At 37.9% G+C, this 242,979-nt stretch overlaps 1 protein-coding gene across 2 annotated transcripts; it reads right to left on the minus strand.

The window, feature by feature from the left end:
• Positions 1-1,643: 1,643 nt before the first annotated feature.
• Positions 1,644-182,476, minus strand: LOC116423987 (uncharacterized). Of its 2 annotated transcripts, XR_004234365.2 has the most exons (5): positions 181,708-182,476; positions 85,350-85,480; positions 25,584-25,641; positions 16,189-16,392; positions 1,644-6,805 (listed from the first exon to the last, which is right to left on the minus strand). XR_004234365.2 is itself a non-coding variant. In XM_031969836.2 (4 exons), exons 1-4 carry the CDS (start codon positions 181,766-181,768, stop codon positions 16,256-16,258), a joined length of 387 nt encoding a protein of 128 aa, XP_031825696.1. In that variant the 5' UTR covers positions 181,769-182,476; the 3' UTR covers positions 1,644-16,255. The 2 variants fall into 2 exon arrangements, 1 of the variants encoding a protein (XP_031825696.1); XM_031969836.2 differs by having other exon boundaries at positions 1,644-16,392.
• Positions 182,477-242,979: the final 60,503 nt, after the last annotated feature.

Consider the following 242,979-nt stretch of genomic DNA (forward strand, 5'->3'; position numbering starts at 1 on the left):
TATTAAAATATTCCAGTCACTCCGAATGATTTATTAACAGTATTTTTATGCGTAGATTCAGGGAAACGAAAATCGAACTAAAATTGACACGGAGGACGAGACGAAAGCTGGAAATTAATGTTCCTCTCGGTTCGTAGATTTGATGCTTATAAACTAAGTGATATATGTAAAATCATTTGTCGCATTTCGTGATAGCCACACAAGTTTCCATAACATTCGACTATATTTCTTTTCGATATTTTCCAACTCCGTATCAAGAGTTCGTATTACGGTCTTTATTATTGCGTCTGTGTGTGTCTAATATAAATGTACAACTCGTCATACATATATGATTCTGCTTACGTGACTAAACAATATAATATAGTATAATATAATATATTATAATATAATTTAATATAATATAGTATAGTATGTATGTATATATAATATATATATATATTTTTTGTTTTCGCTCGGTCCTCTCGGTTTAAGTAATCGTCAATTAATCGTTAATCCTAGAATTAATGCGTGTTTCCACTTCTTTTCCTTGTTTGCTTGATTTTGTTTCGTGCGATTCTGGCGTAAGACGATACAATTTATGTATAATATTATTTATATATAACATCTCTCTCTCTCTCTCTCTCCCTTTCACTCCCTTTCTCTCGTTTTTGTTCAAACGTAGTTTCCATTCTCGCTAACACGCAGTCGTACAGATACACTTTTAATCATTCTTTACTATTCGAAGTCGTATTTAACATTCGCACGACTGGCAATTTCGCAGCACATAAACCATAAGTACCTTAAAATAATAAACTTACTAAAAATCCCGAGACATTTAAGTGTCTTCTTTCCGAAATAAAACTCTCTCGTTAGTAGCTCCCAAGTGGGCATGCAGCATAAGACCAAATGTCCTCTCTCGTTTATGTTTCTCATATTCGCAGCATACCAACAGAAGCATCTTCCAATTAAATCAGTAGAATTTCTCTTTCACACATTCTCCCATATATTAACTAAATAACGAATACTAAATTCCAAATATATAACTTCATAATTATTTATTTAAAAAAACCAAACATTCTCTCATTTCCTTATCATTCTGACTTTTAACCGACAAAACGTTACATCTACGATGTAAGAAACAAAATGTACGAAAATAACGAACTTCACTCGTGTAGCATCTAATTAGAACGCGAGAGCTTAAGCTTCGTGGACACTTGAGAGACTATACCGGGAGAGATTGCAAACTTCGCATCCACCTGGGAGTGCAATCATGATTCTTCGCTTAATCCTTGAATTTCACATGCGCCGAAGACTATCGGAAAGGGTGAACACGAAAATTCAAACTGAAACAGAACATCGAACGGACAGACGAAATGAAATATCGTCGATCGTTAAGGGGAAACTCGCAAAAAAGGATCGAAACGTTTGAACCGTCGACGTCTCGCCGCTCCGACGCCGTCGAAATTCCAGTTCGCGCTTTCGTGCGTGCTCCTCATTTTTTTCCCTCCTTCACTCCTCGCCGGCTCTCGTTTGAAATTTTTTCGGTCAACGTCATTCACCCCGCCCATTCATTCGCTGGCATTCAAACCGAAGTGCAATCTTGTCTCTTTCTATCATGACCATTCGCTTTCTTTCTCTCTCATTCTCGCTTTTTCTTCTTTCTCTCTCTCTCTCTCTCTCTCTCTCTCTCTCTCTTTCTCTCTTTCTCTCGCACATCCAGACACTCGTCCACGCACTCTCTGTTTAACGAACGTGAAGGATAACGAGTTTACGAAGAATAGGAGAGCTGACTAGTAAAATATTTCTCGATCAGCGACGAGGCCGAGTACATTATGTTTTTTGCTCCTTCTTTTCCCTTCGTTAGTAATATAATTCTTTTTTTTTTCGTTTACATTTAGACGTCCCGTTCGTCGGGATCTTAGTTTGTAAAGAGGATCGTTATTCCATTAGAAGAGTACAGGGTAAACTTGCTTTCGAACTCGAGTACAGGAGTCGTTTAAAAGTGTTCCTTAAGTGAAAAATATCCCTATGGATCCGTTTTACGATAAATCAACGTTTTATGTTTGTTCCTTGTATTCCCATGCGTTCCCTTCGGCATCGAAGTGTCCGAACAAGGATGTGTTCAATGTCACAACGATTTACCTCGGTAGTTATCGGTTTCAGCTACTGCGAACGGAATGAGCTTTAATCGTCGTCGATGTGTATGTTGACAATATGAAAACGGCCCAGAAAATATTCTTCGCAGTCAGTTGCACTTGGCTTCTTTCGTATAACAGAAAAATTGAATTACAAATAGAACTTCTATTAATCAGATCAATTACAAGAAAATGAAATGTATTCACAATTACATCATTCTATACTTCGTTAAAATATAATTGCTCAAACAAATTGGTATCTATTATTCCATAATAATAACAACAACAATAATACAGCAATATTTAATAATAGCCAACAGTAATAGTTACACAGCATGATTATCTTGTCAAAAATAATACAACATTTCAAAGTTTCGTTTAATCACAATTCGCAGCCAATTACAAAGCGATGAAATGAAATTCACAGCGTTACATTCCGCGACATTTTATTCAAATATCCCCTGGGCCACTAAGGTACACAACAACATTCAATGAACAAACAATCCGCGCAACGATAACAGCGAAATATCCTATGAAGAATCGGCCTCGTCCGATTTGAACGCTCGGTCACTCGCAAGCGAAGCTGCAGGCACGCGCAGGAGGTGAACGGAAGCACTTTTGTCTGTCTCTACTAGAAAGCCCGATCATTCTCCCTTTCTCTCCCCCCTTTCTCTCTCGCAATCGTTCGCTCAATCAACGATCGGTTCACCGATGATCGGTTTTGTTATTTCTTGTTTGCGGGAAGAAAAAGAAAGGCATTATTCATTTCGTTATCTCATGATTTCTCTCCTCCCTTCTCTTCTCTTCTCTCTTTTTTTTCTATCTTTTTTTAGACTTTGAACCTTTTTCTCGAGTACCTATTTTGAAATAGTGCACGAAGCGAATGTAAAATGTTTACGCTGGCTAGTCTCTTCCTAGAATCCCGCGGGGAACGCCGCGTCGTCGTCGTCGCGACGGCATTATTTCTGTTTCTTTTTTTTCCTCGCCACGGGAGCGGAGTCCGCCTCGTGGTTCCGTAACTTTTTTCTTCGTTTAGTGCGCTCGGCGGAGGCTTGATTGGGAGACTCGTGACCCCATTTTTGTTATCAGATCATTCCATAAGTAACGTCGTTTTTCTTTTGTATTTTCGTGGGATACTGAAGCCATTTTGGGAATGGTATTGAAACATTAATTGAAAAATGGGAGAAGCGCGTACACAACGATGGTTAGTATCTTGACGATTAGGAAAAAATGTAAGTAATTTTTTACAGAAGTGTGAAGAAAAGGATGTTACTTATAGGGTGATCTAATGTTTAGTACTGTTGGGGGATGACTCGATGCCTAAGTGGGATGGTACAGGGGCAAGATGGGTCTTTCGTTGAGTGTTTTGTTTATTGTTTGAATTGGTTAGTGTTGTGGAAATGAGCCCTGAAGTTCGAGTCTTGGAAGCTGGGAATCTTAAGGTTCAACTTTGAGCTGTAAAAGCTGAAGTCTTTAATGTTACGTTTAGGTTTTCCTCTGTGTAGGAGACTTTATGCTCGAAGACTTGTATTGTTTGTTGCTGTGCAGTGTTGACACAGCTGTAGATGGCAGGATTCTTCGAAAATAAAGATCTAAGCATTGAAGATTCCTAAGATCAAGCCTTCAAAGCTTCAAGGTTAAGGCCTTCAGAAGCTGCGAAGTCTCAGCTTTTAAAGTTGAGTCTTTGAAACTTTGAAGACTCGAGCTTCGTAAAACTTTGAAGCTTTGAAGTTTCGAGCACTTGAGCTTCATAGAATTCTAAGTTTTGAAGATTTAGCTTTCAAAGTTGAGTCTTTGAAACTTTAAGACTTGAACTTGATAGAACTTTGAAGCTCCAGAGTTTCAAAGACTTGAGCTCTACAGAATTTTAAGCTTTCAAGACTTAGCTTTCAAAGTTGAACCTTAATACTTCGAATACTCAAACTTATAGAACTTTGAAGCTTCAAGGTTTCAAAGACTTGAGCTTGATAGAACTTTGAAGCTCCAAAGTTTCAAAGATTTGAGCTTGATAGAACTTACAGCTTTCAAGACTTAGCTTTCAAAGTTGAACCTTAATACTTCCAATACTCAAACTTATAGAACTTTGAAGCTTCAAGGTTTCAAGGACTTGAGCTTGATAATACTTTAAGCTTTCAAGACTCAAAGTTTAAGTTTCAGATTAAGTCCAGTCTCGAAGCTCGCAGAACTCAAGCAGTTTATAACACTAATTCCCTGTAACCGTATCAACGAATATAAAATAAGCATCAAAAATGAAATCAGAACGGATGAAAACAGACCAATCAAGCCCGCATACCTCAACCTAGCCATCAAGTGATCCCCCAACTTTAAAACCTTACGTGCTAAAGGAGAAATCGCCCAGAACCCGACCATCCTTCGCGCGGGATGTCCGCGGCAAGTCCGAAGCGTACCGTCATAAAGTGGGAAATAAAACGGAGAGAAAAGAAAACGTTCTCGCGCGTGCGCGTCTTGTCGGTAGGTCAACTTCGATGATCCTTTAACAGCTTCTCGACCCGTTTCTCTCTTATCCGTGTTCTTTTCTTGGGTTTTAGAAGAAAGAGCTTTACCTTCTATCTCTCTTGTTTCGCTTTTCACGTGATTTCGACGCGGAACGTTTCGAGGCAGAGTTTCTTCAAGTTCCTACCCCGGGATCTCTTTTTTCATTTAACCCCTTAACGGTAACTAATATCATCCCCTAACAGAAGCTCGCTAACTTATTTAACACGTTGAACGCCGCACGGTTTCATAGAGCAAAATACACAAAATGGAAGAAATATAATATTAAGTCATTTGATTAAGTTGCGCTATTATTATCACACATTCATCTAGCTGAACATCACCGCATTAGGTAGCATTATTTATAATATAGAAATATATCTAAATAATCGTCGTTTGAGTGAATTACAGTGATTCGATTTGGTTGGGGATCACCGGTGGCATGGCATAGAACGTGTCAAATTCAAAGTTACTTTCACTCTCTTTACATAAGTGAGAAGCTTTCGTAACCAAAAATTGAATTAACTATATTTTGCTAATAATAGAAACAAATCTAATATATTTCACTCGAAATTTCTCCATAGCGTATGTACCGCGAAGACGTGTACGTCAAGGGGTTAAGAGTTGTTTAGAAGCTTCCATTTCATTTAAGAGTCTTTAATTTAGCATCCTCCTTCAGTTTTGAGTTTATTTCGCCTGATTTATCCGGATAATCGAGGGCAGAGATAATAATTCCAGCGTTCGAAGCGTCGAGCCGGAACCGTCGACGAACCCCGGCGAATAGGATTGCAGAATTCAAATCGACGCGTCCCTATGTTGCACTTTGCGTTATAAAAATACATGGATAAAATGTAAGCGAAGCTTGTCGATGGTGATTCTCGACGATCATAGCCCGCGTGACGCTTTCGATCGCGATTGTTATTCACGATAGAATTACCGGAATTCACGGTATCCAATTTAATCCATAATCATCCCTTACTTTAACGAAGATTTCAACGATTTATTGCTAGTCGATCTCTGAAATCCACTGATCACGGTTTCAAATGTGTCTTCGCATGATGCAATTTCGACGTCACATTGTGGACTATCAACGTTATACGTCATATGACGTTATTTCAGAAAGACTAACAACGAAATTTCAACAAACATTGTCACAGGAGATTCTAAATTCAATCATATTAAGTATCCAAATTGCTACAACGAATCATTCAAAATGAACAGCGCCATATAAAATTCACACAAAAAATGTCATGACGAAATTCCTAGTGTCAACGTCATCGTACGTCACGTCGCAGGAAATCAAATTTCAACATTAAAAATCACGTGAAATACCGTAACCTTACGTCACATGAAACGTCGCCCACAAATTCGTTCTCCACATTCTTCAACGCATCTTCGACCTAATAATCATTAGCAAATTCCCCGATGCCCTGATCCATTCAATTTTCAGGCAACAACTCCGTGACGCGACGATGACGAACAGCCGCCATCAGACGCGTCCCGGAATATTTTCCCCGCGATCGTCATCAACTTCGTCTTGATCTTCCTCGGTGCTGATACCCGTCCGCCCCGAATCGTTCCTTCGTCACTGAAACGACGACGTTCGATCGGCTGACGCCCGTGACGGGAAACGGATTTTAGGTTGTCTTAACATTTTAACCGCTAGACTCGAGCTAACTTTAGATAAATCATCTCTCTCCCCCTCTCTCGCGCGCTAATACTCGAAGAACAGGTATATAATCGCTAGAATCTCTGTCTGCTACCTTCGTTCAGTGAAACAGGTAGATTTATTCCCTACTTGTGATCGCTGCACGCGCTTATCGGCTAGGATGAATCGTTTTTTCCTCGGTTTTTCTTTGTTATCCGCGTTCTATCTCGTATTCCTCTCTCCCTTCTTCTTCTCCTTCTTTCTCTCGCTTCGGTCTCTTTTACTTTGGATCTTCCCTCGATCTACTGTTTTCTTTTTAATTTCTGTGTGTGTTTCTTTCTCTCGATCTCTCAGTTGTTTAGGAATTCTTTTATCCCCCTGACGGGCGATCGATCGATCGGCCGATCGACCGATCGACCGAACGCTGGTTAGCCTGAGAAGAAAATGGCGCACTCGTTTCGTCCCGAGATATGCTTCGATCGCGTGCGAAAACCGAAAGTAAAACGTGTCGCGGATGAACAATCTGTTGTGGTCGCTGCTTCCTTCCTCGCTGAAAAAGAAGGAAAAATAGGGGACATTCAGATGGTGCACGTGGAATGCGGCGGACAACGGTGCGCGACGGTCGCGGGACGCGCGATCGTCCCGCGATCGGCGCGAGGAAACCGCCTGAGATCGCGATAATTGACTCGTAATTAACGGCTGCGATAATTGACTAACCCTGGTGGCTGCGGTGAAAGGAAACGATTCGTACGCCGATCGAGGGAACGTTTTGAACGTGTTCACCGTTGTCGTGAATTTGTCGTAGCGTAAATTATGGAAGAATAAAATGAAAGTTTTGGTTCGATTCCCATGGTATTCGGGTTATTTTGTTTATTGGATAGATTCTGTGGTGGAAGAAGAAATGTTTTATTCAATTACAGTTTCTTTAATATTCATTCTCGTTTCGGGTTCTCTTTTCGTAAAGGTTCGAGTATCCTTCATCTCCTCGAAATCATGGTAATAGTCACTTCATAATTGTCTATTTACATAAAGATCGTATGCTAGAAACATTGAAAGTTACTGTAAACATTCGATTATCCTCTAAACATCCGAACGCAAGTGAAATCGACTCTAACCCGCGGAAAATCAATGGAAACAGCTAGTCATATTAAGAGGACAGTAAAACAACCATCGACACGATATCGTTAGAAATATCCGAAAACCTTTTCGAAGACTACAATTCATACCAAGCCTTTACACTACACGGTACACCAATTATCAAGAAACTTTCAACGAAATCGTATGCAGTCCTAGCAAACAATCCACGAAAACTAACACTCAAGAGGTCAGCAAGCCCGAAGAGCCTGAATTTCCCAATGGCCAGTTCGAAGTGAAAATCGCCCAACTCCGAACCGAGTAGCCGTAAAATTCTCCGGCGTCGAATCACGCGAAACGAAGTTCAAGATTCAAAATTTTCCCTCCGCGAGCGGGAGTCTAGTAATTCCACGAGGAAAGCCTGCCGGACATTTTGTTCCGAGCCGGAAACAGCGACTTCATGGTTCCTCGACGAACGTTCAAGCTTCGAATTCCACGGATACGAGATCTTCGGATTCATCCTCCGCGTATACCGGGTGGCGCGAACGGTGAACGCGTTCGAGGTGAAAGCAAACTAACTGTAACGTGTCGGTCACGTGGTCTCCTCACGCCAACCAATAGCACGCGGCCCCCCCCACCAAACGCCCGAGACAATTTCTCTTCTCGCTTTAGTTTTACAAGTTATAAGGCTACTTTTCAAGCGGTTACAATAACGACGTAATAATAATTAACCCTTCGCACTCGTCGCTCTCAACGCATCAAAACTCACAGGTGTCTGAATTCAATAAATTCCGTGCACGAACGAAACGCTCCCGTCCCTCAACTCGCGCGAAACATTCCTCCGCGTCGATTATAAAAAATATCGTCGACGTTTCATTGGAAACTAACGAACATTTGTAATGAAAACCATCGCCGAGTGCGAGGGGTTAATCGATCCTCGATTCGTTTACACTCTACTCTGCGTATGTATCGGTCCACCGGGAAGTGCTGTCCGTTTTCCAATGAAAAGCGCGTAATACATTCTTAGTACATCCATTGAAGTTCACCGAACAATAACGTTCCCGTCGCTAATGACCCCTCGCCGGTGATTTGTAGATTCCGTTTCTGCGCCACTCATCTTTAGAAGCTTCAGACGACATTATCGGGCGGAACTTTCCGGTAGACCTATATTCGGTGATCTTCATTTACTCGGTAATGTCGATAATGGTAATAGTACTGGTAATAGTAATTAGTAGCAATATAATAATAACGTTTTATCATTATCAATAACCCGTTCCTTTCGTCCGGTTTCTTTCTCTTGTCTCCTCCTCTTCTCCCCCCTTCGTTTCTATTTTTTTTCGACTGTTATCTGTATGTAGGTTACGTGTGTCCACGCGATTCCTTTGTCCCTTTCCTCCTTCTCTCCCTGTCGGGTTCTCTTCTCGCTCTCTCGCACACATGCACGCGCTCTTTCATTCTTCCCCATTCGATCCCCCTGTCTGCCCCTCTCCCGCGGACTTAATCTATCGTTCCCCGTTCTGTCCCGGCTTTCATACCTTTGTCCTGAACGAATTTTTTTTTTTCTTCTGTACGAATTTCTTACGGTCTAAGGAAAGATGTCGGCACGGCCGACGAACGATCGAGGCATCGGGAACCGGTTACGACGCGTTCGCCCCGCCTGTTATCGCTCGCTCATCGCGATTCTGTGGTCCGATTGTTTTCCACGCTGCCGTTCGCTCGCTCGGTGGACCCCGCGGGTCGACGGTTGTCGCTATGACCTGTATTCACCCCGTTTTCGCCTCGCTCTTTCGACTCGACACGCTCGCGAGCAACGTTTGCGTCCGCGACGAGCTTCGGTACTTGTCTCGTATGGATCACCTTTGGTCTTCAGAAATAGACTATTTATCCTTTGAGAAAGAAAATGTTAAGCTTTGCTTTTGAGAAATTATGTATTGTAGGGAATTAAATATTAACCCTTTGTTGTAGGGAATTAAATATTAACCCTTTGTTCCTGAAAACTAAAATATTAAGGCTTTAAGAAATAAAATAGTGAACCTTTGGTTTTAAGAAATCGACTGTTAATCGTTTAAGAAAGAAAATGTTAAGCTTTGCTTTTGAGAAATTATGTGTTGGTTTGCTTCTGAGACGCGAAATATTGAGCCTTTGTTTTGTAGGGAATTAAATATTAACCCGTTGTTCCTGAAAACTAAAATATTAAGGCTTTAAGAAATAAAATAGTGAACCTTTGGTTTTAAGAAGTTGTTAACCGTTTAAGAAAGAAAATATTAAGCTTTGTTTTTGAGAAATGAAGCATTCGTTTAGTTCTGAAATAAACACTTTGGTTCTAAGAAGCGAAATATTGAGCCTTTGTTTTGTAAGGAATAAAATATTAAGCCTTTGTTCTTGCAAACAAGAATTTTTGTTTTTCAAAAATAAAATATCAACTCGAGAGGCGACTCGCAAGCGCCATTTTATTTGATATAGGAAAATAGACTTTACAATTCAATTTACAATTTTGTATTAGATATCAACATATGAACCATAGAAATAAATAGTCCTCACCCTTAATTTATGTAACATTCTTCTCAATGTTAGTTTCGAACAATATTATCAACACTTCAGCAAAAAATAATGGACATTCACAGTGAAAAATCTTGTCGAGTGAAGTCTTTGGGCATTTTCAGTAAAAACAGTACTAATTAAGTGTTTGTTATTTAACGAGAATTAATAAACTCATAAAAATGTGCAATAACGGTTACGTGGTTCAAGAAATCAATTTTGGTTGTAGAAAAATGTTCTCTTCTATCTTTTCAATTTGTAAGATGTCACAGTTAAATTTTGCTTTATTTTCAATGGAATTATATCTTATTATTGATTTACAGTATGTGTATTTAATTTTGAACAATTCTCGGTGCCATGGAAATTTTATATCCCGCTTATGGAGCGATTTTTCAAACGACAGATTAAGTTACATTCAAGCTTTTGCTGGCATTTAATATTTTCTGATATTATTTCTCTACGTTTTTGTTGTTTCGCGACGTGTACCATTGTTCTGTGACAAATGTCTCGCAAAAAAATGTTTCCTTACAAAAATTGCGCGTGTACCGCAAGTGGCACACGTGGCACGGGACGCGCGGAAATGTGAAATAGGATTATAGGAAGTATTGATAACGGTGATGACATTCGAAAACTCGATTGAAACCGTTATTGATATTCTCTATTTGCTAGGACTCTGTTCCGTTCGATCCGTAAATAAGTGGTGCAATATCCGAACGACCGTTTCGAATAAACTGTACACTTCTCGGTTGTTGAATTTCTATCGAATCACTTTAAAAACGAACTAACAAAAAATCTAGGATCCACGTGTCGCGATCCGCGAGCATGAAAACCGGGATTTGCATAAATTTGCAAATCAGGATTTCGGGCACGCGCGAAAAACAAAATTTCCCAGGCTCTTTTCCAATTCATATTTCGCTTCGGTAGTGATAGTTGAAATATTTAAAATTTAAATGAAATTGAAATTTCCTTCGAACAGTTAGAACGAAGGAATCGCAATCATATTAATACTTTCGTTTCCTCTGGATGCGCCTAGCCCAGATTTGCATATCAAAAAGAATATAATAATTAAGAATAATTTAAACCATATATGACAATTATAATTTAATTCATAGAATGATTTATAATTTACATTTCGATGTATAAATACATTGATAAGTAAATTACATTCTCTTGACGTGCAATTACAAAGTAAACCGATTGGAATGTTAAAAGTTGAAAAGCCGTTGATGAAGGGCAAAAAGTTTTCCCAAAGTTCGAAAGCACGAGGTGGGAAATTAATTCAAAAGAGAAATGAATGAAAAGAAAGAGCGCAAATCCGATTATAAAGATGAAGAAATCAAAAAGAGAAAAGGGGTGTTCCATGGAAGGGGGGGATAACGAAGGAGGAAAGAAAGAAAGGGGAATCTGTTGAGATGAAAAACGAGGAAAAGAAATCTTGTACGAACGCAAAGCAGATGGATGAAAAGGATTATGCTGGGAAGAAGAGGATCGGGGGTTGAAACAAAAAAAAGAAGACATCGCATTAAGAATTCGAGGAGCGCCCTTTAATAAAAACTTCAGTGCCAAGAAACGCAAATGAAAGTTCCGTCGAGACGAATGAAGAGGGAAGGCGAGGATTCTCGCGGAGGAGCTTCATAAAGTGAAAATAAAGCGCGCGTATTTTCGCGGCCGTTCGAAATGAAGTTATACTGCACGTGGGATGAAAGTTTTAACGAAAAATAACGGGGAACGGAAGACGTCTGAGCGTAACAAGAATGAAGCTTAATCATTTTCATGCTGGAAGTGTTATGAATTTTAGACTAGTGGTATTATCATTTTAATACTGGTAGCATTAATAATTTGATACTGCCAGTGTTACGATATTAATACTAAAAGTATTAATTTTATACTAGTAGTATTATTATTTTAATATTAGAAGCATTAATAGATTAATACTAGAAGTGTTGTCATTTTAATACTGGAAGTATTATTATTTTAATACTAGAAGTATTACTAGTTTTATTCTAGTATTATTATTTTCATACTAGAAGTATTACTAGTTTTACTCTAGTATTATTATTTTCATACTAGAAGTATTAGTAGTTTTACTCTAGTATTATTATTTTAATACTAGAAGTATTACTGGTTTTACTCTAGTATTATTATTTTAATACTAGTAGCATTAATAATTGGATACTAGAAGTGTCATTATTATAATGGCAATAGCATTATCATTTTAATACTAGAAATATTATTATTTTAATACTAGTAGCATTAATAATTTAATACTAGAAGTGTTATTATAATACCAATAGCATTATCATTTTAATACTAGAAATATTATTATTTTAATACTAGTAGCATTAATAATTTAATACTAGAAGTGTCATTATTATACTACCAATAGCATTATCATTTTAATACTAGAAGTATTATTACTTTGATACTACCAGCATTAACAATTTATTACTAAAAGTGTTATCATTTCTATTTGTATTACTATTTCATCACTGTAACTCTTCTCATTGCAGACAAGTCCAAGTGACTCATTCGAAAATTTACGTACAATAATTATTAGAATTACGAAGACACTTTTGTATGAAATTATAGAACAAATTCGTATCTGATAAGTATTCAAAGTTCAACTAACACTGCAGCCTATCATCAAAGGTTCAAGGACACGTATACTTCATAAACCTCCACGGGCCGATCATTACGTCATCGCCAATGAAACAGAAATATTTTTAAAAGAAAAAAAGGACTGAGAAGGACGAAGGGAATAGAATCGGGAAAGTTCTCGAGTAAATTGAATTCTAGAATCGAGTGTCAGCGTCGGGCGGAAAGCTGACCGGTGAAAATTCGCCGGTGAGTAGAGCTCGATCGTTTCCAATATGGCCGTTCCCGGCGATGGAGCAGCGGTACCGTGAAAAATTATTCCCCCGATAACCGGCGATATTAAAAACCGTGACGGCTGGAAGATTCTGGTGACGGTCCAGCGATCCCGCCGCTGGAAAGGCGATCGTTTATTTTTTGCAGGACGAAAAAGCCTGAGAAAGTCCTTGGCAAAAATGGATTGTCGGCGAACGTTATCCTCTATGATATTGTAACGTGAATCAGTCGCGTGCGATTCTGCTATGAATTTCAACGCGTTCGTTGCTGCGAGAATTTCAGAATTTTTCTCATAATAATACTTATTCCTCTGTAACAGAGTTTTTTGTGATACTTATTCCCTCGTAACGGAGGCAAATGGTGTTAGAAATAATTGTCAATGATTTGGTACCGTAGTAATCGTATTACAATATCATTCAGTTATTTGTTACGCTAAATATTTTTCACGTCAATTTTCTTTTTGCTATCGTTTTGAATTTGGAAGCTTTACTGATCATTGCGATAGTCAACGATATTCCATATATCGCACTGATAATTAATGGGAATTCATTTTAGCTAAGAATTCAAGTAGAACAAAGACGATACTACATAAATAAAATAATGGTACTGAAAGTGATATTTATAAAATAAGTAACGAGAAAAAGGATGATTTTATATAAAAGAAATAATAATATTATATAAGAATGATACGTATAAAGTAACTGGAAACAGAGTGATTTTATATGAAGAAATAATGCTACTATATAGAAGCATTATCTTAAAAGTGAACGAGAGGAGTAGAATAAAATTGTTTTTCTTCGAAGCTCTGCGACAATCCAACCGAAGAATTTCTAAGAAAATGTAGCTCGAAAAATTCCAAGTTTAAAAATTCTTACGTAAATCCGGCTTGAAAGTTCACCGATAAGTTCACTTTGAATATTTTCAGATGGGACGTTTCCAAAGTAGATTTTACTCTGGGAAACGAGATCTCAGATAAAGGAATGTTATTCTATGTTTCCGAGTGGTTTATATAATACCGGATCACAGTGTTCTCGGTTGGACTGCTGGTTACACGACACGCTGTACATTTTCGCTCGGCACTGAAGTGTGTAAAGTAGCGTGATTAACAGTAAACCTACCGGATGAGTCAAAACGACTCATTCCTGATTTCTTCTTTTCGCAATTATTAACCGTTTGGACGCTAAACAACTTTTGTGGATATTTACCAAAAATACCGATGTGATTGGGAGTGTATGCAAAAGAATTAATCAGAGTAGTTATGAGATCACAAATATTGTGTTATTACAAAAAGTATCAAAAAATAACATTTATTCAAATAAATTTACTTTTTACGCAATTTTGGCACAACACAAGAAGAACGCTATAGCGCTCCTCAGCACTCAAACGGTTAAAAAGATAACGTATATTTCTCTGAGGAATTATTCGAGAAACTGATTTAGCAAACTGAATTGTAAATCGATTTACCAGTTAACTGTGTTTGACGAGTATACACGTCATCGTCAAGCTTGACTTTCTTTCGCTTTGATCTTTCATTAACACGTTGAATGTCGCACGATTTTATAGAGAAAAACACACAAAATGGAAGAAATGTAATATTTAATCATTCGATGGAATTGCATTATTATTATTGCATGTTCGTCTAGCTGAACATCGCCGCAATAGGTATCATTATTCACAATACCATCTTTTCAAATAATCATAGTTTAACACGTTGAATGCCGCACGATTTCATAGAGCAAAATAAACAAAATGAAAGAAATATAGTATTAAATCATTTGTTTGAATTGCATAATTATTATTGGACATTGATATAGCCGAATGGCACCGCGTTAGGTAGCATTATTTATAATATAGAAATGTTTTGAAATAATCATCGTTTAATTGAATGAACTATAGTAATTCGATTTGGTTGGGGGTCACCGGTGACCCCCATGGCATTCGACGTGTTAAAGTATACTCTACGCTCCATTTTTCGATTTTATTGCGCGCAGAACCGGAGGTTTCTCCAACTAAATTCCACAGTTAACTGGTTAAAGTCTCGATCCTTGAAGTTGCTACAGAGGAATTTCAAAAAGACAATTTAATTGCTCGGTAGGTTTAGCGTTAAATTCGGGGACGGGGTTGAAAGTTATTAGTTTCGTATTTTCGTCGCGGTAGTTATCTCCTACTTTTTCATTGGGCACGAAGGAAATCCCATCGCGGGGGTGATTAAAAGGGGATTAAATGAAGAATAAATTAAAAGGCCGGTGACAGGGAAGCGGAGATGGATGGAACGTTCAAATTAACCGCGCCGCGGCCCTCCGATCGGTCGTGCGTTTATCGCGATCCCGAGATTCACGGCAAATACACGCGTTCGACGAATGTTTCAAAAAGTTATACTTTTGCTGGTTGGATTATTTTTATATGAAGAATAATATTGTCTGGTGAGAAATATATTTTTGAATGGGTGTACAATTGAATTCGTTTTAGAAATGGAACATTTATGAAATGGAAAGTATACTTATAGTTTTTAATAATGTAACTACAATGGAATAATATTCGTCTTTGTTGAATGTAATTGTAAAATTTCTTTAATTAGGAGATTGTAGTGCGAGATGAGGATTTAAATGAATTTTTGAAGTATTAAGAGTGGTAATATTAAAAATAAGCATTCAGTGCATCTTCAATGAAAAAAGGTAATGAGATATATTAGTTTTAATTCTTTGAAAAAACTTTCAGCATTTCTTTAATAATAAAGTAACAAAATTCAAATCTGTCATTTTAAGTTAATTCATACTTCTCCAAATTTCCCAAAGAATTGAAAGTACTAAAAATCACGGCTAACTCCAGCAATCAACATCCAATAACCTACATAAATCTAAATTGAGCCAACAATAAAATAATTAATTTTCTATACCCAATCTTAAATTAATTCACACTTCCGAAACGTTTCCCAAAGAATTAAAAGTAGCAAAAATCAAGGGTAACTCCATCAATCAACATCCTCCAATAACTTACGTAAATCTAAATTGAGCCAACAATAAAATAATTAATTTTCTATACCCAATCTTAAATTAATTCACACTTCCCAAACGTTTCCCAAAGAATTAAAAGTAGCAAAAATGAAGGCTAACTCCATCAATCAACATCCTCCAATAATCTAGGCTAGCCCTCCCATTCCAGAGTGCTCAGATCCGCCAAGAAGCCCATCGAAAGTAATTAAAACGGGAAAACCGGCGTGTCCCCGTCAGGGGGTTCGATCGCCGATCGATCAGCGTCGAAAAACCGTCGGCCGGTTCGTTAAAATCGAAGGGTGAGGTGCGAAGTCGAACGAGCGAGGCGTTTGTAGCGCGATTTTCGGTGATTTTCACTGGTCGACGAGCGACGAGCGTCGACTCGTCAGCGTCCAGTCAGCAAGACGGCCAGGGCGATCGGTCGTGAACGTCGTTAACGTACGGTGCAACGTTCTCCGACCTTGTTCTCGCGTTTGATGGATCCCGGTGCTTCCGTTCGCGGGCTGCTCGTCGCTTCTAGCGACATATTAGCCACGAAGCGTCCGCCCGACGAGGAGGGCGACCATCGCTACCATGAGGAATACCATGGTGCTGCTGGACGTCAACGACGGGCCGGAGTTGCAGCCATCTTGCTGGCAGCAGTACGTCCTCGTGCTCCAGGACTCTGAAACAGAACGTTCGACCGTTGACAAATGAACGAATAATTGTCTGGGAAGAGAAACTGTGTTAGACATTGTTCGAAAGTTGCTTTCTATGCGAGAAAGGATGGGAAGGATTAGTAATGGTTTTGTGATGTGTTCGTTAACACGTTGAGTGTCATTAGATTTATATTTAATATAGATTTCATAGGCGAAGAATCGTTGGAATTACTGAGGCAACGCTTTCAGAGGACACATTATCCTCTTGTGCTGGTTTAAATATTTTAGTATCTACTAATAAACTAGCGGGTTTGGTTAGTATTAAAGCACGCGAACTAAAGTACTTGGGTAATAGGTGAAAGCTTCGAGAAACATCGTGTGCCTGATGAATAAATAAGCTGCATTCACACAATTTATTAACATAGTTCCAGGAAAGAAACAGATTGCTTCATTAAAAATTTGTAGACAGCTCTAATGAAACTTTGAGAGTACCATTGTAAATCACTTAGAGCTTTTTATATTCTCTCAATAATTCTTTATTACTAGGAAAAACAATCAAGTTTAATTATGACTAGAATTAAATTCATAAAGTATCTACACTCACAATTTAACATAACTGCTACTATTTTTCCTAACAAACATATCTAAAAATCACAAGCCCGTTCACATTTCACGAAATTGACCAACCAATTCCTGTTTTTAATTCCAATTCCAATTAAATTCACAAAATATTTTCTCTAACAATTAAACATAACTACTTAAATCTACAAACACACCTAAAATTCAAAAGTACATTTGCCTTTCACAAAATTGATCAATCAATTGTTATTTTTAATTTCAATTCCAATTAAATTCACAAAATAATTTCCCCAGCAATAAAACATAACTACTTAAATCTACAAATACATTGACCAACCAATTCCTATTTTTAATTCCAATTCCAATTAAATTCACAAAATATTTTCTCCAAGAACGAAACATAACTACTTAAATCTACAAACATATTTAAAAGTCACAAGTACTTTTGCCCTTCACGAAATTGACCAACCAATCCTTACTTTTAGTTGCAATCAAAGCGTCGGTTTCGTTTCGAGGCTACTCCGATTCGAAGCACATTCGCTATTTCCCAGGCAAACGGTCGAGAAAAAAAGGAAAACGAGGAACCTGATCCGGAGACAATCGATGCCTCGCTGGCTCTCGATTCCGCTCGAACGAGGTCTCGCGAGTTTCTGCCTTAAGGAACGAGGGAAACAAAAAGAGGACCGGACCTGGGCTTCCAATCAATTGTCATGCGACTCCCGATTCCCCTCGTACTCTCCGTGCTGAGAGTCAAGAGGCTGCTAATTCAGAAAAACCTAACAATGAACAGTCTGGACCAAGACTCGCTTTCTATCTTCTTTCCTCCGGCGAAAGAAACGTCGAATTTGGTATTCAAGTGGTTCAGATTCGCCGGACGAACCTGATCGAACGCTGATTGCGTTTCACCCACTTTTCTGCTTTAATTTAGATGAGGTACAGCACGTAAATGAAGAAAACAGAAATGAAACGGGAAACTAAAGAATGTTATATAAATTAGCTAGGTGTGAGTTGTAACAAAATTATAAAAATTATCGAGTTATAGAAAAGAAGGTTAACAAAGGTACGAGTATAATCGAAGAATGATCTGATTATATTAAGTATAACAAAAATATCTGCGAATATGTTTGAAAATAGTATTAGTAATTAAATGCTTTATTTTATATATAAAATAAACCAACAATGAAATTGTATTCTCCTTCAACAATATATTAAATTAAAGAGATATAAAAATTCCCCTTGCTTCGATCATTACAAAATTACTCACAAATCAAAAAAGTAAATGAAGAAACTACGAAAAACAAATAAAAGAGAGTAATGTTTGAAAAGGAAAAAATGGAAGTTTTCCTTAGCATTAGAATCAGAAAATTCCCAGAAAATCAAACAGAAGAATAACTACAGGAAAGAGCGAGCAAAACAATTAGCGAATTAAATAGAAAACCACTCAAACTTCAACGCTTCTGTTTATCTATATCAATTATAATTTTCTTACTATATTTTTCAAGAAATAAATCAAAGTAAATTTATTTGAATAAATGTTGGTTTTTGATATTTCTTTATAATAACACAATATTTGTGATCTCGTTAGATAAGTACTCTTAATTTTTTGCATACACACCCAATCACTTCATTTTTGGTAAATATCCACAAAAGTTGTTCAACATCCTGGACATTTGCACGAAGATCTGCAATCTGCTCATTACTCAATATACTCCGGGGTATAGGCGTTCGCAGGATCGCGTCATTGAAGTTCTAAGCAACCTGAATTTTTCATAAGAGACACTCATGCTACAAGCAGCAGGTGTCGTGAAAGGTACTCGACTTTTATATTTCCGGCAGCGTTAAAAATTTGGGAGGTGAGAATTTCGGCCGAGAAATTGCTCGAAATTGAATTCCCTCGGGTCGGGTCTTGCCACCTTGTTACCCGACGGATCCGAACAATTTTTTCCCGAAAGAAATTCCCTTTGACCCTTGGACCCAGCACTTACTTATACGCATGGAATATTCAGGCGAACTTGCGACAGCCAAAGGCAAAGTCTTTTAGCTATTACAGCAACTAATTTCCCCGGTAAATTGTTGGCTTTACGCGAAGCTTGGGAATCTGAAAGGGTTATACATATCAAATTAGACCCTCCGTGTAACACTTCCTCTAATTCGAATTTTTTTCTCAAAGGATCCGGGCCGGCGGGAACGTCAGTTTTAGTATTTATCTTGCGTAACATGGGGATGACAACCCCTAACTTTGAAAGTGTGTGTTCTTATCAGGCTTCAAAGCCATGTTTCTAATCAGACAGCGAATGGTGGTGTACATTAACGGAGGTTGGTACATATTTTTTGTCAAAATTTCAGGTCAGTTATTAAGGGTAGAGGAAATTCTATTTTCTTTTAACGTTTGACGGAAAATTGTGAATAATAGCTGCGTGAATGAAGAGAAAATTCTCCATGTAGAATTTATTTTGATGTTTATTAATTTGGAGGATAAAAATACTTATATTTAACAAATATTATATATTCTAAATAGTAAGAATAATTTGTTGTAAATGTCATTTGTTTTACTTAAAGTTTAATAGTGTTTGACTTTTTGTTTATTCAAATATATTATACATATAGTACAGTATAATGATAGTTTATAAAATGTCTTTTCATCTTTATATCGATTCTTAAAATACAAAATAGAGCTCTTCAGCTGAAAAATGGTACTTCACACAAAGATCAATATTTCACGAAGGTAAACATAAAGATATACATAAACAAAATCGTTGCTCCTTGTATATATAAATATTTCACACAGCAACCATTTAAAAAGTTCATTGAATTACGACGTATCACGATTAACCCTTTAAATAGAAAATAAAATCCGAAGTTACTTAAAATGGCAATTCATACGAAGTGGATTATTTAGAGAAGGCAAACAGAGAAATTGGTGTAGCCACGGTCCTCGCCTCTCAACCGCGAGGACAGTGTTGCGGGCGAATATTTTTCAAGAGAGCACACAGCGACGCAATAACTCTGTCGAGGGATCCGTCTTCTTCTCGTTAAGAGTGAAAAATCCGCCCTCGTTTGCGGATCCCACGAAACGAGCGTAAGAGAACAGAGGGAGCGTGGCGCGGAAATAAATTCGAGGAACGAGTCGACGTATGGGGATGAAAAACGAAGCGAGGAGCAACAGACAGACGGAAGACGTAACGTCCCGGAAAACTATATACGATCAGAATATTCATAAAAATTTATGTGGTCTTCTGAATCGAAAACGAACAATCTCTTATATAATAACTTATTTCTGTTACAAGTGAGTTATTTTTAAATAATTGTAAGGGATTTGTATGGAATGTTTATTAGCTATCTATGCAATGAAAGAATGAATTAAACAGTCAAATTATTGTAAGGAATTTATATAGAATCTTTATTAGCGATTTATGCAACGAAAGAATGAATTAAACAGTCAAATTATTGTAAGGAATTTATATAGAATTTTTATTAGCGATTTATGCAATTAAAGAATGAATTAAACAGTCAAATAATTGTAAGGTATTTATATAGAATTTTTATTATCAATTTATACAATTAAACGATCAAATAATTGTAAGGAATTTGTATAGAATTTTTATTAGCAATTTATACAATTAAAGAATAAATTAAACGATCAAATAATTATAAGTAATTTATACTATTTCCAACAGCTGTCTGAAATAAGTCTATTAACATATTTTTCTAACAAATAATTCAAACTATCTCACCAGTTATAACTTACTTCCAACAATTGCCTACAACTAAATCACCTAATTCCTCTCACAGCACATTTCCAAGTAATTTATACTTATCCTACAATCTATAACCACACTCTTACCAACATTCCTGCATCAAACACGAAGGCCACCCAATTCACAAAAAAGCGATTCGTTAACAACAAAACAATCCCAGTAATCCCATGAAAACAATCCACAGAACATCGCCAAAATCCAATTAGAACTCACGAATCAATTATCAAGCCAATCGACCCGCAAACAAGCCGGAAAGCAGGGAATAAAAACGATTCCATTCTAAACAATAAAATCCCCGGAAGAGGGAGGAGGATAACGAACGTTAATCCGTGTAAACCGGTGAATCCATGGAAACGGGCTCGAGGGAAGTGGGGAGAAAAAATTTCACACATTGACTGGCAACACGTACGTCGCATTGTACGAGCCGAGAGGATTACAAAAGTTTCCTCGGGATTTTCAGTTCGGAACCGGGACGAGAGATTCTCCTCTCATTCATTCGCCGGGCTCGCGTTCCACTCGATCCTTAATCGTATTACGCACGTCTGTCGTCGCGACGTCGGTCTTCTCCTTTTTTTCCCCACCCTCCCCTTGCTTTTTTTTGCACGGGACGCTTTTCGCTGGTCGTTTGATAAGAAGCGATCGAGTTCATGGGCTCTTCAACTTTTCTTCGGCGCTGCGATCGTCGGCGGAGTTATCGCGGGACGTTGGACGGGACAGCTTTAACGACACTCGATTTTAATGGGGGAAATTGCGGGCCGGAGGACATTCGCTAATGAATTTTCCGGCCGTTCGAGCCCGCCGGGCGACGAGCAATTTCTTTGATTGCCGTTATTACGATTGAAGGGATGATACTCTTAGTTGCCTTAACGATGAGGCGTGGGGGTGGATTGGCGAGGTAAGTGATATGGGGGAGTTATTGAGTTGATAAATAGTATGGGGTAAGATGTAGATGTTTGGGTGGGGGTCGAGTTGATTGGAAGGGAAATTTTGATGGAAGTGTGTTAGTGGAATTGTGTGGAATTATTATTGAAGCAGTGGTATGAAAGTGATGTAGGAGTGATGTTGGTCAGACGTATGGGTCAAGGTTACAGTGTTAGTTGGAAGGAAAATTTTGATGGTATGTGTGTTAGTGAATTATGTGGAATTGTTATTGAATGAACACTGAACGAGACGTGATAGAGAAATTGTAATGTTAGTTAGTGGTATAGGTTCGGGTTAAGTTAGTTGGAAGGAAAGCGTTGATAGTAAGTGTATTGTTGGTGAATTGTGTGTAACTGTTATTGGAGGAGCAGTGACATAGAAGTAGTAATATTGGTTAGTAGTATAAACTAGGATTAAGTTATTGGAAGGAAAATGTTGATTTTAAGTGTATTGTTGATGAATTATGTGGAATTATTATTGAATGAGCAGTGGTAAAAGAAGTGATACAGAAGTTATAGTGTTGGTCAGTGGTATAGCTAAAGGTTGAGGTATTAGTTGGGATCAGTGTTAAATTATTATAAGTGATGTAATAGTTTTTTATAGTTAGTTCCTTGAAGTTAGTGATAGTGATCTTGATAATAGTTGATAGTGATACTTGAAGATGAGTACAAATGTATATTGATGTTAATAAGAGGTCTGGAATAATCATTGAGTCTATAAAGGTAGAAAATAAGAAATATTCAAATTGCAGCCGGCGAATCAGTAGTGTAGGTGTGCCATTGATCAGACTAATGGTATAGAATTACTGCTGGTTTACATTCGTCACGAAGGGAACAAGCAGAACGAAACTGTCACTTGCCTGGCGATTGATACAGATCAATTTCTCTTCACCAGAAAGTGAACAGTGATACGTTATAATTATAATGACATTATCATTCGATATTCACGCTTAAAAGAACCTAGTGATTTATCACTAACATCCATACAGAATAATTATGCGTAATATCGTATTACATAAATCATACAAATCATACATTTTCGCAGTGAAATTCGATGTTACCAGTCAAGTAATATCGATTTACATTACACCAAACAATAAATACACATTTTTGCCAACATAAATAAATACTATTAACTTACATTCACCCTATAACCCCTAATAAAAAGGTCCCACAAATCTAATGATATTAAATCCCAACTATCTGCATCTCACCAAAAATTCTCAAAAATTCAAAAACTCTCAATCATCAAACTTTACCAATCAACATTCAAGAATTTTTACATCCAAAACCACACCATCCAACAGAGAAAGGAAACAAACCGAAATACAATCCCCCACAATCCCGAATCCCCAAGAAACAATCTCTCAGCTCAGCCAACAACGAACTACCATCTTCCTGGTACGCAAAAATTCCCAAAAATTCAAAAACTCTCAATCAATATTAAGAAATCCTTACATCCAACACCTCACCATCCAACATAAAAAGAAAACAAACCCACAATACAATCACCCACAATCCCGAATCCCCAAGAAACAATCTCTCATCCCAGCGAACAACGAATTACCATCTGCCTGGTACGAAACTCACGGTTCACTAGCGGGATAAAAGTCCTTTGGATGATCACATGAAGGAGCCACGGGAATCCCGGCGAGTTCATTGAAGAGATACGGTTTCTGTGGTCGGGTCAAAGGTACGGGGCGAAAAATCACGATTCGTTTCATACTCGGAGGGAGTGCACGGACAAGAAAGAACGGGACGGGGCGGGGTGGAACGAGACGGAACGCGGGAGAGGGCGTGGATAGAGAGGGATGCGGCTGCTCCAATTTCTACGCGATGTGGGCACCGTTCGAAGAGGAGCAATTCCAGCGCGGTTCGTGCGGTAAACCGCGCGTACGCGATTCGACGTAGCCGCGCGTGCAACTCGGATTTCAAAGCGGCGGCGGCTGCCGGATCGACGTCTTTGAGCAGCGGTGGGGGGATCGCGAGAGGGGTAGGGAGGGTCCTCGATCCTTTAGGAATCCCGGCTTTCAAGAAATCGCGTCGGCCTTGCCGGCTGCTCAAAAGAAATTCGAGGAGGATTCAATTCCTTCGGCCTTTTTATCGTCCCGGCGCGCGGAACGCTCGAACGCTCGGATATCGCGCCGGCTACATCGTTTCTTGCGAAGACACGCGGACAATTAGAACGGTCGCTTACGGTTCCGTGGTTCTTAATTGAATCGTTTCAGGCGACTTCCGTTTCTTTTGGACATCTCGTGATGCTTTGGGAACGTGTCGGATTCGTGTGAGACTTCGTTTGTACTTGACAGGGTAATGTTGGTGTGTACCACCGGTGGTACGTGGTCGATTTGAGATATTAAAGGGAATTAAGGTTTTTAATTGAGTAGTTTGAGACGAGTTCTGTTTGTTTTTGATTTCTTGTAATGCTTTGCAACGTGTCGCATTCGTGGGAGTTCTTGTTTGTAATTGACGGGGTTTTGTTGGCGTGTACCACCGATGGTACATGGTTGATCTATGATATTAAAGGAAATTAAGGTTTGTAGATTGTTAATCGTTTGAGACGGCTTCTGTTTGCATGGATTTGCGTGAGAAGTTTTCTTCTTTGATTCACTGGGTTGGTGTGTATCACCGGTGGTACATGGTCGACTTGAGATATTAAAAGGAATTAAGGTTTTTAATTAAGTAGTTTGAGACGAGTTATGTTGGTTTTGGATATCTTATAATGCTCGTGGTAATGCGTTGGCTTTGTGTGAGAAGTTTCTTTCTTTGATTCACAGGGTTATAGTGGCATGTACCACCGGTGGTACACGATTTACGATATTAAAGGAAATTAATATTGAGAATGATTTAATTGGTTACATTGTGTATTAGCTTTTGCCTAGAAAAAATTATTGAAGTTGGGCAACAGAGTGTATAGACAATAGAATATTATTGTTGTATAAACTTTGTTTTCTTACTGGTACCATTTATGATCAGATGTATAGAAACATGAGAATGTGTTAATAAACGATGTTAATATGAATGTTTTATGTCTTATTGATCGAATTGCATATAGTACATCGTGATCTATTATTTTCTACATTTTTTCTAGGAGCCTAATAATGGTAACATTTAAAAATTGTTATCGGAATGAATTGGAATGTTAAAACAGTGTAAATATGTAAGTAAACGTAGTAGCCTAATAATCTGTAAACCGTTTTAATATGATTTTATTAAGATTAATCATGGAGAAGTTATTTATTGTATCTAATTATACGTAGGATTAATCAATAAATGTATGAATATTCTAATGAGATGATACCAAGTGTCCAAATATTTATACACGTTACCAGACTTCGCTGGTTTTAATATATTACATTATGAATGCGGGTTGTTTGTTTGCCGGATGATCGTAGATTGATTTTCTGTACTCGGCAGGATTGAGATAGGATTTTATTCATCGTCCGATTGATGACAGGATTGTGCTACTGGCCTAGATAGATGAGGTTGTATGCTACTTAGCTAACAAATATTGATTCCGTGTTACTTGTCTGAACGGATTATGACTTTATCGGTGGATTGCACGTTGATGGATGGTGTTTGTCGGTGGAGTCATTGATCTGTACTACTTACAGATTACCAATGGTCACTCATTTTTCACCGGTTCGATATAATTTAACACAAGACAGGTTTCCGAACTTGGATAATGTAAAATGAATCTAATATATTTTTATCGCCGAAATAAAACAATTTGCATAAGAAAAGCATATGAAAATAATATATCAGATTTATAAAAAGTTATTGAAAGTAATAGTGACTATCTAAATTGTATCGTATTCACAAAAACTTATTGAAAGCAATGACGAGTAAATAAAAATTGAAACGACCTTCGAAATAAATTTTAAACTGATTGAAATCATAATAAAATGATACAAAACGATACGTAAATTTACTTCACTGACGAATGAAATCAGAACTCACCCTTTTCTTCACATTTGGGCACACAGTCTCGCACTATCGATCCCTCGCTGATGTATTTCTGAAACAAAAACAAACGCATTGTTCATTACATACCTATAAAACTTTCATGTATGAGTAAATATTTTAACAAACAAACCAAAAACATTGTTAATCACGTATCAGTAAATATTCTAACAAACAAACCAAAAACATTGTTAATTGCATACATATAAAACTTTCATATATAAATAAACATCCTAACAAACAAACCAAAAAAATTAATCACACATCTGTACACCTTTCGCAAATCAGTAAACATTCCGAAAAGAAAAGATTAATTGCATATCTACAAAACCATTCCGTATCATTAAACATTCTCTCTCAATTAGCCCATAGTTTCTCTCGCGTCATTTATCGCAGAGCATTGCGTGCATTCGTCGAGCGGTTTATTGGCTGCAGAAAAACAGTGAAACGAAGGCTAACAGGAAATGAAGTCGCGAGATAGAAGTGCATTGCATTAGACGCAACGGGGAACGGAACAGAAATGGGACGAGAGTATTAAGGTTTAACTGAAAAATCAATTCCCGGCGTTCCTATCGAATTGAAACAGCGAAAGTCTCGAAGCCGGCCGCGGCGCGCCTCCGCGGCAACCGAGGAACAATGGAAGCCGTGAAATTTGAATTTATATTGGACCCGCGGCGGCCCGTGATTCTCTCGCCTTTACGTATACATTAAATGCATATTCATGCCGGCAACATTTGTCGGAAAAACGCGACGCCCGGCCGGAGAAATATTAATCCGCGTACAAACGATAACGAACTTGACTGACATTTACATCTGCACGCGCTCCACGCGATACACCTGCGAATTAAAATACAAAAGAGTTTCCGAATGTAGGGATGCTCTCGTGTATCTGTGTCAGTTACTATTTTTATAACTTTTTCTCTTTTTAGATATTTTTGCTTTTTTTTAATGTGACGATTATGTGCTTTGTAACTTGTCTGTCTTTTTTTAGGTATTTTTGTTTTTTCAATGTGACGATTATGTGCTTTGTAACTCGTCTGCCTTTTTTTAGATACTTTTGTCTTTTTAATGTGACGATTATGTTCTTTGTAACTTGTCTGTCTCTTTTTAGATGTTTTTGTTTTTTTAATAAGACGGTTATGTTTTTTGTAACTTATTTTCTTTTTTTGATATTTTTGTTTTCTTAATATGACGATTATATTCTTTGGAGATTTATTCTCTAGTGAACTGTTTTTATGTTGGATAATTGAAAATTTGTAATACATCAGTGTATTAGAGGATGTGAGGATTTTGAATTTTGAGATAATTTTGTTTGTTGAAGTTTGAGGAGTAAGATTGTAGAAAATGTAATGTATTGTTGTGCTTTGGTTTTTCTTGTAGAAAGATTGATTCATTTTTGTTTGCGAATTTAGTCGCTGACCTGTACTAGTTGTTAGACTAGGACTGACTTTAGTCATTTGTCTACTTCCATGCCGATCCATTCTACTTGTTATGCCGGAGACAAATTGGTGCTATCTGTCTAACTGAATACTGACTTCTACTACTCGTGTCGACGAATATGGAATATTAATACTTGTCTCCTTGGACGTTGGTATGTACTACTTGTCAGGTTTGAATTTATGTAACAGCGGGTTGTGGATTTTAGATACAGAAATTTTTGTTAAATTAATATTTTACTATATTAATATCATACTAAATCAACATACCTCTATATTAATATTATACTGAATTAATATTTCACTATATTATTATTATACTATTATATCTAGTATTATATCTATTATATCTCACTATATTAATATTCCACTAAACTCATATTACATTCAGTGTCTCCATTAAACACCTTCCAATTACCATTCAAAAATCACCTAATCACAATACCATAATTCCCCAAAAACCCGAAGAAACATCCCTCAACTCCAAACACCTTACAACGAACAATTCCACCAGAATACACCTTCAACAACCTAAAATTCCCTATGTCATGTCACAAAACCATAACTCTCCATTCCTCGCGTACCATTAGAAACAAAACTGATCCTTAAATCCACATCCTCACGCCATTCCCGAGATAAATCCGCAGATAAATCCCCAAAAAATCGTTCCCGGATCGAGGGACACCGACGAAATCCCGCCGAAACCAGGGTAGAAAAAGATTCACCCCCGGATTGACCCGAGAAACACGGTCAATATCAATCTCCATGTTGCCAGGGAAAATATTGAGACTCCCGCCGAATCCCCGGGCTGCGCACTTTCGCAGGGACCAGGTTTCCGCTTACTCTACTTCCGATCGAATATCAATGAGCCCGGCCGGCGATCCTCAATCGCGGCGATGAACTTCTTAATCGACGTCCGGCTCCGCTGCGAGCCGGACCCCGAACGGGTTGGACGTCGCTAGATGGCCGGCGGGGAACAATGGAGGGGTGGAAGCTCGAATTTACATCGAAATCGACTCCGTAGCTGCATCGCTTAATTTCGGGCCCTTTTGTGCCCGTGATTCCGCGGCGTTCATTTGTCTTCATTACTCTCTCATTATGACCAAACACTAACCTACATTACTCGACTGTCTAGATACTGATCAATACCATTTCTCCGGCTGAATATTAACCCTGCGCTAGCCTTGCTCAACGATGAATGGCTCGCACCGCTTGTCCACGAAATTCTGAACTGTTTCGCCGGGTAATTGAAGAGGGTGAACGCTGGCTGCTCAGCGAAATGCTGATCTACTTGTCGTGATGCCTGGCTTTGGTAATTTGATTTGGCGGGGGTCGCGGCAAGGGGAATTGGGAGTTTGATGTTGGAGTTGTTTGTAGGACGGGTTTTTTATTGATTGTGTATGGAGCCGGGGGTGTGGGATTTTTTGTGCGATGGGATATTGGAAGTTGGTGTGTGGTGTTCTTGTTTTACGAGGTAATTTTTTGTGGAATAATTGAAAGTATGATCGGGAGTAATTGAAAATGTGATGATGGGAAATAATTGAAAATATGATGATGGGGAATAATTGAAGATATGATGATTGGGGGTAATTGAAGATATGATGATGGGAAACAATTGAAAATATGATGATGGGGAATAATTGAAGATATGATGATTGGGGGTAATTGAAGATATGATGATGGGAAATAATTGAAAGCAGGACTATTAGAAGTAATTGAAGATATGATGATTGAAGGTAATTGAAGATATGATGATGGGAAACAATTGAAAATATGATGATGGGAAATAATTGAAGATATGATGATTGGGGGTAATTGAAGATATGATGATGGGAAATAATTGAAAGCAGGACTATTGGAAGTAATTGAAGATATGATGACTGAAGGTAATTGAAGATATGATGATGGGAAGTAATTGAAAGTAAGGACAGGTTTAATATTAATAGTTTGTAGATTTAATTACAATGACAGTGTTTGCCCAAGAAAGCTACTACTATCCCTTTTATAAAATATTAACCATGAACAATTTTTGAATGAATAACAAAAGAAATATTATAGAGAAATGTTTTAATATATGAATATAATAGCATTGTTTCTCTGCAAAATATCAAATAATTTCTACGAACTTTGCACTACGATTTGACAAAGTGTCCATTCTTATGATGAAAACATTCTTCGATAAACTTCCTTCTAATAATTTCATTCTCCATCGTTTAACTCATTACAGAATCAATAATGAATTCCACAAATGTATTCTTACGATGAAAACATTTCGACAAACTTCCATTTAATGATTTAATTACAGAATCAATGTGACAGTGTTTGTTTAACGAGTAAGTAGAACAAAGTTGTAATGTCGGCTAATTCGAATATAATTGGCCTGACCTACACCGTTCACTCGATTAGGTACTGACCTACGCTAATTGCGAGCCGCTGATAATATACTTAATTCCGTGGCGCGCATTTGTCTTCATTATTCTCTCATTTCAGCGAGCCCTTGGCTGCGGCCGCTTGTCAGGCACGCGACCGCCTTACACCGAAGGCGGCCACACGTTCGTCTATGATTTGCACGAGCGAAACGCACTAATCTCTAAGAAACAATCTGCCATCGCGTTCGAGATTTGCTGATCGGTTTCGTGAGACACGGCTCTCGTATATTAAAATAGAATTGTCCTTGCGGGCACAGATGAAATTACGCGGCACTCATGTTCTGCGCTTTCGAAGAACTGTAATCGTGCGATCGATACTTGTAATAATTTATTTAATCACGAACACTCGTAACATTCGTAAAAACTGAAAGTTCGTTTTAAAATGCAATTAAACGTAATTTATTTATCGAGTAGGTTTTCAAGAAATTAGAACATTGAATTCTATTCTTTTAAATTCTCCGAAATTCTTTGAATTTAATTACTCGAATTTTGGCCATGAAAATATAAATTTATAACCTGATTGTATTTCTAGTATAATTCTACTATACTTTTATTATGTTTACAGTATATTTTACTTTACTTCTACTTCAAATTTTAATTAATAAATTCATTCAATTTAGGTTCACCGCATACAATGATTTTTTACACAACAGTCCACTAATGATAACGATTGAGTTGATTTTCTTGTATTTGATGTATACAGTGTACACAGGGTATTACGTAAGAAAGTAAGCAGGGACCTTGACGAATCCAGGAAACTGAGTGCGAAGCGCGGAGAAGGGACGGGAAGAGTTTAATATGTACGGGAAGAGCGGAGGAGTTGGAGGGTTTAATATGTACGACGTCCTCTGGGCGTTATAATCGTTGGGTATCGATCACCGGCCGCCTGTGACGTACTGTGCTTCGAGGGACTTCGGATTCGTCCAATCGGAAGACACAGAATGGTGGAATGATAACTTTATCCTTCTCGATTGGAGTCAATCTTCGACTTAGGTGCACACAGTGTATAATTTGAAATTTTTCTAAGCATATGAATGACATGAAATATAAAATACAAAATGGTGGAATGGTAACGTTATTCTTTTCGGATTGGAGTCAATCATTGACTTATGTGTACGTAATGTATAATTCGAAATTTTTGTAACGATTACAAATGAATGATATGTAAAGTATAGAGTATAAATATAAAATATAGAACAATCTGTAGGATAAATAATGAATATATTAAAAATTACCAAAGAGTAGGGTATAAGAAGGAGTAACGAAAAATACAGTAAGCACATTCAGTGAAATCAGTAGTACAGGTTAAAGTTTGAGCAGGCAAACAACATAAGTCGGTGTCAAGATAAGAAAGTGGTAAAGGTCTGTTCATGGTCGGGCAAGTAGTACAGAACCGTGTTTGCCCAGAAAAATAGAACAGAACCACGTACTGTGAGTTAAGTAGTATGAAAGTGTGTTTGCTCGGGCAAGTAGTACAGAAGTACGATTCGTCAGAAGAGTAGAGAAGATCAGAGTTTAGTCAGGCAAGTACAGATACGAGTTTCCCGGGGCAAGTAGTATAAACACGAGCCATGACAGACAAGCAGTATAGAACTATGTTTCATTTGGCAAGTAGTATAAAATTATGTCTATTGCAAAAACTAGTATAGAAATGAGTCTCAATAAACAAATTTAATACAGGTCATATTGTATGAATACTGTGTTGTATAAATCTAATTAAATACGGAGTCTCATAATGAACATTCGAATTATAGAGATTTTAAACAATAATACGTAAATATAAGTTACTATTAATTTACATAAATTATTCAGAAAATCGACTGAATTTTGTAAACATTGTAAATATTCTACTTTAAATATGTAATTTAAATATCTGCGATATGTTTGATGACGTTTTTGAGTTGATTAAAATTCACATTAAATTTAATTGCGACGAATTATACCGTTGAAAATTGTTTTCCCTCGAACGATCATCGCTACTGCGCAAATATTGTTCGAATCCTTTGAAAAACCATATTCGTCCTCGAATATTGTTTATCGCCGCGGCGAGGGTGCGAGAATCAATCAAGTTTACGCAAACACGTGCGCATATGATTCCCGACGACGACGGGGCGCGCAATAATGCAAAGCAAATACGTCGTTAAGTGTACGATTCGCGTTGTCTCGCCATCCATGACTATTCTCGGAAATCTTGTTCTATTTCGGTTCACTGCTAATGAATAATCAAATTATTTCGACTGCGATTTCGCGAGTAGTAAGCCACTCTGTATTATTAACGACAGATTGCAAATGAAAAATGGAAACCATTGTGACAAATTAATTAAAAGTCGTCCTTACAGCGAAATGACTCTTCCTTTTATAAACAATGTTTTTTTTTATCTGTCATTCCAGTTTTAAATGCAACCTCTTTATGCCAGACAAGAATAATTCTTTATATAAATTATTAATAGTAATTTATTTCATATCGAAATATTTTTCCTTTATATGTAACATTCTTTTAAACTTTTATCATTATTACAGTTTGGAATACATCGTACTATTCTTAGAAAACATTGTACCTAAAACATTCTTTCATGATCAATACGAATAATTCTCACATGAAAATAAGCTAACTTATAAATAATATAATAAACATAGTATAATAAAAATATTGATAATAATATAATATTAATAATATATAATATTATGTATTAAATATCATATTATATTCTATAAGAAATATAATATTCCTTCGAGTCATCATCATCCTAATCTCAAACATATCGACCCATTATTCACAGAAGCAATACACAACGAAATCGTCAATATTCAAAGGCAACCATTCTCACAAACAGTGTTCATTCCAATCGTCATCGTCATCTCCGTTTCGAACACGATCAGCACACGTATTACTTATAGAAATAATTATGCGCGGCAAAAGTCCTTCATGCCCGACGATGAACATCTAAATTACTTCAGCACACGAGAGATCCTCGTTAATATTGAATGTCGTTGTAAAAATACCCTGGCGTGTATCGAGTGGCCATGATAAGTCGCTAATCTGCACGCTCTTTGTAACTCGAACCAAACGGGCGGACGGTTAACCGGCACAGAAAACTCTGTGAACAGCCATTTTTTTCCTATTCGTTGAATACCGACCGTTTTATCGGCCGCGGCAAATAAAATAGTCGCGCGCCGCGCCAAGAGCAAAAGGAAAAAAGAAAGGAAAATTCGTAAATTTCACGCCGGCCCAGAAATGCGGGTTAATTCGGGTTAGTTCGATGCCGGTTTAAATAATGGCCGGCTGCAATTTATCGAAATGGCGAACGCGTGTTGCTCGCCCCTATCTGCGAGCGTGTCTATTTATTTTTTTTTCTCCCTATCGTGTACGGGGGACTCGGTGTTTCACGTTTATCTGCAGCGCGATCGTTTTGCCTCGTGTTCTATTGTCGCGTTTCTGTTTCCATTGCCTGGTCACTGGCAAGTCGTTCGTCTTTCCTTTCTGATAAACAGTCACGTTCGATACTTTATATTGAACGGTACTTTACTGGCAGATTTATGGGGAAATTTGAATTGTTCCGTTTATTATTGATTTATACTACTTATGCTGGAAGATTGGAATTCTTGATAATTTTAACAGTGACTTTGGTACAGAATATTATATACTGTCTTTTAATGTGAAAAGTATTTTAATATTTGCTTGAATAGAATAGTGATTTATGTAGCTTGGCTGAGACTGTATTGACTTATACTACTTATAGTGGAAGGTTTGAGTTGATAATTTTAACAGTGACTTCGGTACAGAATATTATATATTGTCTTTTAATGTGAAAAGTACAGTAATATTTGCTTGAATAGAATAGTGATTTATGTAGTCTGCCTGAGACTGTATTGACTTATACTACTTATGGTGGAAGATTGGAATACTTGATAATTTTAACAGTGACTTTGGTAGAGAATATTATATACTGTCTTTGAATGTGAAAAGTATAGTAATATTCGCTTGAATAGAATAGATTTATGTAGTTTGTCTGAGAGTGCATTGACTTATACTACTTATGGTGGAAGATTGGAATTCTTGATCATTTTAACAGTGACTTTGGTAGAGAATATTATATATTATCTTTTAATGTGAAAAGTATAGTAATATTCCCTTGAATAGAATAGATTTATGTAGCTTGTCTGAGACTGTATTGACTTATACTACTTTCGTGGCGAGAAAATCTCTTCTACATAAGATCAGAAGTTCTATTTTATCATTCTACTGAATTATTCTCTTATTATGAAGATGATTCAAATTTGTTACTACTGTCTATAATAAACTCTAAAAATGTACTTTAACATTACAGATAATTATATTTCACAATTATTTTAAAATTTGAATTCTTCGTTAGATTCTTTCTCATAAATTATCTAATTTTATAACAAACATCTACAATCCAACGATTGTTAACAAATAGTGAAAATGGTAGATAAGATGATCCGTTTAACGAAAATCCAATTTCACTTCTATCAAACGGAAGGACCGTCCAGGATGAATCGAAATTGTTAAACATCAGTGCCAGGCATGATTAAACACTTCCGGCGGTGGTGGTCCTCGATTTTCACGAAAGTTTTTCCATCTTCACCCGTCTTTACGCCTTCTCTTTAATTATTCCGACGCTCGGGCAAGTTTTCTTTCGGCTTCGGGAAACTTCCCTCGAAACTTTCTCTGTCCCCGTCCCGGGATCCTAGAGAGAAACGTTTCAACGTCTCGAAAGTGCTCTTAATCGTAGAAAATACAAATAAGCAGAGGAACGTGTCAGCAATCGCGATCACGAGATCTGTCGGGTCATTTCGACAGAAGCGTTCGTAAAATTTTATTGCTCGGCTTGAGTCTGTTCGACAGTTTCGAAATGGAGAAGAGAATAAGTTTCCTCGCGACGAATTTGAATATTCCGTTTTGTCGAATTGAGTTTTCAGAATTCGGAAGAATATTATATGAGATTTTCGATATTCGAGAGTATTCTTTCATCTATTAATTACAGTTAATTTCTCGTAAGGAGATCAAATCTTCTTATAGATTTAATTACATTCGGAAATGTAATTAAATTGAAAATATGTCACGAAGATCTAAGAATTGTTATTGATAACTGCTGAAGATAAATTTGTTATTTTCACAATTTAACAGAGACAATTTGTTATTTTAAAAATCTGGTGATTTATAGCTGAGAATTTTATATTGTAACAAACTTTGTATATTCTGATATCCTTCTAATATCTGTACAGTGGATTCTATATTTTATTTATATTCTGTTATTTACATTTTCTAGGAAATAAACATAGGAACCATGAAACATCACAAATGCATTTATCGGAAACATAATGTTTACATTGTGGAATGTTACAGTTTATATAGAGAACCTGTTTAGAGCATAAACTTATTCGCGAGAAACGGAAGTTTCCATCTATAGATCGGAAGTTGCCACGAGGATAGCCAGGGTTTAATGAAAATTAGGTTCATAAGACTTTCCAGGAGCCATCTCGGTTTACTCGGTCGGTTAAAGCCGACGATTATGTTTCACGAAACACATAGGTACTCGTCGAAGTTCTTCCGCAAAGACTCCTACATCCGGCTTCGTAAAATTTAAGCTGCTTAACGCGGGAGTTCGTTCGACAGGGCACGAACAGGTTCCGTCTGAACGGAATAACAACAAGGGGAAATAACACCAGCGAAATTGCTTGACTCATTCTGGGCTGTTTAATATTGAAACTTCTATTTATACGCGAGCAAAAATATATCTGGTCCTTTCGCGTTGAGTAGAATAGGACTAATTCTACTTTGACTGTACATGTATCAGGACCTAAATGGAAAGTGGAAAAGTAGGTCAGTCGGTGGTCAAATAGAGAGATGTCTCGTTCCGGAAAAAGTAGAACAGGATGGTTTCTGGTCAGACAAGCAAAATAAGCTGTGTTTTTACATGATTGTGTGGACGGATTTGTGGTGATACGAGAGACTTGGAAAGGAATATGTAAATGTTATAGTAAGAGGGGTTATAATATTGAAAATTATATTATTAAGAATTGTAATATTGAAAACTATAATATTACGAATTATAATACTGAAAATTACAATATCCAAAGTTGTAGTATTGAAAATTACAATATTCAAAGATGTAATATTGAAAATTACAATAACCAAAGTTGTAATATTGAAAATTACAATATCCAAAGATGTAATATTGAAAATTACAATAACCAAAGTTATAATATTGAAAATTACAGTACCAAAAAATATAATATTGAAGATCATAATATTGAAAATTACAATATCCAAAGATGTAATATTGAAAATTACAATAACCAAAGTTATAATATTGAAAATTACAATATCCAAAGTTGCAATATTAAAAATTACAATATCCAAAGTTACAATATCGAAAATTACAATATCCAAAGTTTTAATATTGAAAATTACAATATCCAAAGTTGCAATATTAAAAATTACAATATCCAAAGTTACAATATCGAAAATTACAATATCCAAAGTTACAATATCGAAAATTACCATACCAAAAAATATAATATTGAAGATCATAACATTGGAAATTACAATATCGAAAGGTACGATACTAAAAACAATAACATTAAGAATTATAACATTAAAAATTATACTATTGAAAATGACAATATCAACAGTTATAATATTGAATATCACAACATTCGACACTACAATAAAAAATTCCCAGCACGAAAAATTAAGCATAAAAACGAATCGCCCCATTTCCTCCTTAACTTCTCTAAACATCAAACCGAGCATGTTACTTAGGAAACACGTCCGCACAAATTCATTCGCATCAATTGCCGAACAATGTTGCAGAAACCAATCAATATCGTGTCGGCGCCAGAACCGTGCAAACAATCCGCGTCCGATTCATTTCTCAGCGAAACATTTCTCGACAAGTTCTATCGACGCAGCCTGCTGCGAGGATTAACAATCCGAATCGTAGCGATTTTGCGAGGGTATATGATAAATATCGACGCCATTCGAAGTAGTACGTAATAAATTCCCTGTAGCTTCGTCGAATAACAAAATCGAGCGATCGGCTGCAGCCTTTCTCTTCCACTCAAGGAGATTTTCTTCGATTTCCATCGAAAAGCAAACTCGAAGATCCAAGTGGAACTCGACACGAGTATCGACTGCTGAGAGAAAAAATTGAGAAAACTGTTGCACTGGAGTCTATTCATTTTTGAAATTTCTCTTTAAATGGACAATAAATATTACCGATGCTCGCGAATAAAAATAATTATACGATCATTATAATTTACATCCAATAGATCTAATATTCTAACAAAAGAATAGATTTAAATTTCAGGAACAATTTAAAGAGAAAGTAGCTTCAGATAAATATTAACAAAGGAGGAATATAATTTTCCGAATGTTTTGTGAAGACAATAAATTGTTAATAAATTTGCCAGCTTTCATCTAACGAATATATAAATCTTTGAAATGATTTTTATTGTTATTGGAGTTTTTCTATGATCAATAGAATTTCTGTTATTTTGTAGTACTAAACTCCAGAAAAAGGAAATTTATTCTAGGTATAAGCAATTAGGAGTTAATCAAGCATTTCGGCGATAGAATTTTTGAAAATTCAAAAAGTCGAGTTAACTAATTTGCTTAATGAAAGGATCGTAGTGTCCAAAACGTATTTGAGTTGCTGGAAAATCCAGCCGGCTGGATTCTCCTAAAAACTGAGGAGTATACGTCGCGGCGCCGTGACTACTGGCACACTGGCGAGTCATTTTGTTGCATTATAATGCTGGGTCGTGAGAAGAAAAGAAATGAACGCGTTACTTATCGGGGCGAAGGGATCTATTTTACGTGGTACATTGCGGAGCCGAACACGTTTGAAATAACAATGTCTGCAATTTTGCTTCGTGTAACTTGTAATTTCATTTGAAATTTATCTCGCCTTAAAGTCATTTCTGCTGTTTCATTTCAGGTTCTATTAAGGTCTTGCTTCAAGTGGAATGCTATTTTATTTGGTAATTCGTTTCTACATTTTTAGAGTAAAATTCTGTTACTTTATTGCACAAGAAATTTTCGTAAATAATTATTTTGTATTTAAGATCCTGTCTGAAAACATTGAATAATTATTGATGTTTAGAAACGCAGTTTTATTTTATTTTGAAACGAAGTTCTTGTAATAATTATCTTGAATTTACTGTTATTTTAAGTAACATACGAAAAATAATTATGCAATGATAGAATTTAATAGTGATAGGGCAATTATTCAATGACAAAATATAATAATAATAATAACAGGACAATTATCCAGTAACAAAATATTACAATAACAATAATAATAGGACAATTATTCAATAACAAAATATAATAATAACAATAATAATAGGACAATTCTCTAACAACAAAATATTATAATAACAATAATAATAGGACAATTATCCAATAACAAAATGTTATGATAATAATAATAGTACAACTATCCAATAACAAAATATAATAATAACAATAATAATAGTACAACTATCCAATAACAAAATATAATAATAACAACAATAATAGGACAATTATCCAATAACAAAATATTATAATAACAATAATAATAGTACAACTATCCAATAACAAAATATAATAATAATAACAGAACATCAGTCCAATAACAAAACGTACTAATAGCAACACAATTACCCAACAACAGGTGAAAACAACATTCCCTCAAAAACTCTATTCCACCATGACGCTCTAAACCCCGTATCACCTCTCCCCACCGAATTTCCAATTCACCAGCAAACAATTTCCAACCTGACGCACCTGACACCGCCGCGAACTAAAACAAATTCACCTTAATACCCATCGAAGTATAAACTTTAAGAGCCTCCGATGGTTTCACAACCGAACGGCCGCATTATCTCCACTTTGCTAGAGTGTTCATCGTGCGGGGACCTTAATGTCCGCGAGCCGTTGACGGGGGCGCATTACCGGGATCGTTTTTACGATGTTCATCCTGTTTCTATCCGAAAGCGGTGACTCCCCGCGCATCAGTGTCAACCAGTTTATCAACGTCATTATCGTTATCGTCTTCGGCGCGGCCGTCAGGGGAAATTCATCGCGCGTCAACCCGGCCGAGCCGAATTTAGCCCGTCGCCGCCGGCGGGACGGAAGAAAGACGATTCTTTTATCTTCCGCGCTAACGAACGCGTTAAGGGGTTCCGCCGATAGAAAACGGGTTTATCGGCGGCGTTATCGCGGCGGTCGTAACCCCCCTTGTACCCATAAGGGGCCGAGCTAATGGAAATTCTGTGTACGAGCGAACCCATCGGGAAAAGGCTTTAACGCGGGCGCGTCTTCCAAAGGGAGAAATACAGTCTCGGTTTACAGTGATTACGTTGGGCGCGGCTGGGATCAAATTAGTCGGAGGTAACGTTAACCAGTTAACTGTGTTTGTTAAGTGTACTCGTCGTGGTGGAATGTAGTGACCATTGGCTATTTGAATTGTAATTTCTGTGAAAAGCCAATGGTCACTACTTCTTACCATGACGAGAAGTAAAGAAGTATTTTTCAGACTCTTAAAGTTTGAAAGTATAAACTCTATTATGTATGGATAATACATGTCTGACCACTGGTTGTCCATAATCACTTAATATTGATTCTACATGAAATAACTTATTTAACAGAAACTTTTAAAACGTAGTACGCACTTCAGACGTTACAAAATTAAATATCTAAGACCTAACGTGTCAGGAATGAAGCATGTCTGACCAGTACCACTCCACTTTCACTTAAATCAGTGTGCTATTAGCATGGCACACTACACAAACCACAGAAATCTATATTCCTTCACGATATTCATAAAAAAATCCTTCAACTTAATCTTAAAATTCAAAGTTAACCCTTTGAACTCTACAGGCTCCAATATTGCACCAGCTACACTATTAAATATTTTAATGAATCTTAAAGAAACTACCCCAAAATTATTCGATTCTCCACACATCCAAATTTCGTACGAAGAAGAAAAATAAAATTTCGAAGAAATGTTATAGCATTTCTCATTTTCGCTCGGACTACTATAAAAATTATTTGCAGTTGCCGACAGATTATAAAACAACCCGGAGTAAGAGTTAAACTCAAACAAATTTAATCGCATACAACCCGCTACACCAAAAGCAAAACCAAATCCCCGAATCTCCGAGTTTCATAGAAACGCAATGCTCAGCTTCGAGTTCTTAATACACAGTGTTCCAGTCGTAAACTCCTTAAGTCTAGGTCATTATCACTTCACGGGGTTAAAGTGCACCGCAAAGGGCCGCGGCACGGTCGAAGTATATATTTTAGGCGCAGGTTGCTTCGCCGCCATCGAAAATCCTGTCCGCGGTAGCAGACCTCGCAACAATTAGGAGAATGGCAACACCTGTCGAGGAATTTATTTTCGGGTGAGGGCAATTGCGCGGTTTTCGGTGTGCTCCGCGGTGAAATGCGAGCAGATAAATTCTCCGCGGGTTGGCCCGTTTCTTCGCGCGCCGGGCAGGTTCGTCGTATTGCTCCCGCTGTTCGGGCGCATCGCGACGCACGTGCGCCCGTAAAAATTCTTTACGAAATCCGAGCGTTCCGAAACGTGTTGCCTTTTCCGGCGCTGGCACCGACTAATTCGTTTAATTTATTTCCCCGCGCGACGCGCACCGCCGACCTGTTATTCGTGTCTTTCTGGTCACGTGACGTTATTCGTTTGTGGACGCGTTTCTTCACTTCGGCTGTGCATCTCGGTGTGGGGTGTTGTTTGAAATCGGGAGAATTGAATGGCCAACAAGAATGTTTAATTCATTGAGATTATTTGAAATTGTTTAATATTGTTTGGTACTGTTTGACATTGTTTGAGATTATTTTGTATGTTTATTGTGAGGCAGTTTGAGAAGGAATCTAGTTTTTTAATGGATCTTTGATCTATGAATGATCAACTTGAGTTGTTAATTGTACATTTTAGAGAACTAATTAATTGTGGATTTTATATGTTCATAGAACGATGTAGGTGACGTTGAAATATTATTTATTTGAAAGGGGTAATATAAAGTAACCTCTTGTTTATTCAAATGTCTTATTATTGAAAATAGCTATTTACCTTTCAATCATTCAGCCAAGTAAATTCATACAAACTTCAACACAATCCTCAATAAACAAACAAAACCTTTATTCAATTCCAATATCCACGTAACATAATAAAACAAGAAAATGCAAACAAACAGATACGAAATTAAATCAGGCATTTAATTTCCCAACACGTATTACCTCCAAACTCAATAAATTCGCAGGTCAATTAATTAAAATAATAATCAAAAATAAATCTCAACACTTTCACGTACACGTCAATCATTTACAAACATAATATTCCATTTACAAAATAAGAAAAAGGATTCCCAAAGTTCCAAGTTCCCTTTGTTCACACCTCGAAGCACTCGACCAATCCCATAAACATCTTCATCTCAACTCCATAGGATTCAAAACTCAATTAAAAATCCTAACTAAAATTCCCATGTAAATCATTTACAAACAGAATATTCCATTAACAAAATAATAACCACTTTCCAAACTCTTCCATTGCCCCTCCTATTTACACCTCCCCCATGTCTCTATAAATATCCTCCAAAAAAGGGATTCCCAAAGTTCCAAGTTCCCTTTGTTCACACCTCGAAGCGCTCGACCAATCCCACAAACATCTTCATCTCAGCTCCATAGGATTCAAAACTCAAATAAAAATCCTAACTAAAATTTCCATTTAAATCATTTACAAACAAAATATTCCATTAACAAAATAATAACCAGACTCCAAACTCTTCCATTGCCCCTCTTATTCACACCTCCCCCATGTCTCTATAAATATCCTCCAAAAAACGGATTCCCAAAGTTCCAAGTTCCCTTTGTTCGCACCTCGAAGCACTCGACCAATCTCACAAATCTCTTCGCCCGAGCTCCACGAGATTCGGCGTGCTAGTCGAACGATCCACAGGAAACGGCGCGTCCCCGGTTGTTTTCAATCCGGCACAAAGCGGTGGGCGTGAAGCGGAAACACGATCGCGAAGGACGTCGATCACCGTCTCGCGGATACGCAAACGAGTGTTTCGATCAACGGGGGACAAGGGAACCCGGGGCACGGGGCAGGGGAATAGGACAGTTTTATCCGACGTACAAAGGAGAAGAGTGGATTTTATAGATACGCGGAGTTCGAGGACGGTCCGTGGCGAGGGGATCGGGGAGGGCGGGCGGCGCGCTGTAATACGGGACTTTGAAATTGAAATGCCTACGACATCGAGCGGCGGAATCGAATTCATGCGATCGCCGCCGTGCAGTAAGAGGATTCGTCGAATTTTAAGGACGCCGATCAGGGGGAAAGTTCACCGGCGCATTACCATTTTATTACTCTCCAGGTAACTGCAGTCGAAAATCAGGGGAAATGGTGGTAATGGACGGGGAGATTGTTCTTTCAGCTTCACGGTTTTTTGTTGGAACTCTTTTTGCGGGAGGGTGGTGTCGGTGTTTAACCGTTTAACGGTTCTCGCGAGAACCTGGTCGAAAAATGGCAAGTGTAATCGTGATTCTTTTTTAGTTCAAAAACTGAATTATGATTTTCTATTTTTATGGAAACGAGGTTTAGATAGTGTTAGTTATGTTTTTCTAGTTCTGAGCGGGTAATAATGGAAATAAAAAGGAATAATTAGGAGGAGAAATAAATAAGCTTCATTGAGATTCTTAGGTAGTGTAACGGAGAAGCTTGTTTAGAGGCTTGATTGGATTTCGAGATGCTTCGGTTTGATTCATGATTTGCGACTGACGTTTGTTGTAATTTCTGAGGTTGATGGAAATTGTTTTGAGTTTCTCGTGAGATCATTTTTTTGGGAAAGTCTCTTTATTGGAGTGTTAATACTTTGGATTTGTGATATTTGTGTAGGAACGTTTGAGTTGAAAAATTGTATGGCAAGGGGTTAACATTGTTATTTATTTTTAATAATTTTATTTTGTGTTTGTATGTTTGTAAATTGGTTCTAGATAGTTGTCAAGTTGGGTTTCCGACTGAGGTGGATGTTTTCAGTTGATATGCACGAATTGTGGCATTAAAGATTGAGTTATACTACTTGGCGTGTCACAGACTAACCTATACTACTTGCTTGAGATTGAACGTATATTACTTTTCGTGTTACACGTTGACCTATACTGTTTATCGTTTCAGAGACTGACCCACATTGCTTGTTGCACTACAAAGTGACCTATTCTACCTATCGCTTCACAAAGTGACCTATCCTACTTACTTTAAAGATTGACCTGTACTATTACTTTTAAAAATTATTGACCGATAACACTTGTCCAGTGAGGAATTGACCTCTACTTACTCCTCCTGTTACTAACTAACCTTTCCTACTTTTCAAACGAGTGATTGACCTTTCCTACTTGTCAAACGAGTGATTGACCTTTCCTACTCGTCAAACAAGTGATTGACCTATACTACTTGTAGTAACAAACTGACCTTTACCACACCACTTGTCTGACAAAATATTGACTACCACTGCCTATAAAACTATACAAATATTTTTCCTAAATTACGTATTCAATCTTTCGTTATACATTTTTCTCACAGCAATCAATTCACTTTACAATTACTAATTAAAAAATACGTAAAGTAGTTTCTCATTATAAATAGACAAGACTGTAAACAATATATAATAAAAATAACTGTTATCCTGCCGGTTAAATAATTCATATACAAAGGATCACCTATAATTCGAACCAGTTCTGCCAGATAATTTTCTGCTCCACGCGTCTGTATAATTATCTATACTTGCTTAATCAGATATTGATCTGCACCACTTAATTAGACTCGATAGTGTGCACTACATAGAAAATATATTATAATCTCGTCGACTCGCAGTATGTAATATCAGCTTTAACAGGATTATTCTTTAAACAAATACGTAGCAAGATCTGAAACAATTGTCTGTGACACATTCTGTAATGTTTCTTCTCAGCGGACAATAAACAAGCTTCGTGCCCGCGACTGTGCGCAAGAGAATGGAAACAATCGGCCGTTCAGGTGCATCGATAAAAAGGGAAGAGAATTATTCGCCCGCCTGGCTCGCGTAAATTAATTTGAATCCGACGGCGTGGCGGAGTGCTTTGACGTCAAAAGATTTTCCTCGTGCTTTCGTCGGAACGCCACCGCGGGACCGTTCTTGTTAATTGCAAGCCACGTAAACCAGCGACTTATGACTGCGGAACAACCGGGCGGACGTGGAATAATTTATTGTCGCGGCTTGAAAAGAAGGCCCGAGCAGTTCTCGCGTTTCGAAGTAAGTGACAGATTTAATTGTGCTCGGTCTCGAATCGGAAACGGAGTCTTCGTGACCTTCAATGCAAATGAGAAATATTTTCGAGCGATTTCCAGATTCTCTGCCGTTGCGTGTTCTCTGCGTTCGCGAAGAGTTTACATTAAAATGGAATTTTCGCGGGAGTTTTTGGGACGCGGAGAAGGAACGATAACAATGTAGAAAATTATTTCCAGTGGTTATGATGCGTTATTTATCAGACGGTTTCGTATTCTCGCGTGCTTTTTAAAATTTTTAGTTAGACAGTTTTTTCTGTGCTGAAGTAAGAATTTGTTGATTTAATGAATTCATTAAAGTTGTATAAAATTATTTGCAAATTGGCTGTGAGAAGTTGAAATATATATTATAATTTGTTTTAGTGTGTTTTAGACAGTTCTTTCTGTTCCGAAGTAAGAATTTGTTGATTTAATGAATTCATTAAAGTTGTATAAAATTATTTGCAAATTGGCTGTGAGAAGTTGAAATGTATATTATAATTTGTTTTAGTGTGTTTTAGTAGTAATGGTCTGTTGGTAGTCAGACGTTCTCTTTTCACTTGATTTGTCATTTTCCTTAGAAGTTTTTTAACAGTTTTATACTGTTTATTAGTTGACAGTAAATTGTGAATATTTAACAGTTATTAAATTATCAATTGCCAGGAATTAATTAATGATTGGATTCGTTGATTGTGACGTCGTTTAAGATTCTATTCTTGTTTCCTTGACGTTAGAATCCATGTTGAAGGAACGTTCCAAGTCAAGGAAGCCTTGAACGACTTCGAATTAACTGATCAACGCACTGACAGCTGTACAGTAGTCGCTGATTGCCATAAGCAGACAGCAGGAAGTGGTTGTCGATAGTTGTCACATGGATGTCTTAAACGATTATCGTTTTAAGTGATGTTCTATATTCTGTAGCTCAGTCGAAGCGGAGAAATTAGGTGTGATGATATTATGAATATTATTTACTCTGGTTTAGTAGCAAATCTTATAAAATACTCAATTATTCAGCAACGTTTTATTGAACAAATAAAGGAAATATATATGAACCATAGTACAATATAATTAATATTATCTTCATTAATTTAACTTTATACACATATACCTTGAAATCTCATAAAAAAACTCAATTATTCAAGAACGTTTTACTGAATAAATAAAGGAATTATATATGTCATAGTGCAATACATTAGTGAACACAATATTAATTATAACTCTATACACATGTATCTTGAAATCTCATAAAAAAAACTCAATTATTCAGCAACGTTTTACTGAACGAATAAAGGAATTATATGTGAACCACAGTACAATATACTAATGACCACAATATTAATTATAACTCTATACACATACATCTTGAAATCCAGAAAAAAGAGCTTAATTATTCAGTAATGATTTACTGAAATTATACATGAATCGTAGTGCACCATACTAATGACCACAATATTAATTACAACTCTATACACATACATCCTGAAACCCTATAAAAAAGCTCAATTATTCAGCAATTTTCGAATAAATAAACAACAAAGTTGAAAATCGCAGTACACTACACGACTGCGATATTAACTGAAACGTCAATGATTAAACAAATCCAGGTAACGTATGCAGGAATACGGAAAATAGGTTAACAAGCGCGTTGAAATTCGCGATATTAAAAATACTTGTACATCCTCGGATTTCGGGGATTGAAATCCGAGAGTTCCGTGAAATGGACAGGAATCCCGGATACAAGGTTTCCATCGAAATTAAAATTGCCGAGCTGCGAAATGTCATCCGAGCTTTACGCCCTCTCTTTCCGGCCGTTTTCGAGCCGTCGAGTGTCGTTGAAACGACGGATGCATCGACGTGCGCGAAGTGGCTGCATTGTCGAGCGGCGGGGATTCCTATTTGCTAGTTAAAACGCGTGCAGCCTCCCGAGGAAATCCTCGGCGCGCTGCGACACGCATTCGAACAACGTCTTGCCGAGCTGGTAAGAGACACGGGTAGACAAAGCGTGGGAATGTAAATAGGGGAGCCGAGGATCGAATGATGAGTACCGGCTAGATTTCGCGACACGTACGGTTCGCTTTTCGCGTGATTTCTGAGATGAAATACTGCGCTGAATTTTAATAATTCTGCGATTCATGGAAATTTCGTGCTGTTTTAGATGTTACTGAAGATTTCGCGTAAGCTCTATTCGTTATATAAATTCTAGTTTATATTGCGTAGATTGTAGCTACGTGAAGTATATTTTGTATTACGTGAATTGCATTTTATGTTATAGAAATGGATGATAGAATTGATGTAGGAATTGAGTAGTTACTGAAGGTGCATAGTCAGTCGTAGATAATTTTAGTTAGAAGTTTGCTTTGTCTGGTAGGTGCTCTATTAGTTTTCGTATTCAGAATGGATTTGAGGAATATAGTATCAATTATAACAATATTTAGTATTAAATAATAGAGTATAATAATAGAAACAACAACACAGATTCAATAAAAATTATATTTTCAAAATTCACTACCACCAGTAAATTAGAATAACCAAAAACATAATACCCACATTCCCAAACCCCATATTCCAATATCAATTATAACAATATTTAGTATAAAACAAACGTATCTTAATTCCTTTATATTATTCATAATACCATACAAACACTCTAACACATAACAATAGAAACACTCACAACACAGATTGACCAAAAATTTTATTTTCAAAATTCATTACCAACCAGTAAATTCAAATGTTGTGATCATCGCCCCCATATTTCTCTATTATTACCATAATCCAATCGATCCTTCCCCACTAAACATTCATCAATTACCATTCCCGTCAGCGAGACCACAAAGAAACGTCTCTTTGACGAGTCTGAGGCGTTTGAAAGCGGCTCCTTCCATTTTGATACCGAACTGCGAAGTGCAGATGGAGGAGAACCGTTAACGTGGCCGCAATTGTCGCCATTCGCGCCGAGATCCAACGGACAGAGGAAGGAAGAGCGAAAGAGGGAGAGAGAGGAAACGAAAAAGGGACAAAGGCATTTAAAATTTCAAGTACACCGGCGGAGAGCGGATGAAATTCTGCTCCGGTATGAAAGTAATTTCTCCTTTCTCGCTGGAAAGACAGTCGCGCGCGCGCGGGGGAAAAAGATGATGACAGACGCCAGCCGCACAAAGATGGCTCCGTAACCAAGCGAATCGGGTGACGGATAACCGGGTCTGATTTTTGTGACGGTTCCCACTCGAAACACCGCTGTGACGCGGTTAAAATGAGGATAAATCGGTTGGGAGGAATGAGATCATCGAGCGAGCCTTGGAAATGCATTGCGACGGAGGTGTAGCCGTGAAGATAATATGGAAACGACTTTTCATGACGACGCTTGTTCGTATTTAATGAAGATGGAATTATATTGCATTGAATCGATGACTGATTGCAGGAACTAATTATTTCCAGTGTGATATCGACGAAATTAATATCCTTAATTAGATGAAGAATTTGAGTCTCTTGCTGTTTTAATCTGATTTTGAAAAGTGTAAACCTTGGGAGAAGGGTTTGTGACGTTTTTGTGAACGAAATAGTTTGCTTGGCATGGAACTTTAAAGCTCGAGGGTTAAAATTAAAGGGAGAAATGGATACGAAGGGAAGTTAATTAAATGTTTAAAATTATTTATATGTGAGTTTTTGTAAATATGAATTATCAGTTTTCTGTTTTTATGAATTCTAATTGGGTATTTGCGAACGAGAATTTTGTAGTTGAAAAAGTAATTTTGATAATTATCTTGATTATTATTTAATCATTATCCTGGATTTATTTCTTAAGGAATAAGAGTTTCGAAGGACCAGGTTTTGTAATTGGAAACGACAGCAGCAGAAGAAGAAATAATAGTGAATCTTCTTTCACGAGAGGTTTGTCAAAAACAGTTCCACGAAAACCCTGCTTTTTCCATTTCCTGGAATGTCCGCTGTTCTAATTGCCTCGTTATAGAAACGCCAGGTTACACGACATTTTTTCCCAGTCATTGCTCGCACTCCGCTTTGAGCCTGCATCAGTCTTAGCCGGCCGTTTTCCCGTTACCGTTCGTTTCGGTCTACGCGTTTCATTTTAAACAATTGACAGGAACGACGGAGAAATATTTGTATAAAACAGCGTCGATTTAAATAAACCCATCGTCTCTGCATCCCACTTTCATCGTTCGTGAATATTTTGCTGTGTCTTTTGAAATGCCATTTCAATGGACAAATGAATAAATGAATAATGTCACCCGCCTGAAAGTACTGAAACTGAAAATACATTCATATGTCACAATTATATTGATGACAATCAAATATTGATTTATACCACTTGTTTTATTCTCTAAATTCATCTCGCATTTATTTTAACTCAAATTAATTAAATCAGTTAAATTAATTTACTGTTAATATTTTTAAAAGTTTTTTCTCGTAATATGTTAGGTTGAAAACATAGTATATTTCACATTTTCATATTACTCTCACGATGGCTGTACTTTGACGTATTCTAATTGTCCGGCTGAATACAGGAATATTCTACTTGGTCGACAGAATATTGACATAGACTACTTCCAAATTTCTATATTGACTTATATTACTTGTTTCACCTACAATAGCTGTTTACTACTTGGCTGACCATACATTGACACATACTACTTTCGACAAAACAATAAATCCACTCATACCACTTGCCTATCGAGATAAATTGAAACTTCATCACCATTAAATCCAAAAATAAATAATAATCCCTTACGAACTTCATTTTACAATTCTTATAAATTTAGAATATTGTATGAATAAATTTATCCTCGCTAGTATATTAGCGACGCATTCTGAAATACACAAGTCGTCACATTTTTTCAACGCGACAAACTACAAACACCTGCGCAGTCGTCGTTTATAAGCGAAACATGCCAGAAGATTAGACATTTTTCCTAGAAACCGTCTCCACCCCCTTCTGTTTTTCTTGAAACAGTTTCGAAACTGCGGCTTAAGTTGATGCAGTTCGAAAACAGGTTTCCAAGTTAAACAACAGGCGGCTCCGCGGTGGACGGCGCTCGCGCGACCGGAAATTCCGGAAAAATTGAAATTTCTCGACGCGGAGACACCGGTGGAGGCACTTTTCGGGCGTAAAATGCGAAACTCCCCGAGGAAATCGACTACGAAATGTCCCCGCCGCTTCGGAAAGTGTTCGACGTTTGATCCTGGACACGACCACGAGCCGGAAGTGGCGTCGGGACATTATTGCCCCGGACGGAAGCGCCGTGAAAGTGGTTTTTGGGGAACGTTGACGGAATGAATTGGGCTATCATTTAATCGATAACGACCTATGGTCCTTTTAACACGTTCACCATTACGGTCACCCCTAGAGATCGCCACCAGGATCTCGTAATTTATTTATTGCAATTTATTTATATATATATAGACTTTGCAATTTATTTATATATATAGACTTGAAAGAAATACATTTAACGATTGTATATGTACTGTTAATATAGTATTATCATATAATGTAATTAATTTATCATAGTTCATTTATACCTATGTGTAAACGAGGACTTCAAGAGAAATAAAAATGAATTAGGGTAATATATTTGTTGATTGTATATGTACTGTTAATATAGTACTATCATATAATGTAATTAATTTATCATAGTTCATTTATACCTATGTGTAAACGAGGACTTCAAGAGAAATAAAAATGAATTAGGGTGATATATTTGTTGATTGTATATATACTGTTAATATAGTAGTATTATATGATAGAATAAATTTATCATAATTTATTTATGTGTAAAACAGCACTGTTTGACTCGAAGCTGTTTCTTTTAATCTGAGTGAGATATGTTGTAGAATATGCAGTGAAAATGGTTGGTGAGTGAGCAGACAAGTGCCAAGTAGCTAAAAGGTATTGCTGATATTTATATTATATAGAAACGTATTGCTATATTGAATGATATTTTCTGATAGATAAAGTGGAATAAGAAATTCTCCAGCAAGACGAAAATGGAAATTGTATGGAAGCTTGATTATTATTTATGAAATATCTTCTTTTATAATCCTATATTGATATATATCATTTCTAAGAGGATCGTAGATTGATTTGTTTCATTTCTCTTTTTGAATTTTCATATTTAGCTGACCTTTTATTGATATATACTACTAGCATGACAATTATACTTCACTTATACTACTTATTTATTAATAAAAACATATGTATCTTTATTATATTACAGTATTATATTATTATATTATTTATTATTATAATATTACAAGATTTATAACATTTATAGAAATGTTATTACAAAGAGTATAAATGAATCTGTACTTTTAAAAAATATTATATTATTTCAAAATATAATTCACCAGTCGTGTCCTTGAGAAATGAATGTACTCTATATAACATCGGAAAAATCGTATCAACGACATTTTTCATATATTTCCGAAAGTGTTCCTACAACACATCGTACATCTCGAAAACCTCAATATTCCCCAACAGTTCATTTCCCGTGCACTCCACACATCGGCAGAAAATCCGAAACACCGGATTGTTCTGTACCACACGGTACCTGTGCCATCAACAACCCAGAAATGGCTCTCGTCGCGGATATAAAGAACAGGAAGACAGAGTAACACAGTTTCGCCGAAAATTTCGCCCCAAAAAACATTTCCCAGCTTGGGGAGGAAATAATTGACGTGGACAGTGCAAGGCAGACTAAAACGTATGCTTCGGAAGGCAAAAGGTCAAGATTGAAGGTCAATGAATATAAGCATTAATAAATGTCTTATAAATGATACTTACAAATACAGCAATTTTTGGTAATCGATTAATTATGAGGACAGTGACATTGAATTGCTTATATGAGAATATTAGAAAATTTTCAAGTTTTTAAATATGAGATTGCTATATAATCTACTATAAAATTACTATAATTTTATCCACTTGATTTTAGCTTCAGTCAATCTACAATAGGTTTCAATAAATTTTTGGTATTCGATTAATCAACAATGACGAAAGTGTTAGTGAATTAATCATATGAGAATATTAGAAAATTTTCAAGTTTTTAAATATGAGATTGCTATATAATCTACTATAAAATTACTATAATTTTATCCACATGATTTTAACTTCACTCGATTTACAAGAACGCAAAGATATTATTCTCAACACACTGTTTCATTCGACCAACAACACAAACATCTTACCAAATTGTCCCTTACGTAAAGAATCTTATAAACCTTCCATTATTACTCCAGAATCCACGAACTTCCTCAGTTATCTAACCCACAGAAAACAGACTCACTATCTACTACAAGATAATAATATAATACCTCCATACTAACGACAGAAGTCAACAACCGATTAAAATCATTCTCTAAACTATCACGTATTTAGCTAACACACTTATCTCTTAATGACTGACGCACACCGGACGACAAATTAAATAAAGGACCTCAGTTTAAAACGGCTGTAACATTTACTGTCTCTCCCGACGAACACAACCAGCATGATCAACCAGAAAAAAGGGGAACGTCGAATAAAAAAAAGTTAACAGTCTGCTGGCAGTGCAGTCGAACGGCGTGCACGGAATTAAAGGCGACTTTCGCCGGTTGAGTGCCGAATATAGCCGGAACAGCCATTAACCCGTCGCTGGTCGCGCTAATTCCTGGGCGTATCCATTTCCCCGGCCGTCCCAGATCCACTCGCGGCCCGTTCCGCGCGGAAACAACGAAACACGACGCCGGGAACACGTTCCGCGGCTACTCGGGCCGCGCCGCGCCGGATCGTCGGGAAACTTGAGGAGAAGAAATTCCCTCTTTGTCGGGAACGAGACCACTCAAACACCTCGAACGTCCTGAGCCTTTCAGCGTGGACGTTGAAAGACTGTTTTACGGCTGCCGCTGTCTTTTAGTAATGGAATACGACGGGGAATGCGGGAGGGGGGTGGAAGTTTTCATGATATCGAGGTATCTTTTGTAATGAAAGAAGAGAATGGGGGGAAGGACGATTGTCCTGATGGACGTGGAACGCGTGTGATTGTTATCGGATGGACTTAGGTGGAAAATGAATTGGAAATGGAAGTTGAGGAATTGGGATGAAGTAAGTAACTGGAAGGATGAATAAATGGAAGAAGGAGTAGTGTTTTTATTGTGGGTTTGGTGTTATTGTTTAGTGAGTGGAAATGTTTATTCTGGTACTAGGACGTTTTAACACTAGGTTTACGGGCATTTATTGTACACTTCATTCTATTATTCCGAAAAGAACTGATGATCGTTTATTTAGATTGTGGAAACTGGAGATTTGATAGTAGGTAGTTGGGGTACGTGTCGGTGTGATCGCATCAATCAAAATCGGCGTAAACATCTACAAAATAATATTTCTAAAATCCATTATGCGTCAATTTGAAGCTTTCCGTAAACCTAGTGTTAATAAGGTAACTAACTGAAGAATGGAAGAAGGAATAGTGTTTTTATTGTGGGTTTGGTGTTATTGTTTAGTGAGTAGAAATGTTTATTTTGGTGCTAGGATGTTTTAATAAGGTAATGAGCTGAAGAATGGATAAAGGAATGGTGTTTTTATTGTGGATTTGGTGTTATTGTTTAGTGAGTAGAAATGTTTATTCTGGTACTAGGACGTTTTGGTGGTATGTCTGATGTATGACGGTTTATACTACTTACTGGATAGGATGTAAGTGTTGCTAGGAAATTTTTGTCGTATATATTGTACTTGTTAGAGTGTTGACAATATTATAATAAGGACAATAGTCCTTATTTTGAGAACTATTATTTAAATTGACCAGATTGAGGATATTGTTATTATTGTATGATCACTGGTTATGAATTGAAAATATACTTTACTAAGCTTAATAACTCTACTAATAATATACAGAGATCAACTTCGATAGAAACTCAAGTGCAAAAATTTGAACTTACCTAACATCCCTTACAATTATTATCCAACTAATTTATTTTTAAAACAGACGCGAATATTGTTATTATTTCATGACGACTCTTCTTGAATTAGAAATATACTTTATTCAACTAAGCTTAATAGCTCTAATAATACAAAGACGCAAACTCAGACAGAAACTCGATTGCAAAAATTTGAACTTACCTAACATCCCTTACAATTATTATCCAACTAATTTATTTTTAAAACAGACGCGAATATTGTTATTATTTCATGACGACTCTTCTTGAGTTGGAAATATACTTTATTCAACTAAGCTTAATAGCTCTAATAATACAAAGACGCAAACTCAGACAGAAACTCGATTGCAAAAATTTGAACTTACCTAACATCCCTTCTACATTATCCAACAAACGTATCTAACAATTCTTCCACATATTACCCAACTAATCTACCTAGCAATTCTCCTATCAATCATCTAACTACCCAACAGTTCACCAACACCAAGAACATCTCTTAAATTCAACACAAATCAAAAACAACTGACCCCCATTTTCCTCGACAATACACAACTCCCAAGCACAAAGTCCAGAATGAAATCCCCAGCATCACGGCACAATCAATTTCCTCATCAAGCGTCGAACATTCATTGGGACCAGTAATTGATATTGATAAACGGCGAATATCGAGCGCCTTTGGAACCAGGTCCATAACCCGTGCCTCGTAATAACGTATCAATCGCTCTGGCGGGCCATTAATCACGCGTGCCGTGAAAACGAGCGAACGGAGAAAAAAGAAGAAAAATAAAACGCGTAACCAACGGAAGTCTAGCCGAGAATCCCGCGGAAGGTGGTCGAACGACGGCGGAACGAGGGAAAGGTGCGGCCGGGGAAGTAAAAAATGAAGGAAAAATAAAGAAAGGAACAGGGAATGGTTTGGAGTACGGTCTCAAAGCGGTGCGCGCGATTTCCCGGCCGCGAGTCTTTTCCACGTTCCATTTCCCGTGTTTTAATGCATAAAACATTTCGGCGTGGATGGCGCGATACCCGTCGCCCCGGCGCGGCGATCCGTTTGAGAAACGCGGGAACAGAGGAGTCGACCGTTCGCACGGAAATGTTTTTCCTTTAGCTTGAACCGCCCCTGCCGCGGCTTTTCCGTCCCCCCGGCGCGCCTCTCTTTGTCGCGTCAGAGATTATACGGGCCGGGAAGGTAGCGTTTTTATCTTTGAAGGATTTTAGAAAAAATGGACGGTGGACGTGGAAGTATGGCGTTGGAAACGTTCGCATCGAGTTTGAGACAGTGGTTCCTTTTATTTAGGGTGTGGTGTAATATTTTGGAGACGATTCCGTCGAGACGTTTCTAGCCCAAAATTCTCAATGTCTTTCACAGATTGATAATCTTGTTGCATTACACTTATTATGTTACTTCGAAATGTATCAGTCTATACAGAATGATTAATGTGGTGTCGAATCGGTCACCTCGAATTTGGTGACTTGGATTAGAACGAGATTACGAAGAATGTTTGTAAGACACTTCGGAGAACAACTCGTATAAAAAATGGCTTAGGTAGTCTATGCTTAGCTGGTCGGTGATCGAGAAAGTTCTGCTTTTCCGGGAAGAAAGCTTCCCTTAAATTTCCTCGGTGAAGGAGTAGCGATGGGGTGAAAAGCGCCGATTGGCTCGTTTGGACTTTTTGGAATTGGTGAAGGGAAGGCAGTTTAATCTAACCTCTAATCTAACGGCTGACCTCAGATACTCTTTGAATTTACCAGAACATGTCAAATTGAGGAAATTACCGTAATAAAATAAAAAAGGCGCTATTGCCTCTAGACAGGCTGTAAAAAAAGGCATGTTTTCAATGGTTTCATAAGGTTATTTCTCCTATGGGTCAGCTTCGCTAAAAACGGTTTATCCGAGGGCTAATTTAAATACTGATTTTGCCTATTTACTAGACGCAACAATTAATAAACAAAATAAGTGTACATGTCAGTGTAAAATAGGTAAAAACAAAATTCATCGCAGGAGACTGCCAAATTTCTGAATTCATTTTCAGCGCAAGTGGTTAATCTTATGGATTGATGAGTGTTATTGGTTTTTCCCAAGCTTTGGGTTATTGAGTTGTTTAGGTAGCGTAAGGTTGCATGGTAGTGAGGGACTAATGAGATAAGATAGAAGTTTGGAATGATTGTTAGTGAGGAGTGATTATAGGGTTATGTGGAATTGGATGTTGTGAAGGCTAAGGGATAGAGACGAGAATGATTAGAAATTAGATTAATTACAATAATTAGATTGTTCCAAAGTTATACCCATTTTTGTATTTCAATAATGTTTATTTTTGGAGTAGTTTGAACTTGTGTAACAAAAATGTTAAGAATTTAAAGTTATATGTAGAGTTCATTAATAATTGGGTAACCATTTTGTTTGAAAGGTAGTAATATAAATAGTATATGTGTATATAAGAATGTTTGTCAGTGCTCGTGTGTTCACATTCATAGATTAGGATACACTGCCTACATAGAAACATGTTTGTATAGTCACTCAAGTCTGAAGTTTGTGGCTGCACGAATAGCCGTTGACCTGTACCACTTATCTGGCCGGACGTTTACTTGTACTACTTGCCTGAATAGGAACTGACTTATTCTACTCCGTTGGCTGGGTATTCATGTGGATCGACGTAATACTGATCGCTCCACGTGATTCCGGTGCTTGACTGAGATTTCGTTGGGATATACTACTTGTGTAGAGTGTTTAAGGAAGCAAAAGCCAATCTGGTTGGTGGTACGTTGTAAAGGCGATTGAGAATTGAATGAGGTTCGGGTAGACTTATTTGGTGGAAAGTCGATAACCAGTCTGTGTATGGCTTACTGCTTCTACTGTATTGTAAATATTAATGCATGAGGGTTACACAAACTTTTAAAGGTAGATTTAGTTTCCTCAGGATTTAAAGAACACAGTATAGAATTTTTACATTTTAAGAAATTCATCTATGCTATTGAGTCTGATATTGTTAGTTGATTTATATTATTTATGGTACTTCAGGAACATATCTGTTGCACTCGAAGTCGTCACATATTGATCTGTACTACTTACACAATCGAATATTAATTTCCTGTTGGAATATTATAATGGAAGCTAAATGTTTGGCTGCTATTTGATGTGATAATCATTTTCATTGCCTATTCACTGAACGGGGACAAAGCTTTGAAAATTGATTGACACCGTTTGTCATAATATTATCTACTGATCTACACAGTCCATTTGTTCTAGTACAGATATGTAACATTCGTACGGTGATCATGCAATGATATATGCTATTCGTTTGCTGTCATACAAAAGCCATGATGTGTCTGATTATATAGAGATCTATACTACTTGTTCTATCACGTATCAAAGCCCTGTTACTTGTCTGATATAAAACAGACTTTACTACTTCGAACAGAAATACAGTAATTTATATTAAACATTGATCATTAATTATTTCTTCGTTCCCCATCTATCCAGAATTTTGTCTGTCCACATAGAGACCTCTACCACCTGTTCAATAATGTATCGAATATATTGCCACTTGTCTGACTACAAACAGACCTCACCACTTACCGGAGGAAACACACCAACTCATACCAAATACCGATCACAAACTAATTCCCCCTGTCTCACCCTCATTCCACTTCTTTCCCCACTCACCCTACACCGAAAAAGAGTCCTCAATTCCCTCAAATTCTACCAATCACAAACCCAATCCCATTTCCGTTTATCCTACCCAATCGAAAACGAGATTTTCCCAGCTCATCTAGCTAATGTTCACAGATTCCTGTCTGACGAATACAACTCCTAATCTACTTCTAGCACCTGCGGATTTCTACCGATAGGATAGAAACATTAAATCATCCCACAATGTCGTCTCTTACGAATATTTCACTATAAAATCACAGAACTTTTTAATTAACAGTATCACGTAATAAACAGTTAAAAAATTATTCAGGAAGTGAGAAAATTATTCAGAAAATTTCAACTGATAAAAATAATAAATAAATAATAGTTCATAATATTGGTCTTAGTTGTAATATAAAGGAATAAGGTGAATTATAACAATTTATTAACACATTAATTTGTTTCAAGAAAAAACTTTTCATAAAATGCACTAAGAATTAATCGAATTCATTAAGAATACGACTTTTGCTATTATTATTTAACTTAAACGGTTAACTCTTTCATTAAGGTACTTAATGAGAATAGTAAATACGCAACGGTGATCAATATCAAAACATACATTTAAGTATTAACCCTTTACAGACGAATGTCGACATTTCGACGAAATGAAACGCCTGTATCTGGAAGACCAAGTCCCAAACAAGCCATTCAATTAGTCAAACAGCAAGAGATCAGCACGTAGTTCCCTCTTTTTCTATTAATTAACCAATCGATATACAATTTAGCTCTGCCGAAGGTTTTCTATATTTCAAAGTACCTTAGTTCGTCAACAGTTAATTGTTCGCACCAGCCACCAGTGTAAATAGATTACTGTCAATTAACGCGATACCGGACTTAACAGTTAATCTCTTCAGACAGTCCCCATTTCTGTGTGGCCTATGGAGAGGCGATGCATTCAGGTAGAAATGCAAACACTTTTTGCGGGTACCAGCTCTACGAGAAAGGGCCAGCGAGGAATAGAAGGAGAGACAGGTCAGGCAGAAAGGCAACCGACGTAAAAGGCATGGCTTTCGGGTCTGGCGTTTCAAGCGTGGCTTTGACTCACACTCTCTGCTCGCAGGAGCCGCAAGAAGCTTACCATTCTCTTTCGCCTTCCTTTCCCCGATCTACCGTAAACTGGCCAGTGAAGCTTCTAAGCTCTCTTTTTACGTCCCAATGCCGGGATCTCTTCCGTCCGAGCTCGCGCCCAGACGCTTTTGTTGATCATCTTAAACCGGGATAACGCCGCCGCGCACCGAGTTGAATTAAACAAAAAAATCACGATCGCCGGCCGGTTCGTGAGGATTTGTCTGCAGCTCCTTAGAGGGACGCAATGGAATCCTTTATGTAAAGGAGCGCTTACGTTCATAGAGCTTCCTTACTTCGACTTGACTAGCAGCTGGTAGTTTGAGAATACACTTGAATTCTGGGATACACTTGGGTCTCTTGGATTTTGATGAATTGAAAGTCATTGCATTTTCACTGTTTTTTTTCTGTTTGATTAGTTACTATTTTTTCTTGGGTTTATGAGTAAATAGTAATCAAGTGTTAAGAGCTTGAAGATTTAGTGAAAAGGATTTGCTTCGTGCCTTTGATTATAGATTATTGAAAATGTTGGTTAGATTTTAGTTATATCCGAGTTTAACATTGACAAATTGAAAATATGGAATCGAGCTAAGTCTAGATTAAGTGTATCATGAATTCTGGTGAATTATTGAAAATATAGTTGCTGATTATCTTCGAAATAGATTTCCATCCCTTGAACCCTGGTTAATTAAAAATGTAGAATTTAATTGAATCTAGATTAAGTTCGTATTTTTTTGAGGTTTCATAGTAAATAGTAATCAAATGTGAAGAGCTTGAAGATTTAGTGAAAAGGTTTTGCTTCGTGCCTTAGATTGTAAATTATTAAAAATGTTGGTTAAATTTGAGTTATACCTAAGTTTAACATTGACAAATTGAAAATATGAAATCGAGCTAAGTCTAGATTAAGTATATCATGAATTCTGTTGAATTATTGAAAATACGGTTGCTGATTAACGAATTAGATTTCCACCCCTTGAACCCTGGTTAATTATAAATATAGAATTTAATTAAATCTAGATTAAGATCGTGCTTTTCATATTCTGATAAACTGAAAGTGAAGATCTTCGTTGGTTTAGATATGAAATCCTTAAACATTGATAAATTCGAAATTTAATGTTTTTGTTCTGTTTTTAATGATTTTTTAGAGCTGACGAAAAAGCGTCATATTTTTAAATGGGATATCTAGAAAATATATGAAATATATTTGACCATTTCCTGACAGTGACGTATATGCAAAGTCGATTGAAGAGGAATTCAAAGTCTCAGCTGAGTCTCAGGTTTTACAGTTCGTTCGTTCGTCGAGGAGTGTGCGTCACGAGAAATCGTCCACGTTGCGCTGCGAGTGTGTGCACATTCGAGCGGAATTTCCGCTCCCTAAGCGGCCAGAGCTTTATCGACCGTTTGCCAATGTTTTTATTAAAGCCGGTGTTCAATGCGGAATGCGAATTAAAGCGGCTACGTTTAGGACAAAGCGGCCGAGGTATTTTTTAATAACTATGGTGTTCCACGTTGGCATCGAGGACCAACTATTTTCGTTTATATTTAAACACCGCTGAATAGGACAAGTTTTTAGATTATAAAGCTTTCACACGTTAAGATTAATAATTTTGTGATCGAGAAACATATTTGTTAGTTGAAGTTGACGAATTTATTTTATGAACGTGGAAAGTTTCATTTGGAAATATGTGTCTAGAGATTAGTACATTACTAATGGAGCATTCGATGTTTATGTAAAACGAAATAAATAATGTAAGTTAATATGATTCAATAGCTGAATCAGTCAAATAAGTAGTACAACTCAGTATAACTCGATACTGAAATAAATCATATACATTTTAATTTTAAAAGGAAATAAATATTGACTCAATATCTACATCAGTAAAATAAGTAGTGCAACTCAGTATAACTGGATACCTAAATAAATCATATACATTTTAATTTTAAAAGGAAATAAATATTGGCGTGACTCAATAACTAAATCAGTCTAATAAGTACAACTAAATACAATTCAATAATTATATAAATATTATAACTCAATATAGCTCAGTATCTATAATAAATTTCTCATATCTAGTTCACATTAAAGCAAAGGAAAAATCTGAATATACTATTAGATGAGTAATATAAATCACGATAGTCGCAAAAGTAGCACAGCTCAATGTATAATGAAACACATAGAATATCTCTACGTAATACAAGTCAGTTTATAGCTATGAATTAATATCTGCCAACCATTGCTTGATAAAGTGGTATTACTCCATACATAATCAGACATTCTAATAAAACACTAACATAAAACAATATATTCTAAAAATTAAAATCACTAGTATTTTATGTATCCATACAATAATGATCATTTATCAGTACAATTAATCGATCTGTAACATAAATGTATCACTTCCTTTCAAAATACAAAGAAAGGAGATCTATGTATTGCCGATTCTAGCTTCTTCGTAGAAAATGTCTAGCGCAACGTGATTCGTAGACCGTTCTGTGGCGTTTGAATGAAACATAGGGATGAATTGCGTGCGATCCAACAACGACGTGAAACGTATCGAACGCCGGAAACGATAAACAGGCATTGTGTGTATCGTTGAGAACGTCCATACGACTCGAGTTCACGGGCCGCATTTTATTCCGCGTAGCTGCTATGAAATATCGCGAGCACGAATGGCCGCGTTTCCCTTCACAAAAGCTCGTTCATGTGTGCTTTATTATCATCTCATCTGATACAGTCTGGAATTCCCATTTCCCTGACATCGATGTTTAAATTTCATTCTAAACGCCGCTCCCTCAGAGAAATTCCACCTAAGAATTCGGACAAAATGTTTGCAATAATTTTTTTATGTTCAAGCTGCTCAGTCTGATTTTAATACTTTAGATGTTTCATTTATCTTCGACGACGAGAGGGAAATATTAAATTCTTTTAGTGGAAGAATATATTACTATGAACAAGAAATTTTCTGACAAAATATTTGCAATAATTTTTTATGCTCAAGCTGCTCGGTCTGATTTTAGTACTTTAGGTGTTTCATTTATTTTTGACGATAGGAGAAAATATTAAATTTTCTGGGAAAAATGTATTACTGTGAACAAGAAATTTTTTGACAAAATAATTGCAATAATTTTTTAGTACTAATTCTAATGAATGCAAGTAAAATAATCTAAATGTTAGGAGATGTTTTTAGTGGAAGAATGTATTAACAAGAGTGTTTTTCGAAAATTTTTTATTTTCAGAATTACTGTACTGTTTAATCAAACTATGGTTTTCTCTGGTAAGCTTTTTTGTTGTTAGAAACAATTGAATTTAAGATGATCAGGTTTTCTTTCTCTAAAAATATTATAGAAGTTATAAATGATATTGATTTATAATAAAATGTAGAAGTTCCAATGGAAGTTCTAAAGGTATATTAGGAGAACAAGTATTTCGATAATGTTTCTAATAATTTCTTGGTGCTCTAACAGTGACTTAAAATTGCATGCGCACCTTTCAGTCTGAAAATTGATCAAAGAACATCTCGAATGTTTGATAAGTTAGTTATGGCAGAGACTCGAGCGAATTTTCTAGACATAAGATGAAAGAAAGTTGTAGGAAACGCAACAAAAGCCGAGTTCTTTGGACTCGTTCTTGGATCAGCGAAATCCCCCGAGAGAATCATGAAGCAGAATACGGTCGAGTCGATAGAAAAGACGATTCCAGTGGATGTTAAATATTTTACTCCCCTGTCGAATGTTTTACAGCTCGTTTTAGTAAATATTGAAGGTAGTTCCGTCGCGTGTTAACAGGAAACGGAAACGATGAAACTTTGAGATAGATAACACTCGGAATATAACCAGAAATCTAGATTGAACGATAAAATTGGATTTCCTGACGAGATTCACTAGAGAATATCCAGCTGCGGTTCACGATAAGCCTCTTGGCATTTTAAAATATTTTTATAATACGAAAAACATGTACAAATATATATATATAAAATGCGAATAGAATTTCGATTATTCGAACAACTGATTAATTATTCTTCATTTGTTTTCTCGTGATTAAATTAATTATTGATTGATTATACAAATTGTTTGATTGTCTAAACTATTTTGTTTTTAATTAGTTTTGATAACGGAGGTTCTACCCTTTCGTATTTGTTGTTTCAAATCATTTTGGTCCTAATTAATTTAATTAACTACAGTTGCACTTCGTATTTTTCGATTGTTCCAATTATTTTATTATCTAAGCCACTTTTGTCCAAGTTAGTTTGAATAATTAAAGTTCTATTATTTACTATCTGATTTTCCAAACCATTGCAGTTGTAATTAGTTCAAATAACTAAGCCTCAATAATATACCTTACAATTATCCCAATTCCTTAATTATCCGAACCTTAATCCCAATTACTCCAAATAACTGACGCTCCACTAAGCACAGTTTAATTACCCCGACGATTTAATTATCCAAACCTCAGTCCTTATTGATTCCCATGATCTACATTTTGTCCTCAAGGAAATTCATTAATTCATTTAAAAAAGAATTTAAGTTAACACTAGAAATATTCAGCATTTAGTAGATTGATATGTAATATCTATAAAAATTCTAGCAATAGTTTATCTTCAGTTTCTTCAGACATTCATTATAGTTTCCAACTGAAACTATCTATTTCTAAAATCATCTCAAATATTTAATGCTTTTAAGCTATCAATAATTACAAAACAAAAAGCTAGAAACCCCAATCAGTTTATCTGTTACAATAATTCTAATGTCAAAAATTATATTAAAATTCACAAAATTCTAAATATTAACACTAAAACTACCAATCCTCTAATATGATCAACATCTACTCCTTATACAAAACAATACCAATAGATTATCTTCAGTTTTCCCCCACATTCATTACACTCTCCAACGAAAACTCTTCCCAAAATCACGTCGAATATTCAACGTTTCCAAGATATCAATAATTACAAAAGGAAAAACCTCGAAATCAGTTATTCCAACTGTTACAGTACATTCTCCTGTTAATTGGAGGGATGAAATGCCGTTCAATCCCTTGAAACGTAACAGTCTTCTTCCAGAAGCACCTCCTTCATGAATATTAAACGCGAAGCGGGTAATTCTAAACGGGACATTACCTCGGCAATCCGACTGGCAGTCGCCGGAAGAACGAAGAAGAAGAACAGGGGAAAACATGCTCGCCTTACACGGGACATGCTTCATACTCTGAACTAAACCGCCCCGTATTTTTTCCCCTCTATTTATCCTATTTGTCCGCCGGTATACGACCGAGAAGTTTTCTCGTCGAGCACCGGGCCGCGGCGCTTCCTGCGGAACTTCCGACCGTGTTTTCTTTCCTATTTCCCCAGCCAGACCGTAAGTCATACCAATTTCTGTTGCCGCTCCATCGCCGATGGCCGCCGCCGCCGCCGCCGCTTGCAAATAACAGCGAAACAAACTGGTTCGATTTAGAGATCGATCGACAGGATTGCGGTCGCACCGGCGAAGAAAACAATTGGGCACGTTGATTAAACGGCTGTGTGCAGCGTGTATAAATAGTCGATCAACTAGCCTTTCACCTATTGCCACGTCATTTCTTTCGTTGAATGATGCATGTGAAAGGTAAACGAGGATAGTTGATTTGAAATTTGAATTTGATAATGTCGGTTAATATGATTTAATAGTTGAATCCGTCGAATAAGTAGTACAACTCAGTATAAGTGGAGACTTAAATAAATCATATAATACAATACATTTTAATTTTGAAAGGAAATAAGTATTGATGTGATTCAATAACTAAATCAGTATAATGAGTAGCACAACTCAATATAATTCGATACCTAAATAAATCATATAACACAATAGATTTTAATTTTGAAAGGAAATAAGTATTGATGTGATTCAATAAGTAAATCAGTCTAATAAGTAGTACAACTCAATATAATTCGATACCTAAATAAATCACATAACACAATACATTTTAATTTTGAAAGGAAAAAAATATTGATGTGACTCAATAACTAAATCACTCTAATAAGTAGTACAACTCAATAGAATTCGATACCTAAATAAATCATATAACACAATACATTTTAATTTTGGATGGAAATAAATATTGGTGGGACTCAATAACTAAATCAGTCTAATAAGTAGTACAACTCAATATAATTCGATACCTAAATAAATCATATAACTTTCATATAAAATTTGAAGTTTGATACGTTTGTGCTGGTGTGTATCGTCGGTATGTAAGTGATTTGTAATGTTGAAGGAAATTAACGTTGATTGATAATTGATTAGATTGTTTAGTATCTTGTTGGGATATAAAATTGAAGTTTGAAGAATTTAGAAGTTAACGTTTTGCATTTGAGAGGTGATTTTTAGTCGCCATTTTATTTAGAATTATAAATTGTTAATATTCAATTTTGTAAGGGGTATCAACGTATGAAACATAGACATTAGATAGTTATGTTCAGAAGAAAAGTAGTTCTTATTAACTAATAAGACTATGTTACTTGCAAACAGTATTATACATTTTTCATTAGGAAATAGTGAATGTTTATAGTGAAAAATATTATCGAATGAGTTGACAGAGATAAATATTACACAACTCCTTTGAGTTCCAATGAAATATTCTATTCTTTTCATCCACAATAAAAAGCAGAATGAAAATAAGAAAAACAAAATAAAAATAACAGAAGCATACTGATTACCATATGCCACTGAATACCAACAATGAATCTATACCATTTAAAAGTCCTTTTGTTTAAACTACAGTATCCGGAACGCGTGTAAAATAATTGAAACACTCCTCCACTGTGTTCTTCATCAAGTTCCCCTGAATTTTATAAAAATAATACTTTCGTCCGCTTTCTATTATATATATTTCGTAGCACGCCTCGCGTCGCCCTTTGTTGTTTTTCCACTTTATAACAGGTGTTGTCGAGTTAACGATCGTCGCGCTCGATGGAACTGAATTTCCATAGAAATTCGTTCACGGTTAGTTTCCTGTTCCTTTCCACGAATTCGCGAGTGTACGCTCGCGTTACACGTTATTGTAGCGGCATTCTTCCCTTCTTCCTCGGTTGGCTCGGCGAAAAATGGATGGAAAGTGACTGACGTTTCACGGTTTTCATCGTTACCGTCGCGGACGTCGGTATCGATCCCCGGTTACGCGAAACATCGCGGTATTTTCGTGTTATTCGAGCGGATAAAAGGCAGCAAGTCCCTCGATAGTTTGAATAAGAAATGCGAGAGCTCTGCGGGATCGGGGGAAGTGGATGAAACACTGGATGAAACCTCGCACTGACGACAATTTTGTAAAACCCTTAACGCTGAACACACACCTCTTTACGCTATAAACTGTACCGTAATGGATAGCCACATTTTTATTAAATATATTATATGGGTTGTTTCATTTTTGAAAATACAGAGAGACAAAGTAATTTGCAATTACGATTTAATAGATAAATAGAAGACTTTTATTTATGATTTAATAGATAAATAGAAGACTTTTATTTACGATTTAATAGATAAATAGAAGACTTTTATTTATGATTTAATAGATAACTAGAAGACTTACTTTCAACCCCTATTTATTCTAAGCTTTATATAAATAAGATTATTTATCGTTCTGATACATTTTTTAACAAAATTTTCATTTTTTATAGAATATATTATATAGGTTGTTTCATTTTTTAAAATAAAAACAGACAAAATAATTTGCAATTATTTATGATTTAATAGATAACTAGAAGACTTACTTTCAACCCCTATTTATTCTAAGCTTTATATAAATAAGATTATTTATCGTTCTGATACATTTTTAAAAAAAATTTTCATTTTTTGTAGAACATATTATATTTGTTCCATTTTTGAAAATACAGAGAGAAAATAACAGTTTTCCATTATTTATGATTTGATAGATAAACATCAGACTGAATTTCAACCCCTATTTATTTCAAGCTTCATATAAATAATGTTATTTAATATATAACACTCTGTTTTGCTACTTCTTTAAACAAAAATTTTACCTGCATTTTAAAATTGAAATCTAATGAAAGAACTTAACAGAAAAATGGAAAAATTTATTTTATATTATTCACTCCCTTTTGATTACATATAATTATATTTGTCTTCCACACGAAAATTCTTATTCTTTAATTGCATTTTAATCAGTATTTTTATCCGAATAGGAACACGTTAACATTGAATTTTTAATCTGAAACGTTTTGCAACAGTAAAAGCAACGTAACAATTGTTCTCGGGCAACAGATAACGGCTTAATTGCCGGGGATTCATTGTTAACAAAATATTACAGGACAGAAATTTATGGGACAGGAAGAACAATGCTGCGTCCGCGTGCAGAAGAGAAAACGCGATGGAATAACATTTATTATTACGTTCTGGCAAACGATGGCGTCGTACACGTTGCCCCGTCCACCGCAGCATTTGTACTACCCCATCCCCGTAAATATAAAGCGACCGCACACCCTTAGAAACAGATGGTTCAAGTTATGAGACGCTATGCGTCAGCGTCCTCGCAGAGGCGGTGCATTCTTCAGGAGGAACGAAGGAGGGAAAGGTTAAGCTCAATTATTAAGTAATACTAATGGAAATTGAAAAAGGCGGAGATACGAGAAGATGTTGGAAACGCTACATAATACTGCAGTTCTGCGGTCAGTAAATATGGAAGAATGTATGAGAAAATGGGAATGATAAATTTATTGGTATCGTTAACAGTAGAGTTGTGAGATAAATCGAAATGAAATTAAAATGACATTTTGTATGTTTGCAATGAGCAAGTGTGCAAAGAGAAATGATAAAACATAAATGATTTTATTCGTATTATTGAACAGTAGAATTATGAGGTGGAATGACAATTTTTCATTTTTGTAACGAGCAAGTGTGAAAAGAGAAATGATAAAATATGAATGATTTTATTCGTATTATTGAGCAGTAGAATTATGAGGTGGAATGACAATTTTTCATTTTTGTAACGAGCAAGTGTGAAAAGAGAAATGGTAAAATATTAATGATTTTATTCGTATAATTAAACAGTAGAATTATGAGGTAGTCAGAACGACAATTTTAATGGATCTATTTTTCACTTTATTTTATTGGAAGATCTATTAAATTTTTTTATTGTTAACTGATGCGGGGTATTAAAGATTAATTAATATTTCAGTAATAATATTTTCCTGGTGGGCAAGAATTATTTGCAAATATTTAGAGGTCTATCGATTTGCAAAAGTTAATATGTCTTCAGTATCTTTTCACTTAAGACATCTTTAACGTTCCAGCTGCTAGGGGGGAAGATAACGTTCCTCGGAAGGCGATTGGGAACAAATCGGATTTGTAATCGAATTAGTAAGATAGGAATAGTAATTGAATCAGAAAGTACAGCAGCTAGAACTTCCTCGACTCACTTGACCATGAATTAAAACCACTACCATCTCGTTAAGGGTTTGGTGGTTAGGAGAACGATCAGTTTCCGTCGACTTCATTGGTTGGTAACCTTCGAATCGATATGGTTATGTAATGGGACTTCTATCGATACACAACACGTAGTTAACCACTTCGACATAATTAATGTTATGGAATAAGTAATGATAAAAAACATTGGGATTATGGTAGAAAAATTAAAGCTGAATAGATTTATGTACAGTTAATTTTCTCAAGACAATTAGAGAAAGTTTATATTAAGCTAGACAAAAGGGAGAGATCAGAGCAACTTTTGTATCTCTGTAAGTAGTACGAGTCAATATTTTATAATAGTAAGAGCCATGGCCTACATAGTTAAGTACTTCAATAATTAGTTAGAAAAGGAATGCTTGACACCCAGAAACAGAGCAATTAATTGTCTGACTGTTTCGACGAGTAGAATAACCAGAAACAGATCATACAAGTAGTATGACTAACTAAGTTGTTACACAAATTCATAATTAAATTATATACTAAATAGTGAAGCTCATTAGTTTATCACATACACCATATGATTCATCGATTCACAGGCAAGTGATGTAATCATTCAACAAGTAGTACAACTCCTTTACTGATCAGACAATCAGTACAGTACATTGATTCATCAATCAAATAGAGTAAATCATTCGCGTGGAAGTAGTTCTACTCAGTAACCGATCAGACAACTGTAACTGTTTTGGCCAATAAGTAGTATAGATCAGTTACGAATCAGACAAGTAAATTAGACTACCGATTACAACTTTAAACTATGAAGTGTCGGTATTATAATCTTATATATAAATAAACAAGTTCACCAGTCACAGAGTATAAGCAAAAACCATTGAAAACTTGTGACATTCGAAACAAGTAGTATGAATCAATATATGCCACGCTATCGAGACATATCGCAGTTCTACTATCTGTTTACCGTTCCTACGTAGAACAATCAAATGCCAACAGTCAAACAAGTCATAAAACTTTCAATGGCAGGTTGAATTCAAAACGGTTTCGCGTGACGGTATTGGAAATCGATTCGAACTTGTTTTGATTTGATCAGAGTATCGTTGAATACAACGTACGCTGGAAAGTGTTTCGCGTTCGATAACAATATCGCAACTGTAACTCCATCATACCGACCGTAGGAGTTTCTCAATTTAATTCGAAGATCGTTCGACCATTACCAACAGCTATTCCCAGGAGGATCGTATTCCTAGTCGACAATGGCCCTCAAATCGATCTCAGTTTTCACATTGGATTCTGACAGTGTCCCATAAATATTCCAGATGGTCGGACCCTATTCGATCTGAGAAGACGCGGTTCTTGAATCCCATGGGGTCGAAATGTTTCTGGATACTACTTAGAATGGTATACATTTTCAGAAGATCAAAATCATCCAATGCAATGATTCTCGTAATTAAAACGAAAGACGAAGAAGAATTTATTAATATATATCTCATATTACATTATATTTTATTTTATACTATTATTTCTTGTAATATAGTTCATTTTATATTATTTGTATACTACTCACAATGGTATACTTTTTTCTATCAGAAAATCAAAATTATCCAAAGCAATGATTCTCATAATTAAAACGGAAGACGAAGAAGAATTTACTAATATATATAATTATCATTTCTTGTAGTATATACATTTTATATTATTTATATTATATTTTCTACTTCATATGGGCTTTTACATATTTCAGGAATCAAGTTGAATAATGAAGTGATTATGTTTATATTTTGTTTAATTAGTTGTAGGATGAGTAATAATCATTCCTCGTTTCTAATGATTTCGTTTTCTTTTATTGGAGAACTTACGAAGGGGACGAATTCAAGAGGAAAATTAATTTTTGATTACTCTTATCAGTATACTGGCTGCAATGTGTATCATCAATAATGAATTATGCTTCGTTGGAACCGATCGAGCCAGGTCTGTATTGGTGTCGATTAGGCAGCAGGAAGTCTGGCCCCCAATGTTATCTCGGTATTCGAACGTCTGCGGAACCCTCGGAATCCGTGGAATGAATTATGACCCACCCTGGAAGTTGGAGGTCCCTCGTTCGACTCCTCTTTGGTGTTTCTCGCTGGGGTAACAGACTCCCTACATATTCTATGAGAACCTATGGGGTCGAGGGCAGGAGACTGAGGCATCCTGAGATTTGTATGAATATGTAAGAAGCTTTGCAAAATAAAGGTTGGGTTTTTTTTGTAATTCCACAGATGCAGTACCATCCATGAATATTTTATAATTTTGTTTTACATCAGAAAGTTTGCACCTTCAAACAAGTGATGTTCATAGGCGAATGATAAATAAACTAATAATTATAAGATTGCATATATTTCTTTAATTTCTTTCTCTTAAAATTTGTTTTATTGCTAAGTATTATTATAAACGATTTTATATTTCTTAATAATGATGTGTATAAGTATGTTCGTGTTTATAAATTTAATATTGTCAGAAATGGTGAAAAATTTTTCCAAGAAGAAAAGACAAGATTAGCATTTATATTACTTAAGAAAGTAGTATAAGTCAATGATTAATCATATGAGTGATAATATGTTTATCGATTAGCAGACGAACTAGTAGTTGCGATGAACGTCTGAATAAACAAAGAAAACAAGCCACTAAGCAGCATTAAGGCTAGCAAGACAAGATAGTACTTTATAAACCAAGTAGATTACGTGCACAGTTGGTCAGACATGTGGTTCAACGCAAAGCTTTGCCATACAAGTAACATGTCCTGTATATTCTCGTACCAGTGGTTTAGGATTTTGCTTTGACAAATAGTGTAGGTTAACTCTTTGTTCAACAGACACGATTTATCATTACTACTCTGCAAATATTTTTCACTTATACCATGACACAAATATTTTTACATTTTATTAACATTCGTTTCATTTTTATTCTAAAACAGTAAATTTAATCAGTATTATAATTCATTTTAAAAAGTAGTTTATCCCGATGTGTAATCAGAGAATTAAATAAGTAGTATATCCCAGTGTTTAATTAGAAAATAAGCATTACTCTACTCATACGATTAACACAAAAACTTTTCTTATCACTATAAATCAGTAGAATCTGTATCATTATATTTTCTCATTATGTATCATCGACCGATGACCTTTTCAAGAATGTAACCAAATAAAGAATAGGTTGTCACAACTAAAAAGTAGTATATCCCAGTGTACAATCAGACAATAAGTATTCCTCCACTGATACGATTAACAAAAAAACTTTTCTTATCACTACAAATCAGTAGAATCTGTATCATTATATTTTCTCAATATGTATCATCGACTGATGACCTTTTCAAGAATGTAACCAAATAAAGAATAGGTTGTCACAACTAAAAAGTAGTATATCCCAGTGTACAATCAGACAATAAGTATCCCTCCACTGATACGATTAACAAAAAAACTTTTCTTATCACTATAAATCAGTAGAATCTGTATCATTATATTTTCTCAATATGTATCATCGACCGATGACCTTTTCAAGAATGTAACCAAATAGAGAATATGTTGTCACAGTGGCGATAGGGCTCGTTGAACAAAAGTGGTTACGTGCTCGCGTTCCGAGTGGACCCTCGAGAACTCCTTAGCGGAAGCTACTCGAGATTACGTCTCGGCCGTGGGACCGATGGTAACAAGGGTCGGAATAATAAATCGTCAGGCTATCACAGAACGTGGCGTGCATGTCTGACGCAGGCTTGTTCGTTCGTCGACTTTTTCCCTGACGTAATGGAATCCGTGTTTCCACGGGAATCCTCGAATTCCTGAGTGTCACGCGACTGTAAGCCGCGCAGTCGGCCATTTCCAGAGGAAATTCGAGGGATTTAGGGAACAACGATATTCTTGATGAGTTCTTCGCCTTACATTTCCGTGCTTTGTATTTCTTCAACCTGGTTACGTGCTACAAGTAAATTCCAAGGAATTCGCTGCGAACTATCGCGCTTTACGATTCACTAATCGTAAAACGTGACGTAAAGAAGTGAAGCTAAATGTTGAATGCCTTCTTTACTTTATACAGAATTAATAACTATGATAAAACTGTGTGTAAACAGTCAGTTATTTATTAAATACTACAAAGCACTCAAGAATTACTAACATTAACCATACCACTTTTCCCATCGTAAATGGTCAAGCAACTGGCTACAAAATACAGACAAACAAATTAGATAAATTCTTTTCAGTGCAAGCAAAAGGAACGTTGAAAATTGAAAATCCAATTAATCGGATAATAGATGAATTGATATAAAATCAAATGAACCAAAGAAAACGCAGAATTTTAAATCCTCTCACTCGACCAGTACGATTAGTGTCAACAAATGAAGGAAACTACACAAGAAGATTTAAAAAACTACACTGACAACAGATTACTATAAACATTAACAATATTATACAAATCCTTTTCACACTACACCAAATTCTACGCGAATTTCCAGTGAATCTCCAGAAAAATAGTTAACAAGTTCATAACAATTAAAACTAATATAAAAGTACAGTAACTGCAAAAATGATTTTTATTCCATTCAGTTTTCTCACAACCAAGACAGAAGTCATTGGAAGAGTAACCTACCCGAAGGAAATGATAAATATCAAACGGTCAGAAAAATTCTCGATCCAAGGACTGCTCCGAGAAAGAATGTTAGAAGTAGCTATAATAATGAGCCGCGATTCCGTACAGCAAGAATGATGTTCGTTGTTCGTTAAGGCACAAAGGAAAAAGGGTCGAGGGGCTCGACGTCGAAGGGAAGAATGAGAACGGCGGAATTTTTGTCCGCCGCTGCTCACGGCGGACTGATAAACGGCGAAGCGGTTGGAATTTAGCTCTGATCGACGGTTTCTCGTAAACAAGAGCCATTCGCCGAGAGTCCGCGGGCTCTTCCCCGAACGAAGGCGGTTGAATGACTTCGTCCCGATTCAATGTATTTTAATACGGTTGTTGAAGCCGCTCCGCTCGAACGTTCCGTCGCTCAAGTAATTACCCCTTTCATCGGGGATTTTTTTCGCGGTTCGTTAAACGCGATTCATCGCGCCAAAGTGAACGGTGCTTTTGTGGAAACAGCTTGATGCGACGCGGGTGTGGCGATCATAAAACACGAGCGATGGTTTTCGGCTGAATTCATTTTGATCGCTTCATTGTAATGGGATCTTGCGAGACGTTGGTTCCTGAGGGTACTTTAAGGTATGTGTGTCAGTGACTGAGTAGTTGAAATTCTGTAAATGTAAATATTTTATGTGAAATATTTCATATGAATATTTATGCTTGTAATTTAGTAAAGTTATTGGTATATTTGTGTTATTTTTTGGGTGGAGTATAAAGATTAATTTATGTTGAACGAGGAATTTTAGTTTTATCATGTTATGTATTAACATAGTTTTAACTGTGTTATTAAAGAAATAATTCAGAATGAAGTTAGAGGTATGGAGGTAATTTTATTGGTATTAGTTTGCATATATTGAAGGTAAATTCTATTAGATAGTAATTTGATTTGCTATTGAATGGTATTCATTCGGATTACCAAATTGTAGACGCATTCTATTGACAGAAACGTCCATTGCACGTCAAATCAATGATTGATTTGTATTAGATGTCCGACTGCTAATCAATCATTGAAATCTATAGACAATCTATCTTCGAGTCTGCAGGATGAGCTCAGCATTGGCGTATATTAGTTGCCTGACTAAGCACTGACGTGTACTACTTGGAAGTCCAGTTATTCGTATGCACTGCTTGTGGGCTGAAACATTTATATGCACTACTGGTATGATCAAATATTCACCTGCATTGTTTGTCTGACCAAATATTGATTTGCTCTGTTTACCTCATTAAATATTGATATATTCTACTTGTATAAGAAGATATTGATACGAACTATTGATGTAATTAATCATTGATCGATTCCACTTGTCTGACTACATACTTCTACGTACCACTTGAAAATCTGAACATTGCTATTCACTATTTGTCTAACAAAATATTGATATAAATAGAATAGAATAAAATATATATAAAATAACTAGTTTATCTTTAGTTTACAGATAGTTACTTGATTGGTCACGCCAGGAAAAGTACGGTTATTGTTAAAGCCTTGCTTTAAAGTTTTATTGAAAATATTCAATAATAATAGTTATGTAATACTTATATAATAATACTTCTTACTAATAATATTGAAAATAACTTAACCCTTTGTACTCGAGAGATGACTCTCTATCACCGTTTAATTTGATATAACAAAATTACAAAGTGTTATATATAATATTAAATTTTCTATAATGCATCGATATGTGAAATATTTATATAAAATAGCTTCGTTTCTTAACTCTTAGCGCTCTAGACGATTTTGCAATCTACCAACTCCTATTTTTATAATACCCCTAGCAGACATTGAAAATGTTACACAACATTCCTCACATCTTATTTCCCTTAATACATAATTTGGATGAGTAGGAAATCCAATAATCCAGTTTCTTTAAATCGATTCATTAAAATACTTTATACTATAAATAGTGCAGTGGAGCCTACAGAGTGCAAAGGGTTAATTTACTCATTAGTTCGTTTCAAACAATCATCTATGTCTCATCGAAAAGTTTCTATTAAAAATAGTTTCTATTCCGAATACAAAGAGTTGCGTTTTCAATATTATTAGCAAGAACCATTCACACTGCCCTCTATCTATTTTCTCAAATACACTTCAAACAAACTATTATAATACAGAGTCACCGAGGGAAAACTATACAAGAAATTCAGACTGCAAAGTGTGAACGCCAACCAGAATATAATCTATTTGAAAAACATCTCGACAAAGAAGCTGCGAATGAAGCCGATGTCGAGTCACGCTCGACACAGAAGCGCAAAGGGTTAACCCGCCGACAGCCAGCTGATAAACGACGTGAGATCCGGGGCCAACGTCGAAGACCACGCCGCTTGTCTTAATAAAACGATTCACCCGGACGGTTCGATCTAATCAACATCACGATCCGACCACCGGCACTATTTCCTCTTCGTTTTTGCCAGGGCTAACTGGGTTGCCGGTCCATTCACTGGGCAGGCTTATCCCACCCCCCAAGACCCGGGGTTCCTCGATTCTCCAGCCGTTCCCATTCCATTCGACTCGATCCCGGTGGCGAACGGCGGTGGTAACGGGCGAAAGCTGGCTCGGTAAACCGAAATGGAATAATAGAAAGCTCGCAGGACCGAGAAATGGGCCGGATATCGAAATCAGCCATTTCTCACGGCTGTCGGTGCACTGTTTCAGACGGCGCGCGGGCCACTCTACGGGCACGTTTAACATTCTACGGGCAGGTGTCGATGGTCAACGGACAGGGCCGATCCCATCGAAATTCACCGCGGAATTTCATTCGATGTTTGCCGTCGATCATTGGACGACCGGTTCGCCAACCGCTGCCTTAATAAACAATGATTCGCCGGGCCAGATTTATGGGCGCTGGTTAACGTCCCTGGCTGGGATTGAATTATTTGGGTCATCGGTCCGGTGACGGAATTTTGTTACGTGACGGACGAGATCGTGATGCGGGTTGTGCATTGTGTTATTCTTGAAGGAGTCGAGGAATATTGTAGAAGGAATTTTCATTGGCGGTACTTAATTGAGTAAACTGAGTATCGGATCACTCGAGTTTCAATATTATATTACAGATGATCGGTTTCTGTATTGATTTTGGATATACTTCGTAGAATATCCTGTGTTTCGAAGACTTTCGTGATTGTTTTATTTTATCTGTCGCTATCGTGTTATGTTACTTTTGCATTTTTATTTTATACTTTATCTTGCGTTTTAAAGTGCTGTTACAGTTGCAAGAAATGTCTACGTTTCGTCGAAAGAATTGCGAAGGATTAATCATTTTCGTTTATTTCCAGTGTCATTAACTGTAAACTGGTATTCGTCTGTCGAGAAACGGATTAAAGTGATTTCCAGAGGTAGAATTCAACGTTTTAGATTTAACTTCCTTTCTGTAATCTCTTAAAATATAGTACATTCTCAAACAATTCCCAACGTTCTAATCAAATCTGTGTCGTCTCTAGCGAGACACACGAGTGGCAGCTCCCAGTCGCCATTTGATGCAGAAAAATTGTAAACATAACAATACGTGAAATATTTGAAGAAAATAGTCCCCTAATTTATGTATGAGTTCTCGATAAATTAATTTAAAAAAGTCTTCCAATTAGGAAGTATTGAATATTTCAAGTGAAAAATTTCCGTTTGCAAAGGGTTGAAACCACGATGCTCGATGCATCGCGCCGAAAATCTCGATCCCGTCGATCAACCGGCGATCCCCAGTATCCATCACATTTAACGAACACCATCGACACGTCCCATGGGCGACGATCTCCTCGCAGAATCCCGCGACAGGCCGATATTGCGACGGCAAAATGTTAATTAATACCCGGCTAACGCGTGCACTTGGCACTAATTTGAAGGGCACGGACGGAATACCCGTCGGTGCATTAGTAGGCCGGGGCCGCCGAGCCGAGCCGAGCCGCGCCGCGCGAGCTGTAATAATGCAGTCGCCGCGATGAATACAAGTTCGCCGGAGGCGGCGAGCCGGGAATTGCCTGGGCCGGGACGCGACGCGCGGCCTCAGCCGGATACACCACGGATGACCCTTTAATCGATGCCGATCGTTCCCTCCTTTGAACCTGCAGCTCTACGGATCGCGTGGACCACGCCCGAAACGGATGTAATTGTGTCGCTTGGAAACCGACGCTCTTAACCCCTTGCCCTATGGTTTATTTTCCAACTGTGACCGATGCAACTTTGTCGGTAATAATTTGTTGAAGAATGATAATAATTCGATGTATATTTTACGTATATCTTTGACATAGAATGTGATAACTGATAACAGAAGATTAATATTTAATTTGAATTGAAAGGAATTGAGTAGAATTTACGTTTGTTAAATTTAATGGATTTTCAGTCTATCGTTTAATCGCTACGTTCATGTAACAGTTTAAATATGTGTAACACAAATTCAAAATTTACAAAATCGAATTCCTTATTCTCTTCCGTAAGTTAGAAATTTTGGTTTATTCGACGTTTAAAAATGTATCGATACAATCACCGACGCTCGCGTTTTTAGTGGCTGAAATTTAGCCGGCGTTCAATGTGTTAAGTCGATTTTTCGATGTTTTCGGAGTTCTGTACATTTTTGTGAGATATATAATGTAGGATGAGATTGTTTGGGAAGCGTAATAACGCAAATGTTTAATATGGAAAGACGGTCTGTTAAAATTTAATGATTAATATTGAGTCGGTTAGGAAATAATGCTATTAAGTCGATTTTTCAATGTTTTCGGAGTTTTGTACATTTTTGTGGGGTATAAAATGTAGGATGAGATTGTGTGGGAAACGTAATAACTCGGGTGTTTAAGAAGTATGGAAAGACGGTGTGTTAATATTAGATGATTAATAATGAAAGGAGATATTTCGGTTAATCGATAACAAAAATTCAATTCAATGTTTCAGTAGCTAATGGAGTGTAGTGATATATCACTCGTGTGATAAGAGATGTAGGATCGTACACCATGCATTATTATTTAATATGTATTGTTATGTAATATATATTTCACGTATTTAACTAATGTCCGGGTTGGAGTGGTCAGTTACAATTTACACTGTCACAAACCTCGATTTATATAGTTTAATATTAGATCGATTCTTTATATACTCTAAATTAAAATACACTCAATGAAACAATTGCAAGTTGATTAAAAATCCTAACGTGATGAAATATAAAATATTCAGTAAAAAAAGGAATTTATCGTAGGATGTAACATTATAACAATCTGTCGATAAGAAAATCAATAACGTGTAATAATATCGGTGTCTCTATGAAAGAATATCTTGGTGAATATAGAGTGTCAATGAATAACTGTCACTGAAAACGTACGCCAGCGAGGCAACGTCAACGCGAACATTGTCAAGGAAGTCAGTGTCGCTTTATAATACGAGACCCAGTGAAACCGGAACGCTTGCCACGTGGGTGAAAACGATAAACGGATTCCCCGATTCGATTATGTGTCGATTACACAGCCTGGACCTCTCGACTCCGTGATTCTGCATGGAATTTCCGGTCGATGGAACAGCCATTGTTCTTTAACCCGACCGATGCAATCGATCCACGGAAACGACGCAGGGTACGGCCAGTCGGCCGTTTTCTGGACGGGACTCAATAACTCGAAAAGTATGAGCGATACAAACGAATGCTTCAGACAAAGCTGTAAGATATAGAGCTAAGCATATAGTGGTTACATGTTTTTAGTATTATGGAGATATGAAGTTTTTTCAATGACAATTTATATTTTACGTTTCGATGATAACGTTGTATAAATGGCTATGGAGTTTATTGCCGCAGAATTGTTAGTTTTGCAATGAAAATCATTTTGTAAAGCAGGAACTATATGTAATTATATAGTTATATAAATATAGTATATATAGTTATTATATATAGTTATATATATAGTTATATTAATAGTTATATAGTTATCATATATATACTTATATAAATAGTTATATAATTGTTATATATATAGTTATATAAATAGTTATATAGTTGTTATATATATAGCTATATAAATAGTTATATATTTATCATATATATACTTATATAAATAGTTATATAGTTGTTATATATATATATAGCTATATAAATAGTTATATAGTTGTTATATATATATACTTATATAAATAGTTATATAGTTGTTATATATATATACTTATATAAATAGTTATATAGTTGTTATATATATATAGTTATATAAATAGTTATATAGTTATCATATATATACTTATATAAATAGTTATATAGTTGTTATATATATATATAGTTATATAAATAGTTATATAGTTATCATATATATACTTATATAAATAGTTATATAGTTATTATATATATAGTTATATAAATAGAAAAACAGAATTTATTGCGACAAAATTGTTACCTTTCAAACGAAAATCATTTTGTAAAGCAGTAACTACTGAGCGACACATTGGCAACCTTCAATTTTCGTTACGTAAGTGGTCGCATTCTGGGGTTTTATCCACAGGCGGCGCACTATGGGAAGTGGCCGAGCATGTCACGGCGGTGATCGAGATAGCTACCGATGGCGGCAGATGAGATAGACGGGTAGATACATTATGAGCCCTGGCAAGGTAATTAGCAGGCGACTGGACTGCTGAGAGGTATCGATTCGAGAAATTTGTGAGGTCGATCGCTGGATTGGCGAGCTGGTCAAGACGTGTGACAGGTATTAACGGATAAAATATGATATTACGTGTCCACGAGGATGATGGGGTTTCACGGGTATTTTAGTGAAAATATCTTGCGACGCAGAGAATTAATGGCGGTAATGTAACCAGTACATTTTTGTTTTTATCATAAAATCAGAACTGAATTTATTGTACATACTTTATCATTGACTATCATGAGTTATTTCGTAATTACAAGTGATATACTGTTCTTATTGTTGTAGCTACTGAAACCAATTTGTCGTACCTGACTGGTTATACAGAATAATATCATTTATTCTCGAATGAGAATTTGTGTATTTTGCTTAACATTGTCTGGACTGAAATTAATTTATTGCGCTTAATTAATGGAAGATTGCATTACTTATTCTGTAATTAAGGCTATTGTATTCTTCTCGTTTAACTTCCTCATAAATCACTTGTTAAACATTCTTCATTTCTAGATTGTAAATTATAATCCTATATAATTGTCCTTATTTCACTAACCGCAACGATCGAAAATACATTGCACGAGAAATTCAATGAACTGTTTACTCTGGAAGTGACGTTTGTATCTTCTTTAACTCGACTCAATTCAATTACCCATATAAAAACGACTGAAAACAGACCCATTCTACTTGATCGGACAGCTACAACAATTTTAATACCCAACAGAGCAGAAGTAATCTCGTTTCACCCTGATTCCAGGAAACAATATTCTACTTGGCTGAGCACCATTGTCCCTATTCCTCGTGGCCGTCCACCAACAAGCTTATTCTACTTATCCGAGTAACGAGAACTCGACGCAAACCATCCACACCGTTCGCAACGAGTTTCACTCGCGTCACATTACCGCGAAACGAATAACAGTTAACATAATCGAGCATTCCCCTTCCTCTGAAAATAAAATAAAAATAAATCCAGCGAAGAGCAATTTTCTCATTGATTATTTGTAGTTAGAATCGTCAAAGTAGATTAACCAATAATTTAATCAAGGATTTTACAGGAAATAGACACTTCTAATGTTTTCTTGTCTGCTTGTAATTTATAAACAGCAACAAATTGAATAAAAGATACTAGTTAATATTCTAGCTATACATTTATATATTTTGATTATCTAAAATTACAAAGTGCTACAATTTGTCTAACTTCGTATCTATTACAACATTAATATGGAATATTAGCTTGTGCCAGGTATATAAAGAAACTGCATCATAAAAAATAAATCTCCGTGTTCACATAACGGAAACAAACGTTGTTGACACGTTCATTAAATTTTGAGTACCGAAAACCTCCACCATTTTGCGAATTCAAACAATAAAAAATATATGAACGCACACTTAACACGTCGCTTAATATTCATTACAAAAATCTTTGCTCCCAACAATTACACAGGTGAACACAGCAATATTAAAATCACCCATCATCCCTAACATTTTACACCCTCTTAAATCACAATAATAAAATCCAAAAAATACCACCAAACTGCACATTTCAACCAAATTTCCCAAGTCACCACAGATCACTCACAAATTCAAAACAAACACTAAGAAAAGTCCAGAAACTCAAAATACCATTAACAAAAGTTTCGTCTGTGCTTCTTTGCCAAGATATATTTATAATAGATTATATTATCATCTTATTTTCAGTGTTATTAGTAAAAAGAATCGTTCACACTGCTCTCTACATACTATCTATTTTTTCAAATGCATCTCAAATGAAACGTAATAACACAGAGTTATCAAGAAAAAAAATGCAAAAGAAATTCGGAGCGCAACGGGTTAAAAGGAGTGGTCCTTCTCCGCCGGTTAGAAAAAGACCGCGGGAACAGGCTTCGTAATTATTTAACGCGGAATGAATGGCGAGAAAATCCTGGTTTCCGCGAGGACCGTTATTGCACGATGAATTCCGCGGAGAGCAATAGCTTTTCGTGAAGTTCCCTCGCTTTTTCCCCGGGGAAGATTCCCGCGTCCTCTTTCTCCATCTTTTCACGGCGTAGCGCGAAGTTCACGCGGCGAAATAGAAATTTTTCCGCGGCCACGAAAGTGGAAACGTAATTATTTAAGTTGGGGAGAAATAGCGCGGTTTCGAGTTTCCGCTCGGGCCGAGTGTGCCGGGAAGCTGCGAAGTCGGGCGAGTTTCCGGTACGGTTGCTCCGCGTTCCCGATTGTTGGGATCGACATCGCAATGATTTCGTTGCGTACAATTGCGCCGGGTTTTCTTTCCCTTCGCTCTCGCGTGTCTTCTTTATTTTCCTCCCGCGGGACCTTCTGCTTTCTCTTAGTGTGTTTTTAACGCGCCATTTACTTTCCTGCTAATTTTTCCGGCGAACGACAATTTCCTTCCATTAACGGGCCACCGAAGACGCGACGCGGTTCTTCGAGCGGAGAGGGCTGAAAGGGTGGCGCTGTTATGCAATTAGAAATAATGGAGATGCGGATTTATTTAGGTCTGGCGAAAGTGATGGAGGATTTTGGTTCTTTTTTTGGTGTTCGATGGACGTGTTCGCATTGAAATGTTAGTTGGGGATGTCGGAGTTGAAGGGAATTGTGATTGTATGTGTGACTGTGTAAATGATTGAAAGTAGATTGAATTCTGTGTCGTTGGAATTGATTTTCTGGAATCTGTTGGGATGAATATTTTATTAGTTGTGAATGTTTGTTTAATTGTGTGTAATATATGAAGTATAAACGATAGAACTATTTACGTTTCAGAGTTTGAATCTCGTAATTTTATGAGTGATTAGGAATCTCGTAATAGTTTCAAAATTACCTCAGAATTATTCCAATATTATTAGTATTTACATTTCAAAATTTAAATCTGTTACTTTCATAAATGATTTGAAATTCGAATCTCATAATAGTTTCAAAATTACCTCAGAATTATTCTAAAAATTATTAGTATTTATGTTTCAAAATTTGAATCTCTTAATTTTATAAATGATTTAAAATATGAATTTCGTAATAGTTTCAAAATTACCTCAGAATTATTTCAAAAAGTACTAGTATTTACATTTCAAAATTTGAATCTCTTAATTTTATAAATGATTTGAAATTCGAATCTGATAATAGTTTCAAAATTACCTCAGAATTATTCCAAAAATTATCAGTATCTACGTTTCAAAATTTGAATCTCTTACTTTCATAAATGATTTAAAATTCGAATCTCGTAATAACTTCAAAATTGCCCCATCATTATTGCAAAAATGATTTTCAAACTTTTTCTTCCAATTTATGAAGATCAAACAAATAAGTAAAATATCTCAGAAAAATTTATTGTTAAAGAACTTCGCAGTCAATTTATTCTTGTCGCCGTAAAACAACCCAGACCTTTCCCGGTCGAATGTTAAAATGAATAACCATCGCAGGAGCATGAGAGCCCGGTGTTCTCATTGCCGGCCATCCTATCATCGTATCTTTCCTTCGAATCCGCGGTAATGCCGGCAGTTCCTTCCCGCGGGACCAGGGAGGATCAAAAGATTTAATAACGTGGATTACTCCACGCGAGAAAAGCCGCAGGAAGTCGCGCGCGCAGCTCTGGATCTCGCTTTGGTACGATTTAGGCGCGATTTCCATTTATAGTCGCGCGGAATTTAAGCTTCGAACGATCGTTCATCAGCGACGATGGGAACTGAATTTTGGTGATGTGTAATTTGTAGTAGAATTTTTATAATTTGTGACTTAACTCTAGTTTTTTTATGAAAAAAGTAAACCTTACTGAACTGTGGGTAGATTAGTTAGATAGTTATAGAATAGGATAGGTAAGGAAAAGGAGAGATTTAGAATTTGATGGTGAAATAGAATGGGACACTATATATAGGGTGTTTGTGAAAAGTGGAATTTAATTTTGGGAATATGTTTATCAAAACAAATGGAAAGCATTTAATAAGCAAACTATTACTTTTGGAGTTTCATCGAAATTTAGTAACAGATATTTTGATTAGAAAGATATTCCTTATTTGCCGATAGTAGTTTAGTACTGGCTAATAGAAGTAGATTTACACTGTAGTAGTATAAATCAGCGATTAAATAAATGAAACATAGTTGAGAGCAGCTATAGTAAAGATCATTGATTAGCGGAAATTGATTAATCTTCAATTTTCCAGGTTTCGACAATTAGGCAAGTAATATAGGTCAATGAGTGATCAGCCAATGAGAAATTAAATGTTTCAAACAAGTGATTCAGTAATTCATCAAGATGTTACGAAGTATTCTTCTAATCATTCTTTTAATTGATTCTCATGATCATCTGAGATAGTAAGACCGTTTAAACGAAAAGTTTCATTTAAAGACTGTAGGATTATCGTGATGTTTGACACGTTAATCGCGCTTTAATTGAGCCAACAGTCGTCGAATTTTTCTCTGTCGAAGTGTAAATTCCCAACAGTTTTCTGCTCGATGGATCAAAGGTTCGCACCGGCCCTTTGACCCGCCGGCACGGTCATTCGAGCAGCCTGAGCAGGACAAACAGGAAGTTCTTAACACGAAGCGAGTTCCTCCGACAACTACACCTTTGTTTCAATTACGAGGCCCGGTGCTCTTGCTCTAATTAAGTGTTACTCTACTGCCGAAACTTGCTAGCTACTGAATGCTCATTACGAGAAATAATCTTGACCAGTTCAGAAAACCAGGAGAAATATCAAAGATCATGGAATCTCTTTTGATTCGGTTAAATCGGTTAAATTGCTTTGTAAACAATATTACTTAATTTTTATTTTATCTGTATGAAGGTGTTACGGAGCTACTTCTAATGACAAAATAGAAAATGTTAATTCCACTAAAAAAATTCTTATAGAATAATTCTCTTTAATTATCTATTAAGTACAGAGTCCGATAAAATTTTAGACATTTTCAGTTCTTTTTCTGTAAGTAGAACCAGCATGCCTTTGATCAGACAAACAGTGTGTGACTGTGATCATGTATTGACAGACTCTGATTGTTGAATCAACCATTGACATGTTCTAGTCGTCTGACTAATGGGCTACGGGTATCACTTGTCTGGCCAAGAATCAAACTGTTCTCCTGAAATCAGTTAATATCGACTCGTATCACTTGTTTATCTAAACATTGATGTAAACTATGCGATTATCCAATGATTTATGTCAACCACTTGTCACAGCAATATTTTACGAGTAGATTGATGTCAAATAAAATTTTCGTTCTACAATTTTCACAATCTACTTCGTACTCTTTTTGTAAAAATTATAACCATGTATTTACTTAAATCTTCAGTAACTTATACTTCAATGGATTATAAATAAATCTATCTTACTAATTTTAAAGACAGAAGTATCTATCCCATAGTTTTAAAATATGAAATTTAAAACTACTTATTTTATCAAATCTATGAATTCTACTGTGAGAATTATTATTTGATTTTATTACCCATCTCACAGTTAAATTCTCTATAAACTGAAGGACATCGACAATCCGCTCATTAACAATCGATTACCCGAACACACCATTTGTCCGTCGAAACGCTGACTCACACTCCTATTAGAGGACAGAAACATCTTTTGTTTGCCAGACAAATAGACTGGAAGGTCAGTCATTGGTCAAATATATAGAGCACAGTCGTTATTGATTCCCGAACTGTTACTTAACAATATACCCTCCCAAGGAAATGAAAGTTTCCGATACGTTCCGCCGAGAGAAACGAGAGACAGGATTCTCGGCGCAATAAGATATAACAAGAATCGGTGTGGCAACGGTCGGACGATTTTTTACGACCACGGAGAAGAAAGATGGAAAGAGGGAGAAGAACTGTTGGCGATGGTACGTGCAAGCTTGCAGAAGGCGTCGAAGCCAATCTGCTCGGTGAATCCGGCATGGTCGAAGGGGTAAATAACGTCGTTCGTTACAGACCTGTTTGGAAGGGTGTCAAATGATTGCCGGCGCCGTGATGGCGACCGATACCATTTTTTTCAAGGCCCGAAATCAGGATTCTCGTGTTTCCAGTTCGATGAGCTTTAACACTACTGTATTTAGCGGAAAACCATTCGTGTTTTCGGAAACAGAAGAGAATTTGTAGCCGCACAAAAATTAATTAGAGAAACCGTGTAGTGTGTAGTTGGTGGTCGCACAAAAATGAAGCGAAAGATTGTTTAAGGTGTCGAAGCTAAAAGAAAATTTCTACTTACGCAAAAATTAATTATCGAAAAACTATTCGTGTTGGTGAAAATAGAAGGAAATTTGTAGCAACAAGAAAATTAATTAGCGAGAAATTATTCGTAGTGTGTAATTGGTAATCGCAAGAAGATTAATTAGCGAACAATTATTTGAGTTGTCGAAACTAGAAGAAAATTTCTAGTCGCACAAAAATTAATTAACGAAGAAGTAGTTCCTATTAGTTTGTTAATTCAATGGACGGATAAGTTCAAGTTCTCATCAAACTTCTAAACGTTGAAACTTGAAAAATGTTGAACCTCTGAACTTTTACAATTTAATCCTTCGCGCTCGACCTTTTCCTTGGGCATAGATCTTACTTGAAGATCTATTTCTTAGTCCGGTACAAATAAGCACTTGGGAAAAAAATCTGTGAAGACGTTCTGCTCTTTTTTAATGAAAACCCTAAATATAAAACTGAGATTGAATTATAATCAGAATATTTCTGACAACAAATTTGCCACTAACTGTTTAATGTCAATCTTCATACATGGCGCGATCTACCATTTTATTATCATTAATATTCATCCATTAACTTTCTTCCTCGTTATACATTTATAAATTTTCTATATTTAATTATACCTAAGAATCATTTAGACTAGTTTCCTTTAAATCAATATCAGTATCATTGTCAATAAAATACACAGATACACAACAGAGTTTTAGTACTAAGAAAATAATGAGGCAACACCATAAAAAAAACGAAAGAAAAATTCTATATATTACTACCTGAATCACAATAATTTTTAAAAGGTGCAAAGAATAAATAAGGTAAGAGCTTCATTAATTTTCTTCTTTATTTTACCTTCATAAATTTTCTGTATTTAATTATGCCTAAGAATCATTTAGACTAGTTTCCTTCAAACCAATGTCAGTATCATTGTCAATAAAATATACAGATACACAACAGAGTTTTAATACTAAGAAAATAATAAAACAACACCATAAAAAAACGAAAGAATAATTCTATATATTACTACCTGAATCGCAATAATTTTTACAAGGTGCAAAGAAATAAATAAAGTACTTACGATGCACCATTCGACCGAGGGCGGACAATCCTTCAAATGCATGTGCGCGGTGTAATTGATGCACGGCGTGACGCTGCCGATTCCGTCGTTGTACTCACCGCATTTGTAACATCTGATGCCGTGTGCTACCCCTGAAACACCGTAATGGAGGTGTGAATTTGTAAACTACCTGATAACGATGCTATTGTTCCATCGCTAGGTACATTAAGTAGTTATTGGGCTAATTAAGAACACAATGCAATGAAGAATCGATTCCCCTCGAGAATGTGAAAGAAATATCTCGCCCGAATTCCATTGCATTGCGTTCATTAAGTATTTAAAATTTGAATAGAATATGACGAACCATGAAACGTATCCAAAAATATTCGTATCCTTTTATGTTCAATTTTCTTTCGTAAAATCTCGTGAACTTTTGATTTTCTCGGTAATACAGGACACCTAATATTTATATTACATAACATTACATAATTACTAATTACATGAAAATATAATTAATTAATAACTAACACAAAAGTAAACAATTTTAACTAAGAAACCTGAAGTGACATTTACATTCATCGAATTCACTCGTCCATTATCAATTAGCAACCCTCGTAAAGATGACAATTCTCAAATTCCTTCCACATCCCAATAAATCAACAAAAAAAATTACATCTAACACAGTTGCAAAGGAAATCGTGATAACGAGCATGTCGATTCCATTAATTCCCTTCGCAGTTCTATTCCAGCGGAAAAATTTCCATCGCTAAAAGGCTCGGCGCAAATGGCAGAAGAAGCTCCGCCCTTAACCTTCCTTCGAATTCGAATTAATAGGACGGAAAAAAGTTTCAAACGAGCGAGCTCTCGATAAGTCAAGTGCGTTGCACCTTTCCCCTCCCCTCGCCGGGGGTTGAACTTCGAACAGGTAACAGGCACCACGGGGAAATTGCTTACCAAAGTAGAAATTAGAGACGCGTGTCGCTTTGAAGCTGAAGGGTGGCAAACTTTTCAAGCGGCTCGTCCGTTCGAGCTTCGAGCCTCGGCTTTGCCGGGGCCAAAGACACGCGTTGCTTAGTCGAACTGTCTGATGAAGAGCAGCCTGGTGTGATCAGCTGCCTCAAAAGACGTTAAATATCCCTAGCTTTCTCCGTCCGACCTCTCCCACGGTATTGGATTCCAGAAGAGACGAGAAATTTTTCGCGAAACCCGCCCCCGGAATGTCTCCCATAGACTTTGATGTCGCTGATGGAATTCGGGCGAAGATCTTTTTTCACTCTTTCGGGGGGAATCGATTCTGCATTCACGGTGCCCCGTGCTTTTGTGCCGCAGATTAAGGGGATGAACTAACTGCTGCTTTCAGCGAGATGATGTTCGATTTAAAGGGGCCTTTCTGCTGGAACCGTCGAACGGAACCAAGGAATTCTTGCTTTGATCGGATTCAGAGTAATTTGCCGAACTGTGATTAACGTTTGTCAAGATTCAATGTGTGCTTAGTGTATTATTGTTTGGGGGGTTTAGTGTGTCGGTGGATGTGTTGATGGAGGAGATATGGGATGTTTGAGGAGTAAAGGTTTAGCGAGCTTGAAAATGTATTTTACACGTTGATGTGTTTATATGTAATTTGTATGTGATTTATTGTTGATAAAATTAATAATATATGTGTTTGGGAAGGCTGTATTTTTTATAGTATTGTATATATTACTGTCATATTAAAATATTTATCATTACTGGTACTGATAATACTAACTTATATTACTATATATTTAAATAAGTATAAATAAAATTTTACTAGAATGAATGGTACTAGTAAATTAAATGATAAAGAAATAGTATACTTTATATTATACTGCTATATATTTAAGTATACACATAAAATTTTACTAGAATAAATAGTACTAATAAATTAAATAACAATGAAATAGTAACTTAAAATTAGAAACTCCAAACTCTCAATTCCTTAACACTAGAATTACCAAGCTCTTAAATAATCTTTTTAAAATTCCTTTACAACCGCTATCAGCATGAATTTATTAAGATTTAAATCATTTTATATTTCAGTTCAGGTATTACCAAATTTTCTTTAATCATTTCCTAAAGAAGTATCTGTTCGCAGTAATTCTAAGTGAAGAAATTAGGAATTATTCACTTCGACCAATTTGCTAGTTCTAGTGTTAAAGCAACCAGAACAAAAATGAAATCTCTATTCTCTTTGAAAAAGATAAAACAATCGATACTCCAGAGAGAATGTAGCATAAAGAAAATGAGGTTCCAAAGGACTGCAGAGGCATTTAAAAATGGCCGGACACTTCCCACCGGAAGCGTGTCTTACACTCGAATACGAGGACAATGTAAAACAGCAAAACAATCGCCGCAGCCGTGGAATGGATTTCCAGGGAAGAATCGCGAAACTTTGTATCGTTTCGGCCTCAATGTCCCTGGATATCCCGGGATCTCGTTCAGGATACGGGGGAAGGGGGCGGGGGAGTGAGTTTGGGACGAGCTCAGGAACAGTTTCCAGCCAGAATAGATATTCCAAAGAAAAGTGTCGCGGTTTCTTGAAGAAGTTGGAGGCCCGCACGCGAATTTACGAGGGACGGTTAACTGCTTTAATGGCTCGTATCAATTTTCACGTTCCAACGGCTCCGGAATTAATCGATTCAGAAGTGGCTTCGTGTACTGTTAAGATTTGGCTCGGGAATGATTCGAGAAAGTACCTTGGAACTTTCGCAATTATTCCTCGCCGTTGTTCTTACCGAGATGGAACAGTGGATTTATCATGTTGATCGAGGAGAATGTGGACTGATGTACGAATGACTTTTCAAATATGTGCATGATCATTCGTGGAACGTTTCAAACGATCATTTGGAAATGGAATTTTTCAGAATGCAATTTAAAATTAGATGGAGAAGTAAATGTTTCTTAGAATATAGTTTTCTTAAGGATATCGTTGCTAGTAGTATAAGGCAACGATTAGTCGGACTTTTTGCAATTAATCCTTTGCACTCGAGAGGTGACTGTCAGTGACCACTTGATTTGATTTGCAAAATTATAAAGTCTTATGTATAATATCAAGCTTTGTATCGTACATCAATATATGGAATATTGAAATAAAATAACTTTTCTTCTTAGTTTATCTGTTTCCTCATTAATTAGTTTCAATGGACATCGTCTGTACCTCATCGGAGAATGTTGAATATTTCTAGTGAAAAACTATCGAGCAAAGGGTGAATGTAATAAAATTGTTTGAATACTTTTAGTGGTGAAATGAATTTTTATCGTCTGAATTTCAACATTTCAGTGTTAATAATATTAGCATTTCCCAAAGGTAATTATTAGTATTACTGGTTTACTAGTGGTATGCATCAACGTTTAAGGAAACGTAAGGTATATCTGTACTTATCAAATAGTAAAGATCAGCGACTGGTCTGACACAGACACTCCTCAAGCGTTATCTAAATTTCATGCTAGACTTCGGTGCTCGAGCAAGTAGTTCAGATCGACGAATGGTCAGTACACGGAAACTGAATGCCCATGGCTGAGCTTAAAATCAATAGTAAACATCAGATCGCGTCCCAATCACTTCCATAACTCCGCCGGAGTCTTCGAGCAGTGAGACGCGTAACTGCGAGACAGTAATCAATACTCCATTCGAACTCTCGAGAAAATAGCGGCGAACAATCATTAGTAGACTTCTCCCTTCGAAGAGCGGCGATTACAGCTGCTGATTTCCAAGAGGAACCATCATCCCTTAGCCATTTACCATGCCCAGCTGTCGGGGCAAATACGCGACGTAGAATGAACCTATTAGCGCGTTGTTAAACTGGTTGGCACTTCTAATGGACCCGAAACTTCAAAATTTCCATTATCTGACTAAGAACGAAGAAGTAAGTAAAATGACACATTTCATTCCATTTCAAGTGATATTTAGTCAGCAATATTTCAAGGAATGTTCCAGTGAGATTTTTATTCATTCATTGTGCAGGAAGACGATCTACGCATTGTTGAATTTTTTTATTACGTGATAGAATTTTATATTAATTTCTAATGGCCTTAAAATGATATTAACGTGTAGATGGTAATTAATGGAATTCATTTGACAAATGATTTCATAGACATGAGTGAATATTAATATATATTAATGTAACCTATGTAAAAATATATTAGACACATTTTCAGATGTTATAAACTTTTATTCATATATATGTATAATTATATATTTCGAGTCAAATGTTTAAATAACTTGAATTCCAGAAAAAAACATCACTATCATAAGCTGATTACACTTTTGAATAAAGTCCAAAGCCGGATGAGATTTTTACAGTTTCCATGTTAAAGTCATACACTCATAAAACTGTCGTAACTTTGATGTAACAAAAATGTCTGCTCTAGTTAACCTACATTGAAGTTAAAATATAATACATTCAGTCCCTTGGCTGACCAATAAAAGTATTGTTCTACTTGATTTCTAAGTGATTGTATTTTATGTTTCTCCTCTATCCCATACATCTTTTATTCTATTCAAATATTCAGTTTCACCATGCTTTCTCATAAAACCTTGAATATATCTAGTAAAAAACTTTCTACCGTAAAGTGTTAAACTCCATCGACCAAAAATCTTTCACAAAATATTCCTAGCTCCAAAAAATAAGAACACAAAAACCATCTGAGGCTCGTTAAAAACCACTAACAAAATTTTCCCATGAACAACCATCATGGATTTCCGAAAAATCCGTCAAGGAATTTCTCAAAATTCCGGATAAGTGATTTTTAAGAGCGGAATCACGGGATCGGTGGTTCTACGTCAATTTATCGCTTACGTTCGCTAGTTTAGTCGAAGCTGAGCTAATATCCTGGCCAAGGATTTCGGGCGATATATACATATGTACATATATAAATACATATATTTTTAGTATATATAATACATAGAATTCCTAGGAGCCGCCGACGATTCGCGGGAAATTGGAAAAGTTACCTTTTATCGAGTCCGCTCCGCCGCGGGGAGAGGATACGCGCTCATCCCCCCGGCCAACTTGTCGAGAAAAATATTTTATTGGAAATTGGAAAACATTGCGAGCAAAAACGACGAATTCCGGTTTAGGGATCCGGTGCCTCGGCCGAGCGTACTGCGGCCACGCCGGAAACCGTTCCACAAATTTCCGCAATTTTTCTATATTATAGGGAATAAACTATCGTTAACTGTTATATACGGTTGTGCACTTTGTTTTGATCGTGGGAACAGATTCAGTGGGTGGGAGAAGTTTGATGGCGTTGCTGCGGATGTTTCGTCGATTTCGATAGTTTATTTACGACCGTTGTTTTATTTTTGAGTTTGTTGCGATGCAGGGTTTTTTGTTGGAGAAACGGGGAAATCGAATGAAGTTGAATGGGAATGATTTCGACTTGTTACGTCATTAAACCAAGGTTTTATTTCCATGGATCCTGCGATGCCTGACTAATGACTGACTTGTTCTACTTGTCTGGTTGGATCTTATTCTACTTCATGGACGTAGAAAAATGAAGTATGTTTATAACACTGAGGACTAATTTTGGATTTTATTTTATTTAAGGAATTAGTGATGTCTGACAACGAACAGTCTCACTCTACTGATCGGAAAACCTGTTATTGAGAATTTCCAAGTGAAATCGAATGAAGTTGAATGGGAATGATTTAGACTTGTTACGTCATAAACTAAAGTTTTATTTCAGTTTTATTATTCCATGGATCCTGCAATATCTGACTAATGACTGACTTGTTCTACTTGTCTGGATAGATCTTATTCTACTTCATGGACGTAGAAAAATAAAGAATCATATTTACAACACTGAGGACTGATTTTGGATTTGATTATATTTAATAAAAGGAATTAGTGATGTCTGACAACAAACAGTCTCACTCTACTGATCGGAAAACCTGCTATTGAGAATTTCCAAGTGAAAGTACAAGATAACGTCGCCTCTCGTCAGAATATATCTTGTGTAAGTGTCGCTCCACTTACTGGCTTAAACGTTGATCCTCAGTCTGACGCGTCTGACAAATTACGACATTATATCACTTAAGCAACTGAAGTTTCTCTCCAGGCCCATTATTCCATCTAAAAAGGAGCACTGTATTAAACCGTCCGAACAGTAACGGCGCCGTTGAACGGCTCGCTTCATAAATTTTAATGAACATCAAATTTGACAGTCACGCAGAACTTTCCAGTAGCCGGCTGATTCAATTTTCATCGAGATAGAAGTAAGCCGACGCTCGGATACAATATCTTTGATTTCATTCTAGCCGCGAACTCACGGCCGGCAGAAAATTAACACGTTAATTGCCAGGGGAGTAACTGCGAGATCTTATGAGTTATACGGCCGGGGATCGGTGTGTCGCTTAACGTATTAAGTTTGCGTAACTTCGTCCATTATCTTCTTGAATATTGCGGTGTGTACTTCTCGGCGAGGCAGCCCATTGATTACGCCATTGTGTACGAGAGGAAGTTATTAATATCGGTCTGCGCTGACTACGTGGTGTCCTCTTTATACGAATATTCGTTCTGTTATCAACAAACTTTGGGTATACACGTTCCGCGGGCTTTGCACGTTCAGATAAAAACAATTGATGCATCCTTTGTTTGGCATACCGTAGAGATCAATTTTATCTCTTATGGAAACTGAAGTCTGTTGTGATTAAACTATTGTTTATTACCTATGAATGGGAATAGAGACAATTGAGACAGTTCTAGAATTAATTTAATTTAACTATTCTAAGTACATTTTTTTATTGCAAAGACTTCTTTTATAGTTTTTTTCGAATGTGTATTACGTTGTGATTTTATTGATAAGTAAAGGATTTCTTTGTCTCTTTAGTTTTAGGTAAATTAATAATTCCAGAGATTAAATAACTAAATATTGATAGGACTATATATTCTCTAAGATATGGTTGCATGAAGAATGAAATAAATATTGATAACAAAGAAATGATATTTCACATTGATTACGAAGGAATCCGAAGCAAAAGTTAATTTGTGTTAATGATGGTAAAATCACTTTGGAGTAAACCAGCAGCATAATAAACGTATTAATCACACGGCTGTACTTTCAAGACACTCCATGAACTATAATTACTAAAACAATTACCCGGTTTTATCACATAAGTAGAACAAGTGTTTTTACCTCGACGAGGTATTCGAGAGTTCCTCCTAGGAAGAAAGTAGAGCAAGATTGTTTTCAGTCAGACAAGAAACCTGAAATTATTCTGCAGCTGACAAATGAAACCATAACGGTTCCAAGCAAAACATTCACATTTCATTCACTTTCTACCGAGATAAGAAACATGATCACAACCCTTCTTTCCCATATCCTGTCAAATTCACGACGAACCTTGTACACTAAACTGGATAAGTCTAAATATCAATGAATATTCTTGAATCTAAAAAAAATGTCCTTTTTAAACACACCGTATCAAATCCTTTTCATTCTCTAAACTTACTACGTTAATAATAACAACATTACAACTTATAAACACAAGTTATCCATATTTTACAACCCTAACATACAACCTACAATGTATTCCCATAATCCAATAAATTATTAAATAAATCTATCAATCCTCAAGATCACCAAACAATCCAACAAAACTATAAAATTCTTCCATACAACCATACAACTATATCTCCATACCATTCCTACCAGAACAAAAATCAAAAACCCGTTAGGAAACACTATCCTCAAAATCACCAAACTACTTAAAAAAACTATAAAATTTGTCCACACAACCATACAACCATACAACAATATCTCCATACCATTCCTCCCACAACAAAAATCAAAAACTGGTTGGGAAACCTTTTCCTCAAAATCACCAAACAACCTAAAGAAACTATAAAATTCTTCCAAGCAACCATACAACTATACAACCATACAACTATATCTCCATACCATTCCTCCCACAACAAAAATCAAAAACTGGTTTGGAAACCTTTTCCTCAAAATCACCAAACAACCTAAAGAAACTATAAAATTCTTCCAAGCAACCATACAACTATACAACCATACAACCATATCACCGTACCGTTCCTCCCAGAACAAAAATCAAAAACTGGTTTGGAAACCTTTTCCTCAAAATCACCAAACAACCTAAAGAAACTATAAAATTCTTCCAAGCAACCATACAACTATACAACCATACAACCATATCTCCATACCGTTCCTCCCAGAACAAAAATCAAAAACCCATTAGGAAACACTATCCTCAAAATCACCAAACAACCTAAAAAAAGCTATAAAATTCTTCCATACCATACTTCTCGCAACAAAAATCAAAAGCCCGTTTAGAAACAGTTGTCCGATGGAAAAGCATCCAGGACCACGCAGGTGTTCATATTCGAAACACCTGAACAACGGTCGATCATCTCGCCCATCCATTTCAATGGACGTATGTACATCGACGCCACTTTAATAATTGACAGGCTATCCTTCGACGTCGCGCGTACACGAAAAATATTTCACCGGATCCTCCGGACAGGTGCGCGGGGGTCGCAAAAAAAAGAGAGCGTAACAAGTTCCCCGCAACGCTCACGCCGGCAGAGGAGAAGGCAAACGTCCCCTCCCCGTTCCTGCCGCCGCTGGAAATATTGCTTGTAAATTTCCAGCGGACGGACCAGTATATCTTGTCGTCCCCTTCGGCCGGTTGATTTACTTCGTGTTCATTTTTCTTTCTTTTTCTCCGTTTTCGTTCGTTTTTCGTTCGCCCGCGCACGGGCGACGATAAGTTTCGCCTGCGTCGGGATTTCCGTTCCGCCGTAAATCCTGTCGCGGCCCGTGGCACCGCGCGCGCGCGCGCTTTCGATTATAAACGTGATTATTTATTCGTTCGTCCCCTGATGCCGGGGATATAACATCATTACAAGCGACAACCTGCGACGCGACACGCGTTTGGGATTCATTGGATGACGGGGCTGGCGGGGAAGTTACGGAGAAGTTATTCGAGCGTCGCTAACGCGAGTCGCGACTTCTGGGTTTCGGAATTATGAGTTTGCGTTCGATTGGCGGTGGGGGTAATTAATGCTAGGTTTCTGGACGCTTATTGTGGAGTTTGTTCCATTGGCCTTGGAGAAATTGATGTTCGTTTACTTAGATTTTGGAAATTAGATGTTTAACGATGACATTTGTGTTATTGGATTAGGTGAAATTGTAAATATTTATTAAATAACGTTTAAAAATTCATGGTACGTTAGATTTACGCGTTCTGTAAACTTAGTGTTAATCGAATATCGATCCGTATGTGTATTCGAATTTTTAATATGGACGTTTATTGTGGAGTTTGTTCCATTGGTCTTTGAAAAATTGATGTTCGGTCATACAGATTTTGGAAATTAGAGGTTTAACGATAGATATTTGAGTTACTGGATCAGTTGAAATTGTAAATATTTATTAAAGAATGTTTACTTAGTGTAATCTTAATGTTAATGGAATATCGATCGGTATGTCCTCTCTTTTAACTTTGATTTTGAATTTTAATTTTCAAAGTGATTTACTTTCAAATTCCTTCTACCATCATTGACATAGCTATGAAATTAATGAAAAGTATCGTCAATCAATTTAGCATTTAAAACGAAGTATTGATTTCGAGAAAATCGTCTTCCCAAAAATAAATATTCAACGAAGAATCCTTTATTCCTAAGCGAATCAAAATGTAATTATCCTCATTTATGCAATTCAGTAATTTTCATGGCGTACGAATAGTTTTATTAAGTTACGTCACTATTCTGTGATTACGTGTCAAAAACGAAGATTCCGTCTGTCGGAGGCGGTCGGTTGCCGAATGTTTCATGCATGAAACCCTCTTCGAACATCCTCGGGATCTCTTGAGTCAACAATTTATACGACGACCCGAGGAGATCCATACATTTTTCAAATTCTTGCGTTCTGTTGAAAGAACGGTTCTAGTCGATTGATTATATTGAACCGTGGACGTCCGTGGTGAATGATTGCTGAACGCTTTACAGAAACAACAAATGCTCCTCTTCGTACACAAATGTAACGATAACAAAAATCACTATACCACTACAATAAATAAAAATCTATAATTCAGTCATATGATAATTAAATATTCACTGATACAAAAGATACATGACAAATGATGAAACTGAATTTTTAATTACATTTTGATCCTATTTATTAAAAAAGTACTCATTTTACTTAACCCTTTGTAACCTAGAAATGATTCACTGGAAACGTTTTCTAGCGATAGAAAATATTTTCTATGAAATTCTATAGAACTATTTTATTTCAATGTTTTACATATTGATGTATATTATACAAAGTTTAATATTTACACTCGAGCGGTGACTCTCAGTCACCTCTTGATTCGATTGAATATTTAGTATTTTAAATAAAACTTTATTCTTTTTTTCTATGTAAAATATTTAAATAAAATAGCTTCGTTATTTAATTTATCTGTGAATTATCAATAAATTAATTCCAAACCATGTCGTTTATTACAAAGTTGTTGTATCCAATGAATCAATGACTTAGAGGCGTCTCTAGAGTGCAAATTAAAATATTGCCTTCGTTGTTAAACAAATATGTATAACTGTCTACGAAATTCAGATTTGGAAGGATTAAAGGAAAAAAATTAAAGTTAAAAAATAATTATCCACAAATTTTCTTCTACAGTGTGTTATCTCGTACGGTCCGTTGTCGTTGTTTCGAAAACAATTTAAACTTGTCCGATCTCAGCGAAGATGGGAGCACGACATGAGTAGATCCAAGAGCGAAGCGTCTAGCGACGGAATTTCTCGAGAAATTCTTCGCGGTCCCGCGCGAAACTTCCTGATTCGCTCCCTGTTAGCCATTACACGAGCCTACGCTCGAGAGGAGCGGGTAAACAAACTCACTGCGACGATTTGCGTGATCAACCTTTTTGCTGCCGGAGATTTTATTCGAAAGTGAATGAAGCTACTTTGAAGGGAAGGCTGAAATGGCAACGCTCCGAGGTGAATTGAGCGAATGCGAATAAATAAAAATATTTTGTGGTGGAATATTATGGAAACGTCGGGTAGAGGTATTCGGAGTTTGTGTGTTTAGGGTAATAAGGTAAATAAAAGATAGGATTCTAAATGATTTCCCTGTTTTATTCGAGTTTTTAATGCATAACATTGAAATGGATAAGCGATTATGGGAATATATTAGGTTGGAGCTGGTTTTCTAACAACCAGTGGAATAGAAGGCTTGGGAACAACGGAAGTAATGACTAGTAAAATTTATCGGTTAGTATTATAGATCGTACAAATTGCAGGAGCAATTGTCGAGTATTGCACTGTTCAGTTACAAGCATTTAACGAGATTTCGATTGACTTTGATTGAATAGTACCAAGTACTTTATAATGACGAACAAGTAGAACAATACCGGTTTAGTCAGACAAAGGGTCTAGAGGTAAATGTCCTGGCGTGTGACTGACAGGGAACCTCATTAAACAGAAACCAGTTTCTATATAATAAAGTAGCATGAGGCAGTGCCTGGCCAGACTTGTGTATCCCTTATTTTAGTTCAACAAATGCAATGGATAGTTCAATCTACTTGAGGTGTTTAATAATAAAAAATATTTTCAAGAATTTGGCGAAGGTTCACTGGAACGATTGAAAGTGAATAGATCAATAAAGTAATTTAGAAAATAAATGAAATATAGAAATTCAGACATAAATAGCCAAGCAACAAATTTTTATTACATTATTAATAATAATGTCCATACACAATTTAGAATGAAATTTGAATGTTTCTTAATGTACAGAGTGAATTTTGGCAATAGTTCAGAATGCATGTGGATTGATCTCTGCCAAGAAAATTTGCTAATAATAGATTGTTGTGTAGAAGAAGCAACATAAGGCGCACGTTTCGGTATATAAAGCACGAAGCTCTAATAATGGTGTATAATGATGTATCGTACGTCATACCGAGGTCCACACGACATTGTCTGGAAAGTTTGTTCGTACGACGAACAGTTTCCGAGTAATTTGAGGTTGTCAGGCTAGACGACAAGGAGCCAGCACAAGAGATACACTCGAAAGAAAGTAAACAGGGAAGCGAGCCCTGTGGCGAAGCGTTTCAAGCTGATATTCAATTGTTTGGGGTCCGTGTTTCGCGATAAGTGACAAATTTTTCCTTTGTGCTTCTCCGTGGCTAAATAAAGAAGCCGTAACACCTAAGAAACATAAAATGAAGCGAACAAATATTATAAATTGCACTGAAGCTTGCAACAAAGCTAAATCATCAAATAAGTGAAAATGATTAAATGGACAAACTGTAACACCCAAGAAACATAAAATAAAACGAACAATATTATAAATTACTCAGAAACTTGCAACAAGGCTAAATTTTTAAATAAATGAAAACGATTAAATGGAGAAACCGTAACATCTAAAAAACATAAAATAAAACGAACAAATATTATGAATTACAAAGAAACTTGTAACAATTCTAAATTGTCAAATAACTGAAAATAATAATGAAGTATAAAGAAATTCAGGTTGTATAGAAAATTCAAGAACTGCAGTTAAATAATTATAAACGTAATAACTAATTTTCATTGCGTTATAGAAATTACTAATTATTCAAAAGTAAAACAATATATTTTTATCACTGAATTTTTATAGCAATGTATAATTTGTTGTTTATAGAGGTACTTTGAATTATGTAATGAAGTCAGCATGAAAGGAGACTTGGAACACGAAACAGTGTACCATGCATTTCTGTAGCCAATGCAATGCATAAAAATTGTTTTTCCCCAGGATATGGATTCGTAGGACAGTCAATATTGAACCGAGTGGAATGGGAATCGATTTCCAGCCAGAAATGTAGAATACCGACGTTTCAGCTGAATAAGAGAGGCGAAGAAAATGTAGCGATACAGGCAAGAGAAGGGAGACCATTTAATCATGTTCCGTGAATTTGTAGAAAGTTATTCGTAGCCAGTTAAATGGATTAAACTCGTTCTTCGATCAGCAGCGAGTAGAACGGGACGAGACAGAGCTAGATAGTGAGTCAGCAAACCGTTCTACGAGTGTTTGAAGTATAAATCGTTGACCAGTCGAATAAAATGAACAAATTTCTCGTGATACAATCAGTGGAAGAAGTCCTGCTTTGATCAGAACCAGATATTTAAAGCATTTACTGACAATCAAGGAAGTGGCTTAAGAAAAGATTATTTTCTTGCCAAACAACATTTGTAGAAAGAACAAACATTCGGTAAGCCATTTGCTAAGATAAACTCTGAAATATTAAATAGTAGGACAAGTCAGTATATGGTCAGACATGTAGTTAGTCAAAGAAATAAGAAAAATAGACATTAAAAGTAATTGAACGTTCATTCAATAGAATTCACTCAAAATATGGAATCCTGGAAAACTGTAGGTAGTAGAATAAGTCAGTACCCAGCCAGACAATGAATTAAACAAGCCAGTAAGAGAATTAAAAATTCTAAATACTGGAACAAAGATTTCTCAACGCAATTTGCTCAAGATTACGAAACCTTTGAAACAAGAACTAGTAGAATACTCCAGTTACTGATCAGACTCATCACCCACTCCAGACAAATTTCATTCATTTCCATTCTTTTGTATCCCAATATCATAACTCGACTATTAAGTTACCCCACCATGAAGCAATTCAACAATACAAATGAAATATCCAACGAGACAAGCAGTACAGATCGAATTTCTCATCCACCAGGTGACACAGGTCAATCTTTAATGAAACGACAAACGCAATCATAATTCCCAAACAGCAACTTCGACGACCAAAATAAAATCACACGCTATCAATCTTACAGAGCAAATAGCCCAAAACAAGTGCCCCAGATAGTACAATAGCGGCAACCTCGTTGCCCCAAATGATTCGGGGAACTCGCGCGACCGGTTCAGAATGACAATGACCGAAGACAGCGGGGTCGGGCTGTTTCCCAGACAATTTAGCCCGTTCCGCGTGTTTCTATGGAGTGGTCGCCGATCAAGCCAGGCGAGAGCAGAAGAAATTCCGCGGCGTGGAAATTCGAAGACGCCCTAACCCTTCCAGTATCTCGATCGTCGATTTTCCTCATCGGGACGAGATTCCAGTCAGGCCGCAGGGATTCCTTGGCCGGAATTCGCGGGGCCAGGATTCTTCGTAGCTCCTTCGTCGCGACGCGCCGCGATGCTACTCGTCGAGACGCCGCTCTAATGAAGAACCATCGCCGACCCGGCTTCATTAGAAACAGCCGAAAGCCAAACGCTCGTGGAACACGCTCGCCCTTAGTGTCGTTCGGATATTTGCCGGCTCTCGCGATGTTTACTCGCGTGAAGCGTCATTAACCCGTTGCCCTATGATTTGTGTGTCAACTGTGATCGATGGAACTTTGTTGTTAATAGTTTATTGAAGAAGGAGAAATATTCTGTGTATATTTCATTTTTGATTTGAAATATAATAATTGATGAGGGAGAATTAATATTGCATTTGAGGTTAAATGAATTGAGCAATATTTGTGTTTGTTAGAATTGTAGGGAAAGAATTATTAAATAGTGGTAAAATGAGGATTAAATAATTAAATAATAATGGAATAATCAGTAAGTGATTAGGTAATAATAAAATAATGGTTAAATAATCGAATGATAATAAAATAACGATTAAATGATTGAATAATAATAAAATAATGATTAAATGACGAAATAATAATGAATAGATAAATAATTACTTGTTTGTAATACATAAAGAAGTAATTTTGTTTTCTTTCGAAACAATGTTTAGTGCACAGGGCAAGACGTTCTTAATTTCTCTGACAAATGTTTGAAGTGTGAGTGGAGCTTTCATTTAAACGTGTACATATAATTACCTGAAATTGTTGGTATTATCAAAATGTAAGGTAGATTCGGGAGTTTATGCTTCACAACTCTGATATTGTTATTATAATATAAGGATAATGCAACTGTACATGTTACAATTACGTGATTGCATTTTGTACGTCATCCTGCACGCCACTAATTGAGAAAATGTTAGCTCACCTCTGATATTCTATGTTTATTCATTAAACAGAAAATTACATATTCATCTTTGTACAATAATACCGGAGATAATAATAGTAATAATGACAATGATGGTGATGATGATAATAACAATAACGCTGGTAAAACAGGCACACAAAAGTAGATAATTATGTGCATAAGTATAAATTTCTTTTATTCAAGTAACTATAATTATAAATACAAATGAAATGTTACTGGCAGACATACAATTTAATTTTAACGAAACAGGACACAATAATGCAAATGAGAATTCATCTGGTACGTGAACGCTTAAATTTCATCAAGTTTGTTAATAATCATAATGATATTAGCTGTCCCCAGTAATTCGATGTAACTTGTGAATTTGAAGATACTAAAATTATATTATAGATATGAATCATAAACATAGAATACCTGTCGAATTCTTTTCCTTTCCAATAAATTAACAATAAATAATTCTCATTAAGCAATTTTACGAAACAAACCGTAGAGCAAGTACTTAAAAGAAAAAATAATTATTTAATTAATTAAAACTAAGGAACTAAACCGTAGACGTAAGATAACTACCAAATTCATTTCCTTCCCAATAAATTAACACTAAATAATTTTCATCGAGCAATCTGCCAAAACAAACCACAGAGCAAGCGTTTAAAGAAAAACCTCGAAGCATAATCGCTTCGTAGCGACGTTCCAATGGGAACGGTACTTTACACTGGCATCAGGAGAGAAAGGTTTAATCGAGGAATGTTTAACGATTCAAAGGTAACGAGGAACGTTATTTTGACAAATTGAACGCGAAGTTACGATTGAATTCTGATTCGATAATTCTGTCGCCGTGATCAATGGTGCTCGGCGTTCGTGCAACATGCTTGCCACGCGCGCTGACGTGTGTATCGTGTGTACCCCGAGTTGCCTCGCTGTGTCAATCAATAATTATATTGGTCAGCCGGCTATTCAAGAAACGGCGACGCTCGAAAGCGTTTCTATCACCGATTCTATTGACGCTGGTACTGATCCCATGGAGTCTCGAAGAACGCTCCCTATTTTCAGTGAAAACATCGCCCCCGAGCGCGTTTTATTTGGACACTCGACGTATCGAATCGATATTACTCACTGGAACCAGTTCCATTATTTTGTATCTTTTTATTCTGTGCCCCTGAGCACGATATCCTACCGCTTCTGAATCAATTTTCCCATTGGAACGCAGGCGAACGTATTACTCCGAATGGTAATCGAAACCGAGAAATTGAAACGCGGGAATAGATATTTTGGTCTCACCTGTTTTCTTCGATTTAAGTTTCTCTTGTTTTTTTTTAGGTGGTTCCTTAGACCTTATGTTGTTTTACGATTGAATTTGTTTTATGTAATATTTTATGATTGCATTAGTAGATGGAACGAATGAGTTAATGGGAATAATACTTGAGTAATTGAAATTAATTTTTTAATTGAATCGCTTTGGATTCCGTTTATTAAGACCGTAATGTATCATGAAGTGTATTAATGCTTGAGTAATAATTGTATGTTTTATATATCTAAGCTTACAAATGTCACGATCACATCAATCAAAACTTCTCAAGTTCAATTCTCTCAAATCTCATTCTTCTAATAGAAAATCTAATAGAAAAAACCTCAAATTCAATCTACGAAATTCAAATGTTAATATCAATACAATAAAGCAACTCGAGAAAAATCGAAATTAACGAGCATCTAAATACTCCCAGTTCTCATCAAAGCAGAATTTTCTACTTTCTCGAATTTCGTTATAAAAATGGCCCCCAGTTCACGATTACTTCTATAAAAATACGCTTGGAGAGAAAGCAGCTATAAAAATATAGTGTTTCGATAAAAATTTCAAAGGAACTATGCACGGATCGATAACGGGAACGTCGAAGGTGCAATTTAATTATCTCGGCGAAGTCGGACCATCTCGCGTGAGGTCCCGGGAACGATGTGTATCGGTAATCGGCGTCAGATAATGCGTCAGGCGCCGGTGTTCTTAATGGCCCCCGTCACTCGGTGAGAATTAACGCGATACAGAGGTCGCAGGTCACCTGATTTCCAGCGGGCAACGTCTGGAAATGGCAGACATATCTTCGCGGTGGACAAGCTTCTCCCTATGATGCGTTACCGTGGCCGTTCGGTCACCGATCGGGCTAACTGCCCGTGAAATCGGCCGACAAACCCGCACCCTTTCTCTTCCCATCGTTTCGTTGCCGCGTTCCACCGCAACGGTACCGAATTCGCGGTTACATCATCAACGTTGAGGAATCGTACTACTTAACCCTTTGCACTCGACAATATTTTCCATTATTTTCTGACGGAATATTAACGATATTAACGCGTTGAATGCTACGGGGGTCGCCGGTGACCCCAAATTCAGTTACTGTAATTGTCTTATTTAAACGATGATTATTTGAAAATATTCTTATACTGTCAACGCTATCTAATGCGATGACATTCGACAAGACAAACCTGCGATAACAACGAAATGAATTAAATAATTTAATACTGCATTTTTTACATTTCGCAGGAACGTTTAGAACTTAGATGAAGATCTTGCATAAATTATGAGACAGAATGTTTTATTTCCATATTCCATGTATTCATATCTTATTCGATATGTAATATTGAATTTTTTAATTTTATCATTTTGCTGTGTTGAATCTAATGAAGATTCCGAGTCCCTCGACCGAAAAAGATTAACATTGTCATTTTATAATATTTTAGATTAAACACATGATCGATATATAAAGTCAAAAATCTGGTGTATATATCTAAAGAAAAATTCGTTTCATCTAATAATTACGTAATTAAATATTGACAAACTTCTCATTTTCAGATGCTTCAAGATAATCTACTGCCTCCAAAAATTCAAATTTAACACATTAACAACCACGTAATTGGAATACAATAATACCACCAGTTCACTTCATAAAATATCCTGCTCAAAAACTTACTGCTAATCCTACAATAAAAATCCCCAAAACAATTTTCCACCACATCCTCGTCGCTTGTTGATAATCCAATTCAGTTGTATAAAACAATACGATTGTCGCGGATTAAATCACGCAATGAAACTCATGCTCCCGCAGTTGCCGCGCGTATTAAAGCTATCTAGACGCCGGCAGAAAATTTTTCAACCCCCCGTGCCACCCTATCGTGTATTACATCCTCCCCAGCTGCGAGGAACGTGTCAGCCAGTAGCAATAACGCCAGTCACGGTATTCCCGGTTTTATTGCGACCGAGCCGTGTTCCGGCTGGTGTAATTGACGGCGCTAGGTATTTTACGAGTTTTTACCCCCTTTTTTTGCTTCTTCGTGGCCGTCGATAATAATAAATATTACAACAGCGACGCGAAAGCTCTGGCTGCGAATAGTTTTTACGAGTCACTAGATAGATCTTGACTGTGATATGAACCCCGTATGGTAGGTCAGAGTTGTTGGAAGAAAACTGTTGACGCCTGGGATTTGATGGCGGTCAGACAGTAGACACTGCTGGTGCATGGTCAGACATTCGCTGTTAGATGCAGCTGTAGGGTGGCACTAAGTAGCTGAGTTTCGTGTGAAGATCTTGGATAAGAAGCTTGGTATTTAGGAGGTTCTACTTGATCTTCGATCTACGATTTATTTGTGAACTGTGTTCGATAAAACAAGTGTATCGTTAGTAATTCGGTAGAAGAGGGAAAGAATTTTATATTTATTGTGCCTACGTTTGGTATAAATTTTGAAGATCGATGTCAGGTAATGTTTAATTTGGGTTAGAAATAAGTAAATGACATGTAGACTTGTCGAATTTAATATAAATCTGCACCGCGAGTTTCATATGCTATGTAACCCATTGTACATAAATGTAATTAATACTATTTATCACGTCCAGTGCCACATGTACCACATACGGTACACGCTAATTTCTGTAAGAAAATATTTTTGAGGGACACATGGTCGCGCATGGTGCATTACCAAGCAGTGAGAACATGAAGTAACAATATCAAAATATATGAAAGTAACCAAAAACTAAAATATGACTTAATATTTCATTAAAAAAATCAACATACAACCGAAATTTTGGCACGGAACGTGGCAATTCATTTAATTAATAATATTCAATATATATTCATTTATTCATTTCATAACAGATTATAATTCTATCTCATGATACATACAATCAAATTTTCTCGAAAAAGATCAATATGTGGTATTCTCAATGTTGCCCGGTTGAAACGGCCAAATCGGCCACTGTGCGTTGTCACAAGGCAAGGGGTTGAAACACCGGAAACCGCAAGGTGACGAAACCCGTTACCCTCTCCGGCGAATCAAAAGAAAAAGTCGCAGGTTATTAATAACGCCGACTATTGAAAGACGGGCCAGGACGAGGGGCGCGGGAGGCCACTTAGTGGCCGTCGGGGTGGCAGCAACCCCGAAGGAAGATATTGAAGTGGCAACCGGCCGCATTCACGTAGCCGCCCAGGAGATCCAGATTAGTCACGGACCTGCCGTGGGCAGACTTCTTGTTCTTCCACGTCGTCCCCTGACCGGCAGCCTCCCCGCCCACCCCCTATCCGTCCAACCCGCTCGCCGTCAACCACCAAGTCCTCCTCTCGACCATACCTTTCTCGCTTCTTTACCCTACGAGCCGCATTCTGCTTCGAGGATCCTTTAGGCCCCGGGACGCTCTAGTGCTTAGCCAGCTAATTACCTATCTGGGTTTATTACGCTGCCGTGGAACAGCCGTTGAAAGCATCCCCTAAAGATGGAACAGAGAAGAAGGGTGGGGGACAGTGGAAGAAATCGTAGCCTCGAGCACATCTCATTGGCATATCTGGGAAAACCACGTTCAACTGTCATCATCTTTTCTTCTTCTCCTTCTTCTTCTTGTTCCTCTTCTTTCTCTTCTTTTCCTTTTTCTTCTTTCTCTTCTGCTTCTACCGTTCTCCTTTCGAGAGGGGAAAAAATGGAAGACGCGGAGAGGGTGGATAGGTCGAGATGTGGACGACTCTTGACACCGTTTTCACGCCGTTCGTGGACGAATGGTCGGCGAGAGGCTTGACTTTATGTCACCTGCGTCACGGCCACTCGATCGAGGATGCCCTCCGGTACGATGGTTCCTTCTTTTGAGTTTAGTGAGCTGTTCAAGGTCGATTGGAGTGGATAGGTGTGGGGTGGGTTAGAATTTTGAGTTGGGTTAATGTTTTCTGGGAGTAATGATTTAAGTTGGATCTTTCGGATGATGAGAAAATTGCGTGGAGGATTCGAGTTTTAATAAATGGTACGATGGTTATTTCTTTTAAGTTTAGTGAGCTGGTCGAGGTTGATCGGGGAGATGTGGAGTGGGTTAGAATTTTGAATTGTGTTCATGTTTTTTAGGAATAATGATTTAAGTTGGATTTTTCGGTCGATGAGAAAATTGTGTTGTGAGGATTCGAGATTTTAAGGATGCACTGTTTCAAGTTTGAATCTTGTTGCTGATTTCGGGGATTCACTGTAAATAATGAAAATTGACAACGTAATCCTTATGATTCATTCAATTGATTGAACAGTCGAGGGAGATGTCAGAGTTACGGTACCGACATCAAAGAGTTGGTATTTATGTAGTTAATAATTCCTGGATCACCGTGCTTCTTGGCAGGGATGATTAGTTTAACGGTTGCTCCGCATCTTAAGAGCTTCCACGAACGGCTCGAGGATTCGCTTATTTGGGAGTCTATCAGAACTTCTTCTCATTCTTTATTAACTTTCAGATAGAGGCGGAAAGTTTCGAGCCCGTGTCCCTGAGATATCGCGTCCGCTCGTTTAATCGCAGCGAACTTAAGTGAATACTTTGGACCAGTGACGACAAACAAATCAAAGAAGAAATGCTGTGAATGCAGTCGTAGCTGTGAACAAACTTTCATTTCAGTTTGTATCTCGTGGCCATCAGCAATTGTGTAAAATAAATTACATCGAAATGCTTGGGAGCAGTGAAACTTCCTATGCCGTCTTCATCGTGGAAAGCTGTTTAATACGCATAACAATCATTTAATTAAAATTATGTTTTGTAGAATATGAAATTTCGTCCTCCATTTCTTTATCTCTTTATCTTCCGCAGTACAATATTTAAATTATTCTGTACGTATTCATATTTACAACTAAATTTTTCAGAAATCTTCATTCAAGTAATCACGTATAAAATCGATTACTTCCAAAATTAGTATTCGTCATAGTATACTCGTCATAACACAAAACCTTTTCTTCGCGATACTCGCCAAAAACAACTAACTGATTAAAACTTTTCATTCTAAATGAACGTTTCCCTGTGCAGTTATTAAAGAAACTGATTTATCAATACACAAACTGAATTATACTGAGAAATTTCAGAAAGACAATTTACCTGCTAGTTCTAGTGTTAACACGTTGCCGCACGATTTCACAGAGCAAAATACACGAAATGGAAAAAGTATGATACTAAATTACTCCATTGAACCGGATTATTATTCCACATTCGTCCAGTTGAATATCACTGCATTATCTAGCATAATTTATAACATAGAAACGTTTTCAAACAATCACCGTTTAATTCGGTGAACTATAATTCGATTCGATTGGAGGCCACCGGTGACCCCGTGGCACTCGTGTCAACGAAGAAAAATCCCAAAGTCCAACGACAACTTCCGTGACCACCCGGTACGTCGGCGGGAGCAATGATAAAACAATTAGCGCTGCTCGGGCCGGCGTGATAAGCGGGCGGAAACGTGTGTCGCGGCGAATTCCACCTGAACGGACGACAAGATGCCTGCCGGAACGGTGCATTGCACGCGCACGCGAGTGCATCCTGCCCCTCGGCATTGTGGGGTCACATAGCGCCCCTGCATAGTGGTCATTGCGGTACCACGATGGTATGCGGCCGCATACAAGCGTGCTCGGGGCGCACATGCACGAGCCCGGACACGCGCGAGCGAGCGAGCGAGCGAGCGAACGAACCAGCGAGCGGATACACGCGTTGTACATCGTCGCGAGCAGAACGATGGAATCTAAGAAAGGAATTCTACGGTGAGTCGGCGAAACTTGAGATTCCCGGGATCGCCTGCGGAGCAATTTCCGGCCCAGCTATTTGCGCTTCCAGCGACACTCTATTTGTGGTATTTTCCTCGGGGTGATGAGTTTTATGTGGGAATAATTTGAATGGATTAGTATATGGATTTGGGAATGGCGTGGAGAATAGACTTGAAGTCTTAGGGGATGATTTTAGTTGGATACTTTGTTGTGTATATTTGTTTTCAGTTAACGAACGTGAAGTTACGAAATATATTAACGCTAGATGTACTGCGTTCGGTGAAATGACTGGTACTTAAATAAAAAAGGTATATGTAGTTTTTTGGTCTTGTTGGAGGGAAATATGTTTTCATTTCTATTTATATATATTTTTAGATATATATATAGCGAAAGAAATATAGATGATTATTGATTCAATAATACAGACAACGCACAGAATGACTTTCGAATAATAAGAAGAACATTATGAAAATATATAATGTTATATATATAATATGAAGAACATTATGAAAATATATAATCTTAAATATAAGAATATTATGAAAAAATATATATATATATATATAATATATAAGATTATATATTTTCATAATGATCTTCTTATTATCCGAAAGTCATTCTGTGCGTTGTCTGTATTATTGAATCAATAATCATCTATATTTCTTTCGCAGACATGTGATCGGTAGGTAAAGTGCGTTTAGTGTTAACTCTTTGCACTCCGAGCGATTTTTAATGACCTCCCAGCGACTGTAATTCATTTTTGCTATGAGCTACTATTCCAGTATTCACAATGATGCGAATACGCCTTTGAATGATTGAAGATCCTGCTTCGTCGTTAAAAAGAATCGTATACATTTTGAAATTACGTTTCATTAAAAACGGAGGTATCAATTTATCTCACAATAATGAGACTTCTACTAATTAACAATTGTGTTCTCGTATTGCTAAGCTTCTTTGGTAGTTTCTTACAAAATTGTATTATCTGTTGAATAATTATAAGAACAAGAAATCAGGAATGAGACATTTTGATCTGTCTGTTAGTTCCAGTGTTAACACGTTAACTACCACGATGGTCACCGATGACCGGAGCTTCCAAATGACTTGAAAACAATTATACCTCGTAAGATAACTGGCATCCAAGAAAAATGTTCAACGGCGTAAATAAATAGATAATAATGTTAATAATTAATAATAATAACTTACAAATTTTGATATGAAATAATTGATAATTATTTCTTTTTATTTTCATAATAAAAGAAAAAATGACACACGAAGTGCTGAAATTTTTCATGACAGTCAACGAAGGTCATGGTTAGGTCTACAAATAAGGATGACAGTTTGTCCATTGATTTTCGATCGTCGAGATTGGACTCGCTAGCACAGGCTACAACGAACTAAAAAACTTAATGTCATAATCAAAGTCCACCTGGTCCCCCCACTCCACGGGGAATTCATTTTTCCATTGTCTACCCAGAGCGTATCAGATCTCTTTACGCCTCGATCGTAAAAATCCCATTCCTCTGCGGCGGGAAGGGTCTCGTAAAGCCACCGGGGATATCCGGTCGCGTAAAACGGCCACCGGCAACTTTTACGCCCTTGTACTCGGCCCTTTTTTCGCTAAGCTGGCCGGAACGCGTTCCTTAACCACATTATTATTCGAAACGACCGTGCGGTGAACATCATTGATACGGTTAAACGGTTTTTTTAAGCTAAATATCGTCGAGATAAAAACGATACCTAGAGAATATTTTATCGGTGAAAGAATTTCTGAATTAATGAGATGAAAGCTGATGCATGGTGTTTAGATCGTGTTATTTTGACTCATAGAATTGTTAGCTGAGACCTTTTGCGATTGGTTTATTAATGTTTAGGATAAAGAATGGAATGATTTTATATTGAAATTACTGTTTTTGGTATGTATCGTTAGAGGTGATTTAGATATTAATTAGGTGAAGTATATATCTAAATGTAGTAGCATACCTCTTACTGGTGAAGTAGAGATTGTAAATAAATAGTACATATTTTTCTGGGAATTAAAGGTAAAATTAGGAAGACGAATATAATTAGTGTAACTATTAGATACATTTGTATAATTTCCCAAGTTAATTACCAAATACCCAGTCACATTCCATTTTCGAACTCAAGACATACCTCGCTATCTAACACAATTACATACCTTATTAATTTAATTCCAAAATACCCAATTAATACATTCTACTTTTACTACCAACTCAACACCCAATTCACTACACCAACGTATCATCCCCAAACAAACGACTCCCCAATTTACAACCCCCAATTTTCCTCTGAATCCTCACCCTTTAAAACACAGTCATTCATTTAACGACACACTCATTCATTTAATTCTAAACTAGCCAATCAATACAATCAATCCTCCAATCACCATCAACTCGACCACTCCATCACACCAACTCGTTATCTCTATTACATACCTTATTAATTTAATTCTGAAACATCCAATCAATACATTCGATTCTCCGATCACTACCAACTCAACACCCAATCCACCGCACCAAATCATCATCCCCAAACAGACGACTCCCCAATTTACAACCCCTAACCCTCCGAATCCCCAGCCTTTAAAACACAGTCGATTCTAGACAGAATTCGCGCATTGCCTAGCCAACTCAGAACAACCTCTGTGGATGTACAATCCTAAACTACCAAATACAATTACCCACCTCATTAAATTAATTCTGAAACACCCAATCAATACATTCGATTCTCCAATCACTGCCAACTCAACGCCCAATCCACCGCACCGACTCATCATCCCCAAACAAACGACTCCCCAGTTTACAACCCCTAATCCTCCGAATCCCCAGCCTTTAAAACACAGTCGATTCTAGACAGAATTCGCGCATTCCCCAGCCAACTTAGAACAATCTCCGTGGGTGTATAAACGAGCGTTTTTCGCCCCGGTTCCACCCCCGGGGGAACCCGTGGGAGCGCGTTCAACCGGAACGAGTAACTTTTCGAGTGAACGCCGGGCACGATGCCGTCGAACAAAAACATCGTTAGGGCGACGCGAGTGGCACCGGCGCTGCCCTACCGTCGCTGGGGGACGGTCGCGAGGGGTTGGGAGGGACGGATGGTCGGAGGGTGGAGGCTTCGGTCGTGTCGAAGTGCGGGATTTCGAAGCGGAGGGTCGAGGCCTCAGCTGGGTTGGGCAAACTGACCCAGATAGGTGAATAGTGAATGCACCCTCTGCGCATCGGGGGATGCTTGCAGGCTCCAGCTCGCGGAAAATACCGCTCCCCGCCCTCTCCGCCGACTGCCGACCACCTACAACCCCTTCTGTCCTTTCAGTGTCTCCGAGGACAATGCGATACCGAAATATGAATCACCGAACAGAGACACGCGTGAGCACCACTGCCGATGCTTTGCTACCCCCTGTCAACGGTACTCTGCATAGTTACTTGTAAATGCAGATGTCTGTGCAGTTGTGTTGTTTATGTGCTCGATTAATGTTGAAGTTCGAGTCAGATAAGTAATGAATGTTCGTTTTTAGGTATTTAGTAGATGTTTGGATTGAGTCTACGTATATAGTGATTGGCGAAGTTGGCGTTGGATAAGTAATGTGTGAATATTTAACTTTCGGTATGTAATCAGTGTTAAGTGGACTGATTTTACGTGTAAATATAAGATAACTGTGAATTATATATTTCAAGTTAGAATATAGTTAATTGGAGAATTGTGTACTAATTATTTTGCTGGAGAAGTTATACTAGTGTTTATAATTAAAGAAATATTACTCAATTCGATGAAACATGTGTTACATATGGATAGATGTTTTTGTGAATAACTGTATTAATGTATAAAATATATTGGTACATAAACAAATTCTATTATAGATAAATATTATGGCAAGTCGTTCGTAAAAGACTAGTTTCAACTTCTGACGAAGAATTGTTTATCTACCAGGTTATGAATAATGGTGAATATATTACTAATTAAAACTACTGTAATATTAATTTAATAAAAGACACTAATTCCTGATCTGAAATGAAAGTTATTTATACATCAATTCAGTTGAAGCGAGGGATGACGAAAAACCAGAGCACAGCGAAGAAGAATGGGATTGTCCACTATAGAGGCTGACCAGAAATGGTCCCAGTAAGTTGGACATCACAGAAAAAATGAAAAGGGAGGAAAGTTTTTTTTTCGTCATATTCTTCGCTCGTTAGCTACCTGACTGCTGTATTTTTTTAAACTGGAAACTGCTTCCGATATTTAGAGCTCTGGTTGTTGTTTTTCCAGCGAGGGTGGGATGCTTCGAGAAGGTCCATATTGTAAGAAACGTTTTAGTGGAACGAATTTTTCTGGCACCGAGTTTTCGCTAGATGAATAGACGGTTTTCAGATATATACTTTGAATTCGTTCTTTGGATTTCGGGGTTGGAATATGAGAAACTTTCCCAAAATTGCATCACTATTGCGATATTAAATATAATCTATTAACCATATCAATGTTCCAAGTAAAAAACATATAATAATAGTACGAAACGAATTCTACTGTAAATGATCTATATAAAATCTAATTAATCTCAAATCTCAAACACCGTAGAAAATTATATTCAAATTCTTCCTCGAATAAATGAAAATCGAAATAGAAATGCTATTGAATTTGACAACTTAAATCGGAATTTTCGATTAACAGGTCAACACTAAATCTACTGAGAATTTAAATTAAGTTCTGAAATTCCTCTGTAGAAACTTCAAGAGTGCATCTTGAAATTCATCTCAAACCTCAGCTTGCGTATTGGTAAGTCAATTTCTTTAATAATTTCTCAGAGAACCATCTGTTATCTTTTTAATGATCGCAAAGAGAGTCCGTTATTTTTAGTGTTAAGACACACCCCATTGTTTACTGCACAAACATCACAGTGGGAAAACCAGTCAATCCTCTCGCGAAACGATTCAAGCAGCCATAAACGCGGGAACGGATTTACATTTGAAAAATAATGACGTCGTGAGGCTACAGTGGCAGCGTTACGTAACTCCGTCAAATAATCCTTCGTCCTCGATTCATCACTGGAGAAAACATCGGGGAATCATTGTGTTCGCGATCACAGCACCATCAATTTTCCCGTTCCATCTCGATTCTTTTAAGATGCTTGCAATCATCATTTACTTTCATAAGCGTTTTCATTAGTAGATGGACTATTTTATCAGAAAATAAGAAATGAAAATTTATATCAAAATTTAGGTGATCGCCGTGAAAGGGGAAGTTTAATCTTTAAATCCCTGGAAATCTTTTATACTCCGAGATCTGAAGAAAATTTTTCGATGATCGTAACGCTCTTTGAGTTCCTATAATTTTTAGAGAGAAGAATTTTCTGGAACAACTGAGTGAAGAGTTAAAAATAGTGCATAAAAATAGAGGATAAAAAAATAGATAATACATTACCCTCTCAAATGAATTTTGAATTATTGTTATAGTATCTGTTTCATTGACAATGAACTTCTGTCAATACCTAATATACACTGTCAATCAAAAGTTTACCAATACATCGGTTAAAGTGAAAACTTCCACTTTCTGTAAACAACTTTTATTGCAGAATTTTTGTGTATGACGAAGAAACATAGACATATTATATGTATGAATCAAATATAAGAATACATAATTTGTTGTTTGTTATGTTACTTCATCTCATATATTTATAAGATAAATAATTTTTAATTCGTGACGTTAATCATCAAACTTTTGACTGGCAGTGTAATTCCCGATTTAAAGTGTCGAGTGAGATTCCATAGAGAAATATCTGTAAATTAAATTAGTATAGAGGGAGATTCAACGTAACTGTAATTTACGATTTAAAAATGTCGAGTGCGACTCAACAGAGAAATACCTGTAAATTAAATTAATATAGAGAGAGACTCGACGTAATTGTAATTTGCGATTTAAAAATGTCGAGTGGGACTCAACAGAGAAATATTTGTAAATCAAATTGTTATTGAGTGAGACTCGACGCACGAGTGGAAAGAGTCAAGACGCGATCCACCGGAAGTACGTATTTTGAATTTCATTGTGCGTGTCGTCATCGTTCCCTCTGACATTTCCGCTCGGTGTGAGCCAGGAGCGTCCTCCGCTTCAAGAGAATTTACCCTCCACCGTTTCGGTAGTTCTGCGAGGCAACTGCGGGATTTGATTAGGTGAAACCTCTGAGTTTCGATTCACGTTTCAACCGCTTCAGTAGCAGCCGCTGGATCTTGCGCCGATTGAGATTGGATCGAACGAGGATACAGGACTCCGAGCATTGTGCCTGTCTGATTATGCATCTTCGCAGGAAATTGTTGACATTGATTATGTTTCTTCTGGCAAATTATACGAGAAGAAATGTGAAATTATTTAATTCCATTTGGTGACTTTAATGTTCTTAGAATCAATGATGATTTGAAATATTCCTTATTTTTACCTTTAATCGATCGTAACATTTTACTTACTCTCCATCGATGAGATTCATTTCTAACTAATTTTAAGGTATTCACTTAAAAAATTTCCACTCTCGTCGTCAATTTATATCATTAATTAATTTGTATCATTAAAACATTACATTGATATTACATTGAAATCATTAATTTACACCAACCAAATATCATTTACCAAAAATATCCCCCTAAATATTTGATAAATCAATTTCGAAGCGAAATTCATTAAATTGAACACCAGTTAATAAACTATTCACCGTATTTAATAAACTCCCCCGTGTTTCACCGCGATTAGCATTAGAAACACAAGAAATCCGTTAAGCTGTCTAGATTAATGTCGACGTCGCATCGGCGGAGTGAAATAATCACGTGCCTCGTGCCCGATGGAAACGCGTTAACACCGAAACCGGAAAATTGATTGAAATTAATTAAACGCGACGAGTCAACCGTTGCGGACCTTTTGTCGCCGAAGGTTGCTCCGAATTTCGAAATATCCGGGGCGACGGCAACATCGCCGAAAATATCCGCGCGTGGCAAACAGCCACCGGTGAGCTGCTGAAATTCCGCGGAGTAAGCCGTCCAAAGACGTTCAGCAACGTCTAAGAACGACTCTTTCGACTTCTCCGTCGTTAATTAATTAACTTCCCCAGGGCTCGGGCTCGACGCGCTCCCCCCGCCGACGTTTCCCGCTTCCCTCGCCATCCACTCGTGTGTCCCTATTATATTTGCCTTTCTTAATTTACCGGCTCCCGCGGTGGAACTGCTCTTCCCTCATTGTGTTATCAACATCCTCGTTGATCCTCTCGAGTGACGCGGAAACGGAGGAGCCTTATAAATCCGCGAAAAAGATAAGGATGGAGGAGCTATATTGTTCTATTCTCGTTTGTGCTGCAGCAAAGTGATTTGGAGTAATTTTGTTTTGTATTTTCTGAGAATGATGTATTTTCGTTTCTTGCGTTCTGCTTTGGGAAGAGTGTTTCAAGAATTATTGCTGATAAGGAAATGTGGTCGTTTAATCGCGTAGGTTACTTTGAGAATTTCTTTTTAATGATTATGACGGTTTGGCTTTTGTAGATATTTTTTATATTAAGGGGTGAAATTTTGAGAAGAATGTTAAGGGGTGATTGTGTACTTTTGAATCCTTCGTGAAAGTTTAATGACGGAGAAATGCTCGAGATACCCTGAATTTTCGTTGGAGCTTAGAGAGAGCTCCGCAGTCAATATAATATTTGTAGAATTTTCGAAATTGTGAACGTTATAGAATTTCACCGATATAAAATTGCGATTCCTATATAGAAAATCTGCGAAATAAAGGTACAAACTTAATTTTATTTCAAGAATATTGGCAAACGAACTAAACTACAATTGAATTCATTAACATCGATGCAAATTGCAAAGCGATATAACAAAGACACTCCGATTTATCGAAAGAGAGTCAAATAAAAAAGTGAAAAGAGTTACCATCTACATTGCCGTCTACCTCAACAGAATTCGATCGTTCACATCTAACATTCTCCTTCGTCTCTGAATCACTTTTCTTCTTTCGACCCTAAATCCCAATAAGAAATTTCTTTTCTTTCGAAAGAAAGACAGAAAAACCGGCAGACGGACAGGCAGACGGATAAAAACCGAGCAAAAAGGGAAAGATATAGAAAGTAAATCAATACGAACTGAATCTCCCCGGATCTCTTCTAAAGGGAGTTCAATCAAAACGTCCCGGCCTCGTCCCGTAATCGAAATAATATGTCCCGGATTGATCGCGGGGGGTTTTCTTCACGATATCGATCACGTCGGCCTGACACACTTCTCGAAAAGATTAATCGCGTCTGTCCCGGGCGGTTTCGAACCGCGCGCGCGGAGCTTAACGCGTTGACTGCCACGGGGATCTTAAGCTTCTTACATATATCACTTACTTAACTATAGCGAAGATAAATAACATCCTATTATGCTACTATACCATTGTATACACTACAAATTCAACAATACATCTTTCAATCCTTCAATTGAAATCAGATGGTTTAATTCGATTTACAATTATTTTTATTAATAACTCCATTGAATTTCATAAAGTTATTTTATATGCCAGAATATTTGGGGCTGTAATTAGGTTTGAATGGTTAAACAAATAGTTTGATGATTTTATTCTATTTTTGAAATAGAAAACTGAAAATCATAAAATGACAGAACTTTAAAATTTTTGAACTTTTAGGTCTAATAGTTGGTTATATTATCAAACATATTTACTCGATATTTATTGAAGATTATTTATAGAAAATAATAATTCCTAAACATCAAATTATTCAAGGAAAAGTTACCTAACGTTATATTACAACGTAATCTATCAATATTATCAATATTACCAACGACTGATATCGAAGACCAGCTACAGAAACAAGATTCCATTTAAATTAAGTGCAAGAAGATAATAATAGAAGAAAAGTGTTTTCAATTTCTAGTAGAACTTTCTACACTAAGAATATTTCCTACGAGAACTTTAATTGTTTCATCAGAATTTTCAAATGAATCGTAAGCGTCGGCCACCGGTGACCACCACTCCAGTTAACGCGTTAACGAGAGCGAAGCTTTGAAACCGGTGATTTTCCACGTAACCGACGAGAGACGACGCCGAAAGAAGACGACGCTGGCTTTTCGGGGGGTGGGGAATGCAGAAGGGGTTGGTCGAAAGGTAAAGGGGTTGTAGAGGGCGGTTTTGAGAGGCCTGCGGCTAGCAGAGATTAAATCGTACCAGGGTAAAGAGCTAATCTGTCCGTCTCTCTGCGTGCCGCCCTCTTTCTCTTTTCCACCCTCGCCAAAGAGAATCTGAACCCGTTGTCCTCCGCCCTTTTCCATCCCCTTCGTCGTGTTTCCATGGACCTTCCGTTTCATTCACTGTCTCTCTTTTTATTCCATTTCGGTTTCTCATTCTTGGAACATGTCCGTCGATAGGATTGGTAACGGCGAGGCCTTTCTCTGTTCCCTTCAACCCTTTTATGCACTCAGAGACACGTGTATGTGGAGCACAGAGCGGTGTAATGCGTCTAGACTGAACGAACCAGTTGAAAGTTCATCTGATTCGGTAAGATTCGTGTCTAGAATTGTTCGGACAATTGTTTTTAGTATTATAATTATTATAGTTTGATGATTCTATTCTATTTTTGAAATAGAAAATTGAAAATCGTAAAATGACAGGAGAACTTAAAAATTTTTGAACTTTTAGGTCTAATAGTTGGTTATATTATCAAACATATTCATCATTATGATGATGGATTATTATATTTTAAACATTAAGTATTTAGTGATGTTAATTTAATAATTTAGTATTATTAAGTATTCAATTTTATATGTAAGGCGAGATTTGGATATAGAGGTGTAGATATATACATATATGGAAGTTTGGAAATAGAGATAGTAGAAATGTAAAAATATTATGTTTACTCTGTGACCTTACACAAAATTAATTACGTTTGCTCACTATTTATTTCGGTAATAATATTTCGTAACATATAAAGTATCTATTTTTATTTTTTGAATATGTAACGAATCAGATTTTCTATTATTATCCTAATCAAAGTAAAAGATTAACATTATTATATATGTGTGAGGCTGGAAATGAATAAGATAGAATAATCTGTTGCTTCTACAAGCTCCTATTTCTACAATAATATTGATCTAAGCAATACATGGATGAAAAGTGGCCCAGAGTAAACTGAGTAAAAGCTTAAATTACACGAGCATCCGCTCGTATTCGCCGCGGACGTGCCGTTTACACTAAAGAACCGTCAATTTGTGAAAACAGAGAACGCGCGGGTATTTTTCGTTTGGTTTAAGCGCGCAGTTACACAGCCGCGAATGAGAGGTCCTAAGGGAATGAAAAAGGGAAAAAGAGAAACTGCATCGCGACGGGAATCGCTGGTACGTCCGCGTGTTACAGAATCGACCACTCAATTTCACGGCCGCTCCCATTTTTCCTACGCTCGCGAACTTTGATTCCCGCTTGCGTCCGTTTAAACGCGTATCTTTCGACGCCGCCGATCGAGTGGCTCTCGCTGGCGACCGTTTACAAAGGCACTCACGACTCCTGCAATGACGCGACAGAACCGTTTTCATTGGTAGAGATCCTTTGCGAGTTGCTGTGCTTTATTTGTCTTCCGTTTCCTTTGTATGAGTTCGAACGAACTGATGTTTTCTGTGTAAGTAGGTTTTATGGTGGTGCGTTGAAAGTATTTATTGCGTTGGTTATTGTTAAATAGAGTCGGTGAGAATAAGTGAATTGTATTAGCAGAAGATTTCAAGTTCACAAGTTTCAAAATTTCCACATTTCTAAGTTTCCGAATCTCCAAATTTTCGAATCTTCAAATTTTCATGTTTCCAAGTCTCTAAATTTCCAAATTTTCAAATTTCTAAATTCTCAAGCTTCTAAATTCTCAAGTTTTCAAGTTTCCAAGTCTCTAAATTTTCTAAATTTCCAAATTTTCAAACCTCTAAGTTCTCAAGTTTCCAAATTCCCAAGTTTCTAGGTTCCCAAGTCTCTAAATTTTCTAAATTTCCAAATTTTTAAACTTCTAAGTTCTCAAGTTCCAAATTCCCAAGTTTTCAAGTTCCCAAGTTCCCGAATTTCCAATCTTCAAATTTTCAAGTTTCCGAGTTTCAAAATTTTCAAATTTTCAATCTTCAAGTTCCAAATTCACAAGTTTTTAAGTTTCAAGTTTTCAAGTCCCTAAATTTTCTAATTTCCAAATTTTCAAATCTTCAAACTTCTAAGTTCTCAAGCTTCCAAGTTCCCGAATTTCCAAATATCCAAATTTTAAGTCAACTTCTCTTTTCGAACCGCCAAGTAGAAATCGTTTTCCCCGCTTTACCCGAAAAATTCAACGTCAGCAAATGGTTTTATCTATCTGACGTTATCTTATGCGCGATTCTCATACGAGTAACTACACTTTATTCGTCGAGATCCCACACAGGCAGTCTGAACGCAACAAACGCGCTCATAGGTTTCAATAAACCCTGAAACGTATTCAATGGGAAGCGGAGACGCTCAATATGCATAATTTCGACAGCGACCCGTTGCCGGAAATAGCCTTATGAAAAATTCGGAAGTATTACGTTACATCAGAAATTCGTAGCGTGTTTTCTCCAAGTAAAATATTTTTCCGATGCAATTGTTTTCATGTGAAATATGCACGGTGTCCTACTTAACCTGAATGCTTTAAATATTACACTTGTTTCTCATGGTAGGCAGAATGTCAGTGAAAAATATGATTCGATTTGAACGTAATTTGCACCCAGCATTGTGATGATAATACAAGAATAATATTTATCTTTGTCAAAGTTTAAGCGAAATAGTAAATTTAATACTAAATTAAGTAGTTAATTACACAGTAAATTAAGTAGTAAATTAAGTAGGAAATTTAATATTAAAATAAATAGTAAATCAAGTAGTAAATTGAGTAAAGTGTAATATTAAAATAAACAGTCAATTAAGTAGTAAATTGAGTAAAATCTAATATTAAAATAAATAGTAAATTAAGTAGTAAATTCAGTAGGAAATTTAATATTAAAATAAATAGTAAATCAAGTAGTAAATTGAATAAAATGTAATATTAAAATAAATAGTAAATTAAGTAGTAAATTGAGTAAAATTTAATATTAAAATAAATAGTAAATTAAGTAGCAAATCAAGTAGTGAATCAACTGTCGAATGAAGTAACAAATCAACTAGTAAATTAAATATTAAATTACATAGCACATTTATACAGTACAGATAACAAATTCAAACAAATTCAATAAACAGTACCGTTATCCCCAAAATACAAACATCATTTCCATTTCCATGAAAACCCTATCGCCAACAAAACAATTCTCAATTCACAACTTTCGAACCTGCTCCCACAACAAAATGGTACCTCAAGCCAACCGTTTTACCCCAAAAACCCTAGAAACTCACAGCGGTGGAAATGCACGTCCACGGAGGAAGGTCGACGAATTCCGATTTCAGAAGGGACCGGTGCACTATGGAAATCTGTCGTTGGCAGCGCGTGTGATTTAAAGCGTGTTTGCCGGGAAGTTTTCGCGGACGGTGTCGCGACGAGGTCCGCGACGCGGAAATCTGCACGTCGTCGGCGAGCGAGCAGCTCGCGTTAATGAAAAATGACTGGGGAAGTTGACAGACCGTCTCTGTTTCCTCCTTTCTTTTTCGCCCCCGTCTGATCTCCGTAGATTGCGCCGGGAAAGAGCCAGCTGGCAATCCGTAAAGTGCTGGGGATAAACGGCAACAGGGAGATCGATGGATCCGTAGGAACTGCCGCCCTCTCGCCTTCTATTACAACGTCTGTAATTGATTCGCGCAACGGCTCCCGAAGAATTGTAATGGAGACGAGTTTGTCATCCCACTTTCGTCCTTATCTATTGTTTCTGCGAGGTAATTCGATTCAACTGACGGTAGGTTGACACGTTCCTGAACTTTCCGTTCAGGTCGAATTCTCATTGACAAACGAAGAATTTTTAAAAAATTTATTGTACAGTCAAATACACCTTAACACTTTCGCTACCAGCTTCATATTTTACATAATGAAAATGAAATTGACACATTAAGTTCCATGAACTTTTTTTTTAATTTTTAGATGAATTTTTGTATTACGAGTAACGAGTGTCCATACTATCTTGGAAAAATAGTGAAGAAAATCTGACATATTCATTATACTATATATAGCAGTGGCGTATTTATAGATCACCTAATGTAATTGTTCATAACACAGTTTACATTCAATGTTAGTGCATGTAAATAGAGCTTTCATTATTCTGGAGTCATTTGTTTTGTAATTCCAAGTTGCAAAAGTTTCAACTTTGTTACTTCAAATTTTATAAATAATTTCTCGCCGCAGTGCAATCATAGACCATTTTGTAAATTTTCAAAACTTTAAATGAAGTATAAATTTTATCTGGAAAATTCTTATTCAATTTATACATTCTAAATAGGAACTCGTATTTATCCTAATCATTAGAAACATTATTTATTAACAAATAAATTGTCTATAACAATTTAGAATGAGTAATCTATTAATACATCACTGGGACTCAAGGGGTTAATCGTATAGACATTCTTATTAGATATTATAAACTACGACATTATATTTAGGAACTCAATGACTCGTTTCAGTTTCATTTTTCTAATTTTTTGTTTCGAAGATTTATTGGATTGAAGAAAATATAATTGAGGAGACCGTCACCGAAATAAGGGTTAATATCACGTATACTGCATTTATTAAGTTTTATTTAATTGTAAAAGTGTGAGTCGTATACGCCCCACACGACCTGAAAGGAAAGTCTTAAAAAACGGTGCGAATATTTCAAAAGCTCTCTATCTATCATATTGTCCTCACTGCAATATCTTTCTCATCGATAACCACAGCCAACCGATAATGCTGCCATTCCAGCGAACAGAACTCTTTCGATTTCCGGAACAATATGTCAGTGCCATTTTTGGCTAGTATGCCGGGGCATTATTTCCACATATCTCTGATATAACTTATCAAATGACAAATCGAATATTCATTCTCTCATCAAACTATATTTACTAAATTATTCAAATTTCTATTTTATTTTCTTTCCTATTTGAAAGGATATTACTCTAAGAATATTTTAGAAACCAAGTACCTTAACCCCTTGTTCTACGATTTATTTCTTAGCTATGGTCGACATAATTACTTTATCGATAATACTTTATTAAGAAGAGGCGTAATTTTTATGATTATTCTATGTCTAGGTTTACTTCAAAGGTCAACGATTAATAACAGAATAGTAATATTTAATTTATATTTAGAAAATATAAAAAACATTTAAATTTTGAAAATTCAATTTGAAATTATCATAAGCCTAATACGATATTAGGTGAAGGGGTTAATATTGACAACTAAAAAGTATTATAAAACACATCCAATTCCATTTTCCTGTTTCTTCGTCGCACGCTTCGCTTCCATCTGATTAAAATCAAACGTAAAGCACTCCATCACCTTCACTCCACACCGTAAATCCAGCAATCAATCACTAATTGTCAAACGTGATCGCCGGGCCATCTTGAAATCCCGCCGGCCCGATCGAACAACCAAATAGCAGTCCGTAATTAAAAGAAACAACCCGAATCTTCCCACGTCTATACGTACAACTGAAATCCAATACTCTCGCCGGGAAACGACAATCCGTGGTTCGATTATTTCCTGGAAATTTATCTCCGTTCTACCATTCATCTCCCCTGTTCCAGCGACAGACAATAAAATTGCTGCTCCAACAATTATTCGCGTCCAATGGCGGCCACGGATGACGAATGTCTGTCCGTTCGCGGGAAAAAGCAACAAACTAACCGTGAATGATTTATACCTGTATCGTTGCAAACGATATTGGTACGAGATCCGTGTAATTGACCCTTTGCCTTATGATATCGCGTCAGACTACCGATAAAAATCATAATTAAACTGTGGATTTTTATGCATTTATGGGGCATTCGAAATAACATTGAATGGAGTGCATTACGATATGGAAACACGTAAAATATCTAAAATGTAATACTTTCTACAATATCTTTTCAGACGAATTATTTTCTATAATAATTCTATTTATATTTATTCATCTTTTTAAGCATTTGAATTTGTATGAAGTTAACAAAATTATGAAGTTAACATAATTATCATTACAGTTACTTGAGTTAAAATTAACCCTCCACCGACAATATGGCCCTTTCATGATCAAGTTTGATCTCTCATCGTTACGAATTCCGTAGAAACCTTAAAAAATTCTAAGATACCATAATCCCTAATTTAATATACAAATGACACCTCATCCAAATCTTCACATAATTCTCCAATAAAAATTGAAAATCGTGGAGAAATTGCGAGAAAAATGGACTTTCTAAACTACGAAGAAATTAGATTAACGTAAGATTGACATTCGGTTAATACCATGATGAATTATATGGTTAATCTTCATTGTAAACGTAGCCACGAGAAAAACATGTAACTTCTATTATTCCGAATTAACGATTAACGTTAAAATGATTCTAGCGAAACGCAGCTGCGAAAGGTATCATAAGGCACATGATTAATCGGACAAATCGGATCTGGCTGTTTTCTACAAACTTCTCGCCAAGGTATCGCCCTGTAACAAGGATTTTCCGTTGGTGGGAAGCTTATGGAAGCTAGTCACGTTCTACGAGGAAGAATAATGTCCGCGCGAAACGCGAGTCTCTTGATAGATCGGCTGGGAAAATATGGAAGAAGCTCCGCGGGATCTTCCTGATCGCCCGCCATATTGCTCCCGCCAGGGACGTGCTCCGCGCAATTAACTGACGTCCGGCTGAACGACATCCGGTCAAAGGGCCTTTGCCAAGATGCTGTAATATCGTCAGGATAACTGGACCGTGCGGAGCACGGTTTAGTTTATAGGGGACTATTGATAAAGATTGAAGCCTTGATGGCTGTGCTGGTCGTGTATGCCGTTACACGAAAAGATGACGTCGTTTGCGGAAAGTTTCAGTTTGCATCTCGATCTAGATGTATAAAACGGAAACTAGATTTTTGGATGAAGGAATGCAGTTAATACGGTCGCTGGCAGCGTCACATGTTTGTAACGAGCGCAATTTTTTACGCGAAAAGGGAGATCGAAAGGAAAGAAGATTTACAGATAAGGCAGCATTTCATTTCAAGAAAAATTCACTTTCGAAATAGCTGACTTTTGAAGTTTGGTGTTTTAGTATTTAGACGTTTAGATATTTAAGTATTCAAGTATTCGGTATTACATAGAAATATTAATTTTCCCTCAGAATTTGGAATTACTCGATTTCTATTAACCACGTATTTAACAACGACAATTAATCGAACAAATTTATTCAGAAGATATTGTTGCACCCACTTATCCGCATAATGAATTAAAACAATAATGCATAAATGGACCGTGTGGAGCATGGTTTAGTTTATAGGGGACTATTGATAAAGATTGAAGCAACATTACGTTTTACATGAAGAGAATTAAATTATTCCTATAGATATTGTTACTTAAAGTTATAAGCCGTACGCGAACTGAATTATAAATCGATTAAAGTCTCGATAGATGCACTCTTGAAAATTTTATAAAGAAATTTCAAGAATTCAACACTAGGTTTACCTAGGATCTTCATCCATTTCAAACTTCGCGAGGCAAATCACAGAGATCGTTTGCATTTCCTTTCTAATTGTGCCAACTTTTATCCATACATCTCATAGTTTCATTTATAAGATCATTGTATACAATTATATCGCCTTTTCAGTTATTTAAAGACAACATATGGTCGTATCTACGAGTCAAATTGACCGTGTCGGTAGAAATATATAAAAATGCTAAACCCACTGCTAACAGCTCGGTAGTTTCACCATTAACACGTCAAACACGTCAATCATTAATATATTGAAGCTTCTGAATTGGAAACAATAGTAACATGCAATCTAACTAATGTCAAATGAAAACGTTTAATAACATAACTGACAATGATGTAACACAAGGACAGTAACAAATAATTAATCACCGTACTTTTTCTCGCTACAAAAATAACTGCAATAAAACGGTCAAGCTTTTCACAGCGCTGAACGTGTTAAATGAAATTTTAACCTGTTAACCGTGATCTACTTTGAAAAATCTCTCTCACATAGGGTATATTTTAACGAAAAACCAAAGCAGAACAAAAAATTACACGTTTACTTGGAAAAATAAAGAATTCATCGTCGAAAGAACTAGCATCGTGTCAAGCCTTAAGACGACGTGTATACTCGTCAAACGCAGTTAACTGGTTAAAACCGGTCGTTTGACCGGCCGCGGTGCGTGCAGTGTTAATTGAATCGGGATTCATTTCATGCCGCTGCTACCTGTATCTAGCTCCCCGGACTCAATGCGCAACGGCTGTTTATCCAATCTCGAGCGGCTGTCCGCGAGTTCGCTCGCCGAACGGCCGGGCATTTAAGCATCGTCATTAACCACGGACACGCGTGCGACGACTGTGGGTGTCTGACAGGTATTCAGCATTGTTTCCTGCGCGGCGTCGACAATACGGCGCGAGACGTCGCGACGCGGCGTTGGCCGGCAATGAATATATCCCGCGCGCCTATCCACGGCTGCGCTAAGTAACTTCCAGCGAGGCGCGGCGACACACGGCCACTTGTTTGGCACGGGACAATAAGGCCAAGAATGTCAATGGCTTCTTCCATTGTGCGCCCGGCGATACCTCCGCCCGCCGCGCCGTTTCAACGGAATTCCACCGAGAAGCCCGGCGTTCTGTCAAAACTCGCGGCGTTTTTACTTGCTTCGCGCTACCGGATATTCCTCTCCGCCCACGCGCTCGGATTTTTCTTTCCGGCGGCGGGACGCTTGGCTGGGAACTTGAGGATCCGGGATGGAGGAAATATTTTCGGGAAATGTTTTTGGCACGATGCTCTCGTTTCTGGGTTTGTGAAATCGTGCCCCCGTTTTTTTTATGTTGTTGTATTAGGGATTATGGTGGGTTTGTTGGATATTGCTTCTTGTGTTATCGTGTGGAAATTGTGATTGTGATTGTGGTTTTGGTTATTCTATTGGGTAGATTGTTATGATAGAGATTAGAGTAATGACTTTTTAAGCATTAATTAATGTTCTTTTCGTTTCTTAGTTTCTGTTTCTTTACTTTTAGATTTTGTTGTGTTAATAGAGGAAGTGAGGGTATGGTGTATTTTTTGTAGCGATGCATTCTCAGTTATTTTAGTAGCGTAATTAATAATAAAATGTTTCAGTGATAAATATCTATAGAAGATTTATTGTTAGTAGAATGTTGTTCCAAGATTGTGTAGTCTTTGAATAGATTGCAATTGAAGGTTTTTAATGATAATTTAACGATAATTAACGGTAATATGATTGAAAATAAGTCAACTGATTTTCCAAGGCGTCTATGCATTACAATTTGTTGGAGTAAATCAAAGATTGCAAGGTAAACTCGACTCTCGTTGCTGTTTCTTGGCCAGTGAGCTTTGAGATTAATAAATTCGATGAACGGACCACTGTTTGTACCGTTCCAAGTGTCAAGATCATCCCAAGCCGATTGCCCAGCAACGATGCCGTAGCTGGGAAAGGGAAATCGAGAAATTCCGCTCGGTTGCCCGATTCCTTAACTTCCACCGACGCATTACAATTGTTGTTCTGGTAAGGACAGCTACCCAGGAATATCAAGGAGCTGCATGGCATCGGAAAGATCAACAGAAACCGTCTGACTAACTGTACACAGGATGTTTCTGAAATTGTAGTTATGTAACTCAGAAGGGATTAAATTTCACGTGAAAAATCAGATCGAAGAGAAAGAAAATTTACAAATAAGACACTATTTAATCTCAAGGAAAATTCATTTTCGAAATAATTGACTTTGGAAGTTTAGTATTTTAGTACTTAGACGTTTAGATATTTAATTTTAATATTAATTTTCAAATATTAATTTTCCCTCAAAATTTGTAATTACTGGTTTTCTATTAACCACATATTTAACAACGGAAATTAGTCGAACAAATTCTCTCGAAACATATTATTCCACTCACTTATCCCCATAATGAATTAAAACAATAATGCAAATGATCTTGAACCACTACCCACTGCCAAAATTCCCAAAATGAACAAGATGTACATATAGTAAACAATTATTCAAATGCATACGTGTCTACATAAATTCTCCTACAATTTTATTCAAATAACATTCCGTTTCCATTCTCACCCTTTATCCATTAATCTCATCTTTCCACCCTTATTCTAATCCTTCCTCCTTTACCATCATGCGTCATTATCCTCGTCTTTCATCCGTCATCCGGAATAAAATTTCATCCAACATCGACATTAAGACTCCTACAACGAACGTTCGAACAATAAACGTCTTCCGACGATGAAACCTCTTTTATGCTCCAGAAACATTAACCCTTTGCACTCCAAGAGTTTTCCACCAAAACTACCCAACACAGTTTCTGATGAAATAGTCAATATTCCTTGCAACTAACGAGAAAACGCACACCAACTAAAAAGGCTGCTTTATTCTAATATTTCACATATTAATGTATCATACGAAGCTTAGTTTCAGCTTAATTTTAGTTTTATTTAAACTTAATTTTTAACCCTTTGCGTTCAGCGACATTCAGCATTTGTTTTCGAAATCTGCGCCAATCTGGCGTGTCCTTTTCTTCTGAGTGGAGTGTTTTTTTTTTATCGAGAGGTATTGTATTTATTATACTTTACAAAATTTATATTCTACAAATTAACTTCAACAAATTTTTAATATCAAATAAAATGTGCCGATCGTAAAGGGTTAAATATACTTTAGAATTTTACTGTATCAAATTCAATGACGACTGAGAGGCGCCCACGGAGCGCAAAGGGTTAAGACGCGACCTGGTCCAGCGTAGATTAGGATAATCCAGTCGGCTCTCTTGTTTCGCGAATTTAAAGGGCCCGTTTGTTCCGGGAATGACGCGCAAAGCTGCGCGACACGGAACACGCTCGAGCGTTCAGACGCAACGGCCCGTCTCCTGCTTCCGGTTGTCCGGGGATTATGCAGCGAAATATCCGACGGTGTAAGCCTGCGAGCACATTTACACGTCTCCTTCGGCTTGTTCGGCTGTGAGAACGGTGTAACGGTAAACCATGTCGATCTTGAGGATAAGCAGCGTTTTTAGTGCGGATACTTTTGTCCCGCATTGTATACGGATAGAGTAGAATGTATAAGGTGTTCTATTTATGAATGGAAAGTTGCTGATGAATGGGAAAGTCGATGTTCATGTGATATTTGTGTGGAATTATGAGACAATGATTGGTAGGGCGATGATTTTTTGGAGCTGTATAGTATGAGGTGTGTATTGTGGATATTAGTGTTGCTCGGATCTTTGGAGGTTTTAGTTTGAAGTGTTTAGGTACTGGGATGTCTTGTTTTCGAGTAACCAAGTGATTGGATGTGCTAATATTGAATATCGAATGGTTGGGTATTTTAATATTGAGTATTTAAATGGTTGGATATTCTGATCTGGAGTATTGGAAGTCTCGGATATCCTAAGTTTGAGGATTCAAATGTTTTGAATACGCTAATTTTGAGTATTCAAATGTTTCGAATATCATAATTTTGAGTATCCAAATGTTTCCAATATTCTAATTTTAATTATTCAAATATTTTGAATATGCTAATTTTAAGTATTCAGATGATTGGGCATCCTAATTTTGAGTATTCAAATGTTTCCAATATCCTAATTTTAATTATTCAAATATTTTGAATATGCTAATTTTAAGTATTCAGAAGCCTGGGTATCCTCATTTTGAGTATTCAGATGCTTGGGTATCCTAATTCTGAGTATTTAGATGCTTGGATATCCTAATTTTAATTATTCAAATGTTTCGAATATCCTAATTTTAAGTACCAAATGTTTCGAATATCCTAATTTTAAGTACCAAATGTTTCGAAAGTCCTAATTTCGAGTATCCAAATATTTCCACTATCCTAATTTCAAGTATCCAAATATTCAAACGTCCCAAATAAAATTCCAACTTCTCAAGTACCAACTCAATCACCTAACTCAACCCCGTATGCCCAAAGTCAAATACATCAAATCACAAATATTTCCACCCACCTCTCACCCCCAAACCTCCAGTTAAATAAATCATTCAGAGTCCCAAAGTATACACAGCCAACCAAAATCCCCAAAATTCAATAAAATCCCGTCACAACGGTACGTACACATCCCAAGGGCCTTATTCCACAATCCACCCAAGTCCGACGTGTCCAATCGTCCCAGAAGGAACGATTCAAACGTGAAACGTGAAAAAACAGAAGGGGGCGAGGAAGAAAGTATCTGTCCCCCGGGGAGTCTCGCGGGTCACAGCTTTAAATTCACGGAACGCAGAACCGTCAGGCAGCCAGGGCCAGCGCTAATTTGAATCGGACGTGCTCGCACTCTAATATTTCAGAGGGTGTCAAGAGCAAAACTGGCCCGCTCTCGCAAGACTCTTCAAAAGCCCAATTCCGTCGAGTCGCTCGCTCCGGCCGTCCCACTCTTTCGCCTTTCCGTTTCCCTGTGCTTTTTTCTGGCTCGTCCTTCTTTGACCAGCTAATCCGCCGTTTCACCATGTGCCAACCCCCTGCGGCTCGAGCATCTCTGTCCAACTGTCTCCCCCCGGCGGCGCTAACGTCCCCAAAACAAAGACGACCACCACGGCTCACCTATCAAACGATTCCACGAGACCTCGCGAGCTGCGAGGAAAGCGACACCGTTTTGCGCCCACTCGATAATTACTAGACACCCCCAGAGATACTGGAATTATGCAAATATTACAAAGAGGACGTGGAGCAAAGCTTCTCCTTGGATGTTTTCATTTTTGGATTGTTCTTTAGTGATTTTTGAAATTTTCTTCTGGGGTGACTGGTAGTTTGGTTGTAAGGTGTAGTAAGGTGTTTCGAGTTTGTTTATTATTCGAGAATTTGATGAATCTCTTATGGTGGAGGTTTGTATTCTGGGATTTGTTACTTTATAATAAAGTTTATCAGGCATTATTACTCATTATAGATTAATACTAGAACTATCGTACATATGAAACGATCGGTTTCTAATTTCTAGTTTCTACAGTTATCACGAACATAACGGATGTTTCATTTGATATCTCAATAGATACAGTTGTAGGCTTCTATAGAATAATTTCAGAAAGTCAGTTTATCTGCTCAGTAATCCCAGTCTCGACCTTCATCTACAAGTTTCTCCAGAACAGTTCGTTCCTTAACCTTTTACACTCAGAAGTTTCTCATTAGAAATATTTACCATTTTTTGACGAGACAAAGACGACATCCCTTGAAACTAGCTCGAAGGGAAATCACAAGTACATTGAGGAACAAAGTTATTTTATTCCAATACCTCAAGCATCGAGGCATTATACAAAGTTCAACATAAAATATCAAATTTTATAGTTTTACGCGTGAAATCAAGCAGTAACCGATAGTCACCTGCCAAGTACAAAGTGTTAATTATTCAAATGAAATTACGCAAGCATCAAATAATTTGTCAGGGAAATAGAGAACGACCGGAAGTTCTCCTAAAACGTTCCCATAGACGCGTATGCAAAATTCAGAATGGTGTCAACGTAGTTCGGGATCGGGAGCGTTCTTACGGGCCATTTCGCGAATTTTATCCCCCATAAAACTAACTGCCGGGCGAGCGAGCGATCCAAGAATTCGTGAAATTTTGATGGGGTGCAAAGTACGGTTCGCGGGGCATACGCCGCGCCGGACAAACTTTATCCATCGTTGCGGACGGAGGCCGGAGGCCGTAACTTCGCTAATTTTCCGCGGACAAAGGGGAAACTTCGAATGGATGGGATTACCGTGAAGGCGCGGCGGGATTGTTGATACGAACACTTGGAAATTCGTCTGTCCCTAGCTGATAACTGGTGTCCGACGTTTCCGTGATAATGTAATTTTATCCGTTTTACGGTGTCGCGCGAGATATGGAGGGCGGCGTAGTACAAACAGGGCGAAACGCGATTCAAAACGTTTGAGAGGATCCATTCTCGGCTGAGCAGGATATTCGATTATTTTATTTATTTTTATGGTAGAGTCGGATGAATTGTGTTTTTGAATTTTTGATGAAGCTTTGTGTGTCCTTGGTATTACGCAAATGGTTTTAGAATGATATACGAATGTTGTTGGTAAGTTTACTGTGGAAGTTGAATGTAGGAATGAAATTCGGTTAGGCTCGAAATTGTGAATAATCGATTGTTATTTTATTAGAGACTTGATTGGAGACTAACAGATTAATTGGAATATTATATGCACTATGTTTTTATTGGAACTATATAGTAATTTGTAAAAATGGAAAGTAATTTATATTTCGCATAGAAAATTTATAAAACAAGCATGATCATAGTGATTTATGAATTAGTTTATAATCGTTCGAAACGATAAAATCAGAGAAAGAGAAATAAAATATTGATACGCATAGTAGACATTTAATATTATTTAATGGCATATCTTCAAGTAATGGTTCTTGTTAATAATATTCTGTGTTCAAGTGTTACGTGTACTAGTTTGAAACAGAAGATTTCGACTAAACGAGATAAGAAAGTGAATGAAACAGTGCTGCGAGGAAAGCAGTGGAAAAAGAAGCAGAGTAATTAGTTACTACGATTACACTGTATACATTTGTGGGACGAAGAGGGTTGCTAGCAGCAAAAAATCCCTTTTCCTCTGCACATGAAACGAGCGTGTGTACAGTGCTTCTTAATCACTGCATACTTGCCCAACGAAGTTTCCTCTGTCGACCACCGAAATGATAATGCATCATAAAAACTGTCTTCATTCATTAATCAATACCTGAATCCATTAATTTATATGATACAATTAATCACAATAAGAAAATACTGTGATTATATAAAATAAAGAAAATAAAGCTTCGTAAATATATATTTCTCTTCCCGGATTTTTTGGAAATATTTCCCCTCCAAAAAATTGCAGCTATCGACTCAATGATTTGAACAATGTTTCTCAAATTTCTCATCGGATAAAGCGTTCGCGTGATCCGGAAAATGTTCGAAAAGTCTACTTAACAACACTCGAAAATATTCTATGCGCCCTGATTGCCGAACACGAGGAGGGAATTTCGATCCATTATTAGAGAAAAATCCTTCATCAGTGAAACTGTTTCCATCCGTTAATCAATTTCCCAGTTCATCAATTTTTTTTTGAAGCAATTAAACGCTACGCCGAAGCGAAACTAGATACTGCTCGAGATTAAGCAACCCCATATATTTTCGATGCAAAATATTTCCTCTGTTCGACAGTTTACCAGTTTGTCCAGTAGAAATTTGAGGATTTGTTCTTGTTAGTGTGCTGGTCTCGTGAGAAATTATTGAATAATTATTATTGTTCTTTTTATTATTGGTTTCAGGAAGCGGCAAAGCGGCACGCTGAATTTAAACTAACGATAAGTGGTCCTGTCCCCAGAAATGAAGAGAAATCGCTTTCGGGGGTGGATCTGTTGAATTTAAATTTAGGAACTGGTGCACCGCGATGCAAATTCTCTTGCGGAGGGTGCATGAATAAATTGTGTTTAACGTAAATAAATTCTGGTTTATTCAACAGTTTCTTTTATTTGACAAAGTACATAATTAAATTCAATGAACTCTATCATCCATATTATTAATTATGTCATTTTTGGTATACTCGAGCAATTTGTGAAGAGTCATATGTAAATTCTTAAAATTTAGACGAAATACGATTTAGAAAGAAATTTTCACAAGTTTTCCATGCACGATTAATAATTGGACTTTCAGAAAAATTACAATCAAAATTACTCATACACAAGGAAATACCAAAAAAGAACAACCAAAACAAATTTCCTTCCGTCTCAAAAATGTTCACAAACTTTCTGTGAAGATCGTAACTATTGATCGCATTTCCAAGAAAATTGCAATCAAATTCTACTCACGACCGAATTTATTCACACCTCGATCCAACAACGAAACGAGAACACCTAAAACAAACTTTCCTCGTAACCTCAAAGATATTCACAAGATTTCCCGAAACCCTCCGTTGCTAATCGAATTCCCGAAAGCATCAAAATCAAATTACACTCGTACCCAAATTCTAGTCGCACCCGAATTTATTCACACCTCGATCCGACAACAAAACGAAACCACTTAAAACAAATTTCCTTCAAACGTATTCACGAGGTTCCCTGAAAACCACGATCGGTGGTCGGATTTCCGAAAGGGTTGCAATTCCTCGCCGCTTCTCGGGGCGTTCCGCGGAAAGCGCTGGTAGCGTGCGGGGGTCGCATTGTTAAGCAAACTACCGGCACTCGAGCACCGTGTATTACGTGCTCAAACGCTCGAGAAAAAGGTGTGTAAACCCTTTTGAAAAATGGAGCAACGAGCTGAGACAGAAGTTAGGGGGCGTTAAGATCCGTGTCGCCGCCTCTTACCCTGAACCCAACCCCACCCCTTTCGCTGACCTCCCCCCCTTTTTGCGAAGGGCTCCGTTCTACTTAACCTTCCGCGTAACACGTTGCCCCTATCGCTTTTGGAGGCTTTCAGCTTGCGTCGAGTGTGTTTCCGACTGAGCGTGTCCCGCGAATTCTGCATAAATCATCTGTGACACTTCAAGGAGAAATAATAATAGGGGACGAGGGGATGAACGGTTAGGGGCTGGATATATATAACGGTGACAACGGCTCGGGCTTCGATGAAATTAATCGGTAGCTTGAATTTCATCACGAATGTTTGCCCAGCTAAATTGTATTACTGGGGGAAAAATTCGATTGGAGATTTCTCGATCGACGATGGGGTAGATTCTTTTCTCTCTGCCCTTTTGAGGTTTGCGAGGTTATAGAATATTTTGTGTTGACTGGGAAATACTGGGAAGGTTTAGGTCAAATGTTTTCGAATTGAAGGAATTGCTTAATTATTGGAATTAAGTATCGGTGAAATTAGAAATAAATCTATAACTGTTAATAACCATTGATGAATCCTGATTAACTCGAAAGATTTTCATTAGAAGAATTCAAAATTTTCCACTGAGATATTCTTTAGAATTAATTAGAAAACATAAATCAAGAAACTACAATGAATCGATGCACGAAATATTGAAATAAATATTTCACACGCCTATAAGACTTGATAATTTTGCAGTATCAAATCAAGTGGCGACTGAGAGCCGTGTCTCGAGAGCAAAGAGTTAATAAAGTTCCACTCTAAATTTCCCTTCTAAAGAAGCAACGGATCCGCTACAATCAATTGTAACAATAAACCTTTTTATCCTGCCGGGAACTCATTGACAGATCTCGACCTCTAACACGTTCGCTTTGACGCGGTGCGCCAACAGACAGTTTTGCCATTAATTATCCAGCATCAATAAATCGTCTGATGAAAGGTGAATCGAACCCTCCGTAGTTGAACGCAACGACGATGAACAATCGTGTTGCACTATCGTTTGCCCGGTCAAGAGCGAACTCAATCTACTGCAGCCGAGCCTGACGACGAACGATCGCACAGTCCTATCAGTTTCTCGGTCAAGAGGGAGAGTTCAATCTGCCGGAGCCCGGTCCTGGAGAACGTACGGCTACATTTAACCAGCGGTTGCCCAACCGAGTGTGAACCCGTTCTACTTGAATCGAATCGGAGGATCAGCGAATATATTCTATCCTCGAAGCACGGCGGAGATTTTTTGTCCCTGAGCGGCGCGAGCCTTGTGCAGCGACATCTTGGCTGATATTACTCGGTTCGAGTGTGCCTTCTCAGGTACAACGCGAGAAAAGTCACGGTTTTGGAATGTTTTCAGCTATGATTTTGAATATGTTACATATTGTAAGATGTGATAAATAATGGAATATATGAAATGGTTTTCGAGACTTCTGTTTGGCTGTTGACTGGAGATATTTTTATCTTTCATTGCTCCAATTTTTCTGTATATTTGGTAAACACTTTAGTATATAATCGTATCGCAATGTTATTCTTTGCCAAACTGAAATTTATCAAACTTTAATGTACTCAATTTTAAGGCACCAAATTTTCATTTACCGAATTTCAATTTGAAAAAATTCAATTCGCCAAATTTTAATTCACTAAATTTTCATTTACCGAACTTTTTATTCTCTAAACTCAATTCACCAAATTTCAATTCACCGAATTCTAATTCTCCAAACCTCGATTTACCAAATCTTAATTCACCAAACTCCAATTTACCAAACCTCAACGCATCAAATTTTCATTTACCGAATTTCAATTTGAAAAAATTCAATTCGCCAAATTTTAATTCACTAAATTATCATTTACCGAACTTTTTACTCTCTAAACTCAATCCACCAAATTTCAACTCAGCAAATTCTAATTCTCCAAACCTCGATTTACCGAATCTTAATTCACCAAACTCCACTTTACCAAACCTCAATGCATCAAATTTTCATTTACCGAATTTCAATTTGAAAAAATTCAATTCGCCAAATTTTAATTCACTAAATTTTCATTTACCGAACTTTTTGTTCTCTAAACTCAATCCACCAAATTTCAACTCAGCAAATTCTAATTCTCGAAACCTCGATTTACCGAATCTTAATTCACCAAACTCCAATTTACCAAACTTCAATGCACCAAATTTTACTTAACGAAATCGCCTATCAAGACACCTACGAAAACAACAGAAACAAGTACCTCGCAATACTCAGAATATCAAAAGCATCGGTACAACTACACAGAAACAAGAACAATCCAAATCCCCCACCTCAGACAAATAGGATACCAAGAACATAGCCCATCAACCATCGCGGATACTTCGAATAAATCCACATCCAATTGACTATTTATTCGTGAACGGCGAATGCACAATGCCACTCATTACTCCCATCTCGTCTCCGTTGTTCGCGCAAAAATCCGGCAACGCCGGGCTCAATGCCTGGTCGAGTGTCGCCTCGCGGTGCTCTCGCGGCGGGCTGGCTTGAATTATTTTTCGAGTCTCGAGAACCGTGTAGATGCAAAGGTTTGCAACAATACAGGGATCATGGGAGAGGTAAATTAACGACCTAGGTCTCGACTGAAGAAGCAGTCAGACGGACGGAGAGGGCGTGTGATAGAGAAAGGGTGGAAGGGAGAAAGCGTGACACGACAAAGGGGGTGGCAGACCCCTCGAAAGTTTCAACCTCGACGAAAGGTACCGGAATGAGAAAAATAGACGTCACCGGGGCTTGCAAGGGGACGGACGAGAGGAGAGAGCCGCCGGGCATTTTGGCTGCTGTCACGTTCTAAGGAATGGAATACGTGATAGCCGACCCTCTTTTCTACCAACATGAAACTGTGAAGACTTACGCACTGCGGTTCTTAATGTCTTCCGGGGAAGAGCTGCTGCTGGCTCGTTCTATCGGAGATGGTTACATACTGAATATTAATAATGCGTTAACTCTTTGCATACCGAGCTCCTTTCACATTCAGTTTTCCATTATTCTGTATTGAGCGTTTTACTTGAAACTGATTTCGAAAGAGAATTGGTTAAGACGTCGACTGCCACGAGAATATCTATATCTATGTCAAATGGTATTGAAGATAATTATTAATGATTTAGTATTACAATAATCATATTACACTATCTAGCTTATGTTACTAAATATTTTTATTGAAAATCAAGTTTCTTAATGTAACTGTTCTTCGGCAATTTGGAAGCTCCGGTCATCGGTGACCACTGTGGCAAAGTGTTAATAGTAAGTGGCGTAAATAATTCTGTTTATTGATACTATTGAAAATAATATAACATAATACGATTTAAAAATGTCTCCATAGAGGATACTTTAAATCTACCGTCGAGTTACATTCGATATAGGAGAGCAAAGGGTTAAGCATTGATTTTTTACTAGGTTTGCGGAATCAAAGTCGATTTCATGCATGAATTTTGTATGTTATTTGGTTAATGTTTACGTCGATTTTGATTGATGCAATAAGGTGCAGGTTTATTTTAGGTGTCTATCTTGGAACCTGTAATTCATCAAATTTAAGTGAATGGTCACTGACTTTTTTAAGACCAGCAGGATAAAGTGTATAAGAAGCGCACATGAACCTAGTGTTAATGACACTGGATATGTGGTTTGTAAGGGGAAAGACTGTGGGATCTGTGGATATGGAGTAGAAATGGATTGATCACGTGATATCTTGGAAATAACGAATTCATAGAGTATTGATAAATTCGAAAGTTTGATAAATTTCATAGATTTCGTAAATTTCTTAAATTTCAATCAATTCTGATTATAAAATTACTTCTTTATAATCTAGAAATATTCTAATTCAGCTGCAAATGAATTCAATTGGAAGTATAAAAGAGTTCTAATACTAAGAGCTTAATTACAATGGGATTCATTACACAATACATAGGTCTTCCAATATAAGGAACCATCATTAATAAAATGTATCTCTCCTAACAGACTTCTTCATCAGCCATGCAGAAACAATGAACTCAACGGAACTCGTTTTCACGTCAGTCCGATATAGTCAAATAAGTTTCGAAAAGTAATTTACCTCGTGGCGCACCCTGTCCCGGTTTCAGATTCGGCAGAACCACCCCCGAAAACGACCTCTCGCCGTTTCGTTGAACGTGTCGCGCGAGATTTCCGAATTTTTCCCCGGTTCGCGCGAAGTAATCGTCAGAAAGATTCACGGTGAACTTTCTCGACCGTAGTCCATTAAGTTACGCTCGTTTCACGGCTCGGGAACTTCGAATCCTGCGAGGAGAGAGAGAAAGAGGGAGGACGGCGCGCCCTGTTTTTCGCCCGGCCACCGTGAAAGACGGAATCCCATCCGCGACGAGTGAGTTATATTAGTTATTAAAGTTTCTATTGTTTTCGATTCCGGAAACTGCCGAACCGGGATCGATTAATCAGCCGCCCACACGATCCCATCGCGGACCAGACGCCAATGGAAAGCTACTTTCACGGTTGGTTTCCTTGGAAAAATACAAATAAACTTCCGGGCGAAAGTGGGCAGTAATTCTGCGAATATTCCACTCGGTGACAAAAATATAATGAAAGTGCTAGCGTCGTTTTTAATGAAACTCTAGAGGAATATGGTATTTATATGAATATTTAATACGTGCTGTTTTTTCAGTGAGTATAGCTTGCGTTGGAGGTAAAAGGTTTGAGAAACTTGAGCTGGAAATATGTGCTCATATTTATGAAAGTGGTTGAAGTTAAAATTTAAAGAAAAATTGGTACGTCAGTTATTTCATATCGCATTATTTTAAACTAAATTAGAACGAAAGAAAATATATAAGGTACAGCATTTTCATAATGGGCACACGTATCTTGTTAATAAATTGTGTATTTTTTAAATACGCAAAGCAGTTTTTAGGTTGCTTCGTTTGTTTATAGATAATATTTGAGAGAACGATAGTTTCTTTTATTAATATTTTTTGTGTTATGTTACTGTTATAATTAGAAAAGTTTCAATATGTGAAGAATATATATATATAAGATACTGTTAAATTATAATTTTGATTTTTGTGTTACAGACGGATTATGATTGTTATTCTTCTTTGCTATTTTAAATACGTAATACTAGAAATACTGAATATTTTCTTGTAAAATCTAGGGCAATCTACTTCTACGAAACTCAACAATTTGTACATTCAATACAAGAAAATACTTTCAACCGAAACACACGACGCTCGTATAACCTAAATTTCCAATCCTACATTTAACCCTTCGCCAGAACCAAGTCCAACAATACTAAAACCCAAAACAGATTCCCAACTTCCCTATCCAGTTTCAATCTCACCTAAACGAACCAGCCCTCTTATTCCCCGGCTCTCCACCTCATAATATCCGATACAACTAAAAATGGAAGGGAAGCAAGTTACTTTTACATTGGCCCACGAATCCGAGAAAGTTCGCTCACGTCGAAGACGAGGATCCCGAAATTCTGACGTGGTCCGCGGAAGGAAATTCCAAATTGTTGGCGTTACGATTGAAAAAAGGACACGAGAGGGAGGAAGATTGAGTCTGGGAGAAAAGGAACAAATATAGAAAGAAGGCAAGATACAGAGAAAAAGATACCGGGAGAGAAAGAAGAGAAATAGAGGGGGAAAGAGGAAAGTGAAGGAAAAATTCAGAAAGAGAAGGAAATATGAAGAGAAAAAGAGACAAAGTTATAAAGAGAGAGGGAGAAGGCAAAAATACAGAAAAAGGGTAGAAAAACTAGACAGAGAAACAGAGGAAAAAATATAGAGGGAAAGAGAAACGAGTAAAGAAAAAAAGAGATAGCGAGAGAAACGAAAAATAGACGCAGAAAGTGGAGAAGGAAATAATAAAGAGAAAAAGAGGGTAGAAAACACTGGACAGAGGAACGGAGAAGAAAAAAATATAGAGGGAGAAATAGAGACGAGAAAAGGGTAAAGACAGAAGGGAAGAGATAAAGGAAGATTGAAAGATAGAGGGTAAAGAGGGAAAGAAGAAGGCGAAGGATTAAAGCTCAGCTCGGCCGTTTAATTTCCGGGCCGGCAAAACAGCCGGGATCTGAAGAGGAGGCCGCGGAATCGTTAATGAACCCTTCCACTCGCCGGTCGGTGTAGCTGAAGGTCCGGCTTTTGAATTGCAGATTCCTTTCGCGATTCATTTTCGTGGACACGAACAAATCGTAACTATCGGACAGAAGCATGGGAAGGGGCAACGGTGCAAAAAAAACGTGTCGCAGCAACAGGATCCGAGGAGTAAGGAGGGAGTTAAAGCGATCGCGAGGAACGTTGAGCAGCCGTCGTCAAACGGAGACCCTCGAAGCGTTCGTTATCTATGTATGAGACCTTAAAAAATACGGGATCGATACGGTCGAGATGAAATCGCCTTCAGACGCGCGGCGGAATTTTGTAGGGGGACGCCGGGATTCTGTGAGAAATCTTTGGGTAGGGTTTTCAGTGATAGTAACGAGTGTAAATGTTTAAGTGTAAATGGGGAAACGAATGAGCAAATGACTTGTAATTGGTAGTATGTAAGAAATGATTATGTATAATTAGTAATAATTATTGAGTAGTAGATGGTCAGATTAATATTATGCACGGATAATTACATAAACTTAGTCTAATATTATGTATAGATAATTGGATAGTCATAATATTGTAAATGTTAAAGAAATTGAAATATTGCAAATTAATAAAACAAATTCTGTTAGAATCAAGTCATGGTAAAAAGTGTTTGTAATTTTTTAAAGTATAAATTTTTTACTAAAGTTTCCTTTGATTTTTGTTTAAAATTTCTTAGATGAGAAAGCACTGTAGAAATTAATTTGTAAGTTTATAATTCTAATACTGCGGATACCTAAAATCAAATTAATAAAATAGGAAGGCACTTAGCAAACAAATAGAATGATAATTTCATGCATCAGAGAGGTGGTGACATTTAGCAATATTCCCAAGTGAGAACTGTTGCATTTTTCGGTGTGAATATGTACCATTTTTACCAATGGTCAGTCATGAAAGTTTAATTGCCCCTGCTCTGTCGTACTCCGTCCGAATAACGGTGACCGTGTGCCAACTTGGTAACACGTCCATTAACAATACACCTCATGAAATTTACCATTGCGCCAACAGTTCATCAACAGGAGAATACAAGTACAATTGGTCAGACTCGTGGAAGTAGAACGGCACAACTCTGGTTACGAAATTACGCAGTGGTACTACACTGCGCTTAGTCGGACATCGCTAATGCCAGTGATTCGTATCATGCGCTTTCTGGCGAGCAAACTATACACATAATTAAAATGATTCTACAACGAAGAGAGCCGCTAGGAAAATACCACAGTCCTCTGTTTCTAAAATTTGAATTCTCAGCGGATATTATTGACTTGCGCTACTTTGCGATATTTCTAACTAGAATTGAAGCAACTTTATTATATACAACACTTGCTAAATTACTATCTGAAATAATTTATTTCAGAATAAAAATACTTGTACTCTCAGCATGATGTTTTTCTTCAAATAAATAAATAACCTTTATAAACAAGTAAATGAATATATAATTAAACTAAAGGTAGTAAAAAGTTGATTATAAATAGTACAACTTTTCTCTATACTTCCATAGGAGATTTGTCGAAATTTTCTCCACGATTAAACAATTCTGCATTGTAGTCTGATCACAGACCAACTTATACTACTGAACCCATCAAAACCTGTTTATATCCATCTTTCCCAAAGTAATTCGATCACAAAATTACGATTATACCAACAAACCTCAACTATAATTTTAAAAATCAAATGCCAATCTCTTAAACATAATATCATATCCCCAACTCAATTTTACGCCGAAAATCCCACGCTAATTAACTATCCCGCATAATCCTTCATTTCCCTAAAACACAATCCAAAACTTCGTCCACCCTCGCAACAACCGAACTGAATCCTACGCAATCTTCCCATTTAAAACCATAATCTCGCGTTGTACACATTCGACATTAACACGTTGACTGCCACAGCGCTTCAAAATTGGTTAAATACAATTACAATGAGAAAACTGATATCGAATAAAAATACTTAGTAACATAAACAGCTGGATGATAGTGTAACACGTGTTCCGCGATACCAAGTCATTAATAATTATTTCCAATACAATTTGCCTTTGTTACGAAAGAATATGCATTGTTACACAAAACGTTCGAAATTCATTCGATGATCGATTCAATTGATCGAATTCGAAATTCGAACAATAAGAAAACTGATGTCGAATAAAGATACTTAGTAACACAAACAGTAGATGACAGTGAAACACGTGTTCCGCGATACCAAGTCATTAATAATTATTTCTAATACAATTTGCCTTTGTTACGAAAGAATATGCATTGTTACACAAAACGTTCGAAATTCTCTGTGGCAGTCAGCGTGTTAATCCCACTATCTCTCCATTTAGCCCGGACAATGCGTTCGACTTGAATCACTTAATGGCGGCAAGTTGAAAAAACTCCCGCGAGGAAATATTGTACGTATTCGGAGGCGTGTCTATTTTCGAATAAACTGGCGAGGAGATGAATGGCGAGCGGAGCTCGAGCCGGCCCGTCATAAAGCCACTCCTCGCTTTGTACTTTCGCGTGCGGGAGTCGCGGAGAAAGCATCGGGCCGGGCATAATGCGTCGGCATCGCATTTAATTCTGGCTGATGCGATAAAGAAGAGCCACGGAATAATTCAGACGACCCGCGCGCCGAACAGCTTCGGCGGCGCATTATGCGACGGCGAGGCTGACACTGTCGCCATCGACGGACAGCGTTAGGCTCATTGAAAACTGCGATCAACGATGAGCCGACGGCTCGTTAGAGAACAAACGTTGGGGAAGTTTCGCCTGTTGGAAACTTCGACTGACAATGCAGACTTTTTAAGGAGCTTGAATTATCTGGTGGCTGTGCAACGCGCGGAGATGTCAAGGTTCAAATGGACATTGCGTCGAGAGGAGATGGAAATTTGATGTAGAAGCAATCGAGGAAATGGGATTATGGAATTTCGAAAGCGCGGTGCAGGTTTTTGAGTTTAGAGGCTGGGTTTGTAATATTGAGTTTATGTTGCGTTGGAGAGTTGTAATATGATTGTAATAGTAAATTGTAAATATTGGAGACATTGAGAAATTAAGTTAGTCGCATTAGAATATTAGAAGCTTGTTAGAATGTTCATAGAAATCGATATAGAAGATAGAGTCTAAATTATTTTTAATATATGTTTTTAATTATGTGATATTCATTGAATGTTAAGGAATTCTGGAAATAATGCTTCATTGCTAATTCTTGAAATTTCTTTTTTCTTAACTTCTTCAAATTTTATTTCCTTAGAGTCTAAATTATTTTTAATATAAGGAAATAAAATTTGAAGAAGTTAAGGAAATGGAAATTTCAAAAATTAGCAATAAAGCATTATTTCCAGAATTCCTTAACATTCAACGAATATCACATTGTAATACGATCGAAATCAAAAATCTACTATCAACATTAGAAAAAAGGTCCAGTCAAACATCCCCACAAAATTGTTAATAACATTCAATCCTTATTACCCACAACGCACATTTCCCGCCTGAAAACAACTCCAAGCCCCGATCAGCAAAAGTAACGCGGAATTACTCACAATTCCCCCGTGTCTACTCTACATCATGTCTGACCCACACTGTCCGCTTTCACTTTGGAATTATAGTAATTACCGTGCAATCCATTCTAATACAATTATACCGCCCGACGATTAACGACCTGGTTTCATTGTGTCGCGTCTAAACGCTACACGCCATTGTCCGGCCACGCATACCCTACTTTCACTATGCGGCGAATAAGTCAATATTTATACGAACGCGATACCGACGATTTATTTCGTTGTTTGCCCGATAAATTCGCCGTCGCGTTGTTCACGACCGCGACGCATGTTCGCGACGGTGAGGCAACTAAAGCATTCCGAATAATGCGCGATTATAAACGTCGGACGCGTTCCGATCGCCGATTAGATAATCACCCGTGATACAATATCCGGTCATAAACGATCTCATTCCGTTATCTGATGGACGAACACGCGCGGCACACGCTCACCGCGGAATTTTATGACAACAGCGTATCGATCCGCCGTTATTTATTTATCCACCGCGGATCTCTTTCGCCGCAGACCGGTCTGACGACCTGCGGTGACGAAGTTTGACCCCGTTTTACGTTATTTTCGTGGAAGCAGAGCTATTGATATTCCGCTTCCCGTCTCGGGACTACTTCAATTTAAATGTCCAGTCACAAAGGGCTCATTGTGTAGAAATGTTTGAATTATTGGCGACCACTGGAACCCTTTGATTCTGCGGACTTCGGTGGATTTTGGAGGTCTCAAAGGTTGGAACCTTAAATTATGACACTCTGCTGAACATGTTAACGTTGCGAATATTTTTCAGTTTGTGACAGAAGGATTTCTGTATAAGAAAGTTACGATTGTAGTGATCGTAGTAAAATGCTTTTTAGATAGACGATTTTAGTTTACCTTGTGTTCGAGTGTTAAGGTCAATATCGAGAGTGAGAAATTAAGAAAGCAATTTAAATTTTTGATGAAATACAGAGAGTATAGGAGAATATAATGAAATATATAAGAATATGAAAATGTAATTAAAACGAGATGCGTCCAACAGGTTCATATTCAAATTCATCAAACTTAACCATCGGTTAATTAGAAACTCTCTAAAGAACACAAAAAGCTTTCTCTCCTCGATTTTCCTATGCCCCCGACCAACGTCCGCTAGCAAACGACTACCGAAAGCAATTTCACGGCGACCCATCGGCGCTGTAAAAAAAAATAATTAAAGGAAAATTGGCGTCCGGTTATCGACACGCGGTATCGGTGCACGTTTAGGAAACAATTTCCCCGGTCGAGGCCGCCGCGACAATTATTTTCATCGGAACTTCCCCGCGAAAATGGGGTGAAGTGTACTTCACGAGCGGAATTCGTGTGCCGCAATACGATATCAATGGCGAATATGTGGTAACGGGCGGGGAAAGAGAGACAGGATGATGGGAGAGAGAGCAAAGGAAAAAAAAATGTATTATATCGTCAGCGATGGGATCAATTTCAACATGTACTTACAAATTCGAGTTAAATTTAATATTCAAAGTTGATTTTATAGGGTTCGAATACTGTAAGATATAAAAATTTATTGAGGTATTTATTAAGTATTTGAATTTCATTGGCTAGTTTCAAACTTCAACATGAGTACTCGCAAGTTTGGAAAAGGTAGTTATAATTACTTCGAGATTAGGATGACTGGAGTTTTTCATAAGTAGTAATTGAATGATGAGAATCAAGGAATAGGGAAGTCAGAAAAGCACTGTGTGTGTGGAATGTTAATGTAAACAAGAAGACAATAGTATTTCTAGGGAAGACGAATATAGCTAATTGCTAGGTTAGAATTGAATAGTATGGATATAGTATAAACATTAGTTTAGAATTCTATAGTATAGTATTACATTATAAACTTGATTAAAATTATATAGTATAGAAATAAAAAATATAGATATAGTATAACTATTAGTTTAGAATTAAATAATATAAATATAGTATAAATATTAGTTCAGAATTATATAGTATAGAATTAAAATATAAACTTAAAATCAACTTCGTTCAGTAACAACAAAGTAAACAATAAAAAAACAGACAATATGTGACAAGCTACTCATAATTTCGAACCTATCCGACCAATGTTCGATTTTGATTACGAATACTTTTATTTTCGGAAGTACTCACACATGGTTCAAAATTTTCGCGTTTAACTATACTCAACTTCGACTATACTTTAAACTATCTGTTCCCTTTCTGTTTATACACCGTCCGAATCTAAATCGATTAATGTTCGAATCTATTTGCGATATACTTGAGCCCATCGCTAGCCTCCTTTTTCGAGAGAAGCTGTGCAACGAACTGAAAGCGTCCCCTCGCGAATCCGCACAAAGACTCTAATGACGTGAGCTTGTAAGCTCGCCCACGCAAACCAACTGGAAATCACCCTTCGTTCTGCCGCGGCGATCGTTACTGAAGAACCGGACGTGGTGACCGCTTTCCACCCGAAAACGACGGAAAAAAAGTCACCGCGGAAAAGTAGCGTCACGAGTCGCTGGCGAGAAACAGACTCGGTAAACAAGGTTGTTGCGCGTCGAAGCGGAACGGGCTGCGTCTACATAAAAATTAATATGCGAGTGTAGGATACCGTCGGGATTCACGAATGAGAAATTTTGCCGAGGGAGCTTGTGTTCAAGTATTAATCCTTTGAAGCTCTGCGTAGGCTGGGTGAATAATTGATTTTATTGCAGTTGATACGCGTTTAAGCTTTGTTATAATTCTCTGGAACTTTGTCATTATCAGTAGAATTTGTGTATAGAATATCAGAATGATCATAGAATAGAAGAGAGAATAAGTAGAATTCTAAATAGGATTTTAGTGTCGAATTAGGAAAGTAATTAGTAAACGTACATTAGAAGTAAATTAAAGAAGAATTCGAGTACGCATTAAGTACTTTACTTAGCTTCTTGCTGGAATACTTTGATGTTTGCATTATATCATAATTAGGATTTTGGAGAACGTTTTCAAATTAGTGAAGTGCCATTTCGAACGAGACATTTTTCCCTTATTCCTAATATTGTAAGTGTATTAGAAGTACAACGTTCTCAATTGAATTAGTAAAATGATATTTCAAGCGACAATGGAACTCTATAAAATTCTACCGAAGTTTCGGCAATTTTCACTGTAATTAATCGCGATATTATAATCATATCACGCATAAAAACATCTTTAGTTCTTGCCAAACGTTTTCGAACCAGAGAACTGGCACATTAAGCTACATCTGAATGAATTAACTTCGACGCGAGCTTGAAAGTGAAAAACGGGAAACGCGTCAGACCGCAAAGGGTGAATGCATTTTCGCTGACATCTCGCGCCCTCGAGGCTACTAATTAATTATCGTCGCGATCGCGTTAGGGGGAGCAGGTTCTTTTTTCGGCCGTCGGTTCGCAGTCAATCACGCGAACCCCGATAAAAACGAGACGCTAATATAATATACATCGATGGCAGACAGCACTGACGTCAAACGACCGCCGACCTACATTCCACGCCCAGTTCCCTAAGAATATTTCGGGGAAAATGGAAATATATGCGAATGGAAGTTTACACTGCGTCTTAATCATCCGCCGCGGCGAAGTTTCGCGTGAGTCCCCGGAACGTCTGATAAATCGGCGTTCTTCGGGACGTGTTTTCTGCGTGGAACGAAGCGAGGAAAGTGTCTCACGCTGTCACGCTGCGAGACGCAAAATGGAAGTAATTTATTTAATGGAATGGAAACTGGGAATTCGCAATTTATCGCGGCGATTGGCCTGTTAAGTTCGTCGCGACTCGTCGATCATAAGAATGTTTTCGGTTTGGTGTAGATAGTTGTAAAAATGAATATTGAAGTTGGGATGAAGAATTGATATAGTAGTCGTTAATATTTTATTTGAAATGTTAGTGGATAGGGTGTAGAAATGAATATTTGAATAGTAAGACATAAGGTCTTTGATTGTTGGAGTGAAATGGTTTGGAAGTAATTGGAAAAATATTGTAAACGTATTTCTTTGCAAGTAGAATATGATCGTGTGGAATCAGACATTAAGGTGATTTCAACAAATTACAGTAAGTTCAAGAATGATTCGATAGAGTCGAATAAATTAAGTAATGTGTATGAATATTACAAACTTCGTGAAATATTGAATGGTTAATGGAAATTGGACTTGGAACATTCAATGTATATGTGTCTGATTCAGAACAGTCATGTTCTACTTATGACGTTCCTAATATTCGTACACGTTGTTAAATTTTTTCGATTTACTATAATTTACTGGTATCACCTCCGTGTCTGATTCAACGCGATCATATTCTACTTGTGAAGAAATATTTCAATTATTTCCCAGTTATTTTACTTCGACAATCAAATACATTAATATTCCTCTTTATCTAACACTTTGATAACCCCTTGCTCTATAATATCAAGTATAATAATACCATTCCCATATAATCCTTTCATTCCCAAAAATTGAGATAAACAGAACGTCTTTAAATCTAATTATGCCGAATACCCAGATAATCCACACATAAGGAAGAATATATTTTAAATAAATAGATATTTTACTTATCGCGACTTCTTTTAGCTTTAGAAGTTGCGATAAGTAAAACATCTTTTGGTTCTTTTAATTTTAGTATACAAAAACCCCGTTAATATTCAGAATCACCCAATACAATTCTCTTATCAACGTATAATCTCTCGAAATACACAGAATCGTACCACAAACATAGAATCCTTCTCTTTCAAAACAATTGCTCATCTTAACATGAATTTAAAAAGTGCATTCACGAAATAAATCACAGATCGAGGGGTTAATATTCTTACAAATTTCATACCTCCGCCCACTTAGTTCCCCGCGTTTACGATTCCACGCGAGTGCACTTTATTTGTCGCCGTCGAACCGACACGTGACGCTATCGCGCGTCTCGACGCCGTTACGGAGGCGGAGGAGCTAAAAGATTCATCGGCGTCGAACGTCTCGACAGGCCCCATAAAACATTTTGACAAGTGTTCAGCCGAGCCGCGATAAATCCATCGGCATTTTTAATTCATAGATGCCGGTCCGCGTTACGCGGCGGTGAGGAACGCCGTAGAAAAGGAGGAAGGAACACCGAGAAAATTGAGTTTCCTCGGCGATAGCGGATAGCTTCCGGCGAAGATCGGTCTCTCGAGCCGCGGCAACCGGAGTCGATTATTGCCCTGGCCTGTCGTGGTTTCACTGACTTGAAGTGTTCATTATTTCAGTCGTGAACGGGAAAAAGTGAAATGCCATCGAGCAGACACTCGATCTTGAAACAGGATTTACGGGAGACCCCGTTGAAACACAAGTTCCCGTTGTTCCCTTTTGTCAGGCTCTCCTTTCGACGCTTCGAGAGAGAAACAAATATTCTGTAAACTCTCCACTTGACGGCTGTTATTTAACACGTTCACGTCGGCGTTCGCGTGTTTTCCCATCTGTGGATTATTACAATTTTTGGAACCATTTAACGCTTTTTCTTCTAAATCTTTAACTTAAAATTATTTACCAGGTTCAGTCATTATATCCTAAACTTACTTTCCGATTTTTCCAATAACGATTATAAGACTAATTATAGGGAATATTCAAAATTCGATTAAGGAAGAATGGTTAAACCGAGAATATAATTTTAAGTTAAAATTTCATAAGGTGTCTCGACACCTTCGGTAGAAATAGTGTTAACTTATCGATAAACCAGTTTAAGAAGTATTTTTTTAAGAATTCAAATTTTACGAAATAATTTTATGAAATTGATTGTATTTACTAATTTAGTACTTTTGTAATTAATAGTAGAATAGAATTGACTGAATTATAGTTCCATAAAGGAATGACACGTTCAGTAAGATTTCGATAAATTTCTAGAAAATTTGGTAAAGTAATTCGTTTAATAGTTTCTTAGAAAATTATTTGTAGTAAATAGAAAATGGGAAGACAGTGAGAGATGAAGTTATTATTTATATCCAGCTACTGACACACGAACAACGTGTTAACTGGTCTTCTCGGATTAACGGGTGAAATTTATTTATAATATCGAACGCTGCACAAACTTATTTCTCTGGTGACATTGCATACACGTAGCTACAAGCAATACGGAGCACCCTGATTATGCATTGACCTATTCTACTTGCGGCGCAACTAAGTACACGTAATCCTATTCTACCGTTAAGTGGTCAACTATGACGATTATCGGAACACGAATGGCTTCCGCCCGGTGTTTATCAAGCAGCAATTCTACTGAGCAACTCCCAGGCACTGGGCAAACAATTCTATTAACTGTCTCATTAAAGCTAAACACATTTCACTGCGCGCGTCGGATTATACGTATACCTTCACCGCCGTAAAACAACGAAACAGATGAGTCGCATTATTTCCGTGAATAGAAACCGGCTACCGCGCGCTACCAATTCAATGAACCTCGTTATTTTGTGATACGATTTATACGAGCACATAATTTCTAAGCATTCTGTCGCAATTTCATTATCCTCCGCGTCGTTATTGGGATTAACCGAGCGTTCAGCTTTTCCCGCGGAATTATACCGATGATAGAAAATGCAATTTTAAAATATAGAACATTCAAGGAGTTTTAATTTTTATGTTATAATTCAGACTGTTTCTCGATTTTAATGCAAGTTAAACTTCGTTTCGTTAAATTGTATAATAATATATAGAAAATCCAATTTTTGATGAAAACTTTTGAAGCTGTTCATAGTGGACAGAATAAAATGTTTCAGGTACAGTTTTACTTTAAACAAAAGATTATTTGCTTCTCTCTGGGGTACAATTCATTTTTAACAGAAAAGTAATTAACTGCCTTAAGGAGTATGATTTCTTATGTATTTTATGGGAAACATAATGTTTCAAGGATACCAACGACAAACATTCACAATCCAGAGATACCATTTCTAAAGAAGAACTTCAAACTTTCAAAGCAACGAAATTTCTAGCAACTTGTCAGCTTCAACGACAAACATGTTCTCCAGAATTCCTACAAGGGCTTCGAAAGTTCCAAGAAATCTCGTAGATCTTCGGTTAGACGTTCGCGTGACCACGAGCCAGCAAACAGATCAACAACAGCACGACGAACTCTGCGCATGAAGCAAATATTAGGTTGCAAACTAAGTTTTTAGGTTCCAGATACTCCTTACAGCGCTCGTTTCCACAGTTTTGCAAAGTTTTCAGTTTTGGAACGTGCTTATTATTTATACATCTGGCTAGTAATTTTTAACTAATTCATTTAACTGCCATTTGTACGTCTGACTAGTAATTTTTAAGCCGTAGTACTATAATTTGCTTTCGTTACCAACGTTAAACCATTGCACACTCGATTATTTATGTATCAAAAATAAAAAGGTCAACTTTCCTTGGATTATAGACTCCAATAATCTTGTTTATAAACTTCTTCATAAAAAGTACAGAAAGAAACAAGTACCGAACAAAATATTCAAACAAATCTCCAGAATTTACATTTTCATTTAGTAAAAGTCTTTTGTCTGACAACTCGAGAACTCCATAACTCGGCAGTTTTTCTTACCCATAAGACTCGAATCATTAAGATTCAACTACATAAAAAATAGAAAATTTATTTATATATTAACCGATTACCTATTGCCACCTTTAGTACATGTTCACATCTACAAATAATTTTTCAAAAATGTTCATTTAACACCTATAAAACTAGTTCCCTCCTCAAATGAATATTCCCTCATCAAGTTACCAATTAGACGAGTACACTCGTCACAAAACCTATAACCTAACTGATCAAAAACCCATAACACCCTTATCGTTTCACGCTCGCAAGAGAATCACAGAAATAATCCTCCGAAACCCAAGACACCAGTCCCCAAGTCGCAACAATCGCGTCCGCCTCCGGTAACACCATTATTCCGCGTTTTAACCCCATCATCGCGCAGGAAACTGCGAGTTTCGTCGCCGCCGACGACGAAGCTGGATGTCTCGCGCCCAGAAACGGAACGGGTCCTGACAAGGAAAAGATTACGCCGCGAGGACCCGCGGGGACGAGCGAGTATCCGGAAATTCCGGAAGTTTTATCAAGTTTTCGACGTGAGCGACGTGGGGGGGTGCAGCGGGGCGAGGTTCTCGTGACGAGAACGAGTTCGTGGAACGACGGGAACGCGGCTCGGGGTAGAAATCGAGATTTTTTTGTCGAACAGAACCCCCCCCCCGCCTCTTCAGACGCTCGTTTTCCATCGGTTTGCAGTCTTGGTTACGTGCTCCTCCGGCGCGATCAATTATCGCCGGGCGGTTCGTTGTAGCCTCGAAAACTTTTATCGGCGCGACCTCACGTAACGAGGATATTTTCGGAATAAATTCACCCTGCGCTTTCTGGGTTAATAACGTTATTCCGACGTGTGGATCGCTCTTGATACCGGTAACGATGTTTCGTGAGATCCTTTCGTTTCGCGGAATTGCTGCCACTCGAGGCGATTTCTTCTCTTTTTTCCCCCCTCTCTCTTTTCTGTCGTTTCTGCCTGGTTTTTTTTTATACGATTATCGGCGAACGGAGATTGTTTGCAGGAAAATCATTTTCTCGGGGCGTGTGTAGGATTCGTTGGGTTTCTTTTGATGCTTTAATGAAATTTGAAGAGTAGATACTGTCGTTCGGGGAGGATTCTTTGAGCTATTGTTTCGGAGTTTTTGATTGGAGAATTGGTCCTCTTTGTTGCGGTTTCTGATGTGTGTTTGGGTATTCTGGAAGCTTTGTGTGAGATTTTGTGTAATGTTTGTTTTAGAATTTTTGTATGTAATTTTATATAACGTTTAGTTTGAAAATGTTTCGGAATATTAAATTATTCAGCGTTATTTTGTGGAACATTTGGTAATTTCCAGTTTTTGGTTGATTTATTTATTTACTTATGCATGTGTAAGTAATAGTTGGAAAAGATGAAAATACTTTTGACTGAATAATTTTATATTACTGGTTACGATGTCAAATTCCTTTGAATCCCATCAACGTGCGCAGCATCCGATATTTTTTATTTGTTGTCGAGACTAAGCCTGCGCAGAGTCCACCAACACAGCTCTCCGATCTTCATCGTACTTTGTACCCGCTTCGCCAAATTAATAGCGGCATTTAAATATCAAAGTTGGCGCTTCAAAATACCTAGCATATCAAGAGAATATTTCAATTACACCGAAGTTCTAATCAGAAACGATATAACAGTTTATTTTCTATTAGTTACCGAGGCTGAGCTCATGCAAAATTCATCAACCCAGCTTTTCTATTTTCCGAGCTAATAGTGACATTTAAATATCAAGGTCAGCGCTTCGAGACCTCGATAGCGCCAGAGGAATATTCCCAGTTTAAATCAGAATTATAATTAGAAATATAACAATCTTCGAGCACTCGATTCAACGAGGATCATTGATGATGAAGAAAAGACGCGATGCAATTACTGTTGATTACAATTAATTCACAAGGATTATGGATCGTTGCATAGGATTGATAGATAACACCTATGAAAATTATAATATTTGACATTTTTAAATTTCTACAAATATTCATTGTAGTACAAGTGAAACTGTTAGTTAATAAAATAATTTCAGACCTCTGTCACTTGATATTTGTCTGAATGATACCGATAATTTCCAAAGAAAAGTAAAACCAATCATTTCTGCTAGCACGACTTAATGCTAAGACACTGATTTAATTCGAACATTAAGACGCAAGAATATTCCACTTAATTCGCTCGCCTGTAAGAGATCATTTAGAAGTATATTTGCGTCACTTGTGACTAACGACCCACATGTGCACTCTACTTCATTGTGCTCCACCAAGCACGGTCACAGTCTCCTTATTCGTGTCTCATTAACGCGTGGCTATTGTATCACTGCCTTATGAAGTGTGAGAGCGTTCTCCTTTTTTTTTACCCTGCGCCGGGTAAACGGCTTTCTCATCGGGAATAGAATTTCAATGATCTTAAAAGCCGGGGCGCGCAAATTATGCGAGCAGCGCGGGAAATTTGCGAAGCGATACGCGCAATTTAAAATTGCAATTTAATTTCCTTTTTTCTGATAACTTCTCTGTAAAAGATAAACGCTAATAAGATTACTTACGATGGTGACACGTGAGAAAGTTACTTCAAATATTTATCCTAAAAATGATTGATAATTGACGTTTGAAGACAGAGTCTCCCAATTAATCCTTGAATACAATTGTATGAATTATTTCCTTCTCGGATCTATTCACTATAATATCCACGTGAAACTATTTATTTATAAAATCATTTCGTATATTTAACACTAGAACTACTGACAATTTAATACAATTAACACGTAATCCCTATAAAAATTGTAACGATACATTATTTCCAGCTCCTTCAGACATTTATTATAGTATCTAAGTGAAACTATTTATTTCCAAGATCATTTCGAATATTCAATGCTTTAAGATATTAATAATAACGAACGAAAGAATCGAAACCAGTTATTTTGACCGTTACAGCAATTCTAGTATTAACATTAGCCATACCGAACCAGTCAAATAACCGGATTTAAAATTCTGTCTTCTTTCTTCCATTTAATCTTCCATTTAATTCCACTAATCCCTATGTTGTCCGATTAATTAGTCTTTCAACTCTTATATTTCCCGCTGTTCCTGTTTCCGCTAAAAAAAGGGTATCATCTAACTTAGTTACCTGTATCTTGTAGCCACTTATTTGGCTACAAGATAAAGTTAATGTTAACACGTTGACTGCCACGAAAACCTTCAGAGATTTATGTATCGCTTGTAGCAAAGACAAAGAGAAACAGTTACTTACTATTTGATATCGCAATGCTAACGTTACGCTGTGATCTAGTAATGTACGCTATGAAATATTTCCGTTCGACATTAGTTATCTGACAAATTATAATTATTGCCAAATAATTTGGAATCTCCGGTCATCGTTGACCGACGTAGTCAACGTGTTAATACCTTCAAGATACCAATAATTGTGACACAAGAAAACTGAAATCCATCATTTCGATGGGTACAGTAACTCTAGTGTTAAATAAAATCCCTACACGCCTCGAGTCACTCGAAATTCCGGCGTAAATCCATCGAGCCCAGCTCGAGCCAGTCAACGCGCCATTACTACGCACCGTTCCGCGACCAACCAGCGGCCATCATTGAATTACAGCGTGAACGATACAGCGCGCCAAACAATACGCGGGAAAATACGCGGACCGCGGAATTAACGGACGATCCAGGTCCCGTTGTTCATTCGGCCTCGCCCGGTTAATCGCGCGTCACATTTACGACAGATCAGGCGAAAATATGGCTCGTTAGCTGGACATTATTAGCCCCGGTAACGGAGGCTCGTTAAACGGCCGAAAGAGAAAGAGGCCGTCGGGCGAGGATGAGCTTTCATCGGGGCATTCGCACGTGACCGGCCAAAATTAAACGGAAATTACTTTAAGCTAATAGGTCAGCATCGACCTGCATCAGCGACGAGCAGTGGTTCTTAACCCGCTCGCTGTTAGGGTCTCCGAGGGAGATCTATCACTGTGGATCAGAGGTTTTATCGTTCTAATGCGACATCGATTGAAATCATGAATTCTGGAATATAAGTTCGCTTTTTAACGATAGATCTACTGTACCAGTTCAACTGGATGGTTTTGGTGTTCTTGTTTCGAAATTATTGATACCTTAATACTGAAACTGACTAAAATAACAGATCAAAATAATCCATTCTTGATATCCTCTTTTTGCAATTATTAAAAAGATAACAGATGTTCTTCCTGAGAAATTATTCACGGAATTGATTTAGCAATGGAAGCTGAATTATGAATTAATTAAATTCTCAATAGATGCACCATTGGAGTTTCTATAGAGCAATTTCGGAAAGCCAGTTTAATTACTCGGTTTTCAGTGTTAATAATAGTTTCGATAGCTTATGATATAAAGTTGATTGATATTTTAATGATCGATGGAGATACTAAACTCATATTGATATTCCTAATTTTCTATCAATTTGGATTCGAAATTCATAGAGTCTTATGCACATGCTACGTTCAACTAGTTAACGCACGAACTACCTATGTTCTTCGTAAGTTTATTAAATTGCAAGAGTTGGACGATGTTCCTCGGGACTCTGGTTGTAGAGACTTGTTTTATATGGGAGTTTCTTTGAACGTGATTTTCTTGGCTTTTGGATTAGGAATTCTGAGAACGTTCGTGGTTAGAGTAGAGATACGTTTGTAGAGAATTACTTTGTCACAGTATTTTTGGTTTAGTTAATTTTATAGTGAGGCGGTGTGCTTTGAATAGAGAATTCGTGGTGTTTCATTTAAAGCTAATGGCATATTTCCATTTTAACCTTTCGAATCGATGTTATGATTAAAGTAAGGTAGTTTTAAAAATAATTAATCGTAAGTCTGGCAAAGATACTGTACGTGAATTCATATTTCTATTCCTTATTCCAATATAAAAATGGAAGGTAAAGGTAATTAGCAATTTTGATTTATTGTGAATTTTCTTTATAATAAAAAATGTTTTGTAATTCCGAAAAGGCTAATATAAAAATGTAAGTATAGTAACAACTATGGCTGAGTCAAAATCACGCGAGATCCATGGAGCGAGAGTTAAGAACCACTGGCCCGTGTCCTCGATTCTCTTTTCATTATTTTCCTCTCTACTTTCCCATGTTAATGGATTTACTTCAACGTCAACGTATTAAACATTGACGGAGAAGGTAAACGTCTGTTCAGCTTCAATCATTGTCAGAGACACTTTCATTTCACATAAAAATCCATAATCCATCTATATACTCACCAAAGCTATTCAAACTAGTGACGGAAGTTTCGTAAAAATGTCCGAACTGTCAAATTTCAAATTATTTCTGATTAATTTGGTTGTTGCGTCATGTTTGAAGTTAGTTATTATATAATATTATATTTTATCAATTGTATATATTCTTTAGTAATTTGAAATTTGACAGTTCGGACATTTCCCTGAACGTCTATCAGCAATCTCTTTGGACTTTGAACATGCGTAATTAATATCTAAAATGTAATAATTAACTTAAAATATGATATAACAACCAAATTAATCAAAAATAATTTCCCCGAACGTCTATCGACAATCTCTTCTGACTTTGCACGTACGTAATTAATATCTAAAATTTAATAATTAACTTGAAACATGATACAACAGATAAATTAATAAAAAATAATTTCGCTGAACGTCTATAAAAATCTCTTCTGACTTAGAACATACGTAATTAATATCTAAAATGTAATAACCAGGTCAAAACATGACACAACAAGCAAATTAATCGGAAATAATTTCCTGGGACGCTTATCAAAGATCTCGCCTCACTTTTTCGCGCTAAACGCTTCTTTCTCCGGCACACTTTCTCTTTAGCCGCCAAAGTTCTCTTTTCGTTCCCAGTTAAACGTCGTAGTCCCACTGGCTCGTCCGATCGAGGAAACGTTGAGTCTCCCGACTTCTAATTGTTAAACGAATTTCCGACGGGGAAGTTGGTAACTCGATTAATCGATTTATTCGGGAAGCGGGGGAAGACACCGGCGATAACAGAATCTCGCCTTCGATCCGTGCCGGGGAGATTGATGCCGCCTCGTTCGGAATAAATACTTTTCCGATTCGGGTGATAATTGATTCAATTTGATAAAATCGTGGCGCTCGCCTCGGGGAACGGTCCAAGATTCCTTGGGACGGAAAAGCGACAAATAATTTCGGAGCCACCGGGCGGAAACTGATTTACCGCGTCACCGTGCCGGTGATGGAGTACGCACTTCCATTATGAATGACGTTATTGAATGAGGCTAATGACAATAACGCGGAATGCTGAATGCATCGTTGCGTCTTATTGATCGAATTTTCCACTGAATTTATTTTAGAGCTTCTACACTGGGTATTAAACACAGTTGGAACGTGATCTAGTGATGTTTATGATGCTGATTAAAATACTTTTGATTCGATTGTGAGTTACATTCTGTAATTATTAATTAGATATCGTTGGATATACTTGAATTTCGATTGTATGTTCGTCAGAATTAATTATTACTAATTTTAGAATCAGGGAAGCAGCTATGGCATTTCTAATAAAATATTATATTTAATTGTTATTAATAATATTTAATCGAAACACTTCACTTTATTTTGGTTTTAATTTATGTTTTTCTCTCTGCTTGTTCAGACAATTTGTCAAATGTTTTGGTTATGTTTAATTGATCACTATGTTACTTTTACGTGTTCGAATTTTGATATTTATTGGTTAATTAGAATATTCAAGCTTCACGAATAAAGACTAAGTAAAAGATGATTTATATTTCTCGTCTTTCATAAGCATATTAGGAATTCTGCGAATTACTTCGTTTCTTTTCTTTATTTCAGAGGGAGGTACCGTTTTATTGCTTCGCTCGTTTGAATCATAAAACCCAAGCGGTTTTGCGGATTATGGGATTTTCCTCGGCGAAATTATATCACTCTGAATGAGCCACAATACTTCGTTTCCATCAGTAGACAATTGAAATTTCTGTCGGGGAATACTCGTCAAGGAATAAGGAAGTTATTTCTTCCAAGGGAACAGAAAATAACCTGACACGATTGTATCAAATAAAAGAAGATTGATCATTCTAATCTTATCATTTACGTGCGGGTGTCGTAATTTAAAACACATAAGAATTCAAATACTCATTCTTACTTATCCATGAAAGAATTACTTTTCTTCTTGTCAGATAAATAAGTCAGATAAATACAGTATATCAACCCTTAACACTCAACACTTTTCAACTATAAGTATTCAACGTTTCCTGACGACATACACAAAATATTCTTTAAACCTAATTTATCGAGAATTATGCTATTAAATATTTTAACGATAGAACTTGAAAAAACTGTCCTAAGATTATTGAATTCCCTAAAAGAAAAGAAAAATCTATGCCATTTACATTAATCTTACAATTTCGTTGTATCAGATCCTCTAACGAACGAAAATCCTCACTCGAGTGCAAAGAGTTAAACCTTCCTAAGGTTTAACTATAAAATCCGATATTTAACGTTGAACTTTGCATAATACTGGAATAAAATAACTTTGTTCCTCAATGTACTTGTGATTCCCGTTCGAGTTAGTTTCAAAGAATATCGTCGTTGCCTCGTCAAAAAAAAGAGGGTTAACCCTTTGAGGACGAATGTCGACATTTTGCCGAGACTAAACTTCCACGTTTGGAATGCCAAGTTGCAAAGAAATTATTTAACTATACAAACAGTAAGAAATTAGTACATAGGTTCCTTATTCTCTATGATTTAAGCATTCAGCGTCTAATCTAGCAATATCTGCAAAAGGTTTTGCACAGTTCAAACATTCTTCGTCCATAAAGGGTGAAATTTCACTGATAGCACAGTTCGAGTTGCGCCTTGTACGCTTGACGTATCGCAGTCAAAGTAAAACGTATTGCCGACCTCCGCGTCGAGGTATCGGCCGTCGAAGAAACGCACGGGACGAATTCCGTCGGAACTGGGTCGCGTGCTGACAAGATCGAACTTCTCGTTTCGGGAAAGCGGCTGTCGCGCGTAGCGCACCGCGAACTTTTTAAGACCGGCCCGGACTGTCGATACGGTTCTTCGGGTAAAGTCCCGCTGACGTGATCCCGTGTCCATTTATGCCGAAACTATGCCTCTAAGAAAAATTCCTCGCGGTCAGAAAATTAATTCGCCGACACTTTGACTGACGGAGAAGTTTCCGCGAAGATTTTACGGAGTTCGGCTTGTACGTCTCGCGAAACGCAGAGTGGAAAGTTTAATTACTTGAAGCTGCGACGACGCTTTCGACTTCTCTGCATTTCGGGAATTCCGAATTTGGTCGTTGGTTGTTGCTGGTAGGATATGTCGAAGGAGATTTTTGAGTTTGGCGTAGAGTTTTTAGTATTGGTCTTCTTGCGTTTAATGGGCGAGGGTGCTGAGAGTTTTTGAAACTGTAGTTTCGAAGAGGTTTCGTGCAGTGTAATGGTTTGAAAGTGAGAGAAGGATTTAGATGAATTTGAAAAATTGGTGGATGTGTAGAGTTTCGAGTGGGAAAGTTTAGAGCTGCAGAAGTTAGGGAAAATTTTATTTTTGAGTCTTTGGAAAAGACTATTGGGTACTCAGTAAAACTGCTATTGAAGTGTACGAAATTGAAATAAAATTAAGAAATTAAATGGTACCCTCAATGGTGCAATTTTTCTATCTCGACGCCTCAACAACCCTTGCCTCCAAAACCTCCACTAAGAAATACTAACAAAAAAACACATAAATTAATAACAAACACTTTCTGAAGAAACTAACATAGAATTGAGTAAAACTGCAATGACAAGAATCTACAAAATGAAATGAAACTCCCAAGGGTGCAATTTTTCTATCTCGACGCCTCAACAACCCTTATCTCCAAAACCTCCACTAAGAAATACTAACAAAAAAACACATAAATTAATAACAAACACTTTCCAAAGAAACCAACATAGAATTGAGTAAAACTGCAATAACAAGAATCTACAAAATGAAATGAAGCTCCCAAGGGTGCAATTTTTTTATCTCAACACCTCAACAACCCTTGTCTCTAAAACCACCACTAAGAAATACTAACAAAACACATAAATTAATAACAAACACTTTCTGAGGAAACTAACATAGAATTGAGTAAAACTGCAATGACAAGAATCTACAAAATGAAATGAAGCTCCCAAGGGTGCAATTTTTCTATCTCGACGCCTCAGCTTTCAGTTAGCCTTGCCACCACTGATTTTTCCAGACGGAAGCAAGGCCGAAAGGCTAAGGTACTCAATGGGCCGCCGTCGTAGTCCTAAATGACACTAAATGTCGATACGCTTCTAACGTCAGCCGGTTGTCGCATCGTCGGCGACGCTGAAAGACGTTCTCCTAAGCGCGGCGAGCTGGACGAAAAAGAACAGGCAAACATTTTCGCGGAACACTTTAACGAACGGGACGCGGGCCGCCTCTGTGTGAGAGAGGGAATAATGGGGGTGGGTCTCTAGCGACGACGCCGCGAGAAAGCGACGCCGTGTGACGCAGCTGAATGGTTCACTTATCAAACACGGGTAAATGTTACGTTTATGACGCGCCGTTTACCCCGTTTCACGTGACAAACGGGACGAAAATAGGGTTGAACCCCGGGACTACGAAGAAACGTTTCGCCGGGTATACAGAGAAGAGGTTTCTAAATCCCAGCGATGATTACCCTTCAGTGGGTCGTATGCGCCAGTGAAGTGCCAGATCTGTTAGGCGAAACGTGAAATATACACGATACAGGGACATTTTAAATGAGTGGTGATATAATCGTTTTTGCGGGTATATACATTTTTCTTGAATGAGAGTAAGGAAGAGTAGTATTTTTTTGGTTCAATGTTTTAATGTTTGGACGTATAATGGGAGTCTGGTTAAATATTTATTATTGAATCTAGCAGTGTTGATAAGTAGAATGATAAAGATATGTTATGTCTGATACTAGCTAATATTAAATTTAATATTTGATATTCAATATTCAATATTCAGTATTCAATATTTACTATTCAATATTCAACATTAAATATTCAATATTCAATAATCAATATTCAATATTCAATATTTAATATTTAATATTTAATATTTAATGATTAATATTTAATATTTAATATTTAATATTTAATATTTAATATCCAACATTCAATATTCAATATTCAATATTCAAAATTCAATGTTCAGTACTCACTATTCAATATCACTACCTACCCATAACTTACAATCCACAATAATCCCCCCAAAGCTCGAATCAATTAAAAAATCCATTTCCCTCGCTGAAAACTTCCTCGCGTATAATCCAAACCCCATCATCTCCGAGCCACTAACCAACGAAATTCCGTATACCAATATCCGGTCCCCAATCCTCAACCCAAATTACATCGCAACTACGCTAGAATCAGCATTCATCCCAACGGCAGACACGCGTCCTAATCATCCCCGATCATTCTCGAGTAGCTTCGCATTCGAAATACTCCGCGGCCCATAATCCCGTCGGACCTAAAAGACCTAGGGTTTCTTTTTTTAAAGCGACGAGATCTGAGAATTTCCGGAGTCTAGCCAATCTCGACCAGCTCGCGGAAGAGCCCTGTTCAGAGGATATGTTGATGCACGGCGCCGTCCAATTACCGAAAATTTACCCCATTTCCTCGAGGACGGTGAATAAGACCCGGGATCTTCGGCAACCAGAGTTTTCCGCCTGCCCATACATTCTTGTATCTCCGCGGATCTTCGTGGGAACGGGATCGTTCCGTTGTTCGACTCGTCTACGGCTGATCTCCGCCGCGAACTGGCAATATTCTCGATCAGTCTTCGAAAGGGGACGTCTAGGTGGAACGCGGCTCGATCCCGGCGCAGCTTCAAGTCACCGTCAGCGTCAGACGACAGGGTGTATTTGTAACCGGCTCAATTTCAAGCGACTTCCGCTTCCCTTCCGGAGGAAGAGAGGTGATTCCCTCTGTTTCGAGGGAGCGATTTTGCATAGGAATCTTCTTTGAGCATGAGGATACGGGAAGAGAAAAATTATTGTTATTTTTGTAATGTTTAACCTTTTGGACGGAGAGGACTTTTGAATTTTTGTTCATTGCTTCCTGTGATTTCGTGTGGTTTACTTGAAATGAAGTTTAAAATTTAGTTGGTTCGATTCTTTTGAAAGAATTTTTTTGTTCACTATATTGATAGTGGCATTGGAAGATTGATGTATTTGTGGGATTTTTAAATATTTCTCTGCTGGAGTTTGAGGAAAAGTAATATCTTGAGGAACTTCCTTAGGAACTTTTAGGGGAATTTTAATATATTATGATTATTATAAATAATTATATAATAATTACATAAATATTCTATATAATTTGTATTACATACTTATGATATTATAGAGTATTAACCAATCTCAGTTGCTTTAAATTTGCTTACAGATTTGTAAGTGTCACGATTGACAAATTCACCGAAAATTACAAATTCATTATACTCGAAATACCAATTCTCTTGTCTCAACACATTTTCATCGACGGGGAAAGTATTCGTATCCATTTCTCTTTCAGCAGTCCAATCATCAAGAACCTCCGCAAGATTAATGCCAGCACTGAATCATTCAAATCCCTATTACAAACTAATACGAGGGCCGATTAAATTCCCCGTTGGCCAGCAAGGAATCCATTCGCGTTACACAATCGCGTGCGCATAACAGGATCCAATCCAGGTCCAATATGCCGGCGTCATAAACTATACGATTTCCCGTGGCTCTAATCTTTAAATTGAGAACAGCGCAGAGGCAATTCAAACTTAGAGGAGCCCACAGAGCATCGTAAAAGGCAAATCGTCTGCGATGACAAGGCCCGAAGGGGTATTAGAATCGAACTTCCCCGTTGACCTCCGGATTCTTGGATACCGTGTGTAAAGAGGTATCTTCACTCGTGGAACATGAACAATTCGCTCGTTTGCGGTTTGAGATATGTTTATGGTTGAGGTGTCATAGGCGATAATGGTATCTAGGTATGATGAGACTGGTTCGTGCTGTATAAATGTATTAATATGTCGGTTAAACACTACGGAAGACTTAAAGCTTGTTTTGAGGTAGTATTGTAAATGAGTGTTGAGCATTGAGTTTTGAAAGCTGTAGTTATGACTCAAGACTTGAGGATTTGAGCTGTTAGTCTTTATTGTTGGAGACTTGAGCCTTCTATTGTTGTATTGACAATTTATGGTGTTCTAATTTGAGTTTGAAGGTGTGAATGTTTGTGGGTTTGGAGGTTTGGAGGTTTGGAGGTTTGGAGGTTTGGAGGTTTGAAGGTTTGAAGGTTTGAATGTTTGAATGTTTGAGTGTTTGAATGTTTGCAAGTTTGCAAGTTTGCAAGTTTGCAAGTTTGCAAGTTTGCAAGTTTGCAAGTTTGCAAGTTTGCAAGTTTGCAAATTTTCAAGTTTGAAAGTTTGAAAGTTTGAAAGTTTGCAAGTTAGCAAGTTTGCAAGTTTACAAGTTTGAAAATTTGCAAGTTTGCAAGTTAGCAAGTTTGCAAGTTTGAAAATTTGCAAGTTTGCAAGTTCGAAAATATGAAAACTGGAAAACTGAGAATACGAAAACTTCAGAATTTTGAAGATGACTTAACCAGTAATAACCCAAGTGAATATGTAAAACTGTCGCTGCACCATAAACGCTCTCGTTAAAAATAAAAGCGTATTTCCTCGCTTCGCTGTAATCGCAGCTGCGTTCGATTGCCGCAGCTCCGCTATAAACACACCTTCACTAAGGAATCACAGCATTGTGCTCGGATTGAAGCCCTCTGGGCCGCGATAACGCGAAACGCCGCGGCAAAACGCGAAATTTCGGAGTTAACGTCGAAAAGACAAAAGCCAGGACACTTGATCTTTACGATTGCCCCGGCGCGATCCTGTGAAATATGGATCTTCCAGTTTATCTTCTCATGGGACAGATCTTCGGGAAGTTTTTAGCGGCGAAGAATTTCTATGGATTTCATGGGACAGGGAAACGGCGGCGGACAACAATACAAACGCGTAAAACTTCCGGGCAGTTTGTTGCGTGCAGGAAGCTAGATAACCGCAGAACTATCTGACCCGGCCAGCTTGAATTCCGGCCTTTTGAGGGAGGAACGCGAAAGTTTCTGCGTGATGCGGCGCGACGCGATGACCTCTGATGATTTGTCTATCGTTTCTGTGTGTTCTTTGGCGGGTTGTCTATTTAGAATGTGTTTGGATGAAGGAGATAGAGAAAATAGTAGCCCCTTGCGTGAAAATGGCGAGCCTCGTTCGCATGTGTTCTCTATTTTTGACTTGATTTTGTAAATTATTTTGTAAATCTGTATCGTTAAAAAATTTTATTTTCATAAATAAATTTAATTGAATCTGTAATACTCGAGTGTTTCTTATAACGGTTGTGCCTATAGAGCTGCGAGGAAATTAAATGGCGTAAGTAGGAACGTTCGATGTGAAATAGATCGTAAGAAGGGTTAATGATGTAGTTGATGATATGAGTGGTAAAGGATTTGATTTTTTGGAACGTTTTAAGTGTTGGTTTTGTAATATGCAGATGGAGATATCGTCTACTTTCGAACAGATTGAATAAGAATTTGAAGAAAGTGTTTTTGATATTAATTTAGAGTAATCGTTAATTTGTTAAAAAGAGATATGTTTATGACTCGAGTGCTTATTGAATTATTATCAAATACCGAGCCACGACTATAATATACATTAACATCAGAAGATAATTAGTAGAATATGAACGTACTATATCATACAATACGAAGAACAATGCGCAAACTAGGTCAAACGACTTCAGAGGATATCCTTAGCTTAGAGTTTCCACTAGAGCGTTATTATTCCCAACCTGATCGAGGCAATGGAACATACACTTTGGTCAGACAGCGATGCTAACCTGAAACCGTATCGCATTAGGTTAACGCGGTGGACCGTCCCTGTATTACTTGCCCTAACAGATAACACAAAATTAAACTGCAAATTATTGATTAATATAAAATTATGATTATAATTACAATTATAAAACTACAAACTATAAAACTAGTTATTTCAACGAAGATGATAGCTCTACTGTCAAATGTCATCGATTCTCCTGTCTCGAAGCATCCGGAATACACAAAGAATCCGAATTTATCTAACGAAAAACAGATAATTCCCGCTGATAACCGCGTATCAAAGCAACAAACGACGATAACAACACAATCATCGGTTCACCTAAGTTTGTCTCTCATCCCAGCGAACGCAATCTGGCTGTTAAGGGGCAAAGAGCAATCAGAATTCAGTATTGCGCTCTCTATTTCGAGGAGACCGGCTCTTTTATACCAATGGCGCGCCGATAACGACTGGAATTCGAACGAAATAATGGGTACATTCGGAAGATTATCGAGGCACGGGGGCCAGGCTGCTATCATCACGTGCAACTAGAACCGAACAATGCGACAGGGGTGGGGGCTGGAAACCACGAAACGCACGAAACACGCCGGCCCGAATGCGCAGACAGTATCCGAATGCATGCATACGCGGCCAATTCGACGTCCGGTTAGATTATGCAGCTGCTTGCCCCTGTCCTATCGACGCGGATGATACACGCGGCCCTGATAGATACGGACCGCCGTAAATTATAATTTCATGAGTCCGATGATTACCGGCCGCATCGTGATATCTGGCGCTATGACCGTACCGAAAGACCCTTGTTCTGGGGAAATATAGATCAGTCGGGGAACGAAAGAAAATTAGATTTGTTCGATTGTGATAATTTGAGAGATTGCTTTGGAAACTTAAGATGTGTTTTTTAAGTTGCATTTGGTTCTTCCTGTTCGTTGAAATGCCTTGATATCGATAGAATATATATTTTGTTGTTCTATATAGTTAATTCGAAGTAGGTAGAGAAAGACCCTTGTTCTGGGGAAATATAGATCAGTCGGGGAACGAAAGAAAATTAGATTTATTCGATTGTGATACTTTGAGAGATTGCTTTGGAAACTTAAGATGTGTTTTTTAAGTTGCATTTGGTTCTTCCTGTTCGTTAAAATGCCTTGATATCGATTGAATATATATTTTTTTATTCTCAATAGTTAATTAAAAGTAGGTGGAGCAAGACCTTTGTTCTGGTGAAATATATATCAACCGTGGAACGAAGGGAACTTACGTTTGAATATTCATTTCGTTAATCTCCACTGACAATTAAAATTAGATGTATGTGTTTCTCATTTTCTGTTTGATATAATTATTTATTATTTTTTTGTTCTTTAAAATACCTTGATATAGGTTGAATATTCATTTTGTTATTCTCTACAGTTAATTAAAAGTAGGTACCGGAAGACCCTTTTTCTGGTGAAATACATATCATCCGTGAACGGCGGAAAATGAAATTAAATTTGGCTGGAAATTCGTGACAATTGTTTCGGGAAAGTGAGGTATATTTCTTAAATTACGTATATTTGATACCATCATTTCATTTCTGCTTCTGAAATTGTCTTTACATTTAACATTCACCTCGTTATTCTTTAATCTACATAATTCCATTCGGAGATAAAGAAAATTGGGTTAAAATTAATTGTACTCAGAGAACCTTGTCTGGGTGAAATATAGATCAACCGTGAACGAAGGAGAATCAACTTTATTTAATTTTCATCTTGCGATAGATTATTTCAAAATGATCAAATATATCTTGCTATTTATAATCAGTATCTTGTGCTGTTTAAACTGTTTAATTTCGGCTTGTTTATTTTCCTGTCACATTGTCCCGAGCATAATTTCGTTCGGTAATAAATCAAGTCAGGTTAGAATTAATTGTATCCAATAGTTCTCCTACCAGTAAAAAGTGGATCAGTGAAACGAAGGGAAATTAAATTGATTCGACTGCTCGATTGAAATAGATTATTTCGCAAAAACAAAGTATTATATTTTTTAATTAATACTTCATTTCTTCTCTTATCTCTGCCCCTTAAATTATTCTGGTATTTTCTATTTAATATTTGAACGAATTGTTCTCTCGTGGCACAAAATTTCATTTGGAAATACATGAAGTTAAATTAGAGGATTAACAAAAGCTATTAATTGAATGGAGATAATCAAAGTACAGTTCTCGTTGAAACTGGAACAACGATGGAACAGTAAGACACTCTACCGAACTTCTTCGGGTTATGTCTAACTCCACACTGGCTTATTCTACTGAATATGTACTATGTGTTAAGATTACGTTCCCCGGTGGATAACTGATAAGAACTCACGAAACAACACGTTGTTACCTCGGGAATCTTTTAGCGAGAATAACCCCATTTCAGGAATGTCTGAACAAATACATATGTATTCTACTTGCTGCTAGAAGCACAGGGAATCGAATGTATTCAACCTGATAATACGTGATCAATAGTAATTTTAGTCATCCAGTAACATCAGACTTGGCCTTAATATATTCTACCACACATGCCTGACTATATAGTGACACATTCTACTGGAAATCCAATATGTAATTTCAATGCGATTTTAATAAACCATGTATTATTCAGCGTGGAACATTGAGATTCAGTTTCTTATTTCTATATTTATTTATTTTCAACATTTTCCCCTGAGAAATAGTTTCGTCCATAAACAATAACATGTAACATCAATTATTTAAACATTCTGCTACCCTCTTTCCCAGGCTTAACATATGTAACAATACATTAATATAAACAAACTCAAGCAGTAAAAATCAGAGTCCTCAGAAAATAAAAATATTCTTACATCAAGAATAATAAACAACTTAATCGAGATCCCCTTATCAAATATGTCCTCCAACAAACACATCTAAATAAAATCCTCACTAACATATAATACGACACTTACCATATCCCACAAAAAAACATCATTTCAAAAATACCACCATAAAATTAGTAACTCACACAAAAGTATCCAATACATCGTCAATAAAGAAAAATACCACAAACATACATTCTACCAGAAACTACCCTTAATGTTGCTAACTTTATCAACAATGGACTATTTATTTTTTGAGACAAACATGTAATTCTTCATCGTTTCGCTTTCGTTTTTCGTTAGGATATATTTTAACTACATTCGGCCTGCATTTAACGAGTATACACTTCATTATTTGATTTCATTGCAGAATGAGAGATTTTTCAAACTTAACTGGCTAAAAACTCGACATTACTCCCTAGATGACCCAATACGAAAAGAATCGGTATAGCTTCTAAGGATAGGGTCGAAGGTAACTGGGTCAGCCGCCAAAAAACCGATGACTCATTATAGTTATCCAGCCAGTCCGCTAGGAGGAATTCTCGTAAATTTTTCCCTTGGTCCTTCCTGGCACCCAGGGCCGGCCTTTCATCGAAATTAACCCCACAGTCGGCGCACTGGGAACAGGGAAAGGGGTATCGAACGAAGCCGCCGGACCGTGTCCGTAGTTTTTCCGCCCCCTTGGCATATCGACGTCTCGCGACACGAGGCCTTAAAAATATTAAATCCCTTCGACCGGCTCTCTGTTCGCGACCCCTTTGAAGCTGGATCGCGAAATAGGAGCCGCGCGTGGGAGACCCGTGAATCGGCGGATTTCGTTGCGGCGCGCACCGAGGAAACGGATCTTGTGAATGGCGCGCAAGTCCGACTGCTTTCAAGAGCGACGTAATATAATTGGAAAACATACGGGACACGACTGAACGAGTTTTTTTTTTCTTTTCGGGGAGAGACGAATGCACGGTTCTCTGAGCTTTGATTTTTTTTAACAGGCACAGTGACTCGTGAATTCGGTTACCGGGTATCTTCCCTTTGTGTTTGTCGAAGAGCAAGTAAAGGATTTTTTAGTGGAATTGAGATGTAGGTGGGAGGGAGTGCAGGAGTGTAGGGGATTGTTGCGGATTTTAGTTTTTGTGGCGGGTATTAGGTTGATCAGAGGTGAATTGATTTTGTAAATAGCAGTGGATGTTTATATTATTGGATTGCTGTCTTCAGTCTGGAATTCCAGTTTTCTTCAAGTTTGAAATGTAATGGTATTGATGATTGATTTCAAATTTAGTTTCTAGGGAAGTTGTGGCTTTTAGTGGGCTACAATTGTTGTAGATTGTAATTTTTACTAAATTACAATTATGATTTTAATTACAATTTTTACTAAGTTATAATTTTCGTACATTCTACTGCTTACTAATTTATAACTTTCGTAAATTCCACTGTTTCCTAAATTACAATTTTCCTAAATTCCACCGCTCAGGAAATCACAATTCTCGTAAATTCTAATATTCACTAAATCGATTCTCCTGAACCCAAAGTCTTCCTAAATCACAATTCCAGTAAACTCAACTTCTCACTAAACATTCAAGAATCCAAATCTCCAATAACAAAAATCTCAAACCGAACGCCAATATCCATATTGTATCTCCAACCGATCCTATTACCATCCATCACACGCCGAGCGTCCACAACAACCACACGTTCCCATTTCCCAAAAACACACCCCCTTGCTTCCAATCGCGAAGCCGACCTAACCTCAAAACCAGAGAATCACCCTGTCGAGAACCGTCCCCGTTCCCCTGCTAATACTGAAACTTACAGAGCACGGTCCACCATAAACCACGGGACGACCGTAAAACCCCGAAGACCCCGCGCCGAGAGCCGAGATAGCATAGGTTAAAAAAGTATCCCGTGGAAATGGAGAGGGTGCAGATAGGGCTGCAACGGTGGGGCACATCCGAGAGTCGTTTGCCCGAAGGAAGCTTTATCCTGACGCTTCTCGAGCGATTCTGAAGGAGGAGCGCGTCATACGGGCGAAAGTGGTCCCTTCCTTCGGCCGGAGATCTTTGTCGGCCTGACCCCTGCACAATGCGACGCTTTAACGCCACGGCGTTTCCCTTTCCGCGCGCAGCCGGGCAATCAGGTAATGGAGGCACGATGAAAGGTATCCCATCTCTCTTTTTCCCTCGGCCCCCCTTCCCCCTCCCGCGGCACTCTTCGACGTCGTTTTTCTCGTTCCCCCCTTGCCCTCGTACTCCGCCTGGTACATCTAATAACAGCATGAATATGGATCAGTCATCGCTGCCAGCACGCACCCCCTAGGTGGATACTCTGGCCTAGCCTAATACCGGAGACTAATGAAGAGGCACGATGTCGTACATGTGTAGGGTGCCCCGTGGTTATGAAGAAATTTTTGTCGATAGGGGTTGAAGGCTGATTTTCTCTGGAGTGAAATTGGATTGCTCATTGGGGTGGGAATTTTGGCGTGTGCGATAGGTATTGTTAATCTTATGATTTCTTTCTCCACTGAGATCGATCTGACTGTTATTAATGATTTATCGAGAAGAAAAGAAAATTCCAGTCTTCCATGTCAGCGTGTGCTTGAAGGTGTAATAATCGATGAGAAAGGAATAATATGTAATTTGCACTGAAACGAATTGAGTAATATGTATGTTTGTTGAATTCTATTTGAAATCTTTGCCACGAGTCTGACACGATATTGCAGGGGTTAAAGGGCTTTGCGTAGTTTGAATTGTGAATGTTAGAGGGATTGGATGAGTGATGTTTATTAGATTCAGGTGTTGAGTTATTTGGAAAATATTTGAAAAGAAAGGATCTCTCGAGGTGTTAGATGAACGATGTTGAAAATATATAATGGTTGCTTCTGATGAAATATAAATAGGGAATGTTGTTTATTAATATATTTTATAAGAATTCTTTGTTATTTTCAGAAGTTTATATTGAAAGGTCGAAAGTAAAGAAAATTCATTTTCTTCGGTGTATGTATCGCTAGATAGAGGATTGTGATTCTTTTTCTTGTAATTAGCTTGAATCTATACTATAGCTCTAATTTAGTTGAATTGTACATATGACAGTCTTAATACTTAGTCACTACTTATCCCTTAGCAACGAATTGCCATTTATTTTGTTATTTAGTAAGTCTTCAACTAGAGATACTTGCAATTCAGTAAGTAGCTTCCTTGATTTTGTACAATAGGATTTTCAACCAAATCTGTTGAATGAGTTCAATCGAGGTCAATGAAGGAGGTTATGGTTGTAGTTCTTTTTAGGCGGTTGCCCAAGTATTAAGAGAATCGATACCTCGTAAAATAGATAACTCGCATCGTTTGACCTACTGTGAATGTAATATATTCTATTAGCGAGGCGGTGCTGACATATATTCCGCTAGAAAAATCTGGGTGTTGACGAACCCGATCCACTGCCAACGCCTAGTCCACTGTTGATGTATTCAATTACCGTTCTCGCGACAGACATTGGCTCACACCGCTGGCAACACGTATACGCTGGAATAGATTAAATTCCCACAAGCAAACATGACAAGAATTGATACGGTCTAACTGGTAATATCTCAGTCAGCAAATTTACATTTTATTAACAACGTTCGGCGATGTACGAACGCGTTCAACTCGCGATATTTGCTGAAAGAATAATAGATGTGTTCACTGAAAATGGTGACCAATAGCAATTCAATTTTTAACGACTGCCTCTCGTCAAACGTTTTAACTGTGTACAGAAATGTAAGAGTTGAATTTGTAATATTTAATCAATAAATAGTTTTGTCGTTATGAAGATATTTGTATCTTTATTTTTAAGATTTTATCATTATAACGTAGTACAAATTTTAAATTATTGTTCATTGATTTTACAATTAATTTATATTATTTATTAAACCTGAAAATAACAGTTTATTTTAATAATCATTTAATCAGTAACAGTATGCTACACTCTATTAATGTAGAACTCTGTACTTGAATATACTAGTAATGTCTGACGTAATTCTGACCTTTTCTACTAGCTCCCCCATACTCCTAAATTACTTGAAAACAATTCAAATGTATAATATCCAATAAGAATGTGAATACCACAAAAAACTGCACAATAAAATAGCACAAGACCAGCATGCCAAATAATTACTAATTATTCCTTTTCTATCTTAACCAGAAAAGAATAACTGAAACCTAAAACACTGAAACTTTATCAGTCGACGTGTCAGCATTTTACATATTTTATATTCTCGCATTACCATATTCCAAAAGTGTCTCATGCACTCTTGTAAAGTAACGTAAAATAAGGGACAACCCAAAAGCCACGAGCCCTAGGAACGAAGAGCACATTTTCCACACGAAAGAGCGCTCGAACTCAAAATATTCTCCGGTAAAAAGCGAAATATTCCGAAAACACCTTCGAATGCATTTCAATATACCAAGTGGTTCTCATCGTGCCATCGGAAAATTCGAACGGAGGAATGATACGATCGTCGAACGTGTGGAGTCCCTCTATAGATCGAACTTCTTGTGTCGAACATCGTAAACTCGACGGTCGGCCAGTTGCGAAAGCACGAAACGAACCGAGTGGCTGGGCTGGTTCTGGCGAGGAGAGGTTGCAGGTGTGTTTAACAGCGAACGGGTTCGCGAATTACAGCTGCGCTGTAGCATGAATGACTTCGAGAAATGCGCGAGAAGGGTGGTTCACTCTTGTGACCTACGACCGGCTCGTGGAAGCCTGCGAGGGAACGCTTCGAAACGTCGGATGAAGTGTCGGAAACAAGCTCCAGGAGGTTAAGGTACACTATCCAGATGTTGGAGAGGATGCTGGTATGGTTTCGAGACACCGGAAAGGATTACAGAAGAAATATATAATTAAAAATTGCTTCTGAACGTTTTCCAGCTTTATTATTGGAGACGATTGCATCTGCTCTGTTTTAATACCAAAGCTACCAGATGCAATTGTTAAAAAGATAATGTATGTTTCTCTGAGAAATTATTAATGAAATTGATTTATCAATAGGAGAATTGAATTGAAAATCAATTAGTCTCCATAGACGCACTCTTGAAGCTTCTATAGAGGAATTTCAAGAAGTCGATTCAACTGCTCGCAGTTTTAGTGTTAATAAAAGGGATTTTGCCATTTTTAAGACGAAATGGCAATAAAAAATGAGAATGGTTGAAATATTATCGTATTACCAGAAAGGGTTCACATATTATTTGAATTATTTTACAGCTTCTATATTCAACTTTTAGATACACGTAACTTTGAAAATTGCGATTTTAAATAACTATTCATTACATTTGCTGATCTCCAACATTTAGAAACATGGAAACAACAATTCTACTCCTCCAATAGACTAAAGAAACAAAGAAATGAAATTCAAATAATGTGAATCGAACAAGAATTCTACTCTACCAATAGAACAATGAAACAATGGAATTAAATTCAAATAACATAAATCCCTTACGCAAGGTGTACAATTGTTTTAATGATAATTTATTTCTCACCATGCTGTTCGAATGCTTTCGCTGCTGACTGCAGGTTACACGGAACACTATTTTATTGGGAAGTGTTAAAGGATCGGTTTCTCGATAATCCCGCTTTGGAAATTAGGACACTTAGCCCGTCCACGAAAACTCCGCCCTTAAAGTGTACCAATATACTCGGCCGGGGAGACACCGCATCCTCAACCCTTAATCCCGACCACCGGAGCCGTTTAACGTGATCCATCCTGCGGATCAGGATTGGCCGACGCGAGATAGACTGTTTAAGATACAATGTGGCAGACAACGATGAATGGACCCCATTATTCTCCGCGAGAGAGTTTCACTTGATTTCACCATTCACTTCGGGAAAGTGTAGAGACTGTTCTAGTTTTTTGGTCTGGTGTCCAGACGCTGCATTTAATTAACTCTTTTTTCTCCTACGTCTAGCTAATGGTACTTTGTACTACTTGTCAGTTGCAAATGATCAGATAAGCAATTTTATCGTCTTGCATTATTTGGAAACTGGCCTTGAAAAATAAAATATTATTATCATTACTATTACTATACTATTAACTATTACTATTAATATTATTATCATTACTATTACTATTACTATTAATATTGTTATCATTACTATTACTATTACTATTACTATTAATATTATTATCATTACTATTACTATTACTATTACTATTAATAATGAAATATTAATAAGGTGTTATAATATTAAATAAGTACTAATTGAGACCTAACCCAAAATTAGTGATATACACTGTGGTAATTAGTTTTTTATTTCTTATATATGTGTAATAGAGAATAAAAATTTGCATAATGCAATGCAATTAAAAATACAGTTGAAATTTGATTAATATCGCGATAAGAGGATTATAAAAAGCAATAGGTCCAAGGAATAATGCTTCCATCAACATAAATTCTTTTCATAATTTCCGCGATTAAACTCTCAAACTATGAAACATTATTATTGCCATGATAATCATTTCTACGAAACGAACGAGGGACAATCGTTGCAAAATTAATCAGGGGACCAATTATAAAATAACCTTCTGCAGATAATTACCGGTTAACAGGATCAATTCCATAAAATATTCATTATTGGGAACAAGAGAATGGTAATGATGTGTTTAATATGCGATCCATGACTACGACATATACGAAATCGTAAGAAAATTCCATTTTAAATTCAAAAACAACTTGAGAGCCGTAAAAAAACGTGCATAAAATTGAAACAGCTACTGCAGTGTCAAGAACTTCGACCAATATTTTTCGATTTCCGTGGAAATTCAGCACCTTCCGGGCAATATCTCCTAATCGGTCTCTTTATCGCGGCCGAGATAGATCTGAGCGATAAAAGGATCCCTCATTTCTGTATCCTGTCGAAGAGTAAAAGGGCAGCGGTCGTTCAGAAAGGTTTGCCAGTACTAAAGCCAAAATGAAAATCGTAAATACTTTTGCCCCCGTGGCTAACACGAGGCGACGATCGTTAAATTTCAGTTTACGAGATATCGCGTTACGTTTTCGACGTAAAACGATTCCTCGGCGCTGCCTTTTTTCCTTTACCCTTTGTAATCCAGACACCGTCTCTTCTTTCCTATTCGTTTATTCATTTATTTCACTCCTCGCGGATCAAAGTATTACACTTAATTAAAACAGATTGAGATTTAATTAGAAATTAGTTACATCCTTCGTTTTTACTCTGATTCACTTCAAAGTACGACTTTATACAATAATTAATAATTGGAGAGTTTTCGTAGAAAAGATAATTAGTGTCGAACATTGAATTTTGTAGACGAAAGGGGAAAGTTAATTAATGTTATGTTGAATGTACGGTATTGTTATTTTATGTGACGTTATCTGGAAATATTGTCAGTATTATTAGTGGCTTACGAAAAGGAAACTTGTACTGAAATTATTTAGTACAAGATAGGAAAAAACTTCTCCAATTTTGGTATTTCTAGTGTTTTTTAGAAGAAAGATCTTCAGCTGTGGAATATTTTCGACGTTTCGAATGAGATAGAAATGAATATAAAAATTGCATGTTTTCGTGTGTCTTTTAAAATGTTTAAGGCGTTTTTACACCGTATTTTATAGTGACAAGGTGTTGTTAGGCGTCTTCGATCTTCTTCCTGTGTCTTTATATGTGGGACAATAGCAAAGTATACGTTCCATTGTGATGTAGATGCTGTAACGGTTGTAGGGTACTGATTCCTGCTTTCTTTTATGGGATGAGAATTCGTGATGCTCGCGTGCCCTATCCTGAATCTAATAACTTTCGCTCGCTCTTTTCTTGTAATGCGCGTGCATACCTCTTACTTTACGCGAAAATGTGTTTCCCCTATTTCCTTATTTCTCTATTACGACTGGAGCATTTTATGAACTTTCTATAAATCTCGATGAAACTACCCCAATATCGTCACTTTCAGAACTATAATTTTTGATAATATAATGGTTTCACAAAATACCATGAAAACCAATATAGTAGCCATAAATCATAATATACTCTAGAAGCATTGAAAAAATTTATGGAATGTCCCAAGTATTTTAAATAAGGAAAAAATTCGTTAAGTGTTACATCGTGAACATTCAATGTTTATAATATTAGTTTGAAATAATTTACAAAATGCATCTATTGCTGACATTCTTTTTATAAAATAAATACATACTATTACAGATTTCGTGTAATATCTCGTGTATACGGTTTAAATATTGTACGTATCCAAGAGGAAATGAGTTTCTGTTTTCTAAATTCTATTAACGAACAAAAACACTGTTTCTACGGCGCAGGCACAGTCGACCATGCAATTCCCACCCCTTTCTCACGTTCCAGCCCCCGTCACTAGATGCACGGGACAGCCGAAAATTCGGTTATAACCGCCCAACTCGAGACTCATTCGATTAGATCGCGAACTTTAGCGTGGAAATAATTCTATTCATTATGGAGAGACGAAAGTCGATTGTTTCGCAGATCGTCTCAACGACGTTTAACGTTTATCTCGCGGTAATTGACAACGGATAAGATTTTCGGAGCAGATTCCCTTGTTTAACACTTTCAAAATTATAACACGTGCGACAGGAAATTTTGTTGTAGTTTAATGATTCCCATGTTTACATTCATGAAAATCTCACAAAATTAAAATAATTTATTTAATAAAATAAAAACTGACAGATGAAACTTTATTATATTATATATACGACAATTATTTTTATAAGTTTCTGTCATGTATTATTATATATGTGGTTTGCAAATTCTAATGGATTTCAGTATACTAAATATATTACCATAGAAATAAATGACTGGAAGAAGATTCGACTCAATGTGTTAACCTCTTAACAATTAAACAATAATTATATAATTATCATTTGTTATTCAATACACAAACGATTTAAAGGCAACTCATGAAATCTACAATAATTTCTATTCGCGAACTTAGAAACAATATCATATCGTAATTATTTTTATAATATCCCTAGTGGACATGAAAAAAATGTTATAAAATTTCCAAGATCCTTCATTTTCTCAGACAAAATGTTCATACATAACAAATACAATAATCTTACTGTAGTTTCTTCAACTTTGTTAATATATTTAACTCTATAAGTAGTTCTGTAACGAAGCCTACACAGTGCAAAGGGTTCTTTCCATTCAAAATTCAAATAAAATTGATACGATTCAATTTCTCGTATCAACAATCAACACTGTGTATAACAGGAAATAATAAAGAGTCTATAGAGCGTAAAGGGTTAATCCTTTTTCCCCTTAAAATTCATATGAAATTCACACGATTCAATTTCTCGTATCAGCAATCAACACTGTGTATAACAGGAAATAATAAAAGCCTGGATCGCGATATACGCTCGCGCCGTGCCATAAGATAAGGAGTTAAGAGCTTATGTACCATCTTTAACAGAGTGAAACTTCTAACGGAAGAAATAAATTTCCGTTTAATTCCCAGTTTTTTGTATCGTTCGGCGCGAACGCGAATTTCCATAAACTTCCTGTAGTTATTACATTATCGCGATCTTCTGCCCCGCCCGCCTCCCATCACTGCCCTACTTCTACTTTTCTTATTCTTCGCGGTGTTAGCGTCCTACTTCCTGATTTTCTTACTTCTGCCGCAAGAGACGAGAATGTACACACGATCGTGGGCCGCAGAAATGAAACTCGCGAATACACGGTTAAATTGAAATTCTGGCCGGAACACATATTCGGAGAAGTAACTTCTGTTTAGCCGTTGTTCGGCCGAATAGAGGCGAACTATTAACTATCAAATATTTCTCGTCCGACCGGTGGACAACGGAGTCTGACAGTGAATTTCGTTATTCCGATGCAGAGATTTTGTAATGCGTTCTCAATGGAAGTTCGAATTTTATCTTTTCAACTCTGCATTGTAATTTAACACTGGAACTATCAAATGGGTCAAATTGGCCCGGGTCGGATTGTTTTTTTTTCTCAATTATTAAAAAGATAACAGTATTCTTAGAGTTCCTATAGACAAATTTGGAAATGTCTATTTGACTGCTCGGTTGTATTGTTAAGCTGAAACTCGGAGAGATAATTAACTCGTGCTGCAATGTTTTAACACTGCCAGGCGATCTTTAATATTATCAAAGTTAATATTAGTTTCATTTTCATAATAATTTGCTTAACTACTTGGAGAATTGAAATTCAGCGAAGTGTTTATATTTAAATGTACCTTAGTTTCTACGTTAGCCATGTAAACCGACTTCGTTTGTTATTATTCGTTGTTATATATATTACTATTAAACAACAAATGAAGTCGACATATAATAATACTATTAATAATAATATACATAACCACACAACTTTATAAATCAATATTCCACCCTTCAAACTTCCAACAAACCTCCCAGCAAAAACCACAAAAACACAATGCAAACACAAACGCTTTAAAAATGAAATTTTATAAAATCTAATAAATAACAATAAACCTTTTTCCCGTACAATGAAAAGAAAAACACGTTGATAATCTTATTTCCAGTCCACCCTCCATCAAATTAAAGAAAAACCAGTATTTCTTTGGAACCTCTTAACGAGCACATTTTCTTATTTTCGCTCGTCGAAGGTATCGCGTAACTTCGACCCCAATCTCAGCCGAGACCAATCCTAATTAATTCGATTTCTCCGGATGCCAGTCGAACCGTGAGAAAACGGGAAGCGGCTGCCCGTTCGCGTTCGAGGCGGAAAAATCCGTGTAACAGGGGCACCGATGTTTGTTCCATTAAGGGTGAACACCGCCTAGAGACATCCTAAATATAATTAACTTCAGGAATTTTTCTGTTAATAACTCTTAAGGGGAAGCTTCTGATTTCTTCTGGCTGTGTAACCGTTACCTTTTGCTTTATATAGATATTTTTTCTACGCCAACATTTTACAAAATGGCGCAGTTATTCGCTATCTTCGAAACCCCTTTTCGTAAAACGTCCGTTATCGGTCGACTCGATTGAAAACAATCCGAAGACGTTTTTATAAATTTACAAACAGAAATATATTATTTAAAATGTCACCAACGGATTTCTCGATATCTTGATTACTTAATTTTTTATAAACATTCGAAGCTAATTTTTTAGAATAAGAACAGGTTTCTGGGCTTCAAATGTTTACCATTTCTGTAATAATGAAAATTTCGAAAAATCCTTTTGCTACATTTTAAATAATATATTTCTGTTTATAAGCCTACAAAAATTTTCGTCTTCGGATGTTTCAGTTATTTTTAATCGACCAAGAATGAATGTTTTATGAGAAAGAGTTCCGAAGCTCTCGAGTATCTACGCCATTTTGAAATTTCGGCTTGGAAAAGATATAAATATAAAGCAGTGGTTATACGCCCAGAAAAAATCATTTTTCACTTAACAGTTACTAACACGTTGACTGCACGAGAACTTCGAACGTGTTGTATAACAATATTCCTCATAACAAACGCAAATAATGTTAGAAATAATTATTAATTACTTTGTATCAGTACTCGTATTACACTATCACCCTATCCGTGTTACTAAATATTCTTATCCAACATCAGTTTTCTTATTGTCATTGCATTTAACCAGTTTGGAAGCTCTACTCACCGATGACCACCGTGGCAGTCAACGCGTTAACAGAAACAATTCCTAAAGTTTGCCCATCATCTCTTAACACTAACGATACCGGCACTTTTCCTGTAACTAGTCAAACAACTGGCTGTAAAATAAAGATGAACAAGTCATATGATAAATATTTCGTAGTGAAAACAGAAACAAAAGAAAACGCAAGAATTGAAAAACTGAGTAACGGGGACAATATAAGAATTGATATTAAAATTACACGTACGAAAGAAGAAACCTAGAATTTTAAATCCGATCATTTCACCGGTTCCTCGGTACGGTTGGTGTTAAGGTTTTACGCGAAGCAGTGACTTCGAATGGCTCGTAAACCGATCCCTCGGGGCATTCGCCAGTCAAACATCGGCGTTCTGCAAGGATTCGCCGCGCCCGGGCCAGTAAAACGACGGACAATGAATCGCGCTAATTGGAAGCGCCGCGATACTCGATTAAAAACCTCTTTCTCGAACGGCCGCTCGTCAAGCGGTTCGAGATCGGCCCCGGGAAATTCGTTTTTCTTTCGTTTCTTTCAATGTTCCCGGGGAACGGATATAATAAAGTTCCCGTGAATGCGGGGAAACGCGGAGAACACTCGACTCCGATCGTGAATCACTGAAAGGAAAGAATGCACCGGAGGAACGCTGGTAATCAAGATTTAGTTTAAGAATTGACACGTACACTGGATCACTTTTCTGTCTTAGTTTCTCGTCGACAAAATTCACGATAAGGAGGCAGGACGTCTGCGGGGCGTGCGGGATGGAGGGAGCGCGCGATGCACCATGTGTTTCCGAAGTGCGGAGCGGTGTACCGGGTGTTCAGGAAGTGTACCGATGTGGGAGAAGGACGAAAAGGAGAAGTAAGAATAAGTAAATAATTTAAAACAAGATCGCTGAGAATAAAATAATTGGTTACGCCGTTGGTTATTGGTGAGAATCGATTTTCTTCGGTTTCTGCATATGTTCATTATAGTATTCAAGTGAAACTATTCATTTTCTATATTGTTTTGGATAATTAACGCTTTTGAGATATGAATAATTGCGAAATAAGAAAAGTGTAACTTGTCATTTTGAAGGGTTGTATAGTGTTAAAGATGTTTAATCGAAACTGGTCGTGTTTATTATAATTGTTTGCTAACAATTCAGGAACGTAGGTGATCAATGATCTTTATGGGAATTAAAAACTTAATTGCTTATTATTAAATGAGTTTTGAATGTGTGGATAGAAGAGATGTTTCATATAAATAGAAAATAAAGTAGCTTTTGAATTTGTAAGTTAGTGCAGTTGTATTATAAATAATTTGAACTGATTACATTGTAATCTTTTGAATAGGTTTATAATAGATAGATTAGAGTTTTTTGGGTAGATTTAAGAGTCGATAGAAGATTCGATAATCGGCAATCTCGTAGGATAGGGGAATATAGATTCTAGCAGAAATGTGAACAGAAACTCGCTTGAGATTTCGGTCCAGCGACCAACAAAGAGTATCGCGGTACCGAGGAATCGGCATCTCGATTCTACAAAGCATCCTTCTAAATTATTCTTCATGGATCAAACATGGTGATTTCTAAAAATGTCAAAGGGTAACGGTCTCCAGGGTGAAATGTCAAAGATTCGGTGACAAATCTGGATTGTCTCTTTTCTCCACTGACGAATAGGTCAGAATAAATTAATCTAAATCATACGATAAGGATGATGTATTCTAAATCTTGTATCAACTATTAATAGTGCAAAATAAACGATCGTTTCAGTGAAAAAATTGTAATTCAGCTGAATCGTAATCCTTTAGTGAACTTGAATTTGTAAGAATGTTATTTGAACAAATACTGAAACATTAACTATATTCTTTCTGTCAAGAATTTTTCCTGAATTCTCTTATCTGCGATGATACAAGTCAATTTTCCAAGGATCACTTAAGATACTCTAAGAAATCTATAGAAATCGTTTCGACAACGAATTTCCAAAAGTTGACGTCAAATATATCTTCTCAGAAAGTATTTCAATGTATACATTCAACAAAACAGAAAGTTAAAGTGAATTTTATTGCGTTTCGAATCAGAATCTTTGCTATAAACACAAATCACCGAACCAATTGTCGACTACTGACGAATAATATAGATCACTGCGTATAGAAAGCAGTGTTCGACATTGATCTGAATTTTTCACTTTAATTTTCGACTTCTACCTACGTCAACTGTTATCCACAGTTTCCTAATGTAACTCCCAGGAATCAAAGAAGATCAATCCAGGTCAGCTTTCCGCATTGACATCTGACACACCGGTGCCCTACCTTGTAACGCGTTTTATAGAGTCACTATACTAGTCGGATTCGATAGGAAGTCAGGATTCAAGAAGAATCAATCCAGGAACATCCCCAAAGCTCTGACATTTAACACTCAAGAGTCCTGCCTAGCGACACTCTGCATTTTCGAAGTTTCACTTGTTCCGTCACAATCAAAATTTATTCGAATATCGAAGAGGATACTAAATCCAAGGATATTTTCAATTGCAGGTCCAGAGGAAATATTTTTCTTTATGGTTTCGCGAATCTTATACTTGGAAAGTTTGATGGTGTTTGGATATCATTTCTGTGGAGCATTTAGTACACGGTAACAAAATAAATCTTTTTAACGTTTTGTAAGTGTTAACATAGTATTCACTATATGACCGTTTCAAGCTTTGGTACGAACTATTACATTAGCACTAATTGGTAGTATTATACTGTAACTTAATACTACTTTTGAATATCGAAGAGGCGAGAAGGTTCATAGAAAAATGATTTCGAGAAGATTTGTACCGACGGCGTTCAGTTCAAACAACTTCAATGACAACTGACGCACACTTGGTAGAACGTAAAATCAATTATAATTTAGAAACAAAGTTATAGACTTATATGAATCTTTCTTCTCATTTTCGCCTGCTAAATAGCAACTTTGTTCGGGAATCATAACAGCGAAGGGGTTATATGCGACGAGGAATAAGAAATTGGAGTAGAACTTTCGAATAGAACTTTGGAATGAACCTTTGAAATAGAAATATGGAATAGAAAATTCAAATCGAATTTTAGAATAGAAAATTCGAATAGAACTTTGAAATAGAAAATTCGAATAGAACTTTGAAATAGAAAATTCAAATAGGACTTTGAAATAGAAATTCGAATAGAACTTTGAAATAGAAAATTCAAATAGGACTTCGTAACAGAACATTAGAATAGAACATGAGTAACGTCACTAACAGTAAAGTAAAACGTAAAGCAAGACGTCTCAGTAAAAAATCGGAATAAAACTGCAGAACAGAAAACTTGACATCGACGATGCCCGACAGACATCCTCGATCCAAACCGCGGCACACTGATTGTGCCTGACAGGCACGCTCAGCCCGCTACCCCTGAAAATGCCCAGGGTACCAAGAACAGTGGTAAACGGCGACGAGGACTCACCGATGCAGGCGAAGAGCGCCACGAAGAGAAGCGGCGGGAAAGCTCTCGAGGACGAAAGCATCCTGGTACCGGTCGCGGGGTCGCGTGAAGAGAAGTCCGTCAGTTCGGGCCGAGGATCCTTGGGGTCAGGAGCCGCCCAGAGGGGCGGTACCAAACGTGTCCTGTCCCGCGGAACGAAAACAGTAAAGGTAAAAGGCACTCGGTGCACCGACTGTCGCCCCTTTCGTTCCCCAAGATCAACTCTTTCTCTCTGCCTCTCTCTCTCTCTTGGTGTCTCGCAACCTCTTTCGAAATGCTCGCGGAAAATCCTCCGAGTAACTTGGTAAACAGTGATCACGACAGCGATCACGGGAACTTCGGATCGGTAACTTCTTCACGCTTTCCTCCGAACAAGTGGAACAATCTCCAAAACCGAGTCCTCGCTTTGGATTTTCAATCGTACGCCTCGATCTTCCTGTTTCCTTGTTAAAATCTCGTTGTCGTCTTCCTCGGGGTGATTCGGTGTAGTCTCTTCCTTGTTGTCTTGCCGTTTGAACGTACTTTCTTTCAGTTTTCTCGCTCGACGACGCACAAGGGAATCGAACGGAATCGGACGTTTGATCGGTGGACCACGTAAAGGCGCGTCCTGATACGTACGTCTGGTGCGGCGCCGCCGTCGGACTGAGTTTCTACGTTACGCTGCAGCAGTGGCGACGCGACGCGACGCGCCTAGGCCGCGCCGATCCGAGCCGCGCCGCGCCGCGCCATCCGCGTCGCCGCACGCGCTTATCATCTTCACCTGTGTGCGGGGACGGCCCGTCGCGTCGGCTCTCCTCTTGTATGCGTGCCCACGCCTACGAATTTCGGCGTGGCTGCACCCGTGGCCACCGAGGAATAGCTGACTTACTGTTCGAGTTTCATCTAGACTTGGTTTATAGGGAAATGGCGTACTACTAATGTGGGACACCTGACTTGGGAAGCTCGCCGAAAGGGAAATGCAATTTTTTTTAACGAAACGTAATCGTAACCAGGCAAGACGCTGAGTGCAAAATGGAGGTGAACAAGTTAGATGGTAAATTCTTTTTAGTGGAAACAAATACAAAAGAAAAAGAGTAAGAGAAACACAGAATTTTAAATTCGGTGGTTAACACATGGAGGAATTAACGAGTACATGTATACCGATCGACAAATTTTAATGCCTTTGAACTATGGGGAATGTAAATAAAGTCAAATACATGAAAAAATGGTACTTAACGAATATTTAGGCGATTTGTGAGTAAACTCATTTTCGTTGGGAGAGATGAATGTTTATGGAATTGGAATCCATTTTGTAGTCATCTCGTTCAATGTTTTAATCGGAAAGTAAAGAAAATTGGTTCAAACGTCTATGTAACATCAAAACTTCTTCACTCAACATCCTTCTAATACTTTCAATCGAAAAATAACTCGTGCACTGCTCTACGATCGATGTTAAATCACATAGAGGACTTATTAGAACCATTTCATGCGGTATGAACTCGATGCAAGATCTGTATCTATCAAAGAAACATTTCTGTTCCGTTTCACCTGACCTTTCCGTTTCATTCCGCTTTCCTCCGCGCCGGAACCATATTTTTAAAGCGCCTTTAGGCGTCATCAGTGGCCGAAGGGGTTAAACCCGGGAAACCCAGTGTCGAACGCAGAAATCTTTGATAGCTTTCACCTGCAGGAAATCTCATGATGGATACCGCACAATGTTGCCTGCGTATAATACATAGGCAGACACAGCGAGTACACGGAGGCCGATAACTGCCGCGCGGCTGCATACTGCAATAACGTAGATGCAACTCGATATGTAAACGGTGGATACCTACGGGGATGCCGCGTGTGGTCGCCTGTGGACAAAACCCACAAATTCGACTATTCGCATAACGAATATTGAAGGTTACCAATGTGTCGCTAAATAGTCTCTACTATACAAAATGATGTTCATTGGGAAAGTCAAAATTCTGTGCGAATAAATTTCGTTTCTGCATTCATATAACGTTGGTATTGAAGCGCAGAACATCTATTGTCATTTAAGGAACTTTATAGTGCTCTCGTAATCTGAAAAATATATAACCACCATACGTCTAGCTATATACCTTACAATTTTTGTCCGAAGCATTTGTTTGTATCACTCATACTTTTTGAGTTTTGTCCAGAAAACAGCCGTATGGTCGCTCTTTGGACAGAAGCCACAAATTCGACTATTCGCATAACGAATATTGAAGGTTACCAATGTGTCGCTAAGTAGTCCTTGCTATATAAAATGATTTTCGTTTGAAAAGTAACGATTTTTTGCTAATAAATTCGGTTTCTCTATTTATACATCGTTGGAATCGAAACGCAGAATACCCATTGACACTGAAGAAGCTTCATAATATCCTCATAATGTGAACAGATATATAACCACCATGTGTCTAGCTCTATATCCTACAACTTTCGTCTAAAACATTTATTTGTATCACTCTTACTTTTGAAGTTATTGAGTTTCGTTCAGAAAACGGCCGTTCGGCCGCACTATGCGACGCGGGGAAATTAAACGCGTTCCTGCCCTCGACGAAGAAACACAGATCGAACGGAGTGATTTACTCACCCCCCGCGGAAGGGCGAGGTCGAATAGCGTTCGGCCTTTTTCCCACCTGTCTTTGCCCTTTGTTATCGGCATTATTAACCGTCCAAGGCCGGATGATACGCAGTGACGCGATAGGCGAACCGTTTTGATGCATTGTACGTACCCACCTTCCATTTTGCGTGGATTTCAATCCTTTAACGCGTCGACTGCCACGAAAAACTTCAGAGTTTCATGTGTCGCTTATTCTTTTGCAGCAAAGGTAAAAAGGAACGATTACTTCTTCTTTATTCACGTTATTGAATGTTTTCGTTCGACGCCAGTTGTCTGACGAATTATAATTGTTTTCACGTAATTTGAATGAAATTACTTTGTGGTTAATAATTTATTGGAAAAAGAGAAAGATTCTAGGCATCCCTGCTTTAAATTATGATTGTTAAATGAAAGTCTAATATTTATGGTAATATATACAAAAAAATTCATTACATTTCGCGTGAAACAGAGTTTTCGAAAGCAACTGGTCTATAACAGCATTTTATCAAAGTGTACCAAAATCACTGGAAACTTATCAGAAATAATAATAACATTTACTTGGAAAGTTAATCCGGTCCATAAATAACAAGTGACCTAACTTTCCCCGAGCGTTTCGCTTACCAGATAAATTGCCTCGATTTTCGAAGTTTTTGTGCAAAATAATTCAGGTGCACACGGAAAGCGATTATATTTTTTATTTAAAATATAAACACTGCCTATAAATTAATGTAACTTAATAACCCCCGGGCGATTAACGCGTTAAACAAATTGCCTTCATTTTGCAAAACTTTCATTTCTGTCGACTCGTTGCGGAACTAAATTCGGAATAAAAATCAGTGAACATTCTTACGGAATAAAAATCACCGAAATTATATAGAGAATATTGATACCTTTTACTAAAAAACTCAGTGCGAACCGCATCTGAATATAACCTAATTTTCGGAAAACCTTTAACGCGTCAAACGAATTGCCTTCATTTTGTAAAACTTTTATGTGGACTCGTTACTGCACTAAATACTGAATAAAAGTCACGGAAAATGTATAGAGAATAATGGTATTTTTCACGGAAAAATTCAGTACGAACCGCCATCTGAATATAATCTAATTTTCCGAAAACGTTTAACGCGTCAAACAAATTGCCCTCATTTCATGAAACTTTCACGCGCGCCGATCCAGCGTCGAACGTGTCAAAGTACACAGAATTTTCCAATTGAATGTAATCTAATTTTCTCGGTGCGGTCAGCGTGTTAAATAAATTGGCACGATTTTATGGGACTTTTATGCGCGCTGGTTCAGCAGCGGACGTATCAATTCGGGCGATGCGGCTGTCAATAAAATTTGACGTACACCTGTCCGTCCCATTCGACTGCAGGCTGCAGTTAGATTCGAGGATTGTGCAGTTATCAATGCGTTAAGGTGCGGATACACTAGCAGGCAATTCAAGGGATTTCGTTCCGACGGTGACTTGCAGAACTGTTTACACTTCTATTCGATTTAGTTTCGTTACTAGCTCATGGATTTTCATGGAAATTAAAATTTTTAGAAATGTTACATAGTAAACAGAAGAATAGAATTCGAAAGAAAATGCTTCCTCTCGAGGAACATTGTAAAATTATACTTTGGACGTTTTATATCAGTGATAGTAACATTGTACAAAATGATAACACTATAAGAAAATTTAAAAATAAAAGCAATTGGATGTAAATTAAGTTGAATATGAATACGCTGATGTTACATCTGAATTTTTCCATTTAAATAAAAGATTGTCATACTAGAGATTTTTCTTTATTTCTATGATAATGTATACATAGACATTTTTGTAAACACAGTGGAAATTCGATAATGTAGATAAAAAATTGCGATACTAGAGATTTTCATTTATTTCTACGATAATGCATCGATAGAAATTTTTATTTTCACGATAATACCTCGATAGAAATTTTTGTAAAAGCAATGAAAGGATGAAAATCGTCCATGTAAGTAAAAGATTGTTATACCAAGTATTTTTATTTACTTCTACGATACTGTATCGACAGAATCTTTCGTAAACGCAACAAAAGGATGATGATACTGATTGCAGTGGTTGAGCCGCTATCAAAACCAGCGACTCAATTAATCAATTCGACGATTTCATATTTTACAAGACGCTCTGAATTTGGACCCCGTAAAGTACGTGCCGCGTTCTCCTGTATAAATCATCAATCTATCCGTCGCGCGCCGAGGCTGCCGATTATCGCGAGCAGCCGGGCACCATGATAAATAAGCCGCCTTTAAAATTTCATTCATCCGCCGGTCGACAGTCGAGATTACCTATCAAGGCGCTTCGCGGACCGTGTTATCGCCGGAACTCCGGGGATCACGATCAATAAATAATCACGAATCACGGCCAAGTCGATGTTGAAGTAGCGTTTCGTTGGAATGCAATGATATCAAGGGAGACGGCGAGCTCGGCTCGTGATTTATGAAAAATCCGATACAATGGAACCGCGACACGATGCAAAACATGCACGATTTTCACTGCGTTTTTTGGCTCCCGGCGTAGGGAATATTTTGTAAAGATGCTTTAAAGAGAAACATTTCGAAACCGTCGTTTCTGTAATACAAGTTGATTGTGTACAGGAATATTTAATTATGAAATGTTTTTATACATTTGTGTAAATTCATTTGATTTAATCGGATTTGAGAGAGTTTTTAGCTATGTTTGATGTGTTAAGGGATTGGCATGTGTGTGGAGAAGGAGAATATTTAACTCTACTTGTAATAGATTGTTTTTTATAATAATGGTAATTGGAATTAGTCTGAAGTTGAGTAAATATTGAATTAATGCTCGTCACTTCGGACGTGTTTAAAGTTTCCATGTGTCGTGCGTTTATTCGTGCTTTCTGCAGTATTACCGACTTGGCACTGTTTCCCTTGATACGGATCATAGATTATCATGCTATACTACCGTTGCATTATGCTAATTAGAGTCGCAAAAACACTATCAATACTGTAATAAATTCGGTCTTCTCGTAAATGCAATTTTATACGATCGAACTTCTCACTTTCGACTTGATTATTACTCATAAAACAATCTTCCTTCCCATATACAAAGTTGAAATAAAATTTAAACATATTCGACGTCCAAGAACTGAATAGGTATCACGAAAAACAATGTCAATATCACAATATACAAATTAATCGTCAAATAAAGCTTTGCACAATCGAAGTTCTCACGTTTAACTTATTTTCACCCAAAAAACAACCTTCCTCCGCGTTACACACGAAACTACAATAAAATTTAGCAAAATCGATCGATCAATAACACAACATACAAATTAATTAACAAATAAAGCAACGCCCAATCGAAGTTCTCACGTTTAACTTATTTTTACCCAAAAAACAACCTTCATCCGCGTTACACACGAAACTACAATAAAATTTAGCAAAATCGATCGATCAATAACACAACATACAAATTAATTAACAAACAAAGCTTCGCCCAATCGAAGTTCTCACGTGTAACTTATTTTCACCCATAAAATAATCTTCCTCCGCGTTACATACGAAGCTACAATAAAGTTTAAACATATTCGACGTCCAAGAACTAAATAAAGAAACGTTTCGCTTGCTCGCACATAATTGTACAAGACCCAAGAACCGAGAGAAGAACAGGTCTTATGGGGTCGTCGGTCACCAAGGTGAAATTGCTTCAACCCAGAGCAACTGAAAGGATCCTGGCCCCTCTCGCAGTTTCATCCCTATAGGTCCGAGGCAAAGGGCTCAACTTACTTTCGGCTTTTTCTAACGCGATCCAATTTCGCACGTTTAATTGGGAGCAGATATTGTAAGCTCTCCGCGAACGACGCACAGTAAGGTATTTCATAATGCTGGTACGCATTCTAATCTGTGAGAAAATCATTCGTGAAGTTCAGCTATCTCAAATAGCAACCATTTTCGGTTTAGGTAAAATATTTAAAATGAACCCTTCCAATGCTCCAAGAATGAACAAATTTGTAGGGCATGGTCCTCACATATGAAGCTATCTCAAAGAGCAACCATTTTCGGTTTAGGTAAAATGTTTAAAATGAACTCTTGCAATACTCCAAGAATAAACATATTTGTAGGGCATGGTCCTCGCATATGAAGCTATCTCAAAGAGCAACCATTTTCGTTTTAGATAAAATGTTTAAAATGAACTCTTCCAGTGCTCCAAGAAAAACAAATTTGCATGACATTGTTCGTCGCACATGAAGCTACAATTTTTCGGTTTAGATAAAACGTTTAACCGTCTATAGGCCCATGTAACTTTGAAGTCACGTGTCAGTATATTGGCATCTTGTTGATTCATTTCATTTTGCACTCAAAGTGTCGATTAAAATGAAGTAATCGGTTAACTGCAACTTTTATGCGTTCAGGCGTGAAAGTTTAACGCCACTGTAACTTGAAAGTTACGAAATATATTCGTTTGATGAAATTATGGAAACTATTGAATATATTGTTAATTCGTATTCATATATGGATATTTATTAATTTTGTACTACATAGATTTTGTTATAATCGCGAACAAAAATTCGGCCCATAGAGAGTTAAAATGAATTTTTGACTAATCAAGCGAACATCCCAGTGTGCGTCGGGACACATGTGGGTCAGAACGGGAGGAGATAAAAAGGGGAGGATCGGCGTCGCGATAAGTCTGCCGACGGAAAAGGGACGCAGGGGCGGTTTCTGTTTGTCGGGCCGCTGCGAGGCACACCGCCGTAGAATTCTATAGGAATGACATAAGCCAGTCCGGTTCGCAATTTTCCTTCTTAGTTCTCCAAAATGGCCCAATTCGCCGTTTGATAAGAGCACTTCTGGACTCCCTCGAATCCTCGTAAATGAGGGAACATGTTCCTTTGTTAATTGCTTCTTAGGTTCTTGTTGCTTCGATGCACCGGCTATTATTGCCCTGCTATTAGTGCTCCTTGTGAAATCATGTAGGATAATTAGGGCAGTGGGTGTTTATAGAGGTTATTGTTTTTGGAAAGAAGTTTCTGGTGTGTGGAATGAAGTAGAACATTTTTATCTGTTTATTTTGTTGTGAAATTTTGGCTAGGAAAGAATAAATTGTGGATATGTAGAGTTACTAAGTATGAATATATTTGATATTAATGATAGTAATAGAGACTCCAAGTGATTAAAGCCTCTTTCATGATTAATTGACAAATATTACCTGTTTGTTTTGTGAAATTTTAGTTAGAAAAGAATAAATTGTGGATATGTAGAGTTATTGAGTATGAATATATTTGATATTAATGATGGTAATAGAGACTTCAAGTGATTAAAGCTTCTTTCGCGATGGATTGATAAATATTAGCTAACATTTGTTACGTAATACTTTCATATTTTCAATCTAATTAAATACTCGTGTGAAGGATGCCATAAACTAAAGTACATTCTTTTATAATTGTAATTTTTCTTCGTTGAATTGCCTAACGATTTCTATCGGAGTTTATATTAGTTGCTGATCCACGTTGCACGTAATTGTGTAATACGGACCGTTTATTTTATAATACTGCACGCAGCAAAGTTGCTTAATTACCAGGTTACTGTTCGCCCCAGAGTTTCCCTGGTTATCGCATTTTTTATTATAGAATAAAAGCTGCGCGATATTCATCAGCCGATACGCGTATTTTAATTAACATCAGCCGTTATAATTACCGAATATTCAAGTATATTCAACCATTTACGTTCCTTTTACTTTTAAGAAATCGTTCGTGTATGTTCGAAGAAGTATTCACTGTTTTTAAGTATTTCTTACTGACTTCGAAAGAAACTCCAAAAGATCTCTCATTAACTTTCCAAACGGGACAAAATGATGAATAACAGAGACTAACAAACATTACCTATTATATGTCAACAATTTATAGTACAATGCAACAAAAATAAATAAATCTTTTGAATAAAGTACAAAATCAACTCCACCAAGAATGATTTTCTAATCAAAAGAAGGTTCCAACGTAAGAGGTAGAAGAATATAATAATATTAAATATCAAAACTACAGTCGTCTTTAACTCTTCAAAAACTGTATCACAAACTTTACACAATAGAATTACAAAAATACAAGCAAACAATCGGAAGAAATACAAAAATCGACACATTAATAATAGCTCTAATAACGAAACAAACGAAAGACACATTTTCCAATTAAAAAATGTCTCGATGGAAAATAAAACTTCCCCGTCGTCCCGACATTAAGTACCTCGATAAAATTACCCACATCGCTCGTTAACGATTACATCCAAACAAGAAACGAAGTATTATCACCAAGAAGAAGCAACGTTAATACGACCAACCAGTCCCGTTCGTATTTTCCTCCAGCCAGAAACGATAAATCCCATGCAAAAAGGTAACGAATAATCCTCCCACCCCCGGAACGAAATATATCCGCTTAATAACGAGAAGGGCGGGGACGGTCGGATATTAAAGTCGAATTCACGTTATCGAAGTGGCCGGTTTACAAACTGTGCGACCAGTAATTCATCGTCGCTCGCTCGTAGCAAACGGCAGCGGTAGCAAAGGCGGTTACGGTCTTAGTTGAATAATTGATGATGGTCGTCCTCACGAAAATTCGACTAATATCGGACCGCGGTGTACGCGGCGCACAATATGGCCGCCTTTCGACAAAACCCTCAAGTTCGGTTCGCATAATGAATATTGAAGGCTATCAATGTCTCGCTAAGTAGTTCCTGCTGCACAACATGATTTTCATTTGAAAAATAACAATTTCGTGCGAATAAATTAAGTTTCTTTATTTATATAACGTTGGCAATAAAACGAAAAATATCTATTGTTATTTAAGATACTTTGAGCTTTATACCTTACAACTTTCGTCTAAAACATTGTTTTGCAGCATTGATACTTTTTAAGTTATCGAGTTTTCTCCGGAAAACGGCCATCTGGTAGCTTTTTTGGACGAAACCTTCAAATTCGACTGTTCACACGATGAATATTGGAGGCTATCAATGTGTCTCTAAGTAGTCCTTGCTGCACAAAATGATTTTCATTTGAAAAATAACAATTTTATACTAATAAATTCAGTTTCTCTATTTATACATCGTTGGAATTGAAACGCAAAATATCCATTGTCATTGGAAAAACTTCTTAATATCCTCATTATGTGAACAAAAATATAATCATCGTATGCCTAGCCCTATACCTTACAACTTTCGTCTGAAACATTGTTTCGTATCACTCATACTTTCGAAGTTATTGAGTTTCGTTCAGAAAACGGCCATTTGGCCGCACTGCGCGGCGGCTGCGTTTGGTCCTACGGAACAGATTGTTCAACCGACACAAGCGGATCGACGTGAATCCGTGTGACGGTACACGGGACAGAAGCAGATTAACACATTGCGGCGAACGAAAGTTGCTCGACAACGGAACTTTGTACCGCGACTGTGCTCCCGGGCTCTTGCTCGATGGCACCGCATGCCTAGCGTTGTACCGTTTCGCGTGGGATGACCGATTTCGCTCGATTAACCTGTTAACCGAGGGATTTTATTTGAAAAATCTCTAATGATGCTCGCAATGAAATGAAATAATGAAGTATACACTTTTCGAACGCGGGACGAGTGCTCCTGTAACATATCGTGACGAGGAGCTAAAGAAAAAAGAAGAATAACACGTTTATCTGAAAAAATAAAGAATTCATCGATGAAAAGAAATAAAAAGATTTAATTTTGCAGTTACACATGCTATAACTTATGGTTAAGCCTTTACAGATGGACAATCGAAATATACAAAGCCTTCAACAGACGAAGCTAAATTATACATCGATTGCTTAAACAGGAAGAGAAGTAGGAACTACGTACCGATCTCTTGCTATTTGAGTAATTAAATCAATTGTTTCCGACTTAGTATTCCAAATATAAATTTAATCTCCCCGAAATATCAACATTCGCCCGCAAAGGGTTAATAATGTAGAGTAGACGGATCAGTTCAGATTTACCAGCGAATAACTAACAGTTCAAACTAAGAATCAACATCGTCTCTCATAAGTTTCCTATTAACAGACATTCAGCTTCAATATCAGTAAAACGAATTCTTAAAAACAGGAAAATCTTCGTTATACCAGCAAAGAAAACCTAAAAACTAAGCAATAACCAATACAATGACAAAATTAAAAACCCTTATCTCTCGTGTATTACAACTCTCGATTAAAAAGGACTTCCAACCCCATACAAAAAGAACACCAAATCGATCTACCCCAAATAAAACTCACTGCATTAACACTAGATTTACATTCATCGTACAGTTTGTTCTATTGTTTTCAGAAAAATTGATATTCTTTCGTTTATATCTCGGAAATTAGAGGTTTGAACATAGACGATCGTTCATATGTACCAGCATCAATCAAAATCGACGCGAACATTTATCAAACAACGTTCATAAAATTCAATACGAATCGACTCCGTAAATCTAGTGTTGAAACCGCCCCAAGAAAACTGGCAAACCGACTCCGAAGTGCACGGCAAGATTAAAAGCAGCAAAAAAGAGAGAAATAGAGCGGAGGGATGAGCCACTAAATATACCCACAACCGTAGTCCATATAACGTCCGCTGGTAGCCCGTTAAGTTCTTAACGCGGAGCCGAATCAGCGGGAAGATTAACGGCGCAAACATCCGCATGCAGCGTTGGCATCTGCAAACGGGGATTTCACGCGGCAACGACAACGGGAACACGCGGGCGCGGGGAAGCGGAGCAAAACGGAGGCCGAAAAAAACAAGCGGAAAGAAAAAGGGAAGAAGTGGAAGCGGTGGAAAAATTTAATTACGACGCGGCAATTGCGGCCACGCTCATTTATGGCGCGAGTCCCGCGTCTCGCTGTGCGTTTTCGACCCTCCTTGAACGCGGCGCAGGCGAAACGGGCGTCGTTCGTGTTCGTTACGCATCGCGGCCACGCTGCCAAAAGCGCGGAGGATCGCGCGAGGTGCCCGGCCGTTTTTCATTCGGCGAGACTGATGACTCGCGGCCTCGTAAACGAAACAAGCGCAATCGAGCGCGCCGGTTCCCTCGTTTTTTCTCCGTCCCCCGCGCGCCCCGACCCCGTTTCGCGCCCTTTACCGCGGCGGACGCGAAAAACCTTGCCAAAAATTTCCCCCGCCGCCTTTCGTTATCGAAACACCATCGCAGTCCCATTTTGTCCGTTTCACGCTTTCTTTTTTCTTTAATCAATTGCGCCATCCCGCGGGAATGTTTTTTCGTTACTTTTTTCACCGACGACGCCGCCCCGCGAGCTTCGGCTTTTTCCGCGGCGGGGGCGGAGATTCTCCCGAGATTCGAGAACGCACGTAGCTTCCTTTATTTTCTATTGGAAGGTTGTCTCGGGCGATCGTAAAAATATATCGGAGTTCCCGTGATGAATAAGGAATAGGGGACGTTCGAAAGTTTTCTTTGGGAACGTCAGGAGGGATGCTATCGAGTACGGACCTTCTAAAGATCATGAAAGTTTGTGTAAGTAGAGTAAGTCGAGCATAATGCATTGCGAGTTTTTGTTGCGGCGAATTTCACTTTGAAGTACCACCCCTTGACAAATATTATTTCGAGAACGGCGAGGGAGAAGTTGACACGGAAGATACATTGTTTCTTCACGTTTATAAAATTTGATTTTGTAATGTAAAGTCGCTGTGTTAAGAACTTACTCTACTTACACACAAGGTTTCACAATTTCCCGAATTCCGAGTTAAACAACTTCCCTTGTTAATCTCTAGTTAAACGGAACGGAATTCGTAAAATATTTGAACCATCGCACTTTCCTTACACTCTTTCGAACATCTTTTTAATCAAATTCCACTTTGCTATTAAGTTAAGCTTGATTTTCCTGCTCTTCCATTTTCTCCCGCTCTTTTCTAACCGACGCGCTTTTCTGTCCATTATTCCATCCCTTTGGGATTTTTGAGGCGTAGAGGAGGCAGTGCATTCCTCTTTCCTCGCGGAAGATTGTGTTGGGAGATTATAAAAAATTATTACACAGAGTTGCAGCGATGAACAGAGAGGAATAGGAAGAAATATGCTTGAAAGTTGCGCCGGGAGCAGCGTTCTCCGGGGTGTTTGCTCGGTTTCAGGTGAACGGGGCGAAATTCGAGGATTTGCTGTCCGCGGTTTCGAGGGCAAGAGTGCACCTCGGTGTATCCAGATTTCCGTGTTTCCCTTTTTTCCCGCGACCGCCAAGAAAAATACAAGGAAACCCGAGGAATATTAGAATCCGCCGCGGGCGACGAAATTGTTTCAAATGCTTCCGAGGAGGCGGACGAGAGTTGTCCTTGTTTTTTTTAGGAGGCCTGTAAAACTCGGCAATTTCATTTTCTGAGATGCTACGGGAACACAGGGGAAATTTGCAAAATTTTAGACCGCGCGCGGAGCCGGGCGCAGTTGTTTAACCGAGTTACGGAGCCGACATCTTTTTTCTTCGGCGTCGTCGTCTTCCTCCTTTCGCTCGTTATTTTTCCGAAGTTTAACCACCGCCGCGGAAACCGGGTTAGGATCGCGATGAAATTTATTGCCGGCGGGAGAAAAGAGCACCGTAAATCAAACATCGCCGAAATAATGGATGCGCGTGTTGCAGATCCTCGAGCGTGGAGGCTGGAAGTCGCAGGACTCTTTGAATCATTGTCTGATACGTTAGTTGCGTTGTTCTTAGAGGCTTTCCGTGCGAGGGAGGTGAATGTAGAGAATGTTTAACCGTAGAACTTCCGTACCAGTCGAAATGACTGGTTTTTCCGTTTCGCAATTATTGATATCTCCAAGGCATTGAATATTCGAAATGACTTTGGAAATAAACAGTTTCACTTGGATAATGTAATAAATGTCTGAAGAAACTGAAAATGATCTATTGTTACAGTTTTTATAGGAATTGCATATTAATCGTATTAAATGCTCGGTAGTTCTAGTGTTAATATTGGAACTGGTGCAATATTGGAGCCTACAGAGTTCAAAGGGTTAAAGCACAGAAGACTTCAGTTTCGACTTGACTGTACTCTATACTATTCCAAGAGATGATTCGAAAAATTCAGGGAAAGAAGCATCCATCAGTAGGTTTGAATCTCAAATTAAAATGAATCGCAACTGAATCGAATGAACGGTTGGACAGTGGGAAATCTATTGGTAAAATATTTATAGCAGTAAAACTACCAGAGACTTAATCTCTTCTTTTTGCAATTATTAAAAAGATAACAGGTGTCTCTCTGAGAAATTATTAACGAAATTGATTTAGGAATACGCAAACAGAATGTAAAGCAATTGAAGTCACAATAGACGTAGCTTTGAAGTTTCTATACAGGATTTTCGAAAAGTTAATTCAACTGCTTGGTAGTTTCAGTGTTAAATGCTTAGTAGTCTAGTGGGGTTTCCAGTAGAGTTGGGAAAGTTGGTTAATATATGATCTTGGATCACAAAATTACTTTCAAACGAAAAGAATTCTACAGTTTTATTGCGTGATAATGTGCTTTTTGTGGAACATTGTTTCTCTAACTGAGTAAATAGATACTTTAAAAAGTTAACAATCGATTTGTATTCAATTGGTTCCTTTGAAGGATATATTTCTTTGTAGAAAATAAAGTCAAAAGAATTCAAAACAACAAATTGTCACTTGCGTAATATCGGCTGCAAACTAAATTTATTTAACAAGATTGAGCGTTTTCCCTAAACCGCAATTAGTAAGACAAAGACAGAACGAATGTGCGACAAGGATAGAGAGTGTCGGTGAACAGCGACGATATCGCCATCTAGCGGTGAGAATTTTTGCGTGTTTCTCCCTATACCCGCAATGTGTAAGACAAGGACGGAGCTACTGTGCGACAAGGACAGAGATAGAAACACTGGTGCCACCTACTTTGAGAAAGCATCTCATCAGCCCCTGGTACCTACGCGCGAAGCATGACAGGAAAGGAGGTCTAATGAGAGAAATGTTAACTAACAGTACGTTCGGTACTCATAGATGGCGCAATAGTCACTTCTCTGTAGGTAATTTGTCGGTATCGTCAATGTTTAATGATGGACAAAGTAAATTTCTAATTGCTATTAGAAATTGTTTAATTTCATACTGTAAAATTCTCCTGTTAATAGCAGTAATATTCTTTTTGTAAATAGTCAGTTAGAAATAAGCTGTCATATGAGTTGGTCGATAAAAATATTTCAATGTTATAATTTAGTGAATATTATAAATAAATATATTCAATAAAGAAACACGCCGTATGTCTGTATACAATGTGTTAGTAACGTCAATTTTTGCTTGTAGATGAAGGCAATTTTTATTTGTTTTTAGCAATTGATTTCATATTTTGAAATTCTTTTGTTAATATCAGTGATATTTTTTTGGAAATAGTCAGTTATAAACGATCTGTCATATGAGGTGATTGATAAAAGTATTTCAACATTATAATTTGGTGAACGTTGTAAATATATTGAATAAAGAAAAACGATGCACCTAATGAATTTCGATATTGATAACGATTGTCTACCTGTTTGAACATTCTGCCACGGATGGCGCTACAGTCTATCCGCGTGAAAAACCATATCGGTAACCTTTGACTAGCAGTTTGAGCGTTTTACCACGGATGGCGCCACCAATCAAGAAAGCAGATTTATGGAAACGTTTAATTCTTGCCGTTGTATGGTGTATATGCTATGCAGAAAGCGGCAAGAATTATTTGTTCTATTCGAATGATAATATGCTATACTCAAATGAAAGAAGAAATTTCCCACGATGCATAACCGATTTTTTTCTTGAGCTTAAAGCTAACTTAAAAGAGAGTTATTTGTATCTTAAACTATATATGGAGACTGTGGAATTATTGGATTAAGAGAAAGAGGAGTGAATAGAAAAAGGAGTCCTTGATTCTAAAATGAGAGAAACTAAAGGACAGATATCTGATTAAAAAGATGATAAATGAAGCTAAAGAGAAACTACTCGGCATATTGTAACATGTATACACTTTCGCAACTGATTAGCCTACCACGATCCTCGATGAGAATTATTCTATCGGGGATAATGCTAGTTGCCCAGGTCTCACCACGTGGAGGTTGCTGCGAACGAGACCCACAGAGGTGGATGGAAATTCAATTGTCGCGAAACATCATTGTCGCGACACTAAGAAGAACGGGATCTATCGATTTCGCAACGCTACTTTAATAAATGAACATCTAATAAATTACGTTCTATCAAACGCTATTATTGAATTGTTCGCAACGCTATCTCAAACTCAAAAGAACTTTGTGGTAGTTAACATAATTACGCTTTATATTTAATAGTATAAAGATCAAACGCGATCGATGATTATCATATGGAAAGCTACTTTTAAAGCAATTTCAAAAGACAAGTATTAAAAACTACTCTAATCGAAATCGCGGTTATATTATTCGGAACTCTACCAAACCGTAATGTTTGTCTCGCAACGCTAACTAAAAATCGCGAAATGCTCATTGCTGGACGTTGGGGCGGCTATGGCCTGCCCGATACAACTACAACTACTTTTCTACTACTACCACCACCACATTTCTACTGAAGCTAAAGTGAATGCAGTGACAAAGCAGTAGCATAAAATGACGCTCCATCTCCATGCTAAGATGGAGCGGCATTAATAGTTGCCCTCTTGAGCGACATTTTGTCGGGGCCTCTTCGGCATACGCCTCTTCTTTTCTTCGGCAGCCCGCCATTTCTGAAACCCTGAGCTTGCCCGATAACGAATGGCCAATGACTCGGCAACAGTCATTGACCATTCGACAGTGCAATCGAGCAATTTCGAACGTTTCGCCTAATCACGCCTGATACCGATCGCGACCGCGATATCTAAATGGAACTTGAGAAAACCGAGTTCAAGGCTGATCAGCAAACGGCATGCTCCGCTTTGTTATCGACTTTGAACCGATTTTTCAAGTTCCCCCGGTAACTGACCATCGCGCAGAAACGAAGGCCAGCACCGGCCCCTGCCTACTTAAATCTAACATTCATTCCAGAGAGTATGCTACCTGCCTACCTATAGCTATATTTAAAAAAGGGGCAAAAGACGCATTCTCACAAACACACATCATTCCACGATTGTCACTGTTGCACCCGGGTGCGAAAGAACCTAACGCTAAGAAAGAAGGTCCCGGGACGTTCGCTAACAACCACATTCATACTCTAGTTTATCAACTCCTGAAATCGATTGGCAATGGCTAACGATCTTTGAGAAAATATTTTACTTGACACGAACAACTCATTGAAATTAATATAATTCTACTGTTCTTTGTGTCATTGGGAAACGTATGGATGATCAAAGTATTCTAATATGTTAATATTCGCACTTTACTGAGTAAGGAAATAAGGAAAAGTGTGTATATACTCCATGAATAATTTATTGCAAACATGCTATAAAGTAACTGATGTATATACGTTTAAAGAGTATTTATGACATTATAAAGTCCGACGCATTTCCACTTCCTAACCACACACTCACACACAAGTGGATAATACGTCGGGCACGATGCATTAAACATTGCCGATCGCTCACATGTTTAAATAATAACAAATTCATCATGCCCGTTGCTCTCACTCTCCCAAGTAGCACCTGGGCACGTGAGAGAGATCGAGCAACGAACATGGAAACAATCTCCTGAAAATCCTAGCTATAAAATAATGTTAGTTTATGGTTTTTCTGACGGACTAATGTTCGTTGATTCTTAGCAGTGACTATAATTGACTCAAAATTAAGAATTTAATTCTCTAACTTTACTTAGGAAAGATGTACTAACATATAAATATTAAAATATTCAAAAAAAGAATAAGAGAAATTGTAATTTAATAGAAATTGGGGCTCTAAGGAAAATTTGAATAAGAATGAAGCACTTTAGATTTTTAATATTTCAACCCTGAGGTGATCTCTTTGTGGAAGCAACTGTTTTTAATATCAGTAAAATGTATTACAAAGTATAGTTGCTTCGACTCGGAGATCTACCCGTCGCGAAATGTTTTCTTGTGCGATATTTACTATGACGTTCCAGCGAATAAACGAACTTAAGCGCAAATAATCAATCATCTTAATCGATTACATCTTAGTCGAGCTTTAAAAATCGAAAACTAGACTGAACCTATTGATACAATTAACGTACCACTAAGTTCTCAGACATTTTATTTGAATATTCAATCTTGAAGGTTGTGTTGTATCTTATACGAAATTATAAGATAAAGTAACGTTGCTCCTAATTCGGTAAAAAGTCAAAGCATTGTTGCTAGCATTTACAGTTAACGTTAAACGCGACGTACAAGAAAACCCTATCCTATCTAACAAATAAACCAAAAAATGCTACTACCCTCGAATATGCCTCGAGAGGCATATCCGAGGTCACTGCACTCACAAAATCAAAAACTACTAAAATGGTACCACCAGCCACCGGTGTCGTTACGGACCATTCGTCCTACGACATGATCGGTGACCGTAGTGAAAAAGAAAATAGCATGCGACTCACCGATTGCTGTTTGCAATCGGCACATAGCTCAGATTGGGCTGAGGACCTCTGGTTAGCATTGCCCAGTACTAGTCAGCATGGATTTGCATTGATCTCAACTGGTCAGTAGTGGTCAGTACTGGTCAGTATTGGTCATCAGTGTCAGCGGGTGGAGGTAGGAGCAGGGCGTTGGTGGCTAGAGTGGTCCAGGAAGGACCAGGAAGCTCCAGGCGACCTCAGGAGTGGTTACTAGTATCCTCGGAGGACCCCGGTCTTCACACATCAAGAGTTCGCGAGAAACTGAGGTCTCTGCTGCCGAGACTGTCCCTTTTAAGGGCAAAGGTCGCTGTCGTTAGTCGCGATATCCTTGACCTTACCATCCTGGACTCGATGATACAAGAAGAACCTTGATTTCTTTTATTAATAAACATAAATGCACTGAAGCTTTTCAGGGCTATTTGGGCAAGTATATTTTTTAGCCTTTTGCTAGAAATTATACAGAGAACAGTTAGATGTATAATTGTAAATTTAAAACATGACATTCTTAAGGGTAGGGTGAAAAAAGAAAATGAAAAATAAACGGACTTGAATACTATAGTATCTACTTTGGGAGAGGATAAATTTTACTGTCTAATAGTTGGAGCATTTTATCATGGATGTCGTCACAGTCTATCTTCGTGAACTCCTATATTGGTAACCTTTGTCTACCAATTTGAGCATTTTGCCACGGATGGCGCCACAGTCTGTCCGTGTGAATTTTCACGTCGGTAACGTTTGTTTAGCAGTTTGAGCGTTTTGCCATGGATGGCGCCATCAATCAAAAACATGAATTTTTGGAAGCAGACAATTCTTGCCGCTATATGCATTATACAGTAGGCACAGAATGGCAATAATTATTAATTGTACTAGAAAAATCACGCTACATTTTTATAATTAATCCGTTTCACAATGTACCGTTAACAATTTGTTACATGGACACGAAATTTCTTTCTTCGTATGGAACTACATACTACACATTCTACTCAATCATAACAGATTATTGTTCACCAATAATCATTCAATTTATAATATTAATAATCTTGTAATAACAAATTCCAGCGAAATCATAGTCAATCAAAATCATTAAAATACGAGTCTCCTTTCACTATAGAAAATTTATTCTCATCATTCCACGCATAAAGGCTAACCATCGAGAAACAAACTCCCCCTGAATATATCACACGAAAGTTTCTAAACCTCCATCAACGCTCTCGAATCATTAACGTTAACCCCTCGCCCTATGATTTATTTCTTAATTTATCGATACGACTATCTCATCGTTAATAATTAGAAAAAGAAACACTTCCAATGCTTATTCTGTCTACGTTTACTTCAAAGGTTAACAATTGATTATAGAAAAGTATTATTTCACATCAAGCAATAAATAAATACCACTTAAATTTCTCAAATTCAGTTTCAAATTTTCGTCACGAGTCTGACACGATATTCCAGGTCAACGAGTTGACGAGTCCTTAGCAGGAAGCGAGTTCCATCATAAAATTTTGAAGAACATTCGGAAAGCAGAGTCGACCGATCAGTCGAATGCCAGGTGATCGGTTCAATTCTGCATTCTATGGAACCTCGTAGCGACGATTCTCGCGCGGTATGTATCACGGGCATCAAAACTATCGATACAGTCCCTCCTATTTCGCGTGACAAAATCGGCGGCGATTTTCGGTGATTGATGAAGTACCGGCTAAGAATGTCCTAATCGGTGATCGGGCCCTACTAGGCCTCATTATGAACAGCCGGGAGAGTCAGCTGGACCAGGCCTTTATCTCGGATCTGGGGGGCTAGCCTTGTTAGCAAGCTGAACTATGGACTATTACATTTATCTAACCCGATCCGCCGAAGTCGGGACACCGTCGTTGGTTTCTCGGTACGGCAGTGATGGATAATTCACGGTGAACGTCCTGACACTGTCGCGCGTTCGGACCGAAAAACTCCGGGCCCTGTCTCCTCTTCTCGCTCGAAGGAACTCGCCCTGTAATCCTAATTCCCCTGGTCCAGCCATCTTCTCATTAGCATCCCAGCTTCCTCTCCCTCGATTTCGTCTTTTTCACCGGGAACCATATTGAAAGTCTTGTACCTCGCGATCGAGCAACGCAGACAGTGTCATTAGCTGATGAGGATAAGATACTGGGATATGTTCGCCATGGTTGGTTACGGTAGGACCGTCAAGGTGTTCAGAAGATCGTTGGGAAATAGTTGCGAGATAAATCAAATGATGAATGTGGAAATAAGAGTAAGAAAGTATCGGTGGAAGTACCGAGAGGCAAATAGACTTTTTGAAATTTTTCTATGGAAACTCCAACAGTGCTACTATTGAGATTTCTATTGATATACAATTCGGTTTGCCTATTGCTCTGGTGATTTCTCAGAGGATTATTTGTTATGTTTTTAATAATTATTAAAGAAGCAATCAGGAATGGGTCATTTCGACCCCTCTGGTAGTTCTAGTGTTAAAAGACAATATCGGTGGTATTTAATGCGAAATTTGTATATGACATTTTGGAGAAATAAAATATGTTTATTACAACGTTGCAATGAAATGTGTCAGATTCGATATTGCGAGGCAAGGATTAACGGAACCTTGAAGATCATACATCAAGATCATACGCAACTATTTTTATTTCTAATCAGAATCTTAAGATCAAAATCAAATTTCTGAAAACAAATTAAAAAATGTATTCTGAGAAACGAAGGGTTAAATTAAAGAGAAATGAGAAATTAAAATTCAAAATGTGTGACAGATGGGAAATCAGTGAGATACTGTTTCTGCCAACGTGAAGGATCGTTTAGAGCAACGGTTGCGTTACCGTTCGTGTCGTGGACGAGACACGAACACGTAAAATAAAAATGAAGCGTGGATTTTCGGTTTCTCCGTTACTCTTTCTTTAGCGCTGTAAAATGGGATTTATTCGGTTTATCTGCGTACCACATCTATCGCATCGAGATATACGATAGGGCCGTGTATCTAGCCCGAAGTTTCTTTTTCTCTTCTCGTTTTTTTTTTTCGTCGACGGATACGTGATCAAAATTCGTAAACCAGTTTTTCATCTAAACATGGCCTTTGACTCCGCGTTCTTGGTAGGAAGCGGCCCCGAGAAAGCAGACACCGCGACCGGTTACCGTAGTCCAGTTTACTTTCCGTGGCTGTTGTGTTTTCGGGCACGCGGAATTTTTGGTCCCTCGAGGAAGTCGAATGGAACCAGTTGTTAGAACGAATAACAACGTTTAGTGGTCTTCCGCGGGTTACGTTCTAGCCATTCGTTTTGGTTCAAGAAACTGATGTAAAAACGATTTTTCTTCAGCTTCTTGATCTCCTTTAAGATTAACCCTTTGCGTGCGTCTGTTCTCGGACACCGAAGCTCTCTCGCTGTTCCAGACGTGTACAGTCTAATGTTTATGTTAAATGAAACTTTATCGTATGAAATTTGTCTAAAGTTTTAAGAAAATAATACATTTCGTTTAGCATTTGAATTTAGCTCAATGTAATTTTAATATTTTGACGTTTCGTTTCATTATATTGCTACCGTTCATACATACGCATGCAATTGATACGATAAAGGGTTAATAATGGAATATCTATAACACATTGTACGCTGGATATATTTCAGCTACTAGAAACGCGAGCGTAGGTGGTTATATTGACATATTTTTAAGTATCGATCGAACCAAAATTTGTGACTTACGAAAAAGAATAAGGAATTCGATTTGGCAATTTTACTTTGGATTTGTGTTATACTCATCTAAAAATCTATGAAAATGATGCTGTTTCGACTATCTTTGAAATAAATAATTTCCATTTTAATAGTATATTTATCAAAACATATTTATAATAACACGGTTAAACAATTAAATTTTTCGTCTCCTTTAAGATTCATAGTGTAATGTTTTTGAGAATATAGAAATAGTACTCTTTCAAATTTGTAGTCCCGTCTGATAATAATAATATACTATTTATAAAAATCCACCAAATCTTGATCACCTCAGACTTACAATCATCCTGAAGACTACATAAATTATTATCATAAATTACTATCAAATTTGAACACTAGTCACATAGTGAGCCACAAAATCTAATTAAACTATTCTTTACACTTCGATATTAATCCATGATGTACAATATTACATCAGACTCATGGCGAAAATTTCAAAAAGAATTTTACAAGTAAATAATTCATCATGTCCAAAGGTTTGCCAGAGTATTTAAAAAAGAAACTGCTTGTTCTCTATTATAATAATAACGTACAGTAATTAACATATTACTCTCAGTATCTCGCAGCCATACTCTACATTAATAAAACGTTCGTTGCAGCGAACCTGGCACTCGTGATGTCATAGGGCGGAGACATTCGCTCCGAGAACTCCAATTGGGCATGACCTTCGAATCTGACCACTCAGGCGAGAGCGCCAGCTCCGCTGCAACGGACATCATGCCCGATATTCTCCGCAGCACAGGGTGATCAATCACGGCGAACTTGAACCTCGAGTATCCTCCGAAAAAAGAACACCCTACATCCCCGTATAATTCGCGTAATTAAATCTGAATCGCGGCTATTACTGCAGCGAACGACGAGTTAGGTGCGCCGGTGCTCGAGGAAAACGGAGCGTTCCAGGAAATTGTCCGGCGAGGAGAGCAGTTCCCGATGTCGTCGGTGACGGTGGTGCGCACGTCGCGTCGCGGCGCGCCGGGACAGTGGGGTCCGGTTCGGAAGATAAAGCCAGAATTATGATGGTCCCCGTTTAAGACAATTAAGGTAGAACCGGTTAACAACACGTGTTACAACCAAAGCCCTTCCCGTATCTCTACTTCGGACTCATAACCCGGCGTCATGTCTTCTAACTAGGTTCGCTTAAGCTACCCTTAAGCGCGGCGGAACTATTGTCCGCCGGATACGGGGACGGCGAGCCTGTTTCACGGACAAAACGATCGCGAGCCGGTTAATTCGAACCCGGTGAAATGTTGTCGTGGGAAGAAGGTCAGGCCAGACGAGGCGAGGTTGGACAATAGTTGATCGTTCGCGATCCAGGGGAGATCCAGAGATAGCGACTATGCCGGTTCGACGATGTCATTTGTTACCGGTATATCAGATGTATCGCGCATGCGCGTTGCATGCCCGCGGAAGGCACCGACGTCCAAAAATCGCTAGGCATGTCCTGCTTTTGCTTTCGAACTGAACTGCGCCGGATAGGTTTCCTTGGCTTTGGGTGGGTTCTTGAAATGATTTGCGGTTGGTTCGCGTGGTGGGATTCGCTTTGTTATTATGGTTGTTAACAGATTGCGTACCGGCTACTTTTCAGGGAACTGAATCGTGTGGATGGAAATTTTCAGTGAGATCAACTTATATCGTTAAACGTATAAAAACTCAGATATCATGTTGTTATGTAATGTATTTTAAATAGACAATCAGTTTGAATTGAATTTTATATTTTTCTAAGTACTATGGTAATTAGCGAAATTGCATAGCTAAGTGTCTTTATGTGAAAACGACATTTCTCGTTGCCAGTACGCAATGTGTTGTGTTTGTTCTAACGTTGGTCATTTGGAATGTAAATTCTATGTTCTTTGTGAGTACGTATTTATTTGGGGAGCGACAGATTGGTAATAGTAGGAGAAAGTTGATTATAGTGGTTGATATTGGATCAGATTCTTTGGAGGATTGCAGCTAATGTTTGTTATTAATATTTATTAATATTGTTGTTCGGGTGATTTCGTTTGAATTTAATGGATGTGAATATTTAGATTAGGCTGAATTCTTGGTTCATTTGTTGTCTGTATGATATTGTGATAGGCATATAAGTAATCAGAGAATTGGAATTTCTGGTGAACGTAGGATATTTGGATTATGTTAACTCCTTGCTATATTTATTACTTACATGATATTATTTAGAAGTATTTAAAATGTTGAAATTCCCAGTGAACGAAGAATATTTGGATTACGTTAAATTCTTGCAATAATATTACTTACATGATGTTCCTTAGAAATAATAAAAAAATTGATACTTCCAGTGGACGAGAAACAAATTTGGTTTCATCATTTACAAGCAGCCATCAACTGCGTACGCGGGATTTAACAATCAAGACATTTACAAACACGGCGCACCTTGATTTAACTTGTCTGTACATGATCGTTTTAACAGAGATAATTCATCATAATTTTACAACGTTATCGGTGAAAACAGTTGCTCCGTATTTGTCTTCGGGTCCGGTGACTCGCCGCTTTCACGCTATAATTAGACTGTTTAAGAACGGTCTGAATATGCACGCGGCGTATGTAACAATTAAAATAATCACAGATATTACTGGGAGGGCGGGAGTTAAAGCGGATCTACTCGGGAATTCGTGCGAGTACCATTAATCCGCGTGTCAGGACCGATTCAGCGTTTCAACACCGCGATCGATCGGTGATTAAATAATTAGGGGGACGTTATAAGCGATCGATATTAGTCGAACGAACCGTTCGAAAAATTAATATTGCATTAAGCGGTACACGCTATTACAGCGATTTAAAAATGGTCCGCAGAACTCGACTTGCATGTTATTCTATACGAATGCATCCGTTTTGTTTTACTATTCCTTTGAATTCGAGAGCAACGAATTTCGTATAACAGTTACATTTCTTTTTCAATTTTGTCTTCAACTTCGTCTTCCAAGTTATTTAGCTTTCCGATATTTTATATTTTACCGACTTCGTCATTATTTTATTATTCACCCCGAAATTTCCGGCGAATATTCCTCATTTCTCAGTTGTTTGCTTATAAAACCAAGACTTTTAAATTTAAACAAATTCTGTTTTACTAATATTGAAGCAGAATGTACTAGTAACACATTTATGTCCGTTTTAAATTTTAGCTATCAGTCCATCGCTGTTAAATCTGAACCGATCCGGTTCGCCTCTACCCTATATTTTCATTTACATCATTGTATACTCATCTAATTTACAAGCGTAACAGAGTTACAGTATTGTTGTTATCGAACAATAATTAAGTTCAGAGATACGGGCATACCAATTATTTTTGTATTTCTTTATTGTTCAATTTATTTAACGTTCCTCCTCGAGACCTTTCACGCGCAACCGTTACGGCGACGTCTTGCAGAGACCGATAATCAGTTTCCATGTGTAACCGCGTATTATTAGCGCCGATTCGCTCGTGACTGCGCGGGAAGAATAAAACGATAGATTAATTTGCAGCCGGGCCCGTTTTATCTCGCGCTTAAATGCAAATCGGCAGCAATTCGTCTTGCTCGATCGTTTGCCGGGAGCGGTTAAATGTTTCGCGAATTAAGACGTTCGAATCGGCCGATCTGGTTCGCCTCTGCTCGCCTTTAACCGCTTCGCGGCGAACAATAGCGAAAAGAATTGGTTTATCAATTTTTAACGAGCTCCGACTCTCCTCGCGGCTTCGACTCTGCGCGGGCGTAAATCGGTTTGGCCGCCATCTTGAATGCGAGCGTTAGGAGTCTATTGAAATGCTCTCGGTAATTAGGTCGTGACATAAATTCGCGTGACAACCGCATTATACGCGATATTGCTATCACGATTCAATCTATTGTTAATTATTCTTCTACCTATTCCATTATTCCATACTTTTCTTGCATAACTCTATTGAACCTTTATTATTTCAATTAAATTAACTATCTACCTATTTTACCTGAATCTTCTTAAGAATGTTACAAATCATTCTCTAGATTCACACATTTCCAACTTTAACATGTTTCATATTTCAACGGCAATACTAATTCTTGTGATTCATCTCTCTAAAATAAGAGCTTCGTTCGTTATTCCCCTCACCGTCGGCATTATCGTCACAAGAATAACACAAAACGGATTTCAAATTCCAATATTATTCTATCTAACTTGCACTTCACGTTTCTATGTACTACGAATCCATTGAATGCCACATATTAATCACAATTTAATTATTTTCTACGTAAATGCAATTCCGCGCGCAAAAACCTCCGTCGAATATCATCCTCCCCTTTATCTCAGCGAACGAAAAGGCTCGCCTCCCACGAACGAAGGAAAAACGAAACGATTGAACGAAGAAAGAAACGAGGGAGGCAAGAAAACGAAAATTACCAAAACAAACGAGATGATTATTGATTCCCGTCCAGATGCACGGGACACGATGCATCAATCCGCGGCGCAATATCATCCGGCGCGTCCGAACCGGGGCCCGTACCGCCGCGCCGCGCGGCCATGAATTATTCAAACCGAAATAATAACGTGCACGCGCGCTGCGATCGTATACGAGTCAAATATAATTACAATCGCGCCGGTACGCGATGAAATATAAACGCGTCGAAGCGGGTCCCGGCTCGTTATTAACTACGCACGGGTACGCGCCTCGATTATGTCCACTAAATTACGATTATCTCCGTGTAATTGTCCGCGCATCTGTCCCCGATGATCGGCTCCCGTCAACTGACAGTGTCTCGTCTCTGACGGACCGCGGGATAGGGATTGTTCTTCGAGAATTCTCGATCTTTCTCAGTATTAACCCCTTGCGCTCGATCTATTTCCGACGTTGTCGGGTAGAAACTTGTATCTGCTTTTAGAGGGATGAATCGAAGCCATTTACAGTAGAATTCAACGTTTTATATTTATTTTATTTATTACTACTATTATAAGATTCTTTACATAATTCTGAGGCTCTTTGATATTTGAGTTATGCAACCTTATAATGGACGGTTTTGACGTTTTTAGGAAAATTACTGATTAGGATTTGTAAGAGTTCAATGCTAATAGCTTGAGAAACAGGAAAATTATTTTACTTTCATCTCGTTCAATAAATCTAAATTATACTTCCAGTGTTATAAAATACCTTGTAAATTACACAACCTATACAAAATAATTATCCAATTATCCTCCCCAGATTCGTAACAAACTTACACTGTCTTGGCTCGCAAACTCAAATTGATAATCAGAAAATACTATCAAAAATCCTAGAGAACGAATGCAACATATCTTCCAAAATCTCTCCGAAAAGTACACAAGAAAACATACATCACCGAAAAATTTAAGCACCCCGTAAAATGTCTATTTTGCATACAGATTCGTCTACCCCGTAACGTACGTGGCTATAAACAATTTTTCGGGTACCATCGGTTTTCCAGCGAAATTTGGCGGGTATCGTGGCCTAAAAGAAGGAACACGGTAATTTTCGCGGGGCCAGACGCCGTGGCTCGCGCAAAAGAGTTCCAGGGGAGGAACGTGCGGCAGATAGGAGCCGGCCGATAAGGAAACGATTATTAATTTCGGCACGGTCCGCCGGCTCACGGGACGAGAATTATCCACGCCCTCTTTCGGACCTGTGGTCACATTTTATTAATTTTTCCTGAACGCATGAGGAACTACGGGCCACCGCACGGTAATTTGGAACCGTTTAAACCGCGGTTTAAATGCTCTCTCGCCGGTGGACAAGATGGCGGCGCGAGGGGGGGCGGTGGGGAGACGATGAACGCAGCGCGCGGCCCTTTATTAACTTTGTCGGACTGGTTTGCGGGTCGCTACGCGCGACTTACTTCGACGGATTACGAGATTACGGTTTATTATGCGGCCTGTGTTTCCCGGAACGCGTTCCCGGAACCGTTTCTTTGACGGCACCACGAAATTGTTGCCCCGCGAATTTCCGGGTTCCTCGGGGCCCTCGGAGCGGCCGCCGATGAACGTTCACTGGAACTTTTTAGGTTACTCGGGGGGAACCGACAATCGATATATTTTTAACAATAAAACCACCGAGTAATTGGAGTGGCTTATTTCTAAATTCTGGTAAAAATTAGGACAATACGTTTCTTGAGATTTGACGGGTCACTTATTGTTGTATCTATAGAAATATACAAATTTATCTTACAGCTTCTCGCGAAAGCCTTGTAACTTGCATACTTCCGAACTAAACATTCTAAAGGGTCAATTTGACTTGTCTGGTAGTTTTAGTGTTCAAGGTACATAATGCTATTGTTACAATTTTCGTTGAGTCCAATTATGCGAGCATTTCCGTATAGAAGCTCGGATTCCACAGACCCGATTGTTCCCTCGACTCCAAGATAGATAAATAGGAAAACTATAGTTAATAATTTTCACATTATCCACAATTCATAATTGAATTCCCCTATAGAAACTCCAAGAGGGCATCCATGCAGCCTTGATTCACAATTCAGTCTACATATTAGTAAATCAATTCCTCCAATAATCTCTCACAGAAGCATCTGTTCCTTCTAATAATTACAAAAAGAAGACATCAAGAATAGGTCACTTTGACCCAGTAGTTCCAGTGTTAACAACATTCATTCGGATCAACTGGCAATCGTTCCACGATACTCTTCGAGTAATAAGGGTTAATAACAACAAACAGAAGGATCTGAAAAGAACCCTTCCACTTTATTCGTCGATCCACAATGACAATGTCCCAGCCTCGCAGTCGTCTCCTGCAGTCTCTCCACGAGAAACGTTCCAGGCAACGGGTCTCGTTCACGCTCGATTTAATCTGCGCCCCGGAATCGGTTCATACAAATTTATTAATCGTATTTCTCTGAATGCCCCCCCTCCGCCTGCCCCCACTCTCCGCCGCGTTCCTCCGTCTCTCTTCCTCGATGCAATCGTGGCGTACGATCTCGAAATGAATCAGCCTCCCTCGAATTTCCTGGCTCCCATAAAGATCCTTATAATCGTCTCGGCGAACGCCGTCGGAATAATGCCCGATGCTCGCCTTCCAGATAGGCCGAGCTACGCCCACGCGTACAGGTGTGAATCTAGCCGAGCCTCGCTGGGCCAGGGCTCCGTGTAGTACCCCGCGGCCCGCGGGGCATATACACGGTTCTTATGGGACTGTTACGGGGTCGGTCGAATCCACGCGGTCTGCCCGATGAATCGAAACCATCTCGTGTTTCTGTGTCGCCGGTTGACTAACAAGGGAAACGACCGGCCACGAACGATTCCTCTACCGATCCGACTGGAATCCACCGGCAATGAGTCGTATGGAATTGATATTAACCTGTTAACTGTGGAATTTAATTTCAGAAATCTTTATCGATGCTCATGATGAAATCAAATAATGAAGTGTATATTCGTTTAACTCAAACCAAATTCACGTATAATTTATTTAACGAAAAGATGTTTGTCCGAAAAAATAAATAATTTGTCGTTGGAAGAATTGGTATCGTTTTGATTTTATGGTGACGTGTATACTCGTCGAACGCAGTTAACTGGTTAACCCTTTGATTCGATACAGCAAAACTATGAAGTAGAATATTTAGTATTTTAAATGAAACTTTGTATTACTATGTGAAATATTTAAGGAAAATAGCTTTGTTAGTTAATTTGTCTGTGAATTATCGGTAAATTAGTTTCAAACAATGTCGTCTATATTTCGTTGGAAAATGTTGAATGTTTCTAGTGAAAAACTTTCGAATGCAAAGGGTTAACCTTAATTTTTCGAACGTTTGAAATGTCGTTTCATGAAATATTTGATTATGTATTGGAATCTTAAATATAAAGAGAGTAAACTATGTGTTTATCTTTCGTTATTGGGATAATTAAATTATTCATGGGCAACTTTCGACTTTAGGTGTGAAACCTCAAAGTCGCCTTTATGGCGACATTCGACTGTAAATAATTAACCGTTATCACTTCAAGAATCTTATAGAATGATTTTTAGCCAGCTCGGAACGCAATAATAATAAAATTTCAAAATTCTTGCGGTGATACTGATAGTTACAGTATAACACTGGTTTAACCCCTGGCGATTTCTTTCTCAATCATAGTCTATACAACTATTTTACCATTAATAATGTCGTACCGAATGTTTAATAAATTATTCAGCAAAGAGAAACAGACGTAGACATTAAAAGACATCAAATTAAATTCGACTAAGTACGCCACACCCAGAAACTAACACAACAAATTCAAAAACCCCACAATCCAACCACTAAAACCCAAAATGCCCTTTCACCCCAAAACCAGCATTCCCACTCAAAAAGCAGCCGAAAAAGTTCAAAAACCTCACACTCCCGATCAGCAAATACCTCAAAAACTAAAAAACAAACTTCAACCGAAACTCAAGGAAGACAACCAAGCATCTCAACAATCCCAACATTCGATCCATCATTCTCACTCAAAATACTCGAATCGATCTCTCCTCGCGCCCGAATCCTAGCCCACGGTTTTCACGAAATCCTCGTTAGAATTCAATCCAATTGGATACAGTTAGACTCTTGTCGGCCGTGAAGCCCAGTTCTAGCAACCGGGACACGTTGGATCGTTCGTAAGCGGTAAGACGGGAAGCCAATACAGCCCGGCTGATTAAACGTCATCATCGCGCTGGAATAGTCGTAATGACCTGCCAACAGGAATATCTCTCGCGTTAGAGGAAAGAAATCCACACCTGCGCGGCTCGGCCCGTTCCTTCGTTCTTCGTCCGTTCGTTCGTTCGTTCGTTCGTTCGTTCGTTCTCTCCCATGCTTAGCGGGAGTATGTATGATACAACGGGTCGTGTTCGCCGGCGCGAAAGCTCGCCCACGTGCGTACACTTTTCACGTCGTCACGGTTAATTCCCGCGGTGTTTTCTGTCGCACTTGTCAGACTTAATTGACACGCGATATCGATAGCCACTATCTCGCGTATATGCGCCGCGCCGCACCGTCGAGTTTCGCAAACCGACTTCGATCTCTCGCCGCGGCTCGTTGTTCTTCCCTCGCCGGGGAACACGGCCGGGAATCGCGGAACTGTCGTTATCTCCCATCAGCCGTGAGGTAATCAGTGTTGGCCAATAAACGATTAATGTCCAGCTCAATTGATTAATCAATTAAATCGATATTTATTGCCCGAATTAATTGCGACTCGATGGTTTTCCGATTAACGCGGTGTATTCTTTCGTTTAGGGGGCTTCGAAAGGTTGTGTGGTTAATGGGAGGCAACGAGAATTGGATCTTCTGAGTTACGAATGAACGTTCTCGTTTTGAGCGTGGATTGTTTTGGAAGGTTTGTGCTGTGAAGATTGGGTGAATGGTAAGAAATTGGTAATAATTAATTTACTATTGTTGTCTATGTAATTTATAGATATCTTAGTGATAAATAATTGAATTAGTAGTAATTAGCTGGCATTGGGACACTGTCACCCGATGAGTCAACATTTTAAAATAATAATACTATAAGCCGAACAAGAAGCTTATAGAACGAAAGGCTTCGAGTAGGATAATGTGTTTCCACTTCCGTTGAGAAAATAATGTTCGTTGCTCATTAAGCGAACGGCAAGTGTCGGTGTCCGTCGAAAGTCAAAACAGTGCTACCAAAGTAGCGAAGGGATAACAATGATTCGGGGTATTTTAGCGCGGTGCAATGGAATCCGTCGTGTCACACGATGACAATCGTTTTGGACGCGCATTCCAACGGAGGAACGCAACGTCGGGAGCTTCCTCGTGATGCGTGTTATTAATACACGAAACGTGACGCGGGTCTTTTTCGACGGGCAGGGAACAGGTGAAAAAAGACGCGGCCGTGTTACGTCCTAATTTATGATTTTTACCTTTCATTCCAGAGGAACCAGAAACATTCAGCTAGCCGGGGACATCGTGACGGGTTAGCGATCATTTTGGTAGTTAGCCGGAGTTAGGTACTCGTTCCGAGGATTTTGAAACTGTTGACAATTCCGAGCAGCTTTGCAGCTAGGTGTGTAATATAATATTCGGGAGACATTGTTAAACGGCCGTGAACATTTTATTTGTCGTCAATGTGTTTTGCAGTAATAGAATCGAATACTGAATAAGAAATTAAGAATTTCGGAATATTCAGATTTTTAAGAGGCAAAGAAGATTTTAGAATTTTAGGATGTTTAAGCGTTCCAGAAAATTTGGAGATTTTATGGTTTTTAAGACGCTTATAGAGTTCTGAGATTTTCAATGTTGATTAAGGTTGATTAGATTTCTAATGTTCCTAACGTCTTCAAGGTTTTCTGTAGTCTCAGACCTTTCAAGGATTTACTAAGACTTTTGGAGGCTTCAGAACTTTCAAGGTTGCACCAACGGTTTTGAAAACTTCATTCAAAGTTTTACCTTTAAAAGCATCAAAACTTTCCAAACTTCCAAGACTACCAAACCTCCCAAAACCTCCTCAAACGTTCAAAAACATTCAATACTCTCAAAAATGTCAACTTTAAAAATTTCTAATCTCAAAAATACTTCCGAAGTATCCAAAACTTCCAATTCGCCAATTAATCAATAATTATTCCTAGATAATAATAGTCACAAAGGGAGGAATATTGGTAGAAGATCGTCGATGAAAGACGATCAGGTTTCAGAATTCGCGGATCCCGATTTCGCGTCGCGATAAGACGCAGAAACTATTAGCCGAGGGCAGGAATGGAGTAACGTCTGCGGAACACAGCGTGTGTCCCGTCCCGTCCCGGCGCGGCGCGATTCTGTTCCGTTTCGTTTCGTTTGCCGTGATATATTCGATCCCCGGCCGCATTCCCTCCCGTCGATGATTACAGGTTAGCCTGTGCATTAGACCCGTGTCTAAAACAAACCGCTCCCACATCTACGGACAGTTTAAAGCCGCGGGGCGTGACTGCCGCTGACCCGTCGGCTTTCTCCGCAGACCCGAGAGTCCGGCGGATTTTTATTCGATGTTATATATAGGGTGTTGACAAAAGTTGTGGGTTAATTTTAGGAGCACATCGTATTCAGCGGAGTAAAAGGATGTCTTAGATTAAATCTGAATTCTCCGCAGAGCCGAGAGAGGGATTTTTATTCGATTTTATATATAGGGTGTTGACAACAGTTGTGGGCTAATTTTGGGAGTACATAGTATTTAATAGAATAAAAAATGTGTTAGATCAAGTCTGCTTATTTTTGTTTAGTTTTGTAAAGTTCTGAATAATTATGGACTAATTTTGGAAGTATCTGAGAATTATTAAAGTAAATAAGCAGTTCTAAGATTTTTTAAGGACTTTTTCTTTTATGACGATTGAAAAGATAATTAGAAATAATTTCTAGAGGAAATAGAATATTATGGGTAATATTTTTTGTAGTAAATGTGGTTGTTAAATGTGGATTTATTAGTTAGGCGTTCTAACATGTCTTGATTAGCGAAGTATTACATTTATATTTTCTAATTTTCTGCAATATTAATTATAGAATTGATATGAAACATTTATTTGGGAAAATATTAGGTGTATTCTGCACTGGAATATTCTATTAGTTGCTTTGTCGATAGAAACTATCATGCGTGTCAAAACGTTCGGCTAGCTGTCAAGACAGACGCCTGTCTGTTGCTGTTGGGAGAGTATTAATTATTATTCGGAACGAATAGCGTAATTGGCCACTTTCTAATTTTGTAATAGGCGTAGTTTTTTATCCGATTGAAAAAATGCAATTTTTGAAATCTCTAAGTGGACGTTTCACTTATAATTTAAATTCCATCCTAAACATTAAACAGTTGACAATCTGAAAAAATTTCATCAAATGAACTTTCTAATTCAATAAACGTGGATATAAGGAACTCAATCTTTTACAAAAACGTGACGAAATATTACTAAATAAATTTTCATCATCCATTACACGGAATTCATTACAAACATCCTCAAGCAAACCCAATAATTCCTCAATAAAACCTTCGTTAAACTCTTCAATACATTCCAAACAAAACAATTATTCCCCCAAACATAATTTAACAAATTTCCACCACCCCAACCCACAAAACCTCAAAATTCAATCCTACGTCAAACTACAACCAACCATTCCCAATCTCCAAAAATCCACTTCGAAAGATCCTCAAATAAACCCAACACTTTCCTAATAACACTATTCCTAAACTCTCCAAAATATCCTAAACAAAATACCAACTATTTCCCAAAACATCATTAACCCTTTGCCTTACAATATCGTGTCAGACTCAAAGAATTCAAATAGAACTTAGTAAATATAAATATCACTTAATTCTTCGAAGTCCGAATGAAATATTGTTTATCAATTATGAATTGTAACGCTAAGGTGTAGAATTCTCCTCTTTTTCTAACGAATTATGAATAATAAAATACCTTTGTCGCGCGTATTTGGGAAAGAAATCAAATTACCAACATCAAACTACAACCAACCATTCCCAATCTCCAAAAATCCACTTCGAAGCATCCTCGAATAAACCCAACGCTTCCCTAATAACACTATTCCTAAACTCTCGAATATATCCCATGCACAGCGTGCCAGCTCGTGTCCCATGAAGTCTCCTCATCCACAATGGCGGATGGTTTTTTGCGGCGCTGATCCTCGCGCGAATTCCCGACGGTAATCCTTCCGCTGTCGGAGTCTGTTGGCTGGTAATGAAGCCTCCGCTTCAGGAAAGCCTCTCTGCCAGTCTCCTCTCTCTCTTTCTCCCCCCTTAGCTCGTTCGCCGTGTCTCTCTTGGTTCCCTTTCGCCGGTCCGCGTGGCCATGAAGATGTAACATCGTGGCCAGCCGCAATAACGAAGGGAATCGCGATACCCGGACAGATAGGTCTATGGTGATGAATGCTAGCAAGCCTCCAGCGCGGCGCTATCAATGGCATCTCCACCGGCTACTCGGTGCCCGAGGCCGATTGCAAGTCATCCTCTTGCTCGGATACGGTACGTGTATACATACACGGTACGCGGCTCGGCTCGCCGGGCTTAGGCTGCAACTTCCGAGAAGTTCCCGCCGGTGGAAACCAGGTGTGGCAGGACCCCACAGTGCATGGCTCTATTAAATAGAGTAACCGAGTGATTTAGCCGCGATGTACACACAATGGGACGGGGGGAGGGTAATAGGCCAATTCGGAGCTGATTGGCCAGTGATTTTACGGCTGATTCCACTTTCGGACGTTCCTGATGGACGTTTGGAGAAGGTTTGACGTTGAACGACCATGTTTGCTGGAGATACTGTAATGTATTAGAGGTTTTTAATTGACGTTTGTACGAGTTTCTTGAGATTTTCGAGTGATGATGTGGGGTTCGAGGTTGGAGATGGTATGTCGATACTGTTGAAGGTATTGGAATATGTAATTAGTTCTTGGTTATTTGAACTGATTACTACGGTTTTGGAAATAATTATTATTCTGAATTGAGACCTAAGTCATATTACATTTGTAGCTTTCAAGCTGAAGGAGCCTTTCATCTGGTAGGATAAATGGTTTTTAATGACATCATCAAGAATTCGCTACTTCTGTTAGCTATTTATAATTCTATATAAAGGATACTTACAGAATCAATCAAGATGTTGAACTAAGCCAGTACACTCGCAAATCTCTCCATATCCTAATCCCAAACAACAACAAAAAAAGTGAAATATCTCTTCATACCTTTAACGCTGGAACTACCGAGCATTTAATATGATTAGTATGTAAGCCCTATAAAAATTGTAACAATAGATTATTTTCAGTTTCTTCAGATATTCGTAACAGTATTCAAGTGAAATTATTTACTTGCAAACTCATTTCGACTGTTCAATGCTTGTAACATGTGAATAATTGCGAAACGAAAAATCGAGACCAGTCATTTTGACTGGTATGGTAGTTCTAGTGTTAACCCTTTGCGCTCCGATCAGTTTTATTCACAGGTGTGCTTCTTTGCTAGGACATTTTTCAAATAGATTATATTATTATTTTCAATATTATTAGTAAGAAGAATCGTTTACACTGCTCTCTACAAATGATCTATTATTCAAAATGCATTTCAAATAAAACATCGTAATAATACAGTGTTATCGAGGGAAAAATGTAAAAGAAATTCGAAGTGCAAAGGGTTAAGAATCCCAACGAGTATACCGACCACATTGTATAGCAATATTTCCGCAGTTCCATCGTGCAGTCCCGCAATTTCGCTTCAGGTGACAGGACACTTCCACCGCGTAGATAAATCAAAGCCGTTGTGTAGACTGCTCTGTTCGATTGCTTGGCCGAACGGGTAGTTCGATCTTCTCGTCGATCGTTTGATTTATCACCCAGTGCCCCGTAACGCCCTGTAATTTACCAGTGTTTCCAAACGGGCCACGATCGAAAGAGGAGCGTTAGCGACGTTTAGGTAAGCAACCGGTGATTTCCGGCGTAATTAACCGTAATTAACGGGAACAGTTAAGGAATCTGTCGAGACCGGTGACCGCCCTCTCGTTTAGCCGTCCCCCACCCCCACCCCCGCCCCGCCGCCGGTTACTGGATTCTCGGAGAGCTGCTCCACCTCCGCAACGCTATCGTTCCCTTCTAATTTCTACTAAACGCGTTCCGAGTCGAGACTCGTTCATTGTTTTGGTAACGACGCGGAAAACTCGCGTTAACGAGCGACGAGATATTCCGTGGTATTAATTTTAAGTGATTTATAGGGCGTTGACGTGCCTGGGAACACGCCTTTAACGGACTGATGGCACGTAGAGAATAGAAGAAAAGAGAGTTGGCGGTTTTATTAAAAATGTAAGGTATACTGTTCTTTTGTCTGTGTATTATGGAACAGACAGAAGAAAAGTATTTCATTCCTTTCGTTTTGTTAAGTTTCATTTAGTTTTGAGATAGTTGTCCTTGAAAAGAAGTTTTCATGCCATTTGTTCTGTTGAGTTGTAAGTTTTATTAATTTCTGAGTTGGGTGTAGGGTAAGAGTGAAAATTTGTGGAATTATTTAATTAGAGGAGTGAAAGGGTTGAGGATAAAATGTGTAGGATTAAGGCAATGGTTAGTTTGGTTGAAAGGTTATGAATAATGGGTGTTTGATGGATATTGGTAATGCTTATTTGGTAAATTGTGTGGAATTATTTGCTTGGTAACAATTATAGCACTCGAACGTCAAAGTGGTAGATGAAGTCACAGGGATGAGAAAGCCTTGAAAAGTTAATTAGATATTAGCAGAGAAAGTGTCGGGGAATCATCTGGTTATTAGGTGCCTTACCTGGTGTTAGCTGTTTATATTTGAACGTTGATTGGTGTAATAGCCTGGGAATGTCTGGGGATTAATTAAGCATTTCTTGGAAACGTTTAGAAATTATATCCTTTGGTTTTAGAAGTTCCTGGAGTCGCGTAAAGGCGTCTAGTGGATCACGGGATTATGCTGCGTGTTCACAGGAGAATGTAACGCTTGTCATCTGTAAAATATTAATAAATACATTTTTATCATTTCAATATTCTGACTTCTAAAATTAAACAAATTTTAATGCTAAGAGACTTTAGAATTCGATTAAATTAAGAAGATCAACAAATTAGTGTTTAACAATTTGAGTATTATCTTCTTGATAGTATTAAAAATATTAATCCAAATTCTCGTTGCGTTATGATTGAACGAAGGCGTCATTTTTCTGCGGTGAGAGAAGAATCTCCTCTCGTTTCGAATTTTTCGCGAAGCATTGAACAGACGTGAAGCGGTTATTAAATTGTAAGAAAAAAAAGACAATATTGACCGTGGAGTTTAATATATTCTTCGGTTCGAGAAAGGCTATTCTAGGTATGCGGCTGCGAATTAAGTATGCCAGCCTCGTCGCTTTATGCATCGTTGAGCTCGTATTACCCGGGACTTTTACGAATGCAACGTAATCATTTACAATTTGCAGTCTTATTAACGTACCGTTATCTCTGCTACGTGAGAATGAAGAGACGCGAAAAGAAACGAATTTCTCACTTATCATTATCACGGGTAAATTGTGGTACACGGCCAGTTCTACATTGACGCGGTTCCGTATCCGACTGTTCAGCCGCCGACCAGGCATTTATCTTTTCATTTCTCAAATAAAGCTCAATGTCCTCGCGGTATATATTCCACGTAGAAATTATAAATAATTCTATATTTACATACAAATGAAGTCCCATATATTCCCTCGTCTGACTCTTATATCCTTATCTAATTGAAAGCTGAAACTCACGAATTTTATTACCTAACAGAGTTTCCATTAGAAAAAATATGAATTTACACTATTGCAACTATGAAATACCTCTAATGACTACCGGCATTCACTTCGAGATAATGTTTCACGAATATTATTTCCTTATCTAGTTCTTCGATGTTTATCTAGTAAAGCAGTAATCTCTAAACTTTGAAGAGGATACTGGTTTATAAGTTATTTTGGAAATGTTTCGATGTATTATCTCTTCAAAGTATCACAACTACATAAGGCACATAAGATAAAAGAAAACACCTCAAACGACAATCAAAACTGCAATTTCTAGAACCTGCATTCAAACCCAAAATTCCACGATTATTCTGCTACCCCCTAAAGCACTGATCCCCAAACTATATTTCGAAAAGCGACTCACCAACCATTATCCCCCACAAATTATCAGAATAGCACGAATCCAGTTCTCATCGAAGCCATGGCAGAGCACTCAATCCCAATAAAGCAGAAGCAACTATACAAGATAAAGAAGCGAAGCAGTTCCAACACCTTTAACTCTTAATCTCCAACGCCTCCAACCACCAGACACCTCAAACGACAATCAAAACTGCAATTTCTAAGACCTGCATTTAAACCCAAAATTCCACGATGATCCTGCTACCCCCTAAAGCACTGATCCCCAAACTATATTTCGAAAAGCGACTCACCGACCACTATCCTCCACGAAGTACCACAACAACACGAACCCGATTCTCACCGAAATCATGGCGGAGCAGTTAATCTCAATAAAACACAAGCAACCGCAGAAGATAAAACCAGCCCCAGCGCCTATAATTCTTAATGTCTAACACCTCTAACCGGCGAACACCCCGAACGACAATCTAAACCGCAATTTGCATTAATGTCCGTCCCCGCCAGACCCAGACGAGCGACTCGCGGTTACCAATTTCCGTCGGGGCAAGGTGTTAATTTTCGCCAGAGTCGGAACACGGACACCTCTAGCCGAGGATTCAATCGAGCAACATTTAGAGGCCGATATTACGGTAACGATCGTGTTCGGGGGTTGCACGTGTCCGCGGTGCGCCGGCGCGATCGGATTTTCGATCACGTACGCCGCACGAAAGTCGCTCGAAACAATAATCAGCCGACCAGGTACGGCCAATTCGAATCCGAGGGCTACCCGCAGAAATTAGCAGTTCCCCGGCTGACAAATTAATAGTTGAACGCGCGCGGGGACAGCTGGTATAGAATTTCGACGAATTAACGCGTAGCGATGGGATCGAGCGCGGCTCGTTCGTCCTAAGGAGGACGGGATATATTTTTTAACCGTGTACAAATGTTATACTTCAAAGCTATATTCGTCTGATGAACGGTGCTTAAAACGTGCACGCGCCAATTAGGCGGTTTCGTACTATGTAAAGCTTCGAATAGTTCTTTGTAATGACGGTTCGGTGTTCGCAGCTAATATCCGAGGATTCGATTACCCGCGATACCCTGCAGTTTGCCCCGGGCAATGGATTTTCTTCTCGTTTTCTAACCGCATTTTTTCTTATCAAATGGGCAATCGATTGGCACTCGCGAATTGGCTGTGTTTATGGAAATACGAGTTTCCGAGGGGTAATTTGTGGAGCGGGTGTTATTATTTGTAATTTACTTGTGGGTCGTGCGCGGTTGAAGATCGATATTATGTGGAATATTTTGTTTTAAGGAGGACTTTGAAAGAGCATGTGTTTTTAATAGAGTAAACGAACGCTTTCGTGTGTTATTTATTTAGAAGGCCTTTCAGTGAGGAGATTAACCGTCTTTGATCAATGATCTATAAATTAATAATTACCCACATAAAGTCACCAAGACTACTAATAGAATAAGTAATGTCCACAAATATCCCTCTGCATTTCCAATAATCGGAAAACAAGAAACAAAACCAAAGTAACCACAGATTTTCCTTGCGATAATTCCAGCGCTAAACAAATCCAGACTTCACCCTCCACCTGCGAACGAACAGATGAAACGCAAATCGATTGAAAATTATTCAAACGTTCCTTCTCGATTCACGTTATCCCATTAATTCATGTTATCATGCTCCATTAATCACGAGTCTAAACGGTAAACGTTTACAAGCTCGCCATTAATTTAATTAAAATCTTTTGTCCGCCGGTTTTTCTTCAAGAAAACCTTCCCTTTTTTATGAGTGAAGACCGTCAGCCTGCCGACCAGCGGTATCGATATTGATATCGATATTATCTCCATCGATATGGGCGTGTACCACGGACCAGCTCTTGCCCGGACGTTATCGGGGGAAGATCGAGGATCCTCCCTTAGATCGCGATCAATAGTGTCGAGTGGTTACGCGGCTACTTAACCGGCCGAGCGCACCGAAACAGGTGTTCGGGTTTATTCCGTGTTGTTGGCCGCGAAATGGATTGCCTACCGGGACTCGCGCGACTCCCGGCCGCGCACCGTGTAATTCGAGGATCATTAATCAAACCCTAGGGCACGTTAATTAATTATCTCCATCCTTTTTTGATCCGGTGCCGTTTAATGGTTATTGATTCGCGGCCCGTCTCACGAATTTGACTTTTGGTTACGTGCAGCTGCCTCCGATACCGATCGGGATCGACGTCGCGGTGATATAAAGCGCGGAAGGGTTGGGATGCTGCTGAAAACTCTTCGGGAAGACTGTCTGTTAACTCTTTGCACTCGTGTGTCATGATGGAGATGATGATACTAATCTATTCTAAACCATGCATGTTACGTTGGAAATTGGTTGGAAAGGCAGCACACTTTGAAAGATTATGAAAATGAAATCTTGTTACAATGATAATAAATGAAATGAATGTAAAATGTTGAATTCTATACTGTATATAATTTAGTAATTATATGTAATGGGATATATGATCTACTGATTTATTCTGAAACACGTAGATCACGTTGGAAATTGGTTGGAAACATAGCACACTTTGAAAGATTATGAAAATGAAATCTTGTTACAATGATAATAAATGAAATTAATGTAAAATGTTGAATTCTATACTGTATATAATTTAGTAATTATATGTAATGGGATATATGATCTACTGATTTCTTCTAAAACACGTAGATCATGTTGAAAATTGATTGGAAAGGTAGCACACTTTGATATATTATAAAAATGAAATCTTGTTAGAATGATACTAAATGAAATAAACCTAAAACGTTGAATTCTAAATTATTCTATTTTCTATATATTTCTATATATCTGTAAATTATTTTACTTCATTACCCTACAAATAAATACAAGTTTACACCCAACAACATTGAAAATAAATCGAATAAAGGTTCGCGAGTTGAAGGTTCTTCGAAAATATTCGTCGATGTTTAGAGTAGTTTTTAATATCTGTGTGTAGTTGGACTTATGTCGAACTGTGGAAATCGTTTGTTAATTTTAGGAATGCTAAGGAGTATAGAATTAGTACATATATACACACAAAAGATAATAGAAATATCAGAAAATTAATAAAAGAAATTTGAAATTCATTTTCAATATTTCAAACCTTCAATACTAAAAATTCATTTGGAATAGATTGATCAAAAAGGATAGCTCGAGGGGTTAAATATCGAAGGTTCTCGGTTCCCAAATGGGATCCCATTAGGACAAACCAGGATTCAAATCGTCCGACTACAATAGCTCTCGCATTTCCCATCCACGATCGAACTCACGAGATAATAACGGGGTATTAACTGAGGAGAACCTAGAAACTGTTCCGCGAATCCGCTCGCAGAAACGTAAAAACTGTTCGGGAAGGATCATCTCGAATTCGGGGCCGATATTTTCGGCTACTTTGTGGTCCCACCTACCTGGAGGTCGCGAATAGAACGGGCTATTCATTAGTGGGTAGCTATTACGACTGCCGCGGACCGTTTCTTTGCGTGGCCCGATTTTTTCGGGGACCTTGACATTTCCGTTTGAGCGGAGCTGTTCGCTTCCGAGAGCCACGAATCACTAAAAACTATCCGCTTTTAAGGACAGGGTCGAGAATTATATTTTTCAGGGGTCTTCGTGACCACTCTGTTCGCTTCTTCCGGCTCCGGTAAATGATTTGTAGTCGATTGATGGGATCGTTTTACGATGACGTGTATACACATTTTTATACTCCTGATTTTCAGTGATTTACTATGAGTCCAGCGAAAAAGAACTCTGATTAACTTATTAAGGAAACTAAAGATCCATCTTCATTCTCTTGAGAATACTTTTCTAATAAAACATTCGATAGATAGAATAATTAATGTTCTTATTGCAAAGGTATATGAATTTTAATGACCAGCTGTTAGATTGAATGATATTCACTCAGGAAAAATTAGAATTGCTAATCGAAATTTAATCAACTCTCACCAATCCCCTATAATTATATAATCAATAAAATCAAATAATCATATTTCTCACGATAATACAACCGAAACCTCTTCCCAAAGAGCCCTCCACAAAAGAGGCTCATAACACTCGCAAATGCTCGGAGCACATCAATCCCGAAGCTCATTTCGCAAACAAACCTAATGAAAACTGCCAAAAACCACCCAGCGAAATCCCTCAATAACAAGGCATTCCTACACCGGTCCGCAGGTCGTATCATTATCAGATCAATCGATTCGAAACGATCGAAAGAGGGGCACGCATAGAACATCCACCCGTCCATCCGTCCGTTACGAGCGACGCACGGCGTAGCGTCCGCGACCAGGCCAATCGTCGAAACTTCGCGCCAGCTGTTATTCACCGAAACTATTAATTTATTCCGTTGCCAGGGCCCCGGCCTAAGTACGGTGTAAACGCGCCTCGGAGCTATACAGCGTCTCTCGGCGGCGTTTGCGCGGCGGCGATCGGCCGGCCCGATACACATTGCTCGAGAAACACGGCCCGATGCGATGGGAGGGCTGGCTGGCTCCTCTCCTCTCTCTACGTGGCGAGGAGCAGCCCCGGTAAACCGAGAAGGTGCGTTGTGTGGGTTGATTGCAGGGTGCAGCACGGTGTTTGCTTTATAAATCGTGCCCCGGTCCAGGAGAACGAGAGGAGAAAACGGCCGGATGGGGTTGAGGGGGAGGCCTGGCTGGCGCGGCGGCGGCGGAGGGACGGAGAGGGACCGGCGCAGCACCGATTGATATCGTTCTGAAATTGGGTTATGATTTATCGGGATTTCGGGTCGCCGGCTCGCAACCCGGCTCGTCCCTCGCGATTGAATACCCTGCGCGGCACGAACGGTACCGATCCGGGGCCCGGCTTCTTTTTGTTTGGCTGCACCTGTGGTGATGGGAATAGGTGTGGTTGATGTTGGAAAGTGGATAGGAAGGGCGAAGTTTCGGGGTGGAATTGCTGAAATTGAGGGAGCTCTTTCGTTTCTGCGGCGGATTGGTTAGGTATTTTCAGTATGGAATTGCTGAAATTGAGGGAACTGTTTCGTTTCTGTGGTGGATCGATTAGGTTCCTTGAGTCTGGAATTGTTGTGCGATGTTGGAGTTGTTGGGAGTATGAGTGAAGTTTTCGGGTGTGTTATTGTTTAGATGGATGGAAATTGAGGAAATTGTTGCTTTTTTGTGGTGGGTTGGTTAGGCTTTTCGTGGTGGTGGGGATCGTTGTGGAATATTGCGAGTGGGGAAGAGGGGTGGGGAAGGGTGGAGTTGCGAGGTAGGTGGAATTGGGTAAATTAAGACAATTGTTTTGAGGTGGCTTATTATGCTTTCCGAGTGTAGTGACGGGAATTGCTATGGAACATTAAAGTAGTCAGGAAAATCAAGTATTTGCTGAAACGATCAATAAACATAGGAAGAATTTTCATTTCCTTCTTATTAGTCTCAGTCATTGTCAACAGAAGTAAATGGAAAATTAGAATTTGAAGCAACTATTACCAACGAATCTAACGAAAACTAACAAGCTTCTTGTTTTCCTGAATATTCCTTTCCAAGGACCGCACCTGTAACAAAACAGCCACGATCATCAACAAACCGAACCAAACATCAAGTACCAAAACGAATATAAACCTCTTACAAAGGCATTACAAATCACTCAACAAACTCAACAACGTATCTCCACTGAATACACCGCAACCCACAAACACACACACACACACACACACCAAAGAAAACCCTCAAAGATCACCCAGCAATCACCTTATTACTCGGCACAAAACAATCAACAAGCCCGACAACCCAAACAAAGCTCCAGCATCCACTAATGAAACACGCTTCAACCCCCACAAGCCCGACAACGCCGATCGCTCAAGGTTCACCGCGAAAATCGTATTCCCGTCCATTAAACCGACATCCCTAAAATTATATACACACATCCGAGCGGAGCCCGTCAGCCGCCTATCCCGGCTCCTCTGGCGTTAAGGTTACTCGGAATCGGCGGTGCTCGCTGCAGGCCATTTTTCCCCGATTCCGCGATCGTCTACGGGCCGGCACCCGGTTTCCACCGACTGCCCGATACTTAGGTAATAACCCGGTAATCACCGGCTCCGTTCGAACGGATTTACTTTTTCTTTGCGCTCGCGTGTAAGTAAGACCGGGCCCCTGGAGAAGCGAAACCGGCGATGGGGAAGGGGAAAGGGTTGTAGGGGAAGGGAGGGACAAGGTTGCAGAGCAAACACGCCAGCGTGGAGGATGATGATGACGATAATGATAATGATGATGACGATAATGATGATGACGATGATGAGGGTATTCACGCAATACGTCGGTCTACATACGATCGCTACATATTTATACGGATCGCTGGGAGCCGTTGAAAATTCCATCAACACGATTATTACGGCGCAACGGCGCAACGCTAGGCTAGCAGCCTATTTTCCTCGCTCTCCGGCCGCGTTTTCATCGTACGCATGTACCGGATTAATTGAATTAATACGATCGGCCGGCGGCTATTGCCCCTTCATTTTTGACGCGAGGCGTGCGTCTTCTGACGTTGACACGATAAAAACCGCCGTCGTTCGGAGTGTGCGAGGAAGCTTTAGGGTTTTTGTTGGAGATTCTCGTTGGGGATGATTTTTTGGTTCTGTTGGATATGTTGATCGATTGAGGGTCGTTAAGCTTATTGTTTAAGGCTTTTAGTTTGTGCAGGGTTTGAGTGGCATTGAGATGATAGGTATGTTTAATGGTTTTCTTGTAGCTACTGATTTTCTTGAGTAGGAAAGGATTTTGCAACGAGAATTTGATTAAATCGGTGAAGATTATATGAATTTAGCGAAATGAAGATTACTTAACGACGATTAATTCATTATATTTAGTGTTCAATATTTTTTTATGTAGAAATGTTATTCTCTTGTTTTGCATTGATTGGAAAGTTTAGTTTCTAATTATCTGGTTCGTTAATACCAGATGTTAAGCAACTGTCCAAAATGAAGAGCAAAGAAGAGAAACACTTTAATGCAGACTTGAGATTTCTCTTTGCTCAAGAAACACATAAATTCCTCTACTAATAATTTCCAATACACACACAGGGCTGCACAATCTACGATCGATAACGCATTTACGGTAGTGATTAATCGATCAATTCCCTCGACCTCTGCGGATACATGTCCCAGCGTAATGACTTCGAGATTTTCTTCGATTTTGTCGCGTCGCGTCTCCACCGGATGTCGTCAGCCGTTCGTTGCCAGTTACGTGGGTCCTCTCTGGTTCTTTTTTCGAATGGATCTTTCGTCGAGCCAAAAGGAACCAAGAAGACCGATATATTAGTTAGTGATGGGCTTAATAAACGTGTTTCTTGCGAGTTTTCAGCAATTTAATGCTTAAGTAATAGTTTGTAATAGTTATTCATACTTATTTCATCGTTATTTGACGTCAATATAAGTACTAACAATGTGATTGCATAAAGTTATACTCGAAATGACAGCGATGATGAATGAAGGAAATGAGAAGCATAATAAAAGTTTTGATAACAGTTCCATCCATAACGTGATAGTAAAATGTGATCATTTGATAACTACACCACGATTTTTTGCATTTTCAAAGAAGGTTCAAATTTGCAGAATCAAAACGGTAACAACAAATGCATAAAGCACTGAAAGTATAATTTTTGCATCTCTTACGAAAAATCATTGTCTATTATAATTTGCTTTTCCAAATTACATTCTTAAAAGCTACAATTTACACGAAGATCGACAATCTAAAGACAACTGATTCGATATAAAGCGATTTTCCTCGAACCCCATATGCAACTTTCTAAATATTCCATACAATATTGTTCTCGCCATCGAGAACTAACTACTAAGTTAATAAAAAAGTAACTTAAAATTAATGCGAAACATCTTTATTCTCAGTCGCACGTTTCCTATTTACTAAGTGCCAAGATGACCTCGATAAACGCAGTTTCGTTTAACGCTTTGTCTTCTGAGAAACATATATTGTACGTTAAAAAGGGTATTACTGTAGTTTATTGCTAAGTACCGATACGACTTGAGCAATATCATTTCCCATCGCTACGATATATCGTCCTTACATCTTCGATTCGAAGATCGCGCGGGGATTTCCAGCCGCGCCGCGTCCCTTCATCCACGCTTATTGGATCGAACCGTATCATTAACCGCGGAGCAATTAGCGTTCGTCGGCTCGGGGCCGGACGATCCTTAATTGCAACCTAATTACTTTGTAATGTCGATCTATTAATCGTCCGTGTAATATTACCGTCCGATTGCGTTTTAGGTGGTTGAGCATGCCCCGCGCGTGTAAACTGTTAACGAGGTGAATCGGCCGCGAATCAGCAGCCAAGCAGCGATCGTTTTGCTCCGCGAACGCGTTTCGATCGAGAAATTTTATTGAATAGAGTCTGTTGCTGGGAATCGATCGGATATTTTTATCTTCTTTTCTGTTCCCCCGTCCTTTTTTATGTTTGCCACTGGGAGAGATAAAATCTTAATTGAACTGCGGTCTTTGAAGGTAGCTGGCAAGCTGAAGCTCTCGTTTTATTTGTTTCGAAGAATGCACAAGTTTTTAGAATAATTCGAGTGGTATTTGAATATTAACCCTTTGCACTCCAGTTTTTCACCGGAAATACTCAATATTTCCTAACGAGACGCAGGTGACATTTTCTGAAATCTACTTGACGAGAAATCGCACATAAATCGAGGAAGAAAATCATTTTCTGTTAGTATTTCACATATTGACGCATTATATAACATTCAATATTAAACATCAAGCTTTACAATTTTGCTGTGTTAAATCAATTGAAGACTGAGAGCCGTCTCTGGACTGCAAACAGTTAAATATTAGGATATTGTAATAGTAGAATATTGTTTTTTTCTTTTGTCATTGAGGAACAGTTGATGTATCTTTCGTAGACTTAGAAATAAATCTTCACGATAATGTGAAATAGAAGAATTCTAACTGGAGAAACTTTAAAAGAATTAATTGAAATTCGAGTAATCCTATTTTCCAGTTTTGTAAATACTTCCTCGACAATCTACAAACGATACAAACAGTAGAAAACCTGTCACTGAATTCACTAATCAACCACCAACATTACAAAACTAACCGCCCCAACATTCCTCAGCCTTCGCTGCGCAATTACCCCAAAGCGCAAGCAACAAAAGAGAAGCACCCCCTCCCCCCGAAAGAAGTCATACGGCATTTGCCAAATTCCGTTCGAAACCTACGCCGGCAATCTCGCGTTGTCCCAAGGGTGAAGAAAGTCCCGCGCCAATCTCAGTGAAAATTTATTAATATATTCCGCTCGCTAAAGCTCCCCTATTCCCGGCTCAAAAAAATTTCGTGGTATCACATGAGAAAAGGGGAGGGAAAAGGGGGATGAATGCAACGAAGAGCGGATGTCCCAATGGGCCAATTATAATCGATCTCCGTGGCGTTCGTGGGTCCATGGTGTCCGCGGGAGACGTTACTCACGGCCCATGAATATCCATGGGGCCTGGGGAGAGCAAATCGTGTGGCTGGCGTGCTCTGATGATAGGTAACCATGTGTAATGGAGTGCTAACTACCGGCCACCTCGCGAACCAGCACACCTTCTTCTTCCATACGGCCAGCGGGGAAGAACGAGGCAGGCAGGGGAGTATGTAAAAGGTTGGTTCCATGGCCGGGGAGGTGGCAGGCAGAGGGGGAACCTGCTGGAACCGGAGGAGAGACAGAGGATGGTTACTCGCGGCTGGAAAAGAGAGGAACGAGAGGGACGAGGTTGGACTTTAGTGTACGTACACCGTGGCCGGCGTGCTGGTGTGCGGCGAGGAGAAACTGAACGGGCAATGCCTGGCCTCTTAGTTTCTCAAACAAGGGGGCGGTACCTCGCAGACCAGTGGCAGTCAACCGGCTGAACTATTTGCGCCAGACTTTCATCCCTCGGATCGACTTCTATTGCGGTTTTTTCGAGGTTTTGCGAAATTTTTCGATAGTTCGGATGTTCCTGGGGGGTTGAGGGGGTGGTTAACCCCTTGCCTTGTAACAACGTGTTAGACAAGGGATTTTAACAGTAAGTTTATGGACGTTTATTCGACGGTTTGTCCTATTGTTTCTGAAATCGATGTTAAGTAGTTTGGATTATGGGGATTGGGGATTTGAAAATAGATATCTATTAAGATGCGTGCTCTTGTAATTGTATCAATGAAATACGATATAGATGTTGGCTGAGTAATGTTTATGACGTTCTATGTGTATTAAATTGAGGCATTCCGTGAACCTAGAGTTAAAGAGAATTTAGGGAGGAAAGATATTATTGAAGTTTTTTGAATGAAGGGTTGTTCTTTTGTTATTGATGCTTATACTTTAGAGCAGACAGAGGTGGAGGATATACCTAGAATTTTTCTCTTTTTTCAATCAGTTGTTAATGGCTAGTTGTATCGATTGTAGGTGAGAAGGGAATCATAAGGCAAGGGGTTAATTTGTTTTGGAATTTTTTAAGGGTTGGGGGATGTTTTAAATAGACGAATTTAGGTTTTTGAATAGTTCGTAGAAATTTTTGATAGGTTTCGAAATTCTCATGGTGTTAAAGGCACGTTCAATTTCATCGTACTTTTTGAGTTATAGATCTTTCGTTCGTTTTCTAGAAACTTGTGCGAGATATCGAACCCCATTTTCGTTTCGAGCTTTAATAACATTACTTACTAAGAAACTAAATTTACTAACATCTCCATCGTATCCATTTAATCCAGATCACACCTCCCCAAAACCACTCACAGCCAACAAAAGATCATACCCAAAAATTCCACTACCAAATTCAACAGAAACTCCCTCTACCAAGCACAGCTCACTCCGTTTCAACCAAAAACAAACGAAAGCTCCACGATACACGAAAAACTAAACAAACCTACTAACCAACATAAATCATCATCCGGCGCTAGAACGCGAGCAGTCCAACCGATCCAGGCGCCACACGACGATCAAGATCCTCTTCCCAGCAAGATCAAGAGCAGTCCCAGGAATCTCTCTCATTGGGTCGAAGAATTATTATCGAGATCTGTCTCGACCTTCCGGCGGGTCTCTGACCGATCCCGAGTCTCCCGGGTCTCTTCTCACGATCGCGGGTGCTCGCGAAAGGATCCTCGCGCTTCCGCCTTCGCCGATCCATTCGGAATGATCCTCAACGTCCCTCTTTCCCTTGCATCAAACACCGATTCTTCCTTCCAACGAGCGAACCGACCGAGCGTTCCCTTCTTTTATATCTCTCCCGTTTGATCCATGGGATTTCACGGCCGGGAGAAAAATCGAGTGCGAACACGGCCGATCAATTTGCCCTAAAGAGTCGTTAATTTTCGGTCGATGCACTCCTACTATCTCTCGTGCTTGTCGAAAATTATATTTCGCCGTCGAGGAGGGCCCCGGCCGGGGAGCCAGGAGGAGGTCTCGGCCACATAATAAGCCCGATCGGGCCCCTTTAATGAGCCATAATGGGCCAGCAAGTATGCGTAATCGCCGATGATGGCCTCGAACACGATTCCATCCCGTTTTTCCCTCCGTTCTTCCATCCCCGCCTTTCGCCTCCCTTTCCTCGCTCTTCCCGCGCCTCTTCCGACTCCTCTCGCTGGATACTTGCCCCCCTCGTCCCTCGATTTTTCTTCGCTTTTTTTCGTCCCCCTTCCCTTTCTCGTTCCCGCGTTCGTTTCCCTCTTTTTCTCTTCGCCCCTCGGTACCGTTTCGCTCTCGCTGAACACGGCGCACCATGATCGCTCGAAGTATGTGTACACATTGTACCGAGGCCTGGATAATGGGCCCGTGTCACCTAATTTCGAGCAATTACTTTTATATTGCCCGGCCCAAGGGACCGATCCGTGCCTCGATATTGAGCCTGATTACAGAACAGTGCGTAATAACGCGAGCACCGGCCGCGGTTTCCTTTCGTACGGTGAAGATGGGATTCTTGGTGTCGCCGCGAGAGGATCGATTAAAATGTCCCCTCCTCGGTGGACGGTGCGACAATCGGGGACGAGTGGACGTATATGGGCTGCTGGGAAGTGGAATTTTCAGGTGTTTTTTGGTTAGGCTTCTGGAAGTTTTCGAGGTGTGAAGGTTTTATGGATTTCGATGTAGGGGATGTTTGCTAGATGAAGGGTAGTAAGGGGTTCTCATTTGTCTGGATTGATGTGGGAATTTTGTGAAAGAAATGTTTTAATTATTGCATGTTGCGATTGGGAAGTATTGCTTTTAATGGAAGAGACGAATTAAGTAGACACTTTCAATCCTTAAAGTTTGTGATTTTCTGTGTTACTGTGAATAGTGTTTCGAAATATGTGTCAGCATATTAGGAAATAGCTTCTTATTTGATGAATTAAGCAAACGGTGAAATAAGTTACCCTTCAATTTAGTTTTATAGACAGTAAGTATGGGAATTTGGCAAATATCTCTAATTATAAATACTGATAAACCTACATACATTCAATTTTCTCGAGATTAAACACAGATTTCGTAAAAAATAATAAGTTGTCACCGTCGTCTAAGCAAATCCTTCATTTGAAAAGAAACTACTTGCAGCAACTTCCAGTCATGTTCGACTCTTCAATCTTGAATATTCATGAGACCGTGATCGATCCTCGAATCGGTCGAGAAATAGGGGTGAGCACCTATCAAAAAACCGCGGCGATGAAATACGAATTTAATTCGGCCGGGAATGTTCCTAAATCGGTCTATAAAAATGTAAATTAGCTGCTTGAGAGGGAATATTGGGGTGTTTTCTTAGGGTTTTCACAGAACTCCCACCCCTTTTTGCATAAATCAGCGAATCAGTCGGTCAGATCGCGGAACCTAACGTCGTGTCGTCATGCGCTCATTTAAACTTATTTACTTACCGAGGCAAAACGGTGCCCAGCCTCGTTTATGCCTGCCTCCACCTCCTCCGTCGTTCCTCCTCCCCCTCTAGCCGCCCACCCCCTCCATCCACCTCGAGCGTTCGAGCTTGCGAATCAATTTAATCGGGCCGTCGGTTGTTCCGAGAAAATCATAGGTGCCGGCCGGTTATTTAAGATACGGAGACCCGCGAATCGTCAGTGACTCTCAGCCGGCGCCATTGCCGCTCGATTTTTATCGTTTTCTTCGATCCTCGACGAACACCCCTCGATCGATCTCTCTAATGATTCGACAGATGTTCGGAATGTTTCTGAACTGATGATGTTTAGATAGTTTGCCGGTTAATGAAAGTTATTAAAGGTGGGGAGAGTTTGTTAATAAATATTCAGTGATCGAGGATCTTTTATTTCGCCTGAGAAAAACTGGAAATAACCTGTGGAGTTTATAATTTACTTTTGTCAAATAAAGTGATATTAACTCTAGAACTAGCAGACGAGTCAAAATGACCCAGTCCTGATTTCTTCTTTTTGTAATTATTAAAAAGATAACAGATGTTTCCCTGAGAAATTATTAGAGAAATTATTCAGCAATATGCTAAGTGAATTATAAATTAATTGAAGTCCCAATAAATGCATTCTTGAGGTTTCTATAGGGGTATTTCAAGAAGTCAATTTAATTACTCGGTAGCTTTAGTGTTAAGATAAATTATTGTAGTAATATTTTTAAAGGAATAATAGTGGTTTTATAGGGAAAGGGGATGATTCATCCCTTACATTTAATTTGTATAAGTTGAAAGCAGTCAATAGAAATTCGAATATTACTTTTGTAATAGAAATTTCTCAAAAATGAAGAGAATTAGGACAGAAGTTACTTCAATGTTGATTAAAAGAGGTATTTCCACCCTTAAAATTTGCATTCCTACAAATTAAAGGCAGAATCCATCTAAAACGAATTTGAACTTATATTGAAACCTCTAAAATGATTCTTATAGTCGAAATGTCTCAGATTTATGTATGTTTAGATATAAAGTAGAATTACTAACTTCAGTTCCTTAAGTTTGATATCATGATTAAAAACAGGAGACACTTCCGAAGTAACCGAAAGATGAATAAACGATTAGAGGGGCTATTGAGGTTACACTGGCATTCAATTACTGCCCACTTACTCAGATTATGTCCTCTATATACCTACTCGCATCCACCAGATCTGGTCATTTTCAAACTAATCGCCCTTAATAAGGAATCTCGTACACGCAGCTGTGGGGGTTTGCTACTCGCAGGTACCAACCGGGATCAATATCCTTTCCTCGAGGCTCTCTGATCCTGCGCCAACAACAGGGAATATTATATAATGCGTTTAACATTCAGGGATGATTTATTGGTAAATTTGATAAATCGCGTTTGCTGCACAAAACAGAATCGAGCTATTAAAGTTTTTCTCAATCAACTAGTTAAAGTAAAATTTGCGATTTAAAGTAATTTTAAAACGTATAGTAAAACAACAATTAAAAACCTCTAAATTAAACAAGATATTTTCATACATTATGTTCTGTTCATTAATTAATATTCCTGGATATTAAGCTATCCTAACCCAGCTTCCCCGATGGATTAACATTTCTCTTTCTGTGAATGGACCTTTAAATCCTCGAATTTACATAAACATTCGCAATAACTTGACAAGCCGCAATTATATCTAACCTTGACTTGTCGGTTTTAATTCTTGTGTTCGTAAGCCAGCCTTCGAAACAGAGATTTCGCGCAAACATGGCCGTCTAGTAATCACAGTTCACAAACACAGGAAAAAAGGACCCGGGGATAAATGATCCAGCGATTACGAAACTGGTTTAAGTTACGTTCGTCTTCTTTTCCGAGATATTTTAATTATTACACTCGTACGAATGAAAAACTGCGGCTAATCGCCTGTCAGAAAATAAGTAGAATACAATAACACTGAGTAAAACAAGCACATAACGTTTCGCAATTCGAACACCAATATCTCGATTCTAAAACAACCACTTACTTTGTTCGAACTATATACATTTTCAATAATAATTATTTACACTTTTCAATTTCTTTCATTTCGCCTTGGCCTCAAAATATCCAAAATGTCTCGAAAACGAATCTACTTTAGTTTCTACTAAAATTGCAATTCAAACGGCAAACTGCCACTACTTCGTTAAGTAGTACGTCAATATAAGCCATAACACAAAATCATGCCATCTCTTCATGACGAGTATGCTCGTCGAAAACAGCTATGTAACTGGCTAACAAAAGTGTGGCACGATTCTCGCGGTTTTAAGGTTCCTTTCCAAATGTTGCGTCGTCGTCCTCGTTCCCCGGCATCCATAGAAACATGAATAATCGCGGGCACAATGGCGGGCCGAGGCTTAATCCTTAGAAATGATCGACGAGACACCGCGCACGGGCACAATGGCGAACGAAGGAAGTCGACGCGCGCTTAAAGATTACATTACAGGCAAAATGGCGTGCTTAATCAGGCCATTTATTCGCCGAGGAGCCGGCCAGTCCCCGATGTGAAAAGGGAGGAAAGGTTTTGTGAAACGGGCCCTCCCCGCGGGCAGCCTCGTATTTTCTGCATTGTGCACGGGCCCGGGCATTGTCAGGTACCCGCTGCCAGCGTATCGATTACACGTTACAATTATAATAAGCTAGTAATCTCGGCGTAATGCCGGTTCTATGGTAAATTTTGCGACGGGACCGCGGGAAACGTGTGCGTCTCACGACTGAATTCGTTTGCATTCGTATTTTTGTTCAATTATTTCATTACATCCGAGTATTGTCAATAGTTAACCCTTCGCGGACGAGACTGTTTTAAATTAGTGACATTTCTCTCCACAGAAAGTTAATTATCCATCGGAAGCTTAATAAAAGAAAAAGAACTATGTGTCGGTCTGTCGATAATGAAATAATTAAGTCATTCATTCGCAGTTTTCAATTTTAGATATCGAAGCTCAGAGATGGGTTAATGGTTATATTGAGGATTGCATCTTGCGTGTTTGTGTCACGTGTGATTTTTTAAGTTCGCTCGAAGTCTCGATGAATTTCAACCCCTTCTGTTGTGACGAGTTAGACTTGTGAAGATTTTGAACTAAGGATAATGGATATGAATATTTTCTTTCGAGTTCAAATGGAATTTTATATTTTTTTTAGATAATGTTTATTCTGTGGGGTAGATGTAGATTTATAAAGAACGTAGAATTTTCTGTAAATTATGGGGGGATAATGCAATTTTTACAAGGATACGTGTGAAAAAAATTGTCAATATCTTCTAAAAGTAATACCATACTGCTCATTTTTTAAAATTCGTATCATAAATTGTCTACTCCCATAAATACATCTGTAATTTCATTCTTAAATTAAGGAATAACGGTGAAATACGTTTTTTTCATCTGCCTACTGTCCAATTACGTTTCCTATTGTGCTCGCACAAAGGATAGCAAAGTCTCACAGTTATTTCTTTACAGCTTTCTCGCTTTGTTCCTTTCCTCCGAAATTCTAGAATCCGCGGAAAAGAAATAAATCGAGAGTAGAAGCCGGCGATTGGTTCGCAGAACGAAAGGAACGCCGCGAAAACTCGAGATAACCGTTTCTCGTTGGTTTTTTCGGTTAAATTCGAGCGGGAAGCGGCAAAAAGTTCATTGTCGCGGAGGGTTTCAAACAATGAGCGATACAATGGCGGCAGAATCGGCGATTGTGTCGCGCTGTATTTCTTCTTTCTATTTTCCAGCGGCAACAATGACGTTGTAACGAGTCCACGAGCGATTTAATCCGAACGCAACGGATTTTCGGAGCGAAACGAGCGTTTTCCTTTTACGTCGCGATATCAATCCTTTCTGACTTCGAAAATTTTCGGTGCTCCTTCCGTTCCCTTCGTACAATCAGTTTTTAACGAGAATGGGAAACTGTTTCGTTCCAATATAACCGATTTTCTTGTACGTTCACGTTCTTGCTCCACAAAATCGTTGTTTACTATGACACCAATTTCGCTCACAATCCAAATTAAATTCTTCACTTATTAAACACTACACTTCGAAAATGTACAGATTTCAATCTTCATAATAAAAATATATTTTATCTCAATATCTACATGACTGTATTTCAATATTTCAATATTTTTATTGAAAGAAATAAACTACTCCATAAAAAGACTGTTAAACTTCCATTGCCACGAGCAATTCCACGAGAACCCAAGAAGGACACGCTCAAACAATCGACGACTACATTCAACAGCAAACTACAATAAAACTACTATTAACACTCACCCAGGATCTCCTTGTCATTCAAACGGCGTCCATTAGTATCCATTTCTTCCTCGAACAGGAAGAATTCATCCTGGTGACCCCTGTAGTCGAGAATCCTCCTCAAAATAGCGTTCACCGTCCCCGAACACTGACGATCGAGGTATCGATTTCCCTTTTCCCGAGCGTTGTAACTCACAAAACAGTCGACTTTTCGACAGGTCCTGGAATGGTTGCCGAGTATCCTTGCTCGTTGCCGCGTTTCCTCTCTCTTTCCTGTTCTCCAGTTCTCCCTTTCCAGCGTCGTTTTGTTCCATTTCTGTTCCTTTCTTCCCGGCGAGAGCGCACGACCCGTAAAAATCATCTCCGCGGGCGTCCGAGATTTCAATGGGCCCGAAAGGGATTTACAGGTGTGACCGTTGGTATATACAGATGTATACCCGGCCACTCTCTCTCTTTCTCTCTCTTTCTCTTTCTTTCTTTTTCCCTCCCTTTTCTCGGCTTATTCGGGTTTCCGGCACTTCGGAGCACAAAGTGCATGCAAATTTTCTAAAGGAGACGTCCGCCGTTTTATTTCGGCTCGTTTGTCCGCGCCTGGCCGGTCCTGGTGGTTCCTTCTTCTGGTACGGCCGGCGAATATTAAATTCGAAACGTATTAAATTCGACGCCGGGCACCGAAATTTTCGTGGCGTCGGTTAGCACACCCCTTTTCTTGCGTCGTTAAGGCGCCGCTTCAAGCAGCTACTTTGTGGGCTGACTTACGGCCGCGAGCTTCTGTAACAAGACTGTTTTGTTTTTTGTTTTGAGGGATGTAGAATGATCCTTCGATCAGAAGGGAGGGGTTTGTTTTGAAGTTTGCGTTGATCGTGACGTGAATATTTAATGAGTGTTCATTATTAACTGATTTATCGTTGATGGAGGTGTCGGTATATATGTTGATGTTTGTGTTTTATTGAGTTTGTAAAGAAGGTTGTGAGAAAATCGAGGTTTTATTGTATATATAACAATAATAAATGAAGCTGAAAGTATAAAAATGTAGTGATAAGATTTGTTTTATCGATTGTTATGCCTTTTAGTAATATTCTGATTAAATTAAATTAAAAGAGAAAATTAAAGTGAGAATTAATATTCTTGAAGAGATAACGCGAACATTAACGAGAGATTAATTTTGTAATATAATTTCTTCGACGAAGTCATGATTATTATAATATATGCATATGTATACTCAATCTCTGAATTATCAAAGTATAATTTTGTTGTGTATTTATTAATTAACGTACCATTATCATTTATTTCGTAAAGCGGAAATACGTGTGCTACCGGTACTTACTCGAACTTAATAAGCTTGTTAAAGTACGAGAATATTACCGGTATCCTTCAGGTCATTAAAGAGTAATGAGGAAATGGCCGTCAGGCGCTCGTGTTCCCGGGGAACACTTACGAAGATAAAAGTGTGCATTTATATAGCAATGAGTGCATTAAGTCGATGACGGGAGACTTATGAAGTGAAAGCGTAATTATAGTAAGAAGAACAAAAAGTACATCAGTCAGAACTAGTCACGAAAGAGTAGAAGAAACTAGCTTACAAGAAAACAAAATCGAAAGTAGGAAAAATGTTTACCACTAATTGCATCGAAGTGACACCAGAAATAACGAAGAAACAACGCCACAGCCATAAAATCGAACCGTTCTCCAAAAATGTAAAACGAAGGCTGCAATGTTGAAAAGTTGCCGTTAGAACTTTCTAATTGCAGCTGAGCGACAAGATACTCACGAAAGTGAAGATGTAACAGGAATAAAAGGAAGGAGTGAAGAAATCCTACAATACGAACCATAATGCTAAACTACTCAACCAAATAAACAAGAAAAGAACCAACTTAAACCGTTCTCCAAAAATGAAACCCACAGTCTTGACAAACTAATTAAAAAATGTCTTCGAGTCCAATAAAAGGGCACATCGAGGAATAAGAGAAAGAAACCGATGACACCATATAAAGAACCAGATCACTAAATTCCCAAAGAAACAGCCATCGGACAAAAGCGTTCTCCAAGAACCCGCAATAAAAGCCACAATGTTGAGGAGATGGCGAGCAGCAGGTGCGCAAGAATACGAGACTTAGGGAAGCAAAAAGCTAACGAGAACAAAGAAGAAGAGGGAACAACGAGCGTCGCGACGTGAACGGGAACATCGAACGGAGAAGAAAAAAGGCAGAAAATTCCAAAGAAACGATGGAAGAGAAGTGGCCATCGCGTTCTCCAAACGGTTCTCCAAAGAAGGTCGGATGAAAACCATAACGTTGAAAAGGTATTTAGCAACAGATGTATCGCGAGCGTGGGGGGGAGGAAAGGTGGGTCGGGGAGCGAAGTCGTGGAAAAGGGAAGAAAACGAAGGAGCGGAGCGCGAACAGGAGTAGAAAGAAGAATGGAAAGGGGAACGGTGTGTTCTGGACGGGCGTGCACGCTGCTCGCGCATTGGTGCACCTCTGTGTACGATGTGTGCGGAGTCGCCATGTTGAATATCCCCACTTCCGTTCCACGTGTCCCGTACACCTACACAGGTGTCGGGAACGCGATATACCGGTCGCAATATCGTCTCCTCGGTAGGGCGAGAAATCGCGCATCAACGGCTCCGCCATGGGGGCTGGTTATCCTTACCGCGGGGGGGCTGGAGGGGCAACAGTCGCTGCGACGCGAGCGTCCTGACACTTCGACTGTGTCCCTTAACCCTTCGCTCCGTGATTTGTTTCTGAATTATGATTGATGCAGGTAGGTGCTTCGATATTCGCCGTTCGTGGACGAGAATTTGTTAGACCTTTGAAATCCTGTTTCGCGAAGAAGCTGAGTTGTGCATTGAAGTTTTAAATGAAGAGAGAAAACTACACGTCAGTCTCGGGGCATTTGAATCGTTGAATTATTCATTTGCAGCTTTCGAGTTTAGATATTGGTGCTTGAAGTCTCTATTATGACGGTGTTTGACTGCGAAGGGTTCATTGTTTATTGGAGATTTTTAGAAATCGAAACATTTTGGGAATATTCTACGTTTGTTTTGGAGTATGGTAATTAATGATAGAAGAATATTCAATTGAATTTGGAAGAATAGTATTTATGCTTGTTCGATTCTGTTTGAAATTCTAATACGTTATTATAATGTTAATCCCTTGGTATTTGAAATATTCTTTCTTTTTGCGATTTATATTGATGGTATTTTATTTGATTGCAATTTTTCGATTATATGTGACTGTGATATTACAAGGAATTTTCTTAGTGAAGTAGAAAGTGGAAGATTAAGGGTTTCTACAGTGACTTGTCTTTTAAGCTTTTTATTTATCCTTCTATTTCATAAATAGTCACTCAAATATCTATTAATTTTTAAAATGAGTTCCTTCTTTTAATCCTACCCCCAATAATACTCGCAAGACTATTTTCTCTCTATCATTTAGCACCACCTGAATAATTAAATACCATATCCAATTTAAATTTCACGTTTCAAGTTTTCCAACCCCCTTGTTAGTAAAAACATATCCAAAGCATCTCCTTAATTACGAAAACATTTGCCACTACTCAAACCAAGTTCAACACCAGCTTCGCTCGCCTCCATTAATAAATTCTCAACAGCGTAACAAGATCGGCCATTATTTTCAGCATTATCAATTAAGCCCGTCCCCTTATCTCCAAAAAATCGACAGACACAATTCACGCGCGGGAACGCGTCGCGACTCCCGTGAACACGGCCCGCGTAAACGTTCCTCCCGCGGTACACCGATGCTAATCTCTATTTTCTACCAATTAACGGCGACAATCGGAATTAATCAAACCCGGGAGACCTTAGATCCGATAAGACGCTAACGGGACACCGGTCACGAAATAACGGGGAAACAAATTGCACGACCGCGACGCGGCTGAATCGTGGTACACGCGGCGAAGGCTGCTCCGTCAAAAAACTGTGTCGATCTATTTTCGCGGTTGCTTCAGGTGGCCGACGACCGATTACCGTCAGCGGCCCGGTTTAAGAAAATCATCCGGCGGATCACTGGAATTACGAATGCTGCGCCCCTAACAGTCTAGAATCTCGCGTTGTCGCGAAAGCAGGCATTAAAGCATCGAAGGGAAGCGAAAAATGGGAGGGGAAAAAGTGTAAAAATAAGAGATAGGCGGCTAATCAAACGGCCATTTTACGCTGTAATTGTAGTGTTCGACACGGAGGAGAGGAGAGAATTATCGGGACCGATTCCGCGAATTATCCGGCCGGCTAGCCAATCATCCGGTTCAACATTTTCCTCGACTTTCCAGCGGTCGTCTCGGCTCCCGACGATTTCGAGGGACTTTCTACCATTAGCCGGGGCTCGTCCGCCAATTACGGTATCGGTGAACGACGTAAGAAAATCGTTTGAACAGCTCGTCCGGCTACGTCCTGCTTTTTGCTACCGAAGATGATACCCGGCTAATTGACTCGTTTCTTCTTGCTAATTAGATAAGAGAGGCCTAATGGTTATTGGTTTTTTTCAGCGCGACTGCTATTTGCAGAAACATCGGCGCATTCATGTTGAATAAGGTTTCGACGGTTGGGGATTTTTGTACGTTGAGTTGACCGGCTGGTGTCTGTTATTTTGCAATTTTATTCGCTGCTTGCGAAAATTGATATGTTGAATTGTGATTGGTCTCGTTCGAAGAAAATTAAGTAATTTATTGTTGAAACGAAAATGGTTTTGTTCGAGGAATTGAAGCGTGGAATGTTTGAGAACTTGACTGAAATGTGACATTGATATTATTCTTTTTAGGAAAGGGGATAATATATAGAAATTTTAAATATGTTTCTGCAAACTGAACTCGGAGAGTTTCTTCGGAACTGATAATGTTTTATTTAACAGATCCATCAAGCGTGTCTGATAAACTGGGCATTATGCGTTGCATAAACGATCAACAATCATCTTGCTCGTGTTTCGTTGTTGTAATTTCTCGTCCGTTTGGAGAGCGTTTCTCTGAATCGACTGGATCATTAGTGTAAACACAGGCATTAAACCAGGATACGTCTCCTCGGGTTACACATTTTTCACGCGCGGTTGGAAGAAATTGTCACTGGCAACGTTTAATACCTCAATTATGCGATTGGAATGGTAGTGTTACGGTAATTGCCCGTTGGCACTATCTGGATTCATTAAAGCTGATGTAGAAAACCAGATCTTTGCAAATTGCTGCTTTAATATCGTCTCAACGTCCTGTATAGGAGTAACAGCGAAATTTTTGGCAGGCGAACTATCACTTTGAAATTGCAGAAGATGAAAATACATTAAATTTAGAAATTCGAAATTATACTTTACTTTTGAATGAGAGTTTGCTTAATTGCATACGTTTCAGACTCCAAATAACAGTAAATATTGTAGAAAGGAAACGTCCTTTCAATAGGAAAAGTTTGTTACGTAAACAGTATTTAAAGCACTGGAAATGATAAAGGAATTAAAGTAAACTAGTCCATTAAGAGAAACAACAATTTTCAGCAAACATCCTGTACAACTCTCCAATAAGAACTATTCTTACTGGTAATACCCCAAGTACCGCAAACTCTAAGCGAACATTCGTGTTTCCGCAGAACTTAAGGATTCCATAATGTCAACAGCAAAACAAGGTAGAAAAAGCCGGACGCTAGTGTAACTTTCCTGCAGAAGAAACCAACGAAGCGTACAACAACAGTACAACGAAAACAATCAAGCGAACTCCAACTTACGCGCATATCAACCAGGAAAAGAAGCAATATTCCACTCCGAAAATCTGAAAATTCCTGCTTCCGAACAAATCACCTCGAGAAATCAATACGAAAATGAAGTATTTCCCGTATACTCCGCGAAAACCAT

Source organism: Nomia melanderi, chromosome 13 (genome assembly GCF_051020985.1).
Source record: "Nomia melanderi isolate GNS246 chromosome 13, iyNomMela1, whole genome shotgun sequence".
Classification (NCBI taxonomy): domain Eukaryota; kingdom Metazoa; phylum Arthropoda; class Insecta; order Hymenoptera; family Halictidae; genus Nomia; species Nomia melanderi.

Excerpts from the sequence above, each read along its gene's own strand:
- LOC116423987 (XM_031969836.2), bottom strand. The coding sequence starts at position 181,768 with ATGCTTTCGTCCTCGAGAGCTTTCCCGCCGCTTCTCTTCGTGGCGCTC. Across the intron at positions 85,481-181,707 it reads GGCGCTCTTCGCCTGCATCG|GGGTAGCACACGGCATCAGA; the intron begins GTGAGTCCTCGT and ends ACGGTGTTTCAG. Across the intron at positions 16,393-25,583 it reads GCCCAAATGTGAAGAAAAGG|AGTCCTGGAGCACGAGGACG; the intron begins GTGAGTTCTGAT and ends GTTCTGTTTCAG.